The sequence below is a fragment of the Rhinoraja longicauda genome, chromosome 27 (genome assembly GCF_053455715.1).
Source record: "Rhinoraja longicauda isolate Sanriku21f chromosome 27, sRhiLon1.1, whole genome shotgun sequence".
Taxonomy (NCBI): domain Eukaryota; kingdom Metazoa; phylum Chordata; class Chondrichthyes; order Rajiformes; family Arhynchobatidae; genus Rhinoraja; species Rhinoraja longicauda.
The window spans coordinates 31,966,871-32,239,553 of NC_135979.1; the positions used below are offsets into that span (position 1 = coordinate 31,966,871).

General features: G+C 45.2%; 1 protein-coding gene across 3 annotated transcripts; it reads left to right on the forward strand.

Annotated features, from left to right (window-relative positions):
* Positions 1-45,925: 45,925 nt before the first annotated feature.
* On the forward strand, positions 45,926-243,470 carry rspo1 (R-spondin 1). Of its 3 annotated transcripts, none has more exons than XM_078422932.1 (6): positions 45,926-46,454; positions 53,283-53,666; positions 133,763-133,954; positions 170,402-170,551; positions 174,124-174,312; positions 242,791-243,470. In XM_078422932.1, the coding sequence occupies exons 2-6, from the start codon at positions 53,552-53,554 to the stop codon at positions 242,958-242,960; spliced, it is 816 nt and encodes a 271-aa protein (XP_078279058.1). In that variant the 5' UTR covers positions 45,926-46,454; positions 53,283-53,551; the 3' UTR covers positions 242,961-243,470. The 3 variants fall into 3 exon arrangements, with proteins under 3 accessions (XP_078279058.1, XP_078279060.1, XP_078279059.1); XM_078422934.1 differs by lacking the exon at positions 45,926-46,454 and adding an exon at positions 50,925-51,035; XM_078422933.1 differs by lacking the exon at positions 45,926-46,454 and adding an exon at positions 52,119-52,135.
* The last annotated feature ends 29,213 nt before the right edge of the window (positions 243,471-272,683 follow it).

Below are 272,683 nucleotides of genomic sequence, written 5' to 3' on the forward strand. Positions count from 1 at the left end.
AAGGGCCGAATGGCCTCCTCCTGCACCTATTTTCTATGTTTCTATATACATATTTTATACGTATTGATCAAGTCTCCCCGCAACCTAACTGGGCATTTCATTTCATTTGTTAATGTAACAATAGAAATTTATAATGGAATTATTCACAGTATAAGTCTGCAGATATAAAACCTAGACTATCGTCACAGATTAATGGATTATAAATCAATTAATAACTATATATTTTCCTTGGGTGCACGAGAGAGGGGGGAATTTTAATGGAGTTGTGAGGGCCAGGTTTTTAACATGGGAAGTGTTGGGTGCCTGGAGCAGATACAAAAGAGGGATTTAAGAGGCTTTTAAATAGACACAGAATGGATATGTAGGGAATGGAGGGGTATGGGTCAAGTCCAGGCCCTAGGGATTAAATTACATTGACATCATGCTAGTTACAAACATCGTGGGTCAGATGGCCTATTCTTGTTCTATACTGTTCTATGTTCCATGTTCTAAGTTCTAATACATAGAGTAAAATACATCGAGTCACAGTTTCATAAGTCCTTGGCCCAACTGGCCCACACGACCAACATGTCCCATCTACACTAGTCCCACCTGCCCGCGTTTGTCCTCTAAACCTGTCCTATCCATGTACCTGTCGAAATGTTTCTTAAACGTTGCCATAGAGCCTGTCTCAACTACCTCCTCTGAAAGCTTGTTCCATGCACCCTCTAGCTTTTGTCTGAAAATGTTACCCCCCCCAGGTTCCTATTAAATCTTTCCCCACTCTCCTTAAACCTATGAGCTCTGGTTCTTGATTGCCCTGCATTGGGCAAGAGACTCTGCGCATCTACCCGATCTATTCCTCTCATGAGTTTGTACACCTTTATAAGATCACCCCTCTATAAGATCTTTCTCCAAGGAACTCCAAGGAAGTAGGTTCTCCAAGGAATTGCGTCCTAGCCTGTTCAACCTCTCCCTATAGCTCAGACCCTCTAGTCCTGGCAACATCTCGTAAATCCTCCCTGCACCCTTCCCAGCTTGACAATATCTTTCCTATAACATGGTGCCCAGAACTGAACACAGTACTCTAAATGCGGTCTAACCAATGTCTTATACAACTGCAACGTGACCTCCCAACTTGTATAGTTAATACTCTGACTAATGAAGGCCAATGTGCCAAAATCCTTTTTGACAACATTATAAGAACTAATATCGATATTCAAAGTCTTTCAAAGACATTTGATATTTCGTGCAAAAATCAAAAGTGCTGGCGTTTGTCAGCAGTAAAGGTAATGGACAGGCAATGTTTAATGTCAGGTCCCTGCTTCACCCTGATTAGAGTAGGCGGGAGAAAGCAGGAAAATGGATGTGGGGGCAAGACAAAGACTGGCAAGTGATAGGTTGATACAGTTGGGAGGGGAGGGGGGTGATAGATTGGCAGATGGATGGAGTAAGTGACAGAGAAGGACGTCAGATAGGAAAGGAGAGGAGGAGTGAAATGCGAAGTGGATAGGCAGGAGGAAGCCAGGGAGTAAAGGGGAAAGGTATTATCTTAATGTTCATGAAACATTTTGCCAAGTACATGGATTGGACGGGTTTAGGGGACTCAGGGAAGGGAGATGAGCGTAGAAAGGAGCAGAGTACCGAGGGTGATGGAGAAATGGGTGCAGACTGGGGTGGGCCATGGGGAGAGGGCGTGGGACGGTCAGGGGCACAAGGGAGTATTACTTTAAACTGGAGCGTTCAGTGTTCATATCGTTGTGTGCTACCCCAGCATGAGGTGATGGTCTTCCAGTTGGGAATTTCATGAGCCTCCGTGAGAAGCTACGCGGTCAGTGCGTGACAAGCTACGGATCAGTGTGATTGAAGCTACGGGTCAGTGCGTTGGAAGCTATGGGTCAGTACATGACAAGCTACGGGTCAGTGCGTGAGAAGCTACAGGTCAGTGCGTTGGAAGCTACGGGTCAGTACGTGACAAGCTACGGGTCAGTGCGTGGGAAGCTATGGGTCAGTGCGTTGGAAGCTACGGGTCAGTGCGTGACAAGCTACGGGTCAGTGCGTTGGAAGCTACGGGTCAGTACGTGATAAGCTACGGGTCAGTGCGTGACAAGCTACGGGTCAGTGCGTGACAAGCTACGGGTCAGTGCGTTGGAAGCTACGGGTCAGTACGTGACAAGCTACGGGTCAGTGCGTGACAAGCTATGGGTTAGTGCGTTGGAAGCTACGGGTCAGTACGTGACAAGCTACGGGTCAGTGCGTTGGAAGCTACGGGTCAGTGCGTTGGAAGCTATGGGTCAGTGCGTTGGAAGCTATGGGTCAGTGCGTTGGAAGCTATGGGTCAGTGTGATTGAAAGTTTCAAGATATGAGGAGAAATTGAGAGATGGAGAGTGGTTGTTTAAGAGGGATTGGGAAACTATGATGATGAGTTCGAGTAACATTATTAGACCCAGGCCTTACAAACGTTCTACACACAGAGTGGAAAGGAAATGTCACTCGCTGGTGATAACAGACACTGACTCCCACAACTACCTCGACGACACTTCATCCCACCCTGCTTCCTGCAAAGATTCTATCCCCTACTCCCAATCGCCTCCATCTTCTACCTCGTGGTTTCTAGCTCCGGTTCCAGACCTCCCAGTTCGGACCCAACCCAGACTCCAGGTTCCAACAGGCCTCCTCCATTGTCATAGTGAGGCCCAGCGCAAATTGGAGGAACAACATCTCATATTTCGCTTGGGCAGTTTACACCCCAGCAGTATGAACGTTGACTTCTCCAACTTCAGATATTTCCTCTGTCTCTCTCTTTCTCCTCCCCCCTTCCCAGTTCTCCCACTGTCTTCCTGTCTCCTACTACATCCTATCTTTGTCCCACCCCCTCCCCTGACATCAGTCTGAAGAAATGTCTCAACCCAAAACGTCACCCATTCCTTCTCTCCTGAGATGCTGCCTGACCCGCTGAGTTAGACTGGAAGGAGGCCCTAGTAGGGAAGACGGTAGAACAGCAATGGCAGGTATTCCTGGGAATAATGCAGAGGTTGCAGGATCAATTTATCCCAAAGAGGCGGAAAGACTCTAAGGGGAGTAAGAGACACCTGTGGCTGACAAGGGAAGTCAAGGACAGCATAAAAATTAAGGAGAGGAAGTATAACATAGCAAAGAAGAGTGGGAAGACAGAGGATTGGGACTCTTTTAAAGAGCAACAAAAGTTAACTAAAAAGGCAATACGGGGAGAAAAGATGAGGTACGAGGGTAAACTAGCCAATAATATAAAGGAGGATAGCAAAAGTTTTTTTTAGGTACGTGAAGAGGAAAAAAATAGTCAAGGCAAATGTGGGTCCCTTGAAGACTGAAGCAGGGGAATTTATTATGGGGAACAAAGAAATGGCGGACGAGTTAAACCGTTACTTTGGATCTGTCTTCACTGAGGAAGATACACACAATCTCCCAAATGTTCTAGGGGCCGGAGAACCTAGGGTGATGGAGGAACTGAAGGAAATCCACATTAGGCAGGAAATTGTTTTGGGTAGACTGATGGGACTGAAGGCTGATAAATCCCCAGGGCCTGATGGTCTGCATCCCAGGGTACTTAAGGAGGTGGCTCTAGAAATAGTGGAAGCATTGGAGATCATTTTTCAATGTTCTATAGATTCAGGATCAGTTCCTGTGGATTGGAGGATAGCAAATGTTATCCCACTTTTTAAGAAAGGAGGGAGAGAGAAAACGGGTAATTATAGACCAGTTAGTCTGACATCAGTGGTGGGGAAGATGCTGGAATCAATTATAAAAGACGAAATTGCTGAGCATTTGGATAGCAGTAACAGGATCATTCCGAGTCAGCATGGATTTACGAAGGGGAAATCATGCTTGACAAATCTACTGGAATTTTTTGAGGATGTAACTAGGAAAATTGACAGGGGAGAGTCGGTGGATGTGGTGTACCTCGACTTTCAGAAAGCCTTCGACAAGTTCCCACATAGGAGATTAGTGGGCAAAATTAGAGCATATGGTATTGGGGGTAGGGTACTGACATGGATAGAAAATTGGTTGACAGACAGAAAGCAAAGAGTGGGGATAAATGGGTCCCTTTCGGAATGGCAGGCAGTGACCAGTGGGGTACCGCAAGGTTCGGTGCTGGGACCCCAGCTATTTACGATATACATTAATGACTTCGATGAAGGGATTAAAAGTACCATTAGCAAATTTGCAGATGATACTAAGCTGGGGGGTAGTGTGAATTGTGAGGAAGATGCAATAAGGCTGCAGGGTGACTTGGACAGGTTGTGTGAGTGGGCGGATACATGGCAGATGCAGTTTAATGTAAATAAGTGTGAGGTTATTCACTTTGGAAGTAAGAATAGAAAGGCAGATTATTATCTGAATGGTGTCAAGTTAGGAAGAGGGGATGTTCAACGAGATCTGGGTGTCTTAGTGCATCAGTCACTGAAAGGAAGCATGCAGGTACAACAGGCAGTGAAGAAAGCCAATGGAATGTTGGCCTTCATAATAAGAGGAGTTGAGTATAACAATATAACAATATAACAATATAACAACTACAGCATGGAAACAGGCCTGTCCGGCCCTACCAGTCCACGCCGACCATTCTCCCTGACCTAGTCTCATCTACCTGCACTCAGACCATAACCCTCCAATCCCCTCCTATCCATATACCTATCCAATTTACTCTTAAATAATAAAATCGAGCCAGCCTCCACCACTTCCACCGGAAGCCCATTCCATACAGCCACAACCCTCTGAGTAAAGAAGTTCCCCCTCATGTTACCCCTAAACCTTTGTCCCTCAATTCTGAAGCTATGTCCCCTTGTTGGAATCTTCCCCACTCTCAAAGGGAAAAGCCTACCCACGTCAACTCTGTCCGTCCCTCTCAAAATTTTAAAAACCTCTATCAAGTCCCCCCTCAACCTTCTACGCTCCAAAGAATAAAGACCCAACCTGTTCAACCTCTCTCTGTATCCTAAGTGCTGAAACCCAGGCAACATTCTAGTAAATCTCCTCTGTACCCTCTCCATTTTGTCGACATCCTTCCTATAATTTGGCGACCAGAACTGCACACCATACTCCAGATTCGGCCTCACCAATGCCCTGTACAATTTCAACATTACATCCCAACTTCTATACTCGATGCTCTGATTTATAAAGGCAAGCATACCAAACGCCTTCTTCACCACCCTATCCACATGAGATTCCACCTTCAGGGAACAATGCACAGTTATTCCCAGATCCCTCTGTTCCACTGCATTCCTCAATTCCCTACCATTTACCCTGTACGTCCTATTTTGATTTGTCCTACCAAAATGCAGCACCTCACACTTATCAGCATTAAACTCCATCTGCCAACTTTCAGCCCACCCTTCCAAAAGGCCCAAGTCTCTCTGTAGACTTTGAAAATCTACCTCACTATCAACTACTCCACCTATCTTAGTATCATCTGCATATTTACTAATCCAATTTGCCACACCATCATCCAGATCATTAATGTAAATGACAAACAACAGTGGACCCAACACAGATCCTTGGGGCACTCCACTAGACACTGGCCTCCAACCTGACATACAATTGTCAACTGTTACCCTCTGGTATCTCCCATTCAGCCATTGTTGAATCCATCTTGCAACCTCACTATTAATACCCAACGATTTAACCTTCTTAATCAACCTTCCATGTGGAACCTTGTCAAATGCCTTACTGAAGCCCATATAGACAACATCCACAGCCTTGACCTTATCAATTTCCCTGGTAACCTCTTCAAAAAATTCAAGAAGATTAGTCAAACATGACCTTCCAGGCACAAATCCATGTTGACTGTTTCTAATCAGGCCTTGATTATCCAAATAATTATATATATTGTCCCTAAGTATCTTTTCCATTAATTTTCCCACCACAGACGTCAAACTAATAGGTCTATAATTGCTAGGTTTACTTTTAGAACCTTTTTTAAACAAAGGCACAACATGCGCAATGCGCCAATCTTCCGGCACCATCCCTGTTTCTAATGACGTTTGAAATATTTCCGTCATAGCCCCTGCTATTTCTGCACTAACTTCCCTCAATGTCCTAGGGAATATCCTATCAGGACCTGGAGACTTATCCACTTTTATATTCTTCAAAAGTGTCCGTATCTCCTCTTCTTTAATCCTCATAATTAAGGCAGTATAGGAGCAAAGAGGTCCTTCTACAGTTGTACAGGGCCCTGGTGAGACCAAATTTGAGGAAGGATATTCTTGCTATTGAGGGCGTGCAGCGTAGGTTCACTAGGTTAATTCCCGGAATGGCGGGACTGTCGTATGTTGAAAGGCTGGAGCAATTAGGCTTGTTTACACTGGAATTTAGAAGGATGAGGGGGGATCTTATTGAAACATATAAGACAATTAGGGGATTGGACACATTAGAGGCAGGAAACATGATCCCAATGTTGGGGGAGTCCAGAACAAGGGACCACAGTTTAAGAATAAGGGGTAGGCCATTTAGAACGGAGATGAGGAAGAACTTTTTCAGTCGGTGAAGCTGTGGAATTCTCTGCCTCAGAAGGCAGTGGAGGCCAGTTCGTTGGATGCTTTCAAGAGAGAGCTGGATAGAGCTCTTAAGGATAGCGGAGTGAGGGGGTATGGGGAGAAGGCAGGAACGGGGTACTGATTGAGAGTGATCAGCCATGATTGCATTGAATGGCGGTGCTGGCTCGAAGGGCTGAATGGCCTACTCCTGTACCTATTGTCTATTGTCTATTGTCTATTGACTTATCCTTTTACTGCTATCCAAATGCGCCGTTATTACTTCTTTAATAATTGACTCCAGCATCTTCCCCACCACCGATGTCAGGCTAATTGGTCTGTAACCTGTCCCTATACCTCCACCCTAGACTCTGTCCAGTGACCCCGACAGTCCTTTCAGGTTAGGCAGAGGTTCACTTGTGATCATCGTCACTGGTCAGCCCAGATCCCACGTCCCAGCTTGTGCGTTGATTAGCAGACGTCTGAAGATGGGCTTGAAGCCAGAGTCCATTCCTCCTCTTTTTTAACCCAAAATACTTTTTAACCAAAATTAGATTTATTCAGTTATACAATACCAAATAATTCAAAACAAAAACCCACCACCATAATACAAGTAAAACAAATATTCTTAAATAAAGAATAGTGGCGAAAATGCTAGAGTCAGTTATTAAAGATGTGATAGCATCACATTTGGAAAATGGTGAAATCATCGGACAAAGTCAGCATGGATTTACCAAAGGCAAATCATGTCTGACGAATCTTATAGAATTTTTCGAGGATGTAACTAGTAGAGTGGATAAGGGAGAACCAGTCGATGTGTTATATCTGGACTTTCAGAAGGCCTTCGACAAGGTCCCACATAGGAGATTGGTGTACAAACTTAAAGCACACGGTATTGAGGGTTCAGTGTTGAGGTGGATAGAGAATTGGTTGGTGGACAGGAAGCAAAGAGTAGGAATAAACGGGTCCTTTTCGGAATGGCAGGCAGTGACTAGTGGGGTACCGCAAGGCTCAGTGCTGGGACCCCAGTTATTTACAGTGTATATTAATGATTTGGACGAGGGAATTGAATGCAACATCTCTAAGTTTGCGGATGACACGAAGCTGGGGGGCAGTGTTAGCTGCGAGGAGGATGCTAGGAGGCTGCAGAGTGACTTGGATAGATTAGGCGAGTGGGCAAATGCATGGCAGATGCAATATAATGTGGATAAATGTGAGGTTATCCACTTTGGCGGCAAGAACAGGAAAGCAGAGTATTACCTGAATGGTGACCGATTAGGAGAAGGGGAGATGCAACGTGACCTGAGTGTCATGGTGCACCAGTCATTGAAAGCAAGCATGCAGGTGCAGCAGGCAGTGAAGAAAGCGAATGGTATGTTGGCATTCATAGCAAGAGGATTTGAGTTTAGGAGCAGGGAGGTTCTGCTGCAGTTGTACAGGGCCTTGGTGAGACCGCACCTGGAGTATTGTGTGCAGTTTTGGGCTCCTAACCTGAGGAAAGACGTTCTTGCCTTAGAGGGAGTACAGAGAAGGTTCACTAGATTGATCCCTGGGATGGCGGGACTTACATATGAGGAAAGACTGGATAGACTGGGCTTGTACTCGCTGGAATTTAGAAGACTGAGGGGGGATCTTATAGAAACATATAAAATTCTTAAGGGGTTGGAGAGGCTAGATGCGGGAAGATTGTTCCCGATGTTGGGGGAGTCCAGAACCAGGGGTCACAGCTTAAGGATAAGGGGGAAGTCTTTTAGGACTGAGATGAGAAAACATTTCTTCACACAGAGAGTGGTGAGTCTGTGGAATTCTCTGCCACAGAAGGTAGTTGAGGCCAGTTCATTGGCTATATTTAAGAGGGAGTTAGATGTGGCCCTTTTTGCTAAAGGGATCAGGGGATATGGAGAGAAGGCAGGTATAGGCTACTGAGCTGGATGATCAGCCATGATCATATTGAATGGCGGTGCAGGCTCGAAGGGCCGAATGGCCTACTCCTGCACCTATTTTCTATGTTTCTATGTTTCTATAACTATTTCCCCATCCTTATTAAGATGCCTTCCACCCCCCACGGTGCCCAGCGTGCCCGGGAGCACCCCAGGGTGCCCATGGACAGCGCGCAGTCCCTCTCTAGTACCACCTGGGCACATACGTAACAACGGGAAAGGGGCAGGGACTGGCTCGGGCAGAGCCCTCTTCTGCCTGGAGCCGTGACTCGCAGATGTCCAGCTTGGCCATGTATTTAATTGAAAAGTGGCAATGGGACAATAATGATATGACCTAAGTACGCCAAATTTATAGTATTTAGTCTACTCATGGAATTGAACGTCTCACCACAGTTACACAACACTTCCATTCCTTTTCATGGATGAGTTCCCTGTTTCATAAGAAAGCAGACGAAGCTGTCTGAATGAAAATGTTTGCTTTCTATCTGAGTACATTACCACTGATGAGAAAATAATCCACAAAAGCTTTTATCCCACTGCCCAAGACCATTCATATGGTTGTTGGAAATAATGCCTCTTGCGAAAGATCAGCAGAATCCTGCAAACTATTAGTTTAGTGGTTCAGACGAAGGACGCATGAACTAATTTAATTCCATCTGCTTGCATCCAAGCTTAATCACAAGGAAGATAGACTCAAAATAATAAATCCCCAGGGCCTGATGGTCTGCATCCCAGGCTAATAAGGAGGTGGCTCTAGAAATTGTGGACGCATTGGCGATCATTTTCCAATGTTCTATAGATTCAGGATCAGTTCCTGTGGATTGGAGGGTAGCTAATGTTATCCCACTTTTTAAGAAAGGAGGGAGGGAGAAAACTGGAAATTATAGAACAGTTATTCTGACATCGGTGGTGGGGAAGATGCTGGAGTCAATTATAAAAGACTAAATTGAGGAGCATTTGGATAGCAGTAACAGGATCGTTCTGAGTCAGCATGGATTTACGAAAGGGAAATCATGCTTGACTAATCTTCTGGAGTTTTTTGAAGATGTAACTAGGAAAATTGACATGCGAGAGCCGGTCGATGTGTTGTACCTCGGCTTTCAGAAAGCCTTCGACAAGGTCCCACATAGGAGATTAGTGGGCAAAATTAGAGCACATGGTATTGGTGTAGGGTACTGACATGGATAGAAAATTGTTTGACAGACAGAAAGCAAAGATTGGTGATAAATGGGTCCCTTTCAGAATGGCAGGCAGTGACTAGTGGGGTGCTGGGACCGCAGCTATTTACAATATACATTAATGACTTGGATGAAGGGATTAAAAGTACCATTAGCAAATTTGCAGATGATACAAAGCTGGGTGGCAGTGTGAACTGTGAGAAAGATGCTATGAGGTTGCAGGGTGACTTGGACAGGTTGTGTGAGTGGGCAGATGCATGGCAGATGCAGTTTAATGTGGATAAATGTGAGGTTATCCACTTTGGTGGTAAGAATAAGAAGGCAGATTATTATCTGAATGGTGTCAAGTTAGGAAAAGGGGACGTACAACAAGATCTGGGTGTCCTAGTGCATCAGTCACTGAAAGGAAGCATGCAGATACAGCAGGCAGTGAAGAAAGCCAATGGAATGTTGGCCTTCGTAACAAGAGGAGTTGAGTATAGGAGCAAAGAGGTCCTTCTGCAGTTGTATAGGGCCCTAGTGAGACTGCACCTGGAGTACTGTGTGCAGTTTTGGTCTCCAAATTTGAGGAAGGGTATTCTTGGTATTGAGGGCGTGCAGCGTAGGTTTACTAGGTTAATTCCCGGAATGGCGGGACTGTCATATGTTGAATGATTGGAGCAGCTAGGCTTGTATACACTTGAATTTAGAAAGATGAGAGGGGATCTTATCGAAACATACAAGATTATTAAGGGGTTGGACACGTTAGAGGCAAGAAACATGTTCCCAATGTTGGGGCTGTCCAGAACAAGGGGCCACAGTTTAAGAATAAGGGGTAGGCCATTTAGAACGGAGATGAGGAAAAACTTTTTCAGTCAGAGAGTTGTAAATCTGTGGAATTCACTGCCTCAGAAGGCAGTGGAGGCCAATTCTCTGAATGCATTCAAGAGAGAGCTAGATAGAGCACTTAAGGATAGCGGAGTCAGGGGGTATGGGGAGAAGGCAGGAACGGGGTACTGATTGAGAATGATCAGCCATGATCACATTGAATGGTGGTGCTGGCTCGAAGGGCCGAATGGCCTCCTCCTGCACCTATTGTCTATTGTTTATTGTCTAAAGGGCTGGAGTAACTCAGTGGGAAAGGCAGCCGCTCTGGAGATAAGGAATGGGTGACGTTTCGGGTCGAGACTCTTCGTCAGTCTGAAGAAGGGTACCAACATGAAACATCACTCATTCCTTCTCTCCAGAGATGCAGCCTGTCCCGCTGAGTTACTCCAGCATTTTGTGTCTATATTCGGATTAAACCAGCATCTGCAGTTCCTTCCAAGACAAGAATAAAAAGGAAATTATCCGTTCATTGAAAATAGCAAAAGTGATTGAACAAAAGGTGACCACATCTAACAGATGATACATGTTGTAAGAGAGTGTGTGTGTGTGTGTGTGTGTGTGTGTGTGTGTGTGTGTGTGTGTGTGTGTGTGCGCGTGCGTGTGCGGTTGTGTGTGTGCGTGTGCGCGCGCGTGTGCGCACGTGTGTGTGTGCATGTGTGCGTGTTTGTGTGCACACACACATGCATGTGTGTGCACACACATAAACACACACATGCATGCACACATACACATACATGCTCACGTGTGTGTATGCATGTGCCTGCGTGTGTGTGCGCACGTGTGTGCATACATGTGTGTGTGCATCTGCACGCATGTGTGTGTGAGCGCACGCGTGTGTGCGAGCGTGTGTGTGTGCGTGCAAGTGTCCCCTCACATGTGTGTTTGCACTTGTTTATATGCATTTGTGCGTGTGCGCATGTTTGAATGTGTGAATGTGTGTGCACATGTGTATGTGTGTGTGCGCCTGCGTGCGCATGTGTGTGTGTTTGTGTGTGTGTGTGAACACATGCGTGTGCATGTGTTTGTGTGTGCACATGTATGTATGCATGTGCACGCGTGTGTGTGTGGACGCATATGTGTGTGCGCTCGTTTGTGTGTCCCTCCCCCCTCCCTCCCCCCTCCAAGGAGCAATCCACGGTTGCCGTAGCAACCCGCCTCTCGGCCCAGGCAGCCGCCATTGATGGAGTGGGGATGGGGGCAGGGGGAGAGTCCTGTCCCATCCTGGGGCTGTCCAGTGGTAGACGGCAGCGCCTCTCCCACTGTTGCTGAGCCGCTGGACTCTGGGTGGCGTGGGGAAGGAACTGAGCTGGCCGGGGAGAGGAGGGAGGACGGGGGAGCCGAGGGCAGGCCCAGCGCCAGGCCCAGGCCTTGGCCTCCTCCTCCACCAGTGCCCGGCCTCACCGCTGCTGCTGCCGCCGCCTCTCCCCTTGGCCCACCTCAGGCTCGCGGGTACCCGGTCACATCCAGGCCCAGGCCCAGGCTCCGGCACCAGGCCTGGCTTTCCCTCCCCCAAGAGACAGGCGGCCCAGCCCTGCTCAACGGGCCCCAACTGCGCAGGCGCGGACGTGTTTGTTCTGCGCAGGCGTGGATGCGGCGGCTTCTTCTTCTTCTTGCGTTTGTGGCAACAGAAGTTATGTGCCGCCCTCCTGGCGCTGTAGCCAGTGCAATGTGCTGTTGTCAAGGGCCGTGAGGTCTACCCCTCCACCAGGGGGACGGAGGACAGTGCAGTCGAGAATGCCGTGCTGCGCTGTTTGCTGGTCTGCTCCACACACGCAGGCTGCTGATGGACGCAACCCCCAACGATGCATGTTGGTGTTGAACCGGCCGACCCCTGTGTGGAGCCGGTTCAGGGCGACCCACTCTTTGTGGGGCGTGTCCGAGCCGGGTGGGCCTGTGGTGTTCGGTGCTACAGTGAATTGAGGAGGTGGCGATGTCTGTTCCCAACTGGTTCTCCATGCTCCTAGTATGTTGAAACCAGAGCCACAGAGGGTCGCTGCATGCTGCGGCCATTTAAAGTACCATAAGAGAATAACTGCAGATGCTGGTACAAATCGAAGGTATTTATTCACAAAATGCTGGAGTAACTCAGCAGGTCAGGCAGCATCTCAGGAGAGAAGGAATGGGTGACGTTTCGGGTCAAGACCCTTCTTCAGAACGGGGCTCCAACTGAGCATGCACGTTTTTTAAAACTTAAAAATGTGAATAACTTAAAAAATATAACACCAATTTCAATTAAACTTATTCCATAGGACCATGGGACAATGGTGACTAAGGTGGGCCTAAAATTGTCACGCTATCGTGTACCGTTGTGGCTGTAATTCAGGAACAAGTGAACAAAAAAGAGTTTTAGTATATAGATATGAGCTTTTTTCTGTATAACGCTTCCCAATATGTCTACAAATCAAATGTTTCCTTGTATTAATCCCAATTCCTTAGTAAAGAACATAGAACAGTACAGCACAGGAACAGGCCCTTTGGCCCATAATGTTAAACTTTATACCTAGGCCAACCCTTATCTGGCTGCACATAATCCATATCCCTCCTCGCCCTGCATATCCATGTGCATATCCATATCCCTCCTCGCCCTGCATATTCATCTGCATATCCATGTGCATATCCATGTCCCTCCTTACCATGCATATCCATGCGCATATCCTAAAGTCTCTTCAATGCCACTATCATCTCTGCCTCAACCATCATCCCCAGCAGTGCGTTCCAGGCACTCCCCCCCCCCCCCCTCTACCCCATCTATGCCTTAAGGATGCACTTTTCACCAAAACAACTGTTTATTCTCTTATAACACTTCCAAATGCAAGTGGAAGTTAGTGGCGTGGCTATTATTGAGGAGAAGGTGCCTGGGAAGCTGAAATGTCTGACGGTGGATAAGTAGATGGACGGCACCCAACTGTTCTGAAAGGGGTGGCTCTGAGGATTGTGGAGGCATTAATAGTGATCTTTCAAGAAGCATGAGAGTCAGAAGTGGGTGGAAAATTGCAACTATTACTTGGCTGTTGAAGAAGGGAACATAGCAGATGAGTGGAAACAAGGCCAGTTAGCCTGATTCCAATGGTCGGTAAGATTTTAGAGTCTCAGAATAAAAGGTATACCTTTAGAAAGGAGATGCGGAGGAATTTCTTTAGCCAGAGGGTGGTGAATCTGTGGGATTCATTGGCACAAATGGCAGTGGAGGCCAAGTCAATGGGTATTTTTAAGTTGGAGATTGATAGATTCTTGATTAGTACGGGTGTCAGAGGTTATGGGAAGAAGGCAGGAGAATGGGGTTGAGAGGGAGAGATAGACCAGCCATGATTGAAAGGTGGCATAGACTTGATGGGCCGAATGGCCGAATTCTGTTCCCAGAACTTATGAACATGAATTTATGAACTATCCATTTGTCTTTGTAGTTTTTGCAATCTCTTCAACCTGTGACCGTGTTGACACAGAAGGCTTTGGGATATGAAGCCATCTTTCCTTGTGCATAACCTTGTGTGCCATTCCTTTCAGCCATTAGTTTTAAAAAACATTGCTTTTCAAGTCATCCGATTTGCTAAAATGAATGTAACAGCAGGCGGGCTGACTGCGTGTTAAAGGCTTCACGTTCCGGCCTTACCTTCCTCATTTTCATTTCGCTGGTATGGGTTCCTCCTCTCCTCAGCCATGTTTCCATAAGAATTCCTGAAATTCCAAAGCTGATTGCTTCTTTTAGTCTGGGAATTTCTGAATTTTGCTGAGTAGAGTTGAAGTTAGTTGCTTGGAAGGTTTTACATTGTTTGACAGTCAAAATTAAGGTTTCTTTCCCTCTGCCGATGCTTCTAAATAGTTTTCTTGCTCAACTGACAGCACTATGGTGTCACAACTGGGCACTGACTATGGATTTCTCATGGAACAATATTTTCTAACTACATTTGCTAATTCTAACTCTAAACTTTGTGGTCATGCGTCACCTCTCTAACAGTATTCTAGTTAGTTAGTTCAGTTAATTAGTTGAGTTTATTGTCACGTGCACCGAGGTACAGTGAAAAGCTTTTGTTGCGTGCTAACCAGTCAGTGGAAAGACAATACATGATTCCAATCAAGCCATCTAACGTGTACAGATACACGGTTAAGGGAATAACATAAATAGCATTTAGTACAAGATAAAGCCAATAAAGTCCGATCAAAGATAGTCCGAGGGTCTCCAATGAGGTAGATGGTAGTTCAGGGTAGTAGTTGAGGACTATTCTATAGTTTAGTTTACAGATACAGGATGGAAACAGACCTCTCAACCCAATGAGTCCGTGCCGGCCATTGTTCACCCATTCACACTCGTTCTGTTATCCCTCTTTCTCATCCGCTCCCTACACACTAGGGGGCAATTTTTACAGAGAGGCCAATTAACCGACCTCCTGCATGGGAGGAAACCAGAGCACCTAGACGAAACCCAAAAGATCAGAGGGAGCGCATGCAAACTCCACACAGACAGCACTCGAGGTCAGGATCAAACCTGGCTCTCTTTGTTGAACTATTACCATAAACTATTATCCTTTACATTCTATAAAGCAAAATGTATTTATTTTTTAATTGAAAATTATTTTCTATACTCATTTATTTCCCATGGTATTACACATTTCCAGGAGTACGTTATCAAAATGTTTCACTAATATCACACAGAGTGATTTATTTCCATGAGTCTTTTAACAAAATTAAAACAGCTTTGCTCTGCATTGATCCTGTTTCAGTTTTTTTTTAAAGTTATTCTCTCTAAATAAATTTGCATACAGTAAAACACCTGTATAATGAGGAGTCATTGCATAAGGAAAACAGAGACATGGTAACTAGTTGAACAAACAATGTTTAAGGAATTTGCTGGTGTCAGCTTTGCATTTTTGTCAACATTCCAACTTTTCAAACTCATCTCAGTGGCTGTGCACACTTTAAACATTCCCACCAACAAATCTTCTCAAGGTGCAGCGGTATATTTGCTGCCTTACAGGACCAGAGACCCAAGTTCAATCCTGACTACTGGTGTTGTCTGTACAGAGTTTGCATGTTCTCCCCGTGACCGGCGTGGGTTTTTGTCCGGGTGCTCCGGTTTCCTCTCACACTCCAAGTGAAGTACGGGTTTGACAGCAAATTGGCTTTGGTAAAAATCGTAAATTGGCCCTAATGTGCAGGATAGTACTTGTGTATGGGATTCGCTGTTCAGCTTTTATGAAATTGTTCCGTTTGTGACAAACATTCTTGACTCTACTTCTAACCCCTTGCATTCAATGCCATTGCTGAACACACCTTGGTGGAACTGTGTTCACCTGTCAAGTTACAAACCGAGTCGTGATACGGGTCTGAAATACCAGTCTGGAACATACCGTCCAATTAATATGTTGAACAATAACCACTTTATAATCAGCCTACATAAATATGACTGAATTAAACAGAATGAAGTTCCTCTTGTGCCCGTGGCAGATTGATCCATAACGTTTATATATTTTCCGCTCCAAATATGGAGCACCTGGTGTGCATGCTAAGCTCTGTGCATCTGAGTTCCACCTTCCACCAGCACGGTTGAGTACTGTGCGTAGAAGGAAATAGCAGAAAGCTATGGGACTGAATGAGCACCTAGGTCACAATGTTTAGGAAGGATGCCAAGACAAATATACTTAGCAATTTCCTACTCAGAGTATATGCCCGCAGCATGGAAACCACAGAGAGTTCTCTCTCATTTAGTTCAACTTTATTATTGCTGAACATTAATAACTAAGGCAACAATTCTGCTTGTTTGCGCACTTACAGGAAAGATCATATTGCTTCAAGGCAGACCTTGCCAATCTACTGCAATGTGGGCCAAGCGACACACAAGTGTGATACCTGCACTCAGCAATCAATCCGCAACCCAAAATGATTGCAAGCGGCACGGTGGCGCAGCGGCAGAGTTACTGCCTTACAGGGCTTACAGCACCAGAAGCCCGGGTTCCATCAGGTCTACGGGTGCTGTTTGTACATTCTCCCCGTGACCTGTGTGGGCTTTCTCCAAGATATTCGGTTTCCTCCCACACTCCAATGATGTACAGGTTTGTAGGTTAATCGGCTTTAAAGAAAAAATTTAATTGTCCCTGGTAGGATAGTATTAGTGTGCGGGATCGCTGGTCAGTTCGGGCTCGGTGGGCTGAAGGGCCTGTTTCAACGCTCTATCTCCAAACTAAACAAAACTACTTGTGAAGTGCTCACAAGGCACTCAACCTGAAACGTCACTCATTCCTTTTCTCCAGAGATGATGCCTGAGGTACTCCAGCATTTTGTGTCTATCTTCAGTTTAAACCAGGATCTGGACATTCCTACACATTGCAACTATTTGTGTTTAGTTTATTGTCACGTGTATTCGAGGTGCAGTGAAAAGTTTTTTTTGCATGCTAATCAGTAATCAGAAAGATAATACATGATTGCAATCGAGCTATCCACAGTGTACAGATACATGATAAGGGAATAATGTGATAACGTTCAGTGCAAGACACAGTGAGTAAAGTTCGATCAGAGATAGTCCAAGGTTCTCTTATGAGGTAGATAATAGTTCAGGACTGCTCTCTAGTTGTTGGTAGGATGGTAATAGCCTAATTGCCTGATAACAGCTGGGTAGAAACTGTCACTGAATCTGGAGGTATGTGTTTTCACACTTCTGTACCTCTTGCCCAATGGGAGAGGGGTGAAGAGGGAGTGGCCAGGGTGAGACTGGTCCTTGATTATGCTGCTGGCCTTGCCGAGGCAGCGTGAGGTGTAGATGGAGTGGGTGGGAGGGGAGGTTGGTTTGTGTGATGGTCTGGGGTGCTGGCCTTGCCGAGGCAGCGTGAGGTGTAGATGGAGTGGGTGGGAGGGAGGTTGGTTTGTGTGATGGTCTGGGCTGCGTCCACAATTTCCAAACCATGCTGTGATGCATCCCGATAAAATGTTTTCTTCAGCGCATCTGAACAAAATGGCGAGATTGTTGGGGACATGCCAAACTTCTTAAGCCTTCTAAGCAAGTAGAGTTGTTGGTGTGCTGTCTTGGTCAGTGCTTCCATTTGGATGAAATGCGTATCATGCAAGCCAACATCCTTGCCAAATTCCCAGGGCGCAAAACTGTGCGTGGAATGGTGAGACAACGATGTCTTAGCTGAAAAACCCTGTTACACACGAGGAACGATCAGATGGAGTCTTCAACGTTAAATGGCAACTGTTTATTTTCGACAGATGCTGCCTGACCTACCAAATGTTTAAGGCAACTTCTGTTTATATTTCAGATTTCCATAGCAGGGTCCCTGTGTCGGCCCAGCATCAGTATCATATTTCCTAATCAGTATATCTCTACTTTGGTACTCAATCACACAATCATCAATTCACTCACTCAGTCAAACTAATTTGGATCAGCGGAGAGTCAACTCTGAGGGGTTTGACTGATACATTATTGTGAAGCACAGCTGATATCCACCTGCAGGACGAGGTTGGGTCGGGGCCTTGAATGGAGACGGGCTGAGGTTGGAGTCGGGCTGAGATGCAGGGGCCCCGTCACCGAGAACTAAAGAGGACCTGGCATGTGGGGGGGGGGAGGCGCTGAGAGAACTAAGGGGGACCTGGCATGTGGGGGCCCCGTCACTGAGAACTAAGGAGGACCTGGCATGTGGGGGCCGCTGAGAGAACTAAGGGGGACCTGGCATGTGGGGGCCCCATCACTGAGAACTAAGGGGGACCTGGCATGTGGGGGCCCCGTCACCGAGAACTAAGGGGGACCTGGCATGTGGGGGCCGCTGAGAGAACTAAGGAGGACCCGGCACTGGGGGCCCCATCACCGAGAACTAAGGGGGACCTGGCATGTGGGGGCCGCTGAGAGAACTAAGGGGGACCTGGCATGTGGGGGCCCCACTGAGAACTAAGGGGGACCTGGCATGTGGGGGTCCCGTCACTGAGAACTAAGGGGGACTTGGCATGTGGGGGTCCCGTCACTGAGAACTAAGGGGGACCTGGCGTGTGGGGGGGGAGGCGCTGAGAGAATTAAGGGGGACCTGGCATGTGGGGGCTGCTGAAAGAACTAAGGGGGACCTGGCGTGTGGGTGCCGCTGAGAGAACTAAGGGGGACCTGGCATGTGGGGGCCCCACTGAGAACTAAGGGGGACCTGGCATGTGGGGGTCCCGTCACTGAGAACTAAGGGGGACTTGGCATGTGGGGGTCCCGTCACTGAGAACTAAGGGGGACCTGGCGTGTGGGGGCCCCACTGAGAACTAAGGGGGACCTGGCATGTGGGGGCCGCTGAGAGAACTAAGGGGGACCTGGCATGTGGGGGCCCCACTGAGAACTAAGGGGGACCTGGCGTGTGGGGGCCCCGTCACTGAGATCTAAGGGGGACCTGGCATGTGGGGGCCCCGTCACCGAGAACTAAGGGGGACCTGGCATGTGGGGGCCCCGTCACCGAGAACTAAGGGGGACCTGGCATGTGGGGGCCGCTGAGAGAACTAAGGAGGACCCGGCACTGGGGGCCCCATCACCGAGAACTAAGGGGGACCTGGCATGTGGGGGCCGCTGAGAGAACTAAGGGGGACCTGGCATGTGGGGGCCCCACTGAGAACTAAGGGGGACCTGGCGTGTGGGGGCCGCTGAGAGAACTAAGGGGGACCTGGCATGTGGGGGGGGAGGCGCTGAGAGAACTAAGGGGGACCTGGCATGTGGGGGCCGCTGAAAGAACTAAGGGGGACCTGGCGTGTGGGGGCCCCACTGAGAACTAAGGGGGACCTGGCATGTGGGGGCCGCTGAGAGAACTAAGGGGGACCTGGCATGTGGGGGCCCCACTGAGAACTAAGGGGGACCTGGCATGTGGGGGCCCCGTCACTGAGAACTAAGGGGGACCTGGCGTGTGGGGGCCCCACTGAGAACTAAGGGGGACCTGGCGTGTGGGGGCCCCACTGAGAACTAAGGGGGACCTGGCATGTGGGGGCCCCACTGAGAACTAAGGGGGACCTGGCATGTGGGGGCCCCACTGAGAACTAAGGGGGACCTGGCATGTGGGGGCTGCTGAGAGAACTAAAGGGGACCTGGCATGTGGGGGCCGCTGAGAGAACTAAGGGGGACCTGGCATGTGGGGGGGGGGGGGGGGCGTCGAGACCCTTCTTCAGACCCTCCTTGTTCTTCAGCCCCTTCTGACAATAAAGTATCTTCATGGAGACAGAACTGATCAAGTAACTCAGACTGCGTGTCCCTGAGGAGATGCCCACCTTCAGAAACACTGCACCACCTCACCCTGTAACTACACTGCCTGGCATATCCATGAGTGATGAGTGAAGGGCATAAAACAATCGTACAAAATAGTGGAAACACTCAGCAAGTCATGCAGGATCTGTGGAAAGAGAAGCAAGAGTTAATGTTTCAGGCTGAAGATCCTTCATCAGCACGGTGGCGCAGTGGTAGAGTTGCTGCCTTACAGTGCCAGAGAGCCGGGTTTGATCTTAACCATGTGTGCTGTCGGTCTGGAGTTTATACGTTCTCCCCGTGACCACGTGGGTTTTCTCCGGATACTCCGGTTACCTCCCTCACTCCAAAGACATACAGGTTTGTAGGTATAATGGCGTGGTAACATTGTGACTTGTCCCTAGTGTGTGTAGGATAGTGTTAGTGTGCGGGGATCGCTGGTCAGTACGGATTTGTTGGGTCAAAGGGCCTGTTTCCGCACTGTATCTCTCAACTAAACTAAACTGAGACAGAGAGGGGAAATTCGTATGGGAGGTATGAGTACGATAAAGAGAATATGGGTGGCAATGGGTGCTCAGGTTGTTGAGGGATAGTGGTAGAGCTAGAGGGTGACGATGAAATGTAATGTGTGGCAGATAGCAGTCAGATGGTGTGCAAGAGCATGCCTGGAGAAGCACCAGGTGCAGCTCAAAATGGGGCAACTTCGGACTAAATGAATTCTAAACAACAGAAAAGCAGCATGCGTTAGAACAAAATGATCCCACAGTCAGTAGAGCAGAGCACAAGTCTGCAGATCTGCCACCTCTAGTCACGAATGGTGGTGGATAATTAAAGAAGTTTGGTTCTGGAGGAGGATGCAGGAACACTTGTCTCTTCAGGGACCAGCTTGTGAGAGCTGGAAACACAAGGAAGCATTCGCAGCCAGAGTCTGCCAGACATACCGAGTGGATGAGTTATCTCAGCTTCCTACTGGGATCACCATCACTGGAGAAGGTGGTCTTCAGTAATTCTATATACTCCACATCACATCAGAACTAGCTGCTCACACTTGACATGGCAAATAATGACACCAAGTATGAAGGCAACCATGATGATGATCTGCACTCCAGAATGGCTCACCCCGTACCCAGCCATTGTCTGCACAGTAACCACATTAGCATTTACCCATCAATACAGAAAATTATCTGGTCTGTTGTAGTCACAAAAACCAAACTATATCCAAACTACATGTTCTCCCTGTAACTGCTTGGGTTTCCTACAGGTGATCTGGTTTCCTCCCACACCCTAAAGCCGTGCATGGCGGTTGATTAATTGGCCTCTGTAAAATAATGTGTAGGGACTGGGTGAGAAAGTGAGATAACGTAGAACTAGTGTGAGTAGGTGATCACTGGTCAACATAGACTCAGTGCGCCTGAGAGCCTGTTTCCATGCAGTGTCTCTAAACTGAATTATACTAAATGTAGTTTAGAAACCGTGGGTGGCACGGCAGCTGAACGGTAGAGTTGTTCCCTTATAGCACTAGAGCCCCGGGTTCGATCCTGACGATGGGTGCTGTCTGTACGGAGTTTGTACGTTCTCACCGCAACCACATGGGTTTTCTCCGGGAAATTCCGGTTTCCTCCCACATGCCAAAGATTAATTGGCTTGGTTATAAATGTAAAATTGTCTCTAGTGTGTGTAGGATAGCGTTGGTGTGCGGGGATCGCTGGTCGGCGTGGATTCGGTGGGCCGAAGGGGCTTTTTCCGTTCTATCTCTAAACTAAACTAAACTGGGTATCCTGTGGTTAGGAACAACTTGCCTTCTATCACATTGAGATATTTCTCCTGAACTATCAATGTTAAGCTAAGCCTGCTTTCAGCTCCAGCCTGTTTGTTTTTCCATAACTACGTTTCATGCATTGATTAACTGCACTGAACAACGGTTCCAAACAGCCCTTGCATGAAATGTCATTACAAGATTAAAATATCAAACTCTGGATAATGTCTGCATGAATATTTCAGCTGACTATTCAAATAAAGACAATCACTTTACAAAATGTAAGTGTGGACTCTCTGGAGCTTCAGCCAGGCTTCCTTGAATATTTGACAGACTTCATAGACCCACCAAAACCATTCTGGTGGCAGGTATGCCATTGTTGTGTTATGGTAGTACCATAATACAGTCGCATTATGCTACTTTACTTCAGTTTAGTTTACAGATGCAGCATGGTAACAGACCCTTCAGCCCATCTAGTCTGTGCCAACCAGCGATCCCCGAACACACGAGGAACAATTTGCAATTAAACCAAGCCAAATGATCTACAAACCTGTATGTCTTTGGAGTGTTGGAGGAAACCGGAGAACCCGGAGAAAATCCACACAGGTGATGGGGAGAATGTACAAAGTCTGTACAGACAGCGCCCGTAGTCAGGATTGAACCCGTGTCTCTGGCGCTGTAAGGCAGCAACTCTTTGTACCTCGCATAATTCTCAATGGCAATTTTTGTATAAAGATCCAGAGACATTTGTTCTTTGTCTCAGCAGCAGAGGATGGTGGGGATTATTTACATTGCCTCCCAATAAAAAGGCAACTTAGTAAATGGTTGTCTCAGCAAGGAATCATGCCCTGTTTATCTACCAGAAATGGGAATGTCCCAACCATCACCATCGGCTCCAATCCCTGGCCTCGACACACAGACTGAGTTGGGGATTGGAGTCCACGTATGCTTCAATAGATTCCATTGGCTGCAGCATTGAAGCTGATGCATAACAACTCAGTCTGAAAAAGGCTCTCGACTTGAAACGTCATCCATTCCTTCTCTCCAGAGATGCTGCCTGAGCTACTCCAGCACTTTGTATCCAACTCTGACCTGCATGGCAGTTGTTACATCCAGGGAGGTGTTTACACTGTTATTGCAGCCAGCCTGACTTGATGGTCTGCACCATGTCTGAAGAAGAGTCTCCACCTGAAACGTCACCCATTCCTTCTCTCCAGAGATGCTGCCTGTCCCGCTGAATTACTCCAGCTTTTTGTGTCTATCTTCGGTTTAAACCAGCATCTGCAATTCCTCTTACCCATTATTGGACCTAACATGGTCCAATAACACTGCTGCACTGGTCAAGAAGGCACAACAAAGACTGTTCTACCTAAGAACACTGAAAAAGTCTGGTCTACCCCAACAGCTGCTGACGACCTTCTGCACCATAGAGAGCATCCTAACGCATGGCATCCCTGTGTGGTACCTCAGCTGCACGGAGGCAGAAAGGAAAGCTCTACAGCGGGTAGTCCATAGAGCTCAGAGGGCCATCGGAACACAGCTACCAGACTTGGAGGGCATCTACAACACACGATACCTCAGAAAAGCCACCAGCATCCACAAAGACTCTTCACACCCCTGCAACAGTCTGTTCGAACTCCTTCCATCGGGCAGACGATACAAGGCCTTCTACGCCCGCACCTCCAGACTCAGGAACAGCTTCATCCCCAGGGCCATAGCTGCTATGAACCGGTCCTGCTGAGCCGGATGGTCACATCGCATAGATCAACTTGCACTTTCCCCTGTCTAAAACTGTTACCATTGTTTCGTTGGGTTGCTGTTGTCTAAATTAATTAAATTATTGCATCGTATGGGAGGCGCATTCCCAATCTCGTTGTACCCCTGGGTACAATGACAATAAAGATATATTGTATTGTATTTATTTTCTCATTCACTTCAGTGCTCATATTCCTAAGGAGCCCTCAAAGCTGTCTGAGTACAAGATACAACATGAAACATGGCATTCATAAGTTCATGCTCATAGGTTCCAGGAGCAAGATTAGGCCATTCGGCCCATCAAGTCTACTCTGCCATTCAATCATCGCTGATCCAAATCTCCCTCCTAACCCCATTCTCCTGCCTTCACCCCATAATCCCTGACACCCTTACTAATAAAGAATCTATCTCTGCCTTAAAAATATCAATTGATGGCCTCCCCAGCCGTCTATGGCAGAATTCCACAGAATTACTGCTGAGCATTGAAAGAGCTGTGGGTGTTTAAAGGCCAAAAAGTGAATGGAAATAGGAACAAAGGTTTTGAACAGTAGCCAATAGGATCAGGAGTAGGCTACTGTGCCCCCAGGCCTGTCTCACCGTTACTGGAGCTGCGGCCTTGGCCAAACCTCATCTCCCTGCAGCCTCTTCTCCTCACACCTCCACATCCTTGGCCATACCTCTACCTCATCTCCCAGCAGCCTCTGCTCCTAACACCTCCACATCCTTGGCCCAACCTCATCTCCCTGCAGCCTCTTCTCCTCACACCTCCACAGCCTTGGCCATACCTCTACCTCATCTCCCTGCGGCCTCTTCTCCTCACACCTCCACATCCTTGGCCATACCTCTACCTCATCTGCCTGCAGCCTCTTCTCCTCACACCTCCACAGCCATGGCCAAACCTCATCTCCCTGCAGCCTCTTCTCCTAACACCTCCACATCATTGGCCCAACCTCATCTCCCTGCAGCCTCTGCTCCTCATACCTCCACATCCTTGGATCCTTGGCCAATCCTCATCTCCCTGCAGCCTCTTCTCCTCACACCTCCACAGCCTTGGCCATACCTCTACCTCATCTCCCTGCAGCCTCTGCTCCTCATACCTCCACATCCTTGGATCCTTGGTCAATCCTCATATCCCTGCAGCCTCTGCTCCTCACACCTCCACAGCCTTGGCCATACCTCTACCTCATCTGCCTGCAGCCTCTTCTCCTCACACCTCCACAGCCTTGGCCATACCTCTACCTCATCTCCCTGCAGCCTCTGCTCCTCACACTTCCACAGCCATGGCCAAACCTCATCTCCCTGCAGCCTCTGCTCCTCCCCTGTGCCACTTCTCCATGTCCCTCAATTCCCTGATCTTTTACAAATATATCTACTCTATCATTAACCATGGGCGGAACAGTGGTGCTGGGGGCAGCTGCTGCCTTACAGCGCCAGAGACGCTGGTTCGATCCTGACGACGGCTGCTGTCTGTACGGAGTTTGTACGTTCTCCCTGACACCATGTGGATTTACTCCGGGTGCTCCGGTTTCCTCCCACATTCCACAGACGTGCAGGTTTGGACGTTAATTGGCCTCTGTATATTGTCCCCTGTGTGTAGGATGATGCAAAAGTGGGATGACATAGAACTGTGTACATATGATTGATGGTTGGCGTGGGCTTGGTGGGCTGAAGGACCTGTTTCCATGCTGTAGCACTAAACTAAACTAAACTATGATAAACTAAACAATCCCATTAATCTAAGCATCATGCTCTGGATAATTCCCAAGATTCACCAACCACCTGATCTTGCAATCTGTCTGCTCATTTGAGATTCTCCCACCAGTGGAGACATCCTGACATCTACCCTGTCATGCCCCCTGAGGATCTTACGTTGCACCACGGGCACTGGTCAATCCTGAGTCTGCTCTGAGCCTCATGTTGCGGAGGCAACAAGTCAATGTCAGGCATCAGGGACACACAGTGTTGATGGACCTTAAGGCCCTGTCCCAGTTCGGTGAATTTTTCTAGGCGACTACAGGCGACTAGGCTGTCACCACACGGTCGGCGGGGTGTCGCGGGCACGGTCGTGAGTCGTCTCCAAAGAGTCATAGCGTTTTTCTGGTCACCGCTGGATTTTGCAAAGGCTTAAAAAATTTTGTCGACTGTTGATTTGACGCCAATGAGCCTAGCTTGACGTCTCCTGACATGGGCGCTGTCGTAGGTTGTTGCCAGGTTGTTGCCAGGTTGTCGCCAGGTGACGTAGGTTGTTGCCAGGTTGTCGCCAGGTGACGTAGGTTGTTGCCAGGTTGTTGCCAGGTGACGTAGGTTGTCGCCAGGTTGTTGCCAGGTTGTTGCCAGGTTGTTGCCAGGTTGTTGCCAGGTTGTTGCCAGGTTGTTGCCAGGTTGTTGCCAGGTTGTTGCCAGGTTGTCGCCAGGTGACGTAGGTTGTCGCCGGTGCTGACTTCGGCGAATTTCAAGTGTGGACTTGATCTGATCATCCATTAGTGTAATGTGTCCATAAATGATGTTAGGTTTTGTACGTTTTTGCACTTGTATTCTGTTTAAACAAAGTCATTGGACAAAGTCAGCATGGATTTATGAAAGGTAAATCATGTCTGACGAATCTTATAGAATTTTTCGAGGATGTAACTAGTAGAGTGGATAAGGGAGAACCAGTGGATGTGTTATATCTGGACTTCCAGAAGGCTTTCGACAAGGTCCCACATAAGAGATTAGTATGCAAACTTAAAGCACACGGTATTGTGGGTTCAGTATTGATGTGGATAGAGAACTGGCTGGCAGACAGGAAGCAAAGAGTAGGAATAAACGGGTCCTTTTCAGAATGGCAGGCAGTGACTAGTGGGGTACCGCAATGCTCAGTGCTGGGACCCCAGCTATTTACAATATATATTAATGATTTAGACGAGGGAATTGAATGCAACATCCCCAAGTTTGCGGATGACACGAAGCTGGGGGGCAGTGTTAGCTGTGAGGAGGATGCTAGGAGGCTGCAACGTGACTTGGATAGATTAGGTGAGTGGGCAAATGCATGGCAGATGCAGTATAATGTGGATAAATGTGAGGTTATCCACTTTGGTGGCAAGAACAGGAAAGCAGACTATTATCTGAATGATGGCCGATTAGGAGAAGAGGAGATGCAACGAGACCTGGGTGTCGTGGTACACCAGTCATTGAAAGTAGGCATGCAGGTGCAGCAGGCAGTGAAGAAAGCGAATGGGATGTTGGCATTCATAGCAAGGGGATTTGAGTAGAGGAGCAGGGAGGTTCTGCTGCAGTTGTACAGGGCATTGGTGAGACCACACCTGGAGTATTGCGTACAGTTTTGGTCTCCTAATCTGAGGAAAGACATTCTTGCCATAGAGGGAGTACAGAGAAGGTTCACCAGATTGATTCCTGGGATGGCAGGACTTTCATATGAAGAAAGATTGGATAGACACGGCTTGTGCTCACTGGAATTTAGAAGATTGAGGGGGGATCTTATAGAAACTTACAAAATTCTTAAGGGGTTGGACAGGCTAGATGCAGGAAGATTGTTCCCGATGTTGGGGAAGTCCAGAACAAGAGGTCACAGTTTAAGGATAAGGGGGAAGTCTTTTAGGACCGAGATGAGAAAGGTTTTTTTCACACAGAGAGTGGTGAATCTGTGGAATTCTCTGCCACAGAAGGTAGTTGAGTCCAGTTCATTGGCTATATTTAAGGGAGTTAGATGTGGCCCTTGTGGCTTAAGGGATCAGGGGGTATGAAGAGAAGGCAGGTACAGGTTACTGAGTTGAATGATCAGCCATGATCATATTGAATGGCGGTGCAGGCTCGAAGGGCCGAATGGCCTACTCCTGCACCTATTTTCTATGTTTCTATGTTCCTAAAGTTTGACGTTTATTGAAATTTATTGAAGTTTATTACAATATTTTTGTATGCATTGTTGTATGTTCTTATCAACCTTTAAAAAAAATGTTGTTTGTATATCAATAAAGGAAATTCTTGACATTTTGATGGAAAATTGATGCATGAAGTTACTGTATTTCAGAGTAGTTTCTCGTGGCATCACTTTCAAATAGTCATGATGCAGAATGATTGGAAACCCGACTGTACACCCCCTTTTATGGGGAAAGTGGGTGAAACGTGAATTGTCTTCAGTTGTCTTCAGTCTTCAGGGTCATAGCTTGTCGTAGCTTGTCGCGGGTGGGCGTAGGTTGACTTCGGTTGTCGTAGGTTGTCTCCTCTGTGGTGATAGGTTGTCGTAGCTGTCGTCGTAGGTGGACGTTCTACTTGCGACGATTGGGTCGCCGGTTGTCGGTAGCTTGCCGTAGCTTGACGTCGACTAGGTGGTAGGTTGTTGTAGCTTGTCGTAGACATTGTCGTGGGGGGTCCAGTCGCCGGTTTTTCGGCGACCTGCTACGACTATGACAGTCACCTTAAAAAACGCCTCACGGGGACAGGGCCTTTAGTGCAGAGCGAGAGGCTGCCTGACATGGACATTACTTTGGGAAGAGTTGAGGATTCTAGTGCGTGAGATATTGGTGTGATGGAGCCTTGAATTGATTTGTCATTATTATCCTTTGAATATAAATTTACCATCTGTAGCCTTGGAATGGAATGAATGGAAATAAGTGCTTTGACTGTGGGCCAAGTGTGGAATTTGAAACTGTGCTAAGTGTCAAACAGAACATGGTCATTCCATATCAACCGTGCAATCTGAGCACAGAGCTAGAAACGTAGATGGAATCAACACCTGAGGCAAAACCTTCCTAGTGATTGCCAAACTAAATAAGCCTTGCTACTGTTGAGCTAACGAAAGTTCTGGTTCATTTGGACTTCATGCTAGGCAGGCAGCTGGGATGCACAAGTCACTGAGAAAGGTTTGAGTGGGAAGATACAGACAAGAGTATCACAGAGCAAATGTAAGGGGTCTTACCTGTCAATAAGTGTAGGTTATAGTTTAGAGATACAGCGTGGAACCAGGCCCTTCAGCCCACCGAGTCCGCGCCAACCAGCGATTCCCGCACATTAACACCATCCTACACATATTTAGACAGGTACATGGATAGGACAGGTTTAGAGGGATATGGGCCAAATGCAGGCAGGTGGGACTAGTGTAGATGGGACATGTCTAGTTTAATTTAAAAATCCAGCGAGGAAACAGGCCCTTTGGCCCATCGAGTCTGCACCGACCAGCGATCCCCGCACATTAATACTATTCTACACTCAGGACAATTTTTACATTTATTCCAAGCCAATTAACCTACAAACCTAAATGTCTTTGGAGTGTGGGAGGAAAGTGAACTTCTCGGAGAAAACCCACGCAGGTCATGGGGAGAATGTATAAATTCCGTACAGACAGCGCCCTTAGCCAGGATCAAACCTGGATCTCTAGCGCTGTAAGCGCTGTAAGGCAGCAACTCTACCACTGTGCCACCATGCTGCTACTGTGTTGGTTAGTGTGGGCAAGTTAGGCCGAAGGGCCTGTTTCCACACCGTATGACTCTATGACTTTATGACTATGACCGCACATGGGAACCAGGTCTTCCAAGGCAGATGTGGAGGGGTTCTTGGACAGACAGTGGGAGCCCTGACTTCATGCTACCCCACAGATTAGACAATTAGGAACAATCGACTTCTGCTCTTTGCTAAAACTTCCTGTTAAAAGCAAACAGAATCATCCTGATGTGTAGAACATATGGAAGGAAAAAGAAAAAAAATCCAGTCTGTCGAAGGGTCTCGACCCGAAACGTCACCCATCTCTCCTGAGATGCTGCCTGACCTGCTGAGTTACTCCAGCATTTTGTGAAACCAAAGAATTTCTAGTGATCATTACTATCAAGTGAAGTATTTTTGTGTTGAAGTCAGGTTAATGGCGCAAAGAATATTAGAGAAACAAGGAACTTGAGATGCTGGGCTACAAAAAATATATAATGCTCAGGGAGTTGCGGAAGGAACGGTCTCTGCGGAAAGCAGAAAGGGGTAGGGACGAAAAGATGTGGCCAGTGGTGGAACCTGTTGGAGGCTGGAGGTTTTGTCACCGCCAACGGGATCCGACCACTGGCCACATCTTCCCATCTCCACCCCTTTCTGCTTTCCGCAGAAACTGTTCCCTCCGAAACTCCCTGGTTCACTCGTCCCTTCCACCCAAACCACCCCCTCCCCAGGTATTTCCCCAGCAACTGCAGGAGATGCAACACCTGTCCCTTTACCTCCCCCCTTGACTCCATCCAAGGGCCCAAACAGTCCTTCCAGGTGAGGCAGAGGTTCACCTGCACCTCCTCCAACCTCATCTACTGTATCTGCTGTTCCAGGTGTCAACTCCTGTACATCGGCGAGACCAAGCGCAGGCTCGGCGATCATTTCGCTGAACACCTCCACTCAGTCCTCCTTAACCTACCTGTTCTCCCGGTGGCTCAGCACTTTAACTCCCCCTCCCATTCCCAATCTGATCTTGCTGTCCTGGGCCTCCTCCATTGTCAGAGTGAGGCCCAGCGCAAATTGGAGGAACAGCACCTCATATTTCGCTTGGGTAGCTTACACCCCAGCGGTATGAACAGTGACTTCTCTAAATTCAAATAGCCCTTGCTTTCCCTCTCTCTCTATCCCCTCCCCCTTCCCAGTTCCACTTGTCTTCAACTACATTCTATCTCTGAACCGCCCACTTCCCTGACATCAGTCTGAAGAAGGGTCTCGACCCGAAATGTCACCCATTCCTTCTCTCCAGAGATGCTGCCTGACCCGCTGAGTTACTACAGCATTTTGTGTCTACCTAAATTGATGCTGTTTGCTGCAAGAGGAGTTTTAATATATACTGTTGAAGCCAAAGGTTATATATACAGTGTCAAAGGTTATGGGAAGACGGCAGGAGAATGGGGATGAGAGAGAAAGGATGAACCGCCATGATTAAATAGCCCAGACTTGATGGGCCAAATAGCCTAATTCTGTTCCTATGATTTATGAACGTATGAGCCAATGGGCTTCAGTGCAGGCAGGGGATTGGAACTGGGGAACACGATTTGCAAGCAAACCTCTGGTGAGGTGCAATGTCAATTTCTACATGTTAGTTGGTCATGACTTTATTACTTCAGAGCTTTGAGACATAGCATTGATACAGAACCCTTCGGCCCAGCGAGCCCACAGCATTCCTCGACCACCCGTTCACACTGGTTCTATGTTATCCCACTATTGCTTTCACTCCCTACACACCAGGGGCAATTTACAGCGGCCAATTAATCTACAGACGTGCACGTCTGTCGAAAGTTGAAGGAAACTTGAGCACCCGGAAGAAAGCCACATGGTCACAGGGAGAACGTACAAACCCCAGACAGACTGCACCCAAGGTCAGGATGGAACCTTGGTCCATTAACTCCAGCCTCACAGCCTTGATCCAATGCAGATTGCTTACTGTCATAGCAGGTCCACAGCAGATACAATTCCCTGGCCCTATACTATCTCTGGAACACCTAGACAACATGGACTACTACATTAAATTCCCAATTATCAACGATGGCTCTGCCTTGAACACTATAATCCCACACAAACATCTCCAAACTTCTGACCCACGGATCACAATGAGTGACAATGGGTGAAACACCTCCTCCACAATAATTCCCAGCATCTGTAGCCCACAAGGATGTTCTCAGCCCCTACTACATTCCCCATGGACTCACGACTGGACGGCCAAATTTTGATTGAACTCCATCGACCAGTTTGCAGATGACACCACTGTGGTGGGCCAAACCCCAAACAAAGACAAGGAGGGGTACAGGAAGGAGATAAGAAATGTAGCAACATGTGTCAGGGCAATAACCTCCCTCAATATCAGCAAGATAATGTAGCTGGTTATCGACTTCAGGTACATGCCCCAATCAGCAGCAATGTGGAAGTGGAAATGGTTGAGAGCTTCAGGTTGCTTGGTGTTAACATTACCAATGATCTGTGTGGACCAAACACAATGGTGTGACAGCCAGGGAGGCCTCTCGTTCCTGAGACTGAGGGAGTTACAGAGAGATGTTATGTAGCCCAGTCCATCACACAGACCAGTGTTCCCATCATTGACTCCATCTGCATTTCACACTGCCTTGGAAAAACAGCCAACATAATCAAAGACTTGTCTGCATCCCAGGGTACTCAAGGAGGTGGCCCTAGAAATCATCAACGCATTGGTGATCATTTTCCAATGTTCTATAGATTCTGGATCAGTTCCTGTGGATTGGAGGGTAGCTAATGTTATCCCACTTTTCAAGAAAGGAGGGAGAGAGAAAGCAGGAAATTATAGACCAGTTAGTCTGACATCAGTGGTGGGGAAGATGCTGGAGTCAATTATCAAAGATGTAATAGCGGTGCATTGGATAACAGTAACAGTAACAGGATGGATTTACGAAGGAGAAAATCATGTTTGACAAATCTTCTGGAATTTTTTTAAGATGTAACAAATAAAATGGACAAGGGAGTGGATGTAGTGTATCTGGAATTTCAGAAAGCCTTTGATAAGGTCCCACACGGGAGATTCGTGGGCAAAATTAGAGCACATGATATTGGGGGTAGGGTGCTGACATGGATAGAAAATTGGTTGGCAGACAGGAAACTAAGAGTAGGGATTAACGGGTCCCTTCAGAATGGCAGACAGTGACTAGTGGGGTAATGCAAAGCTCGGTGCTGGGACCGCAGCTATTTACAATATAATGTATATATATTGTATACACAATATGAAAATTTGTGTATGAAAATTTAGATGAAAATTTGCAGATGACACAAAGCTGGGTGGCAGTGTGAACTGTGAGGAGGATGCTAAAAGGTTGCAGGGTGACTTGGACAGGTTGTGTGAGTGGGCAGATGCATGGCAGATGCAGTTTAATGTGGATAAATGTGAGGTTATCCACTTTGGAGGCAAGAATGGGAAGGCAGATTATTATCTGAATGGTGTCAAGTTAGGAAAAGGGGAACCAACGAGACCTGGGTGTCCTAGTACATCAGTCACTGAAAGTAAGCATACAAGTACAAAAGGCAGTGAAGAAAGCTAATGGGATGTTGGTCATCAGATCGAGAGGAGTTGAGAATAGGAGCAAAGAGGCCCTTCTGCAGTTGTACAGGGCCCTGGTGAGACCACACCTGGAGTATTGTGTGCAGTTTTGGTCTCCTAATTTGAGGAAGGACATTCTTGCTATTGAGCGAGTGCAGCATAGGTTCACGAGATTAATTCCCGGGATGGCGGGACTGCCAGATGACGAAAGAATGGAGCGATTGGGCTTGTATTCACTGGAATTTAGAAGGATGAGAGAGGATCTTATAGAAACATATACAATTATTAAGGGATTCGACATGTTAGAATCAGGCTGTTCCCGATGTTGGAGGAGTCCAGAACAAGGGGTCTGTAGCGACCATAGGGATTGGTCCTGAGAGTCGAACCCTCGGATTGGCCAGCAAGGTCACATGGTAGTTTTGGCGCCCAAAACCAGTCAGTGGGAAGAGAACTTCGATGTGAACAATTTGAGTTAATGGTTGTCTGTAATCTCGTTTGTTATCCTTTGTAATTGAATATTGCTACCGCAATAAACTTCTTTAACAAAGTACAAGCCTCCAGACTCGCCATATTGGTGACCCCGACGTGATCTAGCCGATCACCTACCATGGAGGGACAAGACGCCCCTTCTTCGGTTCTAACGCCCGGCGTACCGCAGCTAAACGTGGTCAGTGCCCTACCGCCTGAGACGTCCGCGCGGGTGATGCAGTTCATCACCTCCCCTCCTGCAGACGGCAAGTACGAGGTGCTGAAGGTACTCATGCTTCGAACCTTCGGATTCAGTAGGCATGATCGAGCTGAGAGGCTTATGCACCTACCGGATCTCGGAGATTGGCTGCCGTCCGCCCTCATGGCTGAAATGTTGGCGCTGGCAGGTGAGCACAAGGATTGCCTCATGTTCGAGCAGGCATTCCGAGAGCAACTTCCAGAAGATGTTAGGCTTATGCTCACGGATTATTCTTTTGAGGACCCCGTGGCATATGCGGAGAAAGCCGATGCGCTCATGGCGTCCAAATCGAAAAAACATAGTTCGATCAACAGGGTCTCGGCTCCATCGGGCAGCCCGCAACGGCACCAAGATGGCACTGCGACTCCCACCATTTCTCCAAAACCCCGCCAAAAAGATCCGCACAAGCGTGGTTGGTGTTATTACCATCTACGATGGGGTGGAGAAGCCCGCAACTGCCGCTCACCTTGCACCTTCTCGGGAAATGCCTCGGCCGATCGTACATAGAGGCAGTTGCGATTGGCCAGAACCGACGCCTCTACGTCAGAGATCGATTCACGGACACAGAGTTCTTGGTCGACACGGGAGCCATAGTCAGCGTCGTGCCGCCTACCGACCTTGAAGCCCGATTGGGTAAGAGAGGGCCTACTCTCATCGCAGTTAACGGTAGCCCCATCCGCACGTATTGTACGCGGGCAATGTCTCTGTCCTTAGGCACCCGCACGTACGAAATGGTCGTTTATCGTCGCGGAAGTCGGTCAAGCGATCTTGGGCGCAGATTTCCTCTGGGTCTTTTCGCTAGTTCCTCTGGGTCTTTTCGCCCAGCCTGACTGTCCAGGCCGTCGTCGTGGCCTCCGACCCGTATGCTGCGGTCCTGGCTGAGTTTCCGGAGCTGCTCGTTCAGCATTTCGACGCCCCTTCTGCAAAGCACAGCGTTGTCCATTACATTCCCACCGAGGGGCCCCCCGTTTTCGCTCGGGCCCGGAGGTTGCCGCCGGACAAACTGAGGGTAGCTCGTGAAGAATTTCAGAAGGTGGAACAAATGGGCATTGTCCGTCGGTCCGACAGCCCGTGGGCCTCTCCGTTGTATATGGTCTCCAAAGCATCTGGGGGGTGGAGACCATGTGGAGATTACCGGCGTCTTAACGCCGTCACCACGGCAGACCGCTACCCCATACCGCACATCCAGGACTTCTCGTCTAGGCTGGAAGGTGCCATGGTATTCTCCAAAATTGATTTGGTGCGGGGCTACCACCAGATTCCTGTGCATCCGGAAGATGTGCTGAAGACTGCCACGATCACTCCGTTCGGGTTGTTCGAATGGTTGTGTATGCCTTTCAGTTTGAAAAATGTGGCACAGGCTTTCCAGCGGCTTATGGACCATGTTGGTCGGGATTTGTCTTTTGTTTTTATTTATTTGGATGTTATCCTGGTCGCCAGTTGCTTGGAACAGGAACACCTGATCCATTTACGGACCGTGTTCCAGCGGCTTCAAGACCACGGGCTCATTATCCACCCCTCCAAGTGTCAATTTGGCCTCCCCTCTATTGATTTCTTAGGACACCGGATTACCTCGGCCGGCGCCACTCCTTTGCCTGACAAAGTGGAGGCTGTTCGTGCCTTCCCGCGGCCCACCACAGTAAAGGAGTTGCAGGAGTTCGTGGGCATGGTGAATGTCTATCACAGGTTCGTGCCGGCAGTGGCGCGGATCATGCGTCCGCTCTTCCAGTGTCTCGCAGGCAAACCTGTCGAGTTGGAGTAGTCCGCAGCCGCTGAGACGGCCTTTGAGGCAGCTAAAGTGGCTCTGGCAGATGCCACCATGCTCGTCAACCCGAGCACCTCCGCCCCCACGGCCCTGACAGTCGATGCGTCGGACGTGGCAGTGGGAGGGGTTTTGGAACAGCATGTAGATGGCATTTGGCAGCCCTTGGCGTTTTTCAGCCGACAGCTTAATCCGGCTGAGCTGAAATATAGCGCTTTTGACCGAGAGCTTCTGGCTCTCTATTTAGCTGTCCGCCACTTTAGGTATTTTCTAGAAGGCCGCCCATTTGTAGCCTTTACGGACCACAAACCATTGACTTTTGCTTTTTCGAAAGTGTCCGACCCATGGTCGGCCAGCCAGCAGCGGCACCTGACTGCCATCTCAGAGTTTACCACCGATGTCCGCCACGTCGCGGGTAAGCTTAATGCCGTTGCTGACGCCCTGTCCCGGCCAGCCATTTCCCCAATTTCAGCGGTGGAATGCGAGGTGGATTTCCAGGAGCTTGCGGAGGCACAGCGCCTGGCAGATACTGCCTCAGTATACCAATCCACCACTTCGGGGTTGAAGTTGGCCCAAGTGGCTTGCGGGCCTGCGGGTACAAAAGTCTGGTGTGATGTTTCCCTTCCCCGCCCTAGGCCGGTGGTGCCGGCCGCCCTTCAGCGCCGGGTGTTTGATGCCATTCATGGGCTGGCACACCCGTCCATTCGCTCCACCTCTGCATTAGTAGACGCTAGGTTTGTGTGGCATGGCCTGCGGAAGCAAGTAACCGCTTGGGCCCGCTCCTGTGTTCCCTGCCAGACCGCTAAAGTTCACCGGCATGTCCAACCTCCGGTGCAGGAGTTTGCAGTCCCTGCGGTCCATTTTTTCCATATTCACGTTGATTTAGTTGGGCCTTTACCTTCCTCCAGGGGCTACACTCACCTACTCACGGTGGTTGACCGATTTACCCGTTGGCCGGAGGCCTTCCCGTTGTCCGACACCTCCGCCGCCTCTTGTGCCCGGGCCCTGGCCCTCCATTGGGTGGCCTGCTTCGGTGTTCCGTCCGTCATTACCACCGACCGGGGGCCCCAGTTCACCTCTACCCTTTGGGCTATGCTAGCGGAGCTGTACGGTTCCAGGTTGCAGCAGACCACGGCGTATCACCCTCAGGCTAATGGGCTCGTGGAGAGGTTTCACCGGCAACTTAAGGCGGCCCTCAGTGCACGGCTGGACGGCCCTGACTGGGTAGACCAGCTCCCCTGGGTCCTTTTGGGCATCCGTACTGTTCCTAAGCAGGATCTCGGTGCTTCGTCCACGGAACTGGTATATGGCTCGCCACTCAGAGTGCCCGGGGATTTCCTTCCGGAGTCCTCTGGTCAGCAGCCCTCGGTTCTGTCGGTTTTAGCATCCCTCCGGGCGCGAGTGGGTTCCCTGGCTCCGGTTTCTACTTCGCGTCACGGGTGTTCCATGGTGCATGAACCGCCTGCCTTGAAGGACTGTTAATTTGTGTTTCTGCGTAGGGATGCCCATCACTCCCCGTTGCAGAGGGTCTATGAGGGACCGTTCCGCGTGTTGTGTAAAGGGACGGTCACCTTCACCTTAGATGTTGGGGGCAGGAGTGAGCTCGTCTCTGTGTCCAGGCTCAAACCTGCACACTTGGATCAGGACCGCCCTGTCCTGGTCGGTCGACGGGGCCGTCCTCCTGCAATTCCACCCGATCCAGAACCCCCTGCTCCTGTGGTTCCTGTAGCCCCTCTCCTTACTCGTTCTGGTCGCAAAATCCGGCTCCCTGCTGGGTTCCGTACCTCGGGTTCTGGGGGGGGTCATGTAGCGACCATAGGGATTGGTCCTGAGAGTCGAACCCTCGGATTGGCCAGCAAGATCACGTGGTGGTTTTGGCGCCCAAAACCAGTCAGTGGAAAGAGAACTTCGATGTGAACAGTTTGAGTTAATGGTTGTCTGTAATCTCGTTTGTTATCCTTTGTAATTGAATATTGCTACCGCAATAAACTTCTTTAACAAAGTACAAGCCTCCAGACTCGCCATAGGCCACAGTTTAAGAATAAGGGGTAGGCCATTTAGAACTGAGATGAGGAAAAACTTCTTCACACTGTGTGTCGTGAATTTGTGGACTTCTCTGCCTCATAAGTCAGTGGAAGCCGATTCAGTGGATGCATTCAAGAGAGAGTTAGATAGAGCTCTTAGGGCTAGCGGAATCAAGGGATATGGGGAGAAGGCAGGAACGGGGTACTGATTGTGGATGATCAGCCATGATCACATTGAATGGTGGTGCTGGCTTGAAGGACCAAATGGCCTCCTCCTGCACCTATTATCTAAGTATCTATGTATCTATGTACCCCGGTCATTCTTTCGTCTCCTACCTTCTCCTCTGGCAGAAGGTACAGAAGCTTGAAAGTGCCAGGGGTGCAGTGTTGCTGGAGCTCATCGCAGCGCTGCTCCAACACCTCTGTAAACAAAAGCCAACATAAACAGCGGGGAATTTAACAGTGACCGCTCCGACACCAGTGACCGCACCGGCCCCAGTGACCGCTCCGGCCCCAGTGACAGCTCCGTGACAGCTCCAGCCCCAGTGACAGCTCCAGCCCCAGTGACCGTGGCCTCAGTGACCGCTCCGTCCCCAGTGACAGCTCCGTGACAGCTCCAGTCCCAGTGACAGCTCCGTCCCCAGTGATCGTGGCCCCAGTGACCGCTCCGGCCCCAGTGACCGCTCCGGCCCCAGTGACAGCTCCGTGACAGCTCCAGCCCCAGTGACAGCTCCGTCCCCAGTGATCGTGGCCCCAGTGACCGCTCCGGCCCCAGTGACCGCTCCGGCCCCAGTGACCGCTCCGGCCCCAGTGACAGTGGCCCCAGTGACAGCTCCCTGACAGCTCCAGCCCCAGTGACCGCTCCGGCCCCAGTGACAGTGGCCCCAATGACAGTGGCCCCAATGACAGTGGCCCCAGTGACAGTGGCAGCTCCCTGACAGCTCCAGCCCCAGTGACAGTGGCCCCAGTGACCGCTCCGGCCCCAGTGACAATGGCCCCAGTGACCGCTCTGGCCCCAGTGACAGTGGCCCCAGTGACCGCTCCGGCCCCAGTGACAGTGGCCCCAGTGACCGCTTCGGCCCCAGTGACCGCTCCGGCCCCAGTGACAGCTCCAGCCCCAGTGACCGCTCCGGCCCCAGTGACAGTGGCCCCAGTGACCGCTCCGGCCCCAGTGACCGCTCCAGCCCCAGTGACAGTGGCCCCAGTGACCGCTCCAGCCCCAGTGACCGCTCCGGCCCCAGTGACAGTGGCCCCAGTGACAGTGGCCCCAGTGAGCGCTCCGGCCCCAGTGACAGAGGCCGCAGTGACCGCTTCGGCCCCAGTGACAGCTCCGGCCCCAGTGGCCACTCCGGCCCCAGTGACAGTGGCCCCAGTGACCGCTCCGGCCCCAGTGACCACTCCGGCCCCAGTGACAGTGGCCCCAGTGACCGCTCCGGCCCCAGTGACAGCTCCGACCCCAGTGACCGCTCTGGCTCCAGTGACCACTCCGGCCCCAGTGACAGTGGCCCCAGTGACAGCTCCTGGCCCCAGTGACCACTCCGACACCAGTGACCCCAGTGACCGCTCTGGCCCCAGTGACCTGGCTGGCGCCTAAAACATTAGCACTGCAACACTGGGAATGGCGCACCAGCAGACTCAGGAACAGCTTCTCCCCAGTATTATCAGGTGTCTGAACGGTCCTTCCATAGGTTAGGGTTCTGTCCGATTCACTACTACCCCATTGGACATTGGACTTTGTCTATGGAACTTGTATGCTACGATGTGCTACAGAACTATATTCTGCACTCTGTATCTTCCTCTTTCCCCATTCTATAGTACTTGAGTTGACCTGATTGAATTTATGTATGGGAAATCTGATCTATTAGTATAGCAGCCAAAACAAAGTCACCTCGATACACGTGACAATAATAAACCTAAACCTAAACCATCAGCAGCAGATCAAAGAGAGGGCTCCACCACATTCTCAAAGGCAGTTAGAAATAGGCAAAGAAGCTTGATTTTTTCCAAAACTTCCAAACAAGAAAATGTACATCCAATTTCTGTCACAGCCAAATGTGACAGCTGACACTGGCATGATCCGTGAAGAACTTATTTTCTCCATCAAACAGGAGACAAGAGACCACTGAGAGACGAGAGGTGAAGGTTTGGCAGAGGGGTCTGAGCTCTGATTTAACCAGGCAGCATAGTTTACATCAGTGCAGTGTGAGTTTGGGCCTCACAATAGTGGCACTTAGGGTGGCACGGTGGCGCAGCGGTAAAGTTGCTGCCTTACAGCGCCAGAGAGCTGGATTCAACCCTGACTGTATGGAGCGCCAGAGAGCTGGATTCAATCCTGACTACGGGTGCTCTCTGTATGGAGTTTGTACGTTCTCCCTGTGACCTGCGTGGGTTTTCTCCAGGAGCTCCGGTTTCCTCCCACTCTCCCACTCTCCAAAGGTGTACAGGTGTACAGGTTTGTAGGTTAGTAAGCTTCAGTAAAATTGCCACTAGTGTGTGTAGGTAGGGTAGTGTTAGAGTGTGGGGATCGCTGGTCTGCACAGGCTCGGTGGGCCAAAGGGCCTGTTTTTGAGCTGCATCTCTAAACTCAACTAAACTCAACTAAAGTTACAAGCAGCATCAGTGGGAGGGGGGATGAACATCACCTGTGACATCTGCACCAACAAAACACACCTGAGGAGCAATTACCTGCCCTTGCAGAGAGTCGGAACACAACAGAACAGAGGAGAATTGTTCATTGGTGCAGTTTGCAGCAATCCAAGGCCAAGAAAAATGATCTGCAGAATAATGACAGGCTTCCTCAAAATGATTGTTTCTACATTCCTTCAGGCTTCCAGAACAAGACCTGGAATGTCATCAACAGGGCAAGGGTGTCAGAGGTTATGGGAAGGAGACAGGAGAATGGGGTTGAGAGGGAAAGATAAATCATCCAAACTGCACATAGTGTTCAGTTCTGGGCACCATCTTATAGGAAACATATTGTCAAGCTTGAAAGGGTTCAGAAAAGATTTACAAGGATGTTGCCAAGACTAGAGGGTGCGAGCTTTAGGGAGAGGTTGAGTAGGCTGGGTCTCTATTCCATGGAGCGCAGGAGGATATGGGGTGATCTTATAGAGGTATCTTATAGAGTATCCCATCGTTTAAGAAATAGTTAGACAGGTACATGGATAGGACAGGTTTGGAGGGACATGGACCAAGCGCAGTCAAGTGGGACTAGTGTAGTTGGGACATTGTTGGCAATGTGGGCAAGTTGGGCCGAAGGGCCTGTTTCCACACTGTATCACTCTATGACACTATGACTCTAAGGGCTTTAGCAAATAAAATGGAAAATCACCAGACCTGTTAGAGTTTTCAGCCCCTGAATGCCTAAAGTACAGGGCCCTGGTGAGACCACACCTGGAGTACTGTGTGCAGTTGTACAGGGCCCTGGTGAGACCACACCTGAAGTACTGTGTGCAGTTGTACAGGGCCCTAGTGAGACCACACCTGGAGTACTGTGTGCAGTTGTACAGGGCCCTGGTGAGACCACACCTGGAGTACTGTGTGCAGTTGTACAGGGCCCTGGTGAGACCGCACCTGGAGTACTGTGTGCAGTTGTACAGGGCCCTAGTGAGACCGCACCTGGAGTACTGTGTGCAGTTGTACAGGGCCCTGGTGAGACCGCACCTGGAGTACTGTGTGCAGTTGTACAGGGCCCTGGTGAGACCGCACCTGGAGTACTGTGTGCAGTTGTACAGGGCCCTGGTGAGACCGCACCTGGAGTACTGTGTGCAGTTTTGGTCTCGTAATTTGAGGAAGGACATTCCTGCTATTGAGGCAGTGCAGCGTAGGTTCACGAGGTTAATTCCCGGGATGGCGGGACTGTCGTATGATGAAAGAATGGAACGACTGGGCTTGTATTCACTGGAATTTAGAAGGATGAGAGGGAATCTTATAGAAACGTATAAAATTATTAAGGGATTGTACAAGCTAGATGCAGGAAACATGTTCCCGATGTTGGGGGGAGTTCAGAACCAGGGGCCATAGTTCAAGAATAAGGGATAGGCCATTTAAAACGGAGATGAGGAAAAACCTTTTCACCCAGAGAGTTGCGAATTTGTGGAATTCTCTGCCACAGAAGGCAGTGGAGGCCAATTCACTGGATGTATTCAAAAGAGAGTTAGATAGAGCTCTTGAGGCTAGCGGAATCAAGGGATATGGGGAGAAGACAGGAACGGGGTCCTGATTGTGGATGATCAGCCATGATTACATTGAATGGCGATGTTGGCTCAAAGGGCTGAATGGCCTACTCCTGCATCTATTGTCTATGTTTCTCTATTTCCATGTCCTACTGTGCTTTCTGTTTAGTTTAGTTTAGAGATACAGCACGGGGGCAGGTATCTTTCCACTGAGTCCCTGCCAACCAGCGATCCCCGCACACTAACACTATCCTACACACACGAGGGACAATTTACAATTATACAAAGCCAATTAGCCTACAAACCTGCACGACTTTGGAAAGTGGGAGCAAACCATATCACCCGGAGCAAACCCACGCAGGTCACGTGGAGAACGTACAAACTCCATGTAGACAGCACCTGTAGTCAGGATTGAACCCGGGTCTCCGGCATGATGACTCTACTGCTGTGCCACCGTGCCACTAACACTTTGTCTTCAAGTCCCTCTTACTAGGAGGTGAGCTTTGGAAGTTTTGGAGCTCAGTCGTAATGGATATAAGAGAAAGAGTGGAAAGCCATGGGGGCATATTAAACATTGTACAGAAAGCCCAAGGCACTGAATAAAACCCCATGCATTGGATGTGCTCGGTGCAAAGCCATGGTGGTCTCTCAATTGATGGGCTCCCTGGAACTGGCACAACTTGATGAGAGAGATATAATCTGAAAGCAGAGGAAAAGAAGGAAGAGAAGAGGCGAATAGAGTCACAACCATGGTTTAAGAAAATAACTGTAGATGCTGGTACAAATCGATTTATTCACAAAATGCTGGAGTAACTCAGCAGGTCAGGCAGCATCTCGGGAGAGAAGGAATGGGTGACGTTTCGGGTCGAGACCCTTCTTCAGACTGAACCATGGTTTGTTAGTAGAGGGCAGCGGTAGAGTTGCTGCCTTACAGTGCCTGAAATACCGGCGACCCGGGTTCGATCCCGACTACGGGTGCTGTCTGTACGGAGTTTGTACGTTCTCCGCGTGGCCGCGTGGGTGTTCTCTGAGATCTTTGGTTTCCTCCCACACTCCAAAGATGTACAGGTTTGTAGGTTAATTAGCTTGATGTAAGTGTAAGTTGTCTCTAGTGTGTGTAGGATATTGTTAATGTGCGGGGATCGCTGGTCGGCGCAGACTCGGTGGGCCGAAGGGCCTGCTTCCATGCTGTATCTCTAAACTAAGCTAAACTAAATTAAACTAACAAGGGGAAAGCAGATAATCATAAGCAGGAGACAGAGAGATCTTGAAACAGTATGCCTGGTACATTCCCCATCCGGTGTGAAGATGCATATATCACAGACATGATCAAATACATCAGAGAATGGCTTTACAATCATTTACATTCAATACAATGCATTGATTCCTCTTTCTAAAAGAAAAGTAAAACCAGCTTGACAAACTTCCAAATTTGCAAGTTTGACAATAACAAAGTTCAAGTTCGCTTTGATTTTTATAACTGAACAGCTGCTCCTCATGATATTCCTCAAAATTCAACAGATGTTCAATCATGTTCCATTCACAGAGGGAATTGAGGACGGGCAAGGATGAGGTGGTTAGGAGTTGCCTTCTGGCTCTGCTCCAAGGGGCATGTTAAAATCCTTCAGCTGCAGTGAAGAGGCTGAGCAGAATTGCAAGGCTAGACCTGGACAAAATACATTCTTAACCTGGGAAACCTGAGGGGCGGCACGGTGGTGCAGCGGTAGAGTTGCTGCTTTACAGCGCCAGAGACCCGGGTTTGATCCTGACCATGGGCGCTGTCTGTATGGAGTTTGTACGTTCTCCCCGTGACCTGTGTGGGTTTTCTCCGGGATCTCCAGTTTCCTCCCACACTCCAAAGACGTACAGGTTTGTAGGTTAATTGGCTTGGTAAAATTTAAATTTGTCCCTATTTTATGTAGGATAGCGTTAGTGTGCGGGGATTGCTAGTGTGCGCGGACCTGGTGGGCCTAAGGGCCTGTTTCCGCGCTGTATCTCGAAACTAAACTCATGAAATGACAAGTATCCGGAGCCAGGGGCTGTAATGGATTGGTGATTACGTTGCTGTTCTAGGGATCTGGAGACGATGAATCCTACCATGGCAAATAATCCATGCTGAAGTTAAATCTCTACGATCAGCAATGTAACCATTAAAGCACTTAATGAACAACCAGCTAGAGGAACAGTGGATCAGGAATCTGTGGATGGAAATGAGCGGAGTACATTTGGGTTGGGCCCCTTCTTCAGACCCTCCACAGATGCTGTCTGACCCACTGACAGCTCCAGCTCCAGCTCCAAACACAAAATGCTGGAGTAACTCAGCGGGTCAGGCAGCAGCAATCCCTGGAGAAAAAGGATGGGTGACGTTTCGGGTCATAGACATAGAAACATAGAAGATAGGTGCAGGAGGAGGCCATTCAGCCCTTCAAGCCAGCACTGCCATTAATTGTGATCATGGCTGATCGTCCACAATCAATAACCCGTGCCTGCCTTCTCAACATATCCCCTGATTCCACTAGCCCCTAGAGCTTTATCTAACTCCCCTAGAGCTCTATCTAACTTGGCCGGGACCTTCTTCAGACCCGTTGAGTTACTCCAGCACTTTGTGTCTATTTTCGGTATAAACTAGCATCTGCAGTTCCTTCGTACACACGAGGTCCTCCAGATGGTTTTTTTTCCCTCAAGATTCCAATATCTGCAGTCTCTTGTCTCCAAATCACTTAATTACCTCAATGACTACCGACCAGTGGCACTAATGCCAAGGTGAACAAATGGTTTGAGAGGTTGGTTATGACATCTATCAACTCCTGTCTTAGTAAGGACCTGGAACCACTACAAATCACCTAGCACATTAACACATCAACAGGGATTTCAATCTTGCTGGCTCTCCACTTTGCATCAGATCACTTGGATGATAAAAACACATACACCAGGCTGCTGTTTATTAACTGTAGCTTGGTGTTCACTACCATCACCCCCTTGAATCTTATCTTATCTTATCTTATCTGTCTTCACTTGTCTCTATGTAATTCAATCCTTGACATCCTCATCAGCAGACCATGATGAGGTGGTGAGGCCACACATGGAGCATTGTGTTCAGTTTTGGTCACCCTGCTGCAGGAAAGACACCATTAAGCTGGAGAGCATGCAGGAGAATGTTGCCAGGGCTTCAGACCCTAAACGTGAGCAGGCTAGGGTTGGAGGGTTGGAGGGTTGGAGGGTTGGAGGGTTGGAGGGTTGGAGGGTTGGAGGGTTGGAGGGTTGGAGGGTTGGAGGGTTGGAGGGCTGGAGGGCTGGAGGGCTGGAGGGCTGGAGGGCTGGAGGGCTGGAGGGCTGGAGGGCTGGAGGGTTGGAGGGCTGGAGGGCTGGAGGGCTGGAGGGCTGGAGGGTTGAAGGGTTTGAGAGCTGGAGGGTTGGAGGGTTGGAGGGCTGGAGGCTGAGGAGTGATCTCATGAGGGGAGTGGATAGGGTTCATGCATTGCCTTTTTCCCAGGGTAGGGCAATGAAGGTGAGAGGTGAAAGATTTTATAGGAACCTGAGGGGCAACTCTTTCGCAGAGGAGGATCTGTATATGGAACCAGCTGCCAGAGATTGTTGAGGCAAATACTATAACAACATTTAAAAGGCACATGCAGATACATTGATAGAAAAGGTTTAGAGGGATATGGGCCAAATGCAGGCAAATGGGACTAACTGAGATGGGGCATCTTGGTCAGTATGGACAAGTTGGAACAAAGTTGGAAAGTTTCCATGCTGCATGATTCTCTCTCTATGTATGTAATTGGCCACTTTCAAGGAACAATGTACCTGCATTCCTCGATCCCTCTGCTCTACAACACTCCCCAGAGCCCTGCCATTCACTGTCTCGGTCCTGCCCTGGTTTGACTTCCCGAAATGCAACACCTCACAATTTATCAATTTCCATAACTATTTTATAGTTAATAGAACAGTGGTTGTTGTCTCAGAGTGCTCGTCCACCTGAGACATTGCCACTATTCCAAGCACAGCTGAAGCTTTACTCCCTGCCTTGTGGAGCTCCCTGCATGTTGCCTGAAGATAGACACGAAATGCTGCAGTAACTCAGCGGGTCGGGCAGCATCTCTGGAGAGAAGGAATAGGTGACGTTTTGGGTCGAGACCCAGTGTCAGACTGAGAGTCAGAGTAGAGGGAAACTAGAGGTATGGGAAGGTACAAAGAACCAATGAATACTGCCAGTCATATTGCCTGACATTGTGCTTGCCCTTTCTATTCCAATTCCTTCCACGTTTACAATGTTTTTACAAATGTTGGACTTTAATTCACATGATACAATTCAATGTCACACTGAAGATCATTTTCATGTGACATCATCATGCCAAAAGTGATGGGGCATCAGGGGTCATGAGGAGAAGGCAGGAGAATGGGGTTAGGAGGGAGAGATAGATCAGCCATGAATGAATGGCGGAGTAGACGATGGGCTGAATGACCTCATTCTGCTTCTATCACCTATGAACTTATGATGCACGTTCTTCTGAACCTTTTCATTTGAAACAAACCATTTTATGTGCAATCAGGATTTGAAATGGGTTTAGCCGGAATCGACTGTGAGTGAAATATTTCTTTCTGCATGTTCTCATGTAGGGGAATGACTAACCAAATTGTTGATCATTTCAGCTGAGATGCCCATGGTGCGGGCTGTAAATATATTTCAAAAATACTGCAACCTCCAAGCATAGTTATTAAAAAAACATCTAGTTATTCATTTATACTGTTCACCTTAGGAGTACAATCTTATTTAACAGTTGGGTGATATCTTACAGCTCTAACAAGAGCTTCAGAATAAGCCACGACCACTTGTGGCTTTGTTGTTAGACTTTTATTTGCAGCACAGAACTAAATGTTAAAAAGTATGTTACAAACGAATAATTTATCAGCGGGTTGCAGAATCCCCTGCAGAACTGGGACATTATTTATCCAATGAGGAAGGAGTGGGTGCTGATCCAGTCCAGACTTTGCCTTTGACCACTTGATTGGCATGAACATGTAAAGAGGTGTGACTAAATGTATTCAGCCTGTGTAATGCTTGGACCGAGAGCTGGATGTTTATTCAAAGCGAGATGTTGTGGGCTCTGGGCTATAATCAGTGTTTTGAGAGCACGGTGTCCGAATCAAAAACTGGAATTCTTGAGCAGAAAATGACTTAAGTGTGAGAGGCTTTATTGTGTGAGATGAATTAGAGGGAAGCTCCTGTTGGAGGGGATTCCATCTCTAGTTCTCAGATGCTTCACATCCAGTGGCTTTGCCCCATTGATATCTGTGCTGCGCTGAGTACTGTCTCTGCACGCACTGGAACAGCTGAGGAAAGTTCAGCCTTCTGCATTACAGCCACGCTGCTATGATTGCTGTCAAGCTAAAGTTGAAGCAAATTAGTAGCTAACTTTTGCAGACTGAGAAGCACCAAGACCACACTCCCAAGAAAGAAGTTTTGCAACTGGACAAAAGAGTTTAACACAGATAGTCACTGGTTTGTGTTTTTTTTTGGCTGAGGTAAAACAAATAAAAGAATCTTCATCGGCACCTGTTGACGGCACAGCAGTTGGTTTTCAGTATTTAGGTAAGAAACTTTGTTATTTCAACGGAAGAAAAATGTTCTGCATTGGAATTGAGATTGTAATCACTTATTTTCTGCAAATGATAATAACAATATAAATGCACCTATTTTCATTGCTTCTCACACGTTGAGCGTTCTGACAAATGCGGGATTAAACCACTGCATACCTGTGTCCTCTGAAACATTTAAGTGCAACCAAAGAGCATGTTTGAGAACTGATACAGGAGTTGCCAACTTGTAGTTGAATTTAATTTTTTAATAATATTTTCCATGTTCTGTGGCAAGTCTCTGAATTCAGATGTAAAACTGCCCCATACCAAAGAATGTGGCAGAGTAATTATCAGAGATGCAAGAATGAGGTATGTAGGTTAATTGGCTGGGTAAATGTAAAAATTGTCCCTAGTGGGTGTAGGATAGTGTTAATGTACGGGGATTGCTGGGCGGCACGGACTTGGAGGGCCGAAAAGGCCTGTTTCCGGCTGTATATATATGATATGATATGATATGAAACAGAAAACAAAAACGTTCATAAATGTGGCAAAGGCTGATGAAGCAAACAAGCAGCCCTCCAGTAATTGGCCTGAGGATAGTGTTACTGGAGATGGATACATTGGGAAGAGTTTCACAGAAACTAACTTATGGCTTAGGTTTTCTCAGGTACTACATGGTGGGTGCACCACACGATTAATCCCTTCTACAGATACCACTGTAAAATATGCCCACATTAGATGTTCCCTTCAACTGTGTGTTTCCCCATGGGGGAAGCAGCCCAGCTTGGTTTAGAACCTTTTCTCAATGCTAGTGTGGGTGAGATCAAAAACCCACAGGTTAAAAACCATTGATACAAAAACAGGCATTCCCACAAGGTGCCAAGCCAGCAAGCAGATGGACTATGTGTAACCGTGAATTATTTTCAGACCAATATATAACTCATCTGGCGTATGAGGATGATTTAGATCCAATTAGCCAAAGTTTAACACTGCACCTAACACTGCAAAGTTTGGGTGCGATGCTATCCCATCTAATTTTACCTTCAGTTGGATTCACAGAAAGTAATATGAGCTGGAATTTAAAACTAGTACTTCACTCAATCGAGGGGGTTTCATGCCCAAAGAATCAAGTTAAGAAATGGCTTTAATTGGATTTGTTAGAGTGACCATAAGCTGTTCCACTAAAATACACTGGTGCATTTGGTATGACAACATTGAGTGTAATAAATTCCAAATGTGTCATTATTTTTCTATTTACATATAGCTCTTTGCCTGTCTAAATTATGAATTACTTTTAAAAAAAAATGAAACTTGCCATATTCTCGGCTTTATTAATTTAACTCTTGTCCAAAAGCTTCTTTGTGGTCTTAGCTGACCACTTGAAACTGGTTCCGTTTTTTTCACACTGAACATTATTTTCTCACTTCTATTTGGGATACATCCTATGTCCTGAGTTCCCTTAATCATGAAAAGCAACATTTAATTTAATAAATGATCAGGTAATTAATATTCGACTAAACAAGTTGACAGTCTTTTTTTTAAATAAAGGGTAAATACTACCAGTAATAAAAATGAGACTGCCTCCATTTAACGAAGGGTCCTGTTCATTTTGTTGGGGATCGGAGTAAGATCAGACTAGGGGTATCACAGCTTTAGGGTTGCAGTGAAGAGTAGATTTCATTGAAGGGACTTTAGTGGATATTCTCCTGCCTGAGCCTCCTTTATCCTATCTGTACACTGTGATTGTAATCATGTATTGTCTTTCTGCTGACTGGTCAGCACGCAACACAAGCTTTTCACTGTACCTCGGTACACGTGACTATAAACTAAACTCAAGAAAGTCACATAGCTGTCTGATACTTAATTTTATTTGATTCTGTGTTATTTGATTCTACAATATAATAAGTTTGGTGATCCTCCTTCCTTTACCTCCACTTTCTCCACCTAGAAAAACCTTAGATATGTGGATTATAAATTGTTTCAACAAGTGCAATAATCATCAAGAGGGCTTTAAAAAGAAAATTGTATGCATAATTTAGAAATAACATTCTGCTAGTGTTTCAAATCATGCCATTTTAAAGCCTAGATAAACACAAAATGTTGGAGTAACTCGGTGGGACAGGCAACATCTCTGGAAAGAAGGAATAGGTTTCATGTGGAGACATTTCTTCAGACCATTCCTTCTATCCAGAGATGTTGCCTGTCCCACTAAGTTCCTCCAGCATTTTGTGTCTACCTTTGGTGCAACCCAGCATTTGCAGTTCCTTCCAACCCATTTATAAACCCTATTCTGTCAGGGGTTAGGAAACATTCTGGGCTGGATTTTTGGCTGCATCACTTTCCACTATAAACTGGGGTGGATTCTACAAAGGATCTGATCAGCTATATTACCACACAATCTATAATGGTAGAAAGTCACCACACTTACTGGTGCTTAGAAGTGAATTCATACTTGCAGAATAAGTGCATTGTAAGGTACACACTACTACAGGGGGATTACAATGTGGCCACTGCTGGTTAATTTAGACAAGTGTTATACTGAGTGTGGCAACAAATTTTAGTGCTGCCTACAAACTTGCTAACCGACCAACCAAATGAATAGAAATCATTTAAGATTTGTATAGAATTAGCAGTACCACTTTTTGATTGTGGCACTTAAGCAAAAGGTAAATGAAATAGACAGTGGTGCGGCACGGTGGCGCAGTGGCAGAGTTGCTGCTTTACAGCACATGCAGCGCCAGAGACCCGGGTTCGATCTCAACTACGGGTGCTGTCTGTACGGAGTTTGTACGTTCTCCCCGTGACCGCGTAGGTTTTCTCTGAGATTTTCGGATTCCTCCCACACTCCAAAGATGTACAAGTTTATAGGTTAATTGGCTTGGTATAAATGTAAATTGTCCCTAGTGTGTGTGGGATGGTGTTAATGTACGGGGATGGCTGGTCTGTGCGGACTTGATGGGCCAAAAGGCCTGTTTCCGCGCTGTATCTCTAAACTAAACTAAACTAAACCTCTGCAGTTTGTTCACACAACAAGCACTGCCATAGTTTGAAGCAGACAGCTTTCAGCGGCACGGTTCAAGCTACCCATTTCAATCCGCATGTCAGCTGCACTTTCGAACCATGTTTTTGCTTTTCAAATGTATACATTTGTCCTGATGTTTAAATAAACTCAGAAAATTGAATCAAGGTGGTTACTACTGTATGTTTTCCTGGATTAGTCGCGAGTTTTCATAAACAAACAGGCCAAAAGCAGAATTCTTTAAAAGGAATAATTAAACCTATTATTTAACAGTGCAGACTCCCAATGACTTCCTTCTCTCCAGAGATGCTGCCTGTCCTGTTGAATTACCCCAGCTTTTCTGTGTCTTTTTGTGTCTTATCTTCAAATAACAGTCTCCTCCACCTGGTGGAACTAGTCCTCATCCCCAGCAACTTCTCCTGTGATTCCTCTCACCATTTTCAAATCAAAGGTTTAGCCATGGGCACTCACCTGGGACCAGTGAACGCCGTTTGTTCCAAGGTACCCTGGCACCACTTGCCAACTCTTTCACTGCTACAATGGTGACTGCATTGGGGCTACTTGCTGCAGCCATGCAGATCTCATTGATTTAGCCAAGGTCACCGCCAACTACCACCCTGCACTCAGATTCACTTACTCCAACTCTGACACGCCTTTCCCTTTCTCCGATTTCTCTGTCTCCATCTCAGGAGACAAGCTACCCATAGATATCCCGACCCCACTGACCCACAGATACCTGGGCTCCACCTCCTCCCACTAGACCTCTTGCAATCACATCATCCTTTTCTCACAGTTTCTCCATCTCTGCCACATCTGCTCTCAAGATAAGATGCCGCTTGACAACATCTGAGATGGGTTTTTTCATTAAGAAACATGTCACCACCTCTCCCCCCTCTCTGTTTTTGATGGAGCCATCACCTTTGTCTCCTCTATTTCCCACAGTTCTGTTCTCGCCATGCCTCTCCCAGATGGAACAGGGATAGGCCTTCCCTGGTCCTCACCTTTCACCCCACCAGTCTTAGCATCCAACACATCATTCTCTGACAGGTTTGTCAGCTTCACCGCAATATGGCCATTGCCGTTTGTGCGGCACGGTGGCACAGCGGTAGAGTTGTTGCCTTACAGCGCCAGAGACACGGATTCGATCCTGACTATGGGTGCCGTCTGTACGGATTTTGCTCACTCTCCCCGTGACCTGCGTGGGTTTTCTCTGGGATCTCCAGTTTCCTCCCACACTCCAAAGACGTACGTTTGTAGGTTAATTGGCTTGCTATAATTGTAAATTATCCCTACTGTGTGTAGGATAGTGTTAGTGTGCGGGGATCGCTGATTGGTGCGGACTCGGGCTGAAGGGTCAGTTTCTATGCTGCATCTCTAAAACTAAAGCAATCACAGCACTGGTTACATCCTCCCCTCCTCTCCCCTCCCTACCCCTTTCTGCTTTCCACAGAGATCACTCTGGTTCACATCCCTTGCCACCCTGCCCTCTCTCCATCAGCCCGCTCTCCCTGCAACATAAGGACGAACTACACTTGCCCCTGCACCTCCATTCTGGTTCCACAAGAGCCTCTCCAGGTGAGACAGATCTATGCACCTCCTCCTACCTCATCTATTGCATTAGGTAATCACAACGGGGTTTTCTGTCTCTTCTGACTTTTCTGTCGGGGGAACCAAGCGTTTATAAAGTGACCACTTCACTGAACAGCTCCTGCTTTCTCCGAACTTCATTTCCCATTCCCATATTCCTATACCAACCTGTCTGTCCTTGGCCTCCTCAATTGTCAGAGTGAGCAATATGCAAACTAGAAGAACAGCACCTCATGTTCTGCTCGGGTAGCCTACAACCCAATGACATTAACAAAGAACGCCTCCATTTCAGGTCAACAACACCATACTCTTTTGGCTTGTCTGCTCATCTTCCTGACCCCTCACACTCCCTTCTTTCCATTCCCCCCCACCCCGGACACCTAATTCATGTGACATTCTCCACCCTCGCCACCCACATCAGACATCCCTCCCTACTTACGGTCTGCACATTTTGTTCCCCACTTCCCACCACTCCCTTCCACCCAACAACCCTCCCTGAGTACACTTCCCTCCCCACCTTCCTTGCTGGTCAGATTCCACTATTTGCTCCCTTTTATCTTCTCCACTTGGTGCTTCCAGCCTCGATTACTATCTCCACCTTTCCTTCTCCCAATTGACTCATTTACATATTTACATCCTTACCTGCAAATTTGCAAATTTGCATCCTTACCTGCGTCCACCTATCACTCTTGCCCTATCCCTCCCATCCCATTCACCTCTTTCTATCAGTTTCCCCCCCTCTACTCCATCAAGTATTGGAATAGGTTTGCATTGACTGTCCTCTTCCCTCCACAAATGCTGCTTGACCCATGAGTTCCTCCAACAGTTTGTCTTTTTGGCAATTCTTGGCACGGCTGCTAGGTGGAGCACTGTGTTGCAGCACAGCAATCTGTCTTGGTGCAGTGTCGATTGGGGAAGGATGGGTTAGAGGTAAAACTAAACCAAACAGCTTCATCATGCAACCTCCCACTGCCCTCCCTGAAACACACCTCCTATCAGTTGATCAGAAAGCAGTATAAATCGAAGCTGCAGCTTGTATTCGAGACATCTTGGCCATGTGTTGAAGAGCAGTGATAGGGGGCAACGTGGTAAGAGAAATATATTTATTTAACGTGAGTTGTCTAGGCACGAGTGAAAACAAGTAGTTAAAATAATCTGCTCTGTGTGATCTAACTCACTGAATAAAACAGAAATAAACCTGCAGTCACACAGTGGCTCTGAGATTTATTTTCAACAAAACTTCTATTAAACCACAGACATTTGTAAATATTTTTCTGTTTGCATGTATTGGAAAAGAATAGGCTTGTGTAAAATGTTACTTTTTAGTAAGATAGTAGAATAATTGTGGTATCGAACTTTGTACGTTACTCTTGTGACTTTTAATTCAAGTTTTTCAATCCAGTTTTATGCATCTGTAATATTCTCTATTACATCAGTAATGTAATAATGTAAAGTTGAATATGTAACATAATATGTATATGTGATTAAAAAAACTAAATCTTGCAAGGTTATTTGTCAATATTGAGATTTCATAATGAAGAAAACATAATTTCAGAGCAGGGTCAACCGTGTGAAACTGAACACTAGTAAGGAATCTAATTTTATAATATTTTCAGTGTGGAGGAAGAGTGGAAAGAAGTGGTCTTTAAAAATGGGTGAGAGCATGATTGTCTTTGACAGTCTTTCTTTCAGCTGGTTTCTTGCCCTCTGGTTTTACTTTATTTAGTCCATGATAAATAATTTCTCCTAAATAGAGGAGGCACGAAATGAAACATTTCAGTCAACGAGTGCTTTATCAGTAAACTCTTAGCACTAACGTTCGTTCAAGGTCAATTACTTTGGAGTTGTATTAGTTGCAAATATTTGTGGACAGTTTGTGTATATATTGCTCCTTCCTAGAAACACAACTTTGCCACATCATGCTCAAGTGTTGTGAATCACGTTCCTCAATGTGACTAACTTCACAGTGGCAATCCTGGACTGGTTCTGAATATTTTATGTGGAAATAGCAAGAACTTTTGATCTTCTAAATCCTGCCTATTACTTTAACTAATTCCTAACATTCATTCAAACGCCACTTCTGTAAATGAGAATAGAGAAATTACAGCCTTGCTTCCATCGGTTTTATTCGTAAACTTTCTTGTTTAACTCAAAATATTCTGTGCCTATTCTAATTGATGTTTCTGGATGTCTATGTTTTAAACTGCACACTGATTATTTCTCCATTCCTTCTAGTGTTATAAGGTGGCTACCAAAGAACACGTTCATGTTGAATATATCTGAATGAATTTTGACAGAACATTTTCCATCAAGCTGCAATCTCCATGGAGTTATACCTGAAAATATGCTTCCTCTTGTCCCAGTCGTGGGAGGTGCACGTGGGCAGAGCTGTGTGTGTTGAGCCATACCTCTGTGACTTGCTGTAGAAACACCCACCCAGTATCTGAAGTGTCATTTTGGTAATTGTTCCTGCCTTCATCAGCACCAGCCTTCGTCTAGAACCAATGCTGAGCTGTGCAGTTATTACTATGCAGTTTGGATTCTTTTTGGTGGTGATCATTTTAAACTCCATGGATTACACCGGCTGCCATGTCTTGAAGGGAAGGAGGCAAAAGCGAAGTGAGTAGCAGAGATTTCTATCCATGCGAGCACCTTGTTTAATTTTGATAGAGCTGCTGCTCTCTGCTTATATCGGTGAACAAGAGGTTTAAACGCTATTAACATTTGTACGAGCAAAACAAAAATGGTACTAACCCTGAAAGTATTTTGAGCAAGTTCCTTAAGGCACTTGTAAAAATCCAGCAAACTTGTTATAGAAGTAGTTTAAAAATACAGATGGTTTCGATAGATCGCAGATTAATAAAATGAAATTCTAACGCTGTTTTAAATAGAACCTCAGAATCTTTTTTTCTACAAAGTTGCGCAAAGTGCTAATAAATCTGTGAGAGAAAGAAAGTTTAATGATATTCCGCATTTTATAAGTAAAATGCGTGGAGTTCAGAAAAAAGGAGGAAATGCTGGAGAGATGTAAATGATCAGTTGGATTGCAGCGGGAACAGTGATCCTGTTTATTGGCACGATACTACAGAATGCAGGGAGATGGTGCAGAAGGGATTAACTGCGATAACCACACTGATCTGAGGATTTGAGACGGCAGAACTCTTTTTACAAGAATGGCAGGTTAAGAGGAATTGTGACGTTGTTTGAACCTCTGAGGGATTTTGATGAAAGGGAAACTATTTCCACCAGCTGGAGCGATAAAGGTTATCATGAAAATAATAATCAGAGAGGTTAAGAGAATTTTCTTCAGAAGGGAAAATAGTGTTAGATAGTCTTAAGATTTTTAATGCTCTACCAGAAATAATAGTGAAGGATCATTCCAGGCCAAGGAGATAAAAACAATCAGCGAGGAGTGAGCCAGGCACTGTTCCAGAGATCTGGCACATGTGTAGTGAACCTGGTGACCTACAGCATGTATGTTTGTGCTGAAAGTTAGCTCACGGACTGCTGAACAGCAAATGTCTCTCACTGCCAGGTTACAATAGTGTAGAAGACATGGTTGGGATGTAATCAAAAAGTAATAACTCGCACAAAAGTATTTTAAATTATTTTGATATGGTATTCTAAAATAGTAGAGGGGCAGCACAGCGGTAGAGCTGCTGACTTAGAGCGGTAGAGACACAGATTTGATCCTCACCCCTGGTGCTGCGTGCGGAGTTTGTACGTTCTCCCTGTGACCGCGTGGGTTTTCTCTGGATGCTCCGGTTTGCTCCCACACTCCAAAGAAGTGCAGGTTTGTAGATTAATTGGCTTCTTTAAATTGTCCCTGGTATGTAGGATAGAGGTAGTCTAGGCGTGATGAATGGTGGGCATGGACGTGGTAGGCAGAAGAGCCTGTTTAGAAACCAATATCTCTAAACTAAAAACTAGGATGAATATGTTTAGTTACCATTAGAAAACATGGTCAATCTATTCTATCCCTGCTGCTAAATACATTTCAACTAACTTGATTAAATGTCAAGGGACTGTGAATTCACTTTCCCCAATTTGTCTTGTTCAGAAAACATTGAACAGCAAGTTTTCAGTTTTTCAGTTTAGTTTATTGTCACGTGTACCGAGGTACAGTAAGAAGATTTTGTTGTGTGCTAAGCTAACCAGCCAACAGAAAAACAAGACGTGACTACAATTGAGCCATTCACAATGTAGAGATTTAAGAATGAGTAGCGATTGTAATATGAGTTTGTAGATCTGCTTCTGTGGCCAGCACGCAAATAGTCACCTGGGTTGGGCGCCATCTTGGAAGGATTGTATGGAAAGAGCTGATGTCATTTGCATGCTGGAGGAGATTGCGTATGTATGTTGAAGTAACAATTTATTAATTGAAAGATACTTGGAGGAAAAAAAGGGTTGGAAGTAATCCACAGTCCCTGTCCTCATGGGTGTGAGATCAAATCATGTTCCCCCTAGGTGGAAAACTAGCTTGTTAGTCAATAAAAGTATATTTTTTGTATACTTTTCTCTTGACATTTTAAACTTTGATTATTTTAAATGCTTTATGTGATATTCTGTGTAAGATTTTTAATTGAGGAAAATTTGAGCAGGAGTTAAATTGATTGGAATTTCTCATTAATGAGAATTCAGGATGAATGAATCAGACTGGAACACTTTCAAAATCCTGCCGTTCTTAAGGTCGACTTTCTTTCCGGTCCATTTTATGGTTACTACATCGTTCTGCGGCAGAGGCAGTAGGAGGGGACAACTTAAAACAATAACTATACAAGAAAAAACTTTGCAAACTAATAGAACTAAAAATTGGCACGTTCACTGTATCTAATGGTCTGCATCAGATTCTGGATGTTAAAGGAAGTGGCCCTGAAACATCGCCTACCCAAGCCCTGCTGAGATGCTGCCTGGTCTGCCATGTTACCGCAGCACTTTATATTACTTTTTTGGCCTTTTAATTGTATTGATCGTAACTCAACACTATTTCCTGAATTCTGGAAAGGTTCCAGGGAAAGGAAAACTGCAAATGTAATGCCACAATTCAGGAATTTGCAAAAGGACAGGGAATGATTGACCAGTTAGTCTGACTCCTATCATTGGGGAAATGGTGGAATCCATTATTAAAGAGATAATGGCTGTGCAGATTGAAAATCATAAGACAATGATCTTGGATCAATGTTTTATGAAAGGTAAATAGTATTTGAGAAATTACTTGGAATGTTCTAGGCTGCAAAATCAGAGTGGATAGACAATAGACAATAGGTGCAGGAGTAGGCCATTCAGCCCTTCGAGCCAGCACCGCCATTCAATGCGATCATGGCTGATCACTCTCAATCAGTACCCCGTTCCTGCCTTCTCCCCATACCCCCTCACTCCGCTATCCTTAAGAGCTCTATCCAGCTCTCTCTTGAAAGCATCCAACGAACTGGCCTCCACTGCCTTCTGAGGCAGAGAATTCCACACCTTCACCACTCTCTGACTGAAAAAGTTCTTCCTCATCTCTGTTCTAAATGGCCTACCCCTTATTCTTAAACTGTGGCCCCTTGTTCTGGACTCCCCCAACATTGGGAACATGTTTCCTGCCTCTAATGTGTCCAATCCCCTAATTGTCATATATGTTTCAATAAGATCCCCCCTCATCCTTCTAAAGTGGTAGCAGTAAATATAATGTACTTGTATTTCCAGTAGGATTCATACTGGATGCACATAAACACAGACTGCCTGTGATTTATACTGGCATGGATTGTAGATGACAAACAAATAGAAAAGAGAGGGTTGGGATAAAGAGGTCATTTTTGGATTGGTAATCAGAAGCTCACCAGGTTGCACAAGATCAAAATTGGAGTCAACTATTTATAATTAAAGGTAATAACAGATTAAAAGATTTGGTGTACAGTCGAAACATAATGAAATCTGTTTTTCATTATCATGCGATAATAAATGGGTTAGAAGGTCAAGAGACGCACAGAAAGAGACTGTAAAGGTTACATGACTGGTAAGAAGTTGGAAGATGCAGTTTAATCTGGGAAATTGTCAGCTTATCCACTTTGGAAAGAAGAATGAAAACAAACATATTGTGGCACAGTGTAGCGGTAGAGTTGCTGTCTTACAGCGCCAGAGACCCGGATTCGATTCTGACTACGGGTGCTGTCTGTGCAGTTTGTATGTTCTCCCCGTGATCTGTGTGGGTTTTCTCCAGGTGCTCCAGTTTCCTCCCACACTCCAAAGATGTACAGGTTTGTAGGTTAATTGGCTTCAGTAAAAAAATAGTGGTAAATTGTGTGGTGGAGAGTGTTGGTGTATGGGGATCACTGGTCAATGCAGACTCACGGGCCAAAGGGCCTGTTTCTACACTGTATCTCTAAACTAAACAAGAGTAAAATGCAGAGGAGGTTTTACAATGTTTAACGTAGAAAGAGGCAGGTTGAACGGTTAGTTGCTGATGTGAATGTAAATGTCAAAGATATGATATATGAGCTTTACTCCAGGTACTATGTTACTGACGAACTAGTTGGGTGGTCAGAATGTCACCTGAAGTTAAAAGGACCACTCAATCTCAAAAAAAAATTGGAAATGGGAAAGACAAAGCGATAGTTCTCAGATACGATTGTGGAGAATTACAGAGATGTAAAAGTTTAAGGGTTAAAGGGCAGCACGAGAGAGAAACCAGAGTGGTCATCGAGGTGTAGAGATGCAAGGGATGGGCAGAGTTCTCAACAAATATTCCTCCTGTTCTTACTGCAATGAAAAAGGTGAAGTCCGGGGTACTTGGGAAAGTTAATGAAGATGATAAAGTTGGCACCCCTTGTGTGTTGTCTGTTTTAAGAAGAAGCAAACTTTAACAAATATGCCATGAGGACAGTTCATATTACAGATAAGGATGTGCTGGACATCCTAAAATGTAAAGGCAAAGATAGTGTAGACAATCAGAAAGATATTCCCAGGTGGAAATATCTCACCCCAGAGAGCATATATACAAGGTGAGAGGAGGAAAGTTTAATGGAGATGTGGGGGGCAGGGTTTTTACACAGAGTGGTGGGGACCAGGAACACATTGCCAGGGTGCTGGTGTAGCCAGATACCAAAGTGGCATTTAACAGGCTTTTAGATAAGCACGTGAAGGTACAGGGAATAGAGGGATATGGATCATGCACAGGCAGATGACATCAGTTTAACTTGGCATTATGTTCGACACAAACCTTGTGGGGCGTTCCTGTGCCGTACCAATCGATGTTCTATGTATGAAAGTTCCTGACCTGATCAAATTTTTCTAAGGATGCTATGGGAAGCTAGAAAATAAATTGCAGGAGTCCTGACTGCAATGTCTGAAACATCGTTAGACACTGTGAGGTGCAGGAAGACTAGAAGGGGGCTAATCAAGTCAAGTTTATTTGTCACATACATATACAAGATGTGCAGTAAAATGAAAGTAGCAACGCCTGCGGATTGTGCTAAACTACAAAACAGAATAGAAAAAAAAATTAACACAAAAAATAAATTAATACAGTAAATTAAATTAGTCCCTGGTGATATGAGAGTTAACAGTCCTGATGGCCTGTGGGAAGAAACTCCGTCTCATCCTCTCTGTTTTCACAGCGTGACAGCGGAGGCATTTGCCTGACTAGCAGCTGGAACAGTCCGTTGCTGGGGTGGTAGGGTAAATAATGTGCCATTATTTAAGAAGGGCTGCAAAGAAAATGCCGGGATCCATAGACCAGTAAGTTTAACAGCTGTGGTCAGAAAGTTACTTGAGAGGATTCTGAGGGATAAGATATACATGCATTTAGAAAGACTGGCTGATTGGATATAATCAACATGGTTTTGCACCATTGACATTGTGGCTCACAATCTAATTGAGTTTTTTGAAGAAGTATCCTAGAAGGTTGTAGAATATAGGTCCAGAGATTTAGCCTATGTGAATTTCAGCCAGACCTTTGATAAGTTTCCACATGGTTGACTACTCTGGAAGATTGAACATTGACCCGCTGAGTTACTCCAGCATTTTGTGTCTACCTTCACTCTGGAAGATTAGATTGCATGGACTCCAGGAGAGCTACCTGTAACTAACTGGATAACTCACCCCTTCCCACCCAAACCACCCCCTCCCTAGATACCTTCCCCTCCAACCGCAGAAGATGCAACACCTGTCCTCCCTGCAACACCTCTCCTCCCTCAACTCTGTCCAGGGACCCCGACAGTCCTTTCAGGTAAGGCAGGGGTTCACTTGCACCTGCTCCAACCTCATCTACTGTATCCGTTGTTCAAGATGTGGACTCTTATACATCGACGAGACCAAACGTAGACTGGGCGATCATTTCATTGAACACCTTCGCTCAGTCCACCTGAACCTACTTGATCTCCCGGTTGCTAAACACTTTAATTCCCCTTCCCATTCCCACACTGACCTTTCCGTCCTAGGTTTCCTCCATTGTCAGAGTGAGGCTAAACGCAAATTGGAGGAACAGCATCTCATATTTCGCTTGGGGGGCTTACAGCTTCAAGTAAGCCCTACATTCCCTTTCTCTCCATCTCTCCCCCGCCCAAGTCGCACCAGCTTTTCGATCTCACCCAGCAAACAGCTAACAATGACCTGTTTCCTTTATCATCGTTACTTTTTGCGTATCTTTCAATCACTGTTCTATATCTCTCTACATCATCGTCTATATCTCCCTTTTCCCTTTCCCGTGACTTTCAGTCTGAAGAAGGGTCTCGACCTAAAACGTCACCCATTCCTTCTCTCCAGAGATGCTGCCTGTCCTGCTGAGTTACTCCAGCTTTTTGTGTCAAACTGGATATATAATTGACTTCATGGTAGGGAGCAGGGGGGTAGCGGTGGAAGGTGGAAGGTTGTTTTTGGATTGGAGGCCCGTGACTAGTATTGTGCTTCAGGGTTTCTGCTGGGTCCGCAGCTGTTTATTGTGCATATCCACAATTTGGATGAGAATGTGCAAGGCATAATTACTAAAATAGCTGGTATCGTGGACAGTGAAAATAGTTATCAATAATTTCAGCGGGTTCTTGATCAGCTGGGCAAGTAGGCCAAGGAGTGGAAAATTGAATTTAATTCAGATAAGTGTGAGGTGTTGCATTTTGTATATCAAATCAGGGCATGATCTTCACAAAGAAATATAGCCCCCTGTGGAATGTGGTAGAACCAAGGGATCTAGGAGTACAAGTACATTTGATAAGGTTCTGTAAGGTAGGCAGCTCTGGAAGGTTAGATCGAATGGGATCCAGGGGGAACTAGCTAACTGGCTACAGAATAACTTTGTGAAGAAGCACAAGTTGGAGGTGGCATGGTGTTTGTTGGACTAGAAGCCTGTGACTAGTGGTGTGTCTCGGTGATTGTTGTTGGTGTGGGAATAGAAAGGGGAGTTAAAATGGTTAGCTTCCAGGAAATCTATTTTAACCATTTCTTGTGCTCTTAGTGGGAAGCCAGAGGATTGGGAAGCTTTTAAAGAACAACAGAAGATAACTAAAAAGGCAATATTGGGAGAAAAGATGAAATACAGCGGTAAGCTAGCTCATAATATAGAGTAGCAAGGGTTTCTTCAGTTATATAAAAGTAAGGAAGAGGCAAGAGTGGACGTTGAACCGCTGGAAAACGATGCAGGAGAAGTGATAATGGGGAATAAAGAAATGGCAGAGGAGTTAAATAATCTTTTTGGATCAGTCTTCAGAGTGGAAGACACCAGCAACGTGCCTGAAATTCAAGAGAGTCAGGGGGTGGGAGTTAGTGGAGTGGCTATTACTGAGGAGAAGGTGCTTGGGAAGCTGAAAGGGCTGAAGGTGGATAAGTCACCTGGACCGGATGGACTGCACCCTAGGGTTGTGAAAGAGGCAGCTTTAGAGATTGTGGAGGCATTGATAGTGATATTTCAAGAATCACTAGAGTCAGGAGTGGTTCCAGACATTTGGAAAAGGGAGTAAAACAAAATAGTGGGAACTAGTCTGACTTCAGTGGTTGGTAAGATTTTGGAGTCCATTATAAAGGATGATGTTATGGAGTACTTAGAAGTTCATGGTAAAATAGGCCGATGTCAGCATGGTTTTGTGAAGGAGAGATCTTGACTGACGAATCTGCTGGAATTCTTTGAAAAAGTAAATAGCAGGACAGACAAAGGAGAATCAGTGGACGGTGTTAATCTAGATTTTCAGAAAGCCTTTGATGTTGCCACATGTGAGGCTTCCAAGGAAGATGAGAGCCCACAGTATCGAAGAGCATATACGAGCATTGTTGGCTGGATGGCAGAAGGCAAAGAGTGGCAATAAGGGGGTCTGTTTCTGGTTGTCTGCCAGTGATTAGTTGAGTTCCACAGGGGTCGGTGCTGGGGCCGCTACTCTTCATGATTTGGATGAAGGGATTAAAGGCTTTGACACCAAGTTTGCGGATGATATGAAAATAGGTGACGGGGCAGGTAGTGTAGAGAAAGCAGGGACTCTGCAGAAGGACTTGGACAGGTTGGGAGAGTGGGCAGAGATATAGCAGATGGACTATAGTGTAGCAAAGTGTGGAGTCGTGATTTTCGGTAGTAGGAATAAAGGCGTAGACTATTTTCTAAATCGGGAAAAAATCCAGAAATCAGAGGAGCAAAGGGACTTGGGAGTGCTGGTGCAGGATTTCCAAAAAGTTAATCTGCAAGTCGAATCGTAGTAAAGAAAGCAAACGCAATGCTAGCATTTATTTCAAGAGGGCTAGAATACAAAAACAGGAACGTAATGTTGAGGCTCTATAAGGCACTGGTAAGGCTACATTTGGAATATTGTGAGCAATTTTGGGCACCAAAGATGTGCTGGCTCTGGAGAGGGTCCAGAGGAGGTTTACAAGAATGATCACAGGAATGAGTGGGTTAACATATGATGAGCGTATGACAGTACTGGGCCTGTACTCGCTGGAGTTTAGAAGAATGAGGGGGGACCACATTGAAATGTACTGAATAATGAAAGGCTTGGATAGAGTGGATGTGGAGAGGATGTTTCCACTTGTGGGAGAGTCTAGGACTAGAGGTCATAGCCTCAGAATTAAAGTATGTTCTTTTAGGAAGGAGATGAGGAGGAATTTATTTAGTCAGAGGGTGGTGAATCTGTGGAATTCTTTGCCACAGGAAGCTGTGGAGGCCCTCAATGGATATTTTTAAAGCAGAGATAGATTCTTGATTAGTATGGGTGTCAGTGGTCAAGGGGAGAAGGTAGGAAAATAGGGTTCGGGGAGAGAGATAGATCAGCCATGATTGCATGGCGGAGTAGACTTGATAGGCTGAATGACTTAATTCTGCTCCTATCACTTATGACCTTATGAAACATCGGCTGCCTATGTCCTCCAGAGATGTACCCTGACTCATTGAGATACCCCAACACTATGTTTTACTATGTAAACCTGTATCGGCAGTTCCTTGTATCTTCATTTAAAGACATTTGGACAGGTACCTGGATAGCAAAGGTTTCGAGGAAATGGACCATGCACAGGTAAGTTGATGGCTTGGGGAGGCCGTCTTGGTAGGCACTGTTTGTAGGTGAAAGCAGTGAAGTAGTAGGGGCTGCCAATGAAACAACAAAGCCAGGTTAAAACATTATCATTAGTGCTTGATGCAGATTTTTGACCACACGTGTTGGGAAGGGACTGACATTTTATTGGTTTCTTAGATGGTGAGTTTGATTCTTTACAGAAATATTCACGGTACATGAAGAGATTCCTAAAGATGAACTGGCTGCAGCAACAGGTAACCAAGCCAAAATTCATGCTGATCTTGGCTCCCACCACATATCTTCAAGTCAAGGGTCAGTGCATTATGCAACAAAAATGGAATTGGATAGTAATTGGTAGATTTCACAGGGAGAAAACAATTGACCCTGATGTGTAGTTTCAACGAGCAGCCTAATTGCCTCATCAAGGTGTGTGGACAAGACAAGCTGGTTCTCATTCCTGGAACTGTATCCCATTTCTGGAATACAAGACGTTTGTAGGATTGTCTGGATGGCAGGAATCATTTCATTGGATATGAATCATGCACAACAACAAATAGTGTTAGAGGATTGCCCCAAGACTTTAAACAATGCACATATCAATGCATCCCTGACTCCCCCTCCCTGACTTTCCATCTGAAGAAGGGTCCCAACCCGTAACGTCACCTATTCTTTTTCTCCAGAGATGCTGCCTGAACCGCTGAGTTACTCCAGCATTTTGTGTCTATCTTTGGTGTAAACCAGCATCTGCAGTTCCTTCCTACACAATGCACACAGGACGTTGTCCACATACTGTATAATTCACTATCCTTCCGAGTTTTATCTGCATCTACAACACATTAGAGTACCATTGTGTTCGGTTCTGGGCACCATGTTGTAGGAAAGATGTTGTTAAGCTGGAAATGGTACAGAAAAGATTTTCAAGGATGTTGCCAGGGCTAGAGGGTGTGAGCTATAGGGAGGGGTTGAGTAGGCTGGCACTCATTTCCCCACGTTTTCCTGAAATAATCCTGAAATAATCCAAGTCAAATGACCACTCCCATCTACACAAATCCCACCTATCTGCGTTTGGCCCTCTAAACCTGTACCGGTTATTTAGATTTAGAGATACAGCGCGGAAACAGGCCCTTCGGCCCACCGGGTCCGCGCCGCCCAGCGATCCCCGCACTATCCTACACACCCCAGGGACAATTTTTACATTTGCCCAGACAATTAACCTACATACCTGTACGTCTTTGGAGTGTGGGAGGAAACCGAAGATCTCGGAGAAAACCCACGTAGGTCACGGGGAGAACGTACAAACTCCTTTCAGTGCAGCACCCGTAGTCAGGATCGAAACTGAGTCTCCGGCGCTGCATTTGCTGTAAGGCAGCAACTCTACCGCTGCGCCACCGTGCCGCACGTATTTGTTTTTTTAACGAAAGGAGGTGAAAGTAAACCATGCTTTTGCATTTAACAAATAAAGCTGATGAATCAAGATTATTGAATATCGATTAAAAACTGGTTCTAGACTATTATTGCTAAAGGTTTCAAGAAAAGCTATTCCAGTAAAAAGTTGAATGTAAAATCCTGACTTGTACAGATTGAATGCAGTAAATCTGTCAATGTTACTCGGGCAGTGCATTAGTCTAATGGTTGTTATGTCAGGCTAGCATCAAGTACATGAAGTATGGAAGTGTTTTTCCACAACAATGTAACTATGTTGCACAATCAATGCAGTTACAATATTTTTGATTCACCTGACCTATTAGGGGTATAATTTATTTGAAGTGTGTGCCAATTTTCAATATTAATGCTGTTTCTAAATTGTACATTTGCACGTTTTCATCTGTCAAAACGGTTTTGATAATGGTTTCTGTAAAGAAAAAAAGGTGATTGTATTCAGACTGAGAACACCCTGCCACGCGACACAACAGCTTGTAACTCTGCAATGTCAGGTACTCGTGTGCATGCACCCAGAGATGTTGCATTATAATTACATCATCCCCAGAATGATGAACAAAAATATTTATGAATAGGGATGGATTAGAATTTTAATTATAACCAAGACCAAGAACAGGCCTCTCTCCAAGAGGGTGTGGGAGTTTCCACTCGTGGGAGAGTCTAGGACCACAGCCTCAGAATTAAAGGACGTTTCTTTACGAAGGAGATGAGGAGAAATTTCTTGAGTCAAAGGGTGGTGAATCTGGGGAATTCATTACCACAAATGGCTGTGGAGGCCATGGATATTTTTAAGGCACAGATGGATATATTCTTGATTAATACAGGTGTCAGGGGTTATGGGGAGAAGACAGGAGAATGGGGTTAAGGGGGAAAGATAGATCAGCCATGATTAAATGGCAGAGTAGACTTGATGGGCCGAATGACATAATTCTGTTCCATGCACTTCTGAACATGAACAATTGTGAATCACAATGCTCGTGGCTGCAAATCTTTCCATACTGGATCATTGAAAAAAAAATTGGCCAAGACTTGGAGCAAATGCTTTTTATATTTTTTATCTAATATGTTTAATTGGCTGTAAACATCTTCACAATGACATTTGATGACTTGCTAATTTCTTGAGGAAAGCAACACTGCTAACAAAAGCCTTGAAATGAGCAGCCTGAGGCCTTGCTCATTGTACCCGGAGATTCAACCAGGCCAAACCCATGAGGCTGCTATCAACGCCTTCTGACCCACCTGAGGGCAAATACCTAAAAACTGTAACATAACCACCAAAGACGTCCTCCGCTCCATCTAGCGGCTGTGTTTTGGAAAATCCGACCATCAGGAAATATAGATGAGCTTCTACATGACTGATGATAGACACAAAAAGTTAGAGTAACTCAGCGGGACAGGCTGCATCTCTGGGTAGAAGGAATGTGTGACGTTTCGGGTCGAGACCCTTCTTCAGACCGAGACCCTTCTACGTGACTGTTTGAATCCAACATCCAAGAACTCAAGGCCAAGATAAATACATCACTGTTGCCACAGACTAGCTGTAGGTGTGTCGAGGACTGTGTGCGAAGAAGTCATTCCGTGTGATCCCCAACCGAGAACCACGGATGAACCATGAAATCCACATGCTACTTATTTACCCAAGGTTGAAATGTCCAACACTCGAGGGCAAAGCTATAAGGTGAGAGAGGGGAAATATAATGGAGATGTGTGGGGTAAGTTTCGTTACACACAGAGGGTGATGGGGGCCTGGAACACATTGCCAAGAGCAGTGGTGAAGGCAGATCTGAGAATGGCGTTTAAGAAGCTTTTAGGTAGGTACATGGTTATGTGGGGCATAGAAGGATACGGATCGCTTGCAGGCGGATGAGATCAGTGTAGCGAGGCATCATGTACAGCACAAACATTGCCGGCTGAAGGACCTGTTAATGTGTTGTACTGTTCTATGTTGAATGTATTGAAGGCCAATCTGAGGCGTTCTAGTTGGTAACCCTGTCCAGGTGCCAGTCTGAGGCGTTCTTGTCAGTAACCCCACCCTGGGACCAGTCTGAGGCGTTCTTGTCAGTAACCCCACCCTGGGACCAGTCTGTGGCATTCTAGTTGGTAACTCCACCCTGGGGCCAGTCTGAGGCATTCTAATCAGTAACCACCCTGGGGCCAGTCTGAGGCGTTCCAGTCAGTAACTCCACCCTGGGGCCAGTCTGAGGTGTTCCAGTCAGTAACTCCATCCTGTGCAGGAAATCTATATCTGTCCATTGCAAAACCTTCAGGAATGTCGGGAGACAATGCCAGACCCAATGAGAGTCGCAGACTAAGCAAACTGACACCTGCTGGTTGCGGCCAGACGTGCATGGAATAGTGGGCAGAATCCCTGCCGATGCATCTCTGCCTGATGAGCTTCAGTGCCTTTCTATGCTTGTTTTGAAGAGAAGGTGAGTGAAATGCCACCGCCATGACAGACAGCATCGATGCGCCCCTGTCCACCCACACTGGGAGTGAACCCACGGAATGGGATCAGCACAGATGGAGTTGCCAGCTTTGTCCTCATCCTGCACGGGTCAACTGGCCGGAATATTCACAAGCGTCTTTCCCTATTCCATTCTGAGCTTCTCAACTGCTTGAAGAAGACTGCTGTCACCCCAGTGCTAAAGTTAGTGAGCCTTCGTGACTACAGCCCAATGGTTCTGCACGTCACTGTCATGGTGCCACATGTGGGTGGTCATGCTACACATCAGCTCCAGTCCTGATCCACCTAAGCTTGCAACACATCCACAGCGGATGCCACCTCCCTGTCCCTACATTCATCGTTAGAACATCCGGACAGCATGGCCACCTTTGTCAGAATCCTGTTTATAGAGTTATAGAGTGATACAGTGTGAAAACAGGCCCTTCGGCCCAACTTGCCTCACCAGCCAACCTGTCCCAGCTATACTAGTCCCACCTGCCTGCGTTTGGTCCATATTCCTTCAAACCTGTCCGATCAATGTATCTGTCTAACTGTTTCTTAAACGTTGGGATAGGCCCAGCCTCAACTACCTCGCCTGGCAGCTTGTTCCATACACCCACCACCCTGTGTGTGAATGGTGTGAATTTGATGACAATAGCTCCACCCCATAATTCCACCCAAACATATCTACACACTCCTGGACATAGGACTTAGCTCCCCACTCTGCAACTGGATCCTTGACTTGCTGACCCATAGACCACGATCAGCAAGGATAGATGACCACACCTTCTCCAGTAATTCTCAACACCAGCGCCTGGTAAGGACGTGCTCTGAGCCATTTACTAAACTTCCTAAACGCCCCGCGACTGTGCGGACAGATCCTGCTCTAACTTCATTTACAAATTGACACCAGCGTAGTGGGCCGGATCTCACATGACAATGAATGTAGTGCAGGAAGATAAAACCTCTCTCAACGTCAATGGAGCTGCACATCAAATTTAGGAAGCAGGGTGGTGTACATACCCCAGTCTGTATACATGGGTACAGTGTACATACCCCAGTCTGTATACATGGGTACAGTGTACATACCCCAGTCTGTATACATGGGTACAGTGTACATACCCCAGTCTGTATACATGGGTACTGTGTACATACCCCAGTCTGTATACATGGGTACAGTGTACATACCCCAGTCTGTATACATGGGTACAGTGTACATACCCCAGTCTGTATACATGGGTACAGTGTACATACCCCAGTCTGTATACATGGGTACAGTGTGTACGTACCCCAGTCTGTGTACAAGGGTACTGTGTACATACCCCAGTCTGTATACATGGGTACAGTGTACATACCCCAGTCTGTATACATGGGTACAGTGTGTACGTACCCCAGTCTGTGTACAAGGGTACTGTGTACATACCCCAGTCTGTATACATGGGTACTGGGTGTACATACCCCAGTCTGTATACATGGGTACAGTGTACATACCCCAGTCTGTATACATGGGTACAGTGTGTACGTACCCCAGTCTGTGTACAAGGGTACTGTGTACATACCCCAGTCTGTATACATGGGTACTGTGTACATACCCCAGTCTGTATACATGGGTACTGGGTGTACATACCCCAGTCTGTATACATGGGTACTGTGTGTACATACCCCAGTCTGTATACATGGGTACTGTGTGTACATACCCCAGTCTGTATACATGGGTACAATGTACCCCAGTCTGTATACATGGGTACAATGTACCCCAGTCTGTGTACATGGGTACAGTGTATGTACCCCAGTCTGTGTACATGGGTACAGTGTATGTACCCCTGTCTCTGTACATGGGTACTGTGTGTACATGCCCCAGATGATGCTGATGTAGAGATGGTCGAGAGCTTCAAGTTCCTGGGTGTAAATAACATCAACGGTCTTGTCCTGGTCCTGCCACATTGCTGCTACGTCCAAGAACAATGTCTCTACTTCCTCAGAAGCTCAGCCAATTTGTAAAATGCCACCATAGAAAGCATCCAGTCCGTATGCCCCACGGGTTGGTACAGTTATGCTCTGTTCAAGACCGCAAGAAATTGCAAAGGTTTGTGAATGTAACTCAGTCTATCGTACAAAGCATCTCCCCATCAACTCCATCTACACTTCTCTCTGCCTCAGTAAAGCAGCCAACATAATCAATGACTGCTCACAAGCCACACTTTTTTCCTCTTCCCTCTCCCATCGGGCAGAAGATATAAAAGCTTGATATCAAATATCACCAGATTCAAAGGCAGTTTCCTTCCTGTTGTTGTCAGCTCTTCAACAGATGAATTGCTGATCTCCCAATCTACCTCATTGTGGCTGTTGCACTTTTTTAATCTGTGCTTTCTCTGTCACTGTAACACTATATTCTGCATTCTGTTTTCTTTTATCTTTTGATGTACCTTTGTAATGTCGTGATTTGCCTGGATTAGTTTAGTTTCAATTTAGTTCAGTGAAACAGCCCAGAAACGGGTCTTTCAGCCCACCGAGTCCATGCTGACCAGCGATCCACGCACACTAACGCTATCCTAAAAACACCAGGGACAATTTAACAATTGTACCAAGCCAATTAACTTACAGACTTGTACATCTTTGGAGTGTGAGAGGATACCAGAGCAGGTCACGGGGAGAAAGCCCATGCAGGTCACCGGGAGAAAACCCACGCAGGTCACGGGGTGAAAGCCCACGCAGGTCACGGGGTGAAAGCTCACGCCGGTCACGCGATGAAAGCCCACGCTGGTCACGGGGTGAAAGCCCACGCAGGTCACGGGGTGAAAGCCCACGCCGGTCACGGGGTGAAAGCTCTCGCCGGTCATGGGATGAAAGCCCACGCTGGTCACCGGGAAAAACCCACGCCGGTCACAGGGTGAAAGCCCATGCAGGTCACCGGGAGAAAACCCACGCAGGTCACGGGGTGAAAGCCCACGCTGGTCACGGGATGAAAGCCCACGAAGGTCACGGGATGAAAGCCCACGAAGGTCACGGGGTGAAAGCTCACGCTGGTCACGGGGTGAAAGCCCACGCTGGTCACGGGGTGAACTTACTCTGTATGGACATCATCCATAGTCAGGATCAAACCTGGGTCCCTGGAGTTGTAAGGCAGCAACTCTACCGCTGCGCCACCGCAGATAGAACATGTTTTTCACTGTAAATATCAATACCAATAATAAACTAATATCATATTTTTTGTTTTGTTAAATCAAGTCTTTAAAAAATATATCCTTCAGTTTGTTCATAAGTGGTACTGGGTTGTCTTCACCCAGTACCCCACGAGTGGTAGCCCACAAGTGGTAGCCCACGATGCCAACAATGTATCAGGAGGTCAGATCTAACCCCCAAAATGATTCTTGAGCCTTGCTTGTTTGTTTATTTTGGATGAACTGCCACGGTTGCCGGGACTTTACCCACAACATTGATGTCATGGAGTACGGCACACCAATAACAAGAACACATGCTGTGCTATTGCACGATTCTTATTTCTTCTAAAATTAGCGAGTTATTTCATCTCATCAAATTCAGATTGGTGATTTGGCCATTTAGTGATCTACTTCGTATGCATGCATAATAAACGTGGCACATTGAACAAAACATGGCACTATTGTTCAGGGTCTGAAGGAAGGTCTCGACCCGAAACGTCACCAATTCCTTCTCTCCAGAGATGCTGCCTGACCCGCTGAGTTACTCCAGCTTTTTGTGTCTTTCTTCGGTTTAAACCAGCATCTGCAGTTCCTTCCTTCACCCTTTATGTGCCAGTTCCTGACACCACCCCTTCCCCTCAACCCACTTTCTCTCTGCTCGTCAATGAAGTCTGAGGAAGAGTCCCAACCCAATCCATCTTGTCCACAGATGCTGCCTGGCCCACTGTTCCTCCCACACTTTGTTTTGTTGCACGTGCTCCCAGGTGGTTATTCATTTGGGCAGCACGGTGGTGCAGCGGTAGAATTGCTGTTTTACCGCCACAGAGACCCAGGTTCGATCCTGACCTCGGGTGCTGTCCGTACGGAGTTTGTGTGTTCTCCCCATGACCTGCGTGGGTTTTCTCCGGGTGCTTCGGTTTCCTCCCACATCCCATAGATGTACAGGTTTGTAGGCTAATTGGGTTCTGTAAAATTGTAAATTGTCCCTAGTGTATCATATAGTGTTGATGTGTAGGAATCACTGGTTGGTGCGGACTCGATGGGCCGAAAAGTCTGTTTCCGCCAGAGGGGTCTCTTATTTGTGCTGCATGCTGTCTGCTACACTGACCGAGAGATCTGCCATGCGATCTGCCATGAGATACATTATGCAAACTCACCACTTTCATACAACATGTTAGGACCAATATATCCATGATGTAAAACTAGAGAGTGTTGAATCTGTGGAATTCATTGCCACAGAAGGCTGTGGAGGCTGTCAATAGATATTTTTAAGGCAGAGATAGATAAATTCTTGATTAATACAGGTGCAGGAGAATAGGGTTAGGAGGGAGAGATAGATCAGAAGCAGAAGCAGAATCAGAATAACCTTTATTGTCATCCAAAAAAAACAAGTCTTTTGGACAACATTCTGTTACCCACAGTCCAACAATAAGAGCAATAAAAATAAGCAATAACACACACAAGCCAACACAAAACAAACAAAAGAAACATCCATCACAGTGAGTCTCCTCCAGTCACCTTCTCACTGTGATGGAAGGCCAGAATGTATTTTCCCCTGTCGTCTTCTCCCGCGGTCAGGCTGTTGAAGTTGCCACGTCATGATCAGCCATGATTGAATGGTGGAGTAGACTTGATGGGCCGAATGGTCTAATTCTGCTCCTATCACTAATGAATTTATGAAAACTGACATATATCATATTTATATTGTGGGAAATCATGAACCCCCGCCGACATTGAAGCCCCCGCCGGGCGGAGAAAATCCTGCGGCCTATTCCAGGCCGTGCCAGATGGTGAAAGGTCCACAGCGGGCCGACCCAAGCCCTGCGATTCAGGGCGGGCGAAGACAATGCCGCTGTCGGAGCTCCCGAGGTCGGCCCCCACCTAGGGAACTGCGAGCTTCCGACGTCCACGCGGCCCGTGGCTGAAGCCTCCGAAGGCGAGTCGCAGCTGCACTTGCAGCACCACCACAGCATCTGCGAACCAGAGCCCCAGGTGGTCCCAGCTGGAGGCCGCCAGCTCCAGGTGCATGGCCGATGGGAGGCCGCAGCGTGAACAGAGACACGATCCAGAAAAAAGGTCGCGTCTCCGTACGGAAGAGACAAATTTTATAGTTCCCTCCCCACCCCCACACATAGCACTCAACCACAAAAAACACTACATCACATCCAAACAGTACAATTAAGACAAAAAAGCAACAAAAAACACAAAAGACAAATGGACTGTAGGCGAGCCGCAGCTGCTGCACAGCACCGCTACAGTTGATGAACATGTGGGGGAGATTCTGATGGAATTAGTATAGGATTAGTATAAATGAGTGCTTGATGTTCAGCGTGGGATCAGTGCAGCAAAGAGCCTATTTCCATACCGTATGCCTATGAATACCAACCTTCTCATTCCAATGGCAAGAATCCTCATTGAAATGAATGTGGCCTTTGAACGTACCCCAATTCATTCTCACGCAATTCCCCAATGGAATGCTAAGGCATCCCAATAAACCGGCATCCGCTGGTGAATTTCACATGGAATACAGACTTAATATTGGGCATTAATACATATGCTCATTCAACACACAGGATGAATGGGTTTAAGGTCAATAATTCCCTTTAAAACCATAAGTCGCAGTCAGGATGAGTTACCCCAGCGTAGAAACAGGCCCTTCGGCCCATCGAGTCCAGAGCGGCCAAAGATCCCCACACGTTGACACTACCCTACAACACTCTAGGGACAATTTCGCCATTTTTTCTTAATACGTTTATACCAAGCCAACAAACCTATACATCTTTGGAGTGAAGGATGAAACCGAAGATCGCTGAGAAAACCCACGTAGGTCACTGGGAGAACGTACAAATCCGTACAGACAGCACCCGTAGTCAGGATCGAACCTGGGTCTCTGGTGCTGTAAGGCAGTGGTTCCACCGCTGCACCACCATGCCGCCCTTTTGCATTTGGGTTAAAAAATTGTACAGTGCAGCTTGGATAAAATGTATGTGTGTGTGTGTGTTTGTACAATGTAGGACATAGAAAGAGACAATAGTTCTTTTTTTGAGTTGGCTCAAGTTGTAGAAACTAATCTAAGGCATGCGTAATAGTGTATTGTGAACTTTCATACTAGGAACAGACATACTGAGGAAATGATAACTCGTGGTGCATGGTAGATCTTGCATTAGACAGTCACTCCCACCCAAACAAGATAACTATACATTACTGAGTTAATGGCCTGGCAAAGTTTCAAAATTGCATTTCTGCATTCCTCTTGCACATCCATAATAATTTTTCATGTTTACAAAATCCAATGTTTTAACTAAAAAATCACTGAGATTGGAGGAGTATAATGTTGGTTAAACCTCTTAAAATGATCAGCCAAATGCAAGAACAGTCAGCAAATGATCTTGCGTATAAAATGTAATTTGTGTATTGAGCTGTCAATGAACCGTGCAGGACAAGTATCTTGCAGACTTCTGGGGTCAGTCTGTCATCTTAACCAGAGCCACATGGTAAACTGACAGCACTAAAAGATGAACCAATGCAATAAATATGACAGCTGACTACCCGAGTAACTCTGCAGATCCTGGAGTTTAATGTCAGGGTCATTCTCTAACTATTCAAATACAGGAGAAGAAAAAACATGGCATTTGTGCAGATGTTTTAAAGGAAAGAGTAGTCTGGGTAACACCCTGAATGTACGAGCAATTGTAACCTTTTATGTTCAATAAAAATGAACTGCCGATGCTGGTTTATACCAAAGATAGACACAAAATGCTGGAGTAACTCAGCAGATCAGCCAGCATCTCTGGAGAAAATGGACAGGTGACGTTTCAGGTCTGAAGAGGGGTCCCAACCCGAAGCATCACATATCCACTTTCTCCAGAGATGCTGCCTAACCCGCTGCATTCTCCAGCATTCTGTGTCTGCCTAAGCTTTCTAGTTATTGCCCTTATATTTTGCTGTTATGAATGTGGTAATGGTACAAGATATTCCGCTAATTATTGAGCCTCAGTCAGCCATGACAGTCAGATCTACCACAATGAAAATTACACTTCGAGTAAAACAGATTACTAAGGTGGAAGTACTTTTGCTTTAATAGATGGAGGGTGATGAAAAGCAGCATGTGCTCCTAAAACCAGTGATCTCAGGGCTTTGATGTCATGTGACTCACACAGTTTCAGACGCTGTGTCATTCATGCATTATTCCACTCATGTTTAATGACTAATAACTCTTTTATTTGTTTCCTGAATTTTATCAGATAATAATCAGCCAGTTACCAGGAAATAACAGGGGTGACAAATGGTAGCCGAGAGTTTCAGACTCTAGTGGTGAAATTAGATTTTTACAAGCTGTCATGTCAATAAAGGAAATCACAATGTCAAGAACTGCGGAGATCGTGATCATTTATTTTAAAATGTTTAACTTGCTGTAGATCACTGAGGTTAACTTGCCACGTCTTTGAATTGTCAAAAACCATGAAAGAATTTTCAAAACCAAAATAATATCCACGAGAATAGTTTTAAGATGTGTTTATCCACTTTAAATCACGCATATAAACAGACTGTAGTACAGGTAATTTTGCTATAACACTATACAGGCACTTACTCGACCCGAAACGTCACCCATTCCTTCTCTCCCGAGATGCTGCCTGACCTGCTGAGTTACTCCAGCATTTTGTGAATAAATCGATTTGTACCAGCATCTGCAGTTATTTTCTTATACATAATAGGTGACTTGTGTAAACTCACACTTACACAAGGAGTTCTTCATTCCCACTGCCTTATTTCCAACATGCGCGTCTCTGCCATCTGTCTCCACCTCGGAGCTCCCACTGTGGGCTCTGTGCAGGAACTCCCCCCGTGGTCTCCATGTCAGAGCTCCACCATGATCTCCCCCCGTGGTCTCCATGTCGGAGCTCCACCATGATCTCCATGTCGGAGCTCCCCCCGGTGGTCTCCCCCCGTGGTCTCCATGTCAGAGCTGCACCATTGGCTCCATGTTTGAGCTGCACCATGGTCTCCCCCCGTGGCCTTCATGTCGGAGCTCCACCATGGTCTTCATCTCGGAGCTCCACCATGGTCTCCATGTCGGAGCTTCATGTGGTCTCCATGTCAGAGCTCCTCCATGGTCTCCCCCCATGGCCTTCATGTCGGAGCTCCACCATGGTCTCCCCCCGTGGTCTCCATGTCGGAGCTCCCCTCGGTGGTCTCCTCCCGTGGCCTTATTGTCAGAGCTCCCCCGTGGTCTCCCCCCGTGGTCTCTGCATTGGAGCTCCACCATGGTCTGCATGTCAGAGCTACTCCCACGATCTCCACATCAGAGCTCCCCCCATAGTCTCCACATCAGAGTTCCTCCAGTGGTCTCCACGTTGGAGCTACTCCCATAGTCTCCATGTCGGAGCTCCCCCGTGGTCTCTGCGTCAAATAGTAAATTTACACGTGCGCAGTAGTTCTTCCGTTTCTGACACGTAATAACTGACTTAGCCAAGGGTCCATGGGACAAAACCCTGATGTAAGTCTGGGAGCATCTGTAGTTGCATTCCTGAGAAAACCCACATTATAGAAAGTATCATTATTTGTGAAATCAACTGAGATAATGGTGTTGGAAACTTATTGAGGCCCTGTGTTCCATTACAGTATGAAGAATTATCAGCAGGGACCTTCACATGATTAATACCAGAGATTTCTGCTGAACAACATTGGACATGGACATTGAGGAATAATGTGTAGGAAGGAACTGCAGATGTAGAGAAGGAATAGGTGATGTTTTGGGTTGAGACTCTTCCTCTGTCTGGGAGGAAACGTTCCAGTTATCCACCAGTCCTGTGTGAAAGACTAATCCTGAATATCTTGACTAAAATTTAAACATCTTCTCTTTCCCTGGATTCCCTTCTCAATCCACATTGATCTTTTTACACTTTCTGATCAATGCCTCTGTCTGAGGAAGGGTCTCAACCCAAAAGATCAGTTATTCCTTTTCTCCACAGATGCTGCCTGACCCATTAATTGAATCCAGCTTTTTGTGTCCATCTATAGTGAGCCTGACTTTCTTCCCCTGAGGTTGTCTAGCCTTTCCTTATACACTCACCACCATTCAGGCAAGTGCACGCTCTGCAGCCTCAACACCAGAGTCTGCTCACACTCACAGTCTGGGCTCATTCACTCACCATGACTACTTGGCTGAGGTTGTGGATACTCACAGGTTGTGGAAACTCACAGACCTCATCACTGGCATGAGTCATCGCCTTCAGGAGGAGATGAATGAGCTCTGGTGCAATAAACTAATGGCTACTTCAAAATGATAGCATGTGAACTCCATACCTTGGTGCAAACTAACCTGAGTCATCTTTCAAGCAGAGCTTGGATCATATGCAGTAATAGACCTGGTCAACAATTCATCATCTTAATAGTTGCATTTATCCTGAAATGTTTAATGCAGTTGTTGCCAGTTGGTGCATGACTGATGACGCAGATACATGCAATCAAAAAGTACTTTACAAACAACATCGGTGAGATTTGGCATTCACTTGTCAAAAATCCATTATTCATTACGGTTGTATTTTATCAGCCACAATGCTGTGCTTTTACTCATAAAAACATAGAAAATAGGCTCAGGCGGAGGCCATTTGGCCCCTTATTGTGATCACCGCCATTTATTGTGATCATGGCTGATCGTCCCCAATCAATAACCCGTGCCTGCTTTCTCCCCATATCCCTTGATTCCACTAGCCCCTAGAGCTCTATCTAACTCTCTCTTAAATCCATCCAGTGATTTGGCCTCCACTGCCCTCTGTGGCAGAGAATTCCACAAATTCACAACTCTCTGGGTGAAAAAGTTCCTTCTCACCTCAGTTTTAAATGGCCTTCCCTTTATTCTAAGACTGTGGCCCCTGGTTCTGAACTCGCCCAACATTTGGAACATTTTACCTGCATATTTAGCTTGTCCAGTCCTTTTATAATTTTATATGTTTCTATAAGATCCCCTCTCATCCTTCTAAACTCCAGTGAATACAAGCCTAGTCTTTTCAATCTTTCCTCATATGACAGTCCCGCCATCCCAGGGATCAATCTCGTGAACATACGCTGCACTGCCTCAATTACAAGGATGTTCTTCCTCAAATTAGAAGACCAAAACTGTACACAATACTCCAGTTGTGGTCTTACCAGGGGCCCATACAACTGCAGAAGAACCTCTTTACTGAAATCCTCTCGTTATGAAGCAGGCACGGGTTATTGATTGGGGACGATATGCCATTAGCTTTCTTCACTGCCTGCTCTACCTGCACGCCAACTTTCAGTGACTGGTGTACAAGGACACCCAGGTCTCGCTGCACTTCCCCCTTACCTAACCTAACACCATTGAGATAATAATCTGCCTCCTTGTTTTTGCCACCAAAGTGGATAACCTCACATTTATCTATATTATACTGCATCTGCCACGCATCTGCCCACTCACTCAACCTGTCCAGGTCACTCTGCAACCTCCTAACATCCTCTTCACAGTTCACACTGCCATCCAGCTTTGTGTCATCCACAAACTTGCTAGTATTGCTTCTAATTCCCTCTTCCAAATCATTAATATATATGATAAACAGTTACGGCCCCAACACCGAGCCTTGTGGCACTCCACCCGCCACTGCCTGCCATTCTGAAAAGGACTCCCTTCAAAACCAAAGTTAGTTCAAAAGCATCTGTTAATTTTATTTAAGGAATCCAAGCAGAGGCACGGCAGTAGGGTTGCTGCCTTACAATGCTTGAAGCGCTGGAGACCCGGTTTCGATCCCGACTACGGGTGCTGTCTGTACAGAGTTTGTACGTTCTCCTCATGACCACATAGGTTTCCTCCCACACTCCAAATGCGTACAGGTTTATAGATTAATTGGCTTGGTAAAGTTTAAATTGTCCCAGTGTGTGTAGGATAGTGTTAATGTGCAGGGATCGCTGGTCGGTATGGACGCGGTGGGCCGAAGGACCTGTTTCTGTGCTGTATCTCTAAAAAAGAGGATGAGAGGTGATTTTATAGAGGCATATAAGATCATGAGTAGAATAGACAGAGTCTTTTACCCAGATTAGGGGGATCAAGAACCAGAGGATATAGGCTTAAGGTGAGCGGGGAGATTTAATAGGGGCAACTTTGCTATACACAAAGGTTGGTGGGTGTATGGAACAAGCTGCTGGAAGAGGTGTAGGAAAAAAACTGCAGATGCTGGTTAAAATCAAAGGTAGGTACAAAATGCTGGAGTAACTCAGCGGGTCAGGCAGCATCTCTGGAGAGAAGGAATGGGTGACGTTTCGGGTCGAGACTCTTCTTCAGGCTGATGTCACGGGAGGGGGCGGGACAAAGATTGGATGTAGTCGAAGACAGGAAGCTTGTCCTATTTCCACACTGGATGACTCTATGACTCACTAACCCGGTACTAGAAGTACTAACCAGGCTTGATCCTGCTTCGCATCTGTGACCAAACAGAATCATGCCATTCCTGAGTGGCATCAATATTATTATTCCAAACATCTGAAAAAGATTTTTCTCATCTCAGTTGTAAAAATTATTTTCCATGTTTTATCCCTTTGGCATCATCCTTACAGTTGCTACAATACTTTGTATGATTCAGTTGTCTACCTATCAACCAGCTCCTGCCTTGACCATAACCAGAGGGATATCAGAACAAGGGTGGCCATGCAATTGATCCAGCCTGTTCTTCCCTTAGCAGAGAAACCGGCCCTTTGGCCCAACTTGCCTATGCCGACCAACATGCCCCATCTACAAAGGTCTCACCTGCATGCATTTGGCCCCAAAACATCTAAACCTTTCCTATCCATACACCTGTCCAAATGTCATTCAAACATTGTGATACTCTATTTGATGATTTTATTCCCATAATAATTAATATCCTTTCTTTGCAATAACTTGCTAATCTGATTTTTGAAATTTTCCATTGACCTGGTCTCAATGGCATTTGCAAGTTCCAGCTTTTCACCACTCCTGAGTGAAGGAGTAACCCTGAATATCCTGACTAAAATTTAAGCTCAAGTTCCCATTTCTGGATTTCCAGATTAATGCCTATTGCTCTATTTACACTTTTAATAATTGTAAACACCACTTGCCTCCTTTGTTTTGTGCGACACATTGGCAAAGCAAGTAGAGTCGCTGGCTCACGTGCCAAAACCCTGGGTTCAATCCTGACCTCAGCTGTTGTCTGTATGAACTTTGCATGGTCTTCCTAAGACCACATGGGATTCCACTGGGTGCTCCGGTTTTCTTCCACATTATAAAGATGTGTGGGTTGGTAGGCTAATTGGCCATGATAAATTGCTCCACAATAAGTGGGTGGTAGAATATTGGGGTGGATGAGGTGAAGGGGGGTGTTAATAGAATGTAGAGAGTAATCTATCCATCTATATACTAAAACTCTCTTTTGTTTGTTTGTTCCTGAACTACAGCCAAAACGGAATACGATAGCGCGACAATTTTAGGCCCACCTTACTCCCTTTGGTGCTAATGGAAGAACTTTCATTGAAATCGGTGTTATATTTTTTAAGTTATTCACATTTTAAAGTTTAAATCTATCTCCTCGGGAGGGAGGGAGGGGGTGGAGGGAGGAAGGGAGATTTAGATTTAGATTTAGAGATACTACGCAGAAACAGGCCCTTCGGCCCACCGGGTCCGCACCGCCCAGCGATCCCCGCACATTAACACTATCCTACACCCACTAGGGACAATTTTTACATTTGCCCAGCCAATTAACCTACAAATCTGTACGTCTTTGGAGTGTAGGAGGAAACTGAAGATCTCGGAGAAAACCCACGCAGGTCACGGGGAGAACGTACAAACTCCGTACTGTACAGCACCCATAGTCAGGATCGAACCCGGGTCTCCGGCGCTGCATTTGCTGTAAGGCAGCAACTCTACCGCTGCGCCACCTTGCTGGAGGGGGGAGGAGGGATGATAAGGGGGGTGGAGGGGGAGGGGAGGGGAAGGGCGTGGGGAGGGGATGGGGGAGGGGGGGGAGGAGAGGAGAGGGTGCTGCACCAATGCAGGAGAGGTTTGTGCCCAACAGGTCCACTTGGTCTAGCCGATTAATATATGTGTTGTTGATGGTCAGAGTGGACTTGATGGGCTGAAAGGCTTTCTCTTTGCTATGATTCTATGACTCGTGTGTACATGACAAACTATATATACTGTTATATACTGTTCACCACAGATGGATGAAGAGACACATGTTATTAGATGGATATTAACCCGTCTGAAGAAGGGTCTCGAACCGAAATGTCACCGATTCCTTCTCTCCAGAGATGCTGCCTGTCCCGCTGAGTTACTCCAGCTTTGTGTGTCTATCTTCGGTTCCAACATTTCCTGTTAACCACTGGCTGGCTGGATGCCCCTATAATTATGGAACATCTGTTTTGCTCATACTACCTAAGGCCAATATCTCTTTCCAGAAGAGAGGTAGCTAAAATGTTATATAACTCCCTCTGTGAAGTTTATTAAGTTAAAGCTTCTTGAATATCCCCTCATACCTTATTAAAACACAGAAGTTATCCATGTACTTCCCCTATTTCTTCAGCACCTTCAATGCTAAAAATATTCATAATTTGAAAAAGACACAAAGTGTTGGAATAACTCAGTGGGTCGGGCAGCATCTCTAGAGGACACAGATAGGCCAGAAATTGCCAGGCTTTGTCCCACCCCTCTTCCAGCTTTCCCCTCTTTACTACAATCAGTCTGAACAAGGGTTCCTACCCAAAATGTCACCTATCCATGGTCACAAAGTGCTTGAGTGTCTCAGCAGGTCAGACAGAATCGCTGGAGAAAAGGAATAGATGGCGTTTCGTGTCTTGACCCTTCTTTTGACCCAAAATGTCACCTATTTATTTTCTCCTGAGATGCTGTCTGTCCCACTGAGTTATTCCAGCTTTTTGTGCCTATCTTCGGTTTAAACCAGCATCTGCAGTTCCTTCCTACGCCTATCCATGGTCTCCAGCGATTCAGCCCAACCCACTAGGTCAGTCCAGCACTTTGTGTCTTTTTTAGTAAACCAGCATCTGCAGTTCCTTGTGACTTCACAGTATGAAATATATGCAGTCAATTAACCTCGCCCTTATAACCACACGTTCAAAAGCAAATCAATATCAAAAGAAGCTCAAGTGGAGTAAATGTGATAAGATCTAGAGTTACTCGAAGTCTGGCAACGTTCCACATCAAGAGGCCAGTTCAAATCAGATTATTCACCACTGCCCGCTTCATCAGAGCAATTAGAGTTCCAGTGGAAATACAAGTAATCAGCTTCAGACACAAATGAAAGGAAAATGGTTGACTTCAAAACCTCATTATCAAGATACAGTCAGCTCTACAACACTTTTTTATTGTATCTGACACAAAGTAATGTTTTGATTCCACGCAGGATTTAACTAACAAAACCAACAACTAGTCATACAGCACGGAAACAGACCCATTGGCCAACATTCAAGTAATCAGCTTCAGACACAAGACTACATTTGTTATTCATATGCTAAAGTCATAATCTTTCAAAACAGCATAATGTTTAAGGATATAGTGAGCAAAAATACAGAAGCACTAAATATAAAAGTTCACAAATGATAGGTGCAGAATTAGGCCATTTGACCCATCAAGTCTGCTCCGCCATTCAATCATGGCTGATCTATCTTCCCCACTCAACCCCATTCTCTTGTCTTCTCCCCATAACCCCTGACACCAGTACTAATCAAGAATCTGTCAGTCTTAACTTAGTATCCATTAACTTAGCCTCCACTGCCGTCCGTGGCAATGAATTCTACAGATTCATCACCATCCCAGTAAAAAAAATCGTTCTCAATTGAAAGTTCAATTCATGTTCAAAGAATAAATTGAAAATTGAAAATTTTTAAATGATCTGGGTGAAAGAGAAATATTTGTATCCATATTATTCTGGGTCTATATCCATAAAAATGTACCATTTGAAATTGTATGTGTTCAATATGACACCATGTTTACTTTTTACTGCTAAACAATCTGTTTAGTCACTTACACTTATGTAAATAAAACTTATTCAGATGCTAATCTCTGTTTACACTGGTATTTTGTGGTGTGTTTCCAACCAGCCTCATGGAGATTGCAACACTGCTGGAGAAACAAATGGAACCAAATGTTATTGTTCACTTTGTTAAAACAAATAAGGTGCAGAATACAGTAAACCCTCACTAGACAGACCACGGGAAGGGGAGGGGAGGGGGGGGGGGGGAGAGATAGTGTTGTTATTGCCGATTGTCCACTCTAACTGAGGGGGGTAAATATTAACTAGTTTATTAGTTTATAATTACCAGGGGGGGAGGGAAGAAGCACTGCGCTGACAAATGGGAGTTCACAGGGCGTGGAGCCGCAGAACTGGCCCCACACGCTGTGCACCAGGACACGGTACTCACTCCACCTTCACACCGCTCGCTCTCTGCTCTCCCATCATGTGGTGCCAGCTTGTTGGATGACTGGAGGAGCGGGGGTCGGGACGTTGCAACGGGAGCCTGGCGCTGTTACCGGGCGACCAAGGCACGCGTTGCCAGTCTGACACAGGTGCAGTGGCGTACGCTGTGTCTGTATCCAACACCCCGATACCTTGCTTTATGGCAGCCGCTGCAACTCCATGCCCAATGCAACGATCTTCAGTTTAGTTCATTGTCATGTGTGCTGAGGTACAGTGAAAAGCTTTTGGCTTCAGGAGTGTTTCAATGCTTGCTCTCTCCCCTCTGCTGCCCTACGCCGGCCGCCAGCCCCCACCACCTTCAGTTCGCTGCAACTGAAAACCGTTATATAGAGGTCTGTATTTTATGTTTATCTGGAAGTTTCCAGCTAGGTGCAGTAACATCATGGAAAAACTATCTGCAAAGTCACTGGATATTTGATTGTTTTTATGCACTAAGTGACTCAGATTCAAAGTAAAATGGAATTGAAAACAGAGAAATTGAGTTGGCAAATTCTGCAATATACTTTTCAGGTTGTCTGTGCTGCCCAAACATGTTGACAGCCGGACAATGCAGTGCAATGCACTCTTGGTCCTCGATTCAGTTAATATCATTTATGCATGAATATCTTCAGCCCAACATCATTTGTGTTCAGTGTCCACAGCGTATGGATTTTAATGAGCAAGCGACTTCATTGAGATTGGACCAATAGTGATATAATTAAGTGATACATTAAATTGATTTCAGACTTTGAAGATAGGTATGGTCATATATTAGAGGTGTAGTATATGAGAGTTGATGGAAACCATTGGAACCACATCTGAGGTATATATCTGCAGCATCTTTGGATCAGAGTTGATGAACTGGAATCCAAGAGTCGGACACAGTGATACATCAGGTACATAAGTTAGAATAGTTTATTCCAGAGGCAGTCACACCCTTTTAATTAAGCACCCTAGAATTGGTCAGATGGGAGGGCTACGGTGGTGTGTCTGCATGATCCAGGCACATTACAGGATGCAACAGGTGTAAGGTACATGTAACCCATGTGAAAGAGAGAATAATGGATGAGTCTGCTTCTCATCACTTAACACCATCCCACTACCTGATCTTTTTCCAACACGGTGCCTTGCACCCAAACCCAGACATAGATGTGCGGTTTCTTTCATGTGCTTCTCAGTAGTGACTTAAACCTTATGCATTCCTCAATTTACCAGAACTGGGGCATCTAACAAAGTGCTCGTCAGGCACTGGTGCAGAAATTGCTTTGTACATGTTTACTAATGTCAACTATTTCTCAGGATTTGATTTTAAATCCATCCTCCCAAAGTCCATCCTCCCAATATTTGCTGTTCATTTAAATTGCCACATAAAGTCCTTTAAATCAATGTTATCTCTTATCTAAAACTCTTGAGCCGTGATTTATGAATTGCGTATGCGCGAATTTCTGTAACCCGAACGGCCGCAACGCGGGGCTGGCCTCCATCTTGTAACCAGAGGCATGGTCCAAAGATGTCCATCGCTGGAAATCCAAAGAACATACCTGATTGTCCACAAGGAAAACTAGGTGGAAACCTCCACAGATAAGACCTTCAACTTGTGTAAAGCATTCACTGTAAAACTCTGAAATCAGGTTTTTGTGGTAAAACGAAGTTTGAGAATGCGAACAATGATGCAGGTGCATGAAAATTGACCAAATTGCAACAAGGAGATGTCATTACAGGTAGAAAGCAGAATGGCAGTGATTTGCAAAGGAAGATGCTCATGGTGGCGGCTCCCATGTTGCTACTGCCCTGGTGCTCTAGATTGTATGACAATTGTTTGACAGTTGCAGTTTGGTAAGAATTGGTGGCTTCCCAATAACCTCATCTGATAGCCCAGTGTTAATTTCAAATTGTGTGCAAATGTTTCCGAACTCGACTTCATCATTTCTGGTGACCCCCACAACACCCTTTTGAAGTTCTGGTGCTGCTTTCCATAATTGTTGTTTGAATTTTAAATATTCTCTGACTAAATACTGGGCAGATTGTCTTTACTTAATGCTTAGGCACAATCTCTCTCAGGCGTCTTTTTGAACCAGTAGTTGTCTGCTTATAACACTGGTGTTATTTATGACCCCAGAATGAGTATTGGTGTGATACGAAGATTCCTTATTTTAATCTGTTCAATATTGTTTCAAAATTACTTTGGCTCAGTTGTTGAACTATCATTCACACTTTTGTTGTCTGTGGATAATTCCAATACTGTCCAACCCAGCTTGATGTAAAATCTCACTCTAGCCAAAGTCCTGATAAATTACTTTCACCTGTATGAGTGTAGGGATTGTACTTAAAAATTGTAAACTCTTTACCCTATTTTCAGTTCAAACCCAGGGCTTTTGCTGCCCTGTCTCACTATTCTTCCCCAGAGTCTCTGACATAGCTTTATTCCTTCAATCTCGAGTTTTGCAAAGATCTTCATTTTATTAGTCAGAGAACAATGGAAATGCTTGGCAGGTCAGGCAGCATCTGAGGAGAGAGAAAAATCAGTTGACATTTTAGGTTGATGATCTCATCAATATTGAGAGACATTAGAATTGAGTCGATAGGACGGTCATGGTGGCACAGTGGTAGAGTTGCTGCCTTACAGCGAATGCAGCGCTGGAGACCCGAGTTCGATCCTGACTACGGGCCCTGTTTGTAGGGAGTTTGTACGTTCTCCCCGTGACTTGCAGGAGTTTTCTGTGAGATCTTGGTTTCCTCCCACACTCCAAAGACGTACAGGTTTGTAGGTTAATTGGCTTGGTAAATGTTAAAAGTGTCTCTAGGATAGTGTTAATGTGTGGGGATCGCTGGTCGGCACGGATCCGGTGAGCCGAAGGGCTTGTTTCCTCACTGTATCTCTAAACTAAAGATAGTTCTAATGATTAGGAAGTCAAACCAGGGCATGACCTTTGCAGTGACCAGAAGGATCTAGGAGTGCAGATATACAGTTCCTTGAAATTGGAGTCACAGGCAGGTAGGGTGGTCAAGAAGGTTTGCTGTACATTTGCTTTCATCTGTCAGGCTATTGAGTATAGAGGTTGGGATGTTATGTTACAGTTGTACAAGACTGTGGTCGTATTTAGAGAATTGTGGTCTGTTTTGGCCACTCTGCCTTAGCAAGGATGTTGTTAAGCTGGAGAGAGTGCAGAGATTTAGCAGGATATTCCCAAGAATTGAGGGCCTGGTCTAAAGGGCAGGCTCAGTCTTAATTCCTTGGAGAGCAGGGGGATGAGGGGTAATCTTATAGAGGTGTAAAAGATCATGAGGGGAATAGTTAGGTATGTAGGAAAATAACTGCAGATGCTGGTACAAATCGAAGGTATCACAAAATGCTAGAGTAACTCAGCAGGTCAGGCAGCATCTAGGAGAGAGGGAATGGGTGACGTTTTGTGTTGAGACCCTTTTACAGATGGGTCTCGACCCCAAACGTCACCCATTCCCTTTCTCCTAGATGCTGCCTGACCTGCTGAGTTACTCCAGCATTTTGGAATAGTTAGGTAAGTGCATTGAGCTTTTTACCCAGAGTAGGAGAATCAAGATGGGTTTAAGGTGAGAGGGGAAAGATTTAATAAGAATCTGAGAGGCAACATTTTACATGCAGGATGATGGACATGTGGAATGATCTGCCAGAGGACGTGTTTGAGCCAGGTACAATAACTTTAAAGGGTATATTTGGACAGGTACATGGATAGGAAAGGTTTAGAGGGACAAGGGTCAAATGCAGGCATGTGGGACTAGTGCCCTCCATAATGTTTGGGACAAAGACCCATCATTTATTCATTTGCCTCTGTACTCCACAACTTGAGATTTGTAATAGAAAAAAAATCACATGGTTAAACAGCACATTGTCAGATTTTAATAAAGGCCATTTATACACATTTTGGTTTCATCATGTAGAAATTACAGCAGTGTTAGACAATAGACAGTAGGCAATAGGTGCAGGAGTAGGCTATTTGGCCCATCGAGCCAGCACCGCCATTCAATGTGATCATAGCTGATCATTCTCAATCAGTACCCAGTTCCTGCCTTCTCCCCATGTCTGAAGAAGGGTCTCGACCCGAAACGTCACCCATTCCTTCTCTCCCGAGATGCTGCCTGACCCGCTGAGTTACTCCAGCATTTTGTGAATTCTCCCCATACCCCCTGACTCCGCTATCCTTAAGAGCTCTATCTAGCTCTCTCTTGAATGCATTCAGAGAATTGGCCTCCGCTGCCTTCTGAGGCAGAGGATTCCACAGATTCACAACTCTGACTGAAAAAGTTTTTCCTCATCTCCGTTCTAAATGGCCTACCCCTTATTCTTAAATATACTCCTTACTCTTGCTTATACATAGTCCCCCCCCTTTTCAGGGCACCATAATGTTTGGGACACAGCAAGGTAATTTAAGTGAAAGTAGTCATGTTTAGTATTTTTTTGCCTATCCTTTCCATGCAATGACTGCTTGAAGTCTGTGATTCATGGACATCACCAGTTGCTGGGTGTCTTCTCTGATGATGTTCTGCCAGGCCTGTATTGCAGCCATCTTTAGCTTTCGCTTGTTTTGGGGGCAGGTCCCCTACAGTTTTCTCTTCAGCATATCAAAGGCGTGCTCAATTGGGTTCAGATCGGGTGTTGACTTGGCCACTCAAGAATTGACCATTTTTTAGCTTTGAAAAACTCCTTTGTTGCTTTAGCAGTATGTTTGGGATCATTGTCTTGCTGTAGAATGAACCGCCGGCCAATGAGTTTTGAGACATTTGTTTGAACTTGAGCAGATATGATGTGTCTAAACACTTCAGTATTCATTATGCTACCACCATCAGCAGTTGTATCATCAATGAAGAGAAGTGAGCCAATACCTTCAGCAGCCATACATGCCCAGGCCATAACACCCCCACCACCGTGTTTCACAGATGAGGTGGTATGCTTTGGATCTTGGGCAGTTCCTTCTCTCCTCCATACTTTGCTCTTGCCGTCAATCTGATATAAGTTAATCTTCATCTCATCTGTCCACAAGACCTTTTTTCCAGAACTTTGGTTGCTCTTTTAAGTACTTGGCAAACTAACCTGGCCATCCTAATCAGTGGTTTGCATATTACAGTGTAGCCTCTGTATTTCTGTTCATGAAGTCTTCTGCAGACAGTGGTCATTAACAAATCCACACCTGACTCCTGAAGAGTGTTTCTGATCTGTCGGACAGGTGTTTGGGGATTTTTCTTTATTGCAGAGAGAATTCTTCTGTCATCAGCTGTGGAGGTCTTCCTTGGCCTGCCAGTCCCTTTGCAATTAGTAAGCTCACCAGTGCTCTCTTCTTAATGATGGTTTGGCTGATGTCTCTAACAGTTTAATTCTTGTTTCTCAGTCTCATAATGGCTTCTTTGACTTTTATTGCCACAACCTTTGTTCTCATGTTGATAAACAGTGGAGGACTTCCGGTGGCGAGGCGAGCAGATGGCTGCTTAATCTCCAGCTCCCAATAGCAAGTTAAAACTAACCTCCCTTAATTCACTAATTGCCACATAAATCGCACTATTCTGTATTGGAATGAGTGGGAGAGCGGCAACTAGAAGTCAAAAGAAACTTGACGGATTAGAAATAAATAAAGAGAATTCCGAGTTGGACATGAAGTGAACAGGTATGTGTGAGCGTGGGTCCCGGTTTCTGCTCAAAGTCTACCTGTTCATCTTTGTCATATGCTTGAGATAACCCACTATTGAACATTATGTACGACTCGAGGCATTCTTAGACAACGAAACAGCAAATAAAATGCAACGTCGAGCTAAAACGGGGGGAAAAGATGGGGTAGTCTCAAACAAGAATACTTCAGCCATGCCGCCCCTACCTGGTGATGGACGTGAACTACCAGAGGATCTCGAAAGGCTTCGTTCAGCACTCCTTGCCGATATGACACAAGCAATTAATTCTGCCCTAAAAAGAGAACTTGAAGATGCTTTGTCACCGGTGAACACCACTCTGGAGGAAGTTAAATCCTACTATGAAACACATGATGAACGTATTCGCGAGGTTGAAGATGGCCTGAATGACCACAGTGACAGACTGGTGAACGCCGAAGCCGCCATAGCTACATTACAGAATGAAAACGCACTTCTGAAAGGGAAGCTAGATGACCTCGAGAATCGGTCGCGGAGATCTAACCTAAGGGTGGTCGGAATTCCTGAAAAATTGGAAGGTTCGGACCCTGTCAAATTTATGACTGAGTTTTTTGAAGAAGTGCTGGGGTCTGATTTCATCCCAAGACCTCTCATGCTTTCACGTGCTCACAGAGTTGGACCTACACCAACGAATGCCTTGAATACTAAGTCATCTAGACCAAGAGTGTTTCTGGTTCTTTTTCACTACTTTCAGGACAAACGTCGCATCATCACCAGACGGAGGCAGAAACTGTTTTTCCGTGGGCACCAGGCGTTTTTTCATGAGGATTTCAGCGTGGAGCCTGGGAGAAAACGTGCAGCTTTTAGGGAGATTAAATCCCTGCTCTACAAAAAAGGGGTTCGGTTCAGCCTCCTGCATCCTGCCCGGCTCCAGGTCACTCATGAAAGTAAAATACACTACTTCAATACACCAGAAGCTGCCAAAGAGTTTTACTACTCCTGCTGGGGAGATGATGGCCGTGAAGAGCAATGACTTTTTAGGATATTCATGCGGCATTGGCACAACCTCTTACGTCGGTAAACTGTAAATATTTGTAATTGTGGAACACGATTGAGCTGGACTGCCATGCCGCTGATTCTGATCAATGAGTCGAGGACTTTCAACCAGCGAAAACGTAAACGTCTAGAATTGCTCTCTGGGGTGCAATTTTTATTCCTTTCTTTTTCGTAATGCTTTGCTTAATATGTGTTATCGTTAGCCTATATACCTCAAAGGTAACGGTAGAACAAACAACCGTACCATTTTTGAGGAAGGGAGCCACCTTCGATTGGATTTAAAGTTTTAGTTAGGGAGCGCATCGGAAGTTTTTTTGTTTTGTAATGCCTGCGATCATCCTCAGTTGGGGAGGAAGATCTAGATTTTGGGGGTTAAATGTATTTTTTTGTTATTGTAAGGGGACGAGGGAAATGTTTTGGGTAATGGCAGCTTACTTTTTGAATATCACAAATGCACTAGACTTTTTTTTCTTTTTTTTGCGTTTTCACATGCAGCCTTTGCATTGTTTTGGATGGCAGGCCCTGTATGTATTCTTGAAATATGTATTTTAAATTATGGCTAATGGTAACATTGATGGAGGCCATCCTGTGAGGTTTATATCCTAGAATGTAAAGGGGCTTGATGGTCCTGTTAAAAGAGCTAACGTTTTTTCTCATTTAAAGCAATTAAAAACAGATATATTACTTCTACAAAAACTCACTTAAGATTGGAAGATCATAATAGACTGCGTAAAACGTGGGTGAGTCAGATTTATCACTCTAGATTTAATAGCAGGTCCAGGGGTGTGGCAATATTAATCACCAAAAGAATACAGTTTACACCATCTGAAGTAGTCAGTGACCCTAATGGCCGGTTTATTATAGTTTCTGGGTCTCTTTTTCAAAAACCTGTCATATTAGTGAATGTTTATGCCTCTAATTGGGATGATGTCTAGTTTGCAAATAAGGTTTTGTTATTAATACCTGATCTGAACACGCGTCAGCTAATCTTTTCGGGAGACCTGAACTGTGCTATTGATCCACTGCTTGATAGGTCTAGTTCCAAGGGGATATCTTCTGGTATGGCAAAGACCTTCTCACTGTTTATGCAACAAAATGGCTATGTGGACCCCTGGAGATTCTTGAACCCAATTGCAAGGCAATTCTCTTTTTTTTCTCATGTTCACCACTCTTTCTCTAGAATAGATTACTTCTTTATAGACAGCTCCTTTATTCCTATGGTTAAGAAAATTGAATATACTGCCATAGTAATATCAGATCACTCGCCTGTGATACTGGACCCAGATTTTCCTTTAAACATTAGAGAACGACCTCTTTGGAGACTCAACTCCCTTTTGCTTTCCAATGAGAAATTCTGCAGTTTTGTATCGGCTAACATAGACATATTCCTCGAGACTAATAAAACCGAGTCAGTATCATGCTCTTTACTTTGGGAAACTTTAAAAGCTTATTCGAGAGGTCAAATCATATCTTATACCTCATACGCCAATAAAGAACGTAAGAGGGAAATGCAAACCCTGTCACAATCCATCTTGGTTCTGGATAAGCAATACTCTGAGCAACCCACTGCTGAATTATATAAAAGCCGTGTTGATTTACAAGCAAAATTTAATCTTCTATCTACTAACCAATCAGAACAACTAATTCTCAGGACTCGTGGTCTCTATTATGAATATGGTGACAAGGCGAGCCGGCTTATGGCTCACCAGCTGAAGTGACAAGCCGCGTCACGACTTATTCCTCAGATAAGAGACACACACCAAAATATAATAAGCATTTCAAAAGAAATTAATAATAATTTCACAGCCTTTTATTCTTCTCTTTATACCTCAGAATTCCCCTCAGACACAACGGATATGGAATGTTTTTTAGATGATTTGGAAATACCCACTCTTAAACCAGAAGAGGCAGAAGATCTAGATCAGGCTCTTGGGCAGGAAGAGGTTAATAATGCTATTATGGCGATAAGACCCCGGGCCCCGACGGCTACCCATTAGAATTTTATAAGAAATTTAATGATAAGCTCACACCAGTTCTTTTAGAAATGTTTCAAGAATCTTTGGGAAATGGTTTCTTCTCAAAAAAGACAAGGATCCGACTCAATGTGGATCATATCGCCCTATCTCACTTTTGAATGTAGATGTAAAGATTTTGGCTAAGGCGCTGGCTCGCCGTTTAGAACGCCAACTTCCCAAAATAATCTCAGAAGATCAAACAGGTTTCATTAAAAATCGTCATTCCTTTTCTAATATCCGTCGACTGGCCAGTGTGGTTTATTCGCCCAGTGCTTCTCCGCGTCCGGAAGTTGTTATTTCTTTGGATGCGGAGAAGGCGTTTGATCAAGTGGAGTGGCCAGACTTGTTTAGAGTCTTGGAGAGGTTTGGACTTGGTAAAAAATTTGCAGCCTGGGTCAAGCTATTATATCACTCACCTTTAGCAAGTATACAGACAAATTATTGGCGATCTGAGTATTTTCCATTAACACGGGGCACTCGCCAAGGCTGGCCACTGTCTCCACTTCTTTTTGCGATTGCAATTGAGCCTCTTTCTATTGCACTTAGATCAACCACAATATTTCAGGGCATTAGGAGAGGAAACATTGAACATCGTGTGTCTCTATATGCCGATGACCTCCTTCTTTATTTGAGCGACCCTGCAGCTAACATCCCTGCAATTGTGTCATTGTTAGATCAGTTTGGAACTTTCTCTGGCTATAAACTAAACCTCCAAAAAAGTGAATGCTTCCCCATCAACCCAGCCCTACAGATCCGACAGGAATCCTTGCCTTTTCCCTTATCTCAAGATGGTTTTATATATCTAGGAATACGCATTACCCGCTCTTTTACATCTCGGTTTGAAGCTAATTATACGCCTCAAGTTAGCCAAATGAAGGCTGACTTTGAGAGATGGCGTAGTCTACCACTTACTATGGCTGGGAAAGTACAGTCGGTGAAGATGACAGTACTTCCCAGATTTCTTTATTTGTTCCAGTGTTTGCCGGTCTTCCTATCCAAGTCAATTTTTAACTTAGTTAACCAATCTATAACCTCCTTTATATGGGGCAATAAGGTTCCAAGGGTTAATAAGTGTACTCTCCAAAGAGGTCGTGAAGTAAGTGGACTGGGCCTTCCCAGTTTTATTCATTATTATTGGGCATCTAATATCCAAAAGATATTATTCTGGCTCCACCGACCAGATGCAGACTGGTGTCTGCTTGCGTCACAGTCTTGTTACTCCTCGTCTCTTCTAGCGTTAGTATATTCCTCCCTGCCATTGAAATCCTCTCGATTCACATCCAATCCTGTCGTACTATCCACCCTCAAATTTTTTTATCAATTTCGCTGTCACTATAAGTTCACATCAGCTTCAGTTCTGGATCCCGTTCACAGTAACCATTTATTCCCCCCCCTCTACACTTGACTCAACCTTTAGACAATGGGGTTTGAATGGTCAAGTACACTGACAACATTTTTGATAACCTGTGCAGAAAATATGACCTCCCACATAATAATTTCTTTAAATATCTTCAGATCTGCCACTTTGCCATGAAAACATTTCCTTCTTTTCCTGATCTCCCGTCTGCCACAGTGTTGGATAAACTCACTCTTACCTTTGCAAATAAAGGACTGATCTCTGCATTATATTCTCAATTGATGTCTTTAGGGGATCAAAACCTGAACAAAATTAAAACTAGGATGACCTTGGTATGGATCTGTCTGAGGAATGCTGGTCAGAAGCACTGAAAAGAGTTAATTCCTCGTCATCATGTGCAAGATTGGGGCTCATACAATTCAAAGTTTTACACAGGGTTCATTTAAGCAAAGCCAGGCTTGCTGACATATATCCGGGGACAGACGCTGGCTGTGACAGGTGCTCCTTGTCTCCAGCCAATCTAGCTCACGCATTCTGGTCCTGCCCCAAACTTGGTGACTACTGGACAGTGGTTTTTAAAACCATCAGTGAAGTCCTTGGGGTGACAGTGAGGCTTTGCCCACTTGTAGCTGTATTCGGCGTAACAGATGGAACTTTGGGTTTAAATGCAAACCAATCTGACATCATTGCATTCACATCACTTTTGGCCCGTAGGAGAATTTTGCTGGTCTGGAAATCTACAACTCCTCCATCTGCTGCCGCTTGGCTAGAGGACGTAATGTTTTTTCTAAAACTAGAAAAAATCAAATTTACACTGAGGGGGTCTGTGAAAAACTTTTATTCAGAATGGGAACCTTTTCTGTCATACTTTGAGAATTTAAAAGAACTACCCACTGACTGAGGGCACTTGATTGTACTTGGGGATCTGTCTTTAATTATGTTTTACTTTTATTTATTTACTTATTTTTGTTTACACAATTGCCGATTACCTCACAGGATGGCTGATGCATAATGAATGAGAGAATCCTGAACCATCTGACATGTTGTAGATATGTATGGGCCTGCGCCTTGGAAGGATGTAGAGGTTTTGCTGTCAAATTGTGCATTTGTATTTGTGATATGATGTATTGTGAACACATCAGCTGCAAAGGGGTGTCCAGGGAGGGTGGGTGAGGGTTATTTTTGTTGTTATATATAAAGAACAAAATGGAGGGGAATGTAATGCATTACGTTTTTCGTATTGTATCTTTCCTTCAATCAAAATAAATATTAAATAAAAAAATAAAAAAAGATAAACAGCAATAAAAGTTTCCTGTTAGAAAGGCTGGAGGAAAGACTAGGTGCTGAGAGGTCTTTTATATTAAGGAGGCAATTAAACACACATGAGCAATTACAAACACCTGTAAAGCCATGTATCCCAAACATTATGGTGCCCTGAAATGGGGGGGGGGGGGCTATATATAAACACAGCTGTAATTTCTACATGGTGAAACCAAAATGTATAAAAATTGCCTTTAATCTGACAATAGTGATTTTTTTTCCTATTACAAATCTCAAATTGTGGAGTACAGAGGCAAATAAATAAATGGTGGGTCTTTGTCCCAAACATTATGGAGGGCACTGTAGATGGGGTATCTTGGTTGGTGTGGGCAAGTTGGGCCAAAGGGCCTTCTTCCATGCTGTATGACTCAATGACTCTATGTCTGAGTTTGGTCATGACCTTTGGTACGGTATGTTTGTAGTTTGCATGTTCTTCTTGTGACTGGATGGTTCAGTTTCATTCTACTTGAGCGTTGTTAGATTATTTGGCTAATGGAAATTAACTCTCATGTCGATAGATATGAGGATAATTGGTGTAGGGCGGATTCCGAACAATCCCATTATTGCTTTTCTATATATGTAAGTATATAACTTTTTGAGAGGCAGAGATAGGATAGACAGAGTCAAGTCAAGTTTATTTGTCACATGCACATACACGATGTGCAGTGAAAGTGGCAATGCCTGCGGATTGTGCACAAAAAAGAATTACAGTTACAGCATATAAATAAAGTTAATGCAGTTAATACAAAGAAGACAAAATTTAGTCCCTAGAGTTATAATAGTGGCCTGTGGGAAGAAACTCTGTCTCATCCTCTCCGTTTTCACAGCGTGACAGCGGAGGCGCTTGCCTGACTGTAGCATCTGGAACAGTCCGTTACTGGGGTGGCAGCGGTCCCTCATAATCTTGCTTGCTCTCGATCTACACCTCCTGATGTATAGGTCCTGCAGGGGGGCGAGTGTAGTTCCCATGGTGCGTTCTGCTGAACGCACTACTCTCTGCAGGGCCATCCTGTCCTGGGCAGAGCTGTTCCCAAACCAGACTGTAATGTTGCCGGACAGGATGCTCTCTACAGCCCCAGAGTAGAAGCAATGAAGGATCCTCAGAAACACTCTGAATTTCCTCAGCTGTCTAAGGTGGTAAAGGCGCTGCTTTGCCTTACCCACCAGTGCGGCAATGTGCGTTGCCCATGTCAGATCCTCTGTGATGTGGACTCCCAGGTATTTAAAACTGCTCGCCCTATCCACAGTAGACTCATTTATCTCCAGTGGCGTTTGCGTCCTTGGATGTTGAGCCCTTCTAAAGTCCACAATCAGCTCCTTAGTTTTTTTGACAATCAAGAGGAGGCTATTGTCCTGACACCAGAGTGCCAGATCAGCCACCTCCTCCCGGTAGGCCTTTTTCCTTTTTCCCAGGGTAGGAATGTCGACTTAAGAGCATAGCTTTAAGGTGAGAGGGGTAAAGTTGAAAGGTGATGTATGGGGTATGTTTTTTACACAGAGACTGGTAGGTGCCTGAAACACTTTGCCAGGGGTGGCACATACATAGTGGCATCTAAGAGGCTTTTAGATTGGCATGTGGATATACAGCAAATTAAGGGATATGGATCATGTGCTGGCACAGGAGATTAGTGTAACTTTGTGTCATGTTCAGCATGGACATTGTAGGCCAAAGGGCCTGTTCCTGTGCTGTACTGTTCTGTGTTCTTTCCCTAAGTTAGTTTTGTGATAGCCTATGAGCCTACATGAGAGTATAGGCTACCGGGAACTAAGTGGGTGAAAGGGATGATGGGCTGGCTGTAGGAGCTTGTATAACCCCAACGGGGTGAATGGTCTCCTATAAGTTGCAGAGATCTTATCGAAACGTATAAGATTTATTAAGGGGTTGGACACGTTAGAGGCAGGAAACATGTTCCCAATGTTGGGGGAGTCCAGAACAAGGGGGCACAGTTTAAGAATAAGGGGTAGGTCATTTAGAACTGAGATGAGGAAAAACTTTTTCAGTCAGAGAGTTGTGAATCTGTGGAATTCTCTGCCTCAGAAGGCAGTGGAGGCCAATTCTCTGAATGCATTCAAGAGAGAGCTAGATAGAACTCTTAAGGATAGCGGAGTCAGGGGGTATGGGGAGAAAGCAGGAACGGGGTACTGATTGAGAATGATCAGCTGGCTCGAAGGGCCAAATGGCCTCCTCCTGCACTTATTGTCTATTGTCAGAGAGGTGGAAGTAAATATCAGGACTGAGAGTTACAGTGCGGAGGTCAAAGAGACAGAAGGAGCAGGGCATGAAGCTTTTGAAAGGTACTTCATCTTGCAATGAGTGTTCACATGTTGAAATCTTCGTCGAAATTGAAAGCTGTCCATTTAGTTTATATACAACAGACTCATCTCTTTGCCTTTGCCACACAGTTTCATCTCCATTTTGGAAGTGAGTTGCAAGAAGATGCTGGAATCTTCAAAAGAGGGAAGGATACCTATTTGGTCATACAGCGGGGAAACGGGCTCTTTGGCCCACTGAGTTTATACAGAATGCGGGAAAATGGGATTAAAATTAGACTGTGTTTGGTAACGGGCGGCACGGACACGATGGGCCGATGGGCCGAAGGGCCTCTTTCTGTGCTGTAGGACTCTATGACTCTATGACTGACCATACAGTAGCCATTATACTAATCGTAGCTTATCCACCACATATATATCAACCACTCTCCCACGCCCCAAGCATTTCCCCAACTCATTGGCAAGTTACAGCAGCCAATTAACCAAACAGTCCGCAAGTCTTTGGGCTGTGGGAGGAAACCAAAACACACAGGAGGAACATTCATATTCCTGAAAGATATTCACTGGAACTCGACATCAAATGCAGGTCAATAGAGCCATGAAACAGCAGCTCCACTTGCTGTGCCTTCTAATTCACCAGTCGGCCTACCCCAATCTATGTGTGTAACGGAATGACTCCAAAATAGATTTTTTTCGTAGGATCCAGAAAAAACAAAATGATGGTTATATGGATGATTATTTTGTTGTGGTATCGTAAATCTTTGATACTGCCACCCGTTTGTCATGCAGATTAAACTAAATACAAAATATTTAATAATTGGGAATGATTATAAGGCAGTAAAGTCCTAATCAAAGGCCATGAGTAGTATATGTGAAGTCGGTGAATACCTGGTAGCAATTACAAGGTAGAAATGATCCAATCGAGAAATTTAAATAGTTTAGAGAGAAATGCATACCTGTGAATAATTATAAGGGAGTAGTGCCATGGAATTGGCATCAAGGAATTGATATGATTTATGTGGAGATAAGTACATAATTGAGAATAATCGCAATGTTGTAATCAAATCAAAGAGAGCAGATGATATCATAATCCTGGAAAGTCAAATTTGTGGGAATTATGGAAACCTGCAGATAATTTTTAAACCTCCATTCTTCATTTCTATCACTCGTCTCTGACTTTCTCACCCACTCATGCACTCCCCAGTTATGTTGCAGCCAATGCATATTGCAAATTTCCATCTACAAATATTGACTATAATAAAAGAATATTCTTCTGAATTATTGACCTGCAGCCTACTGGCAAAAAAAATAGAATGCTGAAGAATATTTTTAAATTATTTTTTTTATTAGACAAATAATGAACTACATTTTAGGAGGAAAAAAGCAGATTAGCTGTGTTCGCATATATTTTACTACATAAGCTCCCAGTCCTGGAAATACTGACTTCTATTGCATAGTTCCACTCACAGTTCCACTCTAGAGTTGCTGCCTTACCTGCCAAAGCCCCGGTTTCGATCCTGACTACGGGTGCTGTCTGCATGGAATTTGTACATTCTCCCTGTCGAGTTCCAGTGAATATCTTTCAGGAATATGAATGTTCCTCCTGTGTGTTTTGGTTTCCTCACACAGCTCAAAGACTTGCGGACTGTTTGGTTAATTGGGTTTTCCCCAGGTGCTTTGGTTTCCTCCAATGTTCTAAACATGTACAGATTTGTAGGTTAATTAGATTGTAAATTGTCCCTCGTGTGTAGGATAGTGCTAGTGTACGGGGATCGCTGTTCAGCGGGGACTCGGTGGGCCGAAGGGCCTGTTTCTGTGCCATATCGCTAAACTAAACTAAAAATGAGTGAACATTTTGGCTGCTAATACATTTATAACTTGACATGGAAGAAATGCCGGAGCTGTGATTTGAAAAATGTCCTTTGGCAAATGTTGTAGTTGTTTTCAGATGGTGAACAGGAGAGCAAACCAAGGTTGCTTTTCCTCTTTCCCAACTCATTGGGGACAAGCATTTAACTCTCGACTAACTTAGTATGATCAATCAATTTCCAACATATGGTCTTGGTACTAGATCAGCTTAGTTCGTCAGGAGCTCCTTATTGAACATTTTAACAATTTCCCACATTTTTTTCACTGGATATGATATAAATTAGAATAGTTTTTAGTGTCAACCTCTGCTCCATTCTATCATTTGTTCTCACATTATTAACTAAAGTTAATTTAGTTCTGCTTGAGGCCTTAATCACATAACTATGTCTGAACAATTCTAAACAGAGACTTAGCATTTTTGAAGCAAAACTTTGCCATAATGATCTTTATTTCTATTCTGTCTCCATACTCGAAAATAGTCTCAGCTTATACTTGTACTTTACCTGTGCTCCACTCTTACCCACTCTGAAGAAGGAATGTTATAATTCCACTTATTTTATGATTAAATGGCATGTATGATTAAATGGCATGCCATGTACAAAAATGAGATGAGTGGATACTTGTTCATTAGATCTCGTCAAAACTAGGCCATCGAGGAGTTTGACTCGAGTCACAGCTCTTGTATTTGATCTATATTAAGTTACATGACCAGTTAGTCTGACATCAGTGGTGGGGAAGATGCTGGAGTCAATTATAAAAGATGAAATTGTGGAGCATTTGGATAGCAGTAACAGCATCGTTCCGAGCCAGCATGGATTTACGAAGGGGAAATCATGCTTGACTAATCTTCTGGAATTTTTTGAGGATGCAACTAAGGAAAATTGACAAGGGAGAGCCGGTGGATGTGGTGTACCTTGACTTTCAGAAAACCTTCGACAAGGTCCCACATAGGAGATTAGTGGGAAAAATTAGAGCACATGGTATTGGGGGTAGGGTACTGACATGGATAGAAAATTGGTTGACAGACAGAAAGCAAAGAGTGGGGATAAATGGGTCCCTTTCAGAATGGCAGGCAGTGACTAGTGGGGTACCGCAAGGCTCGGTGCTGGGACCGCAGCTATTTACAATATACATTAATGACTTGGATAAAGGGATTAAAAAGTAACATTAGCAAATTTACAGATGATACAAATTGGGTGGTAGTGTGAGCTGTGAGGAAGATGCTATGAGGTTGCAGGGTGACTTGGACAGGTTGTGTGTGGGCAGATGCATGGCAGATGCAGTTTAATGTGGATAAGTGTGGGGTTATCCACTTTGGTGGTAAGAATAAGAAGGCAGATTATTATCTGAATGGTGTCAAGTTAGAAAAAGGGGATGCACAACGAGATCTTGGTGTCCTAGTGCATAGTGTCTTGGTGTCCTAGTGAAAGGAAGCATGCAGGTACAGCAGGCAGTGAAGAAAGCCAATGGAATGTTGGCCTTCATGACAAGAGGAGTTGAGTATAGGAGCAAAGAGGTCCTTCTGCAGTTGTGTAGGACCCTAGTGATACCGCACCTGGAGTACTGTGTGCAGATTTTGTCTCCAAATTTGAGGAAGGATATTCTTGCTATTGAGGGCGTGCAGCGTAGGTTTACTAGGTTAATTCCCGGAAAGGCGGGACTGTTGTATATTGAAAGAATGGAGCGGCTAGGCTTGTATACACTGGAATTTAGAAGGATGAGAGGGGATCTTATCGAAACATGTAAGATTATTATGGGTTTATTCACAAAATGCTGGAGTAACTCAGCAGGTCAGGCAGCATCTCAGGAGAGAAGGAATGGGTGCCGTTTCGGGTCGAGACCTTTCTTCAGACTGATGTCGGGGGTGGGACAAAGGAAGGATATGGGTGGAGACAGGAAGATAGAGGGAGATCTGGGAAGGAGGAGGGGAAGGGAGGGACAGAGGAGCTATCTGAAGTTGGAGAAGTCGACGTTCATACCACCGGGCTGCAAACTGCCCAGGCGAAATATGAGGTGCTGCTCCTCCAATTTCCGGCGGGCCTCACTATGGCACTGGAGGAGGCCCATGACAGAGAGGTCAGACTGGGAATGGGAGGGGGAGTTAAAGTGCTGGGCCACCGGGAGATCAGTTGCGTTAATGCGGAACGAGCGCAGGTGTTCAGCGAAGCGATCGCCGAGCCTGCGCTTGGTTTCGCCAATATAGATAAGTTGACATCTAAAGCAGCGGACACGTTATGGGGTTGGACACGTTAGAGGCAGGAAACATGTTCCCAATGTTGGGGGAGTCCAGAACTAGGGGCCACAGTTTAAGAATAAGGGGTAGGCCATTTAGAACGGAGATGAGGAAAAACCTTTTCAGTCAGAGAGTTGTAAATCTGTGGAATTCACTGCCTCAGAAGGCAGTGGAGGCCAAGTCTCTGAATGCATTCAAGAGAGAGCTAGATAGAGCTCTTAAGGAAAGAGGAGTCAGGGGGTATGGAATTAGTGAGGATAGTTAATGGAATTAGTGAGGATTGGAATCCTGCCTGCATGGTGGATCCATTTGTCACAGGAATTGCAGAAGAACTGAAGAAATGAAAGAAGAATCCCTCCAGCACCCTGCCCAAATTAGTTATTCCCTTTTATGGAAATTGTAGCGCAAACATTTTGGTGCACAATTTTGGGAACTGCATAGGTCCATATCTTCTGTTGATTGGTAAGCCATCCAACTTTGCTGAGTGCCTTCCTCGAGGCTCATTCTTCTTTCTTGTTGCGGGAGCCTGGGCAGGATTTGCCAGTGCAAACTGCACTGTTCACACTGCAATTATTAGGCCAACCCCCCAAAATGCATTGAATGTTGGTTAAATTCTTATGCAGGCTGACTGCTCAATCAGACATTTATAATCACAAACATCTCTGACATATAAAAACATTTAACGACTCACATTATGTATAAAAAAGAAAATTTACCAATTTTTAAAAATGTCATAAAAATTAGAGATGCTTGGGAAACATTTAATTTTTTTAAAAATCAATTCAATTAAGCAAAATAAACAGTGTCTAATGAACAGTTGGACTTTCACAGGTTTAGATGCTGCAAGTTCAGTGGATAGATTTCTCACTTTAAGTACTGGGAGATCTTTGGAAGTTTGTGCTTAATAACAGGAGTTCAAAACAAAGACCGTTGACATAGTCCTAGGTTCAAAGCTACACAGCAGGGAACAGGATCTTTGGACAACCAAGTTGCCCAACCAAGCTTTGCTGTCCTTTGCTGCCAAGCCTTTTCTAACCATATATCTGCCCAAGTGTTTTTTTTAAGTCAGAACACATGCCTCAACCACTGCCCTGTCGACAGTATGTCATTTCAGACCTTCCATCCTTGCTTGCAAGGCCCACATTTTTGACACTTTTATGAGCCACTCCAAGTACTATTGCCACCTTTTAATCAGAACTTTTAAGGGAACTCAAGGTAAAGAAACCGCTTGGAGGTAGTGACCATAATATGATTAGTTTTAATCTGCAATTTGAGAGGGAGAAGGTTAAATCAGAAGTGTCAGTGTTGCAGTTGAACAAAGGGGACTATGAAGGCATGAGAGAGGAGCTGGCCAAGGTCGACTGGAAAAGGATCCTAGCAGGAATTACGATGGAACAGCAATGACAGGAATTTCTGGGCATAATCCAGAAGATGCAGGATCATTTCATTCCAAAGAGGAAGAAAGATTCTAAGGGGAGTAAGAGGCAACCATGGCTGACAAGGGAAGTTAGGGGTGGAATAAAACTAAAAGAAAAGATGTATAAGACAGCAAAGAATAGCCGGAAGCCAGAGGATTGGCCGCGGGATTTTCTCCGCCCGGCGGGGGATTCAATGTCGGGGGCCCCGACCGCCCCGACGTGGCAACTGCAACAGCCTGACCGCGGGAGAAGACGGCAGGGGAAGAGAGAAAGACATTGTGGCCTTCCATCACAGTGAGGAAGGGACTGGAGGAGACTCACTGTGATGGATGTTTCTTTTGTTTGGTGTTAGTTTATGATTGTATGTGTTATTGCATTTTTATTGATTATTCTTATTGGTCTTATTGTTGAACTGCGGGTAATGTTTCATTTCACTACACATTTATGTGTATGTGACAAATAAACGATATTGACTATTGATTGGGAAACTTTCAAAGGGCAACAGAAGGTAACAAAAAGGGCAATAAGGGCTGAAACGATAAAGTACCAGGGTAACCTGGCCAAGAATATAAAGTACGAGGGTAATCTGGCCAAGAATATAAAGTACGAGGGTAATCTGGCCAAGAATATAAAGTACGAGGGTAATCTGGCCAAGAATATAAAGTACGAGGGTAATCTGGCCAAGAATATAAAGAAGGCTAGTAAAAGCTTTTTTAGGTATGTTAAGAGAAAAACATTAGTAAAGACAAATGTGGGTCCCTTGAAGGCAGAAACGGGTGAAATTAATATTGATAACACTAATGAAGACTAATGAAGACGCAAACAATATCCCAGATGTACTAGTGGACGGAGGAACTGAAAGAAATTTGCATTAGGCGAGAAATAGTATTGGGTAGACTGATGGGACTGAAGGCTGATAAATCCCCAGGGCCTGATGGTCTGCATCCCAGGGAACTCAAGGAGGTGGCTCTAGAAATTGTGGACGCGTCGGTGATCATTTTCCAATGTTCTATAGATTCAGGATCAGTTCCTGTGGATTGGAGGGTAGCTAATGTTATCCCACTTTTCAAGAAAGGAGCGAGAGAGAAAATGGGGAATTATAGACCAGTTAGCCTGACATCAGTGGTGGGGAAGATGCTGGAGTCAATTATTAAAGAGGTAAAAATGGCGCATTTGGATAGCAACAAAAGGATTGGTCCAAGTCAGCATGGTTTTATGAAGGGGAAATACTGCTTGACTAATCTTCTGGAATTTTTTGAGGATGTGACAAGTAAAATGGATGAAGGAGAGCCAGTGGATGTAGTGCATCTAGACTTTCAGAAAACCTTTGATAAGGTCCCACATGGGAGATTGGTGAGCAACATTAGAGCACATGGTATTGGGGGTAGGGTATAGACATGGATAGAGAATTGCATGGCATATAGGAAGCAAAGAGTAGGAATAAACGGGTCCTTTCCAGAATGGCAAGCAGTGGAGAGTGGAGTGCCACAAGGCTCGGTGCTGGGGCCGCAACAATTTACAATATATATTAATGATTTGGATGATGAAATTAGAAGTAACACTAACAAGTTTGCAGATGACACAAAAGTGGGTGGCAGTGTGAACTGCGGAGGATGTTAGGAGGTTGTAGGGTCACTTGGACAGGTTGAGTGAGTGGGCAGATGCGTGGCAGATGCAGTATAATGTAGATAAATGTGAGGTTATCCACTTTGGCGCCAAAAACAAGGAGGCAGATTATTAACTCAATGGTATCAGATTAGGTAAAGGGGAAGTGCAACGAGACCTGGGTGTCCTTGTACACCAGTCACTGTAGGTAAGCATGCAGGTACAGCAGGCAATGAAGAAAGCTAATGGCATGTTGACCTTTACAACGAGAGGATTTGAATATCGGAGTAAAGAGGTCCTTCTGCAGTTGTATAGGACCTTGGTGAGACCACATCTGGAGTATTGTGTGCAGTTTTGGCCTCCTAATTTGAGAAAGGACATCCTTGCTATTGAGGCAGTATAGCGTAGGTTCACGAGGTTAATCCCCGGGATGGCGGGACTGTCATATGAGGAAAGATTGGAAATACTCGGCTTGTAACCACTGGAGTTTAGAAGGATGAGAGGGGATCTTAGACAATAGACAATAGGTGCAGGAGTAGGCAGCAAGGGTCCCTTCGAGCCAGTACTGATCATCCACAATCAGTACCCCGTTCCTGTCCACTCCCCATACCCTCTGACTCCACTATCATTAAGCGCTCTATCTAACTCTTGAAAGCATCCAGAGAATTGGCCTCCACTGCCTTCTGAGGCAGAGAATTCCACAGATTTACAACTCTCTGAGTGAAAATGTTTTTCCTCATCTCCGTTCTAAATGGCCTACCCCTTATTCTTAAACTGAGGCCCCTGGCTCTGGACTCCCCCAACATTGGGAACATGTTTCCTGCCTCTAGCGTGTCCAATCCCTTAATAATCTTATATGTTTTAATAAGGTCCCCTCTCATTCTTCTAAATTCCAGTGTACACAAGCCTAGTCGCTCCAGTCTTTCAACATACGACAGTCCCGCCATTCTGGGAATTAACCTAGTAAACCTACGCTGCACTCCCTTAATAGCAAGAATATCCTTCCTCAAATTTGGAGACCAAAACTGCACACAGTACTCCAGGTGCGGTCTCACTCGGGCCCTGTACAACTGCAGAAGGACCTCTTTGCTTCTATACTCAACTCCTCTTGTCATGAAGGCCAACATGCTATTAGCTTTCTTCACTGCCTGCTGTACCTGCATGCTTACTTTCAGTGACTGATGAACAAGGACACCCAGATCTCTTTGTACTTCCCCTTTTCCTAACTTGACACCATTCAGATAATAATCTGCCTTCCTGTTCTTAACACCAAAGTGGATAACCTCACATTTATCCGCATTAAACTGCATCTGCCATGCATCCGCCCACTCACACAACCTGTCCAAGTCACCCTGCATCCTCATAGCATCCTCCTCACTGCCACCCAGCAAATTTGCTAATGTTACTTTTAATCCCTTCATCTAAGTCATTAATGTATATTGTAAATAGCTACGGTCTCAGCACCGAGCCTTGCGGCACCCCACTAGTCACTGCCTGCCATTCTGAAAGGGTCCCGTTAATCCTTACTCTTTGTTTCCTGTCTGCCAACCAATTTTCTATCCATGTCAACACCCCCAATACCATGTGCTCTAATTTTGCCCACTAATCTCCTATGTGGGACCTTATCAAAGGCATTCTGAAAGTCCAGGTATACTACATCCACTGGCTCTCCCTTGTCCATTTTCCTAGTTACATCATCAAAAAATTCAAGAAGATTAGTCACGCATGATTTTCCTTTCGTAAATCCATGCTGACTCGGAACGATCCTGTTACTGCTATCCAAATGTTTCGCAATTTCTTCTTTTATAATTGACTCCAGCATCTTCCCCACCACTGATGTCAGGCTAACTGGTCTATAATTTCCGATTTCTCTCTTCCTCCTTTCTTAAAAAGTGGGATAACATTAGCTACCCTCCAATCCACGGGAACTGATCCTGAATCTACGGAACATTGGAAAATGATCGCCAATGCGTCCATGATTTCTAGAGCCATCTCCTTAAGTACCCGGGGATGCAGACCATCAGGCCCTGGGGATTGTGTAGGAAAATAACTGCAGATGCTGGTAGAAATCGAAGGTATCACAAAATGTTGGAGTAACTCAGCAGGTCAGGCAGCATCTAGGAGAGAGTGAATGGGTGACGTCACCCATTCCCTCTCTCCTAGATGCTGCCTGACCTGCTGAGTTATTCCAGGATTTTGTGAGGCCCTGGGGATTTATCAGCCTTCAGTCCCATCAGTGTACCCAACACCATTTCCTGCCCAATGTGAATTTCCTTCAGTTCCTCCGCCACCCTAGGACCTCTGTCCACTAGTATATCTGGGAGATTGTTTGTGTCTTCCTTAGTGAAGACAGATCCAGAGTCCCTGTTCAACCCGTCTGCCATTTCCTTGTTCACCATAGTAAATTCACCTGCTTCTATCTTCAAGGGACCCACATGTGTCTTAACTATTTTTTTCCTCTTCACATACCTAAAGCAGCTTTTACTATCCTCCTTTATATTCTTGGCTAGCTTACCTTCGAACCTCATCTTTTCTCCCCATATTGCCTTTTTAGTTATCTTCCGTTGCTCTTTAAAAGAGTCCCAATCCTCTGGCTTCCCGCTCATCTTTGCTATGTTATACTTCTTCTCCTTTATTTTTATGCTGTCCTTGACTTCCCTTGTCAGCCAGGGTCGCCTCTTACTCCCCTTGGAATCTGTCTTCCTCTGGAATGAACTGATCCTGCACCTTCTGTATTATTCCCCAAAATACCTGCCATTGTTGTCCACCGTCTTCCCTTCTAGGATCTCTTTCTAGTCAACTCTGGCCAGCTCCTCTCTCATGCCTCCATAGTCCCCCTTTCTTATAGAGATGTATAAAATTATGAAAGGACTGGACAAGCTAGATGCAGGAATAATGTTCCCAATGTTGGGGGAATCCAGAACCAGGGCCCACAGTCTAAGAATAAAGGAGAGGCCATTTAAAACTGAGGCTTTGAAAAAAACTTTTTCACCCAGAGAGTTGAGAATTTGTGGAATTCTCTGCCACAGAGGGCAGTGGAGGCCAATTCACTGGATGAATTTAAAAGAGAGTTAGATAAAGCTCTGGGGGCTAGTGGAATCAAGGGATATAAGGAGAAGGCAAGCACGGGTTACTGATTGTGGATGATCAGCCATGATCACAATGAATGGCGGAGCTGGCTCGAAGGGCCAAATGGCCTCCTCCTGCACCCTTTTTCTATGTTTCTATATTTCTAAGATTCATATCAGACTGAGCCTTAAAGTGAAAAAATGAAGAAGTGCATACTGTATCTCCTTTGGCTAAGATCAATCTTTTCAGAGACTTGAGAGTTGCAAGATTGTGCCAGAAAGTGGTGATTATTTGAGTGCTGACCCAGAAGAGGATCTCCTATATTGCACTTCAATGTCCACTCTTTTACTTGTAATCATGACATGATCTGACGGGATCGTTTGCAAAACAAAACTTCCCATTGTATCTTTTATAAACGTGAGAGTAATAAGCTAAACTCATTGTTTGTAACTGGTTCTCACCTAGCCCACAGCTAACAATGGCCTGTTTCCTTTATCATTGTTACTTTTTGCATATCTTTCATTCATTTGTTCTTTATCTCTCTATATCACTGTCATATCTCTTGTTTCCCTTTTCCCTGACTCTCAGTTTGAAGAAGGGTCTTGACCCGAAACGTCATGTATTCCTTTTCTCCAGAGATGCTGTCTGACTCGCTGAGTTACTCCAGCTTTTTGTGTCTATCTTCGGCTTAAACCAGCATCTTTAGTTCCTTCCTACACACTGGGAGCAGACCTCTCTGGCTGCCAAAGCTGTTCTCTGAGGGCATTAAGCTCGGCTGCACCCTAGCACATTGAAGTGCTGGGAGCTAAGTTCACAAATAAAATACCATGCCTGGGGTCATGGAGCCATAGAGCAGACAAATAGTGATCAGGGGGCAACAGATGATCCACTGCCTTGACAAGGAATTCCCCCTGCATTTTCTTTGGTTTGAAAACATTCTTTCAGTGAAGTAAGATTATGTGTCGAAGTTTGTCTTTGGCCACAAGTGATAAATGTGCATTTGTACATCTCATTTTGCAAAATAAGATTCTGTTGAAATGAATGGAAAGCCATTAATCCATCACTGCCGCTTATGATACTGTGTGGCACCAGGGCTTGATCTTGAAGCTCCTCCGAACCATCCCTGACCGTCATTTAGTGCGGTTCCTTGACAACATCCTTGCCAACCGCAGTTTTGTACTCAAGACCAGCGACGGACAATCTAGCCGACTGTGACACCTAAGAAACGGAGTCCCACAAGGCTCGGTACTGGCCCCCATGCGGTACTGGCCCCCATGCTCTTCAACCTCTATATCAGCGATCTGCCAGGCACGACCTCGCGCCAGTATGGATACGCAGATGACTTGGCCCTACTGCACTCGGACAGGAGTTGGTCAAATGTGGAGGATGTGCTCTCGGTGGATATGGAACTTGTCGCGGGCTACCTTAAGACCTGGAGACTAAAACTGAGTGTGGCAAAAACCACCACAACGGCCTTTCACCTGAACAACAAGGAAGCTCAACGCCAGCTAACCGTCACCCTCAATGGGTCATCCCTACCCTACAACCCATTTCCTACATACCTCGGGGTGAAACTAGATCGGCAGCTGACCCACAAGCAACACCTTGAAGCTCTCCGTGCTAAAGTCTCGGCACGGAACAACCTCCTGCGTTGCTTGGCCGGATCGTCATGGGGCGCCAGGACATCTACTCTTCGACCCAGTGCTCTTGCACTCGTGTACAGCGCCGCTGAGTACGCTGCCCCAGCATGGTGCTGCAGCGCTCATACCAGCAAGCTAGACGCCACCCTCAACGACACCATGCGGATCATCACCGGCTGCCTACGCCCTACTCCGACGGATCTCCTGCCGGTGCTCGCAGGTATCGCACCCACCAAGCTTCGCAGAGAGTTCTTCACTCATAGGCTGGTGTGCAAGGCCCCATCGGACGCCAAACATCCTTTGCACCACCTCGCCCAGGATTCACAGCAACTGGGACCTCAACGCCTGTCGTCTCGTCACCCAGTCCCATCATGCAGCGACCCTCTGTGGTTCCGGTTTCAACATACTAGGAGCATGGAGAACCAGCTGGGAACAGACATCGCCACCTCCTCAATTCACTGTCGCACCGAACACCACAGCCCCACCCGGCTCGGACACGCCCCGCAAAGAGTGGGTCGCCCTGAACCGGCTCCACACAGGGGTCGGCTGGTTCAACGCCAACATGCATCGTTGGGGGTTGCATCCATCACACAGCCTGCGTGTGTGGAGCAGACCAGCAAACAGCACAGCACGGCATTTTCGACTGCACTGTCCTCCGTCCCCCTGGTGGAGGGGTAGACCTCACGGCCCTCGACAACAGCACATTGCACTGGCTACAGCGCCAGGAGGGCGGTACATAATTTCTGTTGCCTCAAACGCAAGAAGAAGAATGGAAAGGAATTTCACGAATGTTCATTTCATTTATAGTCACGTACAGTGAAAAGCTTTTGTTGCTGCTAACCAGTCGGCAGAAAGTCATGGAGTGATACTGCGTGGAAACAGGTCCTTCGGCCCAACTTGCCTTCACCGGCCAACATGTCCCAACTACACTCGTCCCACCTGCCCGCGTTTGGCCCATATTCCTTCAAACCTGTCCTATCCATGTGATTTTGAGTACAATCGAGGAATCCACATTGCATTCAGATATTTGACAAAGGGAATAATGTTTAGTTATCGGAGTACAAAGTGTATTAGGCACACGCATGCCAGGATGAATTTCCATCCCAGGGTTTTAACATTTTCAGGATTACCAAGAGATGCAGTTCAACATTTATGGACATTCCCCATGACAGGCTTGTAAACTCATGAAAATCGCTGAGTGGCATAGGTCAGGATTTCTCAATAATAATAGCACCAAGGATTGGCATGCATTCACACTTACTTTAGGTATATGTAAATGAACAATTAAACACATAAATCCAGAGGGTTCTCGCAAAGACAATATGTTCCTCTATAAAGTTTGGTCTTTCATTCCTTGCATGGAGAACCAGCTCATGCAGACATAAGAGTACCAGCTCATTAATTCTGCACGGCAGCCCCCTTTGCTCCCATATTTAAAAGTAAGTGGGTTTTAAAGGTGTAATAAATGACTAACTTTTTTTGCATATTTTCAAGTGTTGAAAATTAATTTTAATTACGTGAAATCTCATTCCCTTTGAGAAAAGTTAATGTTTGAATTTTAAAAATAAAATTTAAATGACCTTCTAAAATGTTTATGCCTTTTTCACTTTGTTTATTCCTGAAGCATAATTGATATTTCCCTCTTTCCTTGGCCTGCTTTTGATTCTACATGTTGCACAGTTATCAATTGAAAATCCTTTCTGTGTGCCTCCCCACAGAGGCCACAAGTCCCTGTCCCCTGACACAAATGCTGTACCAGAAGATATTTCAGATGTCTCATCCACAAAAAAACCTTTAAATAATGAACATCATTCCTTTGCTGCTGAGACCAAAATCCAGGCCATTGATTCTTCCCATCCACGCCAAAAGAATGAAAAAAAAATTTGAAAGGGAGGTTGCATTTTCTGCATCACCAAACATCCAGTTATAGCAAGTTTATTACCACAATGATTAGACCCCTCCTAAATACCTCTCCGTCAGGTCACCAGTGGCAACAGCAAAACATTATGTGTGTCAACCTTGCAGGTTGCCCGTAGCAACAATTAAAAAATGTTGTATATGCAAGATCTCACGTGCAACACAGAAAATATTGAAAAACTCAGCAGGTCACCTGTTCTTTGATGATAATGGTTGTTAATGGAGCATGACAACATAGCGGGACATCTGTTGCAATCTGATTTGACTTAGACTTGCCCTTGCATATTTACGTTCTTACATTTTTTGCATGGCAACTGGCTATAGATAATATCTGGGACCAAAGTGAATAGGAAGCATGTTTCTTCTTCAGCATTGAAATAACTTTGAAAAATGGTTTTGTTCATGTCTTTCATTTATTTCATTTCTTTCCACCTGTATTCATAGAACTGTAAAATCCTAGGATCGTACAGCACAGGAATGGGCCCACCTTCTCCATACTGATCGTGATGCTTATCCTCACTAATCCTATTTGCCGATGTTAGGCCTGTATCCCACTATGCCTTAGAAGCAAATGTTTAGGATGGTGGATGGATCAGTATACAAATAGTTTACTTGGCTCAATGGCAGTAAGCATTCCTTGTTGTTGGAGTTGGACCCGTTCAAGCAGGAGTCACTCACTCTCTCAAGCAGGAGTAATCCACTCACTCAAGCAGGAGTAATCATATCACTCTCTCAATGTGCCTTGTAGATGGTAGAAAGCTTTTGGCGAGTTAGGAAGCAAGTTGGTCACAGAAGACTGTATTTGCCCAGCATTTCCTATTTGCCTGTGTTAGGCCTTTATCCCCACTATGCCTTAGACACAAAATCAAGTACAAATTAAGAAAATAAAGCAAAGACGACAAAGTTAGTACTAAGGGAATAAAAGAAAATGTGGGAAAGTTAATTTTATATTTAATGTTTCCAAAGTTTAAAACTTGAAATAATAAGATCACACTTAAAATAGGTGATTTTCAGTGCCAGAGAGATGGTTAGCTAATAATTATTAATAACAAAACTTAAACAAATATTACTTTGCTCATTGTCAAATATGTACTTGGGCATGAAATAATAACCTGCTGCATTCAAATGCAGCAATTTCACCATCGACAAGGAAGAAATGGTAGCATATTTCCAAGTCAGGTTTGGAGGGATATCGGCCAAACTCGGGGAAAATGAAACGAGTTTAGATGGGCATCGTGGATGGAAGTGGTTGTTTCCCTGCTGTTTTACTCTCTGACTCTGACTAGTACAGGGGCTATGTTCTTATGCAACCAAAGTTGTAGATGATGTAGGTTCAGGAGGTGCTACCAGAAGCCATGGCAGCTTGACAATGCACATCCGAAATGCATGCAAGTTAAGGAGAACATGAATCTTTCAGCTAATAGAATGTTGCCCAAGCAAGATGTTTAGTCATGGACAATGCATAAGGGCTGTTAAAGCTGTACTCGTGAAGATGGACACTTAATGCTTCACCATGTTATTAACTTACTGCTTGTAAATGGACATAAGGCCCTGGGGCATCAGGAGGTGACAAATTTGTCATGAAATAGCCAACCTCTTTATCTGTTCAAAACTATATCATCCATGCAGCTATTTCTAATGTCTTACCTATAGTGACTGCTGAGGAAAGGAGGGTGGAATTGTAAAGATTGTAGTGACATTGAATGTTTAAAGACGATTCAACTCTCACTGGTAATTGCCTGGCAGTCACATGGTGCAAAGGTAACTTGCCATTCCTCAGCTTCAGTTTGGATATTGTCTTTGCTTCAGTGAGCATGGATTCAAACTGCTTGTTACTTGAACACTATCAAGAAGAGTTGATTATTTCCCAGTGAAGATAGACACAAAATGCTGTAGCAACTCAGTGGGTCAGGCAGCATCTCTGGAGAAAAGGAGCAGGTGACGTTTCTTGTTGAGAGACTTCTTCAGACCTGAAGATGCTGCCTGATCCATTGAGTTACTCCAGCAGTTTGTGCCTATCTTCGGTGTAAACCAGCATCTGCAGTTCCTTCCGGCACTGAATATTTTCCTGGTTGTGGCAAACAGCAATGTACTGATTTTATGATGGAAAGATGGTTATTGGCAATCATTTAAGGCTCTCCTTCATCCTGGACTCCCTCCAACTCAACAAACATTGGCCCAAACTCCCACTCATGCCAATCTTACCATACTGGAGCAAGTGCCACCTCCATGCCAAGCAAATGGATTCTTATATCATATCAAGAATTCTGGTCTTGTACGATGATAGAGCCAAAATAGTAATATGTAATAAAACTCAGGGCACAACCTGAATCCATGCTGCTTCGTAGTTTTGTCAAAGTATTTTGTTAAAGCTGGAGATAACGTTCATTCAATTTATGGATAGGTTCCATCTGAATAAGTTTCCACATTGTTGGGGAGATGTTGGTATTGCAACAGCATTGGAACATTGAAACTGGCAAACATGTCTTCAGAGCTACATCTGGGATGACAGATACTCTGATCTTGCTGCATCCAATTAACTCAGGTGTCCCTTGATGTCTTCTGGATTGAGAGCGATTGACTGGAGGGGCTTTTTAAGAAAGCTGAAACGTGGTCCTAAAAATGTTGTTAATAGTGATGTACTGCACGAATCAATATTCAGTACTCAGCACTCGGCTAGTTCTAACCTACCTTCGTGAATTAAATTAAAACACAGAGTCAAACATATCCAAGCTTGTTTATGGTGCAAAGCTAGGTACAAAGGTGAATTGTTTGAAGTACACAGAAAATCTTCAGAAGTATATAAACAGGATTAGTGAGTGGGCAGATCGCTGGCAGGTGGATTATAAAGTGAAGTTATGGACTTCATTTGAAACATTGTTTTTGTTTTAATGTAAAAAAATAATAAATATTGTTGCACAGTTAGGCCCCACTGTTTTGGTTCTTCAAATGCAAGAACAACGTATAGTTTTGAAGACAATTAACATGTTGACCTTCATGGCACAGGGTTGCAATACAAGAATAAATCTTCCTTGTTGCATTTGCACAATGCTTTGTTTTTTAAAATAATTCTATTTTTATTTTTATTTTCCAGTTCCATACATTCCGCAATGATACACATTCTCATTCACCTTAAACCCTCCTTAGTTAACAAATACTGCATATCCCAAAATAAAGCATACCACAGGTATTGGAAGCACTACAAGGATGGGTAATGACTTACTGGACATTTGATCATATCCAAAACTTAACTACACACAAAAACAAAAACAAAAACAACTAAAACCAACATTTGGGGTATACCTCTATAATATTTCATCACTACTTCTGGAGCGGTATGAAATCAAGAAAAATGAGATAAGACACGGAAGTAGGATACAAAGATCCGCTTTAAACGAATGATGGCCGTATGGGCATGATGTACAACATCCATTTTTCCCACCTTTTCAAAAATATTCCCTGTTGCAATCTTAAAGCAAAAGTTATCCTTTCCATTATAAAAATATCATATACAATGTTAATCCAGTCATCCACATTAGGTTTTCCAGGTTTCAACCACTTCCTAGTAATAGCTTTCCTGCTGGCAGCACTTAAGATCTGGAAAAGATACTTATCTTTAATAGAAGCATTTTGTACTGGTAAAGCACCAAAATATAAAAACTCAAATTTAAATGGAATATCCATATAAAAAGCTTTTTGTAAAACTTCATGAATCTCCTGCCAAAATGGGATCACTGATACACAAGACCAAAATATGTGAAAATGGTTTGCCTCAAGGCACCCACATTGTAGCCAGCATGAAGAAGAATTTGTGTAATGCCTTTTTTGAGCTGGTGTAATAAAAAACCTAATAAGGGTTTTCCAGCAAAACACCCGCCAAACATTTGAACTTGAAGTTTTCCATTGTATCTCACATAAGCTCTCCCAGGTTTCTTCCTGTAGAACCAGATTACCTTCCCTTTCCCATTTCTGTTTTACATACAGTGAGTTGCCTTTTCTCTGCCGTAAACCCTTGTATAATTTTGAGATGGTTTTCTGTTTTGAGCCTCCATGGTAAGCATCAATAAATACATTTAACAAAATATTATCCCATTTTACTTCTGCACATTCCTTTTGTATTTGATCTATATAATGGCGAATTTGAAGGTATCTATAGAAATCATCATTATTCAAACCAAATTGCCTCTTCAGATTCTCAAAGCTGTTCATAGACCCCTTATGTAAATATAAATGTAATGTAATGTATTATTATGTAAAAATGTGCAATATGATGTCAAACCTTGAGAACTCCATCTTTTAAAACTAGTGTCCTGTCTTTTTGGTACAAAATCTGGATCAAACGTGCATCATCTCAAAACCTTCACAGCATCCCTCAGATGATTTTGGGTAACGACCTTATTCCATACCTTAAGTGATAATCGAATCCATGAGTTTCCCAAATTAATTAACTTATTTGTTAACTCCTTATCTCCGATTGCAGCCTGAATCGGAAATTCCTCTGTTATAGCAATCTCAATCTCCTTCCATCTAGCACAATAGTCGGGGTTGCACCAATAAATTAATGTTCTCAGCTGAGCAGCTGCATAATAGTCTTTCAAGCACGGGAGTGCAACCCCACCTTTATTTTTGATCAGTTGTAACCCTGGTATCTGATTCTTGGTCTTTGTCCCTGCCAAATATACCTCGAGATATGTTTATCCCATTCTTGAAATTGTTGGTCTGATATATCTAGTGGAAGTGATTGAAAGAGATACAACAGCTTCGGTAACATAACCATTTTGACCGATTCAATACGAGATCCAAAATTAAGATAAGGTATTAGGTCCCACCTCCTAATGTCTTCCCTGATCTTATTGTTCAATGGGAGGTAGTTAAGCAAGTGCAGTTTAGTCAGATCTATTGGAATGTTTATTCCCAGATATCTCATGGATTCAGCATCCCACCTCAAGTTAAACTTTTCCCTTACTTTTACTGAGGGGCTATATTTGAAACTAAGAATTTGTGTTTTTATAACATTTAACTTATAGCCAGAGAAGGATCCATATTGTTCCAAAACATAAAATAACTGTAACAAAGACTGTTCAGGGTCTGACAAATACACCAATACGTCATCGGCAAATAAGGAAATCTTTTGTTCCCCTCCTTTCATTACTATTCCTTTGATATTATTATTCTGGATAATCCACTGTCTCAAAGGTTCGATAAAAACCGCAAATAAAAGGGGGCTGATTGGACATCCCTGTCTTGTTCCTCTTTCTAGCAAAAATGGTTTTGAAACTACTCCGTTAATTTTAATTCTTGCACTTGGGCTATCATAAAGAGCCTGTATTGTTTTAATAAAAGTATTGTGAAATCCAAATCTATCTAAAGCTCTAAGCAAAAAAGACCAATTTACACAATCAAAAGCTTTTTCAGCATCTAACGCCACTAGGACTGCTTCTAAGTTAAATTTTGTTATGTGGTCAATTATGTGCAATGTCCTTCTAATGTTGTCTTGGGTTTGTCTCCCTCGAACAAACCCTGTCTGACCCAGGCTAATAATTTGTGGTAGCAAACACTCTAATCGTTTGGCTAGTATGTGAGTAAAAATTTTGTAATCCTGGTTGAGTACGCTCACTGGCCTAAAATTACTTTTCCCTCTTTCGGAATCAATGAGATTACTGCCTCCTTCCAGGAGGGGGGTATTACGTTCTCTTTGAGAACCCAATTGAAAGGACGTTGTAACGTAGGGACCAATGAGTCCACCATTACCCAGTACCATTCTGAAGGGAACCCGTCTGGGCCCGGGCGGGGTCTTATTTGGTTTAAGATGTACTATAGCAGACCTAACTTCTTTCTCTGTTATTTCAGCTACAAGGGACTTACTCTGTTCACTGGTCAATTTTGGCAAATGAATCTCCTTAAAGAAATCCTCCATTTTCTCCCCACTGATTTGAGGTTGTAAATATAATCTTTTGAAATATATATCAAAACAATTTTGTATTTCCTTCAATTTATAGTGTGTAAAATTAGTTACAGGGTGTTTTATTTTATGAATTGTATTCTCTGCCTGTTGTTTTTTTAGTTTATAGGCTAATAATTTACTGGCTTTTCCTCCCCCATCATAATATTTCTGTTTTACAAAAATCAACTTTTTTTCTATATCTTTTGTATAAATATCATTTATTTCATTCTTCTTCTTCACAAATAGTTCTCGGATTTTTTGATCATTTGTATCCTTATGGTTTTGTTCCAGTTGTTTCAGTTCCACTTGCAGCCGCTCTAACTTTTCATGTCTAGCTTTCTTTATGTGAGCACTGTATCCTATTATCTTGCCCCGAAGCACCGCTTTACATGCATCCCACAGTATCAGAGGTGAAACTTCGTCATTGTCATTTAGTTCCAGATACTCTGTAATATCGTTCTTAATCTGTTCTTTCATATGAGTCAGTACATATGTATTTAATCTCCATAAAGTGTCTCTTTGATACCGATCAAGAAGTAGTTTTAAATACACAGGACTATGATCTGAAAGGTCCATGCTCCCCACCTCGCAGCTTACAACCCTATGAAGGTCTTTTCCAAAGGTAAGAAAATAATCAATCCGAGAATATGCCAAATGTGGATTAGAAAAATATGTGTAGTCTCGTTTTGACAAATTTAGTTCTCTCCATACATCAATTAATCCAATATCATACATTGCCAAATTAATTTTTTTATTTATCAATTTCGGCTGAGCTATATGAACATTTGAAGAGTCCAGTTTAGGATTTAATCTAACATTAAGATCCCCCCCACAGATTAATACTCCCTGGGTTTCAGATATTATCAAATCAAACACTTGTTTAAAAAATTTCCAATCCGAGTTGGGAGGAGCGTAAATATTTAACAGAGTAACCAATGAGCCGCCTAAATTACCTCTCATGAAGATATATCTCCCCTCTGGATCTCTCTTTTCAAAGGTGGGATCAAAATTTATATTGCTGGAGATTAATATTGCCACCCCCCTCCTGAAGCGGCGCCTAACGGCTGCGGCTCGCTAGCAGTCTGTTCGTCTTTTTTCCTTTTTTTTTGTTGTGTGTTGGGATGGTTTTTGTATTTTTTTTTTTGGTTGTGTATGTGTGGGGGGTGGTGGGGGGGGGGGGTGGGGGGGGTGGGGGAAACTTTTCTCTTCCTCACGGCGCGGGGTGCGGCTCGGCTGCGGGGCCTAACATCGCCCGGTGCGGCTCGGCCGCTGGACATTACATCGCCCGGTGCGGCTTGGCCGCTGGACTTAACAGTGCCCGGTGCGGCTCGGCCGCGGGACTTTACATCGCCCGGTGCGGCTTGGCCGCTGGACTTAACAGTGCCCGGTGCGGCTTGGCCGCGTGACTTTACATCGCTGGTGCGGCTTGGCTGCTGGACTTAACAGTGCCCGGTGCAGCTCGGCCGCGGGACTTAACATCGCCCGGTGCGGCTCGGCCACGGGACTTAGCTGCGCAAGGCTTGGTCGCGGGGCCTTTCATCGCCCGGCTCGGCCGCGAGACGTTTCAACGCCCGGTGCGATTCGGCCGCGGGGACTTCCATCCCCTTGCGGGGACTGTGCGGGTCGGTCGGGGACGAGCTGTCTGTCCGTGGGCGTGGGGAAGAGAGTGGAAGTTTTGTTGCCTCCATCACAGTGAGGGGGTGTTTGGAGTCACTGTGATGGACGTTTGTGTTGGGGCTATGTGTCTTGTGTTCTTTTTTTCTATGACTACTATGTAGTTTCGTTCGGTACTTCGGTACCGAATGACAAATAAAGCTCTGTTATACTGTTATGACCAGCACTATATGATGAGGAGTACTGATGTTTAAAGCCCAGTCGTTTTAGTTTAGCATGCTCTGTTTCAGACAGGTGTGTTTCTTGTAGAAAGGCCACCTCGGCTCTATCTCTCTTTATTTTGGTTAATATCTTGCTTCTCTTAATAGGATTGATAAGGCCATTCACATTATAAGTTACTATTTTAACTGCTTGCATTTAGTGTCCAATAAGTAGAAGAAATAAAAGTATATAAACCATACCAGCTCAAGTATCCATGCACGAAACAGCCCCCAAAAAAGAACTACAGAACAAAAACACAATAATGACACTAAAGTAAATAAACGGACTTCCAACTGTGGGGTCTTGATTTTGACCCTATTAAAGCCCTGATGGTGAGAGGGCTTTGAGGTGTTGCCTCTCCCCCTGACAGGTGGGAGAGGGCCGTCTTCTAACAGTGGTTCTTCAGTTCCAAAGCTGTCCATCTATCCGGCTACCCGGTTAGAAGAGTCCACCCGACATATACGTAATATCCGTGTTCATAGCCTATACCATGCTCGTTTAATGTAACGAGTAAAAACAAGGCCTTAAAGTCTGTCCTCCGATGGGAGACGGGTCCTGAAACTCCCCAACATCAAAACTCGACTCACCCGCTTCCTTTGGTCACCTCTGCCGTTCGAACCTTTCGGTTCAGTCATTATCCCAAGTCTTGGCGTCTAAAAGCCTGTAACTTTTCCTTGAAATCCACTTTCCTGACCGTTCTCTCCCGGTTCCCCGGTCTCCCGGCACTACGCCAAGTGAGATGCTGGATCCGCTCCAAGGCACTCCGGGTGTTTGATGACCGACACCGGGAGTCCCCTCTTCGCCATATCCTCCGTCGCCTCCTCCGCCGATCTATGGATCCCTCCTGGTAGAAAACTCTTAACTTGGCCGGAAATGGAGTTTGAAATCTGATTTTCTTCTCCTTCAGAATTCTTTTCGCTTCGGTGTATTCCCTCCGTTTTTTTTAACACATCTGGCGCATAATCGTGATCCAGGTTAACTCTCTTCTCGAGGTATTGAAATCCTCTATTCTGCCAGGCCAGTCTAAGCAGCTCCTCTTTCATCCTGTAACTTGACAACTTGGCCACCATGGACCTCGGTCGGGCATCCCCGGGCGGCTTCGACATCAGAGCTCGGTGCGCTCTCTCTACCCGTAGTTCAAAGGTGGCCGGGAGCCCCAGTCCTTCCCGCAACAAACTTTCCACAAAATCCACCATTGATGGGGAGTTCTCCTCTGCTCCCTCTTTAACTCCATGAATTCGGATATTTTCACGTCTGGAGCGGCTATCTATATCCGTCAATTTGGCATCTAGGTATATTTGGAGTTGCAGCAGCTCCGTCACCACGTCCTCTGCCACCTGTAGCCTGTTTTCAGCCGCGTCAATCCTCTCTTCCGCCTCCCCGATTCTGGTGTTCGTCTTAGTAATTTCTTCCCGAATTCCGTTCAGCTGCTCACTATTGTCCTTTCTAAACTCTCTCAACTCTTTCAATATGAGGCTGAGGTCAGCTCTCTCTCGTTCCTTATCTGGGTGCATTTGCTTATCATTGTCCTCCCTTGCACTGCTAGCTGAGGAGGCTCGGCTAGCCCCTTCCCCCTCACCATCGAAAAACTCCATCTGCGTCGACTTTTTACTCTTTCCTCTAGGCATAATCCTGACCCACAATATTTACTAAACTGCAACAAAAGTTTTGGAAATATTCGAGTTGTAGTGGGTAAATATTAACTCAAAATGTCGGGAGCTCTTACCCTAATCTGCCATCTCGTGGCTCGTTCAACCGGAAGTCCTGCACAATGCTTTGGTGAGGCTTCACGGAGCATAGTTTGACACATTCAAGGAGAGATGTACCTGTCTTGTATTAAGTGTACAGGAGAACCATCAAACCAATTGTTCGTTGTTCAGTGTGGAACCGGCCTTTCGGCCCACAGAGTCCATGCCGACCAGCGATCACCCCGTACATGGGCTCTATCCCACACACGGGAAAATTTACAGAAGCCAGTTAACCTATAAACCTGTATGTTTTTGGAGTGTGGGAGGAAAACAGAGCACCCGGAGAAAACCCATGCGGTCCCAGGGAGAACATACAGACAGAACCCAGAGTCAGGATTGAACCCATATCTCTGGCACTGTCAGGCAGCAACTCTACCACTGTGCACTGGCTCATCTTGTGAGATAAGATCAACTAAGATTGGCTAATGCTCATTTATATTTAGAGGGATGAAAAGTATTTATCTGAAACATGTAAGGTTTTTCAAGAGACTGAGAAGGAGATGCTGTAAGGATGTTTCCTAAGGCTGCATTTTGGACGAGGGGACATTGTCTTAGTTGAGCAAATAACTGACTAGAATTGGAGTGAAGAGAAATTTCTTTATCTAAAAGGCTGTGATATTTTGGAATTCATTAACCAATGGGCTATGGTCATTAAGTATATCCTGAAGCTCATTTTTGACTCTGTTCTGGAGTTGAGCATATGCAAAAATACTTTCTTGAGGTACTTGGCCAAGCCACCAGACCCACCTGCATCAGTCACTGCAATGCAAATATGTCATCAGAGGCCCAAGAGCAGGAGATTCCATTTTTTGTAGATCTCAACAACTATCGATCAATGGAAATGATGGTGCATAATTATGATTAACATTGTCATGCTGTAATGCATGTTTATCTGTCCACTGCATTCACTGCCCCTGCATTAATCCAATAGCTCATTAAGATGGTCAATTGCTTGCAGTAAAAGATAAATAGTAATTAATCTGATTATTTCACATACTTTTTTTTCTCCAGGGATTCCTTTTTAGTTTAAATACAAAATACATAGTGGTTGCGTTAGCACGGCAGCTTCACTGTGCCAGAGACTCGGTTCAATATTGACTTCCGATGCTGTGTGTTCTCCTTATGACCCTGGAGACAAATTACCTCTGGCATCTCTGATTTTCTCCCACCTATCAAAGGTATGTAGATCAACAGGTTAATAGGCCCCAGTAAATTATTCCTCCACATTGTCAGATTTTAATAAAGCCCATTTTTATACATTTTGGTTTCACCATGTAGAAATTACAGCAGTGTTTATACATAGTCCCCCCATTTCTGGCACCATAATGTTTGGGCATTATGGTAACATTGCACCATAACAGCAATGTTATGTAAATGAAAGTAGTCATGTTTAGTATTTTGTTGCACATCCTTTGCATGCAATGACTGATTGAAGTCTGCGATTCATGGACATCACCAGTTGCTGGGTGTCTTCTCTAGTGATGCTCTGCCAGGCCTGTATTGCAGCCATCTTTAGCTTATGCTTGTTTTGGGGGCTAGTCCCCTTCAGTTTTCTCTTCAGCATACAAAAGGCATTGGGTTCAGATCGAGTGATTGACTTGGCCACTCAAGAATTGACCATTGTTTAGCTTTGAAAAATTATTTTGTTGCTTTAGCAGTATGTTTTTGAGGCATTTGTTTGGACTTGAGCAGATAGGATGTGTCTATACACTTCAGAATTCATTATGCTACTACCATCAGCAGTTGTATCATCAATGAAGAGAAGTGAGCCAGTACCTTCAACAGCCATACATGCCCAGGCCATAACACCCCCACCACCGTGTTTCACAGATGAGGTGGCATGCTTTGTTTCTTGGGCAGTTCCTTCTCTCCTCCATACTTTGCTCTTGCCATCACTCTGAGTTAATCTTCATCTCATCTGTCCACAAGACCTTTTTCCAGAACTGAATGAATGAATGAATAAGTTTATTGGCCAAGTATGCATATACAAGGAATGTGCGTTGGTGCTCCACTCACAAATGACAACACGAACATACAGTTCACAATTAAGAATAAAGCATAAACACATCAAAACAATAAGGATACACCATTACGGTCTAAACATGTGAGTGAAAATAAACCAGAGCAAAAAAGAGACTATAGACTTTGGTTATTGAGTAGAAATATCACTCGAGGAAAAAAGCTGTTTTTAAGTCTGGCTGTGGCTGCTTTAACAGTCCGGAGTCGCCTTCCAGAGGGAAGTGCTTCGAAACGTTTGTGGCCAGAGTGAGAGGGGTCAGAGATGATCTTGCCCGCTCGCTTCCTGGCCCTTGCAGTGTACAGTTCGTCAATGGTGGGAAGGTTGCAGCCAAAAACCTTCTCAGCTGTGCGAACGATCCGTTGCAGCGTCCGGATGTCATGCTTGGTGGCTGAGCCAAACCAGACCATGATGGAGAAGGTGAGGACGGACTCAATGATAGCAGTATAGAATTGGACCATCATTGCCTGTGGCAGATTGTGTTTCTTCAGTTGCCGCAGGAAGTACATCCTCTGTTGGGCTTTTTTGACCGTGGAGTCGATGGTGGCCACCATTTAAGGTCCCTGGAGATGATGGTTCCAAGGAACTTAAATGACTCCACAGATGTGACTATGGTGTTGTTGATGGTGAGTGAGGGGAGGGGAGGGGGATCTCTTCGAAAGTCTACAATTAGTTCCACTGTCTTGAGTGCATTGAGCTCCAGGTTGTTGCGATGGCACCAGGACGCCAGCTGTGTCACTTCCCCTCTGTAGGCAGATTCCTCCCCACCCTGGATCAGTCCAATCAGGGTAGTGTCATCCGCAACTTGAGGAGCTTGACAGAGGAGTCTGTGGAGGTGGTTGCTCTTTTAAGTACTTCTTGGCAAACTGTAACCTGGCCATCCTATTTTTACAGTTAACCAGTGGTTTGCATCTTACAGTGTAGCCTCTGTATTTCTGTTCATGAAGTCTTCTGCAGACAGTGGTCATTGACAAATCCACACCTGACTCCTGAAGAGTGTTTCTGATCTGTCGGACAGGTGTTTGGGGATTTTTACGCTATTGTGTACCGTATTGGCTGTGTTTTTAATTTTTTTAATTTTTTTAATATAAATCAAAAATATTTATTCAAACATTAAAATAATATATACAATACAATAAAATCAAAACAGAACACACCACCAGAATACTATACAAACAAATATACCAATTGAAACTATTATACAATTATATTACAATCCCCATCCAGGATACATCCAATTCCCCCGCGGTGCCCAGCGGTCCCGGAAATCCTCCAGGGTGCCCGTGGACAGTACGTAGTCCCTCTCCAACACCACCCGGGCGCGGATGTAACCTCGGAAAAGGAGCAGGCAGCTGGCTCGGGCAGAGCCCTCTTTCGCCTGGTGCCGTGAGTCGCGGATGGCCAGCTTGGCCAGGTCGTTTTGGCTGTGCAGAGAGCACGGTACACACATATACATATACGCACAAACAAACCGAGAGTTTAGTAATAGATAGACAGACAGACCGACCAAACACTGGGGCTATTGTATATGGGGCATGAAGGCTTGTTTCTTTGTGATCTCTCTGCAACTGACTTTTGTCTGTTCAGTTGATGTGAAGTAAGAGTGATGTTGTGGTTTTTCAAAGCATCCATATTCATTCTCCATCACCTTGCTATAGTCTAACCATATTAAGTTAAGTCAACGCATTGAGGTTAATAAAATTGGTTCTCTCAAACTTCACTGAGTTTCAACAATGACTTTAATTAAGTTATACATGATTGAATTTATTTGGTTAATCTAGACAGACCAAGTGATCGACCAAGTATAATCAACCCATTATTGTCGCTGTGGATGGCTATTGAGTATAGAAGTTGGGAGGTTATGTTACAGTTGTACAAGACATTGATGATGCCACATTTAGAATATTGTGTTCAGTTTTGGAACGTCCTGTTATAGGAAAGCTGGAAAGAGTTTAGAGAAGATTTACGAGGATGTTGCCAAAACCCGAGGGTCTGAGTTATAGAGAGAGGTTGAGCAGGTTAGGACTTTATTCCTTGGAGCGCAGGAGAAGGAGGGGTGATAATGAGAGCAATAGATAGAGTGCCCTCCATAATGTTTGGGACAAAGACCCATCATTTATTTATTTGCCTTTGTACTCCACAATTTGAGTTTTGTAATAGAAAAAAATCACATGTCGTTAAAGTGCACATTGTCAGATTTTAATAAAGGCCATTTTTACAAATTTTGGTTTCACCATGTAGAAATTACAGCAGTGTTTATAAACATAGCACAAAAAGTAAGGAAAAGTAAGGAAATTTGTGTTTGGTAGATTATTTCTTTGTTGTAACAATGCTTCTTGGCAATAAATCTTATACCGTTGGAAAGCCTGTTTATTTCCCTTTTAAATGGTGCCACATTTGAAAGGAACATGCATTTGTGGGATGAGCAGCAGAGTTGAGTATATGGGTTACGCCCATGAAAAATTTGCCAAATCTTCTCTGCCAATGCCAAACAGCTTATTCTGCAGTTGCTATTGACTCTTGTTTTGAGCTTCTGGTACCCCCAGGTGCTGACAATCAGGTGCCTGATTGGTGTTCCGCAAAACCAAGTTGCGGCATTATTTGGAGTGAGCCCTAGTACCATCTCCAAAGTGAAGGCCAAGTTCCATATAACGGGGGATGTCAGAGACAGGCCGTGAAGTGGGCGTCCCAAGAAGACGACACCCGAAGAAGACCGTTTCCTCACCCTGTCAGCACTTAGGAACCGTAGGCTGTCTTCTACAGATTTGCAGTCAAGGTTTGCAGGACGATATGGCCGACGGCTCTCTGCCCAGACAATTCGGAACAGACTGCACGCAGCCGATCTCCGGTCTCATAGGGCTGCCAGGAGGCCTGCCATGACTGCCCTTCACCGTCAGGCCCGTTTGCGCTGGTGTCGGCAACACGTGCACTGGAACCTGAACATGTGGAGGAACGTTATGTTCAGCGATGAGTCCAGATTCTGCCTACGGCAGTTGGATCATAGGGCCAAAGTGTGGAGAAGACGCGGAGAACGCTATGCTGATTGCTGCACCGATAGAGTAACATCTTTTGGTGGAGGCAGTGTGATGGTGTGGGGCGGCATCTCCCTCACTGGAAAAACGAGGCTTGTCATCATTGGAGGCAATCTCAATGCAGAGAGATATCGAGATGAGATTCTGCAACCAGTGGCAATCCCATATCTCCACAGTCTGGGACCGAACTCTATCCTCCATGATGACAATGCTCGCCCCCACAGAGTAGGGTTTCTCAGAGACTACCTCCAGAATTTGGGAGTGGAGAGGATGGAATGGCCTGCCAGCAGTCCTGACCTCAACCCCATTGAACACTTGTGGGATCAGCTTGGGCATGCTGTTCGTGCCAGAGTGACCAACACAACCACGTTGGCTGACTTGTGACAAATGCTGGTTGAAGAATGGGATGCCATCCCACAACAGTGTGTGACCAGGCTGGTGACCAGCATGAGGAGGAGGTGCCAGGCTGTTGTGGCTGTGTATGGTTCTTCCACACGCTACTGAGGCTCCTGTTTATTAAATGAATAAATTGTTAAATTGCCAATATGTCTTGTTTCTTCAGACTTCAATCATCCAATCCACCAAACAACACCGAACAAGAGTCAATGGCAGAATAAGCTGTTTGGCATTGGCAGAGAAGATTTGGCAGATTTTTCATGGGCGCAACCCACATACTCAGCTCTGCTGCTCATCCCACAAATGCATGTGCCTTACAAATGTGGCACCATTTAAAAGGGAAATAAACAGGCTTTCCAACGGTATAAGATTTACTGCCAAGTAGCACTGTTACAACAAAGAAATAATCTACCAAACACAAATTTCCTTACTTTTTGTGCTATGTTTACATTATTGTCGCTGTGGATGGCTACAGGCCATTCAGGCAGAATTGAATGCATGATTTTGGCATGTTTGCTACCATCATTGATAGCTGGTGAAAGATTTTAAATGTTTAGTGAGGAGATATGGCCACAGTGATCAACCAGAAATTATTTTAAAGAAATGTAAGGCCATGTTTGTTCCCAAGTGGTCCCCACACTGATTGCAAAGCTCCCGTTGATGTAAAATTGGTTTGTGATTGTCAGTCCACATGCGTTAGTTCTGAAAGACATCAGCAGTGCTAACATCCCTTTTTCAATCAAGTTTGCAACATTCGTTAGATTAGGCTAGTACCAAATGTGGAGTATATTTACAAGAATAACACCTAGGAGAAATAAATAAAAAGAATAAAGATCATCAATAAAAACCTAACTTTGACTTACCCCACTTGCACTGGTATTAGTATGATGAAAGGTTGGTTTGTTTGATGGAGATGACTTAATAATTAAGAGCAGATGGAGATGACTTAACTAGAGGTTCATCTTACCCTCTGAGTTTAACAAAGCTGGCACACAGAGAATCATTATTGCAGTTGTCTGTACTCTGTGAGCAGCAGAATTCTTTCTGGATTAAATGATTGAAAATTCAGCCTCCAGAAGGACCCAAATTGCTCAAATGTAATTTCTTCCAATGTTATGGCTTGGATTTAGTTTAGAGATACAGCGCGGGAACAGGCCCTTCGGCCCATCATTAATCCCCACACATTAACACTATTCTACGCACACTAGGGTTAATTTACAATTTAACCAAGCCATAAAACCTGCAAGTCTTTGGAGTGTGGGAGGAAACCAGAGATCCTGGAGAAAACCCACGCTGTCAAAGGGAGAACGTACAAACTCCACGCAGTCAGGATCCAACCTGTAAGTCTCTGGCTCTACCGCTGCGTCACTGTGCTGAATTTGAATTGGAACTAATTCTAGAGGTGAATAATCAATGTTTGATATTATGTTAAAAATAGTTAATCAATTGATAGGAGTATGGTAAAATTCATTTTTGTTCTTTTTTTAAGAAGATTTGATCTCGTAATATGTTAGAACAACTTGCCTCAATCGTGCTTGCATTAAAGGATGGAAATAGATCATTTGCATTACATACCTTCTCCATTTAGATAACCACTGGACCAAGTTGACCCGTTGGGCCCAAACCTCTCCTGCATTGGTGCAGCACCCTCTCCTCCCCCCCCTTCCCCCCCTACCCCCCCCAACCCTTATCCTCCCCTCCCTCCCACTCCACCCCCCTTATCCTCCCCCTCCCTCCCTCCCCCATTTAAACTTTAAAATGTGAATGACTTTAAAAATATAACACCGATTTCAATGAAACCTCTTCCATTAGCACCAAAGGGACGACGGTGAGTAAGGTGGGCCTAAAATTGTCGCACTATCGTATTCCGTTTTGGCTGTAGTTCAGGAACAAACAAACAAACAAACGAGAGTTTTAGTATATAGATTAAATCAAAAAGTTTCAATAATTTGCATAAGAAAATCGATTAGATGGTAATTAGATATCTATAGACCCTCTTCGGAGATTATATTGAAATATCTAGTTTTTCTATATTATAGAACATAGAACAGTACAGCATTCTAGCCCACAATGTTGTGCTGAACATGATGCTTAGTTAAACTGATCTAATCTGCCTGGACATGATCCATACCCCTCTATTCCTTTAACTTCCAAGTGCCTATCTACATTCCTATTATGATAGATTCCTGGCCCATCCATTTTGCTGCCCTTCCCCACTGTAGATTGTTGAAGGGCAACAATATTCAGTCTAAATGAATACAACCCTCAACCCTCCAAAAGATCCACATCAGCTTCTTTCTAACCTTATTGTCGAAGCAACATCTTATTTGCAGTTATGTCAGTGATATCTTTGCAATCTCAAGGAAAATCTCATTTGAAGGGCATAACTACAGACAAACCGAATAGAATTACTTCAGGGGCATGTGACTGATGTAAAATCATTTACCTGTCTTATTTTGTATATTAGGACACAAGGTGGAATTTGTAAAATTATGATCTAAATTTCTTTAAATGCCTCGAAGCAGCTACAGTAAGGATAAAACATAAAACACATGTCGTGGCATGTTTCTTTTCCATCTTTCCTCAAAAGCACAAGCCACCCAGGAATGCACTTAAATCTGTAAACTAACCGTTCAATTTATCAAATAGATTTGGGAATAGAAGATAATCCTTTGATACCATGTAGCTGGTATTTACTGTGAGCAATGTTGTGTTGAACATGAGTTTTAAGGACGTTTTAACAGTGAGTAATGTGAACCACAAGGGCGGCAGAGTCCCGGGTTAGATCCTGACTACGGGTGTTGTCTGTATGGAGTTTGTACGTTCTCCCCCTAACTGTGTGTGTTTCCTCCGGCTGCCTCCCACACTCCAAAGATGTACAGGTTTGTAGTTTAATTGGCTTCGGTAAAATTGTCAATTGTCCCTGGTGTGTGTTGGATAGTGTTAGTGTACGGGGTGATCGCGGGTCGGCAAGGACTCAGTGGGCCAAAGGGCCTGTCTCTGTGCTGTGTTTCTAAATTAAACTAAACAAGAGAAAATAAAGAATGAACCAAGAACAGGACTTAGACCATTTCATACAGTAATTGCAAATTTTTCAAGGTGGATCTTAATTATAAATGAAGACTTTGGAATCTAGTTTTCGGTCTGCTTGAGAGTAACACTCCATTCACCATCATAACCAGTCAATCCCTTCACCACCAGTGCATAATGGTTAGAATGAGCAACCTTGCCAAAATGCAGGGTAGTTATTTGCCCAGGTTGCCTCGCCAACACCTCCTATGGTTACTACCGTGAGAAGCAACAAGAAAATTAGAAGTATGGAGAGACCATGACCTACGGATTCCATTCCAAGCTTCACCAGATCTTGACTTGGAAATACATGCAGTCTCCGGGTTACATAAGGAATCAGTTCCAAAATCAGTCCGTAAGACAATTTCTCCCTAAGTCAGTAGTATCTGTTTTGCATAACTACCCATCTCTTATTACTGCACGGACATTATTAGGAATAGGAATACTTTATTGTCACAAGTGACTAGTCATCGTGAGATTCGTTGCTCGCATACACATTGTATACAAATAGCAGTCCCTACAGCGCTGACAAAGTTACAAAGCATGGCGGCTTCCCTCCCCCCTCACGGTGATCCCCCCATGCCGGGCCCTCCATTGTTCTCCCCCTCCCCCGTGATGGTGGTCCTCCACACTCTCATTGACCGTTGACCATGGGTCGACCCATGAGGTTAGGAGAGTGGACAGAGGTGAAATTCAGTGCAGTAAAGTGGCCAGTCATGCATTTTGGTAATGAATAAAGACGTAGATTATTTTCTAAATGAGGCATTGCTGCTGCCTTGAGGCTTCACCACGGTCGAGGCGCCATCATCGCGAGGCTTCACCGCTGCCAACATGTATATGTGGGTGTGCGTATATATAGACGCTGTATTTTTTTCTCGTTTATTATATTGTTTACAGAGTACTATATATGTTTACATATTCTGTTATGCAGCTGCAAGTAAGAATGTCATTGTTCTATCTGGGACATATAGTGGCTAGTGGAGTCCCACAAGGGTCGGTGCTGGGGCCTGCTTCTCTCCATGTTGTATATTAATGATTTGGATAAGGGGATTGAAGGCTTTGGGGCCAGGTTTGCAGACAATGCCAAGATAGCGGCACGGTAGCGCAGCGGTAGAGTTGCTGCTTTACAGCGAATGCAGTGCCGGAGACTCAGGTTCGATCCTGACTACGGGTGCTGCACTGTAAGGAGTTTGTACGTTCTCCCCGTGACCTGCGTGGGTTTTCTCCGAGATCTTCGGTTTCCTCCCACACTCCAAAGACGTACAGGTATGTAGGTTAATTGGCTGGGTAAATGTAAAAATTGTCCCTAGTGGGTGTAGGATAGTGTTAATGTGCGGGGATCGCTGGGCGGCACGGACTTGGTGGGCCGAAAAGGCCTGTTTCCGGCTGTATATATATGATATGATATGATATGATAGGTGGAGGGGCAGGCAATGTAGAGGAAGCAAGGACTCTGCAGGACGGACAGGTTAGGAGAGTGGACAGAGGTGAAATTCAGTGCAGTAAAGTGGCCAGTCATGCATTTTGGTAATGAATAAAGACGTAGATTATTTTCTAAATGGAGGGAGCATCCAGAAATTGGAGGTGCAAAGGGACTTGGGAGTGCTGCTGCAGGACTCCCAAAAAGTTAATCTGCAAATCAAATTGGTAGTAAGGAAGGCAAATTCAAAGCTAGCATTTACATCAAGAGGACTGGAATGCAAAAATTGATGTAATGCTGAGGCTCTATAAGGCGCTGGTCAGGCCGCATTTGGAGTACTGTGAACAAATTTGGGCCCCATATCTGAGGATGGATATGCTGGCTCTGGAGAGGGTCCAGAGGAGGTTCACAAGAATGATCCCAGAAATGAGTGGGTTAGCATGTGATGAGCATTTGACAGCACTGGGCCTGTACTCACTGGAGTTTAGAAGGTTGAGGGGGGACCTCATGAAACTTTCAGAATAATGAAAGGCATAGATAGAGTGGATGTGGAAAGGATGTTTCCACTGGTGGGAGAGTCTAGGACTAGAGGTCATAGCCTCAGAATTAAAGGGCGCTCTTTTAGAAAGGAGGTGAGAAGGATTATCTTTATTCAGAGGGACGTTTCAGTGCCCGGTGCGGCTCGGCTGCGGGCCTTAACATTGCCGGCGCAGCTCGGCCGCGGGACGTTTCAGTGCCCGGTGCGGCTCGGCCGCTGGACTTAACATCGCCCGGTGCGGCCGCGGGACGTTTCAGTGCCCGGTGCGGCTTGGCCGCGGGACGTTTCAGTGCCCGGTGCGGCTCGGCCGCGGGACGTTTCAGTGCCCGGTGCGGCTCGGCCGCTGGACTTAACATCGCCCGGTGTGGCCGCGGGACGTTTCAGTGCCCGGTGCGGCTTGGCCGCTGGACTTAACATCGTCAGCGCTGTTCGGCCGCGGGACGTTTCAGTGCCCGGTGCGGCTCGGCCGTTGGACTTAACATCGCCCGGTGTGGCCGCGGGACGTTTCGGTGCCCGGGGCGGCTCGGCCGGGGGGCCTTCCATCCCCTTGCGGGGGCTGTGCGTGTCGTTTGCCTCGGTAGGGGTCGAGCTGCCTGTCCGTGGGTGCGGGGGGAAGAGAGGGGAAGTTTTGTTGCCTCCATCACAGTGAGGGGGTGTTTGGAGTCACTGTGATGGATGTTTGTGTTGGGGTCGGGTGTCCTGTGTTCTTTTCTTTTTGCTGTATTTTGTGTGACTGCTGAAATTTCGCTCGGTGTTGTGCCGAGTGACAATAAAGTGTTGTTATGTTATGTTATGTTATGTTAGTCTGTGGAACTCATTGCCACAGAGGGCTGTGGAGGCCAGGTCAAAGGATACTTTTAAGGCAGCGACAGATAAATTTTGATTAGAATGGGTGTCGAGGGTTGTGGGGAGAAGGCAGGAAAATGGGATTAGGAGGCAAAGTGTGGAAACAGGCTCTTCAGCCCAACTTGCCCACACCGACCAACATGTCCCAGCTACACTAGTCCCACCTGCCTGTGCTTGGTTCATATCCCTCCAAACTTGTCCTCTCCATGTACCTGTCTAACTGTTTCTTAAAAGTTGGGATGGTCCCAACCTCAACTACCTCCACTGGCAGCTTGTTCCATACACCCATCACCCTTTGTGTGAAAAAGTTACCCCAATTTTTGGATTTTTGGGGGGTTTGTAGTCATCTGCACATTCTTTGAAGAATTCCATCATATTCATGAGCGCAATTAAAAAACCTTTCAAAAAGGAAAAAAACCAAATGAATCAATAATTTGTCAAAATATAGATTCCAAATAGCTAGAATCATCTTTGTATTTTTGAAAAACAACAATATATTCCTTGTGGTTAGATGATCAAAATGATACATCCTACTCCTCAAACTATTTTCTTACTTAATACACAAATGTGTAAGAAAATAACTGCAGATGCTGGTACAAATCGAAGGTATTTATTCACAAAATGCTGGAGTAACTCAGCAGGTCAGGCAGCATCTCAGGAGAGAAGGAATGGGTGATGTTTCGGGTCGAGACCCTTCTTCAGACCCGAAACGTCACCCATTCCTTCTCTCCTGAGATGCTGCCTCACCTGCTGAGTTACTCCAGCATTTTGTGAATAAATACACAAATGTGATCATTACCAATCTGTACTCAATATCTCATTTGATGTCCTTTTGCATAGCTTTTTCCATTGCAGCCAAATATAGGGCTTATGGTTTCCTTGATTTAACAACACTACAAAATTACTTGTTTTTTATGGTTGAAAACGGATTCCTTTCATACTCAATTTCAGTTATAGTTTGTCATATCCATACCACTTAATCAAATTGTAAAATATCTATCACCCAACGAGCCATACATTTTATTAAAACTGAGGTGAGAAAATACTTTTTCACTCAAAGAGTTGTGAATTTGTGGAATTCTCTGCCACTGAAGGCAGTGGAGGCCAATTCATTGGATGAATTTAAAAGAGAGTTAGATAGGGGCCGGTGGAATCAAGGGATATGGGGAGAAGGCAGGCACGGGTTACTGATTGTGGATGATCAGCCATGATCACAATGAATGACGGTGCTGGCTCAAAGGGCCAAATGGCCTCCTCTTGCACCTATTTTCTATGTTTATGCCTATGTCATTATTTGATTGCACTGTCCATCATTATTTTCATTTTTTGTTTCATATTCAGATGCCAGAATGTCCTTTCAGTTTAATTTTTCCATATCTATTTAATATTAAACAATTCTTTTCTTCCTTAATTAACTTTGGGGATGGGGACTTTGCCACCATTTATTGTTCATTTCTAATTAGCCGTATGACAGCGCTGGTGAGTTGCTGCAGTGCTTCTAGTGAAGATGGTCCACAGTGCTTTTGCAGAAGGAGTTGTGAGACATATGTGAGACAGTTGTGAGAAGGACGGACTGGGAGTACACCAGGTCCATGCGAGTTATGGACGTACAAAAATCCAACTTGATCTAAATTGTTCCATTCATTTAAAAACATTTTTCAAGATAATGGTAATATGTTAATGTTTCGTGGTGTTCATTAATGACTGGACACGGAACTTTGGATGACCAAAGAGGTTGTAAATGTGATTTAAAGAAAAAATGAATAACATGTAAGGTTTAAGAGTATGGAATCAGACAAAGCCTTTGAGGTATATAAAGAAAGGAGAAAGGAACTCAAGTGGGCGATTAGAAGGGTCAAGTGGAGCTATAAAATGGCTTTGTTGAGTCGGATTGATGAAAATCCCGAATCTTTTTATACATTCATTAAAAACAAGAGGGACATTGGAAGACAGTCGGACAGCTCAAGGATAGAAACATAGAAAATAGGTGCAGGAGTAGGCCATTCCTCAAGCCAGCACCGCCATTCAATATGATCATAGCTGATCATCCAAAATCAGTACCCCGTTCCTGATTTCTACCCATATCCCTTGATTCCATTAGCCTTAAGAGCTATATCTAACTCTCTCTTGAATACTCCCAGTGAATTGGCCTCCACTGCCTTCTGTGGCAAAGAATTCCACAGATTCACAACTCTCTGGGTGAAAAAGGTTTTCCTATTACTCACTGGGTGGAAACGCTTTTCCCCATAAAGGAGAAAATTTGTGTTTGAAGTCTGGGGATGTGAGCGAGTTACTAAACTAGCCAAAATAGTGAGTTACGAACCATGAATGAATGAATTTGGACATGAGGATGAGATATTCCATTTTTTAGAAGCAGTCTGGAGCAGGGAGACATTATAGTGGGTAAGTGAGTGAAACGATACCGCCTGAGTTACAAGCAACAGAATTTTGCATATATTTGTGGATGAGGGTAACTTTTAGTAGTAAGACCCAAGGTGATAAAGGTACAGATGTTTGCTTTGACTGCCAGTGGGTGGAGACATGGAAAGAGTTGTTAGTGAAGTTAGAAACATCTTCTCACATCCAAAGACAAAGTAATGGATCCTTCCATTGGTAGATATAATGCTATCCGTGAACTCAACAAATAATAATATTTGCAATTTGAAAGAATTCTGGGGATACCACGTGGATGCTCCCATTGAATGCCCAAAGTTTAGCTAGGAAGAGCTTTTTACTATTGAGAGGACTTCTTGGTGAAACTAGATTGCAAATAATTGAATGTAAAGGGAAGAAGTGACTAAGGAGAAGAATGATAATGCTCTGGTCATTATCTGGTTGGTTTAGTTTAGTTTAATTTTGAGATACACCATGGAAACAGGCCCTTCAGTCCACCGAGTCTGCACCGACCGGCAATCCCCGCACATTAACACTATCCTACACACACTAGGGACAATTTAACATTTATTCCAAGCCAATTAACCCAAAAATCTGTACGTCTTTGGAGTGTGGGAGGAAACTGAAGATCTCGGAGAAAACCCACGCAGGTCATGGGCAGAACATACAAACCCCCTACAGACAACACTCATAGACAGGATTGAACCGGGGTCTCTGGCGATGTAAGGCAGTAGCTCCCACTACGCCACCAAGCTGAAGATACTATGTTGATCTCCTGACTCTCAACCCTAACTTGACAAGCTGTCTGTCATCAGAGAGACAGCAGAGATGTCCAACATAGTGTTGGAGAAAGAATGTTAGGAATCATTTGAATGTGAACAATCTGATCCTTATGGGATGTTACTTAAGAGATGTGAAAGGACAAGGAAAGAATGTGCACAACCATAATAGTCAAATAACTTGCAAAAAGCATTTTTTTTAAACTGAAGAGAATAATATGAATTGCAAACTGCCCAATGCTGAATGCACTGGGAACCAACATGGTGAGTTTATTTTACATCTGTTAATTCAAAGCTTTTCCTGTGCATTTTTGTTTTACAGTAAGCACGGAAGTAACTCCAGTTTGTCCAAAAGGGTGCGAGCTATGTTCGGAGTACAATGGATGTTTAAAGTGTTTGCCTAAGTTGTTCATCCTTCTGGAAAGGAATGACATTAGACAGATTGGCATTTGCTTGCCATCATGCCCACCTGGACACTTTGGCGTGCGGGCGCCTGGCATGAACAAATGTACCAGTAAGTGGAAATTTCATTCCAAATACATTGTTTTGTTTATGTGAAGGTATAATGTAATGATGTTGCATGAGTTGCAGTGAATCCCTTTGATTTTTCAGTGATTATTGTGATAATTTATTTCTTTGGTGTCTATCTGGGCAACATGCCAAAATCAAATAGCAAACTTGAAAAGATTTCTTTATTGGGAATGGGAAAATAATATAGGGCTGCAAGGAAAGAGAAAAAGTGAAGCAAGTGAAGTGGTTTTGGAACAGCTCCATCCAAGACTGCAAGAAGTTGCAGCGCATTGTGGACGCAGCCCAGTCCATTGCACAAACTAACCTCCCTTCTGTTGACTCCATTTATACCTCACGTTGCCTCGGCAAGGCCAGCAGCATAGTCAAGGATGACATGCACCCTGGCCACTCCCTCTTCTCCCTGCTTCCATCAGGCAATAGGTATAGAAGTGTGAAAACGCACACCTCCAGATTCAGGGACAGTTTCTTCCCAGCTGTTATCAGGCAACTGAACCATCCTGCCACAACCAAAGAGCAGTGCTGAACTACTATCTACCTCATCGGTGACCCTCGGACTATCCTTGATCAGACTTTGCTGGCTATACATCGCATTAAACATTATTCCCTTATCATGTATCTATACGCTGTAAATGGATCGATTGTAATCATGTATTGTCTTTTTGCTGACTGGTTAGCACGCAACAAAAAGCTTTTCACTGTACCTCGGTACACATAACAGTAAACTAAACTGAAACTGGAGCACCTACATAGTCAGCAGACTCCTCCTGGCAGCACGGTGGTGCAGCGGTAGAGTTGCTGTCTTACAGCGCCAGACACCCAGGTTCAATCCTGACTATGGGTGCTGTCTGTACGGAGTTTATATGTTCTCCCCGTGACCTGCGTGGGTTTTCTCCAGGTGCTTCAGTTTCCTCCCACATTTCAAAGATGTATGGTTTTGGAGGCTAATTGGCTTGGTAAAGATTGTAAACTATCCCTAGTGTAGGTAGGATAGTGTTAATGTGCAGGGATGGCTAGTTGGCGCAGGCTTGGTGGGCCAAAGGGCCTGTTTCCCCGCTGTATCTCGAAAGTAAACTAAACTAATTATAGAAATATTGAATGCTATGATCTAGAAACATAGAAACATAGAAACATAGAGAATAGGTGCAGGAGGAGGCTATTCGGCCCTTCGAACCAGCACCACCATTCATTGTGATCATGACTGATCATCCACAATCAGTAACCTGTGCCCAACTTCTCCACATATCCCTTGATTCCTCTAGCCCCTAAACCTCTATCTAACTCTGTGATGCAATGACATAGAACCCTGATACAGCTGTCAATATAATTTATTTTTTCTTCTTTAATAAATTGTTTTCTGATATCAGATCAGTTTAGTTTATTGTCACGAGTACTGAGGTCATAGAGTCCTACAGCACAGAAAGAGGCCCTTCGGCCCATCGTGTCCGTGCCGCCCGTTACAGGTACAGTGAAAAGCTTTTGTTGGGTACTATCCTGTCAGCGGAAAGACAATACACGATTACAATTGAGATTAGAATAGAATAGAATGTACATCAGAATTGTAGTAACGTTTAAACATGCCTGGCTGCTCAAGAATTGTGCCTGTTCTCTGTTAATTCATTAGTCTCATTAAACACAATCTTATCCTGGGTTTAATTAAAGTACTTGGAAGGAAAAGGCAAATGATATTTGCACACAGATAGGGAGAAATTGCCACATTGTTGTCGTAGAACATTCTGAGCTTGAAATTAAGGTTTATTCTTGAGCCAGCAACAGGAAGCTACAGTCTGGATTCTAGCATGCTACAACTGACCTAGACATGCTTGAAGCTGACACTGGGGGCTCCAAATGGGAATGTGTTACATCCTCTATTATTAATTTGTTTCAGCGTGATGAGTGCAAGCTTTCTCCAAAACATAAATGTTTGCCACGGGCATCTTATATTTCACACATTTACATTTAAAACGTCAGTAAGAGAATAACTATGATATATTAAAGAACTTCATTACATGTGTGTCGGAAGGAACTGCAGATGCTGGTTTACACCAACGATAGACACAAAAAGCTGGAGTAACTCAGCGGGACAGGCAGCATCACTAGAGAGAAGGAATGGGTGATGTTTCAGTTCGAGACCCTTCTTCTGAAGACCCAGTCTTTTTTTATCACCCTATCTACCTGTTATACCACTTTCAAGGAACCATTCACCTGCTCTCCTAGATCCCTAGCGTCCTGTGAATCACTGCCTGGGATCTGCCCTGATTAGACTTCCCAAAATGCAACACCTTACACTTATTTGAATAAAACTCCATCAACCATTCCTCAGCCCACCTGTCCAGTCGATTTCTGACAATCACCATCGCTATCTACAAAACTACTTACTTTAGTGTCATAGAGTCATAGAGAGTCATAGAGTCCTACAGCACAGAAAGAGGCCCTTCGGCCCATCGTGTCCGTGCCGCCCGTTACCAAACACAGTCTAATTTTAATCCCATTTTCCCGCATTTGGACCGTAGCCCTGAATGTTGTAGCATTTCAAGTGCCCATCCAAATGCCTCTTAAACGTTGTGAGTGTTCCCGCCTCCACCACCACCCCAGGCAGTGAGTTCCAGACTCCAACCACCCTCTGGGTCATCTAGAAAATTCGCTAATCATGTCATGTACATTCTCATCCAAATCATTGATATAGGTGATAAACAGCAATGGACCCAGCACCAAATCCGGAGGTAATTAGAAATAACCGTCCATCATCACCCTCTGCTTCCTTCCATGAAGCCAACTTTCTAGATAGAAAGTGGGACAGGAAGCTGGAGTTAGTGGGACAGGCAGCATCTCTATAGAGAAGGAATGGGTGACTTTTCGGGTCGAGACGTTTCTTCAGACTGGTTAGGGATAAGGGAAATGAGAGATATAGACGGTGATGTGGAGAGATAAAGAACAATGAATGAAAGATGTGCAAAAAAGTAATGATGAGAAAGGAATAAGGCCATTGTAAGCTGTTTGTTGGGTGAAAATGAGAAGCTAGTGTGACTTGGGTGGGGGAGGGATAGGGAGGGGGAATGCTGGGGCTACTTGAAGTGAGAGAAATCAATGTTCATACCACTGGGCTGTAAGCTGTCCAAGCGAAATATGAGATGCTGTTCCTCCAATTTGCATTTAGCCTCACTCTGACAATGGAGGTGACCGAGGACAGAAAGGTCTGTGCGGGAATGGGAAGGAGAATTAAAGTGTCCAGCAACCGGGAGATCAGATTGGTTCACGCAGGTTGAGCGAAGGTGTTCCGCGAAACAATCGCCCAGTCTGCGTTTGGTCTCGCCGATGTATAAGAGTCCACATCTTAAACAACGGATACAGTAGATGAGGTTGGAGGAGGTGCAAGTGAACCTCTATCTAACCAGAAAGGACTGTTGGGGTCCCTGGACAGAGTCTATGGAGGAGGTATAGAGACAGGTGATGCATCTTCTGCAGTTGCAGGAGAAGGTACCTGGGGAGGGGGTGGTTTGGGTGGGAAGGGATGTTAACCAGGGCATTGCAGAGGGAACGGTCTCTGAGGAAGGTGGAAAGGGGTGGAGATGGGAAAATGTTGCTAGTGGTGGGATCCCATTGGAGGTGGCGGAAATTTTGGAGGATTTTGTGTTGTATGCGACGGCTGATGGGGTGGAAGGCGATGACTAGGGGGACTCTGTTCTTGTTGCGACTAGGAGGAGGGGGAGCAAGGGCGGTGCTGCGGGATACCGAGGAGACACGAGTGAGAGCCTCATTTATGATGGGAGAGGAGAATCCCTGTTCCCTAAAGAATGAGGACATCACGGATGTTCTAGTTTTTTTTTTGTTTTGTTTTTTTGTCTATTGTCAACGTTTAAATGTACATTTTGATCTATTTTTAACTCTGTTTATGTGGGGGGTGGGGGGAAACCTTTTTTCTAATCTCCTCCTCAACGGAGATGCGACCTTTACCGTGTCGTATCTCCGTTCGCGCTACGGCCTAACACCGTGGAGTCGGCGGCCTCCAGCTGGGATCGACCTTGAAGACTCCGGTCGCAGGGCCTGGACTTACCATCTCGGAGGCTTCGGCCGTGGGCCCTGCAGACCGCAACATCTGGAGTTCGCAGGTCCCTGGCTGGCGACCGGCTTTCGGGAGCTCCAGCCGTAGCAGCTTCGACCGCCCCGGAGCGCGAGGTTTGACCGACCCGCTCGCAGGCCCTTCATCGCCCTGCGTGGCTCGGCCGCTGCACTTTCCATCGCCCGGTGGGGGCTCAGGACCTTCATCGGCCTGCTCGGCTCAGCCCTGGGACTTTCCATCGCCCGGTGGGGGCTTCAAAAGTCGGGAGCCTCGATCGCCTCGTGGCGCCACGGGAGAAGAATGAGGAGGAGATAAGACTTTTCTTTGCCTTCCATCACAGTGAGGGTGTGCCTGGAGCAATCACTGTGATGGCTGTTTGTGTTAAAATTGTAATTGTGTGTCTTGTGTTCTTTATTGTCTACTGCCGGACCCTGACGTGAGAGGACGCTGGCGCTATTTGTTCGCCGCTTCTCCGTCAGGATAGTTCGTTTGTTTGTTTTTATGTCATGACTGTTTTTGTAAAGCGTCTTTGAGCACTTGGAAAAGCGCTATATAAAATAAATGTTTATTATTATTATTATTATAGTATGGAACACCTCATCTTTGGCGCAGAGGCGGCGTAGACGGAGGAATTGGGAGTAGGGGATAGGATCTTTGCAGGATAGTATCCGTTAGCTAGCTTTCCCTGGATACCGTATGATCTAACCTACCATGCGGACCCTGGTCAAGCAATACTGTGTCAATAATTACTTTCCTTAGAATCATAGAGTGATACATTGTGGAAACAGGCCCTTCGGCCCAACCTGCCCACACTGGCCAACATGTCCCACCTGCATTTTGTCCATATCGCTCCAAACCTGTCTTATTCATGTACCTGTTTAACTTTTTCTCAAATGTTGGGATAGTCCCAGTCTCAACTACCTGCTCTGGCAGCTTGTTCCATACACCCACCACCCCTCAAATTCCTATTAAATCTTTTCCCCTTCACCTTAAACCTATGTCCTTCCAGTCCTCAATTCACCTACTCTGGGGAAGAGAGTCTGTGCATCAACCTAATCTATTCCTCTCATGATCTTATACACCTCCTATAAGATCACCCCTTATCCTCCTGCGCTCCACAAAAGAGAGTCCCAGCCTACACAACCCCTCCCTATAGTTCAGACCGTCTAGTCCTGGCAATATTTTCGTAAATCTTCTCTGTACCCTTTCCAGCTTGACAACATCTTTCCTGTAACACGGTGCCCAGAACTGAACACCAAATGCTGCCTCACCAACGTCTTATACAACTGCAACATGACCTCTCAACTTCTATATTCAATATTCTGGCTGATGAAGGCCACTATGCCAAAAGCCTTTTTGACCACCCGATCTACTTGCGATTTCCTCAATTGATATGAAAATACAGGAAACTAATTATCAAGATCCTTATTGAATTTGGTCTGCCCAATGGATCTTTGTTACCCCAGGCAGCAAACAGCTGGTTTTCTCAGGAGCCAACCATTTACATACACTCATGGCCTGAATCAGCTATTCTGAGTACTCGTAGGCAGCTAAATGACTGATGCTCATCCATACTCCCCATTTTCCTGTAATGTGAAGCAAAACTGTATTCAACTCCAAGGCTCAATTAACCATATAACCATATAACCATATAACAACTACAGCACGGAAACAGGCCCGTTCGGCCCTACCAGTCCACGCCGACCACTCTCTCTGACCTAGTCTCATCTACCTGCTCTCAGACCATAACCCTCCAATCCCCTCTCATCCATATACCTATCCAATTTACTCTTAAATAATAAAATCGAGCCTTCCACCGGAAGCCCATTCCATACAGCCACCACCCTCTGAGTAAAGAAGTTACCCCTCATGTTACCCCTAAACTTTTGTCCCTCAATTCTGAAGCTATGTCCCCTTGTTGGAATCTTCCCCACGCTCAAGGGGAAAAGCCTACCCACGTCAACTCTGTCCGTCCCTCTTAAAATTTAAAAAACCTCTATCAAGTCCCTCCTCAACCTTCTATGCTCCAAAGAATAAAGACCCAACCTGTTCAACCTCTCTCTGTAGCTTAAGTGCTGAAACCCAGGCAACATTCTAGTAAATCTCCTCTGTACCCTCTCCATTTTGTCGACATCCTTCCTATAATTTGGCGACCAGAACTGCACACCATACTCCAGATTCGGCCTCACCAATGCCCTGTACAATTTTAACATTACATCCCAACTTCTATATTCGATGCTCTGATTTATAAAGGCAAGCATACCAAACGCCTTCTTCACCACCCTATCCACATGAGATTCCACCTTCAGGGAACAATGCACAGTTATTCCCAGATCCCTCTGTTCCACTGCATTCCTCAATTCCCTACCATTTACCCTGTACGTCCTATTTTGATTTGTCCTACCAAAATGCAGCACCTCACACTTATCAGCATTAAACTCCATCTGCCATCTTTCAGCCCACCCTTCCAAAAGGCCCAAGTCTCTCTGTATACTTTGTATCATCTGCATATTTACTAATCCAATTTGCCACACCATCATCCAGATCATTAATGTAAATGACAAACAACAGTGGACCCAACACAGATCCTTGGGGTACTCCACTAGACACTGGCCTCCGGCTCCAACCTGACATACAGTTGTCAACCATTACCCTCTGGTATCTCCCATTCAGCCATTGTTGAATCCATCTTGCAACCTCACTATTAATACCCAACGATTTAACCTTCTTAATCAACCTTCCATGTGGAACCTTGTCAAATGCCTTACTGAAGTCCGTATAGACAACATCCACAGCCTTGCCCTTATCAATTTCCCTGGTAACCTCTTCAAATAATTCAAGAAGATTAGTCAAACATGACCTTCCAGGCACAAATCCATGTTGACTATTTCTAATCAGGCCTTGTTTATCCATATAATTATATATATTGTCCCTAAGTATCTTTTCCATTAATTTTCCCACCACAGACGTCAAACTAACAGGTCTATAATTGCTAGGTTTACTTTTAGAACCTTTTTTAAACAAAGGCACAACATGCGCAATGCGCCAATCTTCCGGCACCATCCCCTTGTTGGTGACATTTAGATTGTGACATTTTATTTTGGAACAGAAACATAAAGTTTAGATTAGGTTGGAGATATATAGCGTGGAGACTGGCCCTTTACCCACTGAAGACATGCCGACCAGCGATCACCCAAGAACATAGAACATAGAAAATAGGTGCAGGAGGAGGCCATTCGGCCCTTCGAGCCAGCACCGCCATTCATTGTGATCATGGCTGATCATCCCCAATCAATAACCCGTGCCTGCCTTCTCCCCATATCCCTTGATTCCACTAGCCCCAAGAGCTCTATCTAACTCTCTCTTAAATCCAACCAGTGATTTGGCTTCCACTGCCCTCTGTGGCAGAGAATTCCACAAATTCACAACTCTCTGGTTGAAAAAGTTTTTTCTCACCTCAGTTATAAATGGCCTCCCCTTTATTCCAAGACTGTGGCCCCTGGTTCTGGACTCGCCCAACATTGGGAACATTTTTCCTGCACCTAGCTTGTCCAGTCCTTTTATAATTTTATATGTTTCTATAAGATCCCCTCTCATCCTTCTAAACTCATGTGAATACAAGCCTAGTCTTTTCAATCTTTCCTCATATGACAGTCCCGCCATCCCAGGGATCAATCTCGTTAACCTACGCTGCACTGCCTCAATTACAAGGATGTCCTTCCTCAAATTAGGAGACCAAAACTGTACACAATACTCCAGATGTGGTCTTACCAGGGCCCTATACAACTGCAGAAGAACCTCTTTACTCCTATACTGAAATCCTCTTGTTATGAAGGTCAACATGCCATTCACTTTCTTCACTGCGTGCTGTACCTGCACGCCAACTTTTAGTGACTGGTGTACAAGGACACCCAGGTCTCGCTGCACCTCCCCCTTACCTAACCTAACACAATTGAGATAATAATCTGCCTCCTTGTTTTTGCCGCCAAAGTGGATAACCTCACATTTATCTATATTATACTGCATCTGCCACGCATCTGCCCACTCACTCAACCTGTCCAGGTCACCCTGCAACCTCCTAACATCCTCTTCACAGTTTACACTGCCCCCCAGCTCTATCCTATACACTGGGGACAATTTACAGAAGCCAATTAACCTACAAAACTGCACGTCTTTGGAATGTGGGAGGAAACTGGAGCACCTGGAGAAAACCCACGCGGTTCTGGAAAAAATGTGCAAACTCCATACAGACAACACCAGTAGGTAGGATCGAACCCGGGTCTCTTGTGCTGTAAGGCAGCAACTCTAACGCTGTGCCACAGTGCCGCCCTAAACTGATTGCAGGCTTGTATACTGTGAGAGCATAAGCTGCTTGAGTTTTAAATTTTGATCTTTTTATTAACATATGTAGTTTATTAGAAAAGAGCACTGGATTTTGAAAACTGAAGCACACAAAAGGAAGTGCTTCTTAGTGCCCTTGGCACAAGCATTGTGATTTCTTCTGATACTAGGAAGATAGAACAACTTGAAAAACACATAACACAAAAAAACACGCACGGTAACTCGAGACTGAGATTACAAGACAGATGTAGTTCAGCTTTTGAACACCAGATATTATGGTAACAGAAGTTGCAAGTGCAACCATCCAATAACAATAGATAATGAATACCAAAGTATTTTATCTGAAATTCACACAAACATACCATTGCTGGAAACAGCTATCATCTCCCACATTTGTGTGCTGTAGAAACATTCAACATTAATGAGCGATCCCCATCTGTGCGCACATGAACTTAAACATCATGAGAGAACGAGGGAGAATTCTTCCTGCTGACTCACACAGCCGTCTAATATTTAAAGGTCTTTCAGTATCGTTTCAACAAGTGATCTGATCATTGCCATCATGTTTTTTGGGAGACTTGGTTGTGTGAAGATCCACTACGTGTTTCATTTATTACACGTGACATCATTTCACATGCGCTAAATGGCAGTGAATGACCTTAAATACCCTGCAGTCAGGAAAAATGCTTTAAAAATGATAGTTCATTCTATTCTTCTGTTATTTATTTCCTTTCTATCTGATTCTGCTTCAAGTGAATCCCTATTTGTGTGCAATAACACCACAACACAGACAAGTAATGCATAATTCCAATATCATTCTATCTCTGTTCCCGCAGAAGAAACACTATATATTACATAACCAAAAAACAATTCAAATGTACACGTAACTTGGTTAGCTTAGATCATTTGATTGATATTTGCTGTCAAAGCATCCACGACTGATGGCACAGTAGTGTAGCGGTAGAGCTGCTGCCTCACAATGCCAGAGACCCGGGTTTGATCCTGACTCTGGGTCATGTCTATGCGTAGTTTGTACATTCTTCCTGTGACTGAGTTTCCTCTGGTTTCCTCTCATATCCCAAAGAAGTGGAGGTTTGTATGTTAACTGGCCTCTGTAAATTACCCCTAGTGTGTAGGATGCGAAAGTGGGATGCCATGGAACTAACATATAGGTGATCGATGGTCAGCATGGACTCGGTGGGCCAAAGGGCCTGTTTCTATGCTGTATCTCAAAACTAAACTAAAAAAAATGCAGTTCATGATATAATGAGAAATTCAATTCTGGAAGAAGTGTTTAATTCGTTTTTGTTGTTTAGGGAAAGAGAAGGATCAATACCTTCCCTCAGTCATGGCTCCAGCCATTTGATGACATTCAATATAACTCGTTATAAGGGTGCAAGAAAAGAATGTTAGCAAATATACTCTTTCTCCTTTAAACCAACTGTTTTCCATTTGCCTGGATGGTATACCTGGTTGTATTCTTAAAACCTGTGCTGACTAATTGCCTGGAGGTGTTGAGGACATCTTTAACTTCTCATTACTGACGTCTAAGGTTTCCACCTACTTTAAGAAGGCATCAATAATACGAATGTAAATCATTTCCCAACTTTAATATTTTCTCCCCTGTGCTCTGAGAGATATTCAGTAACTTGGACTGAAGCATTATGAGTAGCTGAGCTGGTGACAATAAGAGGACCCAGAGCGTCTGCTACGTGCTTCCTGGCAGAATATATTAGCCAGTTAATGCCAGAGCGTTTGCTATGTGCCAGTTAATGCCAGAGCGTCTATATTAGCCAGTTAATGCCAGAGCGTCTATATTAGCCAGTTAATGCCAGAGCGTCTATATTAGCCAGTTAATGCCAGAGCGTCTATATTAGCCAGTTAATGCCAGAGCGTCTATATTAGCCAGTTAATGCCAGAGCGTCTGCTACGTGCCAGTTAATGCCAGAGCGTCTATATTAGCCAGTTAATGCCAGAGCGTCTATATTAGCCAGTTAATGCCAGAGCGTCTATATTAGCCAGTTAATGCCAGAGCGTCTATATTAGCCAGTTAATGCCAGGGTGTCTGCTGCATCTCCAGAGCGTCTGCTACGTGCTTCATGGCAGAGTATATTAGCCAGTTAATGCCAGCCACGAATTGCCCACTAGAACCCATTTTTGCAGAGCTGACCACAATAAAGCATTGTTTTGTAATTATTTCCTTGCAAGATATTAGATGCTTGTTAAGAAAAAATGCTTTGCCAAACCCTGGGGCTGAATGTTGCTCAACCACATTCAAAACATCAGCTTATAATTTTTTATGGTGCAAGATCATTACTGCTTAAATATTTCATGTCAAATCAATGGAAACCTTCCAAGAGCTGTAAAGCTAGAGGACAGGGTCGAGTATCTAGTTGATCATTTGGAGATGTCAGAAGGCATTGTGGACATACATAAATAATGAGGGAAGCTCGGGAGAGGATAGGACCATCCAAGGATCAAAGAGGGAATTTACACTTGGAGTCAGAAGACATGCTACACGATTTCCAAATGAGTACTTTGCATCGCTACTCACCAAGGAGAAGAACATGGAGGATAATGATATCATTGTGGTATACTAAAATACTGGGGCATTTTGAGATCAAGGAGGAGGTGGCGTTGGGTCTCTTAAAGGTAGATAAGTCCCCAGGGCCTGATGGGATCTATCCCAGGTTATTAAGAGAGGTACGTTTTCAAGAGGGAGTTAGATTTAGCTCTTAGGGCTAAAGGAATCAAGGGATATGGGGAAAAGCAGGAACGGGGAACTGATTTTAGATGATCAGCCATGATCATATTGAATGGCGGTGCTAGCTCGAAGGGCCGAATGGCCTACTCCTGCACCTATTTTTCTATGTTTCTAAGGGATTGCTAATGCTTACACCAAGAATCTTTATATCTTCCCTGGCCTTAGGCGAGGCCCCAGAGGGCTAGAGAATAGTTAATATTGTGCCTGTGTTTAAGAAGGGAAATGGGGATAATCTAGGAAATAGTGGGCCAGTGAGCTTCAGGTCAGAGGTATTGGAGAGGATTCTTTGGGATAGGACTTTGATTAGGCCGCATTTGGGGTCTTGCGTGCAGTTCTGGTCACCCCAAGACGGGAAAGATGTTGAGGCTTTGGAGAGGGTGTGGATGAGGAATGCCGCCTGGATCAGAGGTTCAGCTACAGGGAGTGGTTGGATAGATGGACTGTTTTCTCTGGAATATTGGAGGTTGAGGAGTGACGATAAAAATATTAAAAATTAAGAGAGGCATAGATAGTGTAGACAGTCAGAACCTTTGTCCTTAGGTGGAAATGACCAACACTAGACGGCATAGCTATAAGGTGAGAGGAGGAAAGTTTAATGGAGATGTGTGGAGTATGTTATTTTACAGTGGTGGGGGCCTGGAATGCATTGCCAAGGCTGGTGGTGGAGGCAGATACGATAGTGGTGTTTAAGAGGCTTTTGATAGGCACATCGTCGTGGCGATCCCTCGAGATGGAGGATGCTGGTCTACATTCCGTTGGTTTTATGAACTCTCAGGTGGCGTATGAGCCCAATCCTGGCTTTGAAAGTTCTACGGCATTCAGGACAGGTAATTCCAGATGCCAGATCGGGCTTTGGTTGTTGCTGCCTCTCTTTCCGTTTATGTCTCTTTTCCTCTAATTCTGCGCATCAGTTGGTTTCGAAGGTCGCTGTTCCTTTTTGGATGATGGTTGGCCAGAGTTTCGTGTCCTTGCCATTGGTTTCCCAATTGTCGATGTTGATTTCACATTTCTTCATGCTGGCTTTTAAGGCGTCTTTGAATCTCTTTGTTTGTCTGCCTCTTTTACGTTTGCCTTCTTTAAGCTGGGAGTAGAAGGCTTGCTTTGGTAGATGCTCGTCTTCCATCTGAAATAACATGACCGCTCCATCTTAGTTGGTTCTTGATGACGAAAGCTTCAATGCTTAATGTTTTTGCTTCATTCAGCACGCTGACGTTGGTTCTTCGGTCTTCCCAGCTGATATTTAAGCTGCTTTGAGGACATAGTTGATGGAACTTTTCAAGTGTTTTCAGATGGCGTCGGTATGTTGTTCAGGTTTGCTGCTCACAGAACGAAGACGCCTGTGCGTGAGTTTGTTTAACGTATACTTGATGTTGCACTCCAAGAAGCACATGGTCCTTCACAAATCAATCAACTAATTCCAATGGCAAGGGAACCAAGACGATTGGAGCTGATAGATCTGTTGCAGCCTTCATCCGCCTTCACAGCCGTTGAGTTTGATTGCTTCGTCCGCCGTTGAGGTCTTGTAGGTTGGATCGTTCTTGGTCTGGACCCTCATCCTCGACCTTACCGCCATGGGTGGCTACCAGAAGCTAGTGCTTCTGACGGCATCATTCTCGGAATCATGGGGGCATGCAAGCCTCTTCGCATCAACAAGGTGAATGATCCGAAGAGGACATAGGCACATGCAGGGAATAGATGGATCATGTGCAGGCTGAAGAGATCATTTTAACTTGGCATCATGTTCAGCACAAGCATTGTGTGCCAATGGGCTGTTCCTGTGCTGTACTGTGGGCTAATTCAGAACATTCAGCATGGGTTTGTCAAGGGCTGGTCATGGTTTACAAACTTGATTGGGTTGTAAGGGGGTGACATAGGTGATTGATGAGGGTAGGGAAGTGCATGTTGTGTACACGGACTTTAGTCAGGCATTTTGAAAGTTGCCTCCTGGTAGGTTGATCCAGAAGATTAAAATGCATGGGATCCATTGTGATTTGGTGACTTGGATTCAGAACTGTTTTTTCTCCATAGAAGACAGAAGGTAGAGAGGGAAGGGTATTATTCTCTCTGGAGGACTAGGACCAGTGGTGTTTTCACAGCGATCAGTGCTGGGATCTCATGTACTAACCATCCCATCTATATTTTCTTCGAAGTCATGGACAATAGTGTAGATGGGTCGGTTAGTACATTTGCAGATGACACAGATATTGTGAACAGTGAACAAGGCTGTCAAAAGAAATAGATCAATTACAGATATGGGGCGAGAAATGACAGATGTAACCTGGGAAGATGTAGGAGATCAAGTGTAAGAGGAAAATATATATTTAATGCAGGATCCTTAATGCCATTGATGTACCGAAGTATCTTGGGTTCCAAGTCCACAGCTCCCTGAAGGTAACAACAAAAGTAGATAGAGTGGTAAAACTCATGTACAACATGCTCGCCTTCTTCAGGCGGGGCAATTAAGTATAAGAGTCAGGAAGTTATGTTACAGACTTATAAAACCTCAGTTTGGCTGTATTTGCTGTATTTTTTTGTGTTTCTCACCGCCCCAGGTTTGAATAGATGCTGCCGGGATTAGAGGGTCTTAGCTACCAGGAGAGATTGGACAAACTTGGATTGCTGTGTCTAGAGTGTCAGAGGCTGAGGGGAAAACTGATAAATATATATAAAAGTATGAGAGGCAGAGATAGGGTAGACAGTCAGAAACTTTGTCCCAGGGTGGAACTGTCAGATACTAGAGGGCATTGCTTTAAGGTGAGAGGGAGGAAGTTTAAAAGGGTTGTTTCACGACAAGCTTCACACAAAGCATGTAAGATGCCTGGAACTCACTGCCCCGGGTGGTGATGGAAGCAGATAGGATAGTGACATTGAAGAGGTTTTTAGACAGGCACTTAAATATGCAGGGGGTGGCTGGATACGAATCAGGTGCAGGCAGAAGGGATTCATTTTATTTGGCTCCATGTTCGGCACAGAGATAGTGGACCAAAGAGTTTATTCCTATGATGTACTGCTCTGTGTTGTAGGCACAAATGGATGCTGGAATGGAGACGGCAGTTAATCTGATAATAGCATGAAATAAGCACAATTTTCTATTATTAAGGAACAAACTGCAGGAGATTGAGTTGTTACATTGTTCAAGGATCATTATTTATTAAGAGGGATTGTGGGGAACCATTGGCTGCTGTAATCCTGTCCAGTGGTCTGTGCACCATCAACTTGCCATTGTGTACTAACAGCTTTCACTTATCTCAAGTTACTTATGTCAAATTATAAATCATACAGTCAGCATTTTCCCTGCTTTGATGCCTTCATTTCAAAACAAACTCAGATATTTGTAAAGGTTATAGTATTTGTAATTGCTTGAAATTTTAGTGTTGATCTCAATGCTTCCCTGAGTATTAAATCCATTTTGTACAGCATGTGAACAGCCGATATTATTGTTGAATATTAAAATGGGTGCCACAGTGGCTCAACTGGTAGAGCTGCTGCCTCACAGCGCCAGGGACCAGGGTTCGACCCTGACCTCAGGTGCAGTCAGTGTTGTGTTTGCATGTCTTCCCAGTGACCCTTGTGGGTTTTCTCTGCGTGCTCCGGTTGCCTACCACATCCCAAAGATGTACGGTTTGTAGAGTTTAATTGGCCTTTGTAAATTGCTTCTAGTGGGAAGGGAGTGGAAGAGAAGGTGTGATAACATGGAACAAATAACATAGAAGTGGTCGGCTTGAACTCGGTAGGCCGAAGGGCCTATTTCCATGTGGTATTTCTAACCTAAGCCCAACCTAAAACAGTCAGGAATGTTATGGATCTCCACTCCACATCATGGTGATCAGTATTTATTAGGCACGAAAGAGAGATTTTGCTGGACATTTATCCCCAGCGGAGCAGTGATTGTGCTGTATAGTCATGTCAACACATTGGATTGTGCCTCTTAAAGTCATTCTGCTGCATTTATAGGAATGGAGGCCAAGTGCAATGAGCAGGAACGGGGTACTGATTTTGGATGATCAGCCATGATCATATTGAATGGCAGTGCTGGCTCGAAGGGCCGAATAGCCTACTCCTGCACTTATTTTGTATGTTTCTACTTCTGTCTCTCTCCTCGTCTGCTTTCCACCTACATTCATAAACAATTCGCCCCTTGCCAATCCTCCAGCTACACAATTCTCTAATCATTTTGTGCCAATCCTTAGGAGTGTTCATCTCTGTCATTTGTCCAACCATCTCCCTGTCAATACATCTCTTGCCTGTTGATCTATGATGTGCCACGTTTTGTCCTGCCCCTCCGCATCCATAGCTTCCTTTCTTCCAACCCCTGCAATGTGTGAAGAAGGGTCTCGACCAGAAACGTCACCTATCCTTGTTCTCCAGGGATGCTGCCTGACCTGCTGAGTCAGAACTTTGAGTCTTCCATTGTAAGCATGTTTTTGTTCACGTAAGCATGTTTTTGTTCCTGTATCAATGCTGATTGTGACTCCCTTCTCCTTATTCTCATCCTGAAATCCAAAAATCAACAAAAACAACTTAACTTTATCCTTAAAGATGAAAAACCAGAGAAACTTCACCAAAGTTTGTATAACTGAATGATGGTCAGAAAATGAGAAAACCTGACTGAATCCATGTTTGGATATATAAGTTTAAAGGAGATGATTATAGGAGATGGTAGTTCATTAAATCTTGAAATTTTACAGATCAGAAGAATGCAATTCAGGTCTTTGCTGAAGGTTTCCAAGGTCCCCTTCATAACCTAGCTAACAAAATCACCCCTTCTCTGTGGTTGATTAAAGATTTGTTCACTGAATGATGGCCCCGCCACAAAGACAAGAAAAAGGGAAAAGATATCATTGAGTTGAAGGAAGATGGCTTTATTTGGAAGTAAATTATTTCCACACAGGGCATCTCTGGGGAGTTTCAGAATCTGATGAAACAAGATTGAGCGGTGCAGTGTGGGCAGCATGGCGGTGCAGCGTGAGTGGTAGAGCAGTGCAACGTGGGTGGTAGAGCAGTGCAGCATGGGTGGTAGAGCAGTGCAACGTGGGTGGTGGAGTGGTGCAGCATGGGTGGTGCAGCGTGGGTGGTGGAGCGGTGCAGCGTGGGTGGTAGAGCGTTGCATTGTGGGTGGTAGAGTGGTGCAGCGTGGGTGGTGGAGCGGTGCAGCATGGGTGGTAGAGCGATGCATTGTGGGTGGTGGAGCAGTGCAGCGTGGGTGGTGGAGTGGTGCAGCATGGGTGGGTGGTAGAGCGGTGCAGCGTGGGTGGTGGAGCGGTGCAGCATGGGTGGTGCAGCGTGGGTGGTAGAGCGGTGCAGCGTGGGCGGCTCGTCTGCACAGTGTGGGAGGCTCAGTAACGCAGCAGTAGAGTTGCTGCCTAACAGTGCTAGAGACCCAGGTTCAATCCTGACTATGGGTGCTGTCTATACAGAGTTTGTACGTTCTCCACGACCTGCGTGGGCTTTCTCCAGGAACTCTGGTTTTCTCCCACACTCCAAAGGCGTACAGGTTTGTCGGCTAATAGGCTTTGGTAAATTTGTAAATTGTCCCTAGTGTGCGTAGGATAGTATTGACATGCGGAGATCACTGGTCGGCGCGGACCTGGTGGGCCGGAGAGCCCGTTACCACACTGTATTTCCTAAACTAAAAACTAAATTGTTCTTCCAGTGTAAACACCTACACCAGGACCACATTCAAGCATTGCCTGTTAAGTGTTTTGTTTAGTTTAGTTTAGTTTATTGTCACAGGCAGCATCTCCATAAACAAGGAATTGGTGATGTTCAGTCTGAAGAAGGGTCTTGTCCCTAAACGTCACCCATTCCTTCTCTCCAGAGATGCTGCCTGTCCCGCTAAGTTATTCCAGCATTTTGTGTCTATCTTCGGTTTAAACCAGCATCTGCAGTTCCTTCCAACACATGATTAATATAGATTCATACTGACCAGAAATCTATCAGATTTCTGCAACAGCCCGGACACCTCCTGAACGTGCAGCCCTCCACTCACTCTGCAACAACCCGGACAAGGACAGAATCCCCCTCGTTCTCACCTTCCACCCCACCAGCCAGCGGATCCAACATATCATCCGCCAACATTTCCGTCACCTACAACGGGACCCCACCACTGGCCATATCTTCCCATCCCCTCCCCTCTCTGCGTTCTGCAGAGATCGTTCCCTCCGTAACTCCCTGGTCCACTCGTCCCTTCCTACCCAAACCACCCCATCCCCGGGCACTTGCCCCTGCAACCGCACGAGATGCAACACCTGTCCCTTTACCTCCCCCCTCAACTCTATCCAAGGACCCAAACAGTCTTTCCAGGTGAGACAGAGGTTCACCTGCACCTCCTCCAACCTCATCTATTGCATCCGCTGCTCCAGATGTCAACTTATTTACATCAGCGAAACAAAACGCAGGCTCGGCGATCGCTTCGCTCAACACCTTCGCTCAGTCCGCGTTAACCAATCTGATCTCCCGATGGCCGAGCACTTCAACTTCCCCTCCCATTCCCAGTCTGACCTTTCTGTCATGGGCCTCCTCCAGTGCCATAGTGAGGCCCACCGGAAATTGGAGGAACAGCACCTCATATTTCGCCTGGGCAGCTTGCAGCCCAGTAATATGAACATCGACTTCATCATCATCATATATATACAGCCGGAAACAGGCCTTTTTTTTCGGCCCTCCAAGTCCGTGCCGCCCAGTGATCCCCGTACATTAACACTATCCTACACCCACTAGGGACAATTTTTTTAACATTTACCCAGCCAATTAACCTACATACCTGTACGTCTTTGGAGTCTTTGGACTTCTCAAACTATAGATAGTTCCTCTGTCCCTCTCTTCCCCTCCCCTTCCCAGATCTCCCTCTATCTTCCTGTCTCCACCTATATCCTTCCTTTGTCCCGCCCCCCTGACATCAATCTGAAGAAGGGTCTTGACCCGAAACGTCGCCCATTCCTTCTCTCCCAAGATGCTGCCTGACCTGCTGAGTTACTCCAGCATTTTGTGAATAAATATCTTCGATTTGTACCAGCATCTGCAGTTATTTTCTTATAGAAATCTATCAGAAGCAATCACGTAAATCAACTGGCTGCAGGAGCGTGTCATGGGCTTGGTATGCTTCTGTGTGCAACTTGCTTCCTAACTCGCCAATTGAGAGTGATGGATTACTGACTCCTGCTTGAACGAGTCCAACTCCAACAACAAGGAATGCTTACTGCCATTGAGCCAAGTAAACCATTTGTATGCTGATCCATCCACCATCCTAAACATTCATTAACATTTCGTGGGTACAGTGTGTGCAGCCTACGATACGATATGATACACTACGATATGACAATACACTATGATACGATACGATAGAACTTTATTTATCCCAGGAGGGAAATTGGTCTGCCAACTGTCATAAAACACAAGATACATGAAACATGAAATTAAAGTGACGAGTGGAAAGTCCAAGATATGGGAAGTGCAATGATTTGGGGGGGAGGGGGAGAGAGGAGTAAGTCTACCCCACTACAGAAGGGTGAAGTAGAGTTGTACAGTTTGATAGCCACAGGGAAAGGGATCTCCTGTGGCAGTCTGTGTTGCATCTTCGTGGAACCAGTCTGTTGCTGAAGGTCCACTGAGGCAACTGCCAGAAACACTGAGGCAACTAGGTGAAAGGCCATAAGACATTGGAGCAGAATTAGGCCATTCAGCCCATCAAGTCTATGCCGCCATTCCATCATGGCTGATCTGTTTTTCCCTCTCAATCTCATTCTCCTGCCTTCTCCCTGCAATCTTTGACACTCTTACTGATCAAGAATCTCTCAATCTCTGCTTTAAAAATATCCAGTGACTTGGCCACCACAGCCATTTGTAGCAATTAATTCTGCAGATTCACCACCCTCTAGCTAAAGAAATTCTTCCTCATCTCCAACTTGAAGTTATGTCCTTTTAATCTCAGGCTGTGCCCTTTGGTTCTAGATTCTCTCTGTACTGGAAGCTTCCGTTCCACGTCCCCTCTATCTAGGCCTTTAATTATCCGGGTTGGTTTCAATGAGATCTCCCCTCATTCTTCTAAACTCCACTGAGTATAGGCCCAGAGTCACGTGTATCAAGGAGCAGTGAAAAGCTTTTGTTTGTGTGTTATCCAGTCAAAGAAAAGCCTATACATGATTACAACAAGCTGTCCACAGTGCACAGATAAAGCAGAACGGGCACAACATTTAGTACAAGATAAATCTGATAACGCTTCTCATACGTTAACCCAACCATCCCTGGGATCATTCTTGTTACCTCCTCTGGATCCTCTCCAAACCAAGAACATCCTTCCTCAGATATGGAGCCCAAAACTGCTCCCAATATTCAAAATGTGGCCTGATTAAGCACCCAATAAAGCCTCAGCATTACATCCTTACTATTATATTCTAGTCCCCTCAAAATGTATGCATATGCCTTCCTTACCACTAATTCAATCTTCAAATTAACCTTTTGGGAATCCTGCACCAGCACTCCCAAGTCCCTTTAAACCTTCACTTCTGAATCCATACAAAAAATTATTCTGCACCTTTATTCGTTCTACCAAAGTGCATGACCGTAGACTTTGCGACACACACTGTATTCCATTTGACACTTCTTTGCCTACTATCCCGACCTGTCCAAGTCCTTCTGCAGCCTTCCTGATTCCTCAACACAACCTGCCCCTCCACCTATCTTTGTATCATCTGCAAACTCGGCCACAAAGCATCAATCTCCTCATCAAAGTCATGAAGATACAACGTATATAGAGTAGTGGACCCAACACTGACCCCTTAAAAAAAAACACTCGTCACTGGCAGCCAACCAGAAAAGGCCCCCTTTGCCTTCTGCCAGGCAGCCAATCTTTTACCCATGCTAGTACCTTGCCTCTAACACCGTGGGCTCCTATCTTGTTTAGCAACAGACGTATGAAATGCCACCATCTACAAGTTTCCTTCCAAATCATGCACTGTCATGATATAATAATATCTCACTTCCCCATTATTGTTGGTCATGGATTGAACTTCTGCCTTGCACCATAATTGGAGTACCTTCAGCACAAGGACTTCAGTGACTTCGGGACAAATATACTGAATCTGGCCTTAACAATAAAATGGAAAAGAGTTGTTTTATTTCCATTTTAGTCAACTGGGAGCCAGTACTAAGGATGTTAAGGAGAAGAAAAAGTACAGCAGGATCTTCAGTGGCCTCAGTAGCTCCAGTCATGCCATCATGTCAGGATAATTGGATCCAGATCCTAGTACATAAAAGGTAAATTGTGGACTATTGCCAGGAAAGGATACAGCTGTAACTGATTATCAGGATAAATGGTTGAGACTATGACGCAAGGTTGGTTAAGAATAGAGCCAGATGTAGCAATGAGCAGGTTGTGGTTCTGCTCTTCCAAACGACTAATTTGACAAGAGATGAACATTCTTCTTCACTGAAAACTAGCTGTAATGAACATGGGTGCAAGCAGCATAAACCTCCCATATAAAACAACAACCCAACATGTGTTGTGCATAACAAGTACCAGGAACGGTTTTGAAGATTAAACTCATACCTTACAGAAAGTCTGTAAGAAGAAGAAAGAACAACCCTAATTAACGATGGCGAATGAATGCACATGTCCAGTAACTGAATATAAACAGGTTTACAGTTCATGAGCAGGTTGTTTTTTCCACTATTCAGCAGGGAGCAGGCGAGGGGTGGGGGCAGTACTATAATGTTTACGATTCTAGTTTGGTGATCAAGCGAGCAGTTTTGAATCCCACCCACAGCTCGAAATAGTGTAGAGAACTAGGTAGGAGGCTGAAAAGCAGGACCTCTAGGGTGGTTATCTCTGGTTTGCTTATAGTAACTCACGCTAGTGAGGGTAGGAACAGTGAGTTAGGGGATCTGAATATGTGGCTGAGGAGCTGGTGCAGGGGGCAGTGATTTAGATTTCTAGACCACTGGGATCTCTTCTGGGACAGGGGTGACCTGTACAAAAGGGATGGGTTGCACCTTAATTGCAGCGGGACCAACATTCTGGCAGGCAGGTTTGCTAGTACTACACGGGTGGGTTTAAACAAAACGGAGGTGGGGGGGTGGGTCAACAACGTGGAAGCGTATGCGTGCAGTTAACTGGAAAGAGAGTTAGGGAAGGTCACGTTTAAACTAACAGGGCAGGAGGATGGGGACCAATACAAGGAGACAGAGGGCCATAAAGAGGAGGACAGAAGCAAAAGGTAGAAGGTAGAAAAGAAAAACAAACCTGAAAGCTTTGTGCCTTAATGCGAGGAGCATTCGTAATAAGGTGGATGAATGGAATGTGCAGTTAGTTGTTAACGGATATGGCAATGCTGGCTCGAAGGGCCGAATGGCCTACTCCTAAGACATGTGGGTCCCTTGAAGACAGAAGCAGATGAATTTATTATGGGGGAACAAGGAAATGGCAGACGAGTTGAACCGGTACTTTGAATCTGTGTTCACTAAGGAAGACACAAACAATCTCCCAGATGTACAAGTGGCCAGAGGACCTAGGATGACAGAGGAACTGAAGGAAATTCACATTAGGCAGAAAATGGTGTTGGGTAGACTGATGGGATTGAAGGCTGATAAATCCCCAGGGTCTGATGGTCTGCATCCCAGGGTACTTAAGGAAGCGGCTCCAGAAATCGTGGGTGCATTGGTGATCATTTTCCAATGTTCTATAGATTCAGGATCAGTTCCTGTGGATTGGAGGGTAGCTAATGTTATCCCACTTTTTAAGAAAGGAGGGAGAGAGAAAACAGGGACCAGTTAGCCTGACATCAGTGGTGGGGAAGATGCTGGAGTCATTTAGAAAAGATGAAACAGCGACACATTTGGATAGCAGTAACAGGATCGGTCCGAGTCAGCATGGATTTACGAAGGGGAAATCATGCTTGACTAATCGTCTGGAATTTTTTGAGGATGTAACTCAGAAAATGGACTAGGGAGAGCCAGTGGATGTAGTGTACCTGGACTTTCAGAAAGCCTTTGATAAGGTCCCACATAGGAGATTAGTGGGCAAAATTAGAGCACATGATATTGGGGGTAGGGTACTGACATGGATCGAAATTTGGTTGGCAGACAGGAAACAAAGAGTAGAGATTAACTGGTCCCTTCTCAGAATGGCAGGCAGTAACTAGTGGGGTACCGCAAGGCTTGGTGCTGGGACCGCAGTTATTTACAATATACATTAATGACTTAGATGAAGGGATTAAAAGTAACATTAGCAAATTTGCAGGTGACACTAAGCTGGGTGGCAGTGTGAACTGTGAGGAGGATGCTATGATGATGCAGTGTGACTTGGACAGGTTGTGTGAGTGGGCAGATGCATGGCAGATGCAGTTTAATGTGGATAAATGTGTGCAGTTTTGGTCTTCAAATTTGAGTAAGGACATTCTTGCTATTGAGGGAGTGCAGCGTAGGTTCACAAGGTTAATTCCCGGGATGGTGGGGCTGTCATATGACGAAAGAATGGAGCGACTAGGCTTGTATGCACTGGAATTTAGAAGGATGAGAGGGGATCTTATTGAAATATATAAGATTATTAAGGGATTGGACACGCTAGAGGCAGGAAACATATTCCCGATGTTGGGGGAGTCCAGAACCAGGGGCCTCAGTTTAAGAATAAGGGGTAGGCCATTTAGAACGGAGATGAGGAAAAACTTTCACCCAGAGAGTTGCGAATCTGTGGAATTCTCTGCCGCAGAAGGCAGTGGAGGCCAATTCTCTGGATGCTTTCAAGAGAGAGTTAGATAGAGCTCTTAAAGATAGCGGAGTCAAGGGATATGGGGAGAAGGCAGGAACGGGGTACTGATTGTGGTGGATGATCACAGTGAATGGCGGTGCTGGCGCGAAGGGCCGAATAGCCTACTCCTGCACCAATTGTCTATTGTCCTGCACCTATTTTCCATGTTTCTGTGAAATTTATATTCATTTTTGGGGTGGTATAGCTAAAACTGTGAGGTTCAGCTATTCATGGATAGTTTTCAGATTGTGGAATTAGTAGATCCTTTATTATAGCAGATGGATTATAGGCACAAATTTACTTGCAAGATTAAGTGCTCTCCAATTCCTCTGGAAATACTGGAAAGGTTTGCTTAGCTAAATTGCTTTCCATGGTAAAGTTAAATTTTACTGAGTTAGTGTGCTGTAGGCAGGGTTTTCATTGTATCTGTATCTCACCATACTTGAGCAACTGAGACTCAACTGAATTGAAATAACCTGCTAAACCACTAAATATGAAAGTTGAGTTTTTCCTCATTAAGATTCAGATTTTATTTCCTTTCCTTTGTTCTAGTTTTCGTTGGACCGTAATGATTTGTGAACTGATGAGTAAATGATACTGGTTTTGCACAAATGGGGCACTTCTGGTGCTACACATGGTTCCCTCGAAATTGATGTAAATACAAATCATAAATTATTTTTGCATGTTGATTAAAACTAGTGACTGGAAGTTTCTGACTTGAATCCTGGGTTGTTTTACTTTATTGAATTTCACTTAATGAGTGAAGCATATAATAAGAGAAAAATAAAAACACTTTAGCAATGTTTTATCTGATCAAATCACCTAAAGCGTCTTAAGCAATGAATGCTATCACTGGTGCAGATTTTGATAGTGAGTCTGAGACCTAAATGCTCAGCAAAACCACCTCACTGGTATTGCACTCCATCCATGTCATGCCAGAGAGCTGCTGGCTTCAGAGGGTGATCCTAAGCAAGATGTTAGTGTACTCATGTACCTTGCTGAAGAATATGAATAGGTAATGTTTCAGTTTGGGATCCATCTTCAGATTGATTGCAGGGGAGGGGGGAAAAAAGGTAGAAGAGGGACGGGACAAAACTTATGCTGAATTACTCCAGCACTTTGAGTCTTTTTTTGTCCCAACTGAATTCAGTTCACCATTCTATCTACCTGCGATGTTCCGGCACATAGAGTCATAAAGCATGGAAACAGGCCCATCTTCATTAATCCCACCTGCCTATGTTTGGTCCATATCCTCTGAATCTTTCCTATCCATGTACCTACCCAAATGTCTTTTAAATGTTGTGATAGGACATGCCTCCTCCGGCAGCTAGTTCCATACACCCACCACCCTCAGTGTGAAAAGCTTACCCCTCAGGTTCCTATTAAATCTTTCCCCTCTCACCTGGAATCTATGTCCTCTGGTTCTTGATTCCTCTACTCTGTGTAAATGGTTCTGTGTACTTACCCTATCTATTCCCCATGATCTATAAGATCCCCCCCCCTCATCTTCCTGCGTTCCAAGAAATAAAGTCCTTGCCTGCTCTATCTCTCCCTATAGCTCAGGCCCTCGGGTTCTGGCAACATCCTCGTAAATCTTCCCTACACCCTTTCCTGCTTAACAATATCATTCCTATAACAGGGTGACCAAAACTGAACACAATGTAGCCTCACTGATGTCTTGTACAACTGTAACGTGACCTCTCAGCTTCTCAATACTCTGGATTGACCGCCCTTCACCACTTTCAAAGAATATGTACCTGCACTCCTAGATCCCTCTGCTCTACAACGCTCCCCTGAGCCTTGCCATTCACTGTGAACTTCTTGGTCTGGTTCTTCTTCCCAAAATGCGACACCTCACACTTATCTGAATTAAACCCCATTAGCCATCCCTTGGCCCACCTGACCAACCGATGATGATCCTGCTGTATAAATTATTATAACTGTTGAACATGGGCAAAAAAATAATTTAAAATGTCCAAGGTTTCACATCCAGATGTCAGGAGCAGAAATAATCTCTGAATATTTCAGACACCCCTGATGACATTGCTGCAATCATTGTGTTGTATTTGGATGTGATTATGAAAAATTAGGAGACAATGAAACATAACAATGTATTTTTGAACTGAAAGCTATGCCAAGTTATTTTGTGTTTTGTCTCTTTATGATAAAGATCTGGAAATAAGTACTGCTATTGTATGCAGCATAGCAACAATGCAAAGCAACACTATCTGTAATAGAAGATAGACACAAAAAGCTAGAGTAACTCAGCAGGTCAGACAGCCTCTCTGGAGAAAACGAATAGGTGACATTTCGGGTCAAAAGTTCCGAAGAAGGGTCTCGACCCGAAATGTCACCTATTCCTTTTCTCCAGAGATGCTGTCCGACCCGCTGAGTTACTCCAGCTTTTGGTGTCCGTGTTCAGTTTAAACCAGCATCTGCAGTTCCTTCCCACACTATCTGCAATAGCACTGGAGATGCCCGAATGGGTGCTTTCAAAGAATTCCCATCAGTTTTTGTTTGAAAGGAAATGGTGGTTTCCACAGTTCTCACTGATGCATATTCTCATTGGATGGAAGTCAGCAAATCTATAATAGTGAGATGGCTGAATTATGATTGTAGGAATCAACCTGAACCTTCTCAGCATCATCTCAAGCAAGCACCTTTGTCGAGATTCATGAAATATTTCCCAAAATGTTTGATGCTGCTGATTTTACCCTTTTTTGCACTAAATATTCCCTTGATCCTCTATTTGTATATTGCAGAAGGCTCAAGTGTAATCAAGTATAGTCTTTCTGTTGACTGGATAGCACACAGCAAAAGCTTTTCTCTGTTACCTTGGTACATGTGACAATAAACTAAACTAAACTAAACATCTATTTTCTCCATCCTTTTAGCCAACTCTGCCTTCTTTAAATTTAGGACTCGACCTTCAAACTAGCTTCAGGTTTCTCTCCCACAATCTACTTTTGAAGTTCCACTATGCTGTGATCTTTCTTTCCAAGGGGACCCTTTGCCATACAATCATTAGTTGTTTAGTCTAAAATTGGTTTAACAATATATTATTTCAAGAAAGTAGCCAAAGTACAGTTTGTGAACTTATCCCTCATATGATTTCTCAGTTTTTTCTCAGTTTGATGATTAAAATCACCCATAATCATAATTCCATTACCTTACATCTGCCCATTATTTTTTAATTTAGAGTATAATAATAATAATAATAATGCATTTTATTTATATAGCGCTTTTCATATACTCAAAGACGCTTTACAGAGATTTAGAGAACATAGGGAAATGAATAAATAGATAAATAAGTAAATAAGTAAACGAACAGAGAAAGGAGACAGAAGGTGAGGTGACCTTCAGTGGTTGAAGGCAGTATAGGTATTCTATTATTGCCACCTGGGTTTTCTTACCAAATTGATGAGCCAATATCATACCTCACTATGATAACAGCCTCACCCGTGAATGGAGGTGTAGTACCTCTCTTGATAATGTGCAGGGAAGGAGGTGTATAGGATAGAGCTGGTACTCCACTACCCTGCAGGATTTGCCGATAGTAAAGGCTGGAACATCAGAGCCCTCAGTGTATTTTTAAGGGTTCTATTGCCATCCAACAATAGAAATGATGTCTAAATGCCAAGACCAGAGTGAAAGCAGGAGATATCATTTTGAGGAAGTGTGCAGATTCTAAGGGGGAGCAAATACAAATTCTTATTGCCTTAACACCATTTCTCTGTACCTGGGTTTACCATCTCCATTTAAAGATGATCATGTAAATGTATTAACACCTCCCTATATAACACTTGCAACATCACAACACAATTTCCACAAGCCATCCTGTACCCTGCATCAGGAGTAGCCAGCCTAATATCAGCTGTGAGGTTAGACACAAAAAGCTGGAGTAATTTAGCGGGTCAGGCAGCATCTCTGGAGTAAAGGAATAGTTGGCGTTTCGGGTCGAGACCCTTCTTTAGACTGAGAGTCGGGAAAGGGAAACAAGAGATATAGAACAAATGAATGAAAGATATGCAAAAAAGTGACGATGATAAAGGAAACCAGGGGACCGACCGGGGGTCAAATGAGATGGAGGAACTGAGTGAAATCCAGGTTAGTCGGGAAGTGGTGTTAGGTAAATTGAATGGATTAAAGGCCGATAAATCTCCAGGGCCAGATAGGCTGCATCCCAGAGTGCATAAATAGTGGATGCATTAGTGATAATTTTTCAAAACTCTTTAGATTCTGGAGTAGTTCCTGAGGATTGGAGGGTAGCTAATGTAACCCCACTTTTCGAAAAGGGAGGGAGAGAGAAAACGGGGAATTACAGACCAGTTAGTCTAACATTGGTAGTGGGGGAAATGCTAGAGTCAGTTATTAAAGATGGGGTAGCAGCACATTTGGAAAGTGGTGAAATCATTGGACAAAGTCAGCATGGATTTATGAAAGGTAAATCATGTCTGACGAATCTTATAGAATTTTTTGAGGATGTAACTAGTAGAGTGGATAAGGGAGAACCAGTGGATGTGTTATATCTGGACTTCCAGAAGGCTTTCGACAAGGTCCCACATAAGAGATGAGTATGCAAACTTAAAGCACACAGTATTGTGGGTTCAGTATTGATGTGGATAGAGAACTGGCTGGCAGACAGGAAGCAAAGAGTAGGAATAAACGGGTCCTTTTCAGAATGGCAGGCAGTGACTAGTGGGATACCGCTAGGCTCAGTGCTGGGACCCCAGCTATTTACAATATATATTAATGATTTGGACGAGGGAATTGAATGCAACATCTCCAAGTTTGCGGATGACACGAAGCTGGGGGGCAGTGTTAGCTGTGAGGAGGATGCTAGGAGGCTGCAATGTGACTTGGATAGGTTAGGTGAGTGGGCAAATGCGTGGCAGATGCAGTATAATGTGGATAAATGTGAGGTTATCCACTTTGGTGGCAAGAACAGGAAAGCAGACTATTATCTGAATGGTGGCCGATTAGGAAAAGGGGAGATGCAACGAGACCTGGGTGTCGTGGTACACCAGTCATTGAAAGTAGGCATGCAGGTGCAGCAGGCAGTGAAGAAAGCGAATGGTATGTTGGCATTCATAGCGAGGGGATTTGAGTATAGGAGCAGGGAGGTTCTGCTGCAGTTGTACAGGGCATTGGTGAGACCACACCTGGAGTATTGTGTACAGTTTTGGTCTCCTAATCTGAGGAAAGACATTCTTGCCATAGACACTCTGTACTCCCTCTATGGCATAGAGGGAGTACAGAGAAGGTTCACCAGATTGATTCCTGGGATGGCAGGACTTTCATATGAAGAAAGACTGGATAGACTCGGCTTGTACTCGCTGGAATTTAGAAGATTGAGAAGGGGATCTTATAGAAACTTACAAAATTCTTAAGGGGTTGGACAGGCTAGATGCAGGAAGATTGTTCCCGATGTTGGGGAAGTCCAGAACAAGGGGTCACAGTTTAAGGATAAGGGGGAAGTCTTTTAGGACTGAGATGAGAAAGTTTATTTCCCACAGAGAGTGGTGAATCTGTGGAATTCTCTGCCACAGAAGGTAGTTGAGGCCAGTTCATTGGCTATATTTAAGAGGGAGTTAGATGTGGCCCTTGTGGCTAAAGGGTACAGGGGGTATGGAGAGAAGGCATGTACAGGATACTGAGTTGGATGATCAGCCATGATGATATTGAATGGCGGTGCAGGCTCGAAGGGCCGAATGGCCTACTCCTGCACCTACTTTCTATGTTTCTATTTTTCTATGAGACAGGCCATTGTTAGCTGTGGGCTAGATGAAAACACGTTACAGACAGAGACTCAACAAGATGACTTTGAAACTAGTACAATGACTTATGTGGGAGAGGGACGGAGAGAGAGAAGATGCATGGTTACTTGAAGTTAGAGAAATCAACAATTGTACTGCTGGATTGTAAGCTGCCCAAGCGAAATATGAGGTGTTGTTCCTCCATTTTGCGTTTGGCCTCACTCTGACTGGAGGATTGAGAAGAGAACCACGAGGTGTCCTTGCAACACCACAATGGTCCTCACAAGTTCTGGCAACCCTATCATGCTTGCCATCGAGAACCATTTGACTGGAGACATGAGAGGTACACCAGCAGGTCTAGGATTCAATGTAAAAACCAAAACCATGAAGGATGAAAAATGTCATCATTGATAGATCATATTGCAATTTATTCTCTATTATCTAAATTGTTGAATCCCCTGAAAACTTCCAGTCAAAATTCTAATAAGATAAACATGTGAATTTTCCCTCGATAATTTCAGACATTAGAGATTGCAATCTAATATTTTGCAATCTAAATTTTTCAGTTCTGACCAGCTGTATTCCTCACCCCCCCCCCCCCCCCTTTCTACAAATTGAGTGGACCCAACAATCTTTTAAATACTTTGTCTGGACATTTAATTGCTTAAAGCTATTACTTTCAGCATTATCTAACTGAAAATCAATATTCACAAACATTTCCAAGTTGTTTCAGGTCATTGGAAAGATCCAATAGGCATTTCCTGTCGTGAGTTATTTTTGCAACCCCATTGTTACTTCTGTTTCAGGCCACACATTACAGAATCAGAACATAGTTATGGCACAAAAGGAGGCCACTTGGCCCATCATGTCCGTGTCAACTCTATAAAGAGTACTGAAGATAGACACAAAATGTTGGAGTAACTCAGCGGGAGCATCTCTGGATAGAAGGAATGGGTGACATCTTGGGTTGAGACCCGTTGAGTCAGGGGAGAGGGAGACATGGAGATGTGGAAGAGTAAGGTGCGAAAATGAAAGATCAAAGGGGATGAGAACATGGAAAATGAATGATTCATTGATGGCCATGGGAGAAGGTGACAACGAGGCACACAATCAGTAGCTTTTAATGGGAGAACTGGAATGGGGGAGGGATGGAGCGAGAGGGAAAGCAAGGGTGCTTGAAGTTAGAGCAGTCAACATTCATACCATAGGGTTGTAAACTGCCCAAGTGATATATGAGATGCTGTTCTTCCAATTTGCATTGGGCCTCACTCTGACAGTCTATAAAGAGCAACTCTGTAGTTACTGTACATCTCTGACCCTGAGTAAGTCATGACCTATGTTCCTCTTGGAGCACCCCAGGCAACTTGAACCACATTGTCCTGAGGGCCCTATTCATTGGACGGTTCTGGGGCAACCTGGCTTTCCTCCTGTGGTTTCAACCCGCATGGCCTGCCAGCTAAGCAGAGTATTTGGTCTCATCGTCATCACTTCCTCCACCCTCACATTAAACAAACCTCAACTACTTGGTCAAAAAGGCCTTTAGCACTGGCCTTCATCAATCAGAGTATTGAGTAGAGAGGTTGGAAGGTCATGTTGCAGTTTTCTAAGACATTGGTGAGGCTGCATTTAGAGTATTGTGTTCAGTTCTGGGCAGCATGTTATAGGAAAGATGTCAAGCTGGAAAGGATGCAGGGAAGATTTACAATGGACTAGAGGGACCCTCCAGGGCTAGAGGGTCTAAGCTAGGGAGAGGTTGAGTCGGCCTGGACCTAGTCCTTGGAGTGCAGGAGGATGAGGGGTGATCTTATTGAGGTGTATAAAATCATGAGAGGAATAGGTCGGGTAGATGCACAGATTCTCTTGCCCAGAGTAGGTGAAGTGAGGACCAGACGACATAGGTTTAAGGTGAAGAGGAAAAGATTTATAGGAATCTGAGGGGTGACTTTTTCACACAAAGGGTGGTGGGTGTATGGAACAAGCTGCCCGAGGAGGTAGTTGAGGCTGGGACTATCCCAACGTTTAAGAAACAGTTAGACAGGTACATGGATAGCACAGGTTTGGAGGGTTATGGACCAAGCACAGGCAAGTGAGACTAGTGTAGCTGGGACATTGTTGGCCGGTGTGGGCAAGTTGGACTGAAGGGTCAGCTTCCACACTTTATCACTCTATGACACCATGTCTCTGCACCCTTGATTCTATAATGCCCTCAGATTTTCTGAAGAACTAAATGGCATATATTTAAGGTGAGAGGGGAAAGATTTAATAGAATCCAAAGGGTCACATTTTCATATAGAGGGTGGTTGGTATGGAATCAGGTGAGGCATGTACAATAACCACATTCAAAAGTTCCATGGATAGGAAAGGATTTGAGGATGTGGGGAAAATGGGGCAAATTGCATCATCTTAGATGGGATATCCTGGTCAGCATGGATTATTGTGGCCGATCAGCCTGTTTCCATGTGGGTGAGTCAATGACTGTGAAACACACACAGAGACACACACACACACACACACACACACACACACACACACACAGACACACACACACGTACACACGTACACAGAGATACACACACACACACACGGAGACACACACACGGAGACACACACAGAGACACACACACACACATGGAGACACACACACACACATGGAGACACACACACACACATGGAGAAACACACACACACATGGAGACACACACACACACACACATGGAGACACACACAGACACACACACACACGTACACAGAGATACACACACACACACACAACACACGGAGACACACACATGGAGACACACAGAGACACACAAGCACACGGAGACACACACACGGAGACACACACAGACACACACACACGTACACACGTACACAGAGATACACACACGTACACACGTACACAGAGATACACACACACACACACAACACACGGAGACACACACACGGAGACACACACAGAGACACACACACACACAGAGACACATACACACGTACACAGATACACACACACACACACACGGAGACACACACACAGACACACACACAGACACACACACACGTACACACACACATACACACACACACACACACACACAGACACACACACACACACACACGGAGACACACACACAGACACACGTACACACGTACACAGAGATACAGCGTGGAATCAGGCCTTTCGGCTTGCTGAGTCTGGCCTGACCAGCGATCCCCGCACATTAACATTATCCTACACATTAAGGACAATTTTACACTTGTATCGATCCAATTTTACCTACAAACTTGTACGTCTTTGGAGTGTGGCTGGAAACCAAAGTTCTCAGAGAAAACCCATGCGGTCACGGGGAGAACATACAAACTCCGTACAGACAGCACCCGTAGTCGGGATGGAACCAGGGGTCTCCGACGCTGCAAGCGCCGTAAGGCTGAAACTCCATTGTTGTGCCCATTTGCACAAGGAATGCTGACATTGGCCTGGATTTGGCAGTCAGTGGCAAAGTGATGATTTTCAGTGAAAAACCCTGGTGGCCATGATACTGTGATCTCTGTGCAGCACGGTTTTCTCTTCAGTGCTGGTTGGAAACATAGAAAATAGGTGCAGGAGGAGGTCATTCGGCCCTTCGAGCCAGCACCGCCATTCACTGTGATCATGGGTGATCATCCACAATCAGTAGCCTGTGCCCAACTTCTCCCCATATCCCTTGATTCCACTAGCCCCTCGAGCTCTATCTAACTCTCTCTTAAATTCATCCAGTGATTTGACCTCCACTGCCCTCTGTGGCAGAGAATTCCACAAATTCACAACTCTCTGGGTGAAAAAGTTCCTTCTCACCTCAGTTTTAAATGGCCTCCCCTTTATTCTAAGACCGTGACCCCTGGTTCTGGACTCGCCCAACATTGGGAACATTTTTCCTGCATCTAGCTTGTCCAGGCCTTTTATAATTTTACATGTTTCTATAAGATCCCCTCTCATCCTTCTAAACTCCAGTGAATACAAGCCTAGTCCTTTCAATCTTTTCTCATATGACAGTCCCGCCATCCCGGGGATCAATCTCGTGAACCTACGCTGGTTGTCATGTGTCCTGGTGTCCAGAAATGGGCATGTCACAGAGCAGGCAGATCAAACACATTAGAGCATCGGTAATAGCAAACCAGGCCCAGAAGGGAATTGTTTTAAATGTTTCATAAAGTGTAAAGTAGAAATTGGAATGTAAACATATGTTACAAGCTGACATATTATAATCAAACCGAATAAAAATAATAAATAAAATTCATCATGCATTTAAATATTTATCCGAGGAAATAAAAATCTACATAAATAAAATAACCCCTTTGGAGCTTGTACAAATGTTACAATGTAATTATTCCATTAAATAATAATTAACAACTTATGTGACAAAGCATGCAATGTTCATTTTCTCTGCGGCAAAAAATATCCATAAATATTCAAAGGACTTCTCAGTCAAGAGTCAAGAATGTTTTATCGTCATATGAGCCAAAACAGAAAAATGAAATTCTTAGATGTAGAAACTAGGAACTGCAGATGCTGGTTTATACCCAAGATAGACAATAGACAATAGACAATAGACAATAGGTGCAGGAGTAGGCCATTCAGCCCTTCGAGCCAGCACCGCCATTCAATGCGATCATGGCTGATCACTATCAATCAGTACCCCGTTCCTGCCTTCTCCCCATACCCCCTCACTCCGCTATCCTTAAGAGCTCTATCCAGCTCTCTCTTGAAAGCATCCAACGAACTGGCCTCCACTGCCTTCTGAGGCAGAGAATTCCACACCTTCACCACCCTCTGACTGAAAAAGTTCTTCCTCATCTCCGTTCTAAATGGCCTACCCCTTATTCTCAAACTGTGGCCCCTTGTTCTGGACTCCCCCAACATTGGGAACATGTTATCTGCCTCTAATGTGTCCAATCCCCTAATTATCTTATATGTTTCAATAAGATCCCCCCTCATCCTTCTAAATTCCAGTGCTGGGGTATCTCAGCAGCCTGACCTTACCTGACCTGCACCATCATCCATCCTTCTTTGGAGATGCTACCTGACATGCTGGAGATACTCCAGCACAACAGATACATGAGCAAAGACTGGAAAGACTTGAAAGACTAGAGCAACTGGGCTTGTATACACTGGAATTTAGAAGGATGAGAGGGGATCTTATTGAAAAGTATAAGATTATTAAGGAATTGGACACGGGAGAGGCAGGAAACATGTTCCCAATGTTGGGGGAGTCCCGAACCAGGTGCCACAGTTTAAGAATAAGGGGTAGGCCATTTAGAATCACACCTCACATTGATCAAACAAGACGAGGAAAAACATTTTCACTCAGAGTTGTTAATCTGTGGAATTCTCTGCCTCAGAAGGCAGTGGAGGCCAATTCCCTGGATGTTTTCAAGAGAGAGCTAGATAGAGCTCTTAATGATAGCGGAGTCAGGGGGTATGGGGAGAAGGCAGGAACGGGGTACTGAATGTGAATGATCAGCCATGATCACATTGAATCATGGTTCGAAGGGCCGAATGGTCTACTCTTGAACCTATTGTCTATTGTCAAAGTATTCAGTATACACAAACACACACACACACACCAATGAGCCAAAACACTATGACCACTGACAGGTGAAGTGAATAACATTGAATATCTTGTTACAATGGCACCTGTCAAGGGGTGGGATATATTAGGCAGCAAGTGAACAATCAGTTCTTGAAGTTGATGTATTGGATGCAGGAGAAATGGGCAGGAGTAAAGACCTGAGCGACTTTGACAAGGGCCAAATTGTATTGGCCAGATGACTGGGTCAGAGCATCTCTGAAACGGCAAGGCTTGTGGGGTGCTCCCGGTCAGCAGTGGTGAGTACCTCCCGACAGTGGTCCGAGGAGGGACAAACCACAAACTGGCGACAGTGCGTTGGGCGCCCAAGGCTCATCGATGCGCGAGGGCAACGAAGGCTATCCCGTCTGTTCCGAACCGACAGAAGGTCTACTGTGGCACAGATCACAGAAAATGTTAATGGTGGTCATGGGAGGAATGTGTCATAATACACAGTGCATCGCACCCTGCTGCGTATGGAGCTGCGTAGCCGCAGACCGGTCAGAGTGCCCATGATGACCCCTGTCCACCTACATTGGTCACGCAAGCATCGGAACTGGACCTTGTAGCAGTGGAAGAAGGTCGCCTGGTCTTCCGATGAGTCCTGTTCTCTTTTAGATCACGTGGATGGCCGTGTACGTGGGGAAGTGATGGCACCAGGATGCATTGTGGGAAGACGACAAGCCGCTGGAGGGAGTGTGATGCTCTGGGCAATGTTCTGCTGGGAAACCCTGGGTCCGGCCATTCATGTGGATGTCAATTTGACACGTGTCACCTTCCTAAACATCGTTGCAGACCAGGTACACCCCTTCATGGCAATGCTATTCTCTGATGGCAGTGGCTTCTTTCAACAGGATTATGCGCCCTGCCACATTGCACACATTGTTGGGGAATGGTTTGAGGAACATGATGAAGTGTTCACGGTGTTGCCCTGGCCTCCAAATTCTCCAGATCTCAATCGGATTGGGCATCTGTGGGATGTGCTGGATTGACAAATCCGATCCACAGCGGCTCCACCTCGCAACATACAGGACATGAACGATCTGCTGCTAATGTTTTGGTGCCAGATACCACAGGACACCTTCAGGGATCTTGTAGAGTCCATGCCTCGGCGGGTCGGCGCTGCTTTGGCGGCACATGGCGGACCCACAGCATTTTAGGCAGGTGGTCATAATGTTTTGGCTCATCAGTGTATATATATAACAATAATAATGCAAAGACAAAACAATGCTCCCAAGTCTATGTAGTTCAAAGCTTATTTGAGGTTGTAGTGTTTAATAGCCTAATGGTTGTAGGGAAGAGGCTGTTCCTGAACCTGGATGTTACAGTTTTCAGGCTGCTGTACCTTCTTCCCAATGGCAGGGGTGAAATGAGTGTGGAGCCAGGGTGGTGTGGGTCTCTGATGCTGCTGGCTGCCTTTTTGAGGCAGCCACTCCTATAAACCCCTTCGATGGGTGGGGAGGTCATGATGATGGTCTGGGCAGTGTTCAATACTTTCTGCAAGCTTCTTCGTTCATGGGCGTTTTGAGTTGCTGAACCAGGCCTGATACCACAAATCAATATGTTCTCCATTGTACACCGATGGACGTCCAAGAGAGTATTCATTGACATACAAAATCTCCGCAGTCTTCTAAGGAAGTAGAGGTGTTGATGGGCTTTCTTCATGACTGCATCAATGTGCTGGAGCCAGGACAGGTCTTCAGAGCTTGCTCTGGAAGTTGATGTTTTTGACTCTCTTCACCACCACCATTGATGAAGACATTTATGGATCCTCGACGTTACTCTTCTAAAGTCAACAATCAGTTCATTTGATTCATTGCTGATTATACTGGAGAAGGATGCAAAATGGTATAACCTGCAGAAGAGTTGGATATGATTTATGGTGGCTTAAAGCTTTCCGCATTTTGCTGTGTATGTCTCTATACCTGAGGTAACTCCGTTACCATGAAGCAAGGAAAGCCATGCTTACAAAGTTAATTTTGAAAGAAACTGTCAAATGAATGAACAAAAAAAGCATTGTTTATCAAATACCTCAGATTGTTTGTGGGATCATGCCTGAAAAACATTGAATCATCGTTAATGTTATGTTTGTATTGGATAGTGTCCCTTTTATTACATGGAAGCTCCAACTACCAGCTAAGAATGTTCTTGTCATTATCTTTGCAGAATGCAAAATTGAAAACTGTGAGGCCTGCTTTAGCAAGAACTTTTGTACTAAATGTAAAGAAAAGCTGTACCTTCACCGAGGGAAGTGTTATGACAGCTGTCCAGAGGGCTTTGCAGCCACCAATGGCACCATGGAGTGTAATCATGCTGGTAAGTGCTGCACTGGTGGATTCTACTTACATTTACACCTTCTGTTAAAGATTCCACAGGAATATTGGGTCTGGACGTCAAGCATGCAGGACCAGGTTTGGAATCCACCCCAGAAGTCACATTGTCAAATGGAATGGAATGAGAATTGGGGATGTCCTAATGGTAACACTGAGATTAGGCTGAATGATTGTTTGATCAATGTGAGGTGTGACTCAGGAATGCCCGGTCCCAAACTGGATGTTAGAAGCTGTCCAAAACTACCCCAGCATTCAACTTGGTTTAAAGATAATGCGCAAAAGATTGAGGATAGGTTATACAGGCATTTGGATGGGCAAGGGCTGATTAGGGACATTCAGCATGGTTTTGTACGTGGGAGGTCATGTCTCACAAATCTGATTGATTTTTTGAAGACGTGGCCAGAAAGGTTGATGAGGGCAGAGCTGTAGATGTGTAAATGGACTTCAGAAAGGCATTTGACAAGGTTCCGCATGGCAGGCTGGTCTGGAAGGTTAGATCACATGGAATCCAAGGAGAGATAGCTGAACGGAGAGCACATTGGCTCCATGGAAGGAAGCAGAGGGTAATGGTGGAAGGTTGCGTTTCAGACTGGAGGCCTGTGACTAGTGGTGTGCCTCAGGGTTCGGTGCTGGGCCTGTCACTGTTTGTCATCCACATCAATGATTTGGATGAGAACACACAGGGTAAGATACAGATACTAAAGTTAGTGGTTTTGCAGATAGTGAAGATGGTTGTGAAAGATCGCAGAAGGATCTGGATCGATTGGCCAGGTGGGCTGAGGAATGGTTGATGGAATTTAATACAGAGAAATGTGAGGTGTTGCATTTTGGGACGTCGAACAAGGGCAGGACCTACACAGTGAATGGTAGGCCTCTGGATAGTGTTGTAGAGCAGAGGGATCTAGGAGTACAGGTGCATGGTTCCTTGAAGGTCGAGTCGCAGGTAGATAAGTTGATCAAAAAGGCTTTTGGCTCATTGGCCTTCATCAGTCAGAGTATTGAGTATAGAAGTTGGGAGGTCATGTTGCAGTTGTATAAGATGTTGGTGAGACCGCATTTAGAATATTGTGTTCAGTTCTGGGCACCATGTTATAGATATTGTCAAGCTTGAAAGGGTTCAGAAAAGATTTACGAGGATGTTGCCAGGACTAGAGGGTGTGAGCTACAGGGAGAGGTTGAGCAGGCAAGGAGTGCAGGAGGATGAGGGTTGATCTTATTCAGCTGTATAAAATCATGAGAGGAATAGATTGGGTAGATGCACAAAGTCTCTTGCCCAGAGAAGGGGAAGCGAGGACCAGAGGACATAGGTTCAAGGTAAAGAGGAAAAGATTTAATAGGAATCTGAGGGGTGGCTTTTTCACACAAAGGGTGGTGGGTGTATGGTACAAGTTGCCAGAGGAGGTAGTTGAGGTTGGGACTATACCATTGTTTAAGAAACAGTTTGACAGGTACATGGATAGAACAGGTTTGGAGGGATATGGACCAAGCGCATGAAAGTGGAACTAATGTAGCTGGGACATTGTTGGCCGGTGTGGGTAAGCTGGGCCGAAGGGCCTGTTTCCACACTGCATCACTCTATGACTCTATGAGCATCATAGTATAACAGAAGAACCTCTAGAACTTAGCTTAAGAAAATAACTGCAGATGCTGGTACAAATCAAAGGTATTTATTCACAAAATGCTGGAGTAACTCAACAGGTCAGGCAGCATCTCAGGAGAGAAGGAATGGGTGACGTCTCGGGTCGAGACCCTTCTTCAGATTGAACATAGCAATCACTTTCCTGAATAAACTGCAGAATCACAGATTTGTTACAAACAATTAATTAGCATTGACTTATATGCAACTGGAAAGAATCTATGTGTACATGCCACTCATTTCAAATCTGGAATTGGAAAAATTTTACACCCTCTAATTTTACTAGCGATGGTAAATGCTAATGCATCTTGATTCAGTGGTGGTGACTAGGTGGCGTGTAGTTGCTGCCTTACAGAGCCAGAGACCCGGGTTTGATCCAGACTACAGGTGCTGTCTGTCTGGAGTTTGTATGTTCTCCCCGTGACTTGCGTGTATTTTGCCCGGGTACTCCGGTTTCCTCCCACACTCCAAAGGCATACAGGTTTGTAGGTTAATTGGCCTTGGTAAAGATTGTAAATTTTCCCTAGTGTGTTGGATACTGCTAATCTATGGGGATCACTGGTCAGAGCAGACACGGTGGGCCGAAGGGCCTGTTTCCATACTATATCTGTAAACTAAATTAAACTAAACTACTAAATCATTGAGCACCACAGTTTGTTTTCATAGTTAGAGTAATACAGCAGGGCCTAACATCTATGCAGACCAAGCTGCCCATCTACACTAATCCCTGTTTGTGGCCATATTCAGTCCATATCCCACTAAACCTTTCCTATCCATGTATTCATCCAGGTATTATTTAAATGCTGTTATTGTACCAGTCAACCACCTCTTTTGGCAGCTTGTTGCACGAACTCACCACTGTCTGTGTGAAAAAGTTTCCCCTCAGGTTATTTTATCTTTCCCCTCTCATCTTAAACCTATGTCCAAATTACAACCTATAATCCTCCAACATTTTCGCCATCTCCAATGTGATCCCACTACTGGCCACATCTTCCCATCTCCACTCCTTTCTGCTTTCCGCAGAGACCGTTCCCTCTGAAAATCCCTGGTCCACTCGTCCCTTCCCACCCAAACCACCCCCTCCCCAAGTACTTTCCCCTGCAACTGCTGGCGATGCAACACCTGTCCCTTTACCTCCCCCCTCGACTCCATCCAAGGACACAAACAGTCTTTCCAGTTGAGGCAGAGGTTCACCTGCACCTCCTCCAACCTCATCTACTGTATCCGCTGTTCCAGGTGTCAACTTCTCAGTCCGTCTTAACTTACCTGATCGTTCGGTTGCTCAGCATTTCAACTCCCCTTCCCATTCCAAATCTGACCTTTCTGTTCTGGGCCTCCTCCATTGTCAGAGTGAGGCCCAGCGCTAATTGGAGGAACAGCATCTCATATTTTCCTTGGGAAGTTTACACCCCAAAACATTGACTTCTCTAACTTCAAGTAGCCCTTGCTCTCCCTCTCTATCCCCTCCCCCTTACCAGTTCTCCCACTAGTCTTAATGTCTCCGACTACATTCTATCCCGCCTACTCCCCTGACATCAGTCTGAAGGGTCTCGACCAGAAACGTCACCCATTCCTTCTCTCCAGAGATGCTGCCTGTCCACTGAGGTTCTCCAGCATTTTGTGTCTACTTTAGATTTAAACCTATGTCCTCTGGTTCTTGATTTCCTTACTCTTTGCAATAATCTTACCTATTCCCTTCATGATCTTATGCTCAACGTCTCCCTATCGATTAGGCCCTTGAGTCCTGACAACATCCTCATTAAAATTTTAGAGTTTTAAAAATTCACGAATGAAGCAAAGTTTTCTGATATGCTCTTGTTCAGAAAATGGGTGTTCTGATACTCATATTAGACCAGTCCTTTTTCAATAACATTTTGCTTTTTTATGTATGGTAACCTTTACTTCTTAATGTTTGACAGCTCACTGTGAACTGAGTGAGTGGAGTGCCTGGGGTCCATGTACCAAGCGAGAGAAGTTATGTGGTTTCAAAAGAGGCACTAAAACAAGGACCAGACAAGTGCTCCAAAAGCCTTTATCAGAAGAGATGACATGCCCCTCAGTCAGCGAGAGCAGGGGTTGCACAGTCCAGAGAAAGCCTTGCTCCAACGGTAAGTCAAGAAAGTATCTCAAATGATTTTCACCCATTCCCCACTGCACAGTTTAAGTAGTATTCATGATTCATGAACATTGACAGCGTGCTCCCTGGAACACAGATTGTTGTGCAAAGTGCTTGTACAAAGCACAATAGCTAATCTGGGATGTCGTAAAAAGGTTGGTTGAAAATGTTGGTTTGCAAAACACAACGCAAAGTGCTGGAGTGACGTGGCAGCATCTCTGGAGAACATGGATAGTGACGTTTTGGGTCGGGATCCTTCTTCAGACTGATTGGAGGGAGGGAGAGGTGAGAGAAAGCTAGACGAGAGGAGGACAAAGCCTAGCAGTAATTGGTTGGTACAGGTGAGGGGGGTGGGATAAAAGGCAGCTTCTTCACACAGCTGATCTGATCTAGGTTTGGGTTTAGATTTAGGTTTATTATTGGCATGTGTACCAAGGTAGAATGAAAAACTTTGATTTGCTTGCTATCCAAACAGATCAGATATACTATACATGAATATAATTGAGTCAAACGCAAGTAAAATAGATCGAGCAAAGGGGAAGACACAGAGACCAGAATATAGTTCTCAACCTCGTAGTGCATCAGTACCATAGACAAAGTCCAATGTCACAATGGGGTAGAGGTAGAGTCCGTAGCTTATGGAAGGACTGATAACAGAGGGGAAGAAGCTGTTCATGAGTCTAGTAGAGTGCACTTTCAAGCTTTTGTACCTTCTGCCAGACAGAAGCAGGGAGAAGATGGGATAACTGGGGTGGGACAAAACTTTGATTTTGTTGATGGAGTCAATGGTGGGAAGCCTGGTCTGTGATATAAACTGGGCGATATCTACAACTCTTTTTGTGATTGATTACATCTAACCACTTGACCGCTGAGGAATTAGTACCAACAAAGAGAAATATTGAAGATTTTTTTCAGTGTTAGTACTTGTCACGTAACCAACTCCATGGCATTTGGATGGGGAATTGGGAAGAGTTTGGGGACAATGAGAAAATAATTCTCGTCAGAACTATTCGAGAGGGAAGTTGATGGGTCTGCGTCTGTCTCTGATTTAACTCCCTGTCTGATTTTATTATTTATTGACCAACTGAGCAACAGTAGGTTTTGCCCGTTTGAAATAAAATATTGCCCTTGGATGAAACAAATCTATTACAATTTACCACTTGATAAATTATCTCAATATCAAAACATACATCCTAAATTAACTTTATGAAAATTCTAGCTCAAAGAAAATATCATTAACACACATCCATGCTAATATCTTACCTGTAATTCCATGGGCTCCTACCTTGTTTATCAGCTTCATGCTTGGCACCATATCAAAGGCTTTCTAAAACCTATCCTGCTTGTTGCTTCCTGAAAAAATTCCAACATATTTGTCAGGCAAGATCTCCCTTTAACAAAGCCATGCTGACTTGGCCTGTTTTACCATGTACAAAGTACCCCGAAACCTCATCCTTAATAACGGACTCTTACATTTTACCCACCATGGAAGTGAGACCAACTGGCCTATGTTTTTCTTTATATTCCTGACTTTAGTGATGCTTGAAAGATCACTACTAATGCCTCCACAATCTCAACAGCTACCTCTTTCAGAACCCTGGGGTGCAGTCCATCAGGTACAAGTGACTTATCCAAGCACCTTCTCCTCAGTAATAGTGACTGCACTCACTTCTGCCGCCTGACTCTTCAATTTTAGGCACATTGCCGGTGTCTTTCATTGTTAAGACAGATGCTAAAAGTTATTAATTTCATCCTCCAATTTTTTGTTTCCCATTACTAATTCTCCAGTGTTATTTTCCAGTGGTCTAATGTCCACTCTTGCTTATCTTTTACTTTTTTATATCTCAAAAAACTTTGGCATCCTCTTCTATGTTATTGGCTAGCTTATCTTTATATTTCATTTTGCTTTTGCTTTTATGCTATCTTTGACTTCCTTTGCCAAACACAGTAGCCTTATTCGTCCCTTAGTATGTTTCTTCCTCTTTGGGATGAATAGATCCTGCATCTTCTGAATTACTCCTAGAAACTCCTGTCATTGCTGCTCCACAGTCATTCCTGCTGGGGACCCTTTCCAATCAACTTCTCCCTCAGGCCTCTGTAGTTACCGTTACTCGACAGTAATACCGACACATCTGATTTCAGCTTCTCCCTCTCAAACTGCACATTGTATTCCATCATATTATGATCACTGCCTCCTAGCGGTGCCTTCACCTTAAGCTCCTGAATCAAGTCTGGTACATTACACAACCCCAGGAGAGGGTGGTATCATGCAAAATCTCGGGACATCTGCAGGAAAACTGTTTTCCTTTGTACTTCAATGTCTTGGTGATAAACTTTAACAGACAATTTGCTTACCTCATATCTACATTATCTTTTTATGGGGCTCGGAAAACGGAATTGACTCCCACATCACCATGACATGCCCTCCACCCTTCCACTAAGCGCTGGTCTCGTACTCCCCATCGACAACCCCTCACCAAATCCATCAAGTGCTTTTCCCATTCCCAATATCTCCAATATCCATTTCCAGTTTCCCAACATTGCCAGTATCTACATGTGTACAGTAGAGAGCATATTGATGGGTTGCATCCTGGCCTGGCTTGGCAATTCAAACTCCCAGGAATGAAGTAGATTGCAAAAAGCGGTGAACACTGCCTTGGTCCATAATGGGTTCTGACCTCCCCACCATCGAAGGGATCTACAGGAGTCGCTGCCTCGAAACCTGTATCGTCCAGGTTCAGGAGCAACTTCCCTACAACCATCAGACTATTAAACACTACAACCTCCAGATGGGCTCCATACTATATAGACTTGGGGACATTGTTTTTCCACTAGTATTAGACACTAATAGTGACACTAAAATAGACACTAATATTACTGTTTGCTTTTTAATATATATTGAACTTTTTATAGAGTACTATGTTTACATATCTGTTGTGCTGCTGCAAGTAAGAATGAAATTGGTCCGTTTCGGAACATATGACAATAAAACACTCTTAACATCACCCCGATTTCCATTCTCCAGTATCAACCGCATCACCACCAATCTAGCCATCACCAATATCCCCCCATCTCGGGACAAGCCACATCACCACTAAATGCTGCTCTACCTCTCCTGACAGCCTTCTCCTTTGGGTACACTGGAATCTATGGACAAGTGTATTTGATCTAAATGAATGTGCTTTCTCACTCTGTGTGTGCGTGGTAACCTAATGGTTAATGTTCCAGCTGAAGGACTACGTCATTGTCAGAAACTATGAAGGGGATATGAATGAATTGCTCGTCATTGTCCATCACTGGAAAACTGTCTTAAAATGTTTCATCGCTGATAAATTCCAATCAATTCACTGGTATCCTTTGCAATATTTGTCTCCCTTGATACGCGTGGCTCCAATTCCATATTGTGTAGGAAGGAACTGCAGACGTGGCTGTCTGAAGAAAGGTCTTGACCCGAAATGTCACCCATTCCTTCTCTCCAGAGATGTTGCCTGTCCCGCTGAGTTACTCCAGCATTTTGTGTCTACCAAGAAAATGCAGATGTGTAGGAATAAAAGCGGCAAGATGTGTAGGAAATGCTGATGCTGGTTTAAGCCGAAGAAAGACACAAAATGCTAGAACAACTCAGAGGGCCAGGCAGCATCTCTGGAGAAAGGGAATGGGTGACGTTTCGGATCGAGACCCTTCTTCAGACTGTCCAGTTCCATATTCCTGACTGTGTCAGGGTAAGTAGAGTGGCTCTATCAATGCCGTCTCCCCATCAGTGCCTAGATCCCGAAGAACTAAAGTGTAAATATTTCACCCGTTCTTCAAGTCAAGTCAAGTCAAGTCAAGTCAAGTTTATTTGTCACATGCAGTGAAATGAAAGTGGCAATGCCAGCGGATTGTGCACAAAAAAAGAATTACAGTTACAGCATATAAATAAAGTGAATACAGAGAAGACAAAATTTAGTCCCTGGAGTTATAAAAGTTAACAGTCCTGATGGCCTGTGGGAAGAAACTCCATCTCATCCTCTCCATTTTCACAGCGTGACAGCGGAGGCGCTTGCCTGACCGTAGCAGCTGGAACAGTCCGTAGCTGGGGTGGCAGCTGGGGTGGTCCCTCATAATCTTGCTTGCTCTCGATCTACACCTCCTGATGTATAGGTCCTGCAAGAGGGCTAGTGTAATTCCCATGGTGCGTTCTGCTGAACGCACTACTCTCTGCAGGGCCATCCTGTCCTGGGCAGAGCTGTTCCCAAACCAGACTGTAATGTTGCTGAGCAGGAGGTGAATTGGGGGCCATGGGGATTCTTGGTTGAGTGTTTGGAACTGATCCTCTGTCTAATAACATTGCAGTTGCAACATACCAAAAAAAGCTCTTGTTATATTGAATATTCAGTGTAATAAGATCTGTCATTCTATAATTTCCATCTCAATGTTGTTTTCAATTTCAGTCAGTATTTAGTGTGAGAGGCGCAGGGGAGTCAGGAGAAGGTTAAAGGGGGAATGCTGAATGACTGAGATCTTGCTTTTATCTCCACCAGGCTATAACGTGTATTCTTTCTGCTGTCCCCTACAGGGTCAAAAACTCCTCCGTACAAATTTATGGGGCTCAGAAAAATAATTGCTTTTGCCAGATTTCCTTGCAGAAAATAGTTAACTGCTTCTGTGAGGCCAATAAAAAGTTTTGTTGTGATGGGAAGTCCTTATTAATAGGTCACTTGGTGTGCATGGGCTTGTATAATTTTATTATGCATGCAGCAGAATATCAGACTCGAGATGCTAGACTTGCCAAAGCTTCCTTTCATTTATTTTGGCTCCACATGGTCAAATACCTCTTTAGAGCCATAATATCCGCATGAAAGCAGCGATTATCAGTTACAACCAGTAACAACAGCCTAAATCTCTCTTCCACAAACAGAATGCTTTGCTGGACAAGTGCATATTAAAACAATAGCAGATGATATAATATCAGCGAATACTATGTTAAAAATCTTGCTGATAGCGTAAAGCACACGTCATTGGCCCTGTTTAAAATGACATCTCTAATCTTTAGGAGATTGTATGTAGAACGGAGTAGTTCTTATGGATAAATCTATTTCTAACTCAATTGTCTTTAGCATAGATGAAGAAGTGTGATGTAGTCACATCACTTACCAACTGTTTTGAAGCATTTTTTTTAATGGTCAGCCTGTAGGTGTTGATGGGTAAGGATATTATCAGAGAGTCAGGGAAAGATACAGTGTGAAAGCAAGTGCTTAGCCCAGAGTTGGCCAGCCATCACCACCCGTTACACTAATCCTGCAATATTCTCCTTACATTATCATCAACTCCACTACATTCTATGGCTCATCTACATACCAGGGGCAATATACAGTTTGAACCAGGGTCTCTGGTGTCCTCAGCAGTGCTGGTTGTGCAGTCTCGCAGCAGCTGGAAGGAAGGACCTCCTATATCTCTTCTTGGTTCTTGGTCCTCCAAAATATTCCAAATGGAATTCACGCGCTTGGGGTGAAGGAGTCTGTCACTGAAGGAGCTACTCAGTGCAGTGACAGTGTCCTGCATGGGGTGGGAGACGTTGTCCAGCAGCGATGTTAGCTTTGCCATCATCCTCCTCTCTCCCACCACCTGCACTGAGTCGAGGGGGCAACCCAGGACAGAGCTGGCCTTCCTGACCAGCTTGTTGAGTCTCTTCCCTTCTGCCGCTGAGATGCTGCTGCTCCAGCAGACCACTCCATAGAAAATGGCCGATGCAACCACCGTGTTGTAGAAGGTCCTTAGGAGTGCCCCCTGCACTCCAAAAGACCTGAGTCTCCTTAGCGGATAAAGTCTGCTCTGGCCCTTTCTGTATAGCGCATCGGTGTTTTCAGTCCAGTCCAGTTTATTGTTGAGGTTTTCACCCAGGTTCTTATAAGAATCCACCCTCTCGATGTCCATTCCCTGGATGTTCACCGGTGTCGGGGGGACCTGGCTGCGCCTGCGGAAATCTACCACCATCTCTTTATCATTTTATTCTGAGGCTGTTCCTCTGGTTCTAGACTCTTCTACAAGTGGAAACATCCTCTCCACATTCATTCCATTTAGGCCTTTCATTATCCAGTAGGTTTCAATGAGATCCCTCCTCATCCTTCTGAACTTTAGCGATTACAGGCCCCAAGTCATCAAATGCTGCTCATGCCTCTGAACTTTAGAGAGATGAATGGGAAATAAAATATAACCTTGATAAATATGAAATTATATATTTCGGAGAAAATATACATTGTTAAATCTTAGAACAACAGAGCTACTGTTTTGATTTTGTTTAAACGGGACGGATTTAGATATCTGTAGAAAAGGAAATCTCCAGTCCAAGGTTTCACAAAAGGAGACATCAACATCTAGACCAAAGATGCAACATTAAACTTGCACACATCATTATTTAGGCTGCATTTAGAACAAAGTTAGTTTTAGTTGCTTCAGAAAAGATGTCCAAGCCAATACTAGACTCACAAGGTTGACAGCAGTCATTTTAAGCTTTAAATGAGTATGTGGGCAATCCTGGTATTTTACATGAAAATGGAGAAATTAAAGAGAATTTGTGACAGAATGATGAAACTCACAAGGACGTCTTCTAAAATAAATTTGGCAAATGTAGATAAGCGATATGCATTGAGACAATGAGACAATGCAACCGCTGGTAATGAGACAATGCAACTTTTACGGGAAGCACGGTGCCGCAATGGTAAAGTTGTTGCTTTACAGCGTTTGCAGTGCTGGAGACCTGGGTTCCATCCTGACTACAGGTGCTTGTCGGTACGGAGTTTGTACGTTCTCCCCGCGACCGCGTGGGTTTTCACCGAGATCTTTGGTTTCCTCCCACACTCCAAAGACGTGCAGGTTTGTAGGTTTGTGGCTTGGTATAATTGTACGTTGTCCCTGGTGTGGGTAGGATATTGTTAGTGAGCGGGGATCACTGGTCGATGCAGACCCGGTGGGCCGAAGGGTTTGTTTCCCCGCTGTATCTCTAAACTAAACTAAACTCAGTTAGTGAAGGCACAGAGAAACTGTGGGGAAAGCTGGAAACAGAATCCTCAACAACGTCATTCAAAAACCAAATAATTAAATATTGAAAAAGAGGAAAGATATGGATAAACATAATAAAATAGAGAACATATTCAGAGAATTGCCTAGACTCTGTCTGTATTACCAGACTCATCTGACATTCAGCGTCTACTGAGCTGATGTGGAGTTAAGCATACATCAATGTACTAAACAGCTTTTATTTACACCTCAGGAATATGCAGTACAAGAGCTTTCTGTTGCACAATAATTCATAGTTTTGTAATAACATAAATCCAGAAATATAAACAGTTTTGTATATTTAGGCAAAATAAAACAGAGGAATGCTCCCACTGTGGAATAGGCTTTAACAATATGCCAAATGTTTTGGATGGGGATTAACATTTTTAACAAAATATAAATGACGTAATCCCAAATTATGTGACATTCTTAAAGTAATAATTATTGTTTCCAATCAATACCACTTCCAGTACAAGGGACATACAGGGATATTTCAGTGACTGACCCACTGGAACAGCTGATGGCTGCTGCCTCACAGCTCCAGGGACCCAGGGTCAATCCTGACCTCTGGCTGCTGACTATGTGGAATTTGCACGTTCTCACTCTGACCACATGGAGTTACCCTGGGCACTCCAGTTTCTTTTCATGTCCTAAACACATCTGCGTTGTTAAGTTGAAAAAAATATATAAAGTGCTGGAGTAATTTAGCAGGTCAGGCAGCTTCTCTGGAGAACATGGATAGGTGACGTTTGAGGTCAGGATCCTTCTTCAAACCCCATTGGGCCCAAACTGGGACGTCTAGCGCCAGAACTGGAAGTTATCTGAAGAAGGGTCCTGCCCCAAAACACCACCTATCCATGTTCTCCAGAGATGCTACCTGACCCACTTTGTGTCTTTTTTGTAAACCAGCATCTGTAGTTCCTTGTTTCTACCTCTGTGTTGTTAGGTTAATTGCTTTTATTATGTAGGCGAACCATAGAATATGAGTGTAACTGCTGCGAATTAAGGGAGAATGAAATGAGATGAGTGTAAGTGGGTGTCTGGTGATCAACATGGACTCTGGGATGTGACTGGTTTATGCACTCTGTTTTTGGAAACAGTGGTGAGTAAGCTGGAGAATAATTGAGGATGGATTTGAAGTACCCACACACACCCAATCTATTCAACAAATAAAAATAAACAACAAAACCATGGTGTATCTGGTCAGGCCCATTTGCCAAGTCTTTGAATATTGCCCAGTCTACCGACTGTAAGCAATCTTGGAGTCGTTCCTCTGCCTCCCCTGGCCAGCTCTGTGCAGTCCTTACTGTTGGGTACACATTGGAGTTACAAGCAGCCTAAAATCGTTATATTTCTCAAGACGTTGATGAATGTACCTTCTGAGATATCTTTTGGTTTAAACAAAATTAAGTGGAAGCCTGGACTATTCAGTACAGAACTGATTGTGGTTGTGAAAATGGGATCAAAGAGTAAAGAACAGATTGGGCATTTGAGTTCAATACAACTATTTCTGCAGAAGAAAAATGTCAGTGTGCGGAAAGATTTCCATTTTCACCAAAACAAAGAGACAAAGGGCTGGAGTAACTCAACGGGTCAGGCAGCATCTCTGCAGAACATGGATAGATGATGTTTCGGGTTAGGACCTTTCTTCAGACTCCGAAGAAGACCCAAGACCCAAATCATTATCTATCCTTTTTTTTTAGAGATGCTGCCTTACCTGCTGAGTTACTCCTGCACTTTGTGTATTGTTTTATAAACCAGCCCCTGCAGTTCCTTGCTTTTACATTTTCCAGTTTGACAATGCAGACGGTGACTTACTGAGGGAATTACCTTAACATTCTAGAATGAATTAAATCAAAGAATTAAAATCAGGTAGGATTCCATTATATTATTACCCATGACAATATACCAGTGCATTAAACTGGGCTAACAGTTGTAACTTCAATGTAAACAAAAGGGTCATTTGATGCATTTAGCATGATTCTGTGCAGAGCATGTGGCTACAGTTGATCATTTCCATCCTGCTCTGATGAATTTAGTTTTCATGAATGTCCTTGATTCATTGTCTGATCTTCACTCACCAGCTGGAGTTCTGCATCCACACAGGCAGTAGAAAGGCAGTGTTTAAATGAGGCTCAGGTGACAAACTGACGTTACAATTGGACCCTTGATGTGGAGCAATATTGATTGACTTGGAGCAGGGAAGTCACTGTTCCAACCTAATGTTTAGTTTAGAGATACAGCGCGGAAACATATTAACACTATCCTAAACACACTGGGGACAATTTACACTTATGCCAAGCCAAATAACCTACAAACCAGTACGTCTTTGGAGTGTGGGAGGAAACTGAAGATCTCGGGGAAAACCCATGCAGGTCACGGGGAGAATGTACAAACTCCGTACAGACAGCATCCGTAGTCGGGATCGAACCCCGGTCTCTGGCACTACAAGCGCTGTAAGGTGTAAGGGGTTTCTGCGCCGAGCTTTCGCCCGACCTAAGGTCCTTGCTCTGATCCCTTGACCAGGCCGTGCACACTGGTTCCCCGTGAGTGGTTCGACCCACTCACCCCTTACGGTTCTAGACACTGGGCTTAGATGCAGGAGCTCTTATAGTGCAGAAAAAATTCAACCAGACCAGATTTTAAAACCAGGGTTTAAATGAAAAAGGCTTTTATTCAGCACTTGGGACTATTGTCCATGAATACTTATACAGTTCTATAATACATGTCTATGAAACACATACCGAATCACACGAATACTTATAACTATGAATCATAAAACACACACAGTTCTATAAGACATATACACGAATACCTTTTACTTATGAATTCTTAAACACAGTTCTGCAAGACACATACACGAATACCTTTTACTTATGAATTCTTAAACGCAGTTCTGCAAGACACATACACGACTGTAAGATGGGGAACGCACGACGCATCGCAACCTTGACCAACACATATTTTAGTACACACCCAACGTTTATTCACAACCACCCTCCCCTCTACACTAAACTATGTCCAGGATATGTAGGATTTGGAATGCATGCTCACCATGGGGCTATTACTGGGGTTACTGGCTGTTCGTTTGGCAGTATTTCTCCTCGAGTTGCGTGCCTGTTCCTCTCTCTTGCATCCGTTTTTCTTGCCTGTCTTTTCTTCCTCCTGCATTCGTTTTCTTGCCTGCTTGCGTTTCTTGCAGGTTTTCTTCTAGCTTCAGCTTCTTCCTCCAGTATTTCTTCTTTCCTTTAAAACCCAAAAGTAGTGGCCAGTTATACTGTTTCTGACCCGTCCTATCTCCCGCCAGATCTTGGAATCTCTTTGTTCAAAAAGATATGTATGAGGTTTTCTTCTGATCTGCGCTTATGTTCGGGGATACCGGGGATGGCCAGAAGGTGTAAATTGGGATTTCATTGTGAGGTGATGGGTGTTAACTGGTTTCCCATCACCTACCAGGTAGTTTTCTATGGGCTATTGTGCCCCCTCACTGAGATGAACTGTTTAGGTCGGCTTGGGGCATTGTGAGTATGCTGATGTCAGCGCCCCAGTGTCTGGACTCCGACCTGGTTTCGTAGGTTTCTGCATGGCCAATACCCATCCTTTGTTCTGGCCATGGCTTTGCAGAAAACCTAGAGACTGGGATGTAAGGTTTTTACCTTTTTTGTGGCTGGTCACGAGGTCCTGCGGCCATTTTAGGACCCACAGATTGTGACATCCTTTGGTAAACTGACTGCAGCCTTTCTCCGCTATCAGCCCCAGTCTCCCGTTTAAAATGTCCAAACTGCAGCTCTTTGGTTTTGTGTTGATTTCAGAATGAGGGAAAACTTCTCAAATCTTACAAAGGCAACAACTCCCGCTGCGCCATCTTGTCGTCCTGGTCAGGAAAATGATCAGGAAAAGATCTGAAACCAGCTGGATGGTGGAGCCTGCAGGAAGGAACTGCAGATGCTAGTTTACACTGAAGATAGACACAAAGTGCTGGAGTAGCTTGGCAGGTCAGGCGGCATCTTTGGAGAAACGGAAAAGGTGGCGTTTCAGGTCAAAAACTAAAGAAGGGCTCCGACCTGAAACGTCACCTATTCCTTTTCTCCAGAGATGCTGCCTGACCCACTGAATTACTCCAGTATTTAGCCTATCTTTGGATGATGGAATAGGCTGCCAAGCTCTCCATGGAGAACAGACCTTTGGGAGAGTAAATGGCCCAAGAGTAAAGTTACAGCTTTCCCATGATCCAGATTTCTTCCACCCAATCCAACCCTCCTCTCTCTGAGACCTCTTTGGGCTCTCCAGAAGTAGGTGGAGACCTTTCATTGTCTGAGCTTTACTCACAAAAAGGCACACTGCACCTTTTCATAAACAGTCCTTGCAGGCGGTAGAAAGGCAGCGTTTAAATGAGGCTCAGGTGACAAACCTTGAGGTGTCAGGATGTTCCAATGCATGTGTAGGAAGGAACTGCAGATGCTGGATTACCCAAAAAGCTGAAGTAACTCTGTGGGTCAGGCTGCGTCTCTGGAGAAAAGGAATCGATGACGTTTCGGGCCAAGACCCTTTCCAATGCATTATGACCAATCCCGAAGCCCTTTGTAAATTCCTAACTTTTGATTTTCATTTTAAGAAAAGGAATTTGAAAAATTGTAGATTCTCCAGCAAGTTTTGGAATTGTTAGCCTTGAGGCTAAAGCTTTATATAGTGTAGTGTTTACTACACTGTAACAGGTATCTGTGGCAGTGCTCTGAGGTAGTAGTAATGCTCTGATTCATTTCAAGAACCTCCCATTAGACAATAGACCATATCCTTTCTTATGTATCTTGGATTTATAAAAATACTGTTGATTTGAGTCCTGTGGATTGGAAACTCATCTCTGGTTTTTCAGTGAGGCTCTCCTTGGGGTCTGTCCAAAACTAGCATTACAAAATCTTTATTTTAGTTTTGATTGTGATTATATTGCACTTCATAATGTGTGTAGTCAGTTTAGAACATAAAGTGAACCCAACCAAGACTGAGCAGCAGGAAAGTTACAGTAAACACCACATCCAAGCACTTTACAGTCTGTCTGCACATGTATTCTAGAATTGAATCGTGAGTTGGATTCAAGTGTTTCAAAAAGACTACCTGCTTAACACAAATAACGTAACGCTCGGTTTGATTAAACATCGAACTTAATTTTTAAACAGTTGGGCTTTATATAAACTTTAATTTAGTTTTAGTTTTTGAGATACAGCGCGGAAACAGGCCCTTCAGCCCACCAAGTCCGTGCCAACCAACGAGCCCCGGACATTGACACTACCTTACTCACACGAGGGACCATTTTACATTTATACCAAGCCAATGAACCTGTACGTCTTTGGAGTGTGGGAGGAAACCAAAGATCTCGGAGAAAACTCATGCGGTCACAGGGAGAACGTATAAACTCCGTACAGACAGCACCTATAGTCGGGATGGAACCCGGGTCTCTGGCGCAGTAAGGCAGCAACTCTACTGCTGCGCCACCATTCCATTTGGATTGGTTTCCTGGACGCCACTGTCTATGACTCCTGGAAGTCCAGTGATCATATCTCCAACCCATTCAGCACTCCACTATTATGTCGCATAACCCTAGTTTATGCAACATAAGGGAGACCTGTTGTACATCATGGCTTCCTGTACTTTACCACATTGTATGTTGAAGTTTTGGCTTACGCACATTTACATGCAACAGTTTTAGCACAGCACATCAAAAGAAGCCAGGTTAATGATTGGGACCTGGTATATTTTCATTTTCCATTCTTCCATCAACTTGTCTCAAAGCTGCTCCAGAGCAAATAATCTCAAACCTTTAAATCCTTCCAAGCAACTTGAACCCCATCAGCTTGGTGTTCTGAACTGCTCCACGATTCCCAAACCTTGTAAATAAACTAAAACTAGATCAATACCCCAAATGCCACCGAACCAGATACATAAATAATAATGGAATGGTGCTGAAAAGAATTATATTCAGTGAAAGGTTGCTTGCAATAATCATGACCTAAACACAGTAACAAGGGGTCATTTCCCCTCTCCTCTGCTTTCATTATCTTTAAATAATAAGTACAATAAACCATCTCAATAACAGAACTCTATATAGCGGATTTTGGTTATAGTCACGTAAGGGGGAGGTGCAGCGAGACCTGGGTGTCCTTGTACACCAGTCACTGAAAATTGGCGTGCAGGTACAACAGGCAGTGAAGAAAGTTAATGGAATGTTGGCCTTCATAGCAAGAGGATTTCAGTATAGGAGTAAAGAGGTTCTTCTGCAGTTGTATCGGGCCACATCTGGAATATTGTGTACAATTTTGGTCTCCTAATTTGAGGAAGGACATCCTTGTAATTGAGGCAGTGCAGCGTAGGTTCACGAGATTGATCCCTGGGATGGCGGGACTGTCATATGAGGAAAGATTGAAATTGTATTCACTGGATGAAGGATGAGAGGGGAACTTATAGAAACATATAAAATTATAAAAGGACTGGACAGGTATATAGATGCAGGAAAAATGTTCCTATTGTTGGGCGAGTTCAGAACCAGGGGACACAGTCTTAGAATAAAGGGGAGGCCATTTAAAACTGAGATGAGAAAAAAGTTTTCCACCCAGAGAGTTGTGAATTTGTGGAATTCTCTACCACAGAGGGCAGTGGAAGCCAAATCACTGATTGGATTTAAGAGAGAGTTAGATAGAGCGGTAGGGGCTAGTGGAATCGTGGGATATTGGGAGAAGGCAGGCACGGGTTATTAGAAACATAGAAACATAGAAAATAGGTGCAGGAGGAGGCCATTTGGCCCTTCAAACCAGCACCACCATTCATTGTGATCATGGCTGATCGTCCCCAATCAATAACCCGTGCCTGCCTTCTCCCCATATCCCTCAATTCCACCTGCTCCGCGAGCTCTATCTAATTTATTGATTGGGGACGATCAGCCATGATCACAATGAATGGCGGTGCTGGCTCGAAGGGCCAAATGGCCTCCTCCTGCACCTATTTTCTATGTTTCTAATGGACCGAGGCTCCCATTGCAGTATCTCTCCTCTTACGTCAGTTACCCACTGAGCTGGTGCCATGTGGAGGTAGGGAGCAGTATGAAGGTGGTGTGTGTACTGGGCCCGTCCCTGGCGCACACAGCACATGTGGGGGTAGGGAGCAGCATGTAGGTGGTGTGTGTACTGGGCCCGTCCCTGGCGTACACAGCACATGTGGGGGTAGGGAGCAGCATGAAGATGGTGTGTGTACTGGGCCCATCCCTGGCGCACACAGCACATGTGGGGCCAGGGACTCTGCCGCTCCGCCTGTGAATTCCTGCTTGTTCATTCCCCCCCCCCACTTGGCATTTCTTCCCTCCCAGTCTTGGGGTAAACTCTACCCCCACCCACCCCCCCCTCACTCGGTTGTAGCAGGCAGTCGGCATCCCTCCCCCTGTGGTCTGTTATTGCGAGGGTTTACTGTATTTTGCATTGCTATTAAAACCATGGATGTTAGGTTCACTAATCTACAGTCACCAGGGTTTTCCTTGCAGCCCTTTGTAAATAAAGGCACAACATTAGCCACCCTCTGTCCTAACAGCACCTCGCCCGGATCAGAACATTCAGTAAGATTTTTTTATTTTGATGCCTTTATAATCTTTTGTGCAAACCATGTCACATATATCAAAACTATAGTGGATAGAAAACTTATTTCCTTCAATCTCTTATGAAATTCAGTCCAGTGATTATATCGAGCATTTCACAGGTGAAAATTGCTACACATTGCAATTCTTACTTGAATCATCCTTGCATGTATGAATAATACAGATTTATTATAATTCAAAGCACAGTGTGAGCATTTCAATTCTTTAGCCTACCATTTTGCTAAAATAGTGGATGAATTGCATGACCCTTGCATAGAGCAGTGAACAAAGAACTGCAGTTGCTGGTTAATACGCAAAAGGCACAAAGTGCTGGAGTAATTTAGCAGGTCAGGCAGCATCTCAGGAGAACATGGATAGGTGATGTTTTAGGTCGGGACCCATTTTCAGATTGAAGAAGGGTCAGTTTGAAGAATAATAATAATATAATAATATAACATATTCCTTTATTCGTTCCACACCGGGGAAATTTACAGTGTTACAGCAGCAAAGTGGATAGCAAGAGATCATTCATTATAAATAAAAGTAAAGACAAGGATAAATTGTCATCAGTATTGGTATCGACCCAAACCGTCACCTATCCATGATCTCCAAGCCTGCTGCCTGACTTTCTGAGTTACTCCAGCACATTGTGTCCCCTTGCTTAGAGCCTGCTGTGTGTTCCATTGGACAGTGTAATGGGCAGCAGGTAGGGTTGCCAACTGTCCCGTAATAGCCGGGACATCCTGTATATTGGGCTAAATTGGTTTGTCCCGTACGGGACCGCCCTTGTCCCGTATTAAGCCCGGGATGGGGGGCTGTAGGCCAGGACAGTGTAGGCCCGGACAGTGTAGCCTGGATAGTGTAGGTCTGGACAGTGTAGGCCCAGACAGTGTAGGTCCGGACAGTGTAGGTCTGGACAGTGTAGGCCCGGACAGTGTAGGTCCGGACAGTGTAGGTCTGGACAGTGTAGATCTGGACAGTGTAGGCCCGGACACTGTAGGTCTGGACAGTGTAGATCTGGACAGTGTAGGCCCGGACACTGTAGGTCTGGACAGTGTAGATCTGGACAGTGTAGGTCCGGACAGTGTAGGTCCGGACAGTGTAGATCCGGACATTGTAGGCCTGGACAGTGTAGTTCCGGACAGTGTAAGCCTGGACAGTGTAGGTCTGGACAGTGTAGGCCTGGACAGTGTAGTTCCGGACAGTGAAGCCTAGACAGTGTAGGCCCGGACAGTGTAGTTCCGGACAGTGTATGCCTGGACAGTATAGGCCCGCACAGTGTAAGCCCGGACAGTGTAGGTCTGGACAGTGTAGGTCTGGACAGTGTAGGTCCGGAGGTCCGGACAGTGTAGGTTCGGATAGTGTAGGTCCGGAGGCCCAGGCGCCGCCTAACGGAAGCTGCATAGCGACCTGCCTCCCGGCCCGGGCGGCTACCATTGGTGGAGTGGGAGCACGTGGCCGCTGGCTGGATGAGGTTACGTGGGGCGCGGGATGGTGACGTCACTTGTCCCTTATTGGGAGTGAGATAGTTGGCACTCTTAGCAGCAGGACAGCAATGAGTTTTGGTGGTATGAGGTATCAAATGTCTCTAGAGCAACTCGCAGGCAAAGAAACAAAGCTGAGGGAACATTCATCAAGTGACAGAGCCCCTGGGGTTATATATTTGTGCGTTACAGTTAAACATTTTGCTTGGGTATGTTTTCCCTCTTTTTCTTCCTCAATGTTGTTAAAATATGATGAAGAACCATGGCTATAAATTCCTGCAGGATGAGTTAGCCCCTGGTACAGTACTGTCAGCTCTGCTTGAGAAATGGGGTCAAGATTTACATTGGGCGGCGCCTGCCTGCTACAAAGAGTTCTTGTCCGAGTGAAATGGAATAATAATTATGAAGAATTATAAACTGTTCATTAAGTTGTTATGAGCAATGCCAGACATAAATTTAAGTTCTCCAATATGTAAAAGAGCTCCATGTTCAACATTGTGTGAGATACTCAGAGGGTTATATTTGTACATATGATTTGCTTATGTATTGGTTTCTGTTTAAAAGTTGCTGAACATCATCTCTATGATTCAGAGATGAAGCCTTCTGCCAAGTCAACAGAGTTGATATGTGATGCAGATATGTGATGCAAACCACTAGTAAAGATAGACACAAAGTGCTGCATTAACTCAGCAGGCCAGCCATCATCTGTAGATAGACACAGAGTGCTGGATTAACTTAGCGGGCCAGGCAGCATCCGTAGATAGACACCGAGTGCTGGATTAATTTAGCGGGCCAGGCAGCATCTGTAGATAGACACACATTGCTGGATTAACTTAGCGGGCTCGGCAGCATCTGTAGATAGACACACAGTGCTGGATTAAGTCAGCGGCCAGGCAGCATCTCCATTTTAGGTCGGGACCCTTTGTCAGATTGATTGTGGGGGGGGGGGGGGGTGAACTGGGAGCAAGAAAAGGCCAGGACAAATCAGGGATTTGACAGATGACCTCAGGCAGGGAGGTTTCCTGAAAGGGCAGTTGTTGGCTAAGGATGGTGTGATCCCAAGAGGGGTACATTATTGCAAACTGTGGAACATGTTAACCAACATAGTGGAGAAAGGGATGGGGAGAGGGGAGTGTCTGTAAAAGTCACCAAAAATGAGCAAATTCACCATTCATACAACTGGTATCTTTATATCCCCACCACTATTAGTTTCTTCCCCCTGTTCAGCAGCTCCTAACCAGTGTTCAGAGAGCAGCAAGATAGGAATTACCAGATCGCTCTTTGGGCCAGTAACCCAGGCATGTCCTGCTACACCATCCTCTTCTCTCATTCATTGCCATCAGATCTATTCCTCAAGCTGAGCCATGTGTGAGGACAAACAAACCAAGCACAGTCTATTGTTACAATGGCCAAAGGGACACCATTTTACTTTCTTTACAGTAGAGGACAGAAATCACATGGACATACATTTGAATTTGTAAATTGGATCATAGAGTCATTCAGGTTATGGGGTCGTACTGCGCAGACACAGGCTCCTCAGCCCAACTTGCCCCTGCCGATCAAGATGCCCCATCTACACTAGTCCCACTGGCCCTCTAAAACATCCCTGTCCATGTACCATGTTGAAGGTCTAACATTCAATGGAATCATGGCAGATTATAAACTCACCCTTCATTCCCACTTATCTCCCCACATCAAGAATCTACCTCCACCTTAAAAATATTCCAAGATTTTGTTTCCATTCCTCTTTGAAGAAGAATTCCAAATTTAAAAAAACATCTGAAAGAAAACATTCCCCCGCAACTTTTTTCTTAAATATATGAACTTTTATTTTTAAGTAGAGAGCCCGAGATGCAGATACCCCACAAGAGAAAATACTTTCTCCACATTCAACAGTAAACTGGGTTGTGTTGAAAATCCGGAAAAATGTATTGCCAAATTAAAAGGTCAAATATTAGATGGAAGTGTCCAGATGGCAGTTAGAACTTTGTGCCAGCAGGTAGTATTGTGCCAGCAGATAGTATTGTGCCAGCAGGTAGTATTATGCCAGCAGGTAGTATTATGCCAGCAGGTAGTATTCAGAGTGAATGGAATCAATCTGACTGTCAATGCATTTGCGTGAACTTTAGCAGCATCAACTTTAAAATTGATCCTTGCAGCTGAAAAATTAACTATTTTCCCTCCTAAATTCCTGCATGCATTTAAAGACTCCAGTCACCTAAAGTTCTTTAGAGATACAGCGTGGAAACAGGCCCTTCGGCCCACCGAGTCTGCGCCGACCAGCGATCCCTGCACACTCACACTATCCTACACACTAGGGAAAATTTACAATTTTTACCGAAGCCAATTAACCTAAAAACCTGTACGTCTTTGGAGTGTGGGAGGAAACTGAAGCACCCCAAGAAAACCCACGGGGAAAACGTGCAAACTCCAAACAGACAGCACCCGTAGTCAGGATGGAACCTGGTCTCTGGGGCTGTAAGGCAGCAACTGCACTGCTGCGCCACCGTGTGTTATAGTGCAAGTTGGGTGGTGTCTAAAATAATCCCAGTCTGAGTCTGGAGAGCATCCATTGATATGAAATCTCATGCAGGAAGCAGAAGACTGTGTAGCCACTTCCTTGATCATCCTCCAAATAAGAGATTCATCATGAAATAAATATTTTATGACCTTGCAGCAAAATTATGACATTTTCTGAAGGTTATTTTACAGAAACGTATTTCATCGGTATTTCATCGGTGCCCGAGTGCATGATCTTTATGCTACTTTCTCAGGGCACTGAAAGAATTTCTACCTGTTGCTCATCGGTTACGTAGTAATGGGTGGAAGATGTTTCAACTCAATAGGCAATGGGGAAAATAACAAAAACTGCCATATTGTCTCTTCCCCAGTACCTCAGGGACTTTCACCATTCACTCACGGAAATTACAAACAAAACTATCGCAATGGTACCATTGCAAGCAGATAAGATGGATATGAGTTGGGTTTTGATTTGATTGCTGTGAACTGTAAAAAAGGGGAGATGATTACTCTTGCCAGACTTCATGAGAAACAAGACTAGAAGCTGAAAGAAATCCCTTTTACCTCAGACAAAGTAATTGATGTCTGGAATAAATTGTCATCAAAGAAAGTCAATGTTAAAAGGAAGAGGAACAAGCTTTTGAATTTGAAGTGGATTGAAAGTTACAGGAGTAAATTCCATACAGATGATCGTGTACTCAACAGAGAGCTATTGGTTCAAGACTTTGCAAATCAAAATATCTGCAAATGCAGCAGGCCAATCTTCAGTATTATTAAGAGGTTTTGATGGAGCAATTCCATTTTCTCCAAGGAGACAATAATAAGTGTCTTTCAGTTTCAAGTTATAATTGAGATTCAAGGCAGAGATGAGGTGAACATTCTTTAACATATTGTTTTAGGTATGAAATGCTTCTCCTCAAATCATTGTGCAAGCACTGTCTATTAGATTGTTTGGGGAAAATTAGCCAAATATTTTAAGCACAGGGAAATGAGCAGCTCGTGAAAAAGTTCAGGGAGGAGAATTTGTTTAGGATTATCTTGCCTATTTATGATTTTGGAACCCATGTATCATTGAATTTTGCCTGTCTTCTGAAACGGCTGAGAAGATTACTCATTTTAAGAGGCATTGAGGAATGAGCACAGCGTATCCAGTTAACAAATAATAATGGACATAGAACAGGTATAGCACAGAAGAAGGCCCTTCAGCCCACGATGTCTGTGCCACACATGATGCCAAGACTGATTTTTATCTGCCTGCATGTAATCCATTTCCATACCCTGCACAGTCACATGCCTATACTAAGTCTCTTAAATGCCACTATTGTATCTACTCCAAAACAGTTGCCACACTCATCTCCTTTAAACTTTGCCCATCTCACCTTTAGCTATGCCCTCTAGTATTTGATTTTTGCATCCTGAGAAAAAGTCTCTGACTGTCTACCCTATCTACGTCTCTTGTAATTTTATATAGTTTTATCAGATCTCCCCGCAACCTCCTGAGCGTTCCATAGAAAACAATCCAAGTTTGTCCAATCACTGTGTAGCAAATCCCCCTATTCCAGGCATCATTTCGGAAACCTCCCTCTGCATCCTCTCCAAAACCTCCACATCCTTCCTGCAATGTGGCGACCAGAAGTGTATGCAATACTCCAAATGCGGCCTAACCAAAGTCCTATAGAGCTGCATCATGACTTCCTGACTCGTATACTTCATGCTCCTACTACTGAAGGCAAGCCTACCATATGCCTTCTTGAGCACTTTACTTGTGTTGCCACTATCAGGGAGTTGTGAACTTGAACCCAGAGATCCCTGTACATCCCTGTACATCAATGCTGTTAAAGGTCATGCCATTAATTGTACATGTTTCCCTGGCATTAAATTCAATAAATCCTCTTTTTTAGCTCAATGGAATAATTCCTGATTTGGTGGGGCTGAATAGTTTTTGTCTGGGAAAACTTTAGATCCGTTGCTTTTTTTCGGAAGTGTGACACGTTAGTGGAGGTTCATGTCCAATGCTAAATAAGTGGAATAGGGAGAGTCTCTCATCAAGCAATATTGATCCACTATAGACACAAAATGCTGGAGTAACTCAGCAGGTCAGGCAGCATCTCTGGAGAGAAGGAATAGGTAAGGTTTTGATTCAAGGCCTCCTCATCAGACTGACCCTAAACATTACCTATTCCTTTTCTCCAGAGATGCTGCTCTGAGTTACCACAGCATTTTGTGTCTACCTTCAGGTACAATGCCCTCCATAATGTTTGGGACAAAGACCCATCATTTATTTATTTGCCTCTGTACTCCACAATTTGAGATTTGTAATAAAGAAAAATCACAACTGGTTAAAGTGCACATTGTCAGATTTTAATAAAGGCCATTTTTATACATTTTGGTTTCACATTTTATATAATTTTTATACATTTTGGAATCAAGGGATATGGGGAGAAGGCAGGCACATGTTACTGATTGTAGATGATCAGCCATGATCACAATGTATAGTGGTGCTGGCTTGAAGGGCCAAATGGCCTCCTCCTGCACCTATTTTTTATGTTTCTACCATGTAGAAATTACAGCAGTGTTTATACATAGTCCCCCCGTTTCAGGGCACCATAATGTTTGGGACACAGCAATGTCATGTAAATGAAAATAGTCATGTTTAGTATTTTGTTCCATATCCTTTGAATGCAATGACTGCTTGAAGTTTGCGATTCATGGACATCACCAGTTGCTGGGTGTCTTCTCTGGTGATGCTCTTCCAGGCCTGTATTGCAGCCATCTTTAGCTTATGTAGTTTAGGGGGCTAGTCCCTTTCAGTTTTCTATTCAACATATAAAAGGCATGCTCAATTGGGTTCTGATCGGGTGATTGACAAGGCCACTCAAGAATTGACCATTTGTTCGTTTTGAAAGACTCCTTTGTTGCTTTAGCAGTATGTTTGGGATCATTGTCTTGCTGCAGAATGAACCGCCGGCCAATGAGTTTTGAGGCATTTGTTTGAACTTGAGCAGATATGATGTGTCTAAACACTTCAGAATTCATTATGCTACCACCATCAGCAGTTGTATCATCAATGAAGATAAGTGAGCCAGTACCTTCAGCAGCCATACATGCCCAGGCCATAACACCCCCACCACCGTGTTTCACAGATGAGGTGGTATGCTTTGGATCTTGAGCAGTTCCTTCTCTCCTCCATACTTTGCTCTTGCCGTCACTCTGATATAAGTTAACCTTCATCTCATCTGTCCACAAGACCTTTTCCAGAACTGTGGTTGCTCTTTTAAGTACTTCTTGGCAAACTGTAACCTGGCCATCCTATTTTTGCAGCTAACCAGTGGTTTGCATCTTACAGTGTAGCCTCTGTATTTCTGTTCATGAAGTATTCTGCGGACAGTGGTCATTGACAAATCCACACCTGACTCTTAAAGAGTGTTCCTGATCTGTTGGACAGGTGTTTGGGGATTTTTCTTTATTATAGAGAGAATTCTTCTGTCGTCAGCTGTGGAGGTCTTCCTTGGCCTGCCAGTCCCTTTTCGATTAGTAAGCTCAACAGTGCTCTCTTTCTTCTAATGATGTTCCAAACAGTTCGTTTTGGTAAGCCTAAGGTTTGGCTGATGTCTCTAACAGTTTTATTCTTGTTTCTCAGTCTCATAATGGCTTTGTTGACTTTCATTGTCACAACTTGGGTCCTCATATTGATAAACAGCAATAAAAGTTTCCAATGGTGATGGAAAGACTGGAGGAAAGACGAGGTGCTGAGAGCTCTCTTATACCTGCATTCATTCAGGAGGCAATTAAACACACCTGAGCAATTACAAACACCTGTGAAGCCATGTATCCCAAACATTATGGTGCCCTGAAATGGGGAGACGATGTGTAAACACGGCTGTAATTTCTACATGGTGAAACCAAAATGTATAAAAATGGCCTTTATTAAAATCTGACAATGTGCACTTTAACCACATGTGATTTTTTCTATTACAAATCTCAAATTGTGGTGTACAGAGGCAAATAAATAAATGAATGGTCTTTGTCCCAAACATTATAGAGGGCACTGTGAGCTAGCAGCTGAAGTTCCTTCCTCTCTTTCAAGAGAGAGTTAGATTTAGGTCTTTAGGCTAAAGGAATCAAGGGATATGGGGAGAAAGCTTTTAGATGATCAGCCATGATAATATTAAATGGCGGTGCTGTCTCGAAGGGCTGAATGGCCTACTCCTGCACCTATTTTTCTCTGTTCTATGTTCTATGTTCTTATACAATATTGATCTACTGTGTGGAACAATGGTCAAAATTTATTAAGCATTTTGTTGTGCGATTCTTGTGTCTCATAAAGACACATAAGTATCCCCACTAACGCAAGACTAACAAAACTTTAGAAGCGGTAAATGAACGGTGAATCACGTGCTCTATTATCTTCATAGGAGACTTGCTGCTTCTATTGTGAGTCACTTAGTAGATTCAGAATCTACGGTGAGTCTACTCTGTAACATGAAACACATGCTCTCATATCTTCATACTATTGTCCAGAGAAGCCAAGTCCATCAGCACCTTCACCTGCTTGGGAACATCGAGAAGTTTGTTGTGGATCATCCCTGGAGAATGGGGTGAATTGTGCCCACACTGTAATTAAATGTTCTGATATTATTGCTATCCGCTGATTCAAGCCACAAAAGGATTGGTATTCAATTGATCACAAAGTCATTTTTGATTGTGGCTAGGCACTTCTGTTTATCATTTCAAAGGAATGTTTTAAATGTTACTTTCTGTGTGGGCTGACGGCTGTGAGTAACAGTAAGTTTGTCATTCTTGAACGACTAAATATATAACTGGGCACAAGTCTCTACTGTTTGATTTGTTTCTTTCATATTCAAGTTTATGTTGAAACCTTGGGTTATTTATCTCTTCTTATATATGAGCCTGATTGGCAGCAGATATGCAGAATTGTGAAAGTTCAACTGAGTCCCTCAAATCAGTCCCTCCTCAAAAGCACCTGACTGACTCAAATCCTTGTATTATAAACTGCGGTGAGTAACTAACTAGCCAGATGAAAGCCCATTAGTCCATGCAGCCTGAACCAAGGAATAATTGGTGTCTGGGCTGTGGGTGCTTCATTTCTGATTCCTTGGCTTTGTGTGAGAGCTGTCTCAGAAACCATGGGAACCCGAATCTGTGAAAGGAGATCTGCAAGTCTCCATGTACCAAGTGCTCACATTCAGAAGATAGACACAGAGTGCTGGAGTGACTCAGCCAGGCAGTCAATATCTCTGAGATAAAGGATGGGTGATGTTTTGGGTCCAGACCCTTCTTCAGACTGCAGACAAGTTTTTAGTTTGTTAGCAGGCCAACACATTATTAATTGCCCTTGACAAGATGGTGGATCAGCCCCAGAATAGAAGGACGTACCTTTAGAAAGGAGGTGAAGAGGAATTTCTTTAGCCAGAGGGTGGTGAATCTGCAGAATTCATTGCCACAAACGGATGAGGAGGACAAGACATTGGGTAGTTTAAAAGCAGAGATTGATATGTTATTGAGTGCCAAAGGTTATGGGGAGAAGGCTGGAGAACAGGGTTGAGAGGAAAAAATATATCAGCCACGATTAAATGGGGGAGTAATCTCGATGGGCTGCTTGGCCTAAATCTGCTCCTGCTTTATGGTCTTATTTGAGTTGAAACATAGAATCATAGAAAAATAGGTGCAGGAGTAGGCCATTCAGCCCTTCAAGCCAGCACTGCCATCAATATGATCATGGCTGATCATCTAAAATCAGTACCCCGTTCCTGCTTTCTCCCCATCCCTTGATTCCTTTAGCCCGAAGAGCTAAATCTAACTCTCTCTTGAAAACATCCAGTGAACTGGCCTCCACTGCCTTATGTGGCAGAGAATTCCACAGATTCACAACTATCTGGGTGAAGAAGTTTTTCCTCATCTCAGACCTAAATGGCCTATCCCTTATTCTTAAACTGTGACCCCTGGTTCTGAACTTCCCCAACATCGAGAATATTTTTCCTGCCCGTCCAATCCTTTAAGAAATGTATATGTTTTTATAAGATCTCTTCTCATCTTTCTAAATTCCAATGAATACAAGCCCAGTCGACCCATTCTTTCATCATAAGTCAATCCCGCCGTCCCAGGAATTAATCTGGTGAATTTACGCTGCACTTCCTCAATAGCAAAAATGTCCTTCCTCAAATTAGGAAACAAAAATTGCACACAATACTCCAGGTGAACCTGAACAACTGCTGGAGGACCTCCTTGCTCCTAAACTCAAATTCTTTCGCAATGAAGGCCAACATGCTTTGTGTAAGAAGGAACTGCAGATGCTGGTTTAAACCAAAGATAGACACAAAAAGCTGGAGTAACAGCGGGACAGGCAGCATCTCTGGAGAGAAGGAATGGGTGACGTTTTGGGATAAGGGAAACCAATCACAATTAGTGAAGAAAGCCATTGCTCCTATGCTCAAATCCTCTCGTTATAACTGTTCTGCCATTTCCTTGTTTCCCATTATAAATTCACCTGTCTCTGATTTTTTAGATTTTTTCTTTTAGATTTATAGATACAGTGCGGAAACAGGCCCTTCGGCCCACCGGGTCTGCGCCGCCCAACGATCCCCGCACATTAACACTAACCTACACCCACTAGGGACAAATTTTACATTTGCCCAGCCAATTAACCTACATACCTGTACGTCTTTGGAGTGTGGGAGGAAACTGAAGATCTCGGAGAAAACCCATGCAGGTCATAGGGAGAACGTACAAACTCCGTAGTCAGGATCGAACCTGAGTCTCAGGCGCTGCATTCGCTGTAAGACAGCAACTCTACCGCTGCGCCACCGTGCCGCCCTGATTGTAAGCGACCTACATTTGTTTTCACTAATCTTTTCCTTTTTACATATCTAAAGAAACTTTTAGAGTCAGTTTTATATTCCCCACAAGTTTTCTTTCATGCTCTTTTTTCCCCTCTTAATTAACCCCTTTGTCCTCCTCTGTTGAGTTCTAAATATCTCCCAGTCCTCCGGTTTGCTGCTTCCTCAGGCCAATTTATATGCCTTTTCCTTGGATTTAACACTATCCTTGATTTCCCTCGTTAGCCACGGTTGAGACGCCTTCCCAGTTTTATTTTTTTGGGATGAACAATATTTGGAGTTCATCCATGCGGTCTTTAAATCTTTGCCATTGCATCTCCACCCTCAACCCTTTAAGTATAATTTTCCAGTCTATCCCAGCCAATTCCCATCTCATACCTTCAAAGTCTCCTTTCTTTAAGTTCAGGACCCTAGTCTCTGAATTAATTGTGTCACTCTCCATCCTAATGCAGAATTCCACCATATTATGGTCACTGTTGCCCAAGGGGCCTTGCACAACAAGATCGCTAACTAATCCTTCCTCATTACACAACACCCAGTCTAGGATGGCCAGCCTCGATCACCCTGGAACCATGTTTCCGTAATTCCAACTATATCACATTCCTTAACTACTAACTGCACATTCAATTCATCCACCTTATTACGAATGCTCCTCGCATTAAGGCACAAAGCTTTCAGGTTTGTTTTCTTTTCTCCCTTCTACCTTTTGCTTCTGTCCTCCTTTTTATGGCCCTCTGTCTCCTTGCATTGGTTCCCATCCTCCTGCCCTGTTAGTTTAAACGTGACCTTCCCTAACTCTCTTTCCCGTTAACTGCACGCATATGCTTCCACGTTGTTGACCCCCCCCCCGTTTTGTTTAAACCCACCCGTGTAGTACTAGCAAACCTGCCTGCCAGAATGTCAGTCCCCCTCCAATTAAGGTGTAACCCGTCCCTTTTGTACAGGTCACCCAGAAGAGATCCCAGTGGTCTATGAATCTAAATCCCTGCCCCGCATAACCAACTCCTCAGCCACACATTCAGATTCCCTATCTACGTGCTCCTACACTTACTAGCTCGAGGTACTGGCAGCAATCCAGAGATGACCACCCTAGAGGTCTTGCTTTTCAGCCTCCTACCTAGTTCTCTCTACGCACTTTGCAGAACCTTCAAAAGTTGGTCCGAGACATGTTGGCCCCTGGCACCAGGGAGGCATCACACCTTGTTGAGATTGTGAGTATCTTGAAGGGGAATGTGCGCGGGTGGTTTTCCCACAAGCCTGCGATCTTTGTCCTCCTTTGTGATTGTTGGGATCTCACGTTGAAATATTCTCAGTTGGTAAGTGCAGTTTATTCTTTGGATGGTGCACACGGCTAGCTGCAGATACAGCTTCTTTGTACTGAATGATGTTGATCTTCTTGAGTGCTCTTGGAAATGTACCTCTCCTGGTAACAGGAGAGTTACAGTATGTCCTGCCAGTGCAATGCAAGCCAAGGATATAAAACTCTGAACACAGCAGTCATTTTATCAGTATTTCTGTTTACAATTCATTCCATTTTGTGTCCCTCAGCTCCATACTGAATTATAGAGAAGTTTGAGCTGTCTGACTTTGAGAATGGAAGCTCACTTCATGAGAATTGAAATACAAGCAGGCATAGCTTTAAGATGAGATGTGCAGAGATTAAAGGAGCTGTGCGGGGCAACGTCTTTACACAGAGGTGGTGGGTGCCTGGAATGTGCTGCCAGGGTTGAGGCAGATATGATTGTAGCGTTTAAGAAGCTTGTGGATAGGCACATGGATATGTAGGGTGTGGTGGGATATGGATTTTGCACAGGTAGATACTGTAAGAGGAGTTCGTAGCATTATGTTCGGTATGGACATTGTATGCCGAAGGGCCTACTCTTGTGCTGCACCATTCTATGTTCAATGTTCATATAAGTCTCCTTGGCCTAGTGATACTGTACGTATCTTATATATAAGAAAATAACTGCAGATGCTGGTACAAATCGAAGGTATTTATTCACAAAATGCTGGAGTAACTCAGCAGGTCAGGCAGCATCTCGGGAGAGAAGGAATGGGTGATGTTTCGGGTCAAGACCCTTCTTCAGACTTCTAGAAGGGTCTCGACCCAAAACGTCACCCATTCCTTCTCTTCCGAGATGCTGCCTGATCTGTACGTATCTTATCATCATCTGAATGAAAATTAAAACAGCTCCAGACACCAGCGATGAGTAATGCTATGGATTAATGCAGTGTACATATCTGTTCCTCTCATGGTTCTGAAATAACACAACATGATTTAATGACTTGGAATCCAATACTAATGCTTCTCTGGTTAAAATGTAAAAGGTCTTGTTATTTGCTGGAATTCAAGGACTAATGGTGTTATTATAGTCTGTGGTCTGGTGCTTAAATAACTCCTATCATTTCCATTATAAACAAAATCAGACACTTTGAAATGAAGTGTCGATCACCTTTTGTTCCGTCTGCATTACTGATCGAAGGCAATTTTACATCTGTTATTGTTTTATTTCATTTTTTATCGTGATTGATGATTTGAAACACATGGATAAGCTTCTCAAAATTGCATCCATCTGTCAGGATCGCCCTAATGAGAGAGCCAAAGTGTTTAGAGATACAGGAATCATATACTGTGTATAGCTACCTGCACCATTATTATACATCTTGAACACACCCAGCTGGAACTACAGTCACTGAAGGACCGCTTCTATCGAACTTGCAAGGACTTCGGACTGACCATTAGCCTGAAGAAGACGAACGTCCTGGGACAGGATACAGAGGCACCGCCTGTCATCACGACTACGAACTCGATGCCGTCCATCAGTTCACGTACCTCGGCTCCACCATCACCGACAACCTCTCCTTGGACACAGAGATTGACAAGAGGATCGGGAAGGCAGCTACAACTCTCACCTCACAACTTGAGTGTGGGCCAACCCAAAGCTGACAGTGAAGACAAAGATAGCAGTCTACAACGCCTGTGTCAACAGCACGGTGCTGTACGGCAGTGAGACATGGACTACATATGCCAGACTGGAGAGAAAACTCAACACCTTCCACCTTAGAAGCATCTGCCGTATCCTGGGTATATCTTGGCAAGACAGAGTGTCCAACGCCGAGATTCTGTCTCGCGCTGGCCTTCCGAGTATGTACACTCTACTCAGGCAGCACAGGCTGCGGTGGATGGGCCATGTCCACTGCATGGAGGATGGCCGTATTCATAAAGACATCCTCTATGGAGAGCTGACATCTGGGAGGAGAACCATCGGCCGCCCCCAGCTACGTTACAAGGATGTCTGCAAGAGAGATTTGAAGGCGCTCGACATCGATGTGGAGTCCTGGGAGAGCCTTGCAGCTGACCTTACAAGGTGGAGAGGTACCCTGAATCAACACCTCTAAACGGGGGAAGAGAAACTAATGAACGAAGCGGCAGACAAGTGGGCACGCAGAAAGGAGCGCAGCAACTTCAACAGACCAGAGACCACACACAAATGTGACTTTGCCACAGAGACTGTCACTCCCACATTGGTCTCTTCAGCCACAAGCGACGCTGCTGTAGCCGAGGTGTGGAGCAAGCAGCTAACTAGGATGCATCACCCATGGTCAGCCATGACCAAGGGGGCCTAAGAAGATATAGCTGATTGCCATCTACACCATTATTATACATCTTGGACACCTGCACGGGTTAGTTTGGCAGGAATGGGTTCAGGGATGAGGGTGTAATCCAGTACTGGATAGCATCATGACTTCAGCCTTCAGGTCCCACACAGCACGATTGAAAGGGGCCACATTTTCATCTCACACCGTTCATGATTATGGCCTCATTTGGCATTCCTTAAGCTAGACTGGGCTAATGCTTCAGTTGGCCTTGAGTCACAGTGTCATACAGCGTGGAAACAGTCCCTTTGGCCCAACTTGCCCATGTCCCATCTACATTAGTCCCACGTGCCCGCGTTTGGCCCATATCCCTCCAACCTGTCCTTTCCATGTACCTGTCCAAATGTTTCTTAAACGTTACGCTAGTACCTGCCTCAACTACCTCCTCCGGCAGCTCGTTCCATACACCCACCACCCTTTGTGTGAAAAAGGGACCAGTTCTCTATTTAAACACAGCCAAGGACCAGGTCTGGAGATTCGTTCCCTAGCTCTGATCTCCTTAAAGTTTAGAGAGAACGCCTCAGAATCAAGACTTTAGCAGGCAGCTGAGTTTTGATGCACCTGCCATGTGGCTGAAGCAGAACAGTGTATTGATCTCTTGCTCTTGAATTGAACTGATTATTGATCATGGAATCTCCTGGAAGTTTAGTTTCGTTTAGTTTAGAGATGCAGCGCGGAAACAGGCTCTTCGGCCGACCGTGTCCACACCAGCGATCCCCGCAAAGAGTTGGGATAAATGGGTCCCTTTCAGAATGGGCAAAGAGTGGGGATAAATGGGTCCCTTTCAGAATGGGCAAAGAGTGGGGATAAATGGGTCCCTTTCAGAATGGCAGGCAGTGACTAGTGGGGTACCGCAAGGCTCAGTGCTGGGACCGCAGCTATTTACGATATACATTAATGACTTGGATGAAGGGATTAAAAGTAACAGCAAATTTGCAGATGACACAAAGCTGGGTGGCAGTGTGGACTGTGAGAAAGATGCTATGAGGTTGCAGGTTGACTTGGACAGGTTGTGTGAGTGGGCGGATGCACGGCAGATGCAGTTTAATGTGGATAAGTGTGAGGTTATACACTTCGGTGGTAAGAATAGGAAGGCAGATTATTATCTGAATGGTGTCAAGTTAGGAAAAGGGGACGTACAACGAGATCTGGGTGTCCTAGTGCATCAGTCACTGAAAGGAAGCATGTTGGCCTTCATAACAAGAGGAGTTGAGTATAGGAGCAAAGAGGTCCTTCTGCAGTTGTACAGGGCCCTAGTGAGACTGCACCTGGAGTACTGTGTGCAGTTTTGGTTTCCAAATTTGAGGAAGGATATTCCTGCTATTGAGGGTGTGCTGCGCAGGTTTACTAGGTTAATTCCCGAAATGGCGGGACTGTCGTATGTTGAAAGACTGGAGCGACTAGGCTGTATACACTGGAATTTAGAAGGATGAGAGAGGATCTTATTGAAACATATAAGATTATTAAGGGGTTGGACACGTTAGAGGCAGGAAACATGTTCCCAATGTTGGGGGAGTCCAGCACCAGGGGCCACAGTTTAAGAATAAGTAGTAGGCCATTTAGAACACAGATGAGGAAAAACCTTTTCAGTCAGAGAGTTGTAAATTTGTGGAATTCTCTGCCTCAGAAGGCAGTGGAGGCCAGTTCTCTGAATGCACTCAAGAGAGAGCTCTTAAGGATAGCGGAGTGAAGGAGTTTGGGGAGAAGGTAGGAACGGGGTACTGATTGAGAATGATAAGCCATGATCACATTGAATGGTGGTGCTGGCTCAAAGGGCCGAATGGCCTACTCCTGCACCTATTGTCTATTGTCTATTAACACTACCCTACACACACGAAGGACAATTTTTACAATTATACCAAGCCAATTAACCTACAAACCTGCACGTCTTTGGAGTGTGGGAGGAAACTGAAAATCTAGGAGAAGACCCACGTAGGTCACGGGGAGAATGGCAAACTCCATACAGACAAGCACCCATAGTCAGGATTGAACCTGGGTCTCTAAGGCAGCAACTCTACCACTGCGCCACCGTCATTTGGAGGTTTTGATACTCTTATACTTTTTCATAGAGTGACAGTATGGAAACAGGCCCTTCAGCCCAACTTGCCCACACCGGCCAACATGACCCAGCTACACTAGTCCCACCTGCCTGCGTTTGGACCATATCCCTCCAAATCTGTCTTATCCATATACCTGTCTAACTGTTTCTTAAATGTTGGGATAGTTCCAGCCTCAACTACCTCCTCTGACAGCATGTTCCATACACCCACCACCCTGTGTGTGATAAAGTTACCCCACGGATTCCTAGTAAATCTTTTCACCTTCACCTTAAACCTTCTAAATTATTTTTTTGTATTTAATGTAGAAACCAAAAGAAAGGTTTAGTTTAGAGACCACGTAAGAATATTTCTACTCACGTTCCAATAAAAGTCCAGCATGAGCCAGAGTTACGGCTCTGTTTTGATATATTAAACTTCTCAGCAATGGCACGTTTGTAGATTACAAAACAAAATCCACAGTGTGTAATCTCTTTTTATCTTGTTTAATTTAGGTTTCACATGCATTTCTCAAAAAGTGTAAGGGGTAGGTTGAAATAAAATGACATTTGGCTTTGAATAAGGACCTAAGGACCTAAACACATTTACCTTGTGGTCTCATCCATATTAAAACTCTAATGGAAAGAATGAGTACTATTTCTCGTCTAATGAAAATTTCTTTCAGTTCCTCTACCTCCCTAGATCCTCTGTCCTTCAATACATCTGGGAGATTGTTTGTGTCTTCCTTAGTGAAGACAGTTCCGAAGTACCTATTCAACTCTTCTATTGCTTGAAAAAGCCTTCAAAAGCGAGGAAATATAATTTATTTTAATCACTTTTATAGTCTCACAGTATGGAAACATAGAAACATAGAAACATAGAAAATAGGTGCAGGAGTAGGCCATTCGGCCCTTCGAGCCTGCACCGCCATTCAATATGATCATGGCTGATCATCCAGCTCAGTAACCTGTACCTGCCTTCTCTCCATACCCCCTGATCCCTTTAGCCACAAGGACCACATCGAACTCCCTCTTAAATATAGCCAATGAACTGGCCTCAACTACCTTCTGTGGCAGAGAATTCCACAGATTCACCACTCTCTGTGTGAAGAAATGTTTTCTCATCTCGGTCCTAAAAGACTTCCCCCTTATCCTTAAACTGTGACCCCTGGTTCTGGACTTCCCCAACATCGGGAACAATCTTCCCGCATCTAGCCTCTCCAACCCCTTAAGAATTTATATGTTTCTATAAGATCCCCCCTCAGTCTTCTAAATTCCAGCGAGTATAAGCCTAGTCTATCCAGTCTTTCTTCATATGAAAGTCCTGCCATCCCAGGGATCAAACTGGTGAATCTTCTCTGTACTCCCACTAAGGCTAGAATGCCTTTCCTCAGATTAGGAGACCAAAACTGCACACAATACTCCAGATGCGGTCTCACCAAGGCCCTGTACAACTGCAGCAGAACCTCCCTGCTCCTATACTCAAATCCTCTTGCTATGAATGCTAACATACCATTCGCTTTCTTCACTGCCTGCTGCACCTGCACGCTTGCTTTCAATGACTGGTGTACCACGACACCCAGGTCTCATTCCATTTCCCCTTCTCCTAATCGGCCACCATTCAGATAATAGTCTGCTTTCCTGTTCTTGCCGCCAAAGTGGATAACCTCACATTTATCCACGTTATATTGCATCTGCCATGCATTTGCCCACTCGCCTAATCTATCCAAGTCACTCTGCAGCCTCCTAGCATCCTCCTCGCAGCTAACACTGCCACCCAGCTTCGTGTCATCCGCAAACTTAGAGATGTTGCATTCAATTCCCTCGTCCAAATCATTAATATATATCGTAAATAACTGGGGTCCCAGCACTGAGCCTTGCGGTACCCCACTAGCCACTGCCTGCCATTCTGAAAAGGACCTGTTTATTCCTACTCTTTGCTTCCTGTCCGCCAACCAATTCTCTATCCACCTCAACACTGAACCCCCAATACCGTGTGCTTTAAGTTTGTACCCCAATCTCCTATGTGGGACCTTGTCGAAGGCCTTCTGAAAGTACAGTTGTAACACATCGACTGGTTCTCCCTTATCCACTCTACTAGTTACATCCTTGAAAAATTCTATAAGATTCGTCAGACATGATTTGCCTTTCATAAATCCATGGTGACTTTGTCCGATGATTTCACCACTTTCCAAAGATGGGTCACTTGTGATATGGTTTTGTGAGATGGGTTTTGTGAGGTGGGTCACGTGAGGTAGGTTCACTGGTAGCTAAAGTCCTTTGGCAGATCAGAGAATGAGGGCCTTGGTGAGAAGGAGAGGGTGGCTGCCTGAAATTGGAGAATTCAATGTTCATGTTGTAGGCTACCAAATTGAAATATAAATATCTCACAGTATCTTGAACAAGCAACTATTAAACCCGAGAGATACAAACTGCGTGTGTTCCCAAATAATGCCATCCTATTGAAGAGTAAGGCCTAACCTCAGCACACTCTTGGTGCTAGTGAATTCCCCAAGTGCCAACTTCTCCATGGGACGATGACCAGGAGTTCTCAGAACACGGCTGTGGCACCAGGGTTCCCATTGTCCACCCTCACCTCAAAAGATTGTATATCGTGGCCACATTTGAATGACATGACATATATATCAATATATCTCCGGTCACTTTGTTATGTCTGTCCAACTCTTAGATTCATTACTATGTATCAAGAAGTTGAAGTTGAAGGTATCAGGGGTTATGGGGAAAAGGCAAAAGAATGGAGTTGGGAGTTTGGCGGGGTAGACTTGCTGGGCCAAATGGCCTAATTCTGCTCCTATTACTTATGAACTTATGAAGTATTGTTCTCATTTACTGTCGAATGGAATTTAAAACATTTAGATTCCTGTTTTTTTACTAATCTGTAGTTTTTGTACATAACAGTCCAAAACGGCATTGTCACGTTTCCAACAGATTGAAATACTCTTCCCCATAAATGTCGAGGTTGACAAAATATTTTGTGCTTCTGGCCAGCGTGAGCAGTTTGTGTTTACTAGAACACTTTCCATCCTTTTGAGAACTTGTATCACTGTTCTATTTTCAGCAGTTAAAGTGAAGAATGCTATCAACAGAGGACAATAGACCAAATAATCTGAAAAAGATTGAGCAACTTAATATTTATGGTGGCCTCAGCTAATTTGCACCAGAGAACAGTGTTGTCCTTTGGCAAGCTGAAGTGCATGACATTCATGGAAAGGAGGAATTGGTGAACCGCTGGCCCTATCCCTGAACTCTATCTCCGTTACATTGACGACTACACCCATGTAGATCTCAAAGACTTCATTAACCAATTCCTCCCAATTCCTCCTCTGTGCCCAAGATGAGGTGTTCCATACCAGCACATCTGAGACGTCCTCATTCTTTAGGGAATGGCGGTTTCTCACTCCCATCATAGATGAGGTCCTTATACGGGTCTCCTCGGTACTCCGCAGCTCCACTCTTGCTTCCCTCTCTCCCCAATCGCAACAGGGGACAGACAGCAAGTGGCAGGGCACAGCTTATTGTGGAACCTTGTGGAATTATACTGAGAGGGAAACTTGCCTGCTCAACTGTGATTTAGGACCCATATATATCCCAGCGGTATGAATATTGATTTCTCTAACTTCAAGTAACCCGTGCTCTCTCTCCGTCCCTCCCCCTTCCTAGTTCTCTTCCTAGTTTCACTGTCCTCCTGATTAGTTTAACTGTTTGTATGCCTCGTCTAATAATGAACCATTGTACATTTCCTTGATCATCGTCTGCTTTGACCTCACATGCTCTCTGTAGCCTTCCATATCTCTAGATTCCCTCTCCCTTAACTCTCAGTCTGAAGAAGAGTCTCGACCAGAAATGTCACTCATTCCTTCTCTCCAGCCTGTCCCGCTGAGTTACTCCAGCATTTTGTATCTATCTTCATTGTAAAACAGTATCTGCAGTTCCTTCCTACACATTTCATAAAAAAGTTCATTTAGCTTTTGCGTCAAACACTTACACCAGACTGAGGCAAATATCTTTGACAAGAAAATAATGCACATTGATCAATAATCCAAAAAAAAAAGCAAATTTAAAAAAATTGAAATAAAAATGGAAAATGTTGGAAACACTCAGCTGGAAACATAAAAACATAGAAAATAGTTGCAGGAGGATGCCATTTGGCCCTTCGAGCCAGCACCGATATTCATTGTGATCATGGCTGATCATCCACAATCAGTAACCCGTGCCTGCCTTCTCCCCATATCCCTTGATTCCACTAGCGCCGAGAGCTCTATCTAATTCTCTTTTAAATCCATCCAGTTAATTGGCCTCCACTGCCCTCTGTGGCAGAGAATTCCACAAATATTCCACAAGCATTGCCTGGAAATAGAAAAACACAGTTAACATTCTATGGAAGGATCTTGGATCTGAAATATTTATTGTGTCTCTCTTTCTACATTTACTACCTAAATGTCTCTCAAATGGTCAGAAAAGCGATTGGAAAGCCAGCTTTCCTGATTTGAATGATCAAAAAATAACGGAATTCTACTGAAATATATATGGGTCCTAAATCACAGTTGAGCAGGCAAGTTTCCCTCTCAGTATAATTCCACAAGGTTCCACAGTAAATGAGCAGAGAGACTGAATCCAGTCGCTTAAACTGAAGCTGTACAGAGAGCATAATATCAGGTCTACAGTGAATTAGTTCTGTGATGCAACTAACTTACCATTTATTTGTGGGTTTAAAGTAACGCTGGCATCTTCAGAGTCAGTTATCTAGTCAGTAACTGACTAGAGTCAGTTATTAAAGATGGGATAGCAGCACATTTGGAAAGTGGTGAAATCATTGGACAAAGTCAGCATGGATTTATGAAAGGTAAATCATGTCTGACGAATCTTATAGAATTTTTCGAGGATGTAACTAGTAGAGTGGATAAGGGAGAACCAGTGGATGTGTTATATCTGGACTTCCAGAAGGCTTTCGACAAGGTCCCACATAAGAGATTAGTATGCAAACTTAAAGCACACAGTATTGTGGGTTCAGTATTGATGTGGATAGAGAACTGGCTGGCAGACAGGAAGCAAAGAGTAGGAATAAACGGGTCCTTTTCAGAATGGCAGGCAGTGACTAGTGGGGTACCGCAAGGCTCAGTGCTGGGACACCAGCTATTTACAATATATATTAATGATTTGGACGAGGGAATTGAATGCAACATCTCCAAGTTTGCGGATGACAAGAAGCTGGGGGGCAGTGTTAGCTGTGAGGAGGATGCTAGGAGGCTGCAACGTGACTTGGATAGGTTAGATGAGTGGGCAAATGCATGGCAGATGCAGTATAATGTGGATAAATGTGAGGTTATCCACTTTGGTGGCAAGAACAGGAAAGCAGACTATTATCTGAATGGTGGCCGATTAGGAGAAGGGGAAATGGAATGAGACCTGGGTGTCGTGGTACACCAGTCATTGAAAGTAGGCATGCAGGTGCAGCAGGCAGTGAAGAAAGCGAATGGTATGTTGGCATTCATAGCGAGGGGATTTGAGTATAGGAGCAGGGAGGTTCTGCTGCAGTTGTACAGGGCATTGGTGAGACCACACCTGGTGTATTGCGTACAGTTTTAGTCTCCTAATCTGAGGAAATACATTCTTGCCATAGAGGGAGTACAGAGAAGGTTCACCAGATTGATTCCTGGGATGGCAGGACTTTCATATGAAGAAGGACTGGATAGACTCGGCTTGTACTCGCTGGAATTTAGAAGATTGAGGGGGGATCTTATAGAAACATAAAATTCTTAAGGGGTTGGACAGGCTAGATGCAGGAAGATTGTTCCCGATGTTGGGGAAGTCCAGAACAAGGGGTCACAGTTTAAGGATAAGGGGGAAGTCTTTTAGATGAGAAAGTTGTTTTTCACACAGAGAGTGGTGAATCTGTGGAATTCTCTGCCACAAAAGGTAGTTGAGGCCAGTTCATTGGCTATATTTAAGAGGGAGTTAGATGTGGCCCTTGTGGCTAAAGGGATCAGGGGGTATGGAGAGAAGGCAGGTACGGGATACTGAGCTGGATGATCAGCCATGATCATATTGAATGGCGGTGCAGGCTCGAAGGGCTGAATGGCCTACTCCTGCACCTATTTTCTATGTTATGTCTATGTCTATGTTCATGTGATAAAGAGAAGTTGCGCTCTTTTTCATTTATGGAGCATTTATTTAATATTTGCAGTTGGTGAGGTAGTGGTGACTCACGGAGATCAAGGCACTCAGCTTTCCGGTTGTTTATTTTCTACTGCCATCTGTGCCTGACATTCTCTCATTAGGATTGCTGCAATAAAATCATTACCAGATTAAAACTTGATTCCAAAAGGCAGCTGAGGGATTTAATCATGTTATGTTGTTATTGTTTCAGTGTGTGGCAACGGAAATTTCAGTGGCAAAGAGTAGGAGTAAACGGGTCCTTTTCAGAATGGCAGGCAGTGGCGGGTGGAGTGTCGCAAGGCTCGGTGTTGGGGCCGCAACTGTTCACCATATATATTCATGATTTGGAAGAGGGAATTAGAAGCAACACGAGCAAGTTTGCAGATGACACAAAGCTGGGTGGTATTGTAAACTGTAAAGAGGATGTTAGGAGGTTGCAGGGTGACCTGGACAGGTTGAGTGAATGGGCAGATGCGTGGCAGATGCAATATAATATAGATAAATGTAAGGTTATCCACTTTGGCGGCAAAAACAAAAGCAGATTATTATCTCAATGGTGTTAGGTTAGGTAAGGGGGAGGTGCAGTGAGACCTGGGTGTCCTTGTACACCAGAAAGTTGGCGTGCAGGTACAGCAGGCAGTGAAGAAAGCTGCCTTTGGCCTGTTGGCCTTCATAACAAGAGGATTTCAGTATAGACCGCACCTGGAGTACTGTGTGCAGTTTTGGTCTCCAAATTTGAGGAAGGATATTCTTGCTATTGAGGGCATGCAGCGTAGGTTTACTAGGTTAATTCCTGGAATGGCGGGACTGTCATATGTTGAAAGACTGGAGCGACTAGGCTTGTACACACTGGAATTTAGAAGGATGAGAGGGGATCTTATCGAAACGTATAAGATTATTAAGGGGTTGGACACATTAGAGGCAGGAAACATGTTCCCAATGTTGGGGGAATCCAGAACAAGGGGCCACAGTTTAAGAATAAGGGGTAGGCCATTTAGAACGGAGATGAGGAAAAACTTTTTCAGTCAGAGAGTTGTGAATCTGGAATTTTCTGCCTCAGGAGGCAGTGGAGGCCAATTCTCTGAATGCTTTTAAGAGAGAGCTAGATAGAGCTCTTAAGGTTAGCGGAGTCAGGGGGTATGGGGAGAAGGCAGGAACGGGGTACTGATTGAGAATGATCAGCCATGATCACATTGAATGGCGGTGCTGGCTCGAAGGGCCGAATGGCTACTCCTGCACCTATTGTCTATTGTCTATTGTCTATAGGAGTAAAGAGGTTCTTCTGCAGTTGTATAGGGCCCTGGTAAGACCACATCTGGAGTAGTGTACAGTTTTAGTCTCCTAATTTGAGGAAGGACATCCTTGTAATTGAGGCAGTGCAGCATAGGTTCACAAGATTGATCCCTGGGATGGCGGGATTGTCATATGAGGAAAGATTGAAAAGACTAGGCTTGTATTGACTGGAGTTTAGAAGGATGAGAGGGGATCTTATAGAAACATATAATATTACATACTGGCGAACCTTTAGTACAACCTAAAGATATTAATGAGAGATTTCTGCAATATTATAAAAATCTATATTCAGCTAAAACGACAGAAAACAGGATAGGAACAGAAGCATTTTTTAAAAATGTAATCTGAAGGGGCTGGATTTACAAAATAGAGAATCACTAAATGCGGAAATTTCAGTAAAAGAAGTTGAAGAATCTATCAGATCATTAAAAAATGGTAAAACACCGGGACCAGATGGTATCGGTTCGGAATTTTATAAAACATTTTATGATCTGATCACACCACGTCTGAAGATACTTTATGAAAATATCTATACTTATCAGAAACTACCCGAAACGTTAAATGAATCTATTATAACACTTATACCTAAAATAGACAAAGATCTGGAGGACCCAGGATCATATAGAGCTATCGCTCTTTTAAATACTGATCAAAAGATACTAACGAAAATATTAGCACAAAGATTAAGCACAGTTATTAATAAACTAATTCACCCCGATCAAACAGGATTTATACCAAAACGATATTCCTCATATAACCTCAGACGATTATATAATATTATATATTCGAAAAGAGGTATTAATAAAGACTTAGTAATTATTTCGTTAGATGCGGAGAAAGCCTTTGACCAAGTGGAATGGTCTTATTTGTTTTCGGTTATGGAATTTTTTAATTTGGGAGAGAAGTTTATCACTTGGGTTAAATTATTATATACCAATCCAACAGCTAGAATAATAACAAATCAAATACTATCAAATAAATGTAATCTATTTCGAGGCTGCAGACAGGGTTGTCCTTTATCCCCACTATTGTTTGCACTTGCATTAGAACCTTTAGCTCAACGGGTGAGAATACATCCTGAAATATATGGATATGACACCACAAATACTGAAAATAAAATTTCTTTATATGCGGATGATGTATTACTTTATATCACAAACCCGGAAATTAGTATTCCAAATTTACTAAAATTAATAACTGAATTTGGATCATATTCAGGATATAGTATTAATTGGAATAAAAGTGAACTTATGCCGATAAGGGTAAATAATCTACATATATTACAACAATTTCCTTTTAAGATAGCAAACGAAAAAATAAAATATCTTGGAATTTATGTAACAAAAAGATTTGATTCTTTATTTAAATCTAATTTTCCGCTCTTATTGAACAAATTAAATAAAAATATTTTATATTGGAAAACATTACCAATCTCAATGATAGGTAGAATTAATGCAATAAAAATGATTTTTCTTCCACAATTATTATATCTTTTCCAAATGATTCCGATATATCTTCCTAAAATTTTTTTTAAAAAGATTGATTCCATAGTTACTAACTTTATCTGGGATTATAAGAGCCATAGAATAAAAAAAGAACACTTATGTAAAGCAAAAATAAATGGAGGTCTAGCTCTACCAAACTTTATGTTTTATTATTGGGCAGTCAATATTAAAAATATTAACTTTTGGTTAGTAGAGACAGATAAACAACCAACCTGGTTAAAAATGGAAAAAGAAGATTGTTTGCCCTTTGAAATTAGTTCGATTTTATTCGCCAATAATAAAATAAGTAAGAAAACCTATAGTGAAAATCTTATAATAGATAGTGGAATACGTATTTGGAAACAAATAAAGAAAACATTAAAATTGGAATGTATACCACTAGCTCTTACTATTGTAAATAACATCACATTTAAACCTTCAATGATAGATAAAGGTTTTTTACAATGGAAAAACTGTGGAATTAATAAGATGGGAGATCTTTATAGGGAAAATTTTTTCCTTTCATTTCAAGAATTACAACAAATTTATGGATTACACTCAAAAGATTACTTTAGATATTTACAAATTAGAGATTATGTAAAAGCAAATACATATGAAATTAGAAATAGAAAGACAGAGATTTTAGATGAATGTCTAAATAAACACCCAAATACAGAAAAATTGATATCATATATTTATAATATTTTACTGGAAAACGACGCTCCAAGGACAGAAATATATAGACAATCATGGGAAAATGAATTAGGTCAAATTATTAGACCTGATATATGGGATGAAAGTTTACAACACATACATCACTGTTCGCTAAATGCTAGACACTCTCTTATACAATTTAAAATATTACATAGACTACATTATTCAAAAGCTAAATTACATAGTATTTTTCCAAATATATCTGCCATTTGTGATAAATGTCAGCAACTGGAAGCTAACTTAACGCACATATTCACAAACTGTGAAAAAATCACTAAATTCTGGACAGAAATATTTAAAATAATTTCGAATGTTGTTAATAGGAAGCTGATCCCTGACTCAAATTTAATAATACTGGGAATATTAGAAACAGATCAATTAATAACAACGAATCAAAGAATTTTTATTGATTATAGTTTAATAATTGGGAAAAAATTAATACTGAAATTCTGGAAAGGTCCTACATCCCCCACAATTAAAATGTGGATTACAGGAATGTCGGAGACACTTCATCTGGAAAGATTGAGACTTGTACTCATGGACAGGTTGATTCTTTTCAGAGGAATATGGTCTCCATTTATTGTATATTTAAAGGGTCAAAATGGCTTGGTGCGAGGACCTGACTGTGGCCTGAATAATGGAATGGAGGAAGAATTATGAATAGTAAATCATCGATATGTCTCCAATGATAGATAACTTTTTTAATACTCCATTCATTTCTCCAATTTGGATTTCTTATTTTTATTTTATTTTTCTCTATCTTTTCCTCTCTGAAAAAAAAAAAAGTATAGAAATGTATAAGATATAATAATTTATTAATATGTACTTATGTTTAATAAAAATATTTATCAAAAAAGAAACATATAATATTATAAAAGGACTGGACAGAACCAGGGGCCACAGTCTTATAATAAAGGGGAGGCCATTTAAAACTGAGGTGAGAAGCAACATTTTCACCCAGAGAGTTGTGAATTTGTGGAATTCTCTGCCACAGAGGGCAGTGGAAGCCAAATCACTGGATGGATTTAAGAGAGAGTTAGATAGAGCTCTAGGGACTAGTGGAATCAACGGATATGGGGAGAAGGCAGGTTATTGATTGTGGATTATCAGCCATGATCACAATGAATGGCGGTACTGGCTTGAAGGGCCGAATGGCCTCCTCCTGCACCTATTTATGTTTCTACAGCTGCTAGATCTCCTGCTTCACAGTGCCTGAGACCCGGGTGCTGTCTGTGTGGAGTTTGCACGTTCTTCCTGGGACCGTGTAGGTTTTCTCTGGGTGCTCCGGTTTCCTCCCACATCCCCAAGACATGTGGGTCTGTACATTAATTGGCCTCTGTACAATTGCCCCTAATGTGTAGGAAATGGATGAGAAAATGGGATAACATGGAACAATAGACAATAGGTGCAGGAGGAGGCCATTCGGCCCTTCGCGCCAGCACCACCATTCAATGTGATCATGGCTGATCACTCCCAATCAGTACCCCGTTCCTGCCTTCTCCCCATACCCCCTGACTCCGCTGTCCTTAAGAGCTCTATCTAGCTCTCTCTTGAATGCATTCAGAGAATTGGCCTCCACTGCCTTCTGAGGCAGAGAATTCCACAGATTCACAACTCACTGACTGAAAAAGTTTTTCCTCATCTCAGTTCTAAATGGCCAACCCCTTATTCTTAAACTGTGGCCCCTTGTTCTGGACTCCCCCAACATTGGGAACATGTTTCCTGCCTCTGACGTGTCCAACCCCTTAATAATCTTATACGTTTCGATAAGATCTCCTCTCATCCTTCTAAATTCCAGTGTATACAAGCCTAGTCGCTCCAGTCTTTCAACATATGACAGTCCCGCCATTCCGGGAATTAACCTAGTAAACCTACGCTGCACGCCCTCAATAGCAAGAATCTCCTTCCTCAAATTTGGAGACCAAAACTGCACACAGTACTCTAGGTTCGGTCTCACTAGGGCCTTGTACAACTGCAGAAGGACCTCTTTGCTCCTATATTCAACTCCTCTTGTTATGAAGGCCAACATTCCATTGGCTTTCTTCACTGCCTGCTGTACCTGCATGCTTCCTTTCAGTGACTGGTGCACTAGGACACCCAGATCTCGTTGTACGTCCCCTTTTCCTAACTTGACACCATTCAGATAATAGTCTGCCTTCCTATTCTTACCACCAAAGTGGATAACCTCACACTTATCCACATTAAACTGCATCTGCCATGCATCCGACCACTCACACAACCTGTCCAAGTCACCCTGCAACCTCATAGCATCTTCCTCACAGTTCACCCAGCTTTGTATCATCTGCAAATTTGCTAATGGTACTTTTAATCCCTTCATCCAAGTCATTAACAAGAGGGAACGGGCGATCGATGGACTTGGTGGACCGAGGGCCGTTGTTTCCATGATGTATCTGTAAATAATAAAAATAGCACATTTTCAGTTAATGAAAGTTAGTCCATTCTGTATCTCTAAATTTAAAAAAAGATTTTTCCTGGAGTGGGAATCATCAAAGATATTGTGTGGGTGGGAGTTGAGCTGCGTTTCCTTTTGTGTACCTGATACAGTTTCTGAGTTGGAGACTGCAGTGGGGAGTGATCTTGCCCAAGCAGCAATCTATCAGCATTAGTTATTCCTGGTCCACCCTGCCCACTTGCTGCAATACGAGGCACCAGACAACCTACACACTCTTCTCCACAGGGAAAAAGGTACCAGAGTCTGAGAACTGTTAGCTCCAGGGACAAGATCACTTTCTCCTCATCAACTGTCAAGTTCTGGAGTTTAGAAGGATGAGAGGGGATCTTGTAGAGACATCTAAAATTATAAAAGGACTGGAAAAGCTCGATGCAGAAAAATTGTTCCCAATATTGGGGGAGTCCAGAACCAGGGGCCACAGTCTAAGAATAAAGGGGAGGCCATTTAAAACTGAGGTAAGAAGAAACATTTCCCCCAGAGAGTTGTGAATTTGTGGAATTCTCTGCCACAGAGGGCAGTGGAAGCCAAATTACTGGATGATAGAGCTCTAGGGGCTAGTTGAATCAAGGGATATGGGGAGAAGGCAGGCACAGGTTACTGATTGTGGATGATCAGCCATGATCACAATGCTGGTTCGAAGGGCCAAATGGCCTCCTCCTGCACCTATTTTCTATGTTTCTACAACAACCCTAACTACCTCAGCACAAGCCCACTATTATGGTTGCTTTATGAACTTTGGATTTGCATTTTACTTTTTTCCCAACAGAGAATAATTATTTTTTTTGTTTATTTAATTTTGTTGTGGTGGCTGATTTTCCTCTAAGGCTGCAGCAAGTAAGAATTTCATTGTTTTACTTCATACCCCTATGCATGAGAAGCATAGACAGAGTTGACAGTCAGAACCTTGTTCCCAAGGTGGTAATGTCTAACACTAGAGGACATCTTGAGGAAAAATCACCCCGAAAAGGTGAAAGGGGGAAGGTTTAATGGAGATTAACCTCCGACCCGTCCTCGACCTCCAACCCGTCCTCGACCTCCGACCCGTCCTCACCCTCCGACCCGTCCTCGACCAGTGTTCAGCACCTTCTCACCAGTAATACTGACTGTCCTCAAGACACTTCCATTAACTGCCCCAAGTTCCCCAGTCTTCACATCTTTCCCCACAGTAAATACAGAGGCGAAATACTCCTGAATCTCCTTGCAGAAAAGTCTGCTTCGGTTTGCAAGGGGTCCTGTTCTGCTTCGAGACACCGTCTTTCCCTTAATGTACTTGCAAAGTCGCATTGGATTTCCCTTAATATTATCTGCCATAGCTATCTCTTCGCTTTCACTTTCACCGTTATTACTTTCACCTTGTTGCAACCATTGATTTATTTCCATATAAAACCAGAAAATGATTTCTGCCTGGTGAACCAAATGAACGCCGTGCAACAATATGTGCTAATTAACCTTCTTCCCAATGGAAAGGATTGCTGGAATGCTAACCCTCTGTGTTTTACAGCAGTGGCCTCCATTATTTAGCAGTTTAATAAATTAACATTTACTAGTGAGATATTTAGTGTGCTGCTGATGATGGAATATCCTGCCAGCTTCAGGTTCTAATTTCCAAATGACTATAATGTTTTTGGTCAATATTATCTATGTATTTTAAAGAATAAAGCAGGCAAAGTATTCTTTGACTAAGGTTGTGCAGGTAGGTTGTGTGGGTAAAATCTACCATATTTCTGTGGTGCAGATTGATCATCAGCTGTATTTTCACCATAGTTTAGGTTTAGGTTTATCATTGTCATGTGTACTGAGGTACAGTGAGAAGCTTTATTTTGCATGCTATCCAAACAGATCAGATAATACTATACATAAATGTAATCAAGCCAAACTCCAGTACAATAGGTAGAGCAAAGAGGCCGATAGAGAGTGCAGAATATAGTTCTCAGCATTGTACCGCACCAGTTCCATAGACAACATCCAATGTCACAATGGGGTAGAGGTGAATTGCTCGGTACCCTAGCTTATGGAAGGACTGTTCAGAAGCCTCATAACAGAGGCAAGAAGCTGCTCCTGTGTCTGGTGGTGCTCGTTTTCAAGCCTCTGTACCTTTTGCCAGACGGGGACAGGCAGAAGAAGGAATGAACGAGATGGGACAAGTATTTGGTTATGTTGGCTGCTTTTCTGGAGTAATGTGTCACGAGTCAAGAGAGTCAGGAGTCTTTTATTATCATATATAATGAAATCTATATACTAAAACTCTAGTTTGTTTGTTTGTTCCTGAACTACAGCCAAAACGGTGCATGATAGCGCAACAATTTTAGGCCCACCTTGCTCACCGTCGTCCCTTTGGTGCTAATGGAAGAAGTTTCATTGAAATCGGTGTTATATTTTTAAAGTTATTCACATTTTAAAGTTTAAACCTATCTGCTAGGGAGGAATGGGGATGAAGGTAGGGGGGAAGAGGGCCGATAAGGGGGGTTGAGGGGGATGGAGTGGGGGGAAGGGGAAGGGGGTAGGGAGGGGGGGTGAAGGGAGGGGAAGAGGGGAAGGGGAGGGGGGGAAGAGGGAAGGGGGGAGGGGGAGGGGGGAGGAGAGGGTGCTGCACCAATGCAGGAGAGGTTTGGGCCCAACGTATCACTCAAGTAAAACGGAATTGTTTAAGGAAGAAGGAATGTGCACTCTAGGCATCTCTGTCTCAAGATTAATTACTTTGCATAGAAACGTAGAAAATAGGTGCAGGAGGAGGCCATTTAACCCTTCGAGCCAGCACCGCCATTCATTGTGATCATGGCTGATTATCTACAATCAGTAATCAGTGCCTGATATCCCCATATCTCCCCATATCCCCTGATTCCACTAACCCATAGAGCTCTATCAAACTCTGTTAAATTCATCCAGTGAGTTGGCCTCCACTGTCTTCTGTGGCAGAGAATTCCACAAATGATATTAAAAATGCAGCAGGCAATTTGCATACCACATTCCAGAAACACCAACAAAATGTTTTTTTAAATGATGTGATTGAAAAATGAATGGTGACAGTAAAATGCTACATATGCAGTTTGAACGAGCCTTCAGTACGGTTCCAGTGTGGAAGAATGCCTGGACTGTACTGTTGAAAGCCCTGCTGCACTTGTAGGCGAATCAACTAGGCACCAAGGTGGAAATTATAAACAGAATGTGAAAACTAAATTCAGATTGTTTAGATATCAAATTCTGTTTAATTAGTTCAACTTTAAAAGCATGCAGCTGAGTACTTTGTGCAATAGGCTGTTGCCATGTTATTAATCATACTGGTTTAAACAAATCTTTTTAAAGCGTGCTTCCCATAAACCTTTCCAGCCTCTCTCCTTCATGGCAACTGGTTCTTTGACTGACCAACCTGTTCAGCTCTGAACAGGGTTTAAACTTTCCAGTTCCCAGTGTAATATGGAGTGAAATAGGCTGGAAAGTTTAAACCCTGTTCAGAGCAGAATGACCTGACCTGACTTGGGACTGCAGTATCTCAACTGGGTCTCTATAATAAAGGTGACGCATCTTGACTCAAAACGCCATAAACCCACATCCCTCCACAGATGGTGCCTGACTTGCTAAGTTCCTCCAGCAATTTTACCTTAATCCAGACTCCAGCATCTGCAGGCTTGTGTGTGTCAGTAGTCCTGTGGTCAGAATACGCTGTGGATTTGTTCCTTCTCAATCAGTGAATCATGAAAGGAGCCCTTGCTGCAAATTAAATAGATGCATGTGTGAAAATGTCAGCAAAACTTGGCATATTCATACAAAGATAATTGAACTAAATAAAGCAGCAGTTTAAACTATGAATGTCACACATGGATGGGTTGGGGAGTAAGTTTGCTAACGACTCCAAAATTGGAAGAGTTGCAGACATTGAGGAAGCCTGTCAGAACGTACAGTGGGATCTAGATCAGCTGCAGAAATGGGGGAGAAATGGCAAGTGAAGTTTAACTTGAGCAAGTATGAGGTGATTCACTTTGGAAGGTTGAATGTAAGGGGAGAGTGTACAGTTAAGTTACAGTTAAGATTCTTAACAGCACTGATGTGCAGAGGGATCTTGGAATCCAAGTTCTATGTTCCATGTTCATAGTTCACTGAAGGTGGCAACACAAGTCGATAGGGTGGTTAAAAAAAGCGTATGATATGCTTGCCTTTATTGCTAGGAGCATTAAATATAAGGGTCAGGAAGTCATGATGCAGCTCTACAGGACTTTGGTTCGGCTGCATTTGGAGTATCACGTGCAGTTCTGGTCGCCCCCATTATAGGAAGGATGTGCAGGTTTGGAGAGGGTGCGGAGGAGATTCACCAGAATGCTGCCTTGATCAGAGGGCTTCAGTTACAGGGAGGTTGGATAGACTTACATTGTTTTCTCTGGAACACGGAGGTTGAAGGGAGACTTGATAGAATTGTATAAAATTGTGAGAGACAATTAGAACCTTTCCCCAAGGTGAAAATGTCCAATATTCGAGGGCATAGACAAAAGATGAGAGGGGGAAAGTTCAATGGAAATGTGCAGCACAAGTTTTGTTTATACAGAGTGGTGTGGACCGGAAACATATTGCCAGTGGTGGTGATTTAAGCAGATACGATAATGGCATTTAAGAGGCTTTTGGATAGGCATATGGACGTGCAGGGAATGGAGGGAGATAGATCATATACAGGCAAATTAGATCAGTTTAATATACTTGGCATCATGTTCAGCACAAACATTGTTCCTATGCTGCACTGTTCTATATTTAATAGCAAAACTTGTGTAGTTAGGAGTGAAGTGAACTCTCTGCAGCTAACATGATACAGACAACAATCCTGTTACCTATAATTATTAGAGATTGTAATAAAGATCATTTAAAAAAATAACCCATTTTAATTTTTGTTCTCTCTTAATTTTGTCTTTCACCCCCCTCTTTGCATTTCCTTTTCAGCCATATATGAAATATATGAAATTACATTTTACGGCTTGCTTGTGGAGCCTTGATATTTACTGGCATGGTTATGAGCAGGATGGGTGGGAGTTCCTGTAAACCACAGGTGGTTACGTGGTCCTGCTTTGATTTATGTGGCCCCACTAGGCAGCACTTACCCCTGCAGAAGTCTTCACCTCCCTTTAGCAGCTCGGCTTCCCATGGTAGTCCATAAATTCATGTGATAGGAGAATTAGGCCATTCAGTCCATCAAGTCTATTCCGCCATTCAATCATGGCTGATCTATCTTTCCCTCTCAACGCCATTCTCCTGCCTTCTCCCCATAACCCCTGACACCTGGAATAATCAAGAATCTATCTGTCTCTGCCTTAAAAATATCAATTAACGGCCTCCACAGCCTTCTGCGGCATTGAGTACCACAGGTTCACTACCCTCTGACTAAAGAACTTCCTCTTCATCTCCTTCCTAGAGGAATGTCCTTTAATTATGAAGCTGTGACCATCAGTACTAGACTCTCTCACTAGTGGAAACACCCTCTCCACATCCACTCTATCCAGGCCGGGATTTAATTTGAAGCCGGAATGATGCTGGCTCGAAGGGCCAAATGGCTCCTCCTGCACGTATTTTCTATAATGCCTGACAAGCTGACCTGCTGTTTGTGCATATCTGCCTGCCATTATCAAATGCAGAATTATCAATTCTAAGGCAGAGTGAATGTATCTTTGAGATTATTAACATTTTTGCAGCAAAACTATTTCTCAAGGTTTAAATCAGTAAGAATTATGTGGCACAGTGACACAGATAATAAATCAGCTGCCTTACAGTACCAGAGAACATCCCGATGTTCAGTACTGTCTGTGGCATGTGGAGTTCACACATTCCCTGTGACCATGTGGTTTCCTCCGATACTCTTTCTTCCCACATCCCAAAAAAGTGGGTTGGTCTGGTAAAAGTGGGTTGGTCTGGTCAGTACAAACTGCCCCTGTGCAGGTGGGCGGTGGAATCTGGGGGAGTTGATGAGAATATGACAAAATTAAAATAAAATGTAGGATTTATATGATCGGTGTGGCTGATGATTAGTGTGGACTTGGTGGCCCAACAGATATATCTTTCTGGCACAGCGGTGCAGTGGTAGAGTTGCTGCCTCACAATGCCAGAGACCTGGGTTCAATCGTGACTACAACCGCTGTCTGTATGGAGTTGTACGTTCTCCCCGTGACCTGCGTGGGGTTTCTCCAGGATCTCCAGTTTCCTCCCACATTCCAAAGACATACAAGTTTATTGGCTTGGTATAATTGTAAATTGTCCTCTGTGTGTGTTGGATAGTGTTAGTGTGCGGAAATCGCTGGTCGGCGTGGACTCGGTAGGCTGAAGGGTCTGTCATCGTGCTGTATCTCTAAACTAAATTAATCTAATGACACCAACCAGCCCTTCTGAGTGGCTGAAGCAAAGCTGGAATCACTCCATGGAGCAGGCCAAACAGGATTAGTTGCATTGGCCATAAAATGGTGTACAAAAGCTCACCTAAAGTCTCAAGGCAGAATTACTCATGGCTAAACGAGAATCTGTAGATTTTTCTCCAATATCTAAAGTGAAGTTGGTAACAGCGATGAGAAATTTTAATTGTAAAAACATTGTCAACCTGGCAAGCTATTTTGACGGCAAAGAGAATAGTTTTAAAAAGGGGTAGCACACTACCCTGACATCCTGCCATTGCTAGTCACATTCATTGCAGCAAACGGTATTCATTTGCCAATGTCTATTTATAATAAATAAATTAAATTGTGTATCTGTGATCAATAAGGTCTTCAAACTCTCAGTCTCTGCTTTGCTCCTAAGTAGCACATTAAATGCCAGGAAATTCCTCATTGATCACTGTTAGGTTTGTCCCACTGGTACCAGGATATTCCCTTGCAGTTTATATACTGTAACCCATTAGAGAAAGCTACAAAAATTCAATTTGATCAAATAAGATAAGATTCACATTCACTTTAATGATGCCATAAAGTTGAGAAAATGTTCTCATAGACGTTTCTCACTGACCTTATGTGCCTTTGTGAAGAAGTTCCACAATCTCTTTAAACAAACCATTTTCAGAAAAATGCTAGATATTCATTTTGAACGGTATTTTTGCAGTCAAAGCAAATGTACATTGAGTGCTGTGGAATGTAAGGCAGCATCATAGGGGTAAAATAAATAATCAGGATCATTTCAGAGAGAAGGCATTTTACTGATTATATTAAACTCAATATAACTTTCAAGTAATCACCATGCAGTTCCAATCAAACTACACATTTACAGCTTCTATTCAACCTCACAGTAATGACACCAGACCGTTGAACTATTAACCTTTCATCTTGTACTTGACTGCATTCACAGACTTGAAATATTATGCATGTTTTGTTCATTTATAAGGTGAAGGGGAAAAGATTTAATAGAAATCTGAGGGGTAACTTTTTCAAACAAAGGGTGGTGGGTGTATGGTACGAGCTGCCAGAGGAGGTAGTTGAGGTTGGGACTATCTTAACCTTTAAGAAACAGACAGGTACATGGATAGGACAGGTTTGGAGTCATATGGACCAAACACAGGCAGGTGGGACTAGTGTAGCTGGGACATGTTGGCTGGTGTGGGCAGGTTGGGCCGAAGGGCCTGTTTCCACATTGTATGACTCTATGTCAAAATGTCACCATTTCGACAACTGCAAAATATCACGATCAGTAGGCAAAACTTGAAATTAACCAAGTTATTTCAGCGTTATTTTTCTTACTTTTTGATTAAAAAATTTTAATTAATTGAAAATCAGAGGAAGGACATTATCATTCAGTGAGATATTTCATCTCAAAAAATATATTGGGAACTGTCCCAATCACCAATTTGACATTAAAAGTCAGAGAAAATATTTTAAATAAACCCGAGAGCTTGTTCAGCTAAGAAAGAATGGGGTCGTTCTAAAAGGTTACTATTCTTATAAGATAATTACTTAGGTCAAATGAAGAGAAAGGGTAACCTTATCTTGTTTGCATGATAATAACATTCAGAGTGCAGAATAGGCTGCAGTTCTCAGCATTGCAGTGCATCAGTTCCATAGACAAGGTCCAAGTCTGCGACATGGTAAATGTGAATCGAACAGTACCCCTCATGTATGAACGGAACAGTCAGAAGGCTGATTACAGAGGGAAAGAATCTTGTGTAGCTTTTGCTGGACGGAATCACAGGGAAGAAGGATTGACTGGTGCGGATTAAATCTTTAATTATGTTGGCTCCCCTTGCAATGTAACCTGAAGTGTAGGTGGAGTCAATGGTGGGAAGTGATAAACTGGGCTACATCTACATCTGAATCTGATGGAGGAGAAAGATAGTTGCGAGGTTTGGCGGGTGGATGGGAGCAGTGGAGGGAGGGGATAGTGGAGTCAGAGGGAGGAATGTGCGGGTGACAGGAAGGTGCAATAGTCTGGGGGAGGAGAAAGAAACTTGGTGATGGGGGCATGGTGTGTGGGAGCACCTGCGTTGATCAAAGGCAGAGAGAAAGGGACAGAGGGGAGCAGGTTACCTGAAATGATGAAAATTCCCTTCATCAGCTCCATGGCCTCTTCCCACAGCAAACTAGGATTTGTATCAACATTAATGGGAAATTCTTTGAGTGCTTGCAGACAAACAGGAGGGACGGTGGAGGGGGTGGTTGACTGATCCTTAAGATAACCCCCATTATGTGATGTTTAGATCTAGAGGAAGATTTCTGATGACAACGTTCAGTGAGTATGTCCACAATGTTGTTACTAAATCTTCAGTATGATTCATTCAAAGGTTCAAATGTTCAAAGGTCAGTTTATTGTCACGTGTACCAATTAAAGTACAGAGAGAAAGGGACAGAGGGGAGCAGGTTACCTGAAATGATGAAAATCAAAGGTTCAAATGTTCAAAGGTCAGTTTATTGTCACGTGTACCAATTAAAGTACAGAGAGAAAGGGACAGAGGGGAGCAGGTTACCTGAAATGATGAAAATTCCCTTCATCAGCTCCATGGCCTCTTCCCACAGCAAACTAGGATTTGTATCAACATTAATGGGAAATTCTTTGAGTGCTTGAAATACCACACATGCAACAAGACACACAACTACATAAAAGTTAACCTAAACATCCATCACAGCGGATTCCCCACATTCCTCACTGTGATGGAAGGCAATAAAGTCCAATCTTCTTCTTTATTCTCCCGCGTCGGGGCGATCGAAGCTCCCGTGTCGGGGCGATTGAAGCTCCCGTGTCGGGGCGATTGAAGCTCCCGTGTTGGGGCGATCGAAGCCCCCACCTTGGGGCAGTTGAAGCTCCTGCAGCTTGGAGCTCCCGAAGTCGGTCTCTAACTGGGACCATGATCTCCACGATGTTAAAGTCCGCAGGCTCCGGTGGTTCGAGCTTCGAGGTCGATCACCAGCAGAGGCCGCCAGCACCACGATGTTAGGCCGCAGTGCGGACGGAGATACGATACAGAAAAAGTCGCATCTCCGTCGAGGTAAGAGATTAAAACAACTTTCTCCCAACCCACCCCCACCCCCCACATAAAACAAGCTAAAGAACACTAAAACACAAATCTAAACACAAACTAAAAAAACAACAAAGAAGGAAGAGACGAGACAGACTGTTGGCGAGGGGTAGCGCCACCGTAGCGCCACCCGGTAATTATACTCCCATTAGGGTTTGAGTGTCACTGGCAAAGGCACAGTGCCTTGCTCATCCTCCAATACCCTTGTAAAGGTGATGGTAATACACACCCATGGATGTTTAGTTTAGTTTAGTTTGGAGATGCAGCGCGGAAACAGGCCCCTCGGCCCACCGAGTCCATGAAGACCAGCGATCCCCGCACACTAACACTATCACCAGGGACAATTTATAATTATACCAAGCCAATTAACCTACAAACCTGTACGTCTTTGGAGTGTGGGAGGAAACCAGAGATCCCAGAGAAAACCCACGCAGGTCACGGGGAGAACATACAAATTCCATTCAGACAGCACCCATTGTCAGGATTGAACCCAGGTCTCTGGCGCTGTAAGGTAGCAACTATACTGCTCTGCCACCATGGCGCAGTCCTTTCCAGTGAATGGACTACATGTTGCTGGGTATTCTAGAATCTAAATCCAGAGATGATGAAAGGTGTTGAGGTATTCCTAAGTCAGGATAGCGTTTAATTTGCAAGGAAACGCAGCAGGTGGAGGTGCTCACGTGGACCTGGTACCCTTGTTCTTGGGTGGAGGGAGCAGATGTGGGAATAGCGGGGCAAGTAGCTGGCAGTTAGTAGATAGTAAGCAGTGAAGCCACAGTGTGCCAGTGTGTGTTTAGAGTGGTTCATGCGGTGTTAATCAAGTAGTTTTGACCTGAATGGGTACCAGGCCTCTTGAGATTGAGAGAGGTTGGCGCTGCACTCATGCAGAGCGGTGGTGAGCATTCTTTCGTGCGCTTGCTGTGTAGACCAGGGTGAGTCACCATGCTGAATCAAGGCTCACATAAGGCAAGTTTATACTTAACCCTGTCGTCACGTTATTCTGACAGTGGAATTTCTAATCTTATTTCTCACTTTCTTGGGCAATCTAGTAAACAATTGGATGCAATCCCCCTCCACAAGCGCATTTGTACATCTTGACGCACGTTCAATTACTCATAAAAATCATACGTAATCCTGGTTTGCTGTCGGCATAGGACATGGAGCTGATGAAGGGAATTTTCCATTTTCCTCTGCCCCTTTCTCTCTGCATTTGATCAACCCACACACATTGCTGCCCATTACCCAGTTTCTTTCCCCTCCCCCAATCAAGTCCACCTGCTGGTGACCCACACATTCCTCCCACTGGATCCCACCCCATCCCCCCACTGTTCCCATCTTCCTGCCAAACTCCCTTATTTCATTCCACTCTTCACCTTTCTTTCCCATCAGATTCAGTTATAGATGTAGCCCAGTCCATCACACAGAACAGACTTCCCACCATTGACTCCATCTACACATCAGAAAGGCAGCCACTATAAATAAAGATTAATCCCTGACTGATCATTCCTTCTACTCCATGATCCCATAGAGCAGAAGGTACAGAAGCTTGAATACTCCACCATACTTAGGTATAGCTTCTTCCTCTCTATTATCAGGATTCTAAAGGGTCCGTCCATAATCTAGGGTTCTGTCCGATTCATCTCTACCCCATTGTGGACATTGGACTTTGTCTGGAGAACTGATGCTCTTCAATGATGAGAATTATATTTTGCACTTGGTATGTTCCTCTTTGCTCTATATATTGTCATTGAGTTTGACCTGATTGTATTTAGGTATGGAATATCTGATCTGATTAGATAGTATGCAGCTATTCCCGGTACCTCGGTACACTTGATAATAATCAACCTAAACCCACGTACAATCCAGGATCACTGGACAATGCACCAAATGTGAGATCAGAAACATAACCAATGACTTTGATGAAATGAACTCTTCCTTAGCAGTGGCACAGAGGAATCTGCTATTTCAGTAGATTCCACGAACCTGACTCTGAAATCAGCAGGAATAGGAGGGATGATGGAATGCTTGGAGAGTGTTACAGGGTTACAGGATTTAATGGAATATATCCATTTTATAAATGGGTAATTTTGTGAATTTGTGTGGCTGTCAAGGAAATTCAACAGAATAAAAATGAATCACCTGCAACAATTGGCACGGGGTACGTTGTAACTTTGTCAGCGTCCTTTATGTGGTGGCTCTGCATACCTTGAGTATGCAGAACAAAGAATCTCACTGTTACTTGTCACGTGTGACAATAAAGTATAATTCATTCATTCATTCGTTCATTCAATGAGCTGTGGGGAATGATTATAGATTATACCAGGGGTGGCCAAACCGCGACATATATAACATATAACATATAACAACTACAGCATGGAAACAGGCCTGTCCGGCCCTACCAGTCCACGCCGACCATTCTCCCTGACCTAGTCTCATCTACCTGCACTCAGACCATAACCCTCCAATCCCCTCCTATCCATATACCTATCCAATTTACTCTTAAATAATAAAATCGAGCCAGCCTCCACCACTTCCACCGGAAGCCCATTCCATACAGCCACAACCCTCTGAGTAAAGAAGTTCCCCCTCATGTTACCCCTAAACCTTTGTCCCTCAATTCTGAAGCTATGTCCCATTGTTGGAATCTTCCCCACTCTCAAAGGGAAAAGCCTACCCACGTCAACTCTGTCCGTCCCTCTCAAAATTTTTAAAACCTCTATCAAGTCCCCCCTCAACCTTCTACGCTCCAAAGAATAAAGACCCAACCTGTTCAACCTCTCTCTGTGGCCTAAGTGCTGAAACCCAGGCAACATTCTAGTAAATCTCCTCTGTACCCTCTCCATTTTGTCGACATCCTTCCTATAATTTGGCGACCAGAACTGCACACCATACTCCAGATTCGGCCTCACCAATGCCCTGTACAATTTCAACATTACGTCCCAACTTCTATACTCGATGCTCTGATTTATAAAGGCAAGCATACCAAACGCCTTCTTCACCACCCTATCCACATGAGATTCCACCTTCAGGGAACAATGCACAGTTATTCCCAGATCCCTCTGTTCCACTGCATTCCTCAATTCCCTACCATTTACCCTGTACGTCCTATTTTGACTCGCGAGCTACATGCGGCTCTTTGACCTTTAATATGCGGCTCGTGGAAATATGTTGGCTGAGCTCCTTTTTTCATCACAGTTAATATAAAAGGTAAATAAGAAAAAATTTCAAGCCTGATATTTGTAGCATTGTCTGTTTGTCATAAAAATATTATGATAAGACTAATTTTGTAAGGTGGTATCTGATTAAAATATCTCTAATTTTATTGGTTTGTTTTTTTTAAACATATTTTCCTCCATGTTTTGACCTGATATTTACTAAGACAAATAAATATAATTAAAAATATAATGTTTTCCTTTTTAGTTTTAGTTTTGGCAGTCTCGTTTTATGTTACTGAAATGCAAATTTGCACATTTTTCTTAGAAGTTACCGTAGTTCCTTCTACTCCATGATCCCATAGAGCAGAAGGTACAGAAGCTTGAATACTCCACCATACTTAGGTATAGCTTCTTCCTCTCTATTATCAGGATTCTAAAGGGTCCGTCCATAATCTAGGGTTCTGTCCGATTCATCTCTACCCCATTGTGGACATTGAACTTTGTCTGGAGAACTGATTAAATACGCTCAATATAGTTAAAACAATCATCAGTCAAGATTTTGAAAACATTTGGTATATATATGTGTACTTTGTGATTACTGAAACTAATACAAATCAACAGTTTAAAAAACTGCATACATGAATAAATATTATTGCATACATGCATTTCTTAATATTTATATAAAATTTTTGTAACAAAATGTGTATGTAACAATAAAAACGTATGTGTAAATTTTGTTCATGTCTTGCGGCTCTCAAACATCTGAACTTTATCGTATGTGGCTCTTACATTAAGCAAGTTTGGCCTGTAAGGGGTTTCTGCTCCGAGCTTTCGCCCGACCTAAGGTCCCCGTGCCTTGCTCTGATCCCTTGACCAGGCCGTGTACACTGGTTCCCCGTGAATGGTTCGACCCACTCACCCCTTACGGTTCTAGACACTGGACTTAGATGCAGGAGCTCTTATAGTGCAGAAAAATTCAACCAGACCAGATTTGAAAACCAGGGTTTAAATGAAAAGGCTTTTATTCAGCGCTTGGGACTATTGTCCACAAATATTTATACATTGCTATATGACATACTTATTAAACACGTACCGAATCACACGAATACTTATACCTATGAATCATTAAACACACACCGTTCCACAGGACATATACCCGAATGCCTTTTTCTCTGAATTCTAAAAACACACAGTTCCACAAAACATATACACGAATACCCTTTTACTTATGAATTCTTAAACACACAGTTCTACAAGACACATACACGACTGTAAGATGGGGAACGTACGACGCATCGCAACATTGACCAACACATATTTCAATACACACCCAACGTTTATTAACAACCACTCTCCCCTCTACACTAAACTATGTCCAGGATATGTAGGATTTGGAGTACATGCTCACCATGGGGCTATTACTGGGGTTACTGGCTGTTCGTTTTGCAGTATTTCTTCTCGAGTTGCGTGCCTGTTCCTCTCTCTTGCATCCGTTCTTCTTGCCTGTCGTTTCTTCCTCCTGTATTCGTTTGACTTCCTTCTGACTCTCTTCTTGACTTCAGTTGACTTAACTTTTTCACCCAAAAGTAGTGGCCAGTTATACTATTTCTGACCCGTCCTATCTCCCGCCAGATCTTGGAATCTCTTTATTCAAAAAGATATGTATGAGTTTTCTTCTGATCTGCGCTTATGTTCGGGGATACCGGGGATGGCCAGACGGTGTTAATTGGTATTTCGTTGTGATGTGATGGGTGTTAACTGGTTTCCCATCACCTACCAGGTAGTTTTCTATGGGCTATGGTGCCCCCTCACCGAGATGAACTGTTTAGGTCGGCTTGGGGCATTGTGAGTATGCTGATGTCAGCGCCCCAGTGTCTGGACTCCGACCTGGTTTCGTAGGTTTCTGCATGGCCAATACCCATCCTTTGTTCTGGCCGTGGCTTTGCAGAAACCTAGAGACTGGGTTGTAAGGTTTTTACTTTTTGTGGCTGGTCACGAGGTCCTGCGGCCATTTTAGGACCCACGGATTGTGACATCCTTTGTTAATCTGACCGCAGCCTTTCTCCGCTATCAGCCCCAGTCTCTCGTTTAAAATGTCCAAACTGCAGCTCTTTGGTTTTGTGTTGCTTTCCAAATGAGGGAAAACTTCTCAAGTCTTACAGTCCCTCCTGTTGATTTGCATAACCCCACCTTATCGAATCAATGAAATAATGTGGTTGAGCAATGTTTTCCCGATTCTCCATATCCAGACCCCTGAGGTTTTAACTAAACTAGTGTTTCATTGCGAACGTACAGTCCCCATCTTAGGCTGACCTTTACTGCCCGTGTCCCGGGCAAAACTATATTACAAGTATGTACATTTTCATGTCAGACATATACACCTACACCTTGTCCCAGGCCGATGCCTCCGCCATCCTCCTACTGGTGTCCGCTTTAATGTAGGACATGAAAACAACACAACAGCAAAACGATACTTTTTTTTTTTTCATTCCTTCACAATCACTCTTGATACAAATTCGAAGAGGACAATTACAAAAACACAGTTTGTACAAATTCGAAGAGGACAATATAAGAACACAGTCTACTCGGTGCGGAGGGGGCACGTCCTCCTAGCAGCTTGCGGCTGGGTCCTGCTCGCCCACCCGCACGTAACGGTCTCTCCATTCTCCCTGATATACCCGGTTAGTCTTTCAGTTTCCCTGGGGCACCACTCCGGCAACCGCACCTCGGTGAGTTTTAAAATCACCGAGGCTACCGCGTAGTACACCCCCTGGTACAATACCTGGTCAGTCGGTATCAGTACCAGGCCATTCCCGGGCCCCTTAGTGGTTTTAGGGCACTCACCCTCCTGTGCTACTGCCAGTGGAACTGTGGGAGGTGTTGTGCGTGGCCGTGTGATGAGTTCAGTGGCGTTTACCGGGATCGGGGAAAGAGGGACCCCACAAGCCCGCGAGCTAACATCCCACCTCATCCCCTTGCCGTCATCCTGCCACTGTCTCTGGAAAAATATGCTGTTGCCCGTGGGGCAACGATACCTCGAACCCCACATACACATATAAATCCCCTCATCCGGTTCCCACCATTTGTCCCAACACAAACACTCAACTGTTCTTTAGTCCCAGAAATAGTCCTGTGAGTGTCGTTGTCAAGTCTCTCCCACTCAACAGTGGAGTTGGCCATTGTCCTGCTCGTTTTCCTCAGCCACCACCGCCTGCTCGCGGGGACCTTCCCCGTGCATACCAGGCAGATCCTTTTGCCAACGGTGGCGCTGATCTTTTGGGCGATGATCTTGACTCTCGGGCACAATAATGAAGTGTCACCTGGGGCAAAACCTGGGGCGCTGGAATACTCTGAAGAGTTCGATCCCAGCCACCCCGGCCACCGGCCTTCATGGAAGTAAACTGCGGTCTCCTCCGCTTCTCTCCTTCCAGTCCCATCGGTCGCGATGGGAGCCGTGTCCCCGGAGCAGCCGTAGACGATGATGTCCTTGGTGCGGCCCCGATAGGCCCACCCACATCCGATCGCCGTGGCAACGATCCACCATACGAGTGCCTCCTTCCACTCCAGAAAACAGATAAAGAAGAATGGTATAGCCAGCCTCTTGGGGAGCGCTTGGCTTTGTTAAACGCCTCTGCGGGCGGGTCTCTTGACCCCCAGCCTGCACCCCACACCCACACATCCTGGACGCATCAACTTTATTTACAACTAACTATCCCCACAAAACTTATCTATAATACTTATCCTTATCTAAAATATAATACAGCGCCGCCTTCCCAGGGCGGCTCAGCTAATCCCTGTCAGGGCTGCAGCGGGTCGTCTCCTGCGGCTGCACCACGCTGTCTCCCACCTTTGATCCTCCGCAGCCCGTTGCTGCCTGTCGGGGGCTAAACCTCCTCTGAAACGTTAGCTCCCTCCTCCTTACTTGGCTCCCGTACCTCGGGGCGTGATTGACCTCCGGCCAAAACTTTCTACGTTGGGATTTCCTGCTGGACCTACGGAGGATCACCTTAGGCACTGCCCCATGGACAGCCTGGCTGAGGACCGGTTCCTGCCGTGCCGCAGCTCGGGTACCCCCCCGCAGCTGCCGACCCTGGCCCTGCCTCATCCAGCTCTGCCCCCTTGGTGCTGGGTATACCCGCGGCATCCGGCCTCACTCTACCTGTATCTACAGGTGGTGAGCCTTCGCTCGCTACCCCCGCCTTCCTGGTGCTTGAGTCGGGGACGTTACTGTCGTCCCCCTCCGACTCCTCTTCCTCCGTAATGGGATCCAGCCCCTGGTCGAGCTGATCAGGCTCTTCCTCGTTCGAATCCCACCCAAAACGGGAGACCCTCCATTCCTGGAGAATGTCCTCCCCCCTCACGCAGGCAACCTTGCCTGTCTGCGTGACCTGCCTCATCCTTGGCTGTGAACGCGCGCCAGCCTGTTCCTTCCCTGTGAACCCCGCCAGTGCGAAAGGGACCCCCGTGGACAGGGGAGAGTCAAAGGGTTCCTCTGTGTGGACCACGGTGCATGAAGCCCCCGTGTCCAACAGATAACTGCCCCTTTGCCTCTCCACTACCATCTCCACAAGTGGCCTCTTCCACGCATCGTAGCGGAGAGGACACAGATAGGCAGGCTGCACGGGCTGATGTCATTGGGGAATGTCCAGTGCCCCCCTCGCACCCGGGGAGCCGGTAGCGACTGCCACCTTCCCCTGGGCGGCCATGAGGGACTGCATCACCTCGATCATCGTTTCGATGATCTCGGGCTTAACTGGGACCTCGGTGCGCTGGGTGGTGCCAACCCTATCTTCCTTGGTGTGGGCCCTGCAATCCTTCCGCCAGTGCCCCACCTTACCGCACCTGAAACACTTGGACTGTGCGGTAGGGTTACCCTCCTGTCGCCACTCCTTTTGGGCCAGTGCAGTAGCCTCCGCTACGTACACCTTCCTTTTTACTAGTCGGGTAGACGTGCACCGGGTGTTTCTATACCCTACCGTGAGATGGTCCAAAACCGCCTCCTCCGTACTATTTGTCGGATCAAACCATGCTTTCGCCTGTTCCCTGACGGCCGCCAGGCTGTTTGACACTAAGCATCGGAGCCACTGGGCTCTCCCATTCCCAACCAGGACATCCCGCGCGGGGACGTGCGGGCAGCTGCTTTGATACACTGACCACAGTCGCGCCGCAAAAACCCTTGGGGGTTCTCCCTCCATCTGGAGGGTCCTCTCCAATCGGGCAAATGGACCCTCATCGCCCATCCCCAAGACGTCCAGGACCTCGTCCCGTAGGAGATCGTAGGTCCTGGTCCCTCTTTTGCTTTCATCTGAGAGGCATTGGAGGATCGAGCTGTCCAGGGAGAACAGCAACAATTTTGCCCGTTCTCCCTCGTCGCAACCGTTGATTGCGGCGGTTTGTTCTATCTCCCTAAAATGCAACGAAGGGTCCCCTGATTCGGACAATTTAATTACATGTCCGATCATAGCTCTTAACTGCTGGGAGCTGTGGGGCACCACGATCTCGCTCTGAATGGGTCCGGCGTCCCCATTCTGCATGGTGGGTCCCCGTCTGGTTTCCAGGACCGGGCACATGGGCGCCGGTGCCGAGTCCTCGACCGGGAGCTCCTCTCTCTCTCTTTCCCCTACACTACCCCTTTTCCAGGATGCCTCGTAGCTAGGGGAATTGGGGAGTCTGGGGGCTGAAGCCACCATGGTCTTTCTAGGGATCGGAACTGGGACCTTCGCACCCGCTAGTGACTGGCCCGCGGGGGGGGGGTTCATCAAACAGACCAGCCCGCTTGCTTTATTTAAAGCACCCCGCAGACTCTCTATCTCTTGCAGGCAGGCCCCGTGGTCGGCCCCTTCCGACCTGTCCTCCAAAACCATTTTATAGGCTGCCCTAACTCCCTTAAGTTTCTCTTCCTGGGTCTCCAGCTAGTGGCTCAGGGAAGCGCACTGCTCCCTGAGCTTGCCCTTACTGCGCATAGCCTCAGTGATCTGACACTCCATCAGCTCTACCCTGGCTTCGTGGCGGTTGGTCACGACCCGGCGCTCCTTGTTTAAAGAGTCCAGAGCCTCAATCAACTGGTTCCCACCCGCAGCCTTCTCCTCTACCTCCTCCTGAAGGTCCCTGATCTGGGCTGCCTGTGCCACAACCACGCGGTCCAAAAGCTGGACCTGCTTTTTATAGCAGGTCAGCCAGACCGCCTTCTCTACAGATTTCTTGTGGGCTTTACTGGCCGTCCACCGTATCGCTGCATCCAGTGGGCGCTTGTCATCTAATAAAACACACATCCATTGTTTGGTGATATTCACCTTGCTAAACACATAGTCCGCAATGCGCTCGTCCATTATGTCCCTAGTTTTAAAATCCTTTTCAGGTTCACTATCATCCTGCTGCCAGTGTCCCTTCGTGGTCGCCATTATCTGTAAGGGGTTTCTGCGCTGAGCTTTCGCGCGACCTAAGGTCCCCGTGCCTTGCTCTGATCCCTTGACCAGGCCGTGCACACTGGTTCCCCGTGAATGGTTCGACCCACTCACCCCTTACGGTTCTAGACACTGGGCTTAGATGCAGGAGCTCTTATAGTGCAGAAAAATTCAACCAGACCAGATTTGAAAACCAGGGTTTAAATGAAAAGGCTTTTATTCAGCGCTTGGGACTATTGTCCACAAATATTTATACATTGCTATATGACATACTTATTAAACACGTACCGAATCACACGAATACTTATACCTATGAATCATTAAACACACACCGTTCCACAGGACATATACCCGAATGCCTTTTTCTCTGAATTCTAAAAACACACAGTTCCACAAAACATATACACGAATACCCTTTTATTTATGAATTCTTAAACACACATTTCTACAAGACACATACACGACTGTAAGATGGGGAACGTACGACGCATCGCAACATTGACCAACACATATTTCAATACACACCCAACGTTTATTAACAACCACTCTCCCCTCTACACTAAACTATGTCCAGGATATGTAGGATGTGGAGTACATGCTCACCATGGGGCTATTACTGGGGTTACTGGCTGTTCGTTTTGCAGTATTTCTTCTCCAGTTGGATGCCTGTTCCTCTCTCTTGCATCCGTTCTTCTTGCCTGTCGTTTCTTCCTCCTGTATTCGTTTGACTTCCTTCTGACTCTCTTCTTGACTTCAGTTGACTTAACTTTTTCACCCAAAAGTAGTGGCCAGTTATACTATTTCTGACCCGTCCTATCTCCCGCCAGATCTTGGAATCTCTTTGTTCAAAAAGATATGTATGAGTTTTCTTCTGATCTGCCTTATGTTCGGGGATACCGGGGATGGCCAGACGGTGTTAATTGGTATTTCGTTGTGATGTGATGGGTGTTAACTGGTTTCCCCATCACCTACCAGGTAGTTTTCTATGGGCTATGGTGCCCCCTCACCGAGATGAACTGTTTAGGTCGGCTTGGGGCATTGTGAGTATGTTGATGTCAGCGCCCCAGTGTCTGGACTCCGACCTGGTTTCGTAGGTTTCTGCATGGCCAATACCCATCCTTTGTTCTGGCCGTGGCTTTGCAGAAACCTAGAGACTGGGTTGTAAGGTTTTTACTTTTTGTGGCTGGTCACGAGGTCCTGCGGCCATTTTAGGACCCACGGATTGTGACATCCTTTGTTAATCTGACCGCAGCCTTTCTCCGCTATCAGCCCCAGTCTCTCGTTTAAAATGTCCAAACTGCAGCTCTTTGGTTTTGTGTTGCTTTCCAAATGAGGGAAAACTTCTCAAATCTTACAGGCCACCCCTGGATTATACGTAATCAATGGACTCAGGCAGTTGATACATTTAACCTCCAATCACTTTATCAATGACAAATCCCCCAAGTCAGCCACATTTTTTGCTTGCATGAATCACTGCTGGTGAATGTGAAGCCTCAACACTTACCACATACATAACAATTTATCTATTAAAGCTACACTTTTGCTACACTTTTTCCACTACTGCTTTTGTGGACTAGATACCTAAAAACATGGAAGGAAGCCATTTCAGACCATTACGTCTATCAACAATCTTCTCATCATTTCTAGCTTAAAATTTTGGAATTCCATGTCATACCTACCCGCTCTATCTGCCTGAGAAATCTTTTCTCTGGAGACACTGCCTGACCCGCTGAGTTATTCCAGCTTTTTGAGTTCAGCTCCCCTTTATTCTCAAAGGTAAACACAACATGCTGGAGTAACTCAGCATCTCTGGAGAGAAGGAATGGGTGATGTTTCGGGTCGAGACCCTTCTTCAGAAGAAGTCTGCCTATCCCGCATTTTGTGCCTACCTTTGATTTAAACCAGCATCTGCAGTTCTTTCCTACACATTTTGTCCCCTTTATTCTCCTTGCTTTTGTCTAAATTCATCATTATTATCAAAGTTTAATTCCAATCCTGATTTTCCTGTGGCGATGTCTTGGTAATTGTCACATTATCTCATTCTTCCAGCGCATAATTGCTTCCAACTCTCCTTCTCAATTACAGATAATGTGTGTATTTCTTGACAGATAGTGTAATTTATAATATTACTCTCTCTCACTTAAAGGTTAAGTGACCTCCTAGTCTATAAATGTACTTGTTCCATTGGCATCAAAATCTTCCCTCACTTTACTCTCCTTCCCTGTTTGGTTAATGTTTAGGTTGGTTATGTTTCTTACAGTTTTATAATGTCGATGACATTCACATGGAAGCTGGGTGTCATTTCTGGAGGCCTTTATTCTTGCCTGCCAGTAAGTATCATGTCCTAGAATACATTTCCCAAATAACATTGGTTTTCAATTTAGCATTACGTGCGAGTTGCTCATGTGCAGTCTCCTAGTTAAGCCCTTGCATCCTGAGATATTCTTGAACATTTCCTTTGGTGTTGTGAGTAAGGCGAATAAACCCAAGAACAAAAGTTAATCTGAATCAAATCAGCCACACTGAGCCAAGCTCTTCATCTGTTAAGATTAATACAGAACATGGCCTGGCTATTGTAAACAACTTCATGGTAGTTGGCTCAATAATGGTTGTTGTCAATAATGGTTCTAACAGCAATGGAGAAATTGCACAGATTATAATTCTTTAAAGGGACCTCTGAATATATATTGAAGAGGGAACCTTTGCATATATACGTCTCCAAAGACGTACAGGTATGTAGGTTAATTGGCTGGGTAAATGTAAAAAATTGTCCCTAGTGGGTGTAGGATAGTGTTAATGTACGGGGATCGCTGGGCGGCACGGACTTGGTGGGCCGAAAAGGCCTGTTTCCGGCTGTATATATATGATATGATGATATGATATAGTGAAGAAGGACCAGGGGGCTTCACTGTGATCCTATACAGATGTCTAGGAATGTCTCCTGCATTTAGTGTTCCCCTTTTGACTTTCTTATCAAGTGCCAGGAACCATCTCCCTGTATTGTTGACGTCCTTATCAAGTGCCAGGAACCATCTCCCTGTATTGTTAGCAAACATCTCCTGTCATTTGATTTCAAAGTCCACGTTTATTCCCCTCACCATGATAATGAATGAATCCTTTCCATTCCTGCTCTTGGACATCATGGGCTATATTTGACCCCATGTTTCTTGGGGCTAATGCAGATCAGCACGTGTAGATGTTGCTGTGGGTGGGGTGGGAGAGGGAGGAGTTAGTGGGGGAAAGCAGTCATTGAATAGGGTCAAAGCTGCTGTGAATTTGGAAAATAACTCATGTGGGTGCTAACTCGTCTATAGCCAATAGTAGATGTATCTGTGTTTCTTTGTTACAGGAATGCTGAAAGTTTTTAGGGTTTAGATTGGTAGTTAGGATATGGATTTTCAGTACTTGGTAGGAAGGTACTGCAGATGCTGGTTTACATCTCAGGATAGAAGTCTGAAGAAGGGTCTGGACCCGAAACAGCACCCATTCCTTTTATCCAGAGGTGCTGCCTGTCCTGCTGAATTACTCCAGCATTTTGTGTCTAGAGTACTAGGTACCTCTATATATATAATATATCTAGTAATATCCTCCTGTGCTTGAAAACACTGGAAAACTGAGCTCAGTCTGCTTGGCCTACCTGATCTCACGGTTGCCAAACACTTTACCTCCCCTTCCCATTCCCACACTGACCTTTCTGTCCTGGGCCTCCTCCACTGTCAGAGTTAGGCCAAACAAAAATTGGAGGAACAGCACATTGGAGGAATTTTGCTTGGGCAGCTTACAACCCAGCGGTATGAATATTGATTTCTCTTATTTCAAGTCATCCCTGTATCCCCTCTCTCTCCGTCCCTCCCCCACCCTAGTCATTGTTTCCTGTTGTCCTGTTGTGTTCCATTGTCTGTATAACTTGTTATCACCTACCCCACAGCCAACAATGGACCGATGTGGCCTCTACCTTTCCTTGCTCATTGTTGCTTTTTGCATATCATTCATTCATTTGTACTGTATCTCACGTTTCCTTTTCCTCTGTCTCGGTCTGAAGATGGATCTTGACCCAAAACATCACCTATTCCTTTTCTCCAGAGATGCTGCCTGACCCGTTGAGTTACTCCAGCTTTTTGTGTCCATCTAAACTTTCAGGCTGTTTAATCCTTCATTAAAATATGAAATTTTAGAGATAAGGAAATGTTATCACAAAGATAACATTTTGGACAATAGACAATAGGTGCAGGAGGAGGCCATTCGGCCCTTCGAGCCAGCACCGCCATTCAATGTGATCATGGCTGATCATTCCTAATCAGTACCCCGTTCCTGCCTTCTCCCCATACCCCCTGGCTCTGCTATCCTTAAGCGCTCTATCTAGCTCTTTCTTGAATGCATTCAGAGAATTGGCCTCCACTGCCTTCTGAGGCAGAGAATTCCACAGATTCACAACTCTGACTGAAAAAGTTTTTCCTCATCTCAGTTCTAAATGGCCTACCCCTTATTCTTAAACTGTGGCCCCTTGTTCTGGACTCCCCCAAAATTGGGAACATGTTTCCTGCCTCTAACGTGTCCAACCCCTTAATAATCTTATACGTTTCGATAAGATCCCCTCCCATCCTTCTAAATTCCAGTGTATACAAGCCTAGTCGCTCCAGTCTTTCAACATATGACAGTCCCTCCATTCCGGGAATTAACCTAGTAAATCTACGCTGCACGCCCTCAATAGCAAGAATATCCTTCCTCAAATTTGGAGACCAAAACTGCACACAGTGATAAAAATGTCACTAGGTGTGGTATTTTTCAGCACTTTATGTTCTTGTCTCCAGTACGTCATGCACAATACAGTGAAAAAAATCTGATCTACATTTGAGAACTTAACAGCAAATGAGGCATCTTGTAACCCCTCAGTCTCTTTGTGTCCCATTACTGCCAGCTTTTGTTTTCAACCATTGTACCATTATGTCAATTAATATTTCATGCTTTCCATTTGTCTACAATGCAAACGTTTTGTTTGCTCTTCCCCAGCCCCATTTTTCTACATCTTCACATTTTCTTAGCACTAAGATTTCCTATTTTTACTGGATCCCCAGCTGTAAGTTTATTTCAGTTTTCCAGCATTCTCAATATTTGGCCATTTTTACCACAGACCCCTGTCCTCTTACACTTCCATTTCTCATCAGCGCTGACTGAATATCATTTGCTTCCTCCTAGAATAGAGCCATCATTCACATCCCTCCACACACTCGCTGAACCTACCCTCACAGTGAACAGCTACCTCATTAACTTCATTCAATTGCACCCTGTGAAATCAATCACTAAGTCTACGTAACTCATTTATAGGATATGCAAACTATTCCCCTTTTCAATACCATTCTGCTCTTCCCCCTCTCATCTTCATCACTCTGTGTCTCCCAATGTTCCTGCTCACATTCTATACCTGAAATGGAGTCACACAGTATGGTAACAGACCCTTTGGCTCAGCTTGCCCATGCCGACCAAGGTGCCCCATCCACATCGGCCATCATTTGACCCATAACCCTCTAAACCTTTCCATTTTTCTACAAATTCTTCCCATCCTTAGTCTTATAGAGGGGTACAAAATCATGGGAAAATCATGGGTAGCCTCTTGCCAGAGTAGGGGAATCGAGAACCAGATGACATAGATTTAAGGTGAGGGGGGAAAGATTTAATAGGAACCTGAGGGGTGATTTTTGCATGCAAAGGGTGGTAGGTGTATTAGATGGTAGGTAGGTGGTAGGTGGTAGGAGGAGGTAGTTGAGGCAGGGACTATCGTAAAAAACATTTAGACGGGTACTTAGATAGGTGAGGTTTGGAGGGATTTGGGCCAAATGCGGGCAGGTGGGATGTTGTGGGCAAGTTGGGCTGAAGGGCCTGTTTCCACACTCTATGCCACTATAATCAAAATGTTCAATGATAAGGTTGGCAAAATGTTTTTGTCTTTCCTTGTGTAATCCTGTGTCAAAGCTGACATTTATCCATCTTCTGAGAGCACTCACCACCCATCTCTGTGCAGAATAGTAGCTCTTCCTCAGTGTGTGCGCAAGCAGTGGGAGGTTTTATTTGCAAAGTAATAATGACAGTGTGTCTTTCTGCAATAGGACGAGGAAAAGGAAATGGAAGAAAAGACAAACAGAAAGGCGGAAAGAAAGGCAGAAGGAACAAAGAAGGCGGTGGTCGGCACAGCAAGGAGAGCAAGGCCAGCAGTCAGAAGAAGAAAGGACAACATGGAAAGGCACTTCCTGAAACGACCCCCAGCACCAGTCAATAACAGCCTTACTTTTCAACACAGACACTTTAATGCTGATGCATATAAGTCAGCTCTCAGACATGAAGCACTGCTGCGGAGAGAAATAAATACAGGCTCTTGCTACCATAACTGTTTCTGAAAAGAAGTGACATTATCGTTTTGAAGACTTAAATATTGCAACCCCATTGCACCTGGCTTCAGTGTATATCTGAAAATGGAATGAAATGGGAATTAAATAGTTCAGTGGACGCAATCTTCCAGAGGACTTTGTTAGGAACTTCCATGAAAACAGTGACTGAATATTGTAGACCAGGCCTGCTGCAGAACCAATGGAGAACAATGCAGAACAGACCTCCCTAGGGTGGGAAGGAATGACTTTGACATAATGGCTTCTGGAATTGTGCAAATATTCCTGCAATGATTTTGGGCAGTTGGTCACAGCATTGAATGAAAGATGTAAACCTAATTTCCTAACAGAATGTTAGAATGATGCATCATTAAACTGCTTTAAAATATATTTCAAATTAAAATAAGGCAATAAAAACATATAACAATTTGAAATTGATTAATTATCTTAATATTTACTCTAAAGTGGCTCCTGTTTTGTTTAGTGCTTCGCCGCCATATTACATAATACTTTTATCTTAATTTAAGATTCGTTTCTTTAGTAATCTGCATGATCTGGCACTTAATATAGTTCTTAAGGTCATAAGTTGTAGGAGCAGAATTAGGCCATTTGGCCCATTGAGTCTACTCTGCCATTCAATCACGGCTGATCTATCTCTCCCTCCTAACCCCATTCTCCTGCCTTCTCCCCATAACCCCTGATACCAGTACTAATCAAGAATCTAAATCTCTGCCTTAAAAATATCCATTGATTTGGCCTCCACTGCCATCTGGGGCAATGAATTCCACAGATTCACCACTCTCTGACTAAAGACATTCCTCCTCATCTCCTTTCTAAAGGTACGTCATATTCTGTGCCCTCTGGTGCTCGACTCTCTATAACATATAACTATAAAATTGTCAAAACAAAAGCAACTGACACAGAAGTCTGAGCTGAAGCAAGTGTGCAACTAACCGTCCACTGTCTCAGTGTAGGAAAATAACTGCAGATGCTGGTACAAATCAAAAGTATTTATTCAGAAAATGCTGGAGTAACTCAGCAGGTCAGGCAGCATCTCAGGAGAGAAAGAATGGGTGACGTTTCGGGTCGAGACTCTTCTTCAGACTGATGTCAGGGGGACGGGACAAAGGAAGGATATAGGTGGCGACAGGAAGATAGAGGGAGAACTGGGAAGGGGGAGGGGAAGAGAGGGACAGAGGAACTATCTAAAGTTGGAGAAGTCATTGTTCATACCGCTGGGCTGCAAGCTGCCCAGGTGAAATATGAGGTGCTGTTTCTCCAATTTCCGGTGGGCCTCACTATGGCACTGGAGGAGGTCCATGACAGAAAGGTCAGACTTGGAGATCAGGTTGGTTAAGCCAGACTGAGCGAAGGTGTTGAGCGAAACGATCGCCAAGCCTGCGTTTGGTTTCGCCGATGTAAAGAAGTTGACATCTAGAGCAGCGGATACAATAGATGAGGTTGGAGGAGTTGCAGGTGAACCTCTATCTCACCTGGAAAGACCGTTTGGGTCCTTGGATGGAGTTGAGGGGGGAGGTAAAGGGACAGGTGTTGCATCTCCTGCGGTTGCTGGGGAAAGTGCCCGGGGAGGGGGTGGTTTGGGTTGGAAGGGACGAGTGGACCAGGGAGTTATGGAGGGAACGCAGAAAGGGGAGGGGATGGGAAGATATGGCCAGTAGTGGGGTCCCGTTGGAGGTGATGGAAATGTTGGAGGATGATTTGTTGGATACGCTGGCTGGTGGGGTGGAAGGTGAGAACGAGGGGGATTCTGTCCTTGTTGCGAGTGGGGGGAGGGAGAGCAAGAGCGGAGCTGCGGGATGTAGAAGAGGCCCTAGTGAGAGCCTCATCTATAATGGAGGAGGGGAAGCCCCGTTTCCTGAAGAATGAGGACATCTCGGAAGCCCTAGTGTGAAACACCTCACCCTGGGCGCAGATGCGGCGTAGACGGAGGAATTGGGAGTAGGGGATAGACTTTTTGCAGGAGACCAGGTGGGAAGAAGTGTAGTCCAGATAGCTGTGCGAGTCAGTGGGTTTGTAGTAGATGTCAGTCACTAGTCTGTCTCCTGTGATGGAGATGGTGAGGTCCAAAAACGGGAGGGAGATGTCGGAGATAGTCCACGTATATTTAAGAGCAGGATGGAAATTGGTGGTGAAGTGTATGAAGTCAGTGAGTTCTGCATGGGTACAAGAGGTAGTACTAATGCAGTCGTCAATGTATCGGAGGTAGAGTTCGGGGATGGGGCCAGTGTACGTCCGGAACAGGGATTGTTCGACGTACCCAACAAAGAGGCAGGCGTAGCTAGGGCCCATGCGAGTGCCCATAGCTACGCCTCTGGTTTTTAGGAAGTGGGAGGAGTCAAAGGAGAAGTTGTTAACGGTAAGAACCAGCTCAATAGTCAATAGTCAATAGTCATTTATTTGTCACATACACATAAATGTGCAGTGAAATGAAAAATTACCCGCAGTTCAACAATAAGACCAATAAGAATAATCAATAAAAATGCAATAACACATACAATCATAAACTAACACCAAACAAAAGAAACATCCATCACAGTGAGTCTCCAGTCCCCTCCTCACTGTGATGGAAGGCCAGAATGTCTTTTCTCTTCCCTGCCGTCTTCTCCCGCGGTCAGGTTGTTGAAGTTGCCACGTCGGGGCAGTCGTGGCGGTCGTGGCTCCCGACATTGAAGCCCCCGCCGGGCGGAGAAAATCCCGCGGCCTATTTCAGGCCGCGCCGGACGGTGAAAGGTCCACGGCGGACCGACCCAAGCCCCGCGATTCGGGGCGAGCGAAGACACTGTCGCTGCCGCTGCCGGAGCTCCCGATGTCGGCCCCCACCCAGGGGCCTGCGGGCTTCCGACGTCCAGGCGGCCCACGCCGGAGCCTCCGGAGATGATTTGCAGCCGCTCCCGCAGCCTCCGAAGACAGCCAGCGCCGCAGCTGGTGAGTCCCGGCCGCGGGCTCTGCGAACCAGAGCTCAGGTGGTCCCAGCCGGAGCCCGCCAGCTCCAGGTGCATGGCCGATGGTAGGCCGCAGCGGGAACGGACACACGACACAGAAAACAAAGGTCGGGTCTCGTTCGGGAGTGACAATGTTACAGTTCCCACCCCCCATAACACACAACCGCAAACACTACATCATATTTAAACTACAATTAAGACAAAAACAACAAAAAACACAAAAGACAAACGGACTGCAGGCAAGCCACAGCAGTGAGGGCAGCGCTGGCTCCTCCTCCTGTTCTGCTAGGCGGAGGAGAGTGTCAGTAGATGGGGATTGGCTGGTTCTATAGTCGAGGAAAAACAGAGGGCTTCAAGACCACCCTTGTGAGGAATGGAAGTGTAGAGTGACTGGACATCCATGGTAAAGATGAGGAAGTGGGGGCCTGGAAACCAGAAGTTACCGAGGAGACTGAGAGCATGTGAGGTGATGTCCACTGTCTCAGTGCTCTCCTGTCTGCTCTCCAAACCATTCATCTCAGCAAACATCTCCGGCTAAATCAGAATCAGAGGCATGCAAACATCTGAGTGCTGTCGGCCTGGAGCAAATATACTGGCAAAGAATTCAGCATGTGAAAGCTTTAAACCTATGGGATACTTTGAAACCAAATCAGGGTTTAACAGGGAAGGGACGCAGCGCACAAACATCGGAGTAATGCTGAACACGTCTTGGTATGGGTAGGACAAGATGGTACCATGACAGCCAATAGTTCCCATTCCTCGCAGCATCAGAGGGTCAGCTTTGCACATTGTGTTGAGTTTGCACATTCTGACTGTGACTGTGGATTTCCACTGGGTGCTCTGATTTCCTCAAAGGTATGCAGTTTTGTGGGTTGAGTTGCCATCGTACATTGTTCCTGAGGGTCAGAACATAGATTTTCTTCTTGCGTTTGAGGCAGCAGAAATTATGTAACGCCCTCCAGGCGCTGTAGCCAGTGCAATGTGCTGTTGTCGAAGGCCGTGAGGTCTACCCCTCCATCAGGGGACGGAGAACAGTGCAGTCGTCGATGTAGCGAAAATGCCGTGCTGCGCTGTTTGCTGGTCTGCTCCACACACGCAGGCTGCTGATGGACGCAATCCCCAATGATGCATGTTGGCGTTGAACCGGCCGACCCCTGTAGGGCGTAGGCAGCCAGTGATGATCCACATGGTGTCGTTGAGGGTGGCGTCTAGCTTGCTGGTATGAGCGCTGCAGCACCATGCTGGGGTGGCGTACTCAGCGGCGCTGTACACGAGTGCAAGAGCACTGGGTTGAAGAGTAGATGTCCTGGCGCCCCATGACGATCCGGCCAAGCAACGCAGGAGGTTGTTCCGTGCCGAGACTTTAGCACGGAGAGCTTCAAAGTGTTGCTTGTGGGTCAGCTGCCGATCTAGTTTCACCCTGAGGTATGTAGGAAATGGGTTGTAGGGTAGGGATGACCCATTGAGGGTGACGGTTAGCTGGCGTTGAGCTTCCTTGTTGTTCAGGTGAAAGGCCGCAACAGAGACAGCAGAAGCAGAACATAGATGAGACATAGGAGAGGCAATATATATAATCAGGAGCACCCGATTGGGAATGAAACCACTGCAGTTGATGCAGTGTGTACAATGATAGGCAAACATGGAATCAGGCTCTGAGATCTCACCCAGTTGGAAACAGGAGTCTCACGTTTAGTAAACAAATTGTGATCGTTTCTGTTTTATACAGGTAATCTTAGGATACTTTTAGATCTCACATTTCACAGTTTAAATGAACTGCTTCCAGATATATACTTTTCATATATATTTTTTAAATATTCCAGATACTGCGCGGAAACAGGCCTTTTCGGCCCACCGAGTCCGCACCGCCCAGCGATCCCCATACATTAACACTATCCTACACCCACTAGGGACAATTTTTTTACATTTACCCAGTCAATTAACCTACAAACCTGTACATCTTTGGAGTGTGGGAGGAAACCGAAGATCTCGGAGAAAACCCACGCAGGTCACGGGGAGAACATACAAACTCCTTACAGTGCAGCACCCGAAGTCAGGATCGAACCTGAGTCTCCGGCGCTGCATTCGCTGTAAGGCAGCAACTCTACCGCTGCGCTACCCTGCCGCCCTGTTCGTATTGACACCCAATTACCGAGTACCATTGTCACCATTATTTACTCATTTTATTTCCCTTTTTGAATTCCTGTTCTATAAAGTGTGGTCAAGTGTTGTGTTTTGAAGGTTGTTTTGTGGGAAGGAGCGGCTCTTGAGACAGATGCTGAAGTGTTTGAAGACACACCTCCCTCCGCCCAGTCTGCCAAAACCTACCTGATCTCCCGGATGCTAAACACTTTAACTCCCCCTCCCACTGACCTTTCTGTCCTGGGCCACCTCCATTGTCAGAGTGAGGTCCAGCGCAAATTGGAGGAACAACAGCTCATATTTCACTTGGGCGGCTTATACCCCAGTGGTATGAACATTGACTTCTTTAACTTCAAGTTACCTTTGCCCTCCCTCTCTCTCCATCCCACCCCCTTCCCTGTTCTCCGACTAGTCTGACTGTCCTCATTTAAATGTTATCTCTGTTTACTTTGTTGTTACATTCTCCTAGCTAACAATGATCTATTCTACGTTTTCCTTCATCGACATCCCCTTTGTCTTGTTTTCACATCTTACTTTTCCTTATCTCAGTATCTCCCTCTCCCCTGATTTGGTCTGAAGAACGGTCTTGACCTGAAACGTCATCCATATCCAGAGATGCTGCCTGTCCCGCTGAGTTACTCCAGCATTTTGTGTCTATCTTTGGTTTAAACCAGCATCTGCAGTTCCTTCCTACAACAGAGAATAGTTTGTTCAGTTTCCCAGTGCTCACCATTTACTCATTGACCAGTTACTTCAGGAGAGTTTGTCAGCTTATCTGATGATCAGCAAAGTTAGTGACGTTGGCACCAGGTAAGCACTTTTTCCTCCCAGAAAGTGGAAGTGCAGAATAGCAAAAAAATGTCTTAGAGTCATAGAGTCTTACAGCGTGGAAACAGGCCCTTCTGCCCAACTGGCACGGTGTTGCAGTGGTAGAGTTGCTGCCTTACAGCGAATGCAGTGCCGGAGACCCGGGTTCGATCCCGACTACAGGTGCTGTATGTATGGAGCTTGTACGTTCTCCCCGTGCCCTGCGTGGGCTTTCTCCGAGATCTTTGGTTTCCTCCCACGCTCCAAAGACGTACAGGTATGTAGGTTAATTGGCTTGGTAAATGTAAAAATTGTTCCTCGTGGGTATATGATAGTGTTAATGTGCAGGGATCACTGGTCAGCGCAGACCCGGTGGGCCGAAAGGGCATGTTTCTGCACTGTATCTCGAAACTAGACTAGCGAGAGAGAAAACGGGGAATTACAGACTAGTTAGCCTGACTTCGTTGATGGGAAAGATGCTGGAGTCAATCATCAAAGAGGTAATAACGGTGCATTTGGATAGCAGTAAAAGGATAAGTCCAAGTCAGCATAGATTTATGAAAGGGAAATCATGCTTGACTAATCTTCCGGAATGTTTTTGAGGACGTGACAAGTAAAATGAATGAAGGGGAGCCAGTGGATGTAGTGTATCTAGACTTTCAGAAAGCCATTGATAACGTCCCGTATGGGAGATTGGTGACCAAAATTAGAGCACATGGTATTGGGGGTAGGGTGTTGACATGGATAGAAAATTGGTTGGCAGACAAGAAGCAAAGAGTAGGAGTAAACGGGTCCTTTTCAGAATGGCAGGCAGTGGCGAGTGGAGTGCCGCAAGGCTCGGTGTTGGAGCCGCAACTGTTTACCATATATATTAATGATTTGGAAGGGGGAATTAGAAGCAACACTAGCAAGTTTGCGGATGACACAAAGCTGGGTGGCAGTGTAAACTGTGAAGAGGATGTTAGGAGTTGCAGGGTGACTTGGACAGGTTGAGTGAGTGGGCAGATGTGTGGCAGATGCAGTATAATATAGATAAATGTGAGGTTATCCACTTTGGCAGCAGAAACAAGGAGGCAGATTATTTTCTCAATGGAGTTAGGTTAGGTAAGGGGGAAGTGCAGCGAGACCTGGGTGTCCTTGTACACCAGTCACTGAAAGTTGGCGTGCAGGTACAGCAGGCAGTGAAGAAAGCTAATGGAATGTTGGCCTTCATAACAAGAGGATTTCAGTATAGGTTCCTCTGCAGTTGTATAGGGCCCTGGTAAGACCACATCTGGTATTGTGTACAGTTTTGGTCTCCTAATTTGAGGAAGGACATCCTTGTAATTGAGGCAGTGCAGCATAGGTTCACAAGATTGATCCCTGGGATGGCGGGACTGTCATATGAGGAAAGATTGAAAAGACTAGGCTTGTATTCACTGGAGTTTAGAAGGATGAGAGGGGATCTTATAGAAACATATAATATTATAAAAGGACTGGACAAGCTAGATGCAGGAAAAATGTTCCCAATGTTGGGCGAGTCCAGAACCAGGGGCCACAGTCCTAGAATAAAGGGGAGGCCATTTAAAACTGACTTGTATGTGGGACCTTGTCGAAGGCCTTCTGAATGTCCAGATATAACACATCGACTGGTTCTCCCTTGTCTACTCTACTAGTTACATTCTCGAAAAATTCTATAAGATTCGTCAGGCATGATTTGCCTTTCATAAATCCATGCTGACTTTGTCCAATGATTTCACCACTTTCCAAATGTGATGCTATCACATCTTTAATAACTGACTCTAGCATTTTCCCCACTACCGATGTTAGGCTAACTGGTCTATAATTCCCCGTTTTCTCCCTCCCTCCCTTTTTAAAAAGTGGAGTTACATCAGCTACCCTCCAATCCTCAGGAACTACTCCAGAATCTAAAGAGTTTTGAAAAATTATCACTAATGCATCCACTATTTCTGAGGCTACTTCCTTAAGCACTCTGGGATGCAGCCTATCCTGGGCCCTGGGGATTTATCGGCCTTTAATCCATTTAATTTACCTAACACCACTTCCTAACTAACCTGGATTACCCTCAGTTCCTCCATCTCGTTAGACCCCCGGTCCCCTGCTATTTCCGGCAGATTGTTTATGTCTTTCCTAGTGAAGACAGAACCAAAGTAGTTGTTCAATTGGTCTGCCATCTCCATGTTCCCTATGATCAATTCACCTGTTTCCGACTGCAAGGGACCTACATTTGTCTTAACTAGTCTTTTTCTCTTCACATATCTATGTGAAGGGGGTGTGGCTGTGTTCTGCAGCTGCGGCTCACCGGCAGTCTCTCCGGTTTTTTTTGTGTTTTTTTGTCATTGTCGATGTTAAATGTACGTTTTGTTTTATTTTTAATTCTGTGTATGTAGGGGGGTGGTGGGGGGGGGGTTGGGGGAAACCTTTTTTACATCTCCTCCTCAACGGAGATGCGACCTTTACCGTGTCGTATCTCTGTTCGCGCAACGGCCTAACATCGTGGAGTCGGCGGCCTCCAGCTGGGATCGACCTCGAAGACTCCGGTCGCAGGGCCTGGACTTACCATCTCGGAGGCTTCGGCCGTGGGCCCTGCAGACCGCAACATCGGGAGTTCGCAGGTCCCTGGCTGGCGACCGGCTTTTGGGAGCTCCAGCCGTAGCAGCTTCGACCGCCCCGAAGCACGAGGCACGATCAACCCGCCCGCAGGCCCTTCATCGCCCTGCGTGGCCCGGCCGCAGCACTTTACATCGCCCGGTGGGGGCTCAGGACTCTCATCGCCCTGCGTGGCTCGGCCGCGGCATTTTCCATCGCCCGGTGGGGGCTCAGGACTTTCATCGGCCTGCTCGGCTCGGCCCTGGGACTTTACATCGCCCGGTGGGGGCTTCAAGGGGTTGGGAGCCTCGATCGCCTCGTGGCGCCACGGGAGAAGAACGAGGAGGAGATAAGACTTTGCCTTCCATCACAGTGAGGGTATGCCTAGAGCAATCACTGTGATGGCTGTTTTGTGTAAAAAATTGTATCTGTGTTCTTTAATGTCTACTGCCGGACCCTGACGTGAGAGGACGCTGGCGTTAATTATTCGCCGCTTTTCCGTCAGGATAGTTTGTCTGTTTGTTTCTATGTTAATTGTGTTTGTAAAGCGCTTTGAGCATGTGATAAGGCGCTATATAAAATAAATATATTATTATTATTATTATTATAAAAGTTTTTGCAGTCCGTTTTTATGTTCCCTGCCAGTTATCTCTCATAATCTATTTTCCCTTTCCTAATTAAGCCCTTTGTCCTCCTCTGCTGGACTGAATTTCTCCCAGTCCTCTGGTATGATACTTTTTCTGGCTAATTTATATGCTTCATCTTTTGTTTTAATACTATCCTTGATTTCCCTTGTTAGGCTCGGATGCACTACCTTTCCTGGTTTGTTCTTTTGCCAAACTGGGATGAACAATTGTTGTAGTTCATCCATGCAATCTTTAAATGCCTTCCATTGCATGTCCACCGTCAACCCTTTAAGTATAAATTGCCAGTCTATCTTGGACAATTCACGTCTCATACCCTCAAAGTTACCTTTCTTTAAGTTCAGAACACTTGTTTCTGAATTGACTTTGTCACTCTCCATCCTAATGAAGAACTCCACCATATTATGGTCACTTTTGCCCAAGGGGCCTTGCACAACAAGATTGCTAACTAACCCTTCCTCATTACTCAATACCCAGTCTAGAATGGCCTGTTCTCTCGTTGGTTCCTCGACATGTTGGTTTAGAAAACCATCTCGCAAACATTCCAAGAAATCCTCTTCCTCAGCACCCCTGCCAATTTGGTTCACCCAATCTATATGTAGATTGAAGTCACCCATTATAACTGCTGCACCTTTAGTGCACGCATTTCTAATTTCCTGTTTGATGCCATCCCCAACCTCACTACTGCTGTTAGGTGGCCTGTACACAACTCCCATTAGCGTTTTCTGCCCCTTAGTGTTTCGCAGCTCTACCCATATCGATTCCACATCCTCCGAGCTAATATCCTTCCTTTCCACTGCGTTAATCTCCTCTCTAACCAGTAACGCTACCCCACCTCCTTTTCCTTTCTGTCTATCCCGCCTGAATATAGAATATCCCTGGATGTTGAGCTCCCAGCCTTGGTCACCCTGGAGCCACGTCTCCGTAATCCCAACTACATCATAATCATTAACAACTATCTCCACATTTAATTCATCCACCTTATTACGTATACTCCTTGCATTGAGACACAAAGCCTTCAGGCTTGTTTTTATAACACTCTTGTCCCTTATATAATTATGTTGCAAAGTGGTCCTTTTTGATTTTTGCCCTGGATTTGTCTGCCTGCCACTTTTACTTTTCACCTTGTTACCTATTGTTTCTACCCTCATTTTACACCCCTCTGTCTCTCTGCTCTTGTTCCCATCCCCCTGCCTTATTAGTTTAAATCCTCCCCGACAGCACTAGCAAACACTCCCCCAAGGACATTGGTTCCATTCCAGCTCAGGTAGAGATGGTAGAGATACAGACATGAAAGAAAACCTTGGATGATCACCAATAATGAACTGAACTCAGGAATAAATATAGAGGCAGATTTAAAGTAATGCAGCCACGACAGTTGCTAGAAGAGGTGGAAACCACAACTGAGCCAGACCACCTGCCGAGTGACGAGGGGCATGCCGTGTGCACAGACCAAGGACCCTCTCGCCCAGTAGTGTGCTGGAGACCGGACCCTCACCCTGTAGGCCCGGCTCACCCACTGCGGCAATGGAGCCGCGATGCAGAACGAACAGGAACTCACCTGGAGAGCCGATTCACCCACCCAGTATAGAGGTAGTGGGACAGAGGGCCGGTGAGCAGCTGCGCTGCAGGAGGGAGTGCACGGCCTGGGCGGGGGAGTGGGACGGAGGGCCGGTGAGCGGAGGGAGGGAGGGAGGGAGTGCACGGCCTGGGCGGGGGAGTGGGACGGAGGGCCGGTGAGCAGAGGGAGGGAGGGAGGGAGTGCACGGCATGGGCGGGGGAGTGGGACGGAGGGCCGGTGAGCAGAGGGAGGGAGGGAGGGAGTGCACGGCCTGGGCGGGGGAGTGGGACGGAGGGCCGGTGAGCGGAGGGAGGGAGGGAGGGAGTGCACGGCCTGGGCGGGGGAGTGGGACGGAGGGCCGATGAGCGGAGGGAGGGAGGGAGGGAGTGCACGGCCTGGGCGGGGGAGTGGGACGGAGGGCCGGTGAGCGGAGGGAGGGAGGGAGGGAGTGCACGGCCTGGGCGGGGGAGTGGGACGGAGGGCCGGTGAGCAGAGGGAGGGAGGGAGGGAGGGAGGGAGGGAGGGAGGGAGGGAGGGAGGGAGGGAGGGAGGGAGGGAGGGAGGGAGGGAGGGAGGGAGGGAGGGAGGGAGGGAGGGAGGGAGGGAGGGAGGGAGGGAGGAGTGCACGGCCTGGGCGAGGGAGTGGGCTGCTGGAGGCCCTGCAGCAGCCTGGGGCTCGGCTAGACCGGGCTCCATTCTAAGAGGCCGAGCACGTGGACGGCAAGCGGCCTACAGCGGTGGAGCAGCGGCAGAGGACACCGCGGCTATGCTTGGCTAGGCCGACCCTGCAACGCCGACATGACAACGGGCCTTCATGGTCAGGTCAAGATCCCTGCACTTACAGCAACTGGGACTTGGAAATGACACCAAACTGGCGACTGTATCCTGTCTCAGTGTACCACTGCTGTACCACTGCTGTACACGTACTGTATCCTGTCTCAGTGTACCACTGCTGTACCACTGCTGTACACGTACTGTATCCTGTCTCAGTGTACCACTGCTGTACCACTGCTGTACACGTACTGTATCCTGTCTCAGTGTACCACTGCTGTACCACTGCTGTACCACTGCTGTACACGTACTGTATCCTGTCTCAGTGTACCACTGCTGTACCACTGCTGTACCACTGCTGTACACATACTGTATCCTGTCTCAGTGTACCACTGCTGTACCACTGCTGTACACGTACTGTATCCTGTCTCAGTGTACCACTGGTGTACCACTGCTGTACACGTACTGTATCTGAGATGCTTATCTAAAGTGTATCTAGGTGCTTTTGTATAGTGATACTTGTACTGAACTGTATACAAAAATGAATTTCACTGTACCTCAGATAGACACAAAATGCTGGAGTAACTCAGCGGGACAGGCAGCATCTCTGGAGAGAAGGAATGGGTGAATTTTCGGGTCGAGACCCTTCTTCAGACTGGTTTCAGTTCAGTCGTCTGTTTGACTGTACCTCGGTACATGTGACAAATAAAGGACCATTTCAAATAGTTGCAGAGAAAATAATAAATGAGAACAAAAGAAGATAAGTATTAACAGCATAAATAACCCATACAATCCTTCATGTCAGTGTGACCATTCAGCATGATCATGGCTAATCCTGTGCCTATCTCACTTTGTATAATCTTTCCAATCCTCTTGGTAAATAATTATCTATTGAGACACAAAAAAAACTGCAGAATCTTGGCTAAAGCACCGTGCTGGAGGAGCTCAGTGGGTCAGGCTGTAGAGGGAATGTTCAGACAAGATTCTTCAGTTTGAAGAGGGTCCTGACTGAAACGTTGTCTGACTGTTCCTTCCCCAGATGCTGCCTGATCTGTTCAGTTACTCCAGAACTCTGTGTTTTGTTCAACAGTTTATTGATCCCAGTTTTGACCATGCTGAATGACTGAACATTATTGGTCATCTTGAATAGAGTATCCCAACAGCTTTTATTGTGCTGCATAAAGACATTTCTCCTCCTCGTCTCCAACTAAAATAAATGGAACTCTACCCCCTATTTAGAATGGAGATGAAGAAAAACCTTTTTAGAACGGAGATGAGGAAAAACTTTCTCAGTCAGAGAGTTTTAAATATGTGGAATTCTCTGCCTCAGAAGGCAGTGAAGGCCAATTCTCTGAATGCTTTCAAGAGAGAGCTAGATAGAGCTCTTAAGGATATCGGAGTCAGGAGGTAAGGGGAGAAGGCAGGAACGGGGTACTGATTGAGAATGGTCAGCCATGATCACATTGAATGGTGGTGCTGGCTCGAAGGGCTGAATGGCCTACTTCTACTTTTGTCTATTGTCTATTTCTGCACTCCCCATTGCAAAATCGTAGCCACTTGGCATCTATTCTTTAAGACAGGGGAAGAACTTTCAAAACAAAGTTAAAACTGAGACCTTGTTGGGCTGGTAGAGAAAAAGAAACAGACTGGAGATACAATTCTGCAATCATCAATCAGCATTGGAGAAAACCCTTCTGCTCAACAAGTTTGTGCTGACCATTAACAGCCCTCTAGGCTAACCCCACACGAATCCCATTTTTATTATTCCTGTGAATCAGCTCTTCACAGATTCTACCTTCACCTAAAAGGTTGAGTAAGCTGGGACTCTATTCCTTGGAGTGCAGGAGGATGAGGGATAATTTTATAGAGGTGTATAAAATCATGAGGGGAATAGATTGGGTAGATGCAGAGTCTCTTTCCCAGAGAAGATAATTCAACGACGAGAGGACATATGTTTAAGGTGAAGGGAAAAAGATTCAATAGGAATCGGAGGGGTAACCTTTCCACGCAAAGGGTGGTGGGTATATGGAACAAGCTGCTAGAGGAGGTAGTTGAGGCTGGGACTATCCCAATGTATCAAAAACAGTTAGAGAGGTACATGGATACCTGGTTGATATATGTACATGGATAGGACTGCTTTGGAGGGATATGGGCTAAACACAGGCAGGTGGGACTAGTGTAGAAGAAGACTTCATGAACAGAAATACAGAGGCTACACAGCAAGATGCAAACCACTGGTTATCCCCAAAAATTGGATGGCCAGATTGCAGTTGAGGATTTCACAAGGTGACAGTCTTGTATGGACCATAGTTCTGCCAGATCGTGGTAGATCTACCCAGTGACTTAGTCCGCATCCAAATTATATTCCTCTGCTCAAATATTACCGGCTTAAGTGACAACAATGTGTTTCTGTGAACACGTTTCTAGATGTGTAGCCTGCGGCAGGTTACCATGCAATCCTGCCTGTTCCAGGAAACGTAGATTGGCTCCCCGTCTTTCCGGTCTATCCCAGCTGTCTGCTTCTTTAGGCTGAAGAAGGGTCTCGACCCATAACGTCACCCATTGCTTCTCTCCAGAGATGCTGCCTGACCTGCTGTTACTCCAGCATTTTGTGTCTGTCTGCTTCTTTTACTGGATTCTCAGATTTATTTGACTCATAAAGCTTCTCCAAGTGTTAATAATGTTTATTTACTATTAAATGTTGTGCATTCAAAGGGCACAGCATCATGAAAGACCTTGAGATGATGTTCCCACTGAGATGATGTTGGGATGATGTTCTCACTGAGATGATGTTGGGATGATGTTGGGATGATGTTCCCACTGAGATGATGTTGGGATGATGTTCCCACTGAGATGATGTTGGGATGATGTTCCCACTGCTATTCATAAAGGTCCCAACGCAGTACATTAGGTAGAAAAATGTTCATGAATCATAACATTTGTGAATAATTTGTCTTAATAATATTTATCTTAATATTAATTATCTGTAACATCACATAGTCTCAACTGTTGAGTATAGAAAAGTTTGTTCTTAGGAAATGTTATCAAGAAATAAATTGTAGTCATAAAGGACATCCAAACAATTGATATTTGTAACGTAATTTCAGAAAAGACATAATAAACAGCTCAAGGTTGCTGCAGAACAGTTCACAAATAGAAACATCACGTAGTTCAGGCCTGATGATTCCCAAGACAAACGATTCCAAATATTTAGCAGCAAGGGAATAAGCCAGTGAGGCTAACCTGACCATTGTCCTTACAGACATAGAGTCATACAGCACGGAAATAGGTCCTCCAGCCCAGCTTGCCAATGCTGGCCAATATGCCCCATCTACTCTAGTCTTACCTACCTGCATTTGGCTCATATCCCTCTAAAGTTTATCATGTAATATCATTGCAGGTGCTAGAGTCATACCATGTGGAAACAGGCTCTTCGGCCCAACTTGCCTGCACCAACCAAAGTCCCAGCTACACAAATCCCATCTGCGTTTGGCCCTTACCCCTCTAAACCTATCCTATCCATGTACCTAAGATGGATACAAAAAGCTGGAGTAACTCAGTGGGACGGGCAGCATCTCTGGAGAGAAGGAATGGGTGACATTTCGGGTCGAGACACTTCTTCAGACTGGTTAGGGATAATTGAAACGAGAGATATAGACGGTGATGTGGAGAGATAAAGAACAATGAATGAAAGATTATGCAAGAAAGTAACGATGATAAAGGAAATAGGCCATTGTAAGCTGTTGTAGGATGAAAATGGGAAGCTAGTGCAACTTGGGTGGGGGAGGGATAGAGAGAGGGAATGCAGGGGCTACCTGAAGTGAGAGAAATCAATATTCATACCACTGGGCTGTAAGCTGCCCAAGGGAAATATGAGATGCTGTTACTCCATATAGCCTCACTCTGATAATGGAGGTGACCAAGGTCTGTATCGGAATGGGAAGGAGAATTCAAGTGTCCAGCAACTGGGAGATCAGGTTCAATAGTCAATAGTGGTTTATTTGTCACATACACATAAATGTGCAGTGAAATGAAACATTACGCGCAGTTGAAACACTAAGACCAATAAGAATAATCAAAAAAAATGCAATAACACATACAATCATACACTAACACCAAACAAAAGAAACATCCATCACAGTGAGTCTCCTCCAGTCCCTTCTCACTGTGATGGAAGGCCAGAATGTCTTTTCTCTTCCCTGCCGTCTTCTCCCGAGGTCAGGCTGTTGAACTTGCCACGTCGGGGCGGTCGGGGCTCCCGACATTGGAGCGCCCGCTGGGCGGTGAAAGGTCCACGGCCTATTTCAGGCCGCGCCGGACGGTGAAAGGTCCGCGGCGGGCCGACCCAAGCCCCATGATTCGGGGCGGGCGAACACGCTGCCTCTGCCGCTGCCGGAGCTCCCGATGTCGGCCCCCACCCAGGGGCCTTGGGTCTTCCAACGTCCACGCGGCCCACGCCGGAGCCTCCGGAGACGAGTCGCAGCCGCTCCCGCAGCATCCGCAGGCAGCCAGCGCCGCAGGTGGTGAGTCCGGGCCGCGGGTTCAGCGAACCAGAGCCCCAGGTGGTCCCAGGTGCATGGCCGGTGGTAGGCCGCAGCGGGAACGGAGACACGACACAGAAACAAGTTCGTGTCTCCGTTCGGGAGAGAGAATTTTACAGTTCCCGTTCCCTCCCACCCCCTCCCCCCCACATAACATACAAACACTATACCATATTAAAACTACAATTCATACAAATTCATACAAAAACAACAAAAAACACAAAAGACAGACGGACTGCAGGCAAGCCGCAGCTGCGATGATCACCCAGAGCTATGTTTGGTCTCGCCGATGCATAAGAGCCCACATCTTGAATAATGGATTCAGTAGATGAAGTTGGAGGAGATGCAGGTGAACCACTGCATAACCTGAAAGGACTGTCGGGGTCCCTGGACAGAGTCGAGGGAGGAGGTATAGGGACAGGTGATGAACCTTCTGCGGTTGCAGGGGCAGGTACCTGGGGAGGGGGTGGTTTGGGTGGGAAGGGATGAGTTAACCAGGGAGTTGCAGAGGGAACGGTCTCTGCGGAAGGTGGAAAGGGGTGGAGATGGGAAAATGTGGCTAGTGGTGGGATCGCGTTGGTGGTGGCAGAAATTTCTGAAGATTACGTGTTGTATGCGACGGCTGATGGGGTGGAAGGTGAGGACTAGGGGGACTCTGTCTCTGTTGCATACCTGTCTCAATGTTTCTTCAACGTTGTGATAGTATCTGCCACAACTACCTCCTCCAGCAGCTCATTTCATATACCCACCTCCCTCTGTGTGAAACAGTTACCCCTCAGAATCCTATTCAATCTTCCCTACCTCTACGTAAACCTAAGTCCTCTGGTCCTCGCTTCACCTACTCTGGACAAGAGACTATGCATCTACCTGATCTATTCCTCTCATGATTTGATGCACCCCTATAAGGTCACTCCTCATCCTCCTGCACTCCAAGGAATAGAGTCCTAGTCTGCTCAACCTCTCCCTATAGCTCAGGCCCTCGAGTCCTGGCAACATCCTCGTAAATTGCCTCTGCACCCTTTCCAGCTTGACAACATCTTTCCTATAACATGATGCCCAGAAATGAACACAGTACTCTAAATGTGGCCTCCCCAACGTCTTATATAACTGCAACATGACCTCCCAACCTCTATACTCAATACTCTGACTAATGAAGGGAAATGTGTCTATTGTCTATTGTCTATTGTGTCAAAAGGCTTTTTGACCATGCTATCTACCTGTGGTGCAACTTTGAATGAACTATGTAACTGTATTCCTAGATCCCTCTGCTCCACACACTCACTGTGTAGGTCCATCCCATGTTAGTGCTCCCAAAATGCAACACCTCACATTTCCCTGTATTAAATTCCATCAACTGATTCTCGGCCCACCTGGCCAACCGATCCAGATCCTGCTGCGGTTTTGACAATCATATTCACTATCTACAATACCATCTTCCACTTCAGTGTCATCTGCAAACTTGCTAATCATGTTATGTACATTCTCATCCAAATCATTGATGTAGATGACAATCAGCAATGGGCCCAGCACCAAACAGTGAAGGGTGGCACGGTGGCGCAGCGGTAGAGTTGCTGCCTTACAGCGCTTACAGCACTGGAGACCCGGGTTCAATCTCGACTCCTGGTGCTGTCTGTCCTGGTGTGGTTTTCTCCAAGATCTTCAGTTTCCTCCCACACTCCAAAGATATACAAGTATGTAGGTAATTTTGTTTGGTATAAGTGTAAATTGTTCCTGGTATGTGTAGGATAGCATTAATGTAGGTGATTGCTGGTCGCAGACTCGGTGGGCCGAATAGATGCACAACATTTGCCACCATCTAGTCTTCTGCCATTTTACATGTATTTTAATGCCGACTCGTAAATCTCAGTCAGGGCTCCTGCAATTACCTCTCGAACTTCCCACATTGTCCTCAGATGTATCTAATCAGGTCCGGGTGATTTATCTGCCTGCATACACGTCAGAACCTTCAGCACCTCCTCAGCCGTAACACTAATTGCTCTCAAGACACTTCGAGTGGTTCCCTTTGAATTGCCTAAACTGCAATTCTCTGCCTTCAGCAGACTGGCCTAATCCACTGCCCTCACACTCTCAATACCTTCATCATACGATCATAACAGTGAAGAAACATTGGACTGGTACCAAGGATAGGACAGATTTAGATGAATATGGGCCAAGCTTGGACAGGTGGGACTGGTGTAGGTGGAGCATGTTGGTCAGTGTGGGCAATTTGGGCCGAAGGGCCTGTATTCACACTGTACGACTATGACTCTAATAGTTTGTTCTTCACCCTGACGCTCTCTCCACTGCACTCATTCTACATAATTGTCTCAGCTCAGCCTGCCTAGATCATTACCATCTTTGTTTCTGTAGAGCCACTATAACCTCTCTCTGCTTCAGTGTGTTCTGAATGTAGAATCAGAGTATATGGAGACACTGAGCAAGAATGCAGAGCCATGCATGTGTCAACATGTTTCTATTCCCATGTCTACACCACTCTATGCTCATCCCTCTTTCTTAAACTTTACTCTGTCCATAAGGCAGATTGATATTGAGTGATGATCCAGGGGAATTGTCCTTGTTGTTCTCATATTTCAATAGCACTTCATCCTCTAGTGTCTGAAGGAGTCTGTCAGTAATGAGGGTTGTTTTTACCTGTTTCATGTTAACTACACTGATTTGCTGCTTTCTAGATTGGATTTTGGTTTTGTAAACTGTCTGTACGTAATGGTGTCCAGAATAAAGTCTGGGCAATAAAGCCCCAGTCTGCTCAACCTTTCCCTGTAGCTCAGGCACTCGTGTCCTGGAAACATCCTCGTAAATCAAAACAAGCTGGAAAGGGAACACTCTGGGGTGATTACAGACCTCTTGTCATGGGCTCAGTGAGGGATTCTGGCCCCTCTCTGTGTGGCTGTTCTTTCTGGTGGCAGGTTTGCTGCACCTTCTCTGCGATGGTATGTACGGTATCATCCTTAGCCACTTGCTGAAGTGAATGAGAAATGAATGACAAAGAGAGACACAAAGTGCTGGAGGAACTCAGCGGGTCAGGCAGCATCTCTGGAGAAAAAGGATGGGTGACGTTTCAGGTGTAGACCCTTCCTCAGGCAGTTTGTTGGCTTTAACTTATTTGATGGTGCCTGGTGTTAAGAAATGAAATTGAAATGCAAGACAAATGTTCTTGTGGTTATTGTCACTCAGGGGTGACAGCTGGAGCTGGGATGAGTCCCAGGCACTTTCTGCAGCTCAGTGCATAGAGGGTGAGAGCTTCCATCTCGACACCCAATGAATAACTTGCAAAGGATATCACAGATAACCTATGGATGGAAGAACTGCAGGGGAAAATACTGGAGCATAGAAACATAGAAAATAGATGCAGAAGAAGGCCATTCGGCCCTTCGAGCCAGCAACGCCATTCATTGTGATCATGGCTGATCGAGCAAACTGGAAAATACTGGAGGGGGCAGCACAGTGATGCAGCGGTAGAGTTACTGCCTTCCAGCACCAGAGACCTTGGTTTGATCCCGATTAAGGGTGCTGTCTGTATGGAGTTTGTACGTTCTCCCCGTGACCTACATGGGTTTTCTCCAAGAACTTTGGTTTTCTCCCACGCTCCAAAAACGTGGAATCGGTGGGCCGAAAGGCCTGTTCCCACGCTGTATCTCCAAACTAAACTAAAACTAATACTGCGGCCCTATTCATGAGAACATTACAATCTGAAGTCCAGACACCACCTGTCATAATTCATTTGTGACAGATTAGTTTGTGAAATGCATGATTCTCAGTTTTTCTCACCTGTGGATCTGTAAACAGCTGGATTACAGCTCTTCCTTAATGTGAGAGGTGCAAAGTTTCACAGAGTTGTACGGGGAAGATTTATTACTCAGAGAGTGGTGGGCGTCTGGAACATGCTTCCAGGGTTGTGGTTTTGGATTGTTTCCGCCTGAGGATGCGAGGAGACCTGCGGGAAGTGTATAAAGTTCTGAGAGGCATTGACAGGGTGGACATAACGTTAAGGTGAATGGGGAAAGTTTAAAGGAGCTGTGTGGGGCAACACTTTACACAGAGGTGGTGGGTGCCTGGAACGTGCTGCCAGGGGTGGTGGTTGAGGTAGATATGATAGTGGCATTTAAGAGGCTTTTGGATAAGTGCATAGATATGCATGGAATGGAGGGATACGGAGTATGGGTAGATAAGACATGGGCAGGCAAGCTGCAGGTAGATAAGACATGGTCTTGGCATTATGTTCGGCACAGATGTCCGGCCTGTTTTTGTGTTGTAATATTCTCTGTTTTATGTGCAGTCAGAGGAGATTATTTAACTTGACATCATGTTGTCATGGATATTGTGGGTCAAAGCCTTTTCCTGTGTTGTACTGTTGTACATTCTATGTTCTATGAGCAAGCATAATCCTCTGGGTTGATGATTAGCTGTCACCCATCTTATTCCGTATGCCATGCTTCAACAAGTCACAGGAAAGCACCTCTGCATTGTCAAAGATTGTGGGTGGAATAAAGATACCACAATCCTAGACTGGCAATCCAGGCCAGGCCAGAGAGAAAGAGAGAGAGATGCCATATCTAGGACAACTAATGGTTTTAAATAAAGGTTTCTTTGAGAGTAAAGCAACATTTCAATTTTTCTTCCACAGTGGCGATATGGGGAAAGAGTTCCAATGTGGGCGGCAACAGAAATATAAACGGACTCTGTAAGAATGGTGTATTTTCATTATCTACAGTTAGTGCAAAGAGAAAACCCACACACGATGAATTGCAGCACAGTCCCAGGTTTGGTCTTGTCTTTGGGTGCTGGCTGTGTTGAGCTTGTACCTTCTCCCCGTCACTGTGTGGGTTGTCTCCGGATGCTCCGGTTTCTTCCCACATCCCAAAGGCGTCCGGGTTTGTAGATGAATTTGGCTTCTGTAAATCTCCCCTACTAGGAAGGAAATGGATAAGAAAGTGTGATAACTTAGAACAGGTGATCAATGTTTGGCACGGATCCGTTGGGCTGAAGGGCCTGTTTCTATGCCTTTTGTCTAAACCAAACTAAAAGCTGAGAACATGAAGACATGCAGCAGTAACTGAGGTTCTGCTGTTTCCATTCAACACAGTAGGGGGAGCTCCTGCTTTGATGATGTTTCCATGATTCAAAGTCACAGACCTTTTCCAATGATACATAGCTTTGAAATTGCAGTTATCTATGTACGAAAACTCTCGTTTGTTTGTTTGTTTGTTCCTGAACTATAGCCAAAACAGTACACGATAGTTTTGTGTTCTTGTTCTATGTCTGTATGAGACGAGAATCTTCAAGGTACAACAGAAATCTTTATTACATTAACTCAATGCTGGCAGCAAGCCAACTAAAATGGCTGCAACCACACAATTTGACTGCACACTCCACACTGTGTACAGCCAAGATAACTATGTACAAGAACATCTCCCTTTGTCCTGTGCAGCGCCACCAGCTGCACAGGAGGAGCAACGGGTCCTCCCAACCCACACAGTCCATCAAACATCACACTCCCCCTTTCCAGTTTGAACGTCTCTATTCCTGAATGAGTCAGCTTGGGGGAGTACCACGATTGCAACGTGTCAATCGACGAAGGACCACAGGCAGATCGGCGGGGAGTTCGTCTGGTGGAACTTCGTCAAGCCAGGGAGGGGCAAATCAGGCACTCCAGTGTCCACACGATTCGGCATCGGGGTTTCAGGGTGCTTGGTTGTGGTCAGGCTCTGCGCAGCCTTCACTGGAGGAACGCGGCTTCTTAATTGATCATCATGCCGTCGGCAATGTCCTTCTTGTCCTTGGATGATGTACATATTTTTCCAATGTGAGCCGTGATCCTGCCAGCGCACCATTTGTTTCGCTTGGTCGTATCATTGCGATAATATACGTAGTCGCCAATGTCGAATTTGGACTTGCTCGACTTCGTTGGCTGAGTGCGCCCCATGTTAGAGTTACGGGTCGGGTTCAAAACTGATAGGGGAGAGCGCACTTGACGTCCGAGCATCATCTCCGCTGGCGTACGACCGACCGGGAGTGCAGTTTGGAACAGTTCGATATTGCTGTAAGAAATCGCACAATGCCAATTGTTTCGATTTCTTTTCAATTCCGACAGCACGTTTCATGGCTTGCTTGAAAACGCCGACGAGCCGCTCCGCCTCGCCATTTGATGAAAAGGTGCTGATGTCAGATGCACAAATGAGTGATGTTTGCACCAGTCACTGAACATTTGCGAGGCAAATTGGGGTCCATTGTCGTTTACGATTGTTAAGGGCAATCCCCAAATGGCAAACAAATCGTCGAGCGCAGAAGTGGGTGTTTCGGTGGTTGGATATTTATGCATTTGGATAACATGTGGCCATTTCGAATGGGTGTTCATGACGACCAGCCACATGTCCTCCAGGAACAGTCCTTTGCAAAATCTATGTGGATTCGCTGCCATGATTGGTCGGGGACGGGCCATGGGGAGGTCTTTTCTGGTGGATTCGGCGCTGTTTCGGCACACAGTATGCAGTCCTTGCAGTGGTTGGTGATATTGGCCTCGATATTCGGCCACCACACATGCATGAGGGCGAGGGCCTTCATTCGCACAATTCCAATGTGTGTCTTGTGCAACATTTTCAGAATTGGCGATCGCAGTTCCGTCAGAATGATCACTCGACAGTCATGGAGCAGAATGCCATCCTTTGAGGAGATTTCCGTTTGCGCATTCTGGAATGAGCGGAATTCCTTGTCCAACTTGGGACTGTTCGGCCACCCCTGAGTGACAAAATGTCGTACCTTCGACAAAATGGGGTCTGCGCTCGTACAGTTGGCAACCGTCCTTGCGGAGACGGGGAAATCTGCGATGACCCGCGTGTTGAGCAAGTTCACGTCCGGCTCAATTTCCATAATTGCCCCCTCTTTATCGAACGTCAGGTCGGGTCCAATCGGTAGACGAGACAGTGCATTGGCATTGGCATGCTCGGCAGACTGTCGGTAAATGATGCGGTAATCATATCCCATCATGATCAGGGCCCAACGTTGTAGACGCTGCAACGTCATGACAGGCAATCTTTTCTCCAGACTGAAAATAGTCAGCAGCGGCTTGTGGTCAGTGATGAGCAGGAAATGTCGCCAACTCAAATATTGGTGGAACCTCCGGACACCAAACACGATCACCAGTGCTTCTTTCTCCACTTGGCTGTAGTTTATCGTCAGCGTTTTGGATGCGAACGCGATTGGTTCTTCCTTGCCGTTCTGCACCGTTTGTGAGATTACAGCTCCAAGACCGTACGGCGATGCATCGGCAGCCAGCGAGATCGGCTTCGATGGGTCATAGTGGACCAAACCCGTCTACTGGGCGAGCATCTCCTTCAACCTGGTGAATGCATGGTCACACTCTTTGGACCAGTGCCATTCGATGTCCTGTTTTCGCAGGTTGTTCAATGGTGGGCACAAAGTGGAAAGTGCCGGTATGAACTTGCCATAGTAGTTCACCTTGCTATAGTAGTTCACCTTGCTATAGTAGTTCACCTTGCTATAGTAGTTCACCTTGCCATAGTAGTTCACCTTGCCATAGTAGTTCACCTTGCCATAGTAGTCTACCTTGCCATAGTAGTTCACCTTGCTATAGTAGTTCACCTTGCCATAGTAGTTCACCTTGCCATAGTAGTTCACCTTGCCATAGTAGTTCACCTTGCCATAGTAGTTCACCTTGCTATAGTAGTTCACCTTGTCATAGTAGTTCACCTTGTCATAGTAGTTCACCTTGCCAATGAAGCTTTCAAGCTGTTTCACATTTTCGGGTGTTGGCAATTTCACAATGGCGTCCACTCTTTCTTCCGATGGCTTCAGACCACTTGCCGAGATCACATGTCCGAGATATGTGACCTGTTTTCGGTAGAATGCGCACTTGTCCATACGCAACTTCATGCCGTAGTTGTTCAGTGCCGTGAGGACCTGTTTTAGGTTCTGCAGGTGTTCTTCCTCTGTCCGGCCGGTGACAATTATGTCATCCAGGTGAGGACCTGTTTTAGGTTCTGCAGGTGTCCTTCCTCTGTCCGGCCCGTGACAATGATGTCATCCAGGTAGGCGGCTACGTACGGAATCCCGGCAACCAGATTGTCCACCAGTTTCTGGAAGATGGCCGGCACCGGTGCCAGACCAAATGACAAGCGGTTGTATCTGAACAGTCCTTTGTGCGTGTTGATCACGAGCAGGTTTTTTGTCTCATCGTCCAGTTCCACTTGGAGATACGCGTCGGACATGTCCAATTTCCAGAAGTACTGTCCCCCTTGCAGCTTGACGAACAGCTCATCCACTCTTGGTATGGGGTGTTGATCAATGAGCAATTGAGGGTTTAGTCACTTTGTAGTCACCACAGATGCGCACCTTGCCGCAAGGTTTCTGAACAACAACTATGGGTGTGGCCCATTCTGAATGGTCCACATGGGTGATCATTACCATTTCTTCAAGACGGCAGAGTTCCTTGTCAACAGCGTCCATCCAACTGAACGAAACTGATCTTGGTTTGAAGAACTTAGGGACGGCATCGTCTTTGAGTTCGAGTATTTTTGTGCAGTGCCCGAATCCAGGTGTGAAACGGCCGTAAACTGGTCAAGAACCTTCTGCAGGTTGTTCACGCACTTGCTGACCATGTTGCAGTCTGTGGTAGATGACAGTGCCATAGTTGATCCATCAATACGTTCATATCAAGCTTGAAGGCACGGATCCAGTCGATGGCGCACAGGGATGTACCTTCTTTGCCAAAGACGATCAGCAGCAACATCTGGGTCATACCATTACAGGGAACGGCGACAGTGCGTTTGCCTTTTGTGGGAATGGCCTGTCGTTCGTATCTGAAAAGGCGGATGTTGGCCAGTTTCAGTTTCGGCGATCCGATCCTCTCCCAGATGTCCTGATCCACAAGCGACACAGCTGCACCAGTGTCCACCTGGAACTGTAGATCAACGTTCGAGACCCGTAGCGAAATCCTCGGCTTGTGGATCGTGGACACACCGAACACTTCAATAGAAATGGTCTCCGCAATTTGGTCGACTGTGTTTTGCGTTTTCTTGCCCTTTCTCCGTTTTCCTACGGATTGACACACTGCCTGGAGATGACCTTTTCGATAACAGGCGTAACAAATGGACTCAATATACAGGCACTCACGGTGATGGTGAGCAGTGGAGTTGCACAGTGTCTCGATCCTTCCTCCACAGGGGAGCGGCTCTTCTGAAACTGCCCCTTCTTCTCCGGATTTGCTCTGGGTCGATCAAATGGTTTCTGGCGTTGCGGGCGAGTCTGACAAACTGTATGCACCTCTTGAGGGAGCTTCGACACTGTATCGCCGGCCTTTTTGTGCAGGTCTTTACTTAGCAGCTCGGCCATCTTGGCATACTGCAGCACATTCTTCAATGAGGCATTCGATTCCTTGAGAATCGCCTGCTGGATGAATGCGTGCCTGCAGCCCACGACCAGTCTATCCCGCAACGCATTGTCAGCACTTCTCGCAGCATTGAGCTTTAAAATCACATGCCTTTGCCTTGGTGCGAAGTTCGGCAAGAAATTCGGTGATAGATTGCCCTTCCTGTTGCAACATCCGGTAGAAATCGAGGCGAGCTGCGACTTTCTTCGTAATGCAGCTGCAAAGCCGTTGTGATTTCAGCATATGAAACTTCAGTTACTTCTTCTGTAAGTAATTTGGAAGTAGTGCAAAAGTTTCTGGAGACATAGATGAACACGAGACAGCCTCAGGTCAGTCGTAATTGCCATACTTTCAAAAAAAAACTCAACGCGCATTAAATACGACGACCATCTTTCTTGCACGGGATCGAAACGATCAAATTGCAGAGACACGTTTTTTTTTAAATCGAAAAATAGGCTCTTATCTGGGTCTTTGGACACAATCCAAAGTCTCCCACTCCTGACACCACTTTTGTGTTCTTGTTCTATGTCTGTATGAAACTTGAGAGTCTTCAAGGGACAACAGAAATCTTTATTACATTAACTCAATGCTGGCAGCAAGACAACTAAAATGGCTGCAACCACACAATCTGACTGAACACTCACACACTGTGTACAGTCAAGATAACTATGTACAACACATCTCCACACGCCACCTGCTGCACGGGAGGAGCAACGGGTCCTCCCACCCCACACAGTCCATCAGACATCACAGATAGCGCGACAATTTTAGGCCCACCTTACTCACCATCATCCCTTTGATGCTAATGGAAGAAGTTTCATTGAAATCAGTGTTATATCTTTTAAGTTATTCACATTTTAAAGTTTAAATCTATCTCCGAGGGAGGGAGGGAGGGAGGGAGGGAGGGAGGGAGGGAGGGAGGGAGGGAGGGAGGGAGGGAGGATAAGGGGGGTTGAGGGGGATGGAGTAGGGGGAAGGGGGCGAAGGGAAGCGAATGCGGGGAAGGGAAGGGGGAAGGGAAGGGGGAAGGGAAGGGGGAAGGGAAGGGGGAAGGGAAGAGGGAAGGGAAGGGGGAAGGGAAGGGGGAAGGGAAGAGGGAAGGGAAGGGGGAAGGGAAGGGGGAAGGGAAGAGGGAAGGGGGAAGGGAAGAGGGAAGGGAAGGGGGAAGGGGGCGAAGGGAAGCGAATGCGGGGAAGGGAAGGGGGAAGGGAAGGGGGAAGGGAAGGGGGAAGGGAAGGGGGAAGGGAAGAGGGAAGGGAAGGGGGAAGGGAAGGGGGAAGGGAAGGGGGAAGGGAAGGGGGAAGGGAAGAGGGAAGGGAAGGGGGAAGGGAAGGGGGAAGGGAAGAGGGAAGGGGGAAGGTAAGAGGGAAGGGAAGGGGAAGGGAAGGGGGAAGGGAAGAGGGAAGGGGGAAGGGAAGGGGGAAGGGAAGGGGGAAGGGAAGGGGGAAGGGAAGAGGGAAGGGAAGGGGGAAGGGAAGGGGGAAGGGAAGGGGGAAGGGAAGGGGGAAGGGAAGGGGGAAGGGAAGGGGGAAGGGAAGAGGGAAGGGAAGGGGAAGGGAAGGGGGAAGGGGGAAGGGAAGAGGGAAGGGAAGGGGGAAGGGAAGGGGAAGGGAAGAGGGAAGGGGGAAGGGAAGAGGGAAGGGAAGGGGGAAGGGAAGGGGAAGGGAAGGGGGAAGGGAAGGGGGAAGGGAAGAGGGAAGGGGGAAGGGAAGAGGGAAGGGAAGGGGAAGGGAAGGGGGAAGGGAAGAGGGAAGGGAAGGGGAAGGGAAGAGGGAAGGGAAGGGGGAAGGGAAGGGGAAGGGAAGGGGGAAGGGAAGAGGGAAGGGGGAAGGGAAGAGGGAAGGGAAGGGGGAAGGGAAGGGGGAAGGGAAGAGGGAAGGGAAGGGGAAGGGAAGGGGGAAGGGAAGAGGGAAGGGAAGAGGGAAGGGAAGGGGAAGGGAAGGGGGAAGGGGGAAGGGAAGAGGGAAGGGAAGGGGGAAGGGAAGGGGAAGGGAAGAGGGAAGGGGGAAGGGAAGAGGGAAGGGGAGAGGGAAGGGAAGGGGAAGGGAAGGGGGAAGGGAAGGGGAAGGGAAGGGGGAAGGGAAGAGGGAAGGGAATGGGAAGGGAAGGGGGAAGGGAAGGGGGAAGGGAAGGGGAAGGGAAGGGGGAAGGGAAGAGGGAAGGGAAGAGGGAAGGGAAGGGGAAGGGAAGGGGGAAGGGAAGAGGGAAGGGGGAAGGGAAGAGGGAAGGGAAGGGGGAAGGGAAGGGGGAAGGGAAGAGGGAAGGGAAGGGGGAAGGGAAGGGGGAAGGGAAGGGGAAGGGAAGGGGAAGGGAAGGGGAAGGGAAGAGGGAAGGGAAGAGGGAAGGGAAGGGGAAGGGAAGGGGGAAGGGAAGGGGGAAGGGAAGGGGGAAGGGAAGAGGGAAGGGAAGGGGGAAGGGAAGGGGGAAGGGAAGAGGGAAGGGAAGAGGGAAGGGAAGGGGAAGGGAAGGGGGAAGGGAAGAGGGAAGGGGGAAGGGAAGAGGGAAGGGAAGGGGGAAGGGAAGGGGGAAGGGAAGAGGGAAGGGAAGGGGAAGGGAAGGGGGAAGGGAAGGGGAAGGAAGGGGAAGGGAAGGGGGAAGGGAAGGGGAAGGGAAGGGGAAGGGAAGGGGGAAGGGAAGGGGGAAGGGGAGGAAGGAAGGGGAAGGGAAGGGGAAGGGAAGAGGGAAGGGAAGGGGGAAGGGAAGGGGGAAGGGAAGGGGAAGGGGAAGGAAGGGGGAAGGGAAGGGGGAAGGGAAGGGGGAAGGGAAGGGAAGGGGAAGGGAAGGGGGAAGGGAAGGGAAGGGGGAAGGGAAGAGGGAAGGGAAGGGGAAGGGAAGGGGGAAGGGAAGGGGGAAGGGAAGGGGGAAGGGAAGGGGGAAGGGAAGGGGGAAGGGAAGGGGAAGGGAAGGGGGAAGGGAAGGGGGAAGGGAAGGGGAAGGGAAGAGGGAAGGGAAGAGGGAAGGGAAGGGGGAAGGGAAGGGGGAAGGGAAGGGGGAAGGGAAGGGGGAAGGGGGAGGGAAGGGGGAAGGGAAGGGGGAAGGGAAGGGGAAGGGAAGGGGGAAGGGAAGGGGAAGGGAAGGGGGAAGGAAGGGGAAGGAGGGGAAGGGAAGGGGGAAGGGAAGAGGGAAGGGAAGGGGGAAGGAAGGGGGAAGGGAAGAGGGAAGGGAAGGGGAAGGGAAGGGGGAAGGGAAGGGGAAGGGAAGGGAAGGGGGAAGGGAAGGGGGAAGGGAAGGGGGAAGGGAAGGGAGGGGAAGGGAAGGGGAAGGGAAGGGAAGGGGAAGGGAAGGGGAAGGAAGGGAGGGAAGGGGGAAGGGAAGAGGGAAGGGAAGGGGAAGGGAAGGGGGAAGGGAAGAGGGAAGGGAAGAGGGAAGGGAAGGGGGAAGGGAAGGGGAAGGGAAGAGGGAAGGGAAGGGGGAAGGGAAGAGGGAGGGAAGGGGGAAGGGAAGGGGAAGGGAAGAGGGAAGGGAAGAGGGAAGGGGGAAGGGAAGGGGGAAGGAAGAGGGAAGGGGGAAGGGAAGAGGGAAGGGAAGGGGAAGGGAAGGGGGAAGGGAAGAGGGAAGGGAAGGGGGAAGGGAAGGGGGAAGGGAAGAGGGAAGGGAAGAGGGAAGGAAGGGGGAAGGGAAGGGGGAAGGGAAGGGGGAAGGAAGGGGGAAGGGAAGGGGGAAGGGAAGGGAGGGAAGGAGGGGAAGGGAAGAGGGAAGGGAAGGGGGAAGGGAAGGGGGAAGGGAAGAGGGAAGGGGGAAGGGAAGAGGGAAGGGAAGGGGAAGGGAAGGGGAAGGGAAGAGGGAAGGGAAGGGGGAAGGGAAGGGGGAAGGGAAGGGGGAAGGGAAGGGGGAAGGGAAGGGGGAAGGGAAGGGGGAAGGGAAGGGGGAAGGGAAGGGGAAGGGAAGGGGGAAGGGAAGGGGGAAGGGAAGGGGAAGGGAAGGGGAAGGGGGAAGGGAAGGGGGAAGGGAAGGGGGGAAGGGAAGGGGAAGGGGAAGGGAAGGGGGAAGGGAAGGGGGAAGGGAAGGGGAAGGGGAAGGAAGGGGGAAGGGAAGGGGAAGGGAAGGGGGAAGGGAAGGGGAAGGGAAGAGGGAAGGGAAGGGGGAAGGGAAGAGGGAAGGGAAGAGGGAAGGGAAGAGGGAAGGGAAGAGGGAAGGGAAGAGGGAAGGGAAGAGGGAAGGGAAGGGGGAAGGGAAGAGGGAAGGGAAGGGAAGGG

Excerpts from the sequence above, each read along its gene's own strand:
- rspo1 (XM_078422932.1), top strand. The coding sequence starts at position 53,552 with ATGCTGAGCTGTGCAGTTATTACTATGCAGTTTGGATTCTTTTTGGTG. Across the intron at positions 133,955-170,401 it reads TGGCATGAACAAATGTACCA|AATGCAAAATTGAAAACTGT; the intron begins GTAAGTGGAAAT and ends TTATCTTTGCAG. Across the intron at positions 170,552-174,123 it reads CATGGAGTGTAATCATGCTG|CTCACTGTGAACTGAGTGAG; the intron begins GTAAGTGCTGCA and ends AATGTTTGACAG.